The sequence below is a fragment of the Hippichthys cyanospilos genome, chromosome 20 (genome assembly GCF_059441005.1).
Source record: "Hippichthys cyanospilos isolate Australia breed blue-spotted pipefish chromosome 20, RoL_Hcya_1.0, whole genome shotgun sequence".
Lineage (NCBI taxonomy): Eukaryota > Metazoa > Chordata > Actinopteri > Syngnathiformes > Syngnathidae > Hippichthys > Hippichthys cyanospilos.
Window position 1 is genome coordinate 2882064 of NC_142388.1, and position 288358 is coordinate 3170421.

The 288358-nt window shown below is 39.9% G+C and overlaps 11 protein-coding genes and 1 non-coding gene across 22 annotated transcripts; 6 read left to right on the forward strand and 6 right to left on the reverse strand.

Annotated features, from left to right (window-relative positions):
• Positions 1 to 4781: 4781 nt before the first annotated feature.
• utrn (utrophin) lies at positions 4782 to 141580 on the reverse strand. 3 transcript variants are annotated; one of them, XM_088402866.1, is made up of 79 exons: positions 141209 to 141580; positions 139701 to 139818; positions 130132 to 130193; positions 129597 to 129689; positions 127965 to 128042; positions 126816 to 126908; positions 126532 to 126704; positions 125779 to 125894; positions 125017 to 125183; positions 123711 to 123914; positions 122716 to 122897; positions 122372 to 122522; positions 122044 to 122163; positions 121694 to 121795; positions 121408 to 121515; positions 121143 to 121322; positions 120911 to 121080; positions 120173 to 120296; positions 120016 to 120103; positions 119670 to 119914; positions 119430 to 119589; positions 117672 to 117790; positions 116220 to 116357; positions 115872 to 115985; positions 115514 to 115669; positions 115256 to 115426; positions 114706 to 114912; positions 114506 to 114640; positions 113894 to 114043; positions 112846 to 113007; positions 112645 to 112776; positions 112138 to 112311; positions 111871 to 112026; positions 111487 to 111657; positions 110854 to 111033; positions 110596 to 110724; positions 109623 to 109793; positions 109443 to 109499; positions 108723 to 108866; positions 108368 to 108505; positions 108205 to 108291; positions 107141 to 107314; positions 106872 to 107044; positions 105594 to 105744; positions 103519 to 103694; positions 103101 to 103236; positions 102570 to 102719; positions 102162 to 102314; positions 101522 to 101623; positions 101216 to 101339; positions 99880 to 100103; positions 99694 to 99811; positions 99398 to 99612; positions 98198 to 98352; positions 96511 to 96700; positions 62728 to 62900; positions 59796 to 59952; positions 48665 to 48794; positions 46780 to 47048; positions 46282 to 46428; positions 45322 to 45400; positions 44701 to 44761; positions 38746 to 38807; positions 38137 to 38211; positions 34712 to 34913; positions 34166 to 34251; positions 31416 to 31573; positions 28509 to 28675; positions 26359 to 26470; positions 23457 to 23593; positions 21193 to 21231; positions 20723 to 20788; positions 17762 to 17827; positions 10294 to 10455; positions 9990 to 10233; positions 8143 to 8212; positions 7952 to 8035; positions 6338 to 6363; positions 4782 to 6248 (listed from the first exon to the last, which is right to left on the reverse strand). In XM_088402866.1, the coding sequence occupies exons 2-79, from the start codon at positions 139771 to 139773 to the stop codon at positions 6240 to 6242; spliced, it is 10602 nt and encodes a 3533-aa protein (XP_088258992.1). In that variant the 5' UTR covers positions 139774 to 139818; positions 141209 to 141580; the 3' UTR covers positions 4782 to 6239. The 3 variants fall into 3 exon arrangements, with proteins under 3 accessions (XP_088258992.1, XP_088258993.1, XP_088258994.1); XM_088402867.1 differs by lacking the exon at positions 21193 to 21231; XM_088402868.1 differs by lacking the exon at positions 7952 to 8035.
• Positions 141581 to 144098: 2518 nt separating this feature from the next.
• Positions 144099 to 175898, reverse strand: akap12b (A-kinase anchoring protein 12b). Of its 2 annotated transcripts, XM_088403763.1 has the most exons (4): positions 175668 to 175898; positions 164482 to 164557; positions 146282 to 150046; positions 144099 to 145141 (listed from the first exon to the last, which is right to left on the reverse strand). In XM_088403763.1, exons 1-3 carry the CDS (start codon positions 175779 to 175781, stop codon positions 146286 to 146288), a joined length of 3951 nt encoding a protein of 1316 aa, XP_088259889.1. In that variant the 5' UTR covers positions 175782 to 175898; the 3' UTR covers positions 144099 to 145141; positions 146282 to 146285. The 2 variants fall into 2 exon arrangements, with proteins under 2 accessions (XP_088259889.1, XP_088259890.1); XM_088403764.1 differs by lacking the exons at positions 164482 to 164557; positions 175668 to 175898 and adding an exon at positions 153226 to 153462.
• A 2718-nt stretch (positions 175899 to 178616) lies between these two features.
• mthfd1l (methylenetetrahydrofolate dehydrogenase (NADP+ dependent) 1 like) lies at positions 178617 to 205170 on the reverse strand. 3 transcript variants are annotated; one of them, XM_088403859.1, is made up of 29 exons: positions 205098 to 205170; positions 204792 to 205010; positions 203860 to 203944; positions 203729 to 203779; positions 203592 to 203645; positions 202774 to 202898; positions 202399 to 202499; positions 201574 to 201710; positions 201394 to 201505; positions 201116 to 201177; positions 200931 to 201028; positions 200650 to 200823; positions 200438 to 200574; positions 199955 to 200001; positions 199472 to 199579; positions 199244 to 199318; positions 198780 to 198882; positions 198211 to 198287; positions 197076 to 197216; positions 195437 to 195505; positions 191995 to 192106; positions 188075 to 188214; positions 187287 to 187328; positions 185879 to 185982; positions 185613 to 185790; positions 184625 to 184732; positions 184201 to 184353; positions 179501 to 179621; positions 178617 to 179173 (listed from the first exon to the last, which is right to left on the reverse strand). In XM_088403859.1, the coding sequence occupies exons 2-28, from the start codon at positions 204983 to 204985 to the stop codon at positions 179532 to 179534; spliced, it is 2877 nt and encodes a 958-aa protein (XP_088259985.1). In that variant the 5' UTR covers positions 204986 to 205010; positions 205098 to 205170; the 3' UTR covers positions 178617 to 179173; positions 179501 to 179531. The 3 variants fall into 3 exon arrangements, with proteins under 3 accessions (XP_088259985.1, XP_088259984.1, XP_088259982.1); XM_088403858.1 differs by having other exon boundaries at positions 179506 to 179621; positions 204792 to 205162; XM_088403856.1 differs by having other exon boundaries at positions 204792 to 205162.
• stx11b.1 (syntaxin 11b, tandem duplicate 1) lies at positions 205136 to 208538 on the forward strand. Its single transcript, XM_088403860.1, has 3 exons — positions 205136 to 205159; positions 205948 to 206088; positions 207609 to 208538. Exon 3 carries the CDS (start codon positions 207616 to 207618, stop codon positions 208510 to 208512), a length of 897 nt encoding a protein of 298 aa, XP_088259986.1. The 5' UTR covers positions 205136 to 205159; positions 205948 to 206088; positions 207609 to 207615; the 3' UTR covers positions 208513 to 208538.
• Positions 208539 to 211343: 2805 nt separating this feature from the next.
• LOC148406959 (syntaxin-11-like) lies at positions 211344 to 215245 on the forward strand. Its single transcript, XM_088403571.1, has 2 exons — positions 211344 to 211500; positions 213387 to 215245. The coding sequence occupies exon 2, from the start codon at positions 213394 to 213396 to the stop codon at positions 214270 to 214272; it is 879 nt and encodes a 292-aa protein (XP_088259697.1). The 5' UTR covers positions 211344 to 211500; positions 213387 to 213393; the 3' UTR covers positions 214273 to 215245.
• A 1121-nt stretch (positions 215246 to 216366) lies between these two features.
• Positions 216367 to 216449, forward strand: trnal-uaa (transfer RNA leucine (anticodon UAA)). Its single transcript has one exon. It is a non-coding gene; the product is annotated as a tRNA-Leu (tRNA).
• A 1082-nt stretch (positions 216450 to 217531) lies between these two features.
• Positions 217532 to 220142, forward strand: LOC148406961 (ADP-ribosylation factor 6-like). Of its 2 annotated transcripts, none has more exons than XM_088403300.1 (2): positions 217532 to 217769; positions 217890 to 220142. In XM_088403300.1, exon 2 carries the CDS (start codon positions 218297 to 218299, stop codon positions 218822 to 218824), a length of 528 nt encoding a protein of 175 aa, XP_088259426.1. In that variant the 5' UTR covers positions 217532 to 217769; positions 217890 to 218296; the 3' UTR covers positions 218825 to 220142. The 2 variants fall into 2 exon arrangements, with proteins under 2 accessions (XP_088259426.1, XP_088259427.1); XM_088403301.1 differs by having other exon boundaries at positions 217969 to 220142.
• A 6367-nt stretch (positions 220143 to 226509) lies between these two features.
• LOC148406962 (E3 ubiquitin-protein ligase pellino homolog 2) lies at positions 226510 to 238102 on the forward strand. Its single transcript, XM_088403661.1, has 7 exons — positions 226510 to 226907; positions 231920 to 232049; positions 232164 to 232265; positions 233225 to 233422; positions 233506 to 233691; positions 233860 to 234065; positions 234543 to 238102. Exons 1-7 carry the CDS (start codon positions 226825 to 226827, stop codon positions 234928 to 234930), a joined length of 1293 nt encoding a protein of 430 aa, XP_088259787.1. The 5' UTR covers positions 226510 to 226824; the 3' UTR covers positions 234931 to 238102.
• Positions 238103 to 246502: 8400 nt separating this feature from the next.
• On the forward strand, positions 246503 to 267873 carry LOC148406963 (brain-enriched guanylate kinase-associated protein). 3 transcript variants are annotated; one of them, XM_088404169.1, is made up of 8 exons: positions 246503 to 246700; positions 246833 to 247009; positions 255658 to 255847; positions 258820 to 258981; positions 262079 to 262145; positions 263500 to 263607; positions 263734 to 263814; positions 265973 to 267873. In XM_088404169.1, the coding sequence occupies exons 3-8, from the start codon at positions 255750 to 255752 to the stop codon at positions 267389 to 267391; spliced, it is 1935 nt and encodes a 644-aa protein (XP_088260295.1). In that variant the 5' UTR covers positions 246503 to 246700; positions 246833 to 247009; positions 255658 to 255749; the 3' UTR covers positions 267392 to 267873. The 3 variants fall into 3 exon arrangements, with proteins under 3 accessions (XP_088260295.1, XP_088260294.1, XP_088260296.1); XM_088404168.1 differs by lacking the exon at positions 255658 to 255847; XM_088404170.1 differs by lacking the exon at positions 246833 to 247009.
• Positions 267874 to 269804: 1931 nt separating this feature from the next.
• Positions 269805 to 272050, reverse strand: rdh14b (retinol dehydrogenase 14b). Its single transcript, XM_088403782.1, has 2 exons — positions 271658 to 272050; positions 269805 to 271052 (listed from the first exon to the last, which is right to left on the reverse strand). Exons 1-2 carry the CDS (start codon positions 271997 to 271999, stop codon positions 270438 to 270440), a joined length of 957 nt encoding a protein of 318 aa, XP_088259908.1. The 5' UTR covers positions 272000 to 272050; the 3' UTR covers positions 269805 to 270437.
• A 1128-nt stretch (positions 272051 to 273178) lies between these two features.
• paplnb (papilin b, proteoglycan-like sulfated glycoprotein) lies at positions 273179 to 278274 on the reverse strand. 2 transcript variants are annotated; one of them, XM_088403621.1, is made up of 13 exons: positions 278192 to 278274; positions 277917 to 277991; positions 277599 to 277708; positions 277045 to 277105; positions 276843 to 276945; positions 276645 to 276772; positions 275397 to 275708; positions 275141 to 275317; positions 274922 to 275072; positions 274776 to 274847; positions 273826 to 273976; positions 273679 to 273757; positions 273179 to 273477 (listed from the first exon to the last, which is right to left on the reverse strand). In XM_088403621.1, exons 2-13 carry the CDS (start codon positions 277971 to 277973, stop codon positions 273268 to 273270), a joined length of 1611 nt encoding a protein of 536 aa, XP_088259747.1. In that variant the 5' UTR covers positions 277974 to 277991; positions 278192 to 278274; the 3' UTR covers positions 273179 to 273267. The 2 variants fall into 2 exon arrangements, with proteins under 2 accessions (XP_088259747.1, XP_088259746.1); XM_088403620.1 differs by having other exon boundaries at positions 273179 to 273480.
• Positions 278275 to 279002: 728 nt separating this feature from the next.
• LOC148406966 (uncharacterized) lies at positions 279003 to 281689 on the reverse strand. 2 transcript variants are annotated; one of them, XM_088403507.1, is made up of 3 exons: positions 281560 to 281689; positions 281060 to 281140; positions 279003 to 280102 (listed from the first exon to the last, which is right to left on the reverse strand). In XM_088403507.1, exon 3 carries the CDS (start codon positions 280007 to 280009, stop codon positions 279572 to 279574), a length of 438 nt encoding a protein of 145 aa, XP_088259633.1. In that variant the 5' UTR covers positions 280010 to 280102; positions 281060 to 281140; positions 281560 to 281689; the 3' UTR covers positions 279003 to 279571. The 2 variants fall into 2 exon arrangements, with proteins under 2 accessions (XP_088259633.1, XP_088259634.1); XM_088403508.1 differs by having other exon boundaries at positions 281060 to 281164; positions 281560 to 281604.
• Positions 281690 to 288358: the final 6669 nt, after the last annotated feature.

Genomic DNA, 288358 nt, shown 5'->3' on the forward strand with positions numbered 1-288358 from the left:
CGCTTTTGTTGGAAATTTCAGCGTGCATTTCACACTTGAGCCTTGTTATTATTACTGGGCTATGCAAGGTATTTTTCAGAGCATTTTAACATCAACAAACCCGCATCCACCCATCTTCTAGAGCCGGCTATCCTCACAAGGGTCGCGAACCGGTTGCCAGCCAATCGCGGGGCACACAGAGACAAACAACCAATCAGGCACCCAATCACACCTAAGGACAATTTAGTAGGAACAATTCACCTGTCATGCATGTTTTTGGAGTGTGAACCCGCACGGGCATGGGGAGAACATGCAAACTCCACACTGGAAGGCCGGAGCCAGGTGGATTTGAACCGGCACCTTTTAACTGTGAGCAATTACAATTTATCAATTCCTAAGTTTTTATCATTCTACATGGCAAAACTTAGAATAAGAAGTAATAATTTCACATCATTTGACCACAACGTTTTATGAAGTCCACGAAGAGCAGGCAAGCTTTAAGAAGATTGTATGCTAAATTACAAATGGCAATTTCATAAAAGTGTCACATCTTGGCATGATGACACCCCCAAAATAAAACGGAGAAAAATGTGGCTCAAAACAGGAAGTTTTAACAAGAAAATGGAGGCAGAGAGCAAAACTGGACAGTGTCAGCAGACAGGTGGACCAAATCGAACTAACGAGAACGCAGACAACAAAGGCAGACGCGTGCGGAAACAGAAACATGAACCCTACTAACTCACAATAACCAAACATGACAATTGAGTATAAATGACATGAAATCATAAAAACATATCAACTCACCCAAAACGGCTGTCCCCAAGTTATTTCAAAACAGATTCGTTCTTCTTTTTTTCCTTTTATGACTTGCTTGTAGCGTTTTGTCTTCGCGTTTCATTTCCAATAATAAATCCTTTTTTATTGACGTGGACGCCAAAGCTGAAAGTCGCGTCCAATTTCCATTTTGCTCTTCTTCAGCCACTGTAGGTGGGGAAAAAAAAAAAAAAAAAAGCATGTGAGGGTCTAGCTTCAATCTACGGTTCTCAGAATCCACAATCCAGCCTGCTTTCAACGTAGCTCTTCAACCGATACACCTGACTCAAACCGGCGTCGTTATCAGGATTCTGAATTTGAATCAGGTGTGTTAGTTCAAGGGACACAATGAAAACAAGCCGGATCGTGTCTCTTGAGGACCGAACTTGGACTAGGCTCAACCTGTTTAGTCTCGCAGTCATTCTCCCATGCATCCGCTCACACCCCCCCTCCTCCCACGCATGTACGCCTCCGCGCCGCTCCGTCACTCAAAGCCACACGCACCCATTTTAGGTGTCTTTTGTTTTATGTGCCGTTTTTACAGTCAACTTTGAGAATAAATGATGGATCACTTAAAAAAATTAGCTAGGACTCTTCGTCTTTTTTTTTGAGTCTCCCATTTCTTGATGGAGACTGAGGGAACATATGTATGTTGATAAATTCAAGTATTTTAAAATATATTTTTTAAAGGCAAAGGTGTGTTATGACACCAACAATTGGCAGGCGTCTTGGCTCTCTCTTTTGGGACGTTTCCTGAAGGCCCGATGGTAGATTTTAGTGTCAATAAATGTCAGCGTATACCTCGGCTGTGCCTTTTATAAGTTCACATGAATGTGTTGACATTGTGGCATTTCAAAGCTCGTTTCTTCTGTCGGGAGCATTTGTCACTGAGAAAAAAAAAGGTGTCGTATTACCTGTCAGGGTTTGAATGTCGCTTCAACAGCAGAACATCGGCTGCGTACCAGTTTATTGGTTTCAATTGATAACCAGGTAAATCTGAATAGTTGCGGTACCTGCTGTTATTATTTTTTATATATACGGTATTTTGTGTTTTTTTAGATTATGACTGATAAACCCCATCTGAAACACAAAAAATGTCTGAAATTTTTACCATGAAAATTTCACGTTATTTCAAAAATTTCAAAATATTCTATTGCGATAGAGAAGTGCGTCACTGTGATTTTAACAGTTCTTAAAGAGTAAAAAAAAAAAAAAAAATTCTATATGTACAGTGCTTAACAAATATATAAAATGAATATCAATTTTTTTGAAGCCAAAAAAAAAAAAACACGGCTTACTGATCTGATTGATCATCAGATTAATTTCATAATTAATAAAATCGCATGTTTGTCAATTGTAAGAAGTTTCCCTACTCAGAGGCTGACCTATTTTTTGTGAATATGATCAGGATTTTGTAATTTTTTGACAAAATAGTGACATCTACTGTTAATTCCATGCACAACGTCTTTGCAAATCCTTGCTTATAAAAAATTACCTCATTAACGCACTTCATGATTTATATTCAAGGATACAAAGATATGGTTTAATTTATATGTTGCATGCACTGTATGATGCCAGTGTCATTTGTATTTAACAGCAGAAAGAGTATATAGTTAAAATAATCGACACATTTCAGCCCCTAGGCCGATTTTTTGGGGCTTATGTTTACTAATTTAATCAGCCCTAATTCTTAGTGACGAATATAAACAAGGATGGCAGTGAACGAGCTAATTACTCTGACCCTCTTCCAGAAGTACTCAGTGCTGCCAGACATATTGTGGCGAAACGTGGTACTGCACTCCATCAGCACTGTCTTGTACACTAAAAAATCTGATCTAGTGGGGGACACCAATGATGAATGGCGGAATATATCGGTGGAATATTGTTTAGAAAACGAATAGATGGATAGACGAATTGTTTTGGTGCATCGACAAGCAGTATCGGGACGTCTGAGCCGCATTGTTTTGCCTCCGGCTGAGGATTTCTCATGAATAGCAAATATCTATTGTTATGGAGTAACACATGCGGGCCAAGGCCTTGCATACATCAGCAAGTAAATGGAATCGCAATCGCTCTCAACCCGCCGGTGCGCGGTCAATATCAATTTCATCCAGGACGCAGTACAACAAAGGTGTACTTCATATTTGCCCGCAAATATTTCTGCCGGCTCCCCTCAGGTCGAGGCGAAATTGACGTGCTTAATTAAAGCTCGCTCTTTTGTGTTTACAAGCGTTTTGGATGGCGAGATTGGGCGCGCCAGGGCCGTGCGCCCGACCGATAAGCTGCTGGGAGCGAGCCGGAGGTCTGCGCCGTAATGAGAGCGGCGGATGCCCGATGATTCCCTGCGCGCTTTGCGTTTGCTCCCGGCTCACACGCGATCATTTGACTTGGTCTGCTTTCATTAGCGCTTGGCCCTAACCTGGAATCGGTGACCGAGAGGAATAATCCACGCCATCCGTGTTTGTTTGAACAATAAAAATGATACATGCCGTTGACGAGGCCATTTTATGGCGCCGCGGGCTATGATAAAAGACGGACAATGGGAAGATTATGGAAATAGAACTTATGAGGTCCGGCGCCATTTTAGGATGCTGGCTAACTGTCTTTATTCAAATGAGTTTTTCTGCTTAGCAAACGCCGTTCGCTGCTTTCGTATCAACATCATCATCATTATCTCGAGCATACTCATTAGCCCTTGCGAATTGGGGGGAAAGCATTCAAAGACAACGCTAGGGAGCTGAAATTTCACCCTAGACGGCGACTACATGCCAAAGTTTTAAATGCCAAAATTATCCTTAGTTAATATAATACCAGGAGTGAACCATCCCATGGCTAAAATAATGCAAGAATGGTAACGAGGGAAATGACCCAAAATGGTCAAAATACTGCACAAGGGTTAATACATTTATGTAATATATATTCATGTAATATATACTAAAAACCTAGGATTTTTGTGCCCATAATGTCCCAGGGCATGCACACGACAATACCCTGTGGGATTATTAAAATAAAATGCTGTTTTTTAACATTAAGTCAACAAATACATTCAACATATTTAAATACGAAAGTCAACCCCCAAATTTTCTACCATAATATGAAGCCCCCACTCGTCTTAACACAGCATTTTGATTCATGTGTTTATGGAATATGAATTAAGCAGCAAAATCCATGCTTTTTTTAATCCATATCAGGGGGCGGCCTACTTTTACCATCTGAAAATGACATCACGGCTCACCTGTTCCTTAAAAAATTGTGATGTCATTTTCACACACACACACACATATATATATATATATTATATATATATATATATATATATATATATATATATATATATATATATATATATATATATATATATATATATATATATATATATATATATATGAGCAGAAGGCCATTTTGCCACTTGCTGTGGACCGAAAATGACATCATGACGACATCATAGTTGTCATCTATTCCATATAATTGACCAATTCACCTGTTTGTTTGAAACAAATCCATCAGCTTGTTATAAAACTTTAATTTGGAAATAAAACAATGTCACCATTTTACACACACATGTGGTCCATCTATTTTACATACCATGAAAAAAAAAAGGGGGGGGTGTGTAGCGGGGAGACCCCCCAACCCCCCACTTCTGCCATTGTAACAAATCTGGTCAAATAATCACCCATATGAAGCTAGAGTCCACAAAAGAGAGGGCGGAGTTTATAGTAGTGTTAAGTCTCACAAGTCGTACATAATACACCGCAGCGTTAATAGCGCGCCAAAACAAAAAGGCAGAACATCAGCAGGACCCAATTGCGGTACAGTAACAGTGACTCCAACGTCTCCGAACAAACAAAACAAACCAAAAACTTGGTGTCTTCTCAATGCAGTGTGTGTGGACACAGTGAGTTGAAATCAAAAGTGTGTTCAAATGAGGCTGAGGTAGCAAGGCAATCATGGCTTTCCTCGAGTCGTTTCGAAGACCCCCCCCCCCCCCCCCCCCCCAAAAAAAAAAAAGAAAATAAAATTCTACATAGTCTTACAAGTGGAAATGTCCAAAACGGATTTTGTACACGATTACCTGCCGTCCGCGTGGAATGGCAAACCATTTAGGCACCAACGCATTTTTAATGGGCTCTCAGTGTATTCATGAAAACATGAAAAAAAAAGTCAGAATGTTACATGAATCGTGACAATACTCCTCTAAAAATTGCAATTTTTGATTTTTTTTGTGAGGGTTCAACTTAATTGACTGGTAACGTGATTTTTTTCAGGTTCAGGATGGCCCTCACACGCCGTTGTATTCTCAACTGCAAAATAGAAAAAAAAAAACTTTGAAGATCCTCACACTTGGAAACTGTGGAATGGCATAAGAAAAGTAACAGAATGTTTCCCACTCAACATAATCAAAAGCACCTCAGGAGAAAGAAAATGTGGTGGAATTTTCCCCAGCCTATTCATTTGTGTCCACTGTTTTGGACATTAGTTTTCTGTCAATGTCTTTTGGCTCACTTGAACGACCCTACTAAGTCCTAGTGTGCCCACTAGAGGACATCTTGACCTTTCCAATGATGTATCATGAGTGGGCATATCCTCCTGAGAACTTGCCCAGTCATTAGTGTCCACTGTAGTGGACACTTGTGTTTGGTCCATATCTCTTGACTTATTGGAGAGGCCCTACTAAACTGCAACATGTTGAGTAGAGGACATCCTGGCCTGTCCAAAGATGGGTCATGAGTGGGGGTGAGGGGGGTTATCCTCCTGAGACCAAGCCTATCCATTTTTGTCCACTGTAGAGGACATTTGTTTTTGGTCCAAATCTTCTGATTCATTGGTAGATGCCCTACTATTTCCTGATTGTTTTAGTAGAGGACGTCTTGGGCTTTTCAATGATGTCTCATTAGTGGGGGTGAGGGGGAATATCCTCTGAGACCCAGTATATTCATTTGTGTCCACTGTGTTGGACATTTGTTTTTGGTCTTTATCTTTCACCTCATTTGAGTATCCTGACTAAGTCCTAGCATGCTCAGTAGAGGACATCCCGGCCTTTCCAATCATGTGTCATGAGCGGGGGTATCCTCCTGAGACGAAGCTTTTTAATTTGTGTCCACAGTCGTGGACATTTTTAATTTGACTATGTCTTTTGACTCAATTAAGTGCCCCTACTAAATCCTCCTGTGGTCAGTACCTGACATCCTGACCTTTCCATTGACGTCCTATGTCTATGGAATGAAATTGACTGTCTTTCTGAGACAAAATGGACACAACGGCGGACACAAATGAATAGGCTTGGTCTCAGGAGGACACATAATAAAAAAAAAGCTTAGGGGTCCATAATATGGGCTAGATGTACAGTTGGAGAAGTTGTACGCTTTGCATAGTAGACGACGACGGAGTTGGATGAAGTGGTTGTGGTGTCCGGGGTTTCTTTGGGGTCAGGGGTCAAACTTATGTGGTCACATCACCTGCAAAAAAACAAAAAAAAATCATGACATCAAGCATTACGGCTGAAAAATAAAGATCACAAATGATAGAGTGAAAAATGTCCTCTGACCTGTGGTCTGGACGAGACGCTTGAGGCTGTGGGAGACAAAAAAAAAAAAAAAAAGAGACAATTTAATTCCGTTTCCAAAACAACATGATTTAAAGCATAAAAAAAGAAGCTATTTTACTCACCATTACTCAGAATATCATTTTCATTTTTTACACGAGCAGTATGTTTTTAGTGTTTGCAATCATCCATTAAGAGAGTTTAGAGGCCGATCATAAAGTTGCGGCGGCTTTTCCGACAGTTTAATTGAATTGAAGGCGTTTTCCACGCGAGTGCAGCAAACGCAACATTTTGGAGACCTACATTGAAACCTCAATTTCATTTCCTTACTGTGCTCATAAGTCAAATGATGCATCTCTTAAATGACGCGATCGAGCCGCATTAGAGGTAGCTATGACGTTACATTTTCATGACACCAGTTTTTTATTTCTTTTATTACTTTTTACATTACAGAAATCGATTACTATGTGTTAGTTTTTTAGGATTATAAATTTGTACCTATATAGAAATCCATGAGTACTAAAGTAATTAATTACTTTATACATTACGGCAATCAAGTAATTAATGTACTTAAGTATCTAAAGAAGTTGATTACATGAGTACTTCAGTAACTTCAGTAATTTTAGTGCCTAATGTAATGAATTACTTTATACATTACACTAATTGACCATTGTACGTACTTGAGTGCAATCATACTGAAAGAAATTACTTAAGTATTGATTACTTAAGGTACTTAAGTACCCAACGAAATCGTACCTGAGTACTTCAGTACCTAAAGTAATTTGTGATTTAAGTAATTTAGTACCTAATGTAATAATTTACTTTTAACATTACTATAGGTACTTTAGTACTATCATACTTTAGAACCTAAAGAAATCTATTACCTAACTCCTAAATGATCTATGGTAATTGATTACTTTTGTAATGGATTACTTAGGGTACTTAAGGACCTGAAGAAACTTCATTACTTTACTAATCGATTATTTAAGGTACTTAAGGACCTGAAGAAACCTTTACTAATCGATTACTTAATGTACTTAAGTAGCCAAATAAATCGATTACCTGAGTACTTCAGTGCCTAAAGTAATTTGTGACTTTAGTACTTTAGTGTACAATGTAATCACATTTTTACATTACTATAGGTACTTTAGTACTATTATACTTTCAAACTTAAAGAAATACATTACCTTACTGCTCCATTATCTAAAGTCATTGATTTAGTGCCGATTGCCTAAAATAATTAGCTGCTTTAGTACTTAGTTACCAAAAGTAATTAATTAATGACTTCTTAAGTCCCTAGCCATTTTTAAGCCCTCCTTAGCCAAACATTTGAAAAATAAAGAAAGACATATGTGCGGACTTAAAAAACAAAACAAAAACAAAAACAAAAAAAAAAACGTAAAAATACATCTTCGGCATTGAATGAGTTAAACTGGAAACAAAAACGTAAAAATACGTCTTTGGCATTGAATGAGTTAAACTAAAAGCGTGACCTCCAAAAAGCCCGCCTTGGAAGGATGATAGATGGACGCTACCACGCAGTTAGTCCAAGAAGAGGGGAAAAAGAGGAAGAGGAGCCCCATTTTTTTTTGTTTGTTTTTTCGAGGGGAAACTTACGAGTGCATGCAGGGAAGGAGTTGTTAATCTGCTCCATGACATCAGCCAGATCGGAGCTGCTGTTGGGAGGCTCCAGCAGCTCATCTAAACACACGCACACACGCATGCAAAGAGTTGGACTCCGTTTGGACCAGAGAGAAGAAAAGTGGCGCCTTTAGAGTTCTTCAAGGCGTCGCCGGCGAGTGTCTCACCCGAGTTCCCCGTAAGTGGTTCTCCATCTTGAGAAGAAGAGAGTCCATTTACCCTCAAGTCCACCGCCGGCTGCAAGGTGGGAAACAACACATAAAAGACAAATGGAAGTCGGGAGAGGCGCTGGAAAGGGCAAAATTCATCCCTAAATAGCTCCATTCATTCGGAAATGGGAGACTTTTTTTTTTTTCTCATAGACCTCTCATAGACTAATGCTAATTAGCTAATTCACACTAGCATTCCAATATTAGGGCTTTTTATGGTCAGTTTTTTGGCTAATTTGTACACACAGCACAAACGCGCACAAGTCAAAGCAAAAATACATCCCAAACAGCTTGCATCACAAAACTTCCAGCTGGAAACAAACCGATCCTAAAATGGCCGCCCGGGAGCAAATCCGCCTGCTCTTAAGTGGATCTAGTCACGATTGACGCGTCGAGTGAATTTTGTTCCCTCCAGGAAAACGGCCTTCTAAATGAAAATGGCGGCGACGAAGCAACGGTCATATTCACTTTTCGCACAATAAGAGCAAAGTGTGTCAGCGGAATGAGTGCGGACGGCTTTCCGGATGGCGCAAACAAGCAATTTCTATCCGCTGACATTTATCCCAGACTCCCTTTAGCACTCCCAGCCAAATCAATGTCGCCAATATCCTCTCCGCTTCTCCTTCTTTTTCATCCCGAGTCGCCCGCGGCGCTAACTTGTTGAAAAAGTCCCACGAGCGGCGGGACGGTCGCAGATTTGCTCGCTCGGATTTGACCGCGCGACCGTGAAGCTAATAAGAAGTTGAGGCTTACTTTCACGGGAGAAATTGGCCAATAGGCTCGAAAACAGTTGAAAAATAATGCTGACTTTTTGATTGACGCACACTTTGGGCCTTGAAATTGTTGGGATTTTCAAATGAATGAGGAAGTCAAGGGAAATATCAATAATCCCTTCTGTGAATAAACATTGTTGGATTAATAGAGCGCTCACCAAAAACGAATATGATTATGGAACAACATGGAATTCACAGTTTATTGAAGTAAGACATGTTTTTTTAAATATTAGGGAAAGAAAAAATGTGTTGTGTGTAAATTTCGTGTGTAAGAGTACATTTATTTGATGAAAATATCCGAAACTTTTTTTGCAGTGGGATTGATTTTTCTTTTGATTGAATTGCAAAACTGAAATTATGTGGGAAATTACATTGTTTTTGTAATTACTTTTAATTAGAGTACATGCATAGAATACAATTGATTTCAACTTTGCTTTACGCAGTCAAGAGCGACTACATTAGGATTAAAATTCAAAATATATAATACTTAAAAATAAAAGAAAGACTTTTAAAGTAGATGATGACTTTTCTGTGAAAAAATTAATTATCTTTTTTTTTAAGTACGATTTTTTTTTACAATTAAGCCTTTGCTAAAATAAAAAAACAACAACTTTAATCACTGAGAAAATGTGACGAGATTTTTGAAAGACTGAAAGTTTTTCTTTTTTTAATGTTTTTTCTCTATCATTTTCACCTTTGTGGATGAGTATTGTCTGATCTATTGCGGCTCTGAAATATAAAAAATAAAGTCAAATTCCAACCGTAAACTTAAAAGTTTATTAAGAAAGACTTACAATTACTTCTTATAAATTACAATTTTTGCTGGCATGAACTTTTTGCAACAAATAACACTATTCTTTTAACTTTCACTGCTCGCCCATTTAAAACGTGTATAGACGTCAACGGCAGTGAGCGAATGAGAAAAAAAAAACCTAGGTTATTTTTTTAACACGATTATTTTTTAACGGTTTCCCTGTACTGCGGAATTTCTCCAAGGGCGGATGGGTCCTAAACGGGGTGCGTGGCGCTGACCTGGTGCAGGAGTTGCCTGAGGCGATGGAGCTGCGACTCCAGCTGCTTGTTGTGGTCCTCCAGGATGTGCATGCGGGCCTCCAGCCGGCCCTTGTGCTGCCGCAGCAGCTTGGCCTCGGCCAAGAGGTCGGCCTCGTCGGGGTGCGCGGCCGACGGAGGGTCCCTGGCTACCCAGGGGCCGCCGGCGGGGGCCCCCCGCCGCCGCTGCTGCTCCTTCAGCTGCTCGTACTCCCTCTGGAGGCTCCTGGGATTCAAAGCCCGCCGTGTGACCGCTGCCGGCGAGGGCCCGGGACGGGACGGGTACCTTTGCTCTTCCTCCAGGCGATCGATGACCCGCTCCAGCTCGCCGCGCTCCTCCCTCTCCACGGCTTGGAGGATCTGCATGGGGCTCTGCGGCTGACTGCGGGGCGAGCCCTCGCCTCCCAGCGTCTGGCAGTACTGAAGGATCAGCGCGTGCTCGTCGTCCCTGCGCCAAAAAAAAAAAAAAAAAGTCACCAAAAGTCACTTGAAAATGACGTGGTGCTTCCAAGAAAAAAATCCAGAGGGTAAGTTATTGGTTGAGAGATTCATAAAAATGATAAAGAATTAACGATTTTTAGGTGAAATGTTCCTGGTCTGACGAAAATTAAAACAATTTTACGTCACTCTTCTAATTCATAAAAATTGTGCGGCCTTGTTCTGTGTTTTCGGTAACTAAGTGGTCGTGCCGTTTAGAAATTTGACATGTTGTCACCATCTGGGTGAAATTTCAGCTCCCTGATGTCTCGTTTCAATGCTTTCCCTTTGATGTGAAATACCGTCAATGTAAAAATCAAAGATTCGGACAAAATGCTGCACAAAATAGTCCACTTATTTAGCCATTTTCAGCTGTAAAAAGTGAATACCGTTTTCAGCTGTGAAAAGGGAATAAATGGGCATTATTTTGTCTAGGATTAGTAATTATTTATTTATTAGATTAATAAATGTACGTACAATTAAAACCTTCAAAACCCATTTCTCCACTCACTGTCAGATTAAAATGACAGCACTTTTGTTAAAAAAAAAAAATCATGTGATGACCAATCACAGCTCATCTGTTGGTCATGTGACTTTCATGAGCAGATCTGTAAGCACATGTCATTTCCAGTTAAAAGAAAGGGGCCAAAACGCGGTTTTAAAAGTTATTTGAACGCGAAAAATCATCATCATCAAATTAATTATAGATAAAATAATGACTTTTTATAGCTGAAAATGGCTAAATAAGTGGATGACCTCTTTAAAACTCATTGATTAGACAAAAAGCATACCTTGTGAAAGATAGAATTTGATATTTTGAAGGACTTCTGCAAATTGATCAACCAACCCGAAAATGGCCGCCTCTGACTCTACTCATGATAAACAAGCCGAAAAAATATATTTTCCCCAAATTCTGAGGGATGCTGCCTTGTGGAATGGAGATGAAGAAAATCCCATCCAAGCGTGTAACACAACAAATGGATTAATAAAATATATAGTACCTTTGCCATGTTACACGAAGCTATTTTGGCAGAGCTTGGCTTTAAGCTCTGCAAACCCCGCATATACGGCGGCACATTTATCTAACTGATAAAGTAGAATGAACAGGGATTTGGTGCAGGTGCACAGGGCAGATGGCAGGATTAAGATGGAGCTGGAAAGAAATGGATGTTGTTTTATTTTTGTTTTTTTGGCATGTATATGTGCTTTTGGTCCATCTGTTTACATGCTATATCTAATCTAACAAGTGTATCATGATGTTTTTTTTTTTTGTCAGGTTAGTAATAAAATCCATGAGCATTAAAATACATCATCTCGAACTGGTTGATAGTATTTGTCCATTTTTGGACTTTTAGTCAAGTTAAGTCAATAGCGCTGAATCAGCACACTCTCAAGGACTTCACATGTGAAAAGAAATCATACGGAACATCACAAATACACAACAGCATCTCCTGAACAAAGCACTCAGAAGAGGAAGGAAAAAACTCAAAAACCCCATCTGGGGAAAATTTGAAACATTCACAAGGGACCACAGGTGGGAGGAGCACACCTTTTAATGTCCAAAGGACCAGTGCATATATATATATATATATATATATATATATATATATATATATATATATATATATATATATATATATATATATATATATATATATATTCCATATAGATTCCAGTTAAAATGCCATATACAAGAGCTTGACTTGGAATGATCAAATGGGTCTTGCAATAGACATTTTTATAAGCCTAACAATAACTATTGAGTGTACCTTGAAATGTCAGGCAAATTTTAAGAAGCCTTTTTTTTTTTTAAATATAAAATGTAATGTTATAAGAACAAACTTGTTCCCCGGGTATTGAATTTCCTGACTTAAAAAAAAAAAAAAACCCTATAAAACCCACATAAATCCCACACAAAGTTAATCCTGACATATTTAAACCACACAAGCTCATTCTGTAACCAATACGGCTAGCATAGCGCGAAACCGCATTTGCATTGCATGAAGTGTGTAATAGAGTAGAGCGATAGTGTATCATTGAGGAAAAAATGCTGCTGCGGCACCATTTTCCACCGTCATCTCCAGTGGGTACTTCAGTGTTGACTTGCATATGCTTATCAGCGCCGCCCAGAATACAAAGCCCTCATAAAAGATAATCATGCACTCCAGTGTAATAAAAGACAACATACATTTGAGGTTAATGTCCAATTGCATCATTGCGTTACGATACCATCGCAACTTTTACCGCTTCTAGACAGGATATTTGTTGTTTTGGCATTTTTAGTGTGCCCGTCCAGCCACATTCCGATAACGCTCGTCATCGTGTGGATTTGTAGCGCTAACGTTGCCGCTTTTGCTAGCTGATCCACCTGCTCACACTCAGCGGGGATGTAACGACATAAAAAGAACAAATCGCTTTTATTTATTTAATTATTTGAAATCACAGACCGCTCAATGCGTTCTGGGACCAATTTAAGGCACCGTTTTCTTTAAAAGAAGAGATTTGTGACAACCTTTCCCAAGTAAAAGCAATGACAAACTAGTTTGCTGTCTGTGGAAAAAAAGAACCAGAATTACATCAGCTTAGGACATGGCCGCTGGGATTTTTATGTCGTATTCGAGGCATGAAAGCGGTCTTAAATGACAACAAAGCGAGGGGCTCAGAAACAAACAAAGAGCAATGAAACCGGCGGGAAATGAGAACGAGGAAACCAGAAAATCAGGGGGGGAAACCTGTAAAAGGGAAAATCCAACAAAATACTCCGGCAGTGCTTTTGAAGGTTACGATTTCAAGGTAGCCTTAAAAAATATGTTCGTCCGTCATTGCTTTCACAATGCAGTCAACTAACTCATTGATGAGTTTAAAAGTGTAATATTCAGGCTATATATACATACATATACATATATATATATATATATATATATATATATATATATATATATATATATATATATATATATATACATACACACATATATACATATTAAATGAATCAAACCAAGCAACAACCAACACAATTTTCCAAAATTAATCGCAATTAATCATATTTGTAATAGATTATTTTCTTAACAAATTAATCGCAATTTTTTCACAATTAATTGCAATTTTGTTGCATTTTTTTACCAGATATTTCAGTTTTCATTCCGTTTGTTACAAGCTTTGTAGAAGATATAATTAATCGCAATTAATTGTGGAAAATTTAGTGACGAATTTATATAAAAAAAAATGTTTACAAATGTGATTAATTGCGATTAATTATGGAAATTTGTGTTGGTTGTTGATTGGTTGGTTTGATACATTTAATCCTAAAAACGTATTTTCACGCAGATTAAAAAAAATCCTAGACATTCAAGCCCAAATACTTTATTTATCTAAATGTGATATAATTCGTTCACTGTCACTATGTAAAAATTAGGACTTTTTTAGAAAATTTACAATTTAATAAAAAAAAAAAAAAAATCTTATACTATTGGCTTTTCAAACTAGAGGTCAATCCAATTTGCACTTGGCTTTTCACACAGCATTTCCACTAAAAGGTCAGCAAGCAGATGACCACTTAACATTCATATTTATTGGAATCAAAACGGGGATAAATAGAACTGGTAAAACTGGTATGACCGTTTTACAAAACAAGCATGGAGGAGAATTCAAAGCAGGACGGATATTAAGAAAAAAAAAACCGATAAGAAATAAAACCCCACAAAGTTACAGATATTAAAAAGCGGGGGTGAAAAACAGCACGGCGGGGAGTCGCGGCCCTCGGTGACTTGGATGGCAACAAAAACAGCCCGCTTGCTCATTAAGGATTCCCTTTTGGACATCATGGACAAGGATGCGGAACATTTCGCGAACGGCCATTGCGAGCTCCCCGAAAAGTATAAAAGACTTTGCGCTTGAACTTTTTAAATGAACAATTAACAGCAACGTGGTTAAACAACAAAATAAAGTGTTGTGATGCACACCCGCAAATGCACACTGGCGGTCATAAAAGCCAATTATCCTCACATAAAACCCACGAGCAAGAAGCAAACTAAATCAAAGAGGCAGAGCGAATTAAATGCTTTTGTTGGACTCGTTAATTAGTTGTACTTTCCAGATGCGATGCATAAAATATGATGCTCCATGCGGTGTTTTCGCCCTGGCCTTTTCATTTCTACGTTGCCGTGCTGCCTTTATTGTTGTGTATTTTTCACAGGTAATATTAATAATTTACTCATAAAATGAATAAATAGACATAAAAATAGTTTTACCAAATAGGACTTTCCTAAAAATCTAAATTATGCTAGAAATTGTCCAACATTTAAGGACGACTGAGTATTTTGAGGGAATATGTTACATTAGACCAAAGGTGTCCAAAATATGGCCAGGGGGCCCTATGTGGCCCCACTGTCTGCAGCCCGCAGCCTTGATTAAAAATACCATTTTCGAATAATACATGAATTTTACGTATTTTAGAGCTATTCTGAATACACAAAGATACAAATTAACTTTCGACAAGAAAACTACTAACTCTTTCAGTGCGTTATTGGAAAAGGAGGGCCACTAAATTTAGCATTTAGTGGCCGACAGAATATTGTGTGCTACGTCTATGTAAATACGTGTGCCGCCATATGAAAGATTGACTTTCATTCTTCAGTTAGAATTGTTGGAGATATTGTAAGTGCGGAAACGCTGCCCTCCAATGGTCACAGTTAGCACTACAGTGCTCAATTGGCTAATATTAAGTAAGCATTAGTCAAGGGTGTCAGATTTTCTCCATAAAAATCATAATCGACCAGAATACAATTATTCATAACTTATCAAAATGCATTGTGGGACAAACTGAGGACACCGCTCTGCATACGTGATAAGCAACCCCCAAAATGGCCGACTGATTGCATAGGGCCTTATACAGCCACGAGGGAGTGATTTCGAGCGCGGCTAAAATTGCAGTGCAGTGGGTGTTTTTGTTCTACCTTCGTCATCCTCATCTTCCTCACGATTGTGTATGGGCGTCAGGTTTGTATGAACAAGACAAAATGGAGCGAGTGGGAGTGGGCATAATGTGTTTTGTCACACATTTGAATCCATCTTCCTCAGTAATGCTTTTGTTTTTCCTCGCCTTATGCGGTTTCTCAGCTGTTGGGGGACTTTCACGCTGGTCTTGATCAAAGCCTTCCAGGTCACGTGAAGGTGACGTGGCACGGTAGGGGAGCGAGGATGATGATGGGGATTATGAGGAAGATGATGTTCTACTCAACTTTCTCCAAGGGCTTGGCTGACTTACTTCACGCTGTGCAGCTCTCCTACATTATTCATTTCATATTATTTGGAGTTGCTGCTGGCCGCTGCAACACTTTGGTGTCAACTTTTGTTCACAAAAAATGACTAAAAAAGATTGGGTAAATAAATTAAAAAAAAAAGCTAAACTTTGTCACAATTAGGGATCGTTTTTTTTTGGATTTATGGATATGAATTTATGGATTTACAGCCACACCAGATTTTACACCGCACCAACAAAATGTGAATAGAAATCTAATCTTTTTCACGTACAGGCCGCACCAGACTATAAGGCGATTGGTAGAATACTGCACCAACACAACAGTAACAAGCAAGAAAAATGCAAATAAGGTCCGCAGATAAGGTTCACAGCATGGAGAAAAAAGTAGCGGCTTATAGTCATTTCAAAAGACCTACCTGCCCCTATAAAGGATTTTTCTCTAAAACGCAATGAAATAATGATAATTTTTATTCTTGTAATTTTTCATTTCTACTTCCTGATCATAAAATGAGTCCAAGAGAATCGCTCCTGCAGTATTTCAATAATTCATGGGTCACCCAGGGATGGCACACTCTTGGTAGCGTGATAACAAAATGGTCGTGCCATATTGAACTTCGACCATTTGGGTGAAATTTCAGATCCCTAACGTCCTCTTTCAAATCCTGATGTGAAATGCCTTTGATATAAAGATCAATAGATTGGACAAAATACCGCACAAGGGTTAATATCGGCTGCATTGTGAGTATTGACATCTTGAAACGTGGCCCGGTGTTGATGATACCGATACTTGCTATAGATACTTGTAAAAAAAAAAAATCATGATAAACCTACTACAGATGAAATTTTCGTGAAATTGCTAGAAGCAAAACCTAATTGAGAACACACAGACAAAAATACACACACACACACACAAATAAAATGGAGTTCAGCACTTTTCAGCACCGTTTTACATCTGTCTCCCGCTCTCTCTCACTGCGTCTGATCAAGATAAAGCATTGCTATCAGGAACGCTGAAACCAATCGCTTGCTCGGAACCCCAATCTCTCACAGCCCCTTGCAACGGCTCCAGCAATTCCTGAAGAAACACCCTCATAGCTTTTCTGCTTGAGCGCTACCTTGACTTACAAGCTTAATTTGTTCTATGGCTAAGAACGCAACTTAAATTCATTACATATACATGCACCTGGACCACATATGTTATATATATATATATATATATATATATATATATATATATATATATATATATATATAACTGTTAAGTGTTAACTTTATTTTGAAAGAAAATAATTATATTAAAGGATCAAAGTAAGTTAATCTAATAGTTTATATAATGTATCGTTTAAAGGTTGTTTTTTTATATGTTTCAAGGTTTTGCACAAGCGAATAGAAAAGTGAAAAAAATGTGATTAATCGCAAAAATTATTTTTGGAATATTTAGCAATTATCCGATTAAAAAAATCTTTTAAAATATTTTTTTAAAAAGTATCATTTATACATAAAGGATATTTATTTTTGGAATATTTAGCAATTATCCGTTTAATAAATCTTTTAAAATTCTTTAAAAAAAAAAGTATCATTTATACATAAAGGATGTTTATTTTTGGAATATTTAGCAATTATCTGTTTAAAAAATCTTTTAAAATTCTTTAAAAAAAAGTATCATTTATACAAAAAAGATATCCTTAATTTTCATATAAATACTGCATAATTTGCATGTTTTTTCTTTTTTAACTCCACTGCCATTGACTATTATAGACGTGAAAGATGCAATTGAACTGGACATCTGTATAAGTCAAACAAGAAAAAGTTCAAGCAGTGAATAGTTTAAATAATCAAAAAATTGCTGATTTTTAATAACCCTAACCGTTTTTACGATCATGCCTTGACATGTTTTGCCTTTTTACTTGGACTCTAGACTTTGGTGACTAAAAGTGAGGGGGGAGGGGACCCCACCTAATCCCTTTCAAATGTGTGTGATGCGAGGTCCTTAATATTGATGAAAAAGGGGCCTCACATGCTTCCCGTGGCCGAGCTGCTGTCTGTAGGCAGCGATCCGTTGGACCTCTCCATCTGAGCCAACCTGAGGGACAAACATCATCCGTCAACATTTGCGCGCGGAAATGTCACGTCATTATCAGAGGGGGGGAAAAAAGGAAGCAGAAATTTGCAGCGCTCGAGTATATTTTCCTGAAATACACTAATGGAGCATTAGTGTAGTTAGCATTAGCATTAGCAGTTTGTGCTTTCTCATTTTGCATTTCCAACTTTCCGCTCAAATTCCGATGCCGTTTTGACGCTTCCGATTCTGAATTTGTTTTCTCACGAATATTTACATGGAGCTCCGGAGGGGAGGAACTAATGAGGCTGTTTTTCCTGATCTAAGCGTATAATTACTGAAACTCAAGTCACAGACGCAATCGCTTCTTCATGATGAAATGGAACAAAATCAGCAGAATGAAAGCGTTGTCGCTTTATTTCCTGTGTTATCGTCATAAACGCTGGGAAAGATTCTAAGAGTTTCGTTTTTTCTAGTGGCAGCCGGTGTCCCACTTATACTCGTAAACGGAAAGCTGATTTGCATGACTCTTCTGGAAAATTTCGATGGGGCGGAGCTACATGATCCGCCCCCATCATCACAATATTTTTGCAACGTGCATGCAGTATTTTTTGAGCCTTGATATTCTGCCACAAATCTATTTAAATTGTATATTTACGGTAAATTTAGATCCAAATAATTGATTTATTTCGACCGGACCACCCGCCGAAAAAAAATTCTGGCTCCGCCCCTTCCCAAAAAAGCAGTCACATGTGAAATCTGTCTCTTGAAAAAAATTAATGTTAGCAACATTAGCGTTAGCAAAATAAGCCTTTCACTAGACAAATATTTCTTGATTCTTTTAAGATTTATAAATTCAACATGGATAAGCATAAAGCTTATTCATAGTCTCAAAAACTTAGACTATTACTTGAGAAAATAATTTTTAAAAAAGTAATTAATGCTTTGTGTAATTATAATACCTATTTGTAGGTGCTTAATTAATCAGTATATTATTTGAATTTTCATGAAAAAAATCACGTATGTCATCCAATTATTTTGGAATAAATAAGTGGACTATCCCTTTAATGTTCAACTTCATAACTTTAAAATAATATTCAATATACATTGTAAAAAAAAAAAAAAAAAAACTACTAGCTTTTAATGACACCCAAGATGGTGGTAAAAAGATAAAGCAGTATTTAAAATGTATAGAGAAGTAACAGTACTTCATAATACAGCTTGATCTGGCATAAATTGCAAAGTAACAGTAACATTAGTATTATTAAAAAAATAACTTTGAGCCTCCTATGATCTGCGGTTGATTAAATCCTCACGCCCCCAGATCACTATTTGGAAACCGAAGGTGTAATTTGTCCGTTTGTGATGGCTCCATTTTGGGATAAAACCTGACAAATCTCAGCAAGGAAGAACATGTGCTGGCTGATGATTAAGCAAAAGCCATAACCCGCTGGGAAGTTGGCCGGCGCTTTGACGCAGCGGCGGCATTACGGCATTAGCCGAAAGCCAACTCTGGAGGTCATGTGATCTGATCGTCGATGTCACTAATTTTCCTGGAAAACACTTGAGAGTCGTCCTAATGCGCTTAAAAGAGCGGTAATTGAGTCTTGTCTTGACAAATGACGATACTCGTGTCATTCTCTCGCTTTTAATCAGTTTTGTGTCAAAAGTTAAAGAATTGTATTATTGAGCAAATTTTGTTGAATCTCTGCGGTCCGTTTGGAGGAACATTTCCTTGGCAGTGATTCATTGCGATAACGATGTCTGTGCGGTGCATTTTCCTTGCTCATTTGACAAAAAAAGAAATGTTTTACTGCCTCATTCATTTATTAAAAAAAAATAAATAAATACATTTCTAATGTCCTGACTCCTCAGGTCTAAGAAAAACCTTTGAAAAAAAAAAAGGCTGGGTGATCTGTTTGGTGTGACAACGTATTTAAAAGTCCTGTTACATTTGTTTGGTATACTGCTGCCTTTATAATAATCAAAAATATAATAAAATTAAAATTGGAAGAAATTGGGCCTGTGACATTGCAGGAAGTTTAAAAAAAAACCCTGAGGTTTCCCTTCAGAATGATACTTGTGGAGCTCCACAAGCGAATACTTTATAATCAAATACTGCCGGTGTCCCACATGGTTCTTTCATAGGTCCACAAACATTTGCACCCCACTCTGGATCGAACACTATCAACTTTAGAGCAAATCTCGGGCATAACTGGATGTCCGTTTATAAATAAATATTGCTGGTGTTCTACAAGGCTCTTTACTAGGTCCACAAATGTTTGCATTTTACTCTCCACAGAACACCACAAACTCTACAGTAGAAAAAAAACTCAGGAGTAAATTTAATATCTCTTTATAGATAAATAGTGCTGTGTTCCGCAAGGCTCTTTAAAAGGTAATAAATATTTTACAATAAAGTACAAGGAACACTGACAAGAACAGGATAGATACTACTGGTGTTCCACAAGACTCTTTACTAGGTCCATACATTTTTGCATTCTACTCTGCAACACTATAAAATCTACTTTAGAACAAAACTGGCATAGACTTGAATAACAATTCATTAGATACATCTTGCTGGTGATCCACAGGATCTTTAAAAGCAAAATTAGCCATTTGCAACACAGTCCATGAGATAGGAACAGAACACACGCATAAACTGGAAAACACCGGTGTTCCACAAGGGTCTTTACTAGGTCCATGCAATTTTGCATTCTACTCTACCTAGTAAACCACATACTCAACTTCGGAAGAGATTTTTGGCATAAACCCAACGTTCCTTTATAGATAAATACTGCTAGCGTTTACAAGGTAAATAGATTATGCATTATGCACTACATAGTCCACAAAGGACTACTTGATGGAATATAATCAAATATGAAATGCTGAAATGAGTGGGGGTGAGTGGGGGTGTACCTGCTGGCATATTGCTCTATCCTGGAATGGGTGTCATCGTGGGACAAGTGAGGTGACTGGGACAGCCTGGAGACGAATGTTGTAATGGAGATGAATAGGTTTGGGCGAGCCACCAAAACCTCATTAAAAGGAGCGCACACACACACACGCACGCACGCACGCACACGCAACTCGGCGGAGCATCGGTAACGTCATCCTGCAAAGAGGAATGAGGGAAGTGGATGATCTACGAGGAGACCGGAGGGCTTTTGACAGCCGCCGCTTGGAATGCTCAAAGGGAAGGAAGTGAGCAGACATGGCGTTGTCACGTGCGCAGCCGGCGGGGATGAGTCAGGCAAGGAGGGCGACATGCAATTCAGGCATGGATTTAGTTGAGGTGAGGCGGGGTGGAGGGAAATGGACCATGTGTGGATTGTTATGTTATTAAAATAAATGAAAGGGCGTTCCGGTGCTCGGTGGTAGATACTCACTCGTACTGCTCCGGGCACATGCTGATGAGGGTGACGGGACTGTAAGAGTAGGGGAGCAGAAGGGGGTTGGGTTGGGTTGGGTTGGGTTGAGGGGGGTACCACAAAACATGTCCGGGTCAAATCCAATCAGCGTGGCTCACAGAAAACACAAAAGGTGAAGGAAAACGAGAAAGGAAGCAAGACATCTGGACAAGTGGAACATTGAAGGAAGCCATCCGGTGGATTCTTTGTAGTTTTTAGGCCGATGCTGATACAGATATTAGAATTAATCATTGACTTTATGAACAAAGTTACTAAAGTATTCAATTACTTTAGCTCGAAGTGCATAAAGTAACTGAAAGGATTTTTAAACTTAATTACCTAAAGTAAAAAGTGAAAGTAACCTATTACTCAAGTAATTTAAGTACTAAAGTAATTTAATACCTCTGTACTTCATTCAGCCAATTTTAGACAACGTTGGGATTGAACGAGGGAATTTATTTTCAAATTAAGAGAAAATTAATTGGAACAGGACACGTCATTCGCAAATGTTGCATGCCTTTTTTTGTTGTTAAGTTTTAGACGGATGTGCAATGTCATTGGTGATTTATCATTATTGTTAGTCATTTTTACAATTTATTATTATTATTATTACTATTATTTTATTATTTGGGAAATTACCATTTGAATTACCATGAATAATTATTCCTGTTTATAATTATTATTATTATTATTACCATCATTATCCAAAAAAAAAAAAAAAAAAATGACTGCAAAGAAGTAGGCAAGGGTATCGGGGTGATAGGGCGATGCCTCCATCGTTGCGCGTTTGTGTGCGTATAATCTGGTGTGACTTTCACTCAGTCTTAAAAGTTAAAGCGGTCTCTGTGGGTTGTTTGTTTGTTTTTGTTTCATTTTATTTTTTCCCTGCAGTTACCTTCCGAGGGTGTTAATCAGCCTTGGCGCCCAATTCTACATTAAGGAGATGTACGGTGCAGCTGCAAGAGCTACTGTGCCAAAGCATAATTAAGCAAAATCACGAGAGGGAGCGAGAAGGGGAAAGAAACACTCCTCATCCGCTGGCGCACAGGTGTGTGAAGAGATTTGCTAGGAAAATGCCAGATGTTGCTTTTTTTTTAACAAAAATATTTCATCAACCACAGTGATGAAGTACATATCTGGTAAACTTCCTAGTTCGTTTTGTATTAGTAGTCATATATAAAAAATAAACACAACAAATAAAATGCTTAGCCTGAGGTATACTGTGTTTTCCGCACTATAAGGCACATCAAATTATAAGGCGCAACTTATGATAAAACTGTTTTCATGTATGGGGTGCACGCATTATCAGGCACATAGAATAGAAGCTACAGTAGTGGCTGGGGTTGCATTATGTGTCCACTAGATGGAGCGGCGCTGAGGGAATGTTAACAAAACATTCAAATAAGTCAGTCAAACTTTGCAATCAGAAATTAAGAATAAAGATGAAAGGGGAAAAAATACCTTGTGATTACATTAAAAGACTGGTTGGATCAATGTGAAGATGAATCAAAAGTTTAAAAGAATATTATTAAGGTTAAACCTATTTTTTTAAATTAAATTGCAACCAAAAAAAACATACTGTTCCATTGATTTAAAAAGTTTTTCAATTTTTTTTTTTTTTTTTTTGCACCTTATCGTAGTATAAATTGCACATTATTTAGCAAATTATTTTTTTTAAAGCACATTTTAATCAATTAGCAGTGAAAATGTCAATTTCGGTCATTTCAAACTAAATTTATTCCAGTTATGGGTCTCAATTGACAGCTATCACTGAATATATTAGGAATCAGGTGAGAAACTCGATGCCATTTCACACTGGTAAATAATATATTAGAGTGAGAAAAGGAGAGGCTTATGTCATGTAAACATGTGGGAAACATTGCCTCCTAGAGGTAGAATGACAACGTGTTTGATTTGACATGTATAGCCGGCCTTTTAAAAGTTAATATCGCAGAGGATCATCTAAATTTATTGAGGGAGTCAATTATCGCGATCGCGATTAAAATTCGATTAATGGCTGCGCCTCTAATGATTATTTTATTTTTTCCTCGCCCAAAAATGAAAACCCGCCGTTCATGCGCTGTATAAGGCGTCCTGGTAGCTTTTGAGAAAAAAAAATATGCTTTTAGGTGTGCCTTATAGTGTGGAAAATGTAACGACGATCAAACTTGGTTGAACTCTGAATCCGCAATTTTTTGGGCCCCCATTGTAATTTCCAAGAAGGAGTTTTCAACGGTACTTACGTTTCCATGTTGTCTCCCTCGAGGACCGTCTGGACGGGTAAGTATCCCAGTCGAGGGTGCTTGGCAAAGTACTTCTTGGAGCGGAATTTGTTCTTCAGCACTTTGGTAAAATCTCGCATGTCCTCGCCTGATGTCGTCTGGTGGAGGGAAAGGGCAACGGATTTCAACGCGCATTTCGAAAACGCTCGTCTGCGTGTCATATATCCCAATTATGTCTGTCTGAAATTTGACGGAATGGAAGTTTAGAGCTGTCTTCGCGACCTTGCGCGAGGGGAACAACATCCCTGAGCTCCCCTCAAAAAAAAAAACCCCAGTCAGAAATCATCCCAAACAAACGGCGTCCTTGTGACGCCATCCCGGAATGTTTTAACTTGTCATCTTTGATGTTGTACATCTTTTGCCTTGACTTGAGAGCGCTCCGCGACGTCAGTGAGCTTAATTGACCTCGCTTGTCATGGCTTTGGAAAAATAAAACATTTCAAGCTGTTCGTTGGAGGATTACCAGCAAATTACACATAAAATGTTTGGAATTACAATTTGTGTATTTCAAACAAGTAAAGTTCAGACCAGGGGTTCGAAAACGTGTTAAAATTTTACGAGGGTTTTTGCAGCTATCGGTAAATTTAATTTACCGTATTTTCCGCACTATAAGACGCACCTAAAAGCCCTAATTTATTTTAAAAAGCTGATGGTGCGCCTTATAATCAGGTGCGCCTTATATATGGATCAATATTGAGATTGGGATTGGTAGATGGGGAATGAAGTGATCCGTTTCTTTTGTGAGTTTACAGTTGAACAAGTTGGTCATATTGACATTGAATTATGCTATTGAGAGTTATTATTTGAGTTATTATTGTTATTACTTTTGAGTATTACTATATTGTGATTGAAAAAATGTGAAAATATGTCATGAATTGAGGGTGCGCCTTATATATGGAAAACGTTTTAAAATATGTAATTAATTGAGGGTGCGCCTTATAATCCGGTGCGCCTTATAGTGCGGAAAATACGGTACTTTTGACCTTCATTTTTGGGTAAAAAAAAAAAAAAAGTGCATCTTATATTTGGGTAATTACGGTAATCAAGTTTTTCGTGAAGCATAATTTTACCGACGGCTCTTTTTGTTTTTGTGGTTCTCTCGGCACCACCGTATTAGAATTTCACTGGCTGACTGGTTTGCAAAATAAAACTTCCTTCGGACTGTGACGAATCGATAAAATAAGTTTCGTCCAATCCCTTCGTCCGGAGCCGTTCCGTAGCGAACGACCCGAGCATCGATCGCGGCCGCGCTTGAGGTCAACGGCGAGCCGGCCCGGACTGTAAAACAAGTCTTCCACCTTCATTAATCTCATGGCACACTTTTCCCGCCGTGACGCTGACGTGTCGCGACTGCTCAGTGGTCCTGGTGGACTTTCGCGCCTGGGCTGATAAGGTCATTTTACTTTTTTTTTTTTTTTTTTCTTTCACCCCTATTCCATCAAAGGAAAGTGGCGTTTTTCTCCGGCTCCTCCGTCGGCGGACAAATACTCTCCAAATGATTGCTAGCCTTCAAAGAAGCTCATCAGCGTGGGGGGAAAAAAAATGGCACTCGGCGAAGAATTCTGCCGTCAATATTCATCACATTTGCAAAATTGGAAAAGCGGGATTAAGGAGAAAAAAAAAAAAAACTAGCTTGATTTGGAATGAGTTTGCCTAATTATAAAAAAGGCCAGGGCTCGTTTTCACAGATGTACCTTTGATTACATTCTTCTGGCGGTGTAGAAATTGCTTCCCGTGAGAAACGGAAGAAAAATGAAGCTTGATCATTTCTTCAGAGGAATTTGAAGTGTTGATGGAACGCTGTGCAAAATACAACTGAAGGCTCCATGACAGTTCTATTGCATACATTTGAATCACTTTCATTCTAATTTTAGTCGGAATGGGACGACGGCGGGAAAAGATTTTACCTGCAATAATGGTAAAACGGGGAATGTGTTTTAAAAATCCAACTACCGATTTTTTTTTTCTCATGCTTTTGAACCCTGTGTGTCATATTCCAGTGCAGTTGATCTGCATTTTTTTTTACATTTCCCGGTATAAAAAGGGAGATACAAAAAGACACGATCAATGTAGTGATTTTGAGTATGAACAGCTAGGTCCACTCTCCACTAGTAAACACAATAAGGCAGGTTACTGTTGTGTTGGTGCAATATTCTCACAAGTCAAGTGTAGTTCTGAAAAAAAACCTGTTTCAAATCAAAACAAAAATTGAAAAAAAAAAGCATCACATCTTTCTGCACAAATATCTGATGTTACAACCTGTGGCATATAGTCCAGTGCAGTTTATCTTCATATTTTTTTTTTATTTTATTTTTTTTTTAGTGGACACCCCGGGAAAATTTCCCGGTAAACAAAGGGAGACAGAATAAAACTCTGTCGAAGTAGAAATTCTGAGTATGAACTGTGATTTTACCCCCCACTAGGTCGCACACTCCACGAATCAACACAATCAGCAATGTTACTTTCGTGTTGGTGCAGTATTCTAATAATCCAAGTGCAGTTTGAAAAAAGTTTTAGATCAGATTTTTCTTCTTCATTTTTTACTAGTTACATTTTATTTGACAATAAATATAATAAATAATAATATAGAAATACTATAATATTTACTATATCGTAAATATAATATGTACTATTTTTAATAAATATATATACTGTATATAATCGATATAAAATAAATATAATAAATACTATTTCATTGTTCAAACACCATTTCCAAGAGCACCTACCTAAATTGGCTGTATTGATTGACTTATTACAAGAAAGCATTCGCAATTTTTGTCGTATCCATCAGAACATCGTTGACTCCCATTGACGGCTACAGACGTGAAAAATACATGATTTTTTGATTGAGCTGTCATCTTACCGGTGTGCAGTACTCCACCATAGGGTAGTTGAGCTTGTGGCCCTTGGCAGTGCGTCCGGAAAAGAAGCAACTCTGACACACGTCGTAGTTGAAATGTTTCAGACTGCGATACCTACACACAAAAACGAAAGAGCAAGAACAAACTATTTGCATAACGGCGTCATGGAAAGTTGACGACACTTTTAGTTTGCAATGTCAGGTTGTAAATGTGATACACCACACATTTTATAGGGTTATTTTTTTTACCAACAATAATTTCCCGTTTTCATGCTGTCACAATTTTACGAAAATAACGTATTTTTCAGGAAACCGCAATTTTACCACAATCAGGTCATATTATTCAAGAAAAATAGACATTTTGTGAGAACACTCACATAGGTTTGAGTTTCATAAAAGTAATTTTTTTAAGGATATCGCAGGAATTAAATGCTAATTTACAAAAGTTTGTCGTTTACAACAATAAAGCTTCAATTCATTTTATGTATTCAAGCAACATCATATTTTTCTTAATTTTTGGAAGAGGGAATTTAGAAAATATTGAATGATATTCTGAGTATGAACTCCTTTTTAAAAATACCATTAATTTCCCTACTTGATTTTAAAAGAATTGAGACGTAGGCCAAGTCACATTTTTCTCAAAAGAAATCATAACTTTATGAGGGTTCCGAATTTTGGGGGGGAATAAAATCGTACAGTAATTAAATGTCAGTTTTTGACTATTTTCGACTTTATTCCCATAACTTCTCAAAACAACTTGACATATCGATTCATTTTGAATTTCCCGACTACTTTCGACTCGATTCCCGTAACTTCTCAAAACAACTTGACATTTTGATTCATTTTCAATTCACGCCCGCGTTCTGTAAATGCTCCGTTGAGGCCAGGTCCCCCTAACCGCCTCGCAACCCTCGTCTAAGTGCTGACAGAGTGACAGACAATTGCCTTCCCGCTCAAAACGCTTCTCAATAGGACACCGCCTCCATCCCGGTCAGCTGCAGCCAGAAAGCTATTTAGCGGCTGAAAAAAAGAAGAAGAAGAAAAAAAAGACAGACATAATAGCCGGAGCGCTTTATCTCTTTCCTCTTTGGGGGCTCGGCTGACGGATGAGCCCTCACAAGTCGTATATCACGGAGCTCAACTGCTCGCACGAGTCAAAGACACCATTATGCGCTGCGGATGGTCATGAGGGGGAGGCGTTCAGTCACCTTCAAAGCGGGTTGGGCCCATAAGCGCCACTGAGACTACTTTGCGCGCGCCGCGGCTGGATGTCGACTCACATTCAACACGCGGAGCGGAATGGCTGAAGGATTTGCCGTTTAACGGCCAGTCAAGTCAAAACTTTTGTTTCGCCGGCTAGGCCCCGCCTTTTAAAGCCGTACGCACTCAAAGTCACGCGTGCTTGAGCGGAACGTGAGGCTAGTGAACCTAAGTGGGCAAAAAAAGAGAGTAAATGTGCACGTTTAATCATTTTTCGATTAATTGAAGGGATATCGGTAGGCATTCGATTCCCCAAAAAATATTTCGATAGCTGACATTATCATTTTTATAATTACTCGGCTGATTGACGAGCAGTCTGTGTTTTCGTTGTGTCAAACAGTGGCATCGGTATAAAAAAAAACAAACGTTTGTCACCTCTAATTATTAGAATACCCAAAACAATCTTGCATTAAGTTAGCACAAAAGTTCCAGGAGCTCAGTCCACTATTGAAAAAGTAATCCGCTCATATTTAACGACAGAAAAAAAAAAATGCTTACTCGGCATTCTCTGTCCTCTTCCTGTCATCCATCAGCGGCATGACTTGGGAGACTCTTGATTCATCAGTTTGTTTTTGAAAGGCGACCATTTTGACACACGGCGTCACTTGGCGCAACGTTACATTCATTTCCACAAAAAAAAAAAAAAAAAATCAGAACAAAGAGATGCGCGTCTGTTCAGGGTTGTTTGCCAGCATCCTTTGTGAAGGTTCAAACCAGTGGAGGTTTAAATACTATTTAGTCAGTGGTCTGGCCTATGCTGACATTTCACTAAATGCCCAACAGAGCAAGCTGCCCTTTATCATTAGCAGCAAACGCTAGTGTGCATGTCCGCCTTTGAAACACACACACACACACACACTTGCAAGCCCCATTGAAGAAAAAGCCTCAAGTACCTGAAGCCCACAATGGGACACTCCTTGCAGATGTTACACTTGGCCTGATGCTTGGCCGTCTCGGCGGCGGCCACTCGGTGCAGGACGGGGAGCCAAACCATGGACTGAGGCTCCAGACGCATCCAGTCCACAAACTGTCGGGGCTCCAGCTCCACCTTGTTGGTCGCCTACCAAACAGAAGCCCACGTGGAGTTGACTCAAATGGCGCCAACGTCATTCTTTTACTGCTTGTTCAAACACAGGTGCACAATACGGAGTTTAAATGGGAATAAACATCACCATGTATTAGGACTGCGTGATTAATTTCGAAATAATAATTACGATTATTTTGGTCGATTTTGAAATCCTGATTATTCATTAAGGTGGTGAAAGATTTCTATTTATTGTTATTATTACTATTAAGCGGCAGTTAGGCAGGTAGAACGGCACAAAAATGGCTTCAAGCGGTCAATTTCCACTTCCAGTCGAGGTTCACTGTCACACTAAGCATAAAATAAAGAGAATGACACCTTGTGTATTTAAAAAGCCAAATAGCTTTGCCTCAGGGACTGCTAGCTTAACGCTGACTGCTAGCTTAATGGTAACACATAATGGGGTGCTGTAAACATTAAAGAATTGCAAACCTGCCCTGCGTTTGACAATGAAATTGAGCCGATCTGAGAGGGCTGTCAGAATAATGTCAGAAAGCTTTGCTGTTGCCCTCAAAAAAAAAAAATAAATAAAAAATACAACATAACCTTTTCAATACTGACAAACAGCAAAAGGGCAACAGAAGGTTGCAGTCATTTTCAACTGACTGGATAGTCTAATTACTCTCAATACTTATGAATTGCTAGCCCAACTTTAAGCATGTTTTATCATCTACGTTAACATACGCATGTTGCCATTGTAAAGTCAATAAAATGAGAATTCGAAAACAAATAAACGATATAAAGAGTGAAAAAATGTACTGTATACGATACACTAGGGTTAGCATTGCAATAGCGGTACATACTCAATCTCAAAGGATTTCAAAACAGTGCATTTACTTCAGATGAATACTGTGACAAAAAATAACCCGATTTGCACCGTACTATTAATATTTTCGTCTTTTCCTTGCTCAAGTCAGGCTGGTAGAATTACGGTGTTTACAGATTAGCGCAGTGTGAAGGGTGTGACCCCGATAAGACAGATGGATGCTTAAATGGAAGCCAGTGACAAAAGTACAGTCAAGGAGGCCAAAATTTATAGCGGTGCCACTCATTCATCATGAGATCGTTAAAGCAAATGGACTGGACGTCATTGACGGGACGGACGCAGGTGTCACGTGTGTGTGTGTGTTTGTGTGTGCGAAAGCAACTTTCAAGGAGCCAACTTAGTTTGATGACTGATTTACGCACGACTGCAGCACATCTGGCGCGCCGATTCGGGACGGAGCCAGCGTGCGATTTATTTGTGCGTGCGAATCCACTGTTTAAAAAAAAAAATTAAAAAATGAAATTTACAGCCTCGCCCCAATTTAAATGCTCACTTCCCGGAAATGAAGCGTCGGCGGAAGAAAGCCAGAGCGAGTGAGGAATGAAGGCGCGATCCCCGAGGGGATAAAGACATCGTTAAATGCCAGGAACATCCAGTGATAAAGCTGCAAAATTGATTCGCTGGCCGCTGTAAAGCAGCGGGGAGGACAGGCGGCAGCTGACCGCAGGCCACCAGGGGCTTCCTGGTTGGTCAGCACAGCTTAAATATTCAAGTCCTTCTTTGGCTTTGAGGTGGTTACGCGGCGGAATAGAAATGAGCGCTGATTAAGATGTTATCCTACTGTCTGACGCCAACGCTTGACTTTGGGCGAGTCCCGGCCTCGTATTCCGACGTATATGCAGTGTAAATGTAGCTCAAAAGAAGAATCCAGGGACCTTTAATCCATGAGAAAAAGACGAGAATTTTGCAAGGAAAAAAACTGTAAAATAATGCACCTCAAAGGTGATTTGAAAGTACATCATAGTATAGTATTTAAAGATAATAAACAATTCAATGAAGTGTTTGAATCAACCTGCTTTGTTCAAAAGTGATCAGTCGGCATCAAAGCAGTAATTTAATGTTTTAACATAATTGATGTAAATATGGGTGGTTTCATATGAAAGGTTGACTTCCATTCCTTATTTTGAATTGCATGTAGGTAATAGCTATGTCGTACGTGTGGAAACACTGCCATCCAATGGTCACAGTTATCACTACAGTGCTCATTTGGCTTATATTAGGTAAGCATTAGTCAAGGGTGTCAGCTACACTCCATAAAAAATGTATTTGACCAGAATTTTTTTTTTTTTTTATTGGTATTACTATTTTAAAAGATGAGAATTCTCATCCATGGCACTGAAAGAGTTAAAGAGCCTCTGAAAAATAATTAGAAAGCTCTCGGGGGCACTTGAGCACTGCAAGCTAGCGAATAATTTATGCTGGAATTGGGGTACATGCTGGCAACACAGATTGCACAAATACATCGGCAGCATAATGAAGTCCTTTTAGTGCCCCGATTAAGGGATTGAATATGATTTCGGAAAAAAGTTACCGCACATACCAAGGCATTTGTGTCGTTTTATTATTTGGTAGAGTAAGGTTTCTAGTTCTCAGCCCATAGTAGCATTTTACTGTCACACATAACATTAACCCTTGTGTAGTATCGTGTCATTTTTTTGGGGGACAAATTCGTCAACATTCTACTGCAGTATTTTAGTCAAACTTTGCCATGATGTCACCATCTGGGTGAAATTTCAGCTCCAGGTGTTATCTTTCAATGCTTTCTTTTTGATATAAAGATCAAAGGATTGGACAAGATAACACAGATCGCAAAACAAACAGACAAAAGAATAGCTGTGAAATCTCATCCCATCCCAATCACACGCATGTTATATTGTAACGCGCACTTACGTGCTGGAAGCAGCTCCGCACGCTGGGTTCGATGTTAGAACCCCCGAAGGCGGCCACCTCTCCGAGCTGCTTGGGGATCTGGATGGCCTCGTGAAGCAGGAGGCCCAGCTGCCGCTGGTCACACGTGTCTCCCGCTGATGCCGCCTGACTGAAGATGTCTGGGGACGGACGGACGGATGGAGAAAGGAAGTCATTCAAAAAGACAATCTTCACCGTAGACTCAATTTCGATTTATGTAGAATACACCATCACAACATCTACAAAAATTACCTGCCATAAATGTTTTTTGTAACAATGATTGATTATTAAAATGGCTTGTGCATACATTGTAGCTATGTGGGACTTTTTTGAGGATTTCTTTGTGAAATCAAAGGAGAAAGCATTGAATCACTAAGGAGTTGAAACTTCACGCTTATTACATAATCATGTTCAAAATATGCTCCAAATTCAAAACTGTTGCAGCTTGGCACACTAAATAATTACAACGCGTATGTTTATCTTCCCAGGTTGGACAGACCCACACTCATTATAATCCACATTTTTTTCAATGGATGCTAAACGTATGTGTTATATTGCATTTTGAGTGGTTTAAAAAAAAAAATGTTAGCTATCCCACCCTCAAAAGCAAGGACCACATTGGTACAATAAACACCAGAGCGGGTTTTCACTCCGAATTTATTTTGTCATGAATTATTGACTTATTTCAAGCTCAAATACATCCCCTGAAATCATCTGCACACTTTTTTTTCTGTCTTTTTGGCACAGCGCCTTTAACTTTTCAAGAAGTCACATTTTTCATTATATAATGCCCTCATGGGGTAGAGGGGTGCATACAAAAATAAAAAACTACATATGTATGGATGGATCTCATGCACATTTTGAGTAGTTTAAAAAAAAAAGATTAAAAATCTTATCCCGTCCTCAAAAGCAAGGGTTAATAGCGCAATTCCTCATCCCCGAAAAGCGTGTATATGACCTTTCTCCGCACACTTCCTGATGATATCAATAGCCACTGCTCACCGATATCACATGACGCGGCAGACTGTGCGTGTGGGAATGCGCGCTGGCTATTTGTGAGCCAATGAGAGTGTGAAAGCCGAGCAGGAAGGGCGCGATCGGGCGTGGATGATACCCTTCGCGCTCTAATACAATGTGCCAAGGGAATGAATGCGGAAGCTCCGGAAGGGAACGTTTTTCGGAAAAGGCTTAAAGGAAAAAAAAATTGGGGTGGGTGTGCAAGGGAGGCTAAGTAAACAATGACAAAGTGACACTGGGGGACAATTGGTGAAGAGAGAAAGGAGGACAAAAAAAAAAAAGGCAAAATAACATTCGCACTGACTAATCCTCGAAATAAACATGCATGGACAATTATATAAAGCGTAGGAGGTCGCTCGCCCAATTAGAACAGCCGGATGGAAAGCTCTTTACACATTTATTTGATAGCCTTGATGTCTAGATTAAAATATGTGTGCTGTTATGCGTTTCGTCCTCAATAGAGATGCGGTTAGCCCATTTCAGGGTGCTGAAGCACCCCCAATATTGTCCAAGCACCCTCAAAATTAGAAGTCAAAATTTTGTGTCTTTTATTAATGAACAAATTAAGCAAGGTTATGTTCCTTTCACACATAAAGCTCAGTTAAATATTAAGGAAACTGTCAGCAGTGTGAGTTGTTGACTGTCTTCGTCGTGTCTGTGATGCTAATTCCAAATCCGTCAATTTGTTACTTATAACTATATTTTCTTCTGACTTGTTGAAATTGCATTGAGAGAAAAACATCTATTTGGCATGCTTCGGTAAAATGTAAAAAAAAAAAATAATAATAATGTAAAAAATAGTGTTTTTACAGTTTTTAAAATAAAATACTGATACAGTACTTGGTTGCCAGAAAAGTACTGTAAAATTATGGTAACGCATTTTCTACATTTACAGTAAAATATTGTATTGATGCTGTTGATTTGAAACAGTACATTTTGTAATTGTAAAATCAACAGTACGTTTTGTAAAAAAAAAAAAAATACACACATTTTTACCGTAAATGTTTTATTGTAATTTAACGGTATTTTGCTGGCAAGAAAGTTGCCAGTAGCGTAAAAGCAGCATTTTTAAATTTATTTTTTTAACAATGTAACTAACCATGGCTCACCTGTTTTCTCGGTTTGGTCATGTGACGGTCGCTAGCTGATTGAACGATAACTTGTGATGTCATTTTCGGTTGACAGCAAGTGGCCAAATGTGTTTTTTAAAGCTACTAATTGTATATAAAAAAAAAAAAGTTCTCAAATACTGTAATGTCAGATAAAATATTACCTGTTTAAAAGGATAGTGTGTAAGATTTAGACCGTTTTTCATTGCAGACAGCAGGAGGTGCTGCAGGTGCTGCATTTCCCATTGTCCATAGCTAAAACAAACATGGCCGCCTCTGCAGAAATGCCCACCCCCCCCATGTAATACAATTTCATGATAACTAGACCTATGATTATATTTAAAACATACTGCTGTCATTAAGAACACATTTACTTGCACATTTTTGAAATTTATCATTTAATTTCGTCCTTTTTAAGGAAAAAACGGAAAACTCTTACACACTGTCCCTTTAAAGCCAATTTATTACTGATTAGCTAACAGACTGAATGCTTATTATTATCATTTAAATGCATTCATCCATCAAATGTCATCTCTGGTCCTCAAAAGGAAGACAATGCAGACTTGTGTATTTGTGCGAACGTGTGTGCGTTAGAACATAACTCACATTTGTATTTCTCCTCTAGGTGCCCCTTGCAGAGAGACAACAAGCCGATCTTCATCGACATAACTCGGATCTTCCCACTGCGACCGCTTAAAAAAAAACACACACACAAAAATCAGCGATAACATGGAAAAATCACATCAATGGCAAAATATACAAATAGAGCAAAATGATTTATTAATGTGGAGCTGCATTACGACTGTGTGGTCTTCTGTGTGGATCACCCAACCATCAGATCAGCCTACTCTGCTTTTCTCATATTTTTTTTCCTTTAGCCACAATTTTAATGGTAATATAATGAAAAATAAGTATTTTTATAACATTTTGTTGTTCACCGCCCACCTGTTAACACACATAAGAACCTGTGTGGCTTATTCTCACTTCTCGGTGTCCCTCCTTCTGTCTTACTTGTCCACACACTCTTACAGACCATCAAACTGCTCTGTTCAGACTTGTGTGCGCAGCTTCAAATGAAAGAAACCTCCCAAAAAGACCATTTATTTCCCGGGCCCATCTTCCCGAATCCCACAACAGTAATTGTCCACATACGTGTCGTAGACGTTGAGCAGCCAGTTGAGACACATGTCCACGCAGAGTGGCACGTTAACCAGGTCTTTGTGTTCCTGCTCCAGGCCGTCGTAGATGGACGTCAGGCAGTTGATGACGTCCGGTACGGTCATCAGCTGCTGGTTGTTGCTCAGCTTGTGTTGAGCAAAAGTGTTCTGGGCAACGTTCAGGTCCAGGAGGTCCACTGCAGGGGGAGGACATCAAACGAGACCGGGATGAATCGGGGAATACGTTGGCGAGTGCGGTTGGAGAACGAGGACGAGCAGCTCAAAAAGTGGCACAGCACGTTTCATGGAAGTCAATCCCAGAGTGAATAGCGAGAGAACAGATGGATCATTGCGATTAATTATTGATATGATGGAAATAAGCCAGTCAGTTTCCACAAATCTAATTTGCTGGTGACATCTTCATCTTTTATGCACATTTTATAAAGCGTTGGGAGAAAAAAAAAAAGTTGATGAAAAGGAAGAGTTGGAAAGAATTTTTTTTTTTTTAGCTTCTCATAAAAGTTTATAAGCTCATTTTCAGGCTTTACGATTCACCTCCGCTCATCAACTGCGATAATGTCTGACTTCCTGTTTTAGCCAACCGTGCTCGGCTTTCAAATGGAAGGCGCTAAAATGGGAATCAAAGATAAGCGGGTTGGAAAGAGGAGGAAAATCAAAGAGCTGCACAATATTTCGGATGCTGAGTGAGAATATAGTTTTGTGCATGGCCCTTTACAACATGGACGTTGGACTGTGGTTAAAAAGAACATTCACAGGTTGGTTTTTAAATCTAGAACATAATATGCAAATACTGAAAAATACAGGGAGAAAAAAAAAAAAAAAAAAAAAATATATATATATATATATATATATATATATATATATATATATATATATATATATATAAAATAATTTTCTGTGAGTAATGCATCTGTTAACTAAAGGTGAGTTTAAATTTTGCATCTCATATTTTATGACGATTTTCCATTTTTTTTTCTTAATTTGATGAGCAATTAACACAAATAAAGTGATTTATTTTCTGTATTTTCACACATTAATATTGATTAATCAGGTCTCCAGCCTGAATGCTTAACCCTTTAAAAAAAACTCACTTAAAAAAAAACACAAAGAAACATGACGATTGAAACAAAAAATACCAAACATCTTAATTTGTATCAGCCTAAAAAAAAATGTGTATCAGCCTAACAACCTAAACATTTATTGCTTCCATTTATTTATTTTTCTTCGACAAGATTCCTGATTATATTCAATAGTCCACAATAAATATTAAAAAAATAAACAGAAAAGTAATACACAATGGGTGGCTTTAAAAAAAAATGCTTATTGCTGAAATCCCTGCTTAAAAGTGCCCCCCCCCAAAAAAAAATGTATATATATCCTTGCTACACAGATACATGATATATACCTGATACAAATATATAAATATACAGTACAGTACAGTACCATGCATCCATCCATTTATATATATATATTACATGACACAATTTGCTGGTTGTTATGGTTGAATTTGGAGAGACGAATTTTTTTTAAGCTAGTATTTGTGTAAAAGGTGTCTAAACATCTGCTAAACTGCTAAATATCGCTGAGAACAGCAGCTGGGACCGCAACATAGACACAACGAAGCTGTCTGCAACAGGTGATTAATGAATCCGCTTCAGTCCACAGCATTAGCCGTGAAATGAAAACAACAACAACGAAAAAAAAAACGATTTCTATTACGATGTCAGTGAAATGTGTTATCACCGTCATCCACGTCAGCCAGGCTGCCTCATGCTAGCTCCTGTTCACCAGGCCGCGCCAATTATGGCAAACCCTTCACATTGTTGTCAGGTAGTTTCAGGCCACACACACACACACACACACACACACACACACACACGGCATATTAGCCGGCTGCCACGCGAGCTCGTTTGTGCCACTCGAAGCCCCCTGGCACAGACTTAACCTAATTAGACGTTTTGTAGTTTGCCTGTCAAGCTCGCTAATGCGCAAATGCGCCATTCACACACGTCGCATGAGCGAGACATTCGCAGAAAAGACCACAATAGGAACCTGTGGATGTCGTGTATGACATCACTGTTGGAACTGAATCTCCTGTGTTTGGAAAACAATCGGGCTAATGCGTTCCTGCCGCAAATTGTCACTGAAAAACAATCGTGCAAAAATGATGGCTTTGAATTAGTGCAGCTCATTAGAGGTTGAGCACAAAAGCTTGAAAGCGCACCTGCACCGAGGAGTTGTTTTATGGTTTTTTTTTTTTTTTTGGAGGGAGACAGCTGGGTAGTCTCAAAGGGTGGGCGGCCATTATAACATCATCTCTCGCTTGAATGATTGTTTTGCCACAGCAAGACTGTACTGTGCTTCTTTACTCTACATTGGTTAAGGAGGTGGTTCTCAATCTTCAAAATATTTCACAGGGGGGTACCTGTGGAGTATTTTCTTTTCAGCCAAACACACCCCGACGCCTTTCTAGATGGAAAAAAAAAAAGTCTTAAAACAGAGCGTTGTGCCATCTGTGTCTCATTTAACAAACTTTGAAACTAGCTTTGTAGCGGTCTCTATGTCATCTGTTTTCATCCAAAAATAATGCCGAAGAAAGTTTTGCAAATGAGTCATTATAACACAATCTAGACACAAAATGTTTCATGTTCCATTTAATTTGCTCTTAATTTAAAAAGTTTTGCTCCTGTGACATTCCAAATGATTAGATTTTCTGATAGCATCAGAAACTCTCAAAATCTCACACTCCAATTTGTTCAATCATTACTATGAGTAATGGGAAAACAAAGCTTCATGAAGCACTTGTGATACTTTATTATTATCCTATCCTAAAAACAGTGGCGGCCTAGTCCCAATTCCTCGCGAAAAACAGGGGTGCAGATTCTGGACAGATTTGTCGCAAGGAGTGCAGTCAAGTGCGAAGATTTCAACATAATAAAATGGTAGTAAAATGTAGTGTCTCATTTTGAACACTGAGTGTTCCATTGCTTATAAATAAAGATTTTTGTGTATTGCCATGTTCGTTGCTCTCCTGTCACCAGGGAGACTGAAGGAGGACTGAGGGGGTTAGCTAATATGATTAGCATTGCGCCTATACGTTTGACACCTCTGCTCTAGATTGTTTAAAAATAAAAGCTAGCGTGGTGTAAATATATAAAATTTCCACTGAATCCACTGTAAGTTTGAAGCTTCAATCTTCCATCACTACTACGTGCTTACCTATCGTCCTTATAGGCCTCCTATAGAGGACTAGCACTTTCCTGTGTATGTTTGCTGAAATCTTTTGTTAGTTCAACGATGTTGTGCTGTTCACTAGAGTAAAAACAATTTCAACAGCGTATTCCCTTGATGTTCCCACTTAGTGTAGCATTTGTTTGTGTGTGTGTGTGCATGACTTACAGCACAGAGCTTTCTGCAGCCGGCGGATCTTCATGGCGGTGCGGTACGCAGAGAATCTCACGTTGTTCAAATCCGCTATGGACACGTTGCCAAACAAAAAAGACAATTTATTGGCAAAAAAAAAAAAAAAGCTGAATTTTACTGTGAAACGAGATGGAATTAGGGTGCTCTGTCTCAGTGGAAGCTATTGCTATTTGTTGGGAAATTAGGAAATGTTGTAGGATGGGTTGTCCATCCGTTTTTCTCAAATGCGTGTCCTCGCAAAAATCGCTGGTGGCTAGCCCAGTTTTCTTTAGGCAGGTGGCGTACATCCTGAATTGGTTGCCGTTTATACTCGCAAACAAACCTAAGGGCAATTTGGAGTGCCCAATATAGCTTCTGTGCATGTTTATAGCTAGGAAGTTGGAGAACCCAGAGAAAACCCACAAAGGCACGGGGAGAACATGCAAACTCCATACAGGAAACCCGGAATCGAACCCGCAACCTCCGCATGTGAGGCCGACGTGCTAACCAGTTTTCCGCAGTGCCATCTGGTGGGCAAAAAACTAGAATGCCCTTGAACGTGGGCAAGGAGAGCCACTTTCAATTGTGAGCATTTGTGCTTCTTACCTAACGACTGGTAGAGCTCAGTCATCTTGGGATGATCCCAGCACGTCGTTTGTGTCTGGTGGCTAAAAAAAACCAGAAGTGCATATGCAATTACAAGATACTTTATTATATTATATAAATTGTATTATGTAGCATTTTTGTCATATTTCTAGGGATATGCATGTAACTAGTATATTTTTAATATTGTAGGTATATATATATATATATATATATATATATATATATATATATATATATATATATATATATATATATATATATATATATATACTTGTATAGGGTATTTATACATCATTACATATCATGTATTTCTATATACATGTATCTGTGTAGAAAGGAGGCATGAAGCCGCGCAAGTGTGCGTGAACAAAGTTAGCTAGCTACCTGCACGTCACAATTGCTGAATTCACTTTACTAGGTCTTTATTGTCCCAACGAAGCAAAATCACAGCCGACAGAGCGCAAAGCAAATGCAAACATCACATCCGAAATCAGAAACAAAAGGTGGCGATGTGGAAATAAGTCGACGCCGACAGAAAGCCTCCGCAGTACTCCGTTTCTTGCTTGTTTATTACCCCATTTCGAATAAAATAGAGTCTAATAAATAAGCAGAGCGCAATGTGGAAGCTGCTTGTATTGCCGCTCATAATGACGGGGGTGCGCGGCCGTCCCGCTACGCAACAGAGCAGGGCGGCGTTTCCATCGACGCTGAGTGCGCAGCGTTTGTGTGTAAATCAGCAGCTCATGAATGTCGTAATGAGATCGGCGGCGCTGTCAGCGGGCGCTCGCAAACTTTGACACATATGCCACGAAGATTGTTGAGTTTAGATATAACAGCAGGAAATGGAACGGGACAAGTAACTTTGTCAAATGAGGCATTTTTTTAAGCAACATTAAACGAGAGAATGCAATTTTTACGCCAAAGAGCGGACTATGAACTAACCTCAGTCATATTGTCTATCTTTGGTCAAAATTTAGAAAGATTCGAACAACTTTGTTAGAACTTTTGAAAATGCACAGCTCATTACTGAAAGTCATTCCACATCATGTTACATCATCCACATCATAAAGTAATAAAACATGTTTTACATTCATCAAAAATGGCACCTTTTCCTAAGATCATTGCACAACTTGATATGTTCTCAGTTAACTTTGTGATGTGGATAAGGCATTATGACTTGGAATGACTTTCAAATTTTTCAGACTTTTTTCCAAAAGGTAATTATCTTAAAATTTTCTTTATTTTTCATGGTGTTTGAAAGAATTTGAAAGTATTTCAAATTGTTTTGACTGGTTGAAAAAAAAAAACAATGACATGGATAAGACAGCATTTATTCTATATTCTACATAAGTACTGTAAAGTAGCAGTCAAAAAGTTTTATATTATTCCTAAACTGAAAATGTACATCCGTGAACTGAAAATCACTATAGACTGTCATGCATCATCCACATCATCAAGTTAATCAAAACAATCTTATCATTTACATCCCTCAAAGTAGGCTCCTTTTGCCGAGATGTTTTTTTCAGAGTTAACTTCATGATGTGGATGATGCTTTATGACATGAAATGACTTCTTTCTTAGCTTGACATTTTTCAGAGTTAATAGCTTGAATTTTTCTGTGTTTTAGATCATTTGAATTTGAAGTTATTTCCCCCCCATATATATATATATATATATATATATATATATAACAATGAGGCAACGCAACTTCAAAACCTTTGTTGCCGCATCATGACCAGCGAGGGCACGCGAGGGGATGGAGCGAGCCACTCGGGATGTTGACATTTTGTCTCCAGAGCCATTATTAAATGTCATCTTTCAGTAAGCATCAACAAATCAAATGAGGTCACTGGAGAGGAAGCCACAAACAGCGGCAGGTAGATAAAAATGCATGCGTCATGGGAATTTTTTTGTTTTAATTTAAGCACCAGGAAAAAGATAAGAGTTGCGTTTTTTTTTTCTTCTTTTGACATTTTGCGTCCCGCAAATCCATTTGCAGATAAAGGGTAAATTTAACACTCTAATTCTTATGTTGGCGTATGACAGAACTCGTCTCTTCACTAACACACAAGATCTCACACCAATTATTACATTCCTATTTCTTGAAGCATTTTTTCCGCATTTTTTCAAGTTTTTCCGCAAATTACTAGCTCTGGCCAGCAGGCACCAAATTAATTTGTATGGAAGAGTTTAATAACCGGCCTTTCTTCAATATGGTGCTTGGATCAGCCTCGCGGCAGGAGGTGGACAGGAAGCCGCGTTTCATCAGCCATCTTTTTGTCAACGTTGAGGAAAAAGCGGCAAAATATGAAAGCAGAAGGGCGAAAGGGGACTCAAGTGTCCCATAAGATGTCACCAGCATTCAAAATGAACGTGTGTGAGGGGATTCTCAATCAGCCCTTTTTATACACTACTATGAAATCAGGAGGGAGAGGATGTGGATTTGAAGAAAAAAAATGATATATTGAAGTTTTGGGTGAGAGGTTCAGCTCCTGAAAAGAGGTCATTTGAGGTCAGCTAGAGCGATGGTTCTCCAAGTTTTTACAAGTACCACCATCATGACCATCTTATAGTACAGTCAAAAAGTAGCACTAGAAAAAGATTGTCAAAAAACACAAGGCAGGTTTTTGATTCATTGTTCAATTTCATTTTTTTTTTCAGTCAATAATAATGTATAGACTTAATTGAAAAATACTTTGAAATTGTCTTCCTCGCAGTCCTGCAAAGCAAATTATGTATTTCAAAAAAGATTTCGGTGGTTGTCAGGTTTAGTATTATATTTTAAAAAGTATATAAAAAGTATTTTTAAAAAGTATTATTATTAAAAAGTAAAAGTATTATTTAAAAAGTATTATATTTTAAAAGTCATTTTTTCTCCAGGTAATTTAATAATTTAAAAAAATAATTTATGTATTCTATATATATCCAATACATTATCAATTAAAATATAATAATTGTATAATGATATTATTTCTCTATCACCCAGCCCAAGTTTATTTATTTTAATGAGATGTGCATGATTGGCCCCACCCCCTTCCCACAAACACATCTCTGTTCAAGCGTGATAATGAAGTAATATATCAATTATGATAGCAATTCATCTTCATCAACATCCTTTTTTTCCCCCTCTTTGGACAAAAAAAAGGCCCAAAGAAATGAAAGATACCAGCAAACGATTGAATACTGTATATTAAAATCACAACAAAATGTGATGCTATAGCACGCTACGAAAATCCTTTGGTATCCCTACCATTAAAAATTCCTTTCAGGCATGTTTAAGTTGCATTTATGTTCCAGTTGAGTTCATATGCATTACTTGAAATGATGTATACATGCATGCCCTTTTGTAAGCGTGTCCCATTGATTTGTTTGTAAATGTGGGCGGTTGCAGGTTCAGCGGCTGGCCACATCTGTGATCAAATGCTGCTGGCTTTTATCTCCCAAGTGCGCACCGTATTCCAATAATAACAAATGTACCACTTCATTCACCTCCGGGGTCCAAATGTAGAGCAAGTCTCTCTGGTTCTAACTATTCTTATTGATCTTTCCGATTTGAACCTCATCAAACTAAACACATAAAAGTGATGTATAGAATATAAAAACTCAAATACGGTATACAATTACAGTATTTTCCGCACTATAAAGCGCAACTAAAAGCCTTATTTTTTAAAAAAGCTGAAGGCGCGCCTTATAATCAGGTGCGCCTTATATATGGATCAATATTGAGATTGGGATTCGCAGATGGGGAATGAAGTGATAAAGTAAGCTTTACCTGTTTTTTTTTGCATGTTTACAGTTGAACAAGGTTGCTCATATATTGACATTGAGTTATTATTTGAGTTATTATTGTTATTACTTTGAGTATTACTATATTGTGATTGAAAAAGTTTTAAAATATGTCATTAATTGAGGGTGCGCCTTATAATTCGGTGCGCCTTATATATGGAAAAAGTTTTGAAATATGACATTAATTGAGGGTGCGCCTTATATATGGAAAAAGTTTTAAAATAAGACATTAATTAAGGGTGCGCCTTATAATCCAGTGCGCCTTATAGTGCGAAAAATGCGGTATATGGCGAACATAACAAGATGTTACAATATTCAGTTCTATCAGGAGAGTGATAATGCAAATGTCAGCAAATTCTAGAGGGGAAAATAAATCAGTCGCATTTGGGTTTACACAAACAACGTGCGCTTGAATTATTTGTGGCTAACGAGGCTCTTCCTGCTGCCGTTTCACCTGATTTGGCAAAAAAAAAAAAAGTGAATATGAAGCAGAACAGCAAGCTTAAATTGTCGTCACTGGAGCGGCAAGAGATGCGTTTGCCGTTGTCAAGCAGGTGCTATCTATACACCAGGTAGACACGTTGGCATTTTAATGCGCACGTGGTGTCAAATCAGCAGAAAGACAATTGTTCGGGGGGGCCGAACTGATGACACTAGCCCAATATGACACGTCGCTCGCTGCAAGTCTTTGTTATTATGACTGCGCGTGAGAAACATTTACATGATAATGAGCTATTTTTGTTGGTGATTTTAGCCCTTTTGCAATGCAAATCACGCAGGGTAAAGTAAAATATGCAGCATGAAAATAGCCAGTTTATAAACACCTTTCGTTTGGTTAAGGAATTCAATTATGTAAGGAAGTGAGGGAAAAAAAAAACACGTCCCACTTGATGTAATGTATAATGAATATTGTCATATGAGAAAATATGTGCATGAGTGAAATGAAATTGAATCTGAAATGTTTCCTTCCCGTTTTCACTATAAGTCGTAGTCTTTCGAAAAGCAAGATTTAATTTGTTAGCTGCAATTCTTGAGATAAACTGATTATCAACAGTCAATATTGGTACATATCGGCATTTTTTTATTTTAATTTATCTTCTGGCTGTTTACTGCAATAAATTACCCTTGATTCCTTGAAACGATTATCACCTTTGGATAACAGTTATCGGCTTCCTTGATTCCTGATAATCGGTATCAACCCTGAAAAAAGCATCTCAAATTCCTAAAATATATTCCTATTATGGAATAAACACAATACAGCTGATTACGAAAGAATAATTGGCTGTAGTAGTAGCGCTTTGCAGTTCTAACTAAAAGTCAAGAAAGAAAGAAAGAGAGATAGATAGATAGATAGATAGATAGATAGATAGATAGATAGATAGATAGATAGATAGCTAGATCTAACAGCCTGTTAATACTCGATCTTGAGATAGATAGATAGATAGATAGATAGATAGATAGATAGATAGATAGATAGATAGATAGATAGATAGATAGATAGATGGATAGATAGATCTAACTGCCTGTTAATGCTCGATCTTGACAGACAGACAGACAGACAGACAGACAGACAGACAGACAGACAGACAGACAGACAGACAGACAGATAGATAGATAGATAGATAGATAGATAGATAGATAGATAGATAGATAGATAGATAGATCTAACTGCCTGTTAATGCTCGATCTTGACAGACAGACAGACAGACAGACAGACAGACAGACAGACAGACAGACAGACAGACAGACAGACAGATAGATAGATAGATAGATAGATAGATAGATAGATAGATAGATAGATAGATAGATAGATCTAACTGCCTGTTAATGCTCGATCTTGACAGACAGACAGACAGACAGACAGACAGACAGACAGACAGACAGACAGACAGACAGATAGATAGATAGATAGATAGATAGATAGATAGATAGATAGATAGATAGATAGATAGATAGATAGACAGACAGACAGACAGATAGATAGATAGATATACAGCATTAGATAGATATACAGCATTAGATAGATATACAGCATATATGAAAACATTAGAGTTTTCTCAAACAAATACGAGAATGTAGGTTGCAAATGTAAGTCAGAGCTTCTGAGCGCCAACCACCGAGCAAAAACTATTTCAGGAATGACGTCACCCGTTTTTCCTGGACACTTACTTGATGTAATATGGAACTTTATTTTGAGAAACGGCCCGCTGCCAGGGAAGCTGCACAGAAGCTACGGAGAGAAAGAAAAGATCACATTGAGCGACTCCAGTCAAAAGCACAAACAGCGTTTTAACAGACACCATTACCCAGCAGAATAATAAGAATAAGTTTGACCTGGAGTAACTTGTAAGAGGAACGACTCTGCCATGCATGAAATAGAAAGGAAGCGAGGAGGACGTCTCCCAGGCGGCGGGAGGAAATGAAAAAAGGAGTATATGAAATATGGGCGGCGGACCCGTTATAATCGAAGCGACTAATGTGCGCGGAAAAGTCTCGAATATCCAAAGCTGCATTAGGACTGTTAGCGGTGAAACGTGCGCTTGGCTGAGTCCCTCCATCCCTCCTCTGTCAAAAGGCGCCGGCGAGCACACGGAAGCATGAAAAGACGTAAAAAAAAAAAAAAAGATCGGGAGATAAGAGCAGGGCTTTATTGATCCCGGAGGGAAAATTATGCGAGCAGTGTAATGAGTGCCAATGTGAGATGATAGATGCGATAGTGTGGTCACGCCAAAAAGATGCAAGAAGAAAACTTAAAGAAATGAAGTCGCACATAGAATGCTTGCTACTCACTGGATAAGAAATGTTGAGAGGAGGGGCCAAAATCTCGGTGGGCATCCTGGAGGAGCTTCAGTCTGTCCTCCACCGCCACCTGCAAGAAGAGTCGGGCTGATGAAGCAATATTTTTTCGCAGAAATGGGTATTTTAATGCTTTGATATAAAGTCATAATAAAACAGGCAATGAAGAACTGACTGGCGTGCGAATAGTGAAAATCCATCAAATGCTTTGGGGGGGTTGTTTATTTATTTATATTAAAAAAAAATCCCCTAAATATTGAGAAAAAAATCATTTTAAAATTAAAATATTCAAATAAATAAAAATAAAATGAAAAAAATTAACAGAAAAAATTTGCACACATGCAAATTGGGTATTCGGTCAACTGTATTTCTAATCTAATAGAATAGAAATGCCTTTATTGTCATTGTATAAATGAATGAAAAATAAACGTGAGTGCTGCTCCGACTTTTTTGACCAATTCAATGCCACAGAAGTATGTTTACGGTTTTTAAAAGCCCAGACATTAAATCCCAGATACTTTTTAAATCAATACTTAAGTACATTAAGGACATTAGATCCCAGATACTAAAGTAATACATTGATACTTAAGTATCGAGGATTGAATGTCCCTGGCATTGAATGAGTTAAATAAATAAGAACAAAAATAGAATAAATATTACATATTAAAAAATATAGTTTCATAGACTGCAATTGTTATTTTCATTGTGTTCTTGATTTGTTGTTATCCCGAGCATTAATAGCTCTGGCAAGTCTGTTTGTCCAGCTTTTATGAGCCATGTAGTTCCAATCAGAGGGCAATAGCTTAATGCTAACATAATTACAAAATGCCATAGACATGCCAACGATTAGCATTATAGTCTTGCACATGAAATGGAGGGAAGAGTATGGCAGGAAGGAAGAAAGCATGACATAAAAAAAGCCTATATGCTCCGCCCACAGAGGCTGTGCTGTACCTGGAGTAGCTTCCACCTCATGTTGAGCTGGTCCAGCTGCCTGGAGGCGGTGGAGGACAGTTGGATGTCCAGCGGAGTCAGCTCTGCAGCAAGCTCATTTACCATCTGAACATCCTGACGCAGCGGGCCGATCTCCTCTCGGAATACCTACAAAATAATGTTGAAAATGCTTGGTATTTATGGAAAAGAATCACTCGTGATTTAATGGTTTTCGGAATGACTGGCAGTTCCCTGATTTATCGCATCATTTCCATGACGCGGGCAGCCTTACTGGAAATGGCGAAGTCGCCCGGGCATGATTGATGGCTTGTGAACTCAACCAGAGCCTGAATGTGATTTCTGAAACTGGATTTAAACGTGTAGAAATTGACAGCTCTATTCCAATAATTGATCGCAAACAACCGTTATTTTGGATTATTTCTCGAATGTTGACGCCGCCATATTGTTCTTTTCAATCCGGGCATAATCGATGACTCGGAATCTGGAGGTCACGCTTACCGCGGTCTTGTCGATGTGGTCCTGCAGCGAGTCGATGAGCAGGTCGCCCACAGGCTGCCAGCCGGACTTGGCGTCCTCGGCCCGGGTCAGCCGCAGATCCAGCTGGTCCATGGAGCTCTGGAGCTCCTGCAATCGCTCCAGGGCTTGCTCCACCTGATTCTGCCAGCCTCCCGCGTGGCCCCTCAGACGCTCCCAGCGCTCCTTCACCTCACCCGTCTGCTTGCGGATGGCCCGAGCCAGGCTGCGGGCCTTCTGTTCCGGGCTCAGGTCTGAAAGAAATCGCCGGATTATAGGGATCTTGTACGACGAGATCTCGCAAGATCAAAAGATACATTTTGTACATTTTTGGGCTCATTGGGCGACAAATGCAACAGAATACACAAAAGGATGCGCTGCGTGACGGTAAAACACGTTCCCCAACGTGGTGGGAAGGCCGATCAACGCTTCAAAATAAACTTTACCGTGCACAACACAAATACTTTGGAAAACATCTTTTTTCAAGTTCTTTACAGGGAAGCGTGTCATGACTGAGACAACTACTGCACAAATTGAATGACGTTTGATTGGAGAGCTCCAAGTGTTTAGCGACGCGTCTATAGCATAAATTAGCCGCTAGCTAGCAGCGCTCAAATAAGGCCAAGAGCAGTCAAAATACTTTTCAGAGGCAGTTTATTCGACATAAATGAGCGCATACTTTGATGCTGACATTCCGACGTGTTTGCTGTTGCTACTGATCACTTTTGGATGTACGAAGCTGAGCCATTTGTGTATTTTGTAGGTCTGACGTTACTTTGTCTCACTGAAAAAAATTGCTGTCTAAAATCTCAGTTTAAATTTGAAAAACATTTTGATGATCAAAAAATGATAAAAAATCGTGTCATTCGTTATTTAGAGGAAATGTGTTATTTGGTCTTCTGTGTTAATAATTATTTTTCAATAAAGAAAAATGTGTTCTCTTTATTTGAATACCAAATTACTCCATCAATGCTACCATAGAGTAGAAATTTTGGATGCACTTATTACATCCATTATTTGATTTATTTTTTATTTAGTTATTATTATTATTATTATTATTATTATTATTAATAATAATAATATTTGGTCAACTCGAAGATATAAATAGTAAAATATTGGCATATCAGAAAAAGACAGTTTGTAAAAACAAAAAAGCCAGTAGCAAAAGTGAGTCTTTGTTTAATTACATTTACAAGGGAAATTGATCATTTTCTTGCAGTCTGCTCAATTTTGATAACTTCTAAATGTATTTTGGCCATTATTCCATTTGATAAATTTTGCATAAATCTCGTCCCATTCCCACTGGATTGACAACCATTTTTCCTAAACTTGAATCGGCTCTCCAGGGTGGTGATTGGATTAGCATCTCAGGTGTCGGCGTCTTTAATCATGCGCGCAGCAATCAAAAATTAATCAATGTCTCAGACAAGGTAATAAGAGCAACAACTTATGCAATTATGTTTTTAAGATACCGCTGTGCCATTCCGCCACTTTCCAACTCCTCTGATGAAAAACCATGCACAGACTCATCTTTTGATCTCTTTCTAAAACCGGATGAGTTTTTGATCGCAGTGTCGGAGATCACAACCATGTCTGCTGACGCTCTGAAGTTATGCCACGCCCCCAACGCACCCTCTTGTCTCACTTTAATTATTAACGCCAAAAGAGGATCGTTTGAAGGCAAATGTGTCGACTTGACAAAATCGGGATCATTTAAGAGCGCCGGCTTAACGACTTGATGCATTTTTAATTTTCGGGCGGGTCAGGATTGCCGGTAATGTCCACCATCTGTGGATCGTTGTTTGGAAAGAACTTAAGGGCCATTTTGAAAAAAAATCAGTCAAGGATTTGCAGGTCTAAAAATACCAACCTGTCTTGGGCTGCAAGTTCATCCGCGGTTCTCCTGGACCTTCGATGGGCTGCTCAGCCAGAAACATGCGAGCTTGCTCCAAGGTGCTGATCACCAGCTGCTCGCGTTCTTTCAGTTCCGACTGCAGCATCTAAAAAAAAAAAGACAAATCCGTTTTTACAGCGTTAAACTATCAGAATCAACTCATCGCCGTTGTTTTTATGAATCTAATGAAAACAGATGAGTGGAGGAGTTTAATGAGGCGCAGTAAAAGACAGTGTTCCCCCGCTATTTTGTAATTAATCGTTCCAGCCACCGCTTATCGAGGATTTTTAGGTAATCATTTCTTAATGGGGTTCTACATTACAGAGTCAGGTCCGAATGTGGAGTATCATGGCTTTAATCTAGGACCATGTTGTGCTGCTGCATGCTGGAAACTCTAAAGACAGCATATGTGACACAATCTGTTATATTTCTAGTTTGTTTGTCCCCCAAAATTGCACCACTAATGACAATGTTCATGCATATATATTCGAACAGTGGCGCAAGAATCCGTATAAAATGTAACAAGGTAATAGCACAATCTAACTGAGTTGCTACCTCTTCCAATTAATTTGCTCTTAATTTGAAAAGAAAGTTGTTATCGTGGCATTAAAATACATGTAATTCGATTTTGCTAATACCCGCAAAAATTGTTAACATCTCACGTAAACCCAAAAGTGTCTTTACATAATCTCATTTAAGAACTTCACTCATTCACTGCCATTGACGGCGAAAGACAACAAAGATCAATTTTTACGTCTGTTTCGGAAAGGATGAATGTTGCTTGTGCATATAGCTACACTGTCAGTAATAGAGTGATGATTTATTAGGTCAAGTATGATTTACCAAATTTTAATGATAAAATTACAATAAATGTGATGAATTTGTCATAAATTGTGAAAATGACATTTTGCACGATGGCAAATGGCGGATAGATGGTTTATGAAACATGTTGACAGTATTTAAATGTAGCGTTGATGCAAAATTCCATGTGACGGCGATAAAAACCTTGATCTATATTTTGTCTGATGTTAAGATCATTAAATCAAAGGCATTTTGTATCAAAGTGAAAGCGAGGAAAGAAGTCTCTAGGGAGCTGAAATTTCTCCCAAATTGTGTCAGAATCGCACGACCGCTTATCGCACCCCCAGGAGTGTGCCATCATCCAATGGCTAAAATACCGCGAGAAGGACGTGGAAGAAAATGACCGAAAAATGATCAAAATTCCGACTTTACTGTACAAGCGATGAAAAAAATTGCCCGAGACAAATAAAGACCAGAAAGTTGGCGATGGCAAGTCGAAACTCGCAAACTTATCAGCGAAGAGGAAGAAACTGCATTAGTGGGCAGTCCGGCTGATTAATGAGCTCCTTAACGCATTCCTCCTCGCATGTGTGTCTCCTGTCTGCCGCACATGAACTCGGCGTGAACCGCGGCCAGATTTCATCACGTCACCAAAGAGATGCTAGGAACGAACGCGCGGGTGCTCGCCCAAGCGCGGCAGATGTTGTCTTTACTTGCGCTTTATGGTGATGACCAACAAACGATTTGGACGGCTAATTAAGCTCCCGCAGTGGCGTTGCCTCGGCCTATCCTTTGCTTGTTAAAAAGGTAGCGAGGGTCGAAGCGGATATTTCCACAGGGCGGGGGTTGTTAAATTAGCCAAGTGATCTGGAGAAGAAAGTGAATCTTGCTAGCTGGCCGGGCAGTAGGAGCCCTGCAGGAGTGATCATTAGAGTCGGCCAACAGATCACATATCAAGCTCAACCCTTGGACCGGGGGGCTGGCAAAGTGCCAACAGGCTGCTGCTCCTGTCTTTAATTTAAACAGCCAAGTCCGATCATTTTTGCTACATTCCATTTTTCCTCCTAAATTACTTTGTTATTATGTGTTAATTCATTTTCCCTTCATTCATATTATTGTTATTGACAAGTAGGGTCATAAAGTGATTAATTTTGCAGATTAAAAGCCACATAAGTAAATAATAAATAAATAAAAACTTAAAGGAGATGTTTTCTTCAAAACGGGTTGGTCTCTCTTTGACTCGGGTTGTGTTCTGCATCTCCAGTCTCTTTTTTTGCCTGAAAATGGCAAACTTGCCTAATTCATAATAGTTTTACAGCACACACTGCGTCTTTCTTTTGTTTACGTGTTAAGTTGTTAAGTTGTTACAATAAACACGAAAAAAGCGTTTGAAAACTTGTGCTTTTCTGTTTCTTAAAAGTCTGAAGAATGACTTCGGTTGCTGTGACGGGAACAGCATATTTTCAAATTAAGAGCAAAACAATTGGAACATGAAGAAACTTTTTGTTCAGAGTTATTCGGTTGAAAAAATATTTCACGGGAGAAATAAGGTTGTGAACCACACCAAAATCAACCGCCCACACAAGTCACAAGCCTTTAAAACTTCATAAATGCACACGACTGTGGCTACAGCAGCTACCAAAAATATTTTCAAAAAATCTTGGAGCTATGCACAAAATAAAACCATGAGCTAACTCAGCTGTGTAAAAGGTAGAAATGAACTTCCTGGTTGCTTCGTTTCTTCAGCACTGAAGCGTTTACAGTGACACAATTTTAACAACAAAAAAGCATCCTCACATGTATCTAACCGAACTTTTCCCGCACGTTTATTATCATACAAAACATCCAGATTAATTTTGAGGGGACAATCTTACACGGCTCTCAGAGTTCCGGAATTTTGGCTGGTTAAAGACTAACATAATATGAGGGAAAAAATAGTAATAAAAGGCCATATTTATGCTAAGGCTATATTGCACAGCCCTACATTAATCATAAACGTTTGCGGACACACTAGCATATGGCTTTCACGATAACAATGATTGGACCCAATGAGGGACACTCGCTTAACCTTTGCCCACTTGTGATTCTCACAGCCAGAGACAAGCGTGTGGGAAAAAAAAAAGGGGGGGGGGGGCAATATAACAGTATAATTATTCTGGTTTTAATAAAGGCGCGACCCCGGGGGACTTCATTGCCTATCGGAGTGTGTGATTGCTTTACGAGGAGGCCGTGTAAGTGTGAGACGCTGGCAGGCAGCTTGATTAAATGGGACCGGTTTATTTGGGAATGCTACATATAGAGTTTCGAAAACGTTCACGCACGGGAATGGTTAGAACTGTAAAATTGGAGCTTGAGCTCGTTCTGCAGAATTGGTCGTTTCAAACCAAGGAAACTTTATGTTTACATGCAATGAATTGCTAAGCAATTCAAGGAAGTACAAAATGTAGACATAAATCAGGCATAAATATAACACCCATTCAATTACGGGTAAAACTAACACATATAACAAATATTATCATGTTCTTATAACTTCATAATGCACACAATACATTCTGGGAAAGGAAAAGTAAAGTATATATTTTTTAACAATATATATACTGCTGAATCTTGTTATTTACGGGGACTAGATACGAGGCCGACCAGTGAATAGTGAAAATTTAGATGTTAATATATGCAATCAGTCGTTTCGGTAAAAGAAGCAAGCAGACCAAACCAACGTCCGAATCCATCTGTGTTCAGAGAGTCATCAAGATGAAATTTTCAAAGTTCATCAAGCGCTCCAGTTTGTATTGTTTACTTGCCTGTGTTATTTTAAAATATCTGCTTTGAATATGGAAGGCTGCGCTGTCGTTCCTGTTTACGTTCTCGGTTCGCCATTTAGCTTTTAGCAGTGTTTATGTTAGCCGAGGATGTTACCTTCTTGAGGGATTAGGGTCAGGGTAAGAACTAGAAGACCCACCCAACGTTTGCCCCAAACCACGCAACATAAAAATAAAAGGGCCGCATGTGGCTCCGGAGATTAAAATCATCAGCATTATTTTTGGTCTATTTTCTATGATGCGACTAATGGAGTATTTCCGAGGTGAATCAGGGTACACCTCGCCGCAGACGTTCCGTACAGACGTCTTGATGTGACAAATATCTCCTTGCGTGGAAAAGGGACGCGTAGACAAAAGCAAAGAATAGCTCAGCGGGAGAGTGGGAATTTAAATCCCCTCCACCGGTGTTGAAACGTGTCCTCTTTTGTTCCCGTTTCCGGCGAAACGCGTTGACTCAAGGCAGCCCAAGTTCACGGAGACTGCGAAAGAAGCGATCAAACGTAGGACTGCCGTTGAAAATGAGGAACCGGGGCCCAGCAAATGAAATGGTTAGGCCCGCTAATAAACGATTTTTGCTCGGTGATTCTCCGGCTCCTGTGCGGGAAGCGTAGTGGGCAGATAGCGAGCTAGATAAATCCGGGACAAGTTCCCAGACAGGCGGGAGCGGCGTGAGGAGGCCCAAGAGGTTTTTGTGGGGATAGGAAAAGAAATGAGGGGGAGATAAGGTGTTAAGGATGGCTCACTCAAAGATTCATTGGATAACTCGCTTGCTCTTGGCTGAACTGACTTTTGGATTGTTTCGTCCAATCAGATTTCAGCCTCGATGCGTTGCCACGTCAATCCGATCTGCCTCGGACGTCAAAAATCAACCCGTGCCGACCCATATAATTGAAACTGTATTATCAAGGAGATTGTGGTCGATGAAATCCAAGCTAACAGAAAAATAGAAAAAAAAATGGCGTGAAAAAAAAACAAATAAAAAAGTACAAGTGCAATAATGATTTTGACACTTGGGTTAAAAAGGCCATGCGATGTAAAAAAAAAAAGATGGCGTCGGTTCATTTTTCAAGCTATTTTCGACGAAATTCACGAGAAACGACAAATACGGGATAAAACTGAATTTTATGGAGCGAGAGTTTGTTTTCTATTTTTCTCAAATGGGTGTTCCTCGAGCTAAAATCCGAAGAAAAAAAATATGAAACAGGATTTTGACCATGGTTTTTCGGCATGTTCTTTCTCTAGAAAAAAAAGCACAAAAAAACCCCCCAAAAATTACCAAGTGGTTCCATTCTATTGGCCAGTACCCTCAAAATTACAAAATTTTAAATGAGTATACAGTTTTCCGTAGAAAAACATTATCTGTTAAATTTACAAAAGAACTGTGCTCAAATAACGTTGATAAAAAAAGAACAAATTTATAGACTTTCACATCGAAAATCCTATACAATGCGAGACCCAGTGGAAAATATTTCATATACTGTCAACATTTTTAGTCATTAAAAAAATACTCAAAACTCACTAGTATTTCTCTTGGAGCAGTTTTCACAAAGTAAAGACATTTTCAGAGATATCAAAAGTAATAAAGGTATCAGGACAAATTTCTCAGAGGATTTGATTGACAAATAGACCACCTGGCCTGGCCCCGCCTCTTAAAGGCATATACACCTAACATTTCGTTTTAGGTGTGCGTGAATAAATGTGACTGCATTTTTACGGCATAAAATAGTATTTTTATATGGACCTCCTGGAATTCTTTTCAATAACACAAATTTAAATGTCACTAATGTTAAAAAAAAAAAAAATCACATATTTGAAGTCTACGTGCTTTTCCTTTGGCGGACAAATCCCATCTGGCTGGAAAAAGATAACACGACTGGCTATGTTTAAGATAAAAGGCCGCTATTCTTTTGAGCACTTATCGCAATTGGACTCAGCATGTGTGCTTTAAGTATAAAAAAAAAAAAAAAAGTGACTTTTGTGATGATGACCTTGGTGCACATTGTGCATTGTGGCCTGTGAAAGATTGCGGGTGGATGTTGTTTGCTTGTGTGGCCAGAGGTTGCTCTGCACGCCTTATCGCCAAACGCCGACGGCCACTTCTATCTGGTCCCTGCTACAACATAATAAGCTGAAAGCTGAACCCCTCATTTTCAGGAGGGCATCAAAATAGTGGGGGGAAAAAAATAATATTCTGACCTGCATTGAAGGGCAAACAATTCATCAGAATTTCGCCTAACTCCCTTTAGTGTGGTTCCATTTGGAATTTGACTCGATTTTCTATGAAATATACTGAGCAAAACGTGTTACAAAAATTGTAGTGGTAACAACATATGTGGCACTCGGCTCCCTCTAGTGGTACGCAGTAGAATCAGTTGTGGTTAACTTTTTTTTAGAACGTTTGCGTGTCCTCATTAATGAATGTTGTACAGGAACTTTTTTTGTTTACTTTTTTATGAAACTCGTTTAAACCATTTCAGTCCCATTGTGAACATTCGTCATATAGCTTTTCAAAAAAATATCGCATCGTCATTTTCAGTCGACAGCAAGTGATAAAACGGCCATAAAAACCATATATACTTCACAAACACGTTATTAATCATAATTACATGTTGACTTCTCCTTTAAATGAATCATTATTCTTTTTTTAAACATTTAAAAGTACGTGTTTAGCCACAGTGCTAAGATTCAACTCCATGTGACAGTGGTTGAATTTAGTGTAACATGTTTTGGCCCTGTTAATAAAAATACATTTATTTTCTTAAAAAAAAAGACAATATTGAGAGACATCTTCAAAGTATTTAGTATCCCAAATTTAGTCTTTGCTAATGTATTCTTGTCTTTTTTGACAAACTCATTCAATCCCAAAAATGTAATTATGGGTTGTAAAGTCCATGTTTTTTTCCAAATATTGAAGTAAAGGAGGCTTCAAGAAAAGTTTTCTGTATAAATAAATAGATAGCATACCCTGGATTGAACGTCTAAGACTTTTGAAAGATACGTAAAAATACGTCTTTGGCATTGAATGAGTTCATTAAAATAATGATTGGTTTGACTGAATTGTGTTGTCGGGTTCTGGTTTAGTGAATTCCTCTTTTTCATCCATTAAGAACGCCAATTAATTAGTCTGGCATCACGCTCAGAATAAACTCTAGTGGCTAATTACGGAACTTTTCAAAAGGCGCGCTTACAGAACGACTTTTTCAAAGAAGGCATTAGTGACTTTTCGTGACGCTTGCGCATGAAAGGAGCGGTCAAGAGGTTTTCCGGTGACGGGTGAAAAGCCAACTGTTAGCGAGCGATAAGAAGCATTAAAAAACGAATCGCACAAAAGGCCGTTTTTAATGAGCCTGGTAATGACGACAGCCTTTTAGCGGCTAATTGAAAGTGTGATGATGAATAATTGCCGTTATGGAGAATTCCAACAGGGAGAAACGCTTGAAAAGTTTCCCCTTTTTGCTCACATCTCACTTGTTTAATAAGTCCAACTTTGTTCTCCGTATTTGCCGCCTGCTCGCCGTCATTCTCGGACCGGCGCCGGCTCGGATTCTGACTTTCATGTTCTTTTAATAACCTTCGCATCCGTTGCTTAGCGCCGGGTTAAGTGGCTTTGTGCTTTTAATCTCAAAGGATTCCAGAAAAATATAACAATAAAAAAAGAAGAATTAAAGGATTTTAACACCCACTCTTTTTTTAACAGACATTTTTTTTCAGACATTTCTGTCACTATGGAGAACAACTTTTTCAGTATACAAGCAAGTTTAAATTCAGCATAAAAAAAACGTGAAGATGAAAAAGGCCATGCAAACGCTGCAGCTTCACATAACAGATGAAATAACAATATTCACAGGCACATATTCTTTATCCTCAGCAAAAAATGTTGAATACAAATAAAAATAAACAATAAAAAAACGAATAAAATAATATATATGAATAAGAAATAATACATAAAATAATCAAAAATATTCCCAGGCACATATTCTTTATCCTCCACAAAAAATGATTACTATTACTGCAGCTTACAGAATCATTTCCTTATGAATCTCGTCTCTTTTTGTTATGAATGACTACAGTTTTTTTTTACATTGTATTTATTAATTAATTTATTTATTATTTATTACTTATTATTTTATTTTTTTATATTGTATTTATTTATTTTTTATTTAATATTGTATTTATTTAATATTGTATTTATTTATTTTTTTACATAGTATTTATTGTGTGTTTTTACATGACCCTTCTCAAAAGGCATCAGAAGGGAAAAATAAACAATGCACACTCGATTAAGAATACAGCTATATAAAATAGTCAATATTGACTAAAGAGCATAAAAAAGGAACATAAAAGGAGAGGAAAATTGTGTTTTGTCGTCAGTTCTCCGATTCAAGTCAAGCGCTGCGTGAAAAGGCAGACTTTAGAAAAAAATGTTTACGTCAGACAGACAGTTTTGTGTTGTGTTGGTTGAGAGTTGTCCAACTGTGCCGCATCGCACGTCGCCAATGAAAACAATTTAATTACATATCCTTGTCTTCTAATTTTCTTCTGGGAGTTGGTTGGATAAAACCTTCCTCCTTGGAAAACAATTTCAACATTAAGGCGCTTGCTTTGGTGTAAAAATCAATACAGCACTTTACCTTTAATAACAAATGAGCTGGTCGCTAGCTAGCATTAACGGCTAAATGTTCAATTCCCCTGTCGGTGTATTTTTAGGACATATTTTTAGCTTAATGTGTAAAACTTCAACCTCTGCTTTTAATTTGAGATAGTAATAATAATCCATTCTCTTAAAATCTTCTGTGAGGCACAAGAGAGGTTATTAACTCAATGATTTGGCACAGGCCAGCAATATTTCTGCAGTAACATTGTGGGGTCATCTATTGTTTCTAATAATGTGGTTTTGAATGTGACGGATGATTCCATCATGGTGTTGAGGTTAAGCAGGTACAAGGCAAGACATTTATTGTTCTCTGCTGGAAGCTGGCCTGCACTATATAACACATCCAGTGGACGCCTTCACATAGTGCCTCACAAAATGAAGTACACCCCACATTTTTGGAAATAAGAGAAGATTTGATGCTTGGCTACAATCAAGTGAGTGCAGAGTGTAAATTTACTAGGAGGAAAAAAAAAAAACATTTGCTCGTACATCCCTGTAAAAATGTCTGGGAAAAACGTCTTAATAAGAAGAAATTACAGGTTGTGTCTTTGTTATATTTTGTATTTTATAATATACTTATTTTTGGCAGAGTGTTTTTTAGAAGATATGAATAAACTACAAGATCTTTAAAACCTGACTTTTTATTCCAGCATCAAGCTGTTAAGTCAGAAAAAAAATGGCAAAATGTGTTTTTTTTCCCTTGTTTATTAATTGTGGCTAACATTTACCAATAAACACTCTGTTTCTTATAACTTTATTGATTAAATTAATCGATTGGAAAATAAATCTTCATAAAATTTCAGTTTTGTGAGATAAACTAGGAATGGCCGAGTACCGATACCAAGTATTAGTATTGGACCGATACCTGGCCTAATATTTTGGAGCTGTTTTACAATTACAAACCAGTGCATATATATTACAACACAGGTGTCGAACTCCAGTCCTTGAGAGCCGGTATCCTGCAGGTTTTCCGGTTTTCTCTACTAAACACACCTGATTAGGATCATTTTCAAGCTCCCCCGGAGCTTACTAATGAGCTAATCATTTGAATCAGGTGTGTTGAGGAGAGAAAACCTCATGATACCGGCCCTCGAGGACTGGAGTTCGACACCCATGTAAATTACAAGAACAGAAAATTGCCATTCAATTTTAAGGGAAAATTCATCATTGATTAATTGAGAGAAGAATACAGTCAACGACACAAATTGAACCAACATACAACGCGTGTGCGTGAGGCGTGACCTAGCGTATAGCAATTTGAAGATTAGCAGGCGCTAGCGTCATAAAGACTCTGTGCAGGCCGCCTCATCCATCCGAATGCAATTACACGTCAACAATATCCGGCTCACCTAATAAATAATTGCAGACACCAATGAAGACAAACTTACAAAGGGGTCAATATTGATTAGTTAAGACACAAGGAATGATACCGGAGCGGGACGAACAACGGCCCGGGGGATAAACTGGCCGGCTCCATTATTTAAGTGCACCGCAACAAGTTTTATATGCCCGGCGCCTGCTGATTGCCTGCAATAAAACTGCCGATTAATAATCAAGGACGCACAAAACGTCGTGTTTATTTTGGTAGGGGACTGCCACAAAGTGCAATTCATCTTAACGGGACATGCCTGATGACCGGCCTGATGATGAATAATAACGCAGGCGATTACCGAGGGTGATTTACAAGCGCGGGATGTTCCTGCGGTTTCAGCAAAGCGCCAAGCCGCCTGCTCTTTGGTGATGAAAACTACAGAATGAAGTATCCAGAGTGAGCCTCCGGATTTGGAAGTCATCGTTTCGTTTTTCTTTCTAAAATTCGGCTCCCATTTTTGAGATTTTCTAATCGTTCATAGATAAAGATAAAGATTAAGATAAAGAGCTTTCAGAATGAGAGGCTCCAGCCAGGAGAGAAAAAAAGAAGGGCAAAAAATATAGAATATGCAATTTGGGTTTATTTCACTTAAAAAAAAAATAAAGTACTGTAATGAACCGTTTCTGCATAGCAAAAAGCTGACACAACTAGCTAGCAGTAGCTAATTTAATACAGCCTGCTATCACTAATTCGGACTAATGGTAATTTCCCCTGTGCACTTCCAGTCACTTTATTAAAGGGATACTAAACTTATTTCTCCGTTTTATAAAGTCAAATGTTCATATTTTGTTCATAATTACATATTTAAATAATCTTTACCATAGCTAATCCCTTTAAAAGCCGATTTTTACCACCTGCTGTTGAATGAAAATGACATGATCTACAACAACCAATCATGGGTCAGGTTGCAAATGTCACATGATCAAACCCAGAAAACAAGTGGGATGTGATTGGTTGCTACTGAGCATTGAGCAAGCGATGTCATTTTCTGTCAACATCAATTGGCAAAATGTGTTTTTAAAGGCATTAGTTAGAAATGAAAAATAATTCAGTTATCAAATGATTTATCGACAAAATACTAAGTTTTTAAACTCCCAAATATGGCTAAATGAGCAACGTATCCCTTTAAGAAAACTGTAAGGTGACAAACCTTTACCATAAGTTGCCAAGACGACGCCCTCTCATAATATATCCAATCAAAAAAAGCTTTTTTTTTTTCTTCACCAACTCACGTGCATATTTTGTTTGGGTATTTTGCATAACTCTTTGAAACATAATAGATTTTTTGGATCATTTCGGGCCCACTTTGAGGCACTTTGTTGCCAAGGAACAATAATGACGTGACTTGGTGCATTTCAACATAAAAGCTGTGGCATCTATTGGTAACTATATCGCTTATTAGGGTGGCTTCACTTTGTTATATAAAAGAACAGGCCGTCTTGGAAAAAGACAAACAATTACCGTGCAGTGGTTCTGCTGCTGCAGCAGGGTGGGCACGTCTCCACCGACGGGCATCTGCTTGGCCAGCTCTTCGTCCTGCATGCAGATCCACCTCCAAAGCTCCTCCAGGAGGCCCAGCAGACGGGACCAGCGTTCGGCACTGGCTTCCAGGTGGGCTCTGCCAATGCCAGCATGAAATTTGCTTTGGAACGTTTAAGAAGATTTTGAGTCAGTCACTTTCGTTGTCAGATGAAGCTCGAGTAACAATAGAAGGGAAATCAACCCAACACATTTTCTTGACAATAATATGTTCTAAACACGATTTTCTGACTAATAATATATTTGTGGGATATGAATTAAGCAGCGTGTCAGGGGGCGGCCATTTTGCTGCTCGCAGTTGACTAAAAATGACATCACAGTCACCCAGGGCACAGCAAACGATTGACTAATCGCCAGTGTGAATGTCACATGACTAAACTCAGAAAGAAACAGTTGAACACAGATTGGTTGAGCAAGATAATTGGATGGATGGATGGATGGATGGATGGATGGATGGATGGATGGATGGATATGTGTAATACCTGATGGATAGATCGATATGTCTAATACCTGGATGGATGGATATGTATAACACCTGGATATATGGATATGTGTAATATTTGGATGGATGGATGTGGGTAATGCAGGGATGGATATGTGTAATACCTGGATGGATGGATATGTATAATACCTGGATGCACGGATGGATGTGGGTAGGATGGATGATGATGATGAATGGATGGATGGATGTACGATATGCGAAAGGATGGCTAGCTATAGATAGTACAAAGTATAGTTATAACGTGAAACAGCAGGCCAATCAGTGAGTGTAGAGGGATTCTGATTGAAGGTGAGTAAACAGGGATTTTGAGTGAAGGTACGCCTCCTCAGAGCATCCATAATACATGCTATTAGCATTGAGGCTACAAGCAGTATGCTCAGCAGAAAAAAAACAGACACCACAGTTAAATGTGTGACCAACAGACAACAAAGCCTTCAGTGCTTTGGTCAGTGTACACATTGATAAAAGGTGTCAGAAATAGGGTAAACACACTCTTCTTTTCCTTCCTGTCTTTGTTCCGCTGCTTCTCCCTACACTCCATCCTGGTCTCGGAGCATCTCCATCTGGCTCTTGTCAACTTTAATTCCACTTCCACTTTCTTCAAAGCCCTCGCCAAGAAATACGGTGCATTTTTTTTTTTTTTTTCCGCCTCCTTCCTTTGGCGAGGTCGTAGCTGACCGGGGTCTATCAGTGTCATCGCAGGTTTATGTGCCTCTCGGCCGCCGCCGGGGGGGTATATATTTCACCCGGGGCACGGCGACAGACGCGCTGAAACACAGGGCGCGCGCGATCTGACGGACAACGCCCCCAGAGCGCATAAATATTTCACGGCTATGCGAGTCACGCTCGATAAAGAAAAAGGCCATCTGTGTCGTCTTTTATGGACTCAGCTCAGTTGAACGGCGAGATGTCTTTGGGGTCATATATTATGGATAACATGCTAAGTGGAAGGCTAAAGGAGCACAGTGGTCTTTGACTGTATATTAGGGTTGATTTTCTGGATAAGCTGAGATACGTTCAAATGCTTTTGAGTGAATGGGACACGGGTCAACTGAGGTCACCATTGCTGTTGCTCAATATAGAAGTCGACCGACAATTTGTCAAAATGCTGAATATTGGTATCAAACCTTAAAAATAAAGAAATAAAAATCCGACATACGATAAAAGATCAATTTAAAACTATGTTAACGTCAGGGGGAACGATTTATTTCAATACGAAGTTAGCTTTAAAAGACATACTGCTGACCCTGGGAACTCGCTGCAAATTTTGTTTTTGTTTGAAAAGAAAATACTGGAAGTGAAGTAATTGAATTTATTTACTATAGAAACGACGGGGGCGACAAGTATTTACTTGTTTGAGCGTTCGTTGAACTTTTGAAGCCAAACTGAAGACAATGGGAGCTCTCTGAACTTTTGTCAGCATTTTAAATCGGATGTCTGTTGCCTGAGGGAAAGAAATGCAAATCCGACAAGTTGCTCTATAAACCCGTGCTTTAAGTCTTTTTATTGCTATATTATTCCCTTTAACTGAAAATAATTCTTGGCTTCAAATATTGATGATCAGCTTCCTTTACGATCAATAAGCGTTATCGATTTTGGCCTAGAAAAACATATTGGTTTATTACTAGTCAACACATAATTTTTACGGGAAAAAAAAATCAATTAAAGATGTGTATAAACTAGAGCTGGGCAATACAGCCAAAAAATACAATTTCTTCAGTCATTCTGATTACAATTTTAATTGATTTTAATGAATATACTGAAAAAGCTTTTATTTAAGTTAAAAAAAAAAAAAATTCTGTGGAAAATTTAGTTTACAATGTCAAGCTTTTCTATTGTCCAGACTTATTCATAATTTGGGCAAAAAAATAACTTGCTTAAATGACATGAGTAAATAATAACTATTGTAAAGTTCTCTCGTAAATCACCTTTACAAAACCTCAATTTCAAGATTTAGTAATTGTTCAAATCTTCCATTTTGAAAATTGCAAATTAACTGAATTAATCCGACTTATTACCAGAGTTCATTTTTTTAGGACCGCTATTTCCCCCGTTTTTGTGAAAATTGTATAATACATACAAGTTATTGATTTTTTTTTTTTTAAATCCTCCAATCCGTTGCAGTAGCCGGCTAATTTTGGCTATTTGCGGGCTGACCTGAATCGCAAATAGCAGAGTCAACTGCATTTTTAGATGAGACGCATAAGTAGTTTAGATGATTTATTGTTTCATCCATACACGATGTCTGATTCCATGACAAAGGTATCTTTTAAGGTGAGGCGGCCCAGCTGGGATACCGAGCACAACCCGAACGAGCCCACCAAAGAAGGATCGGCGTTACTTCGGACTGACCGAATGTTGGCCGATTTGGCCTTGAGGTCGCTCCAGCGTTGGTTCATGTCATCCAGCCTGTGCTGAAGGAACACGGCCTCCTCGGAGCTTCCCAGAGCCTTGACCATTTTGGACTTGTTGCCGTCCACGCTCTTGTAAATGTCATTGTGGGCGTCGATCTCGGCCTGGATGTCCTGCAAGGACACAAAAAGACGAGTAAGCCGCTTGGACGGAACGGAGGATTGGTGTCAAGGATGCTGTGTTGCTCAGGAGGGAGTCGGATATTTATTTTTACGGAATGCCCCGGAGAGCCTCTTTGACTGTAAAGACTTTAACGTCTCTCCTTTGACACGGAATGTCAACCCGGGAGCAAGTCCTGGAGCTACGTCTGCCTCGACACTGCCTTTGCTCTTATCGCCGCTGCAGAAAATATCCCATTGTGCTGTGCTGTGTGTGTGTGTATGAATGTGTGATGAGACCATCTTGAAAACTTGTCATTCTTGAACCATATGGGCCATATATTCCAATACTATACTATACTACTTGGATAGGGCAAACAAATATTTATTTTATTTTATAATTTTACCCTCCCACGCTATAGACACGCTGTAAGTAGGGCTGCAACTGTAGATTATTTTAATAACTGATTCATCTGCCGATTACATTGTTGACTATCCTGTGAATTGTTTAAAAAAAATGTATTAAAAATGAATGACTTTTCAAATTGACTACAGAAATGACACAAAATTAAATTATGATTCTATTACTGATTTGGTTGGGAATATGTCAGAAAATCATTTATTTATTTTCATAGTACGGGACTTTTTTTTAATTATTATGATGCTGATTCAAAAAAAAGAATCAGTCTGCTTTTAAGGGGATAACAGAAATTGTATAATATTTACTATCGAAAAGCTGAAATTACAAGGCCTTGGGTTACTTTAATGTAAACAATTAATCAATTATAAAATAAAACAACCTATGTGTTAAATGGACAATTAATGAGTTCGCACCTGACTTCTAATCGAGCTTTACCGGAGGACTGACACAAAAGACAGACAAACACCAAAATGTTACACAAAACTAGGACATTTGGCCACTTTTTAAAGATAACTAGCTTAATGCTAATGTATCATGTAAAATTAGCATAGATGTAACAAAAAATTTCAACTGCCAAACAACTGTCGAACAACTAATATTAAAACAGCAAATTATAATACACTCTGTATGACACTCTCATTCCTTCTGTTAATTATGTAACATCTCTTCAAGTAGAGCTCAGTGCTGCCACTCATGTTGTGGCACAATGTGGTACTACACTGAAAACAAAGAATAAATGTACTGTTAAAAAATTGAAACAATAAAAAATAACCCTTCAGTATCTGTGATACAGTAGGGGTGTGAACAAAAAAAAAAAACCTGCGTAATAGTGGGGTTTTAATGTATTACGTAAGCGCACCACTGGGGTTTTCACGCGTGCATTAGTGTGTAGCCGCGGCGCTTCCCAGGCTCCTGTCAAACGTTTTATTTTGGGATGTGTAAAATCGCTCCACTTTTCCTGCCGCCCGCTCTCTAGTGGGACGCTCCCTTCCGTTCGAGCCATTTCAACACTAAATAAAGACGCCCCAGTAGCATATGGATGGCTTGTGTTGGTATTACTGCCTGCAGCACTGAGTGCAGAGATGCAACTGAAATAGCGAGAAATAGCGAGAAAATGATAGCGAGAAAGGAATAGGATCTACGGCCTATGGATTTGCCTTGAGATGTACATTCCAAGACATATAACAAAAATGTTGTACAGTATAAAAGCGCTCCGTGAAGTATTCCACTGCTCCTTTTGATGAGTGGTTTTGGCCACCTGGGGGAAGTCTAAATATAGATATCTGGATGTATGTTGTATATGGAGATTATTTTGGATCATCAATAGGGCAGTAATATTGGTTGTCATGTCTTTTTTTTCCCACTTTCATTTTCATGTTTAATTAAAAGGGACATTGATGAACGCTGGTACAATACCTGCATAAATATGCCAAATTTAGCATACAGCTAATTTGCATTTGTCGTCCCTTGGCATGGAAAACAAAACATTTTATCCTCAGAGGAAGAAGAAAAATGCTTGAGTATTGTTGCTTTACCATTGACATGCTGTACTCTACTTTTTCAAAGATATATGATTATATTTTGCTATATGTATTATAAGATATATTATTAAAATTGAGATATTAATTTGTGACAGGCTAGCATGATGCTAGTTTCTAGCTTGTCTATGTGTTAGCATATGAAGCTAGTGAAATTACAGGTAATGTGAACGGTTTCTTTGTGACAACGTGTGAATTTCTTTGTTGTATGTTCAATTTAATGGACTACTTTTCATGTTCTAACATTAGTTTCTGATGGCTACCAGAGCATGCTGCTTGTTGGATATGCCATATGGTTGTTTTGTAATGGACATTTCATTATTTTATGTTTAACTTGGTCAACTTTTCATGAGAAAAGTTTCTGGCAGGGCTATAACAGCATGATGCTAGTTGCTAGCTTGTCTATATGCTAGCATGAAGCTAGCGGAATTACAGTTCATTTTACATGGTTTCTTTCCAACACAATATTTGACTATTTTCTGTATAATTTATAGTCAACATCAGCTGGAAATATCAATAAACAGTTGGAAGCCGTCTCCTTTAAATATTTTTTTTAAACTTGCTGCTGAATGTGAAGGAAGTCCGCTGCATATGTTTTGTATTCGCTTTTATTGCCTACAACCTCATAACGGAAGACATTGATGTTAAAAGCATCTAAACCAGGGGTCACCAACTCCGGTCCTCGAGGGCACCTATCCAGCATTTTTTCAGTGTAACCCTCCTCCACTGCACCTGATTCATAGGATGTGCTCATCAAGAAGCTCTGCAGGAGCACCAAAATGATCATGATAATTTGCATCAGGTGCAGGGGAGGAGGGTTACACTGAAAACAAAAAAAAATGCTGGATAGGTGCCCTCAAGGATTGGAGTTGGTGACCCCTGGTTTTGACCAACAGCAGTTTATTTAAAGCAGGGGTCACCAACTCCAATCCTTGAGGGCACCTATCCAGCATTTTTTTTTGTTTTCAGTGTAACCCTCCTCCCCTGCACCTGATGCAAATTATCATGATCATTTTGGTGCTCCTGCAGAGCTTCTTGATGAGCACATCCTATGAATCAGGTGCAGTGGAGGAGGGTTACACTGAAAAAATGCTGGATAGGTGCCCTCGAGGACCGGAGTTGGTGACCCCTGATCTAAACGGTGCGTTTATGACACGTGCTAAATATTAGGCCCGTCCGCGCAATGACAACACGTCGTCGGCGCTCAAAGACAGATTCATGCGCTGCCGCTGAGCCAGCTGGACGAAGCTCAAGTCATTACCCGAGTGCTTCCCCTTCCCTTTTTCAAACTTAGGGCACTCCTACAACTAACATACACCTACTACAAGCACACGCGCACACACTCCTGGGGAGAAAACTGTGTGGGCAAAGCTTGAGCTTATATTCATTTACAAAAGCTCCTTTTAGAAATCATTTTGAAAGACAAGTCGGTGTGCGCACTCCAAACAAAATATTAGCCCGGCGCATAATTCAGTATGCAACAAAGGCTGTCTGTCTGCTCGTATTTTACGTTGTATTCGCGGATGATGGATGCTAATTAATTATATTTGGCCGTGTGCGAGGGCTCACAGTACCATTATTAATTAAGGAAATATACCGGTGACATCAACGCATGCTTGGAATGACAAAAAAGACGACACAAACAAAACAAGGTAGACACACGAGTGTGGAGGCAACATGTGTGTAGGGGGGTAAAAAGACCAGCCGGGAGAAAGGTTAATGGTTTGTGCATCGCAGGGAGATGATAATGAACCATGTTTAGCTGGAGGCTACTTGCAGTAAACAGTTATGAGTCCACATTTATCTTTATGTGGAACTGATGTTTTCGTTACATTAGTAACTGTTATGGCCCAGTACCAATACTAGGTATGAGGCCAGCTTTAAAGGAAGGTATCGAGTGTTTGCAAAGGTCGCCGATATCAGTCATAGATATGAGTTAATGGTGGCCTCTTGTTCTATGATTAAACACTAAATGCCTGCTGCAAAATTCCAACATGATCCGATTTCTGTTGTTCCCCGTGAATTAGAATAAAACACTTTCTTGTACGATACTATGGATATATATAAAAAAAAAAAAGACTATTTTTTTTTTAATCCAATTCATGGATTGGTCAACAATGTTTTTGACAGGTTGATTGGAACTAATCGATGATTACAGCTCTACCTATGTGGCAGATCAGGTAGATTAAATGTATAAAATAAGATTCAAAAATAAGGTTCTATTCCTGACTATCCTTGCGACAAATGAGGGAACGTGGATATGTCAGAGTGATTATTTTTTAGAAAATTTTTTTTAGTGCCTTTCTTCAAAACTATCAGTCTATTTTATGGATCACACATGCTAGTAGTATTGATTACTTGGTACAGGTGTATATATATATATATATATATATATATATATATATATATATATATATATATATATATATATATTTTATACCTTATACACAGGATATATACTGAAAAAACAAACATGACATTTGGTGGAAAACACTCAAATTCTCAAAAATAGAATGGTTAATAGTGTTGTTGTTAGGGGCAACCAAGGGAGACTAATGGACTCCTTTTTGAGTTTATTCTTGATGCATTTTTCAAATGGGAAGAAAAATGTGCCTTTTGGTCTTTAATTCTGGGCCAACTATGCAGTAAAAGGTGCCGGTAAGTACAGTAAATTCCACGTAAAGGTCTCCCGGCACATTCAATTCCTCTCTTAATGGCTGCAATTATGATTGAAAGTGTGTCCATGTTGAGGAGGACACACACACACACACAAAAAAAAAAAAAAAACAGTTTGAACTGGTACATAAATACCTGTTCAAATTTCCTGAGTAGCTCGTGCAAACTGAAGTTTAAACCAATCATATCGGCGCCTGTGCTTTGACTCCTCCCCCCTCTTCCCGAGCCCCATCTACATCTTTTCTTTCCTACGAGCCGGGTCGAAGGTCAACAAAGGTCGGATCCCTCGCGGCTCTTCCGATTGCGTGAAGGTGTTCCGATCATGCTTCCGGCGGGATCCGGAATCGGGATTAACTGGGACGGCCGGGAACGGGGGAGAATCCAACAAATCTTGAATTGCAAGTCTGCAAATTGGAGATAAGACGCTCAGTGTCTTGAGGGATGCAGAAACTTCATCTCCTTGCCTCAACTTGTTTGTTTTTTTTGGGCATGAATCCTCGAAGTGACGTCCGGCCTCGTCCTGGATCACGACACCGGAGGCGCATGAAGTTCTCGTCAAAGAATCCTTTCTTCTGGTCTTGGAGACCAAGGCCACGAGTTCATCCGACGACCTGGCGTCTCCATCCGGCCGGGTATTATCTCCCGGCGGAAACCGGCGGCCTCATTTTCACCAAAGCCTTCCCGTTTGGATTTTCGCTCCTCCGGAGGTTCCCGGGAGGTCTCGCCTCGCCGCCGGCTGCCTCGCCGGCTCTTTGGGCCACTACGAGCCCCCTCTCTGCTTTTGCCAGCTGTTTATTATTGTAATTTCCCCTTCCCCTCCTCTTCCTCATTCGCTCGGTCTCTCTCTCTCTCTCTCTCTCCCACCCTGGATGTCCCCTAAACTAACTTGGACACCACACACACACTTCCTGAGGCTGACCCCCGTTGCTGCCCGCCTGCGCTGTGACGACCCATACGCAAAGTTTGAGGGGCCAAATGAACGGATGAGATATTGAGATTTGAACTGTGCCAGACTTGTTGGATTGTGTGTCATTTTGAGTTTAGGGGTGTTCCGATTAAGATCTTATGTCGCCCGATTCCAAGCAGCCGTGAGTGAGTTTACCAACTCCGATCACATGTATTAGTTGCACATTTTTCCATTTTAGAGCGCAGTTAACACTTTGAGTGCCGATGACGTTAAAGGACGTCAACAGGAACCCTGACCTGGAGTGCCATTGACGTCAATTGACGTCGTCAATATTTTTTTTCTCTTTGTCTTGCCAAGTCCCGTGCTGGAGTGCCACAATCCAGCTTTTGGCCCTCAACAAACACATCTTATTTCACAGGTGTCAAATTCTAGTTCGCAACAGCCGGTATTCTGCTTGTTTGGCGGATTTTTTCCCCAAAATACCTGATTCTAAAGATTAGTTTAGCAGGAGCTGTAAAATTATCCCAATCATTTGAATCATGTGTGTTTGAGAGAGGATTGAAAACAAGCAGGATACCGGCCCTCGAGGACTGGAGTTTCACACTTATGCCTTTAACACTGACTCTAGTCATAAAGAATACTTGCGTTTTGACTTGCGTTTTATGGTGGTGAATGAGTAAACAATTATGGCATTAGATTATGAAGACATATTGAGGAAATAATGATACTTTCTTGAATTTTAATGTACTAACGGCCACCTTGCCCAGCTGGTCAAATTATTCAGCAGGAGATTCAACTCAATTTGTTTATGTACGTATATATTTATCCCACCAACATAATCGCATGACCAATTATCCAGAGCAAACTCAAGTCAGAGCGGCAAATGTTTTCCGGTTGTCCAAACGCAATGTTACTGCATGCTCGCCGGCCTTCGCTCGCCGTCTTATACATTAAAGATGCGCTCGTGACAATGTATGTTGGCATTGGGACCAGGAGAAGTGGAGACATGTGGCGCACATCAAAGACGCGCAGACAGATGTGCTGTCAGGCCGAGGGAGCCGGAGAGAGAACGAGAGACGGCAAAAAGACAAATACAAGGTTGAATATTCATAAGCGCAAGACTTTGAAGTGCGCTTAGCTCATTAAAAAGATCTACATACTCCGGGCTCTTTAAATTTTGGATTCATGTAGACTACATTGCTTGAGGACTTACTTACTACTTAACCATGTCAAACGTAATATGGTAACATGATTATTTTTTTTTTTTTGGGTGGGGGGCAGATTTATTTTAATGGTAAAATGCACGATTATACGAGGCGAATATAATTTGTTGCTTTTTAATGCCGTGAAAGGAATTTTCTTTTCAAATTAAGAGCAAATTGACTAGATCATGATGCAACTCTTTGCTAAAATGCGTTATGATGACTCCTTTGCAAATTGTTCCATGCTTGAATTTTGTTTTATAAGGATGTGCATCATTGGTGGCACAATTTTCCAACAATTGAGTCAGTCAATGATGATTTTCCATCATGCTAAATAAAAATAATACATTTGCTGACTCTGCTTTTACTTTGAAAAACACTGATCAAAATTTCTGGCGACAAACCAAAAGCCAAACTATAAAAAATGCTTCATTACTTTGAAAGAACGTCCTGTTTTTCAAGGGGATAGAGAACAAAACACTGTATTTTATCGTCAATTACCGTATTTCCCCAAATATAGGACACACCCTTAATTTGGGGGTCTAATTCTGTTATTTTTTATGTGGAGGCATCATAACTTTTAGATGATCCTTTAGTAATTTTCCTGTATGTGAACAAGGATGGACTAGGGCAGGAGTGGGCAATTCCAGGCCTCGGGGCCGGTTTTCTGCATGTTTTCTCTCTCAACCACACCTGATTCAAACGTTATTTTCAAGCTCCAGCAGAGCTTGTTGCAGAGCTAATGGTTTAAATCAGGTGTGTTAGGAGAGAAAACTGGAAAACAAAGAAGTACACCGGTGGACTAGGGTGTTGGTTCAGTCTGCTTGCTTCTTTTATCAAGAATAATGCCTCAGCTCACACTCATGTTTGGGGAATTACGTCAATCAACAAAATATTCATCAGATTATTTGATAATAAAGTAATTGTTAATTGCACCAATAAACTGAGGTTCATATAGGTTTAGTTGTAGGAAACTATGAATTTGGTAACTGTAAACACTACATAAGAAACTGCAACGTGGTAGGAATTCTACTGAATGAAAAAGAATCCTGCAATTGGATTGACAAAAGAGCAGTTTGCCAGGCGGAGAGATGTCAAGAGGGAGCAGAAGTGATGGCGCCCACGCGGAGTCAAACAAGCATGTAACAGGATCGCAAAGTAGGCACCGGCACACAAACACACTCGGGGCTCGGCTTCCGCTAAACGGGCAAACTCGCGTGACGGTATACGTGTCGAAAAGATTGTGACCTCACGCGATCCCGCCTTTAAAAGGAATATCTTGTTTTATTCCCCCCTTAAGGCGATCCTGGCGCAAGAAAACGAGAGAACAATAAAACAAGACGGTGGAAAACTTGTTTGACCATAAATTTAAACATGATGGGACACCGCTCTCATTACTAAAGACAAGCGAGGGTCATATTTATCTCTCAATGGGGATCCCATAACCAAGCGCGGGTCATAACCGTGAGAATGCACTCAAGATGCTACGATTCATAGGCTTGGAAAGGAGAATGAAATTGATCCAACGTGCTGCCGTTGCCGCTGATAATCAGCTATCGATTTGGTTTCGCGGGTGTGCTAACAAGACACGAGAGAGATAAAAATCAAAAGGGAAAAAGAAATCGGGAGCCTTACTTTGTGTCGGTAACAATGCCGCACATTGATGTCGATGAAGCCAGTTCCGGCCTTTTTTTTTGCAAAAATAAAAATGTCGTGAAACAAACAGAGTGAAGAAATATTTTGGACAGGATAATAACCACATACATGGAGACAGCGGGCCCTCCGGATTGATTTATGAGCATCGTTTTGTCCGTTTGGTCTCAGCAAGACGGTATTTTCCACACTAAAAGCCGCAATCCATTTTATAATCCTTTGACATTGCATAAACCGTGAGTTTTCATTTTTGGAGGATGAACAAATAAAGTAATCGCTATGTAAATTCTTCCATTTTTACCTCTGTATTTAAGTTCTAAACTTATTTTTTACAAATAAATTTTTTCTATCACCCTGTTTGAAATTTTTGTATGCTATATGCTACAATTTTGAAGCAATTTATACGGGGACAAGGCAAGGCTTTCTTTTTGTAAAATAAAACATGACTTTCTAAAATAAATCGAGGAACTTCTTAAATAAACAAAAAATATATTTTTAACGTTTTTGTTTGCAATTTGATCAAAAAATAAGTTTAATATTTCCTTGAATCACAATTATATTCTTAGCGTAGATCTAAACAGTGTTTTAATGTAAGAAAGTGCAAACGGGCACAAAAGAATACCGTATTTTCCGCACTATAAGGTGCACCGGATTATAAGGCGCACCCTCAATTCATGACATATTTGAAAACTTTTTCAATCACAATATAGTAATACTCAAAGTAATAACAATAATAACTCAAATAATAACTAAACGCTCAAGAGCATAATAACTCAATGTCAATATGAGCAACCTTGTTCAAACTGTAAACACACAAAATAAACAGGTAACACTTACTTTATCAGTTCATTCCCCATCTACCAATCCCAATCTCAATATTCATCCATATATAAGGCGCACCTGATTATAAGGCGCACCATCAGGTTTTTAAAAAAATTAAGGCTTTTAGGTGCGCCTTATAGTGCGGAAAATACGGTTCTTCAGCAATGCAATTGAATATGTCTGAATAACGCCTATGGGATAAAACGATTCAAAAAATATATATTTATAAGGCCTGTACATTACAGATTTTTATGATTGCAGGTAGGTCTAAAGCCCTTGGGATAAACTTGGATTCGCTGCACCATAAAGTTGTTCAACATAACGTAATACTCAAAGCATGGGTAGGATTACAAATACAGCCGGCCATACAGGGGACTGATATCAAATCAGAACCGGGGAGCTGGAAAAGAAAAAAAGAATCCAATTGGCTTTGCGAAAATGTTGGTGTGATGTTTCAAGATACCCAAGCGTCTTTAATGTGGACGAAAGGAGACTTTTAAAGAAAACAGAGGCTTGAAGATGAGCAGGCCTGACAGATGGTGGGAGATGACTCACTTGTAAAAAGCTGGACAAAAAAAAGAAACGGAATCAAAGCTGCGGGTAACAATGAAAGGACCTGTCCAACTTTGTTGCCGTGCTCCGGCCGCACAAAGCAAGGACGAAAACGTTTCACAATTTAATGTTTTCCAACTAATTGTGGTTATAATTTTGTGACAGACTGACAATATTGTGAAAAGAACCTCTGAAATTAGGGGAAAAAATGACCTGAAAATGGCAAGTTGGAGATGGGAGATGGAGAGACTTTTTTGCGGGAATACTTTTTACACTTGGAGGTGTGGCCTATTAACTCGGGGGCGGGGCCGAGTAATGGCTAACGCGATCTTAACATGATTGTTATAAAGCACATTGCCGTAGGATGGACTACTAAAATTCACGTGTCGACAATCATTCCAAATTTCACTCAAAAAGCGTCTCAAAAAATGCAACACGGTGAAGCCCTCAAAAAGCGATTTAAATATCTCAAAAATAATAACAGCAAATTCACAGGCCAACAGAAAAACGCCGGTTAGAACTACGATGCCAACATTGATGTTATCTGCAACGGTTTCTTCGACACGACGGTAGCTTTCGCAGCAGGTAACGCGAGAGAGCTCCCGACTCCAAAACGTTGGCCTCCGCCAAAGCAAAACATTCCATCGGGCTCTACGACAACAAGCCCGCCTCCAAATCACATATTTTCCAATTCACACATTCATAAACATCACTTGATGCCGCCGCCCTCACACACACATCCCTCTCTCATAAACCTCAAAATTCCTTCATAGATATGATTATATATTTTTTGCTTCATAAATATTCATACTGCCAAGCATCCCCCCCCACCTAAATTCAAACATCCTTGCCTTCAGTAAGAAAAGAAGAGGGACTAAAAGACCTTGGAAGGCCACTAGTGATATATTAAAAGAAAAAAAAAAAAATCCATAGATCTTGGAGAAAGCCTTGCTGGGAACGGGGAGCTGACACATGAAGGGAGCTCCGGAGTTTAAATTGAGATACAAATCAATAGATAATGTGCTGGGTGTCGACCGAACATGACGCCGATCAATGTCCAAAAATGGCTGCGCAAGCGGCAGAGATTGTAAAGTAAAAAAGTTCAGATCAGGGCGTGTCATGCCAACAAACAAACTTCCTGTGTGGACGCCCCCTCCCGAGGGAGTAGCCCCCCCCGGGCGGGACGTGCGCTTTTCACTTTTATCAGCCATTCTCTTTGTAGTACTCGATGAGGAAAATCCCTTTGAGCTCAACTAGCTGATTTTATTGTATCGTGAGGCTGAAACATTTTAAAAAATGTGTTTATTTTTTTCCTTATTCAATATTGGAATATTGTGATTTAAAAAAAAAATCCTGTGTTTCCCACATGGAATAAGTCTGTTGTTGTATTAAATAATAACAGATTTATTGATATACATAAATGTTTCCATCATATACATTAGGCCAGAAAGATGTAGATTCATTAAACATGCTAAAAGCAATTTTTTTCCCCCAAGTTATTCTAATTAATGCTAAAAAGAAGCTTTTTGTTAGAGACAGTAAGGCAAAATTTTCCATTTTTTCAAGATTTTTGGTTGGCCCAGTATCCCAATAGACCTAGATCCAACGCTGCACTGATCAGGAACCAAATCCCATCTCCACACTAAAAAAAAAAAAAAAATCTTTATTCACCATAGAAACTGTCATAAATAAACAGCGTATATTTTGCATATATAGAAAAGCTCTACAGTAAATAAAGTAATAGCAGCTTTTATGTATGTATGCCTCGGGCCATTGAAAAATGGACGACGTGCCACAAATGGCCCCCGGGCCGTAGATTGGACACCACCGTGTAAGGATTATGCTAAAATAATAACAAACGAACAAAGAATTAACGTGAAACAAAGTTTATGAATCCGATTCAATGTTCTTCCCTTTGAACAAGATCGCAGTTTGGATTTTACCGCTGTAAATTCGCCGTCAACAAATCTGTCCCCGACATCAAAATGCAAATTGCGACATACATCACGTCAAGATTAATTGCCGGAACGGCAGAAGAGACACCCTTTGCTAATGATGCAACGAGCGAGAGAAGATGGAAGAAAAAAAAAAAACAACCAAGTGACGGAACCATAATGTTTTGTTGCTAAATAAAACATGTCCTCTGCTGTAAATCAAATCAAACAGCTCGTACAATCAAATGCAATATCGTAAATATGACACACATGCCAAACTTTTAAACTATGCATCGCTTTAAAAATCGAGATATTTGGCACACCCATTTTCTCCCTGCCCACACCCTTAAAAAAATAAAAAAATAGAATTTTTGTTCAAATTTAGAGATTATCCGATGTTTTTTTACTTCAAGGCCTAAATTAATTACAATGAGACAAGAAAAAAAAAAACATTCCAACCTTTGAAATATCTTATAAAGTGTGGGTGGTTGTAAAAGAAATTGCAAAATACACAGTCTACACAAATTCATGTGATAAAATTCACAAGCGAACATCTAAAATTGAAAACGTGTGCCAAATAGATAGGGTGGCCACTAATATGTTTAAAAAAAACATATGCAAATGTTAGTAAATAAATAAATATAGCCAGCGATAATCAAGCTCTCCCTGATTCATATACGAACTCCACAGCAAAAACTGACACAATCGACACCCACGTCACTCGCCAGTCTAGGCCCCGCCTTTTAAAGTCACACACATTCAAAGTCACAGATACGACATTGCGGAATGTAAGAATTGAGACAGGGCTGCACAATTAATCATATTTTAATCGCGATCACAATAATGGCTGCTACGATTAATTAAACTCATCCTCTGCCGGTTAGAATGCATGTCAAATCGGGCATGTTGTCATCCTACCGCCAGGGGGCAATGTTTCCTATTTCATTTCCCGTTTTCATGACAAAAGCGTATGCTTTTCTCACCCTAATATATTATTTACCAGTGTGAAATAGCATTGAGTTTCTCACCTGATTCCTAATACATACAGTGCTAGCCATCAATTGAGACCCATTTAGAAAAATCCGGAAAAAATGGAAAAAAATTCGGACTCGCCATTTTGACCGCTAATTGATTAAAATTTGCTTAGAAGTAAATAACGTGCTTGGTTCTAAGTAAGTAGTATTTATTTTACTTTATTATTATGATTTGTAAGTATCAAGCCTTGAAGCCTTGTTTATATACCCCCGGTCTAAAAAAAAGGGCAATAAACAAACATTCTTGACCAAACATGATGAATAATCTTGATTAACAATTGTGATTTCAAAACTGACCAAAATAATTGTGATTATTATTTTGTCCAGGCGCGCATATATCAATTTGGGCATCTTGACAGCATGTCTACGCTGAGGGTGGCAATACTAATAATAAAAGGGGATGACGCTGCCATAGTGGGTGCACGCCGCACAGCATATTTGCGTGGTGAAACATAATGTACATCTCTTAGTCATGTCCAGCCTCCTCTCCTCCTGCTTTTAGCTCTCCCCACTAACTTAGGTAGGAAGGTGAGATGTTATATCACCATATAGCGCCCTAATGGATTCCATTATCGTCTTTTTGACAGTTACAGCAGAGGTGGGTTGGACCTATAGCTTTACATTGTTATTATATAACAAGCGAGATATGAAAAGCGAAACGTGCACGTCACACATCACATCACATTGGGATAAATTGGAAATGTATCATTTTATCCGGGTGCGATTTTGAGAATGTTTGCCACTTTGTTTTATTCCCATCAACACTCAATGTTTTTCTTCTTGGTACGGTGAAATAAGAGTGAAAGGAGAGTGTGTGTTTTGTGAAAATGAAAGCCATGTTCTCCCCAGTGTTTGAATCGACACAGATTGAACATAGGATGAGGTCGCGGAGGTGAGTTTCTCACCCGGGATCAGACCTACATTTTTCATCGTCGACATCACACGCTACAAAAATTCTTCAAGTGTAAAAGTAATATTTAGACAGACGTGTGAAACAATTATAACACAAAAACGATCCAAATAGTATCACATATTCACAACATTTCTTTTTTACCTCAATTTTTACCGACCCAAAATATGTTTACGATTCCATTACATTTCTTCATTTATTTTATTATTAATGAATGTTTAATTTACTATTGCCAGGACAATTAAAATGCATCTTTTACGTCTATAGCCGTCAACGGCAGTGAATGAGATGTGACGTCCATCCATTTTGTAATCACTATGATTTACTCCTAAATATATGTAGTTTTAAAGTTCTCAGATTTTTTTTAATTCAATCGTTTGAATTTTCATAAATTTGCAATTTTCATGTTACTAAAAAGATTGCCACATTCAAATATGACAAACTACAGAGCGGGATTATGGCCGGTTTCACTTTATTCTGAGAATAAAATCAGAATTCTGAGATTAAAATCCGAACTCTGACTTTAAATTCGGACTTTTATCTCAGATTTCTGACTTTATCCTCAAAATTCTGAGATAGAATGCCTCACAACCGACAGAATTCTGACTTTATTCTCAGAAATTTGACTTTTGCTTTTTTCTTCAAATTCAGACTTTATTCTCAGAAGTCAGTTGGAAGTATTAAAAGTCACAATTCTGAGAATAAAGTCAAAATTCTGAATTTTCCATCGAATACTGAGAATGAAGTCAAAATTCTTAGATTTTTTTTTTACTTCAAATTCTGAATTCTAACTTTATTGTCAGTATTTTTTTTTAACTTTTTTGTCAGGATTCTGACTTTATTCTCAGAAGTCAGATGTTTCAGAAATCTGAATTCTGACTTCATTCTCAGATTTCTGACTTCAAATTCAGAATTTCGAAATTACTCTGAAAATTCTGATTTGGAATCCCTCACAACCGTCAGGATTCTGATTTAATCCTCAGAAATGTGACTTTTTTCTTAAAATTCTGATTTTCTGAGAAATCCTGACTTCTAACACTTCTGACTGACTTCTGAGAATAAAGTCAGAATTCTTAAGATTTTTTTACTTCACATTCAGAATTCTGAAATTATTCTCAAAATTCTGACTTAGAATGCCTCACTACAGTCAGAATTCTGAATTTAACAGGAACTTGACTTTTTACTTTTTAGTCAGGATTCTGACTTTATTCTCAGAAGTCAGAAATCAGAATTATTATGAATTTAGAAAATATTTTTAACTTCTAATTCAGAATTCTGACTTAATTTTGAAAATTCTGACTTCGCCTCACATTAGTCATGACTTCTCAGATATGTTCTGCCTTTTAAAGTCAGAATTCTTTGATTAAAACCTGAATTCTGACTTTAAAGTAAGAGTTCTCAAGTCAAAATTGGAGATTTCTCAAATCCTGAGAAAAGTAACTTTAAAGATTAAGATAAACTTGAGATTCCTGTCAATGTTTTTCCCCTTCACTGTCCATAATCCTCTTTCGTAGTACGGTAGAAAACATATCTTCTCATTTTGGTATATTTTCCAACAAAATCCTTTCAAGAGCGCACCAAAGAGGGATTAACATCAATTCCCGCAAGTTCCTAATTGACGGTAAGTACGCATCTCTCGAAATTCAACTCGATGGCAAAAACACAAAAGTTGCGTAATGAGATAAATGCGCACAGGAAAAATGTGATAAAAACCCACAACATTTGGGGTTGGTAGTAATACTTTCTCTGATGGTTTTTTTTTTTTTTTTTTGTGATGAGTAATCATAGCTGAGCGCACACGCGCATAAATTCCCGTGTCGTTTTCATCAGCGGCTCCTTTGATCGCCTTTGCCGAGGAAAGCCAATTTTGAAAAGTAGCATGCGTTGTAGATGAAAGACCTGTCCAATTAGGAGCCTGCTGGAGCTGAAATACATATTCGTTCATAAATACTTGTACACATTAGTTGGGGGAGGGGCGGGGTACTTCTTCTCAGGCCGAAGCATTTCCTTTCAAAGAGAGGTTGGATAGAATTATAAATACATCACATTTAAGTGGCAAGAGGTGTTTGCTGACACTTCAAATCAACAACACAAAAAAATGAGAGAAAAATAAATCCGGTAATTGAAGCTTCTATGTAAAAATGTCCAAGCCTAGTTGAAATGCAGTAAACATTGATTTGCTTATGTTGGACACTTGAATGATCTTTGCTTTTATCTCAAGGAGACATATGATCAAGCTCACTCCAGATTGGAACTGGAAGGGCTTTTCTTGTATTTATTGGTGATGTGACAACTGATCAAAGCAAAAGGATGATTTCTCAAGTGTTTCGGGCAATAATATCTGCTAGGCATGGTACAAGATCTCGTACGACGAGATCTCGCAAGAATGAGATCTACTTTCTTTTTGCTGTTGTTTTTTTTACCTTGGGTATACCAAATAATATAACACAAAGGTGATGTGTTTTTATTTTTAAATGACTCTATTTTTCAGACTATAAGCCGGAACTTTTTTCTCATAATTTGAGCCCTGCGGTTTATAGTCCAGTGTGTCTTATGAGCATTTTTTTTTTTAAATGTGTGTATCTGTTCAAGGTCTGAATTTATGAAATAACTATGAAATAAAACTGAAGAAATGTGAATCCATGGCTATGCTCAAAAAGTTTTCAAAATATACTATTAAAAATTATGTATTAATTGAAGACCATCTTGTATAAAAGTTTGCGTTGTGTTCCCGTTCCTACTGATCACTTTTGAACAAACCAGGCCGATTCAAATATGTTCTATGGGTAGCACTTCATTTCATTGAGTATCATTTATGTAAAATATATAAAATAACCAAAATGTCGATAAAAAAATGGTAATTCAGAACTAAATTTAAATGTGTTATTTGGTCTCCTGTGTTTATATTTGTTTTATACATTTACTACAATAGATAATAGCTGCCACTCTACAGTAAAAATATAGGATCCTCTGATTTCATTAAAATCAATCGTCTGGTGATATTTTGGGTTATTTGTTCAAGAAGAAGACGGTAAACTATTGGCAGGTTACAAAGTGACAGTTTGTATCATGTGTGCGTTTGAAAATGAGATTATGTTTACATTAGCTGCCTGATCAATAAAGCCAAATATTGCAGGACCTCCAGGATAATAACGCAGTATAGCCGGAAGCAAAAAAACAAAAACAAAAAGATTTTGTATAATATATTCTCTTTCAGATGAACAAAACGTGTTCAACGGGAGTATTTTTATTCATGAACTTTGAGTACGCCAAGTGCATAAAAACATTTTCTCACCGTGTCAAGTAGTAAAAAAAACTGCTTGTTTTACATCAAATAAAGTCATCTGTCCCGTCTCGCCAAAAAGAGAAACCATCAACCCAAAATAACTTTTTTTTTTAAGCGTTTCCATCATCAGCATCGTAATCGGCTTTCATATCGTTTCTCAACTCCGGAGAGGCACTTTGGCGTAGCGTGCGTAGCAAGAGATGCATCGGAATGTTTCATTGCTTTAAATGCTTTTAAGTGGCCCCTCGCATCCCTCCTGGATAAGTGGGAGATGATGGGCCAGATCCATTTCCTTGGCTTCCATTTGCATCTATTTAGTGCTCAGGGGCATCAAAGGTGTCAGAAGTTGGGAGCCAATTAACCCGCCTTTAACCTGCCGACGCCTTACAAAGCCAGGATAAGATGGCGGATTAAAAGCAGACGAGTGTCTGGAAAACCAACCAACCGAGTCGGTTTGTGAAAAGGGATAAAAAAGGGGATGGAACCAGATGTGTTATCCCGTTTGTTTGCTCTATGTGTCTATTTTGAACTTTGTGATGATTAGTGATTGTTTTGACCGGACAACGGGAGAGTTTTTTCTAATTTTTTTTGTGGGGGCAATAAACTGAACTCAAGTTCACTGAACGTTAGTGTTGCAGTTATCAAATATTTTGGTACTTGAATATCCAACCGAAAAAATTCGATTTCAAATGGCATACTTTTTAACGTGTTTTATTTACTTAATATTTGTGAGAATTTGTGCTATGAGACAACATTAAAAAAAAAAAAAAATCAATAGGAACCTGCAAATTGTGTCAGGCGGTCAGCAAATGTGTGCAGAATAGCCAGTCTATTCAAGGAATAGACTTAGCAGCTAGCTGCTAGCCAATAGATGCTAATGCTGGCAACCGGCGATGTTTGTCAATATTTGCGTCTTTTTTTTCTAGCATCCTTAATTCACAATTGAATGTTATTTTATGATGACAGGGAACATTGATGACAGCTAGTTACTAGATGCTAATGCTAGCAGCAAGGTGGCACATCAATTTCAGCGTAATATAATTTTTTTTTGCGTTCATTTTTCTGGTTCATGGTTTCGGAATGAGAGACAACATTGACGAAAGCTAGCGACTAGCCACTAGATGCTAAAGCTAGGAGTTATGAGTCAAGGATTGAAAGTGATATCAGAATGATCAACAACATTAATGTTAGCGAGCTGATGATGTTAGCTAGCTGCTATCCAACAACACAAAAAAGCATTTTGTCTTTATATATATATATATATATATATATATATATATATATATATATATATATATATAAATTATTTTGATGGGCTGTGGCGTTTAATAAGTAAGTTTAATAATCATCTTGAGGATTTCCCATGACACGAACGCCCGGGAACATAAGTGCATTTACTCTTTCACACAATGACTGATAGTACTTGTATCCCATTGTGACAGATTTAATTAATGCCAATTGAAGATCGCTACAATAGCTCCGCGCGAACCGACGATCAATCCGCAGCCCGTCGCTCGAAAGCGTCGCTCCGTGTACTTTTTATTAATAGGCCGCCGCCGCATATCATATTTTTGCTCTTAAATGAAGCCTGATCGACTGAGTCGTCCTCCCTGGTGGCAAGAGCGGCCTCTGTAATTCAACCCAGAATGAGGCTACGAAAATAATGAAATATAATAAACCGCTTTGAAGAATTGAGGACATGCTGCAGGTTGAAGACGCTTACCATTCAGGACCTTCCTAATTTTACTGCGAGAGTACGAAAGCTGAGTAAGATAAGTCAAGACGTGGATATTATAGACTCCTAAAGTAGGTGATGCGGCTTTTGCCATAACAATGACAGATGCTATTCGCCTTTTTCATAAAGTGGAAGGCATTTCTGTGTTAGCACAAGAAAAATTGAAAAATACCAAGAAATAGACCGGAAAAGCAGCTGATAAATTGCATATTCACCCTAGCATACGCTAGGCAAACATCCAACTCATAAATACTATGGTAATTGCAACTTTATAGAAGCTTATGATTATTACATAATGTTCTCTTTTAATGTTTTTAAACAGTGCAGGGCTATGATTTAATGAACTCAACTTGATTTCGTCAAGTTGTTGCACACAGGATTGGGTTATATCATCTATATAAATATGTATATACATATGGACACACACACACACATATATCTATATCTATATCTATATATATATATCTATATATATATATATATATATATCTATATATCTATATATATATATATATATATATATGATATACATATATCTATGTATATATATGTATATATATATATATATATATATATATATATATATATATATATATATATACACATATATATATATATATGTATATATATATATATATATATACATAATGTACACATATATACATATATATATATATATATATATATATATATATATATATATATATATATATATATATATATATATATATATCGGTGCATGCCTAGTATTTACTCTTATTAATGTACATTCAAACAGAATCGTACGTTTATTCCTTTTACGGCTCCGAAATTTCAACGTATGGCCTACGATTACCAGATTGTCACGTATAGGACTTGCAAAAACATAGTGAGTCAATGGCTAAACAGCAGCACTTCCGAAACATTGGCAATTTGTGGCGTCCTCCATTGAGCCACTTTCCGAATGCAATTTAGCCACACGAGAGGGCCAAACTACCACTCAAGGATTTTTCCCCAGCGCGAGGAAAAGAGAAGGGCGGCAGGAAGGAAAGTGGTTGAACCTTCAGGGAGCGCATACATCTTATTCTAAGCTGTCTTTTTCCATATCATCAGCAATTCTGTGTCATTCATTCCAATCGCTAAGGTGAAAGCGGGCACCGATCTGGGATTTTGGTCTGGGGAGACTACTTAAAGTAGTCTTTTTTTTTTTTTCTTAGCAACTCCTGAAGCCAAATACAATTACACTAATGCAATGCCGCTCAATGCACGTGAGCCAGCTTTGTCATAATTGAGGACATTGGCATATCAGCAAATGAGTGAGCAGCTCTATTAAAAGAGGGTCAGGAAGAACCAATCCACTTTTGGCAGCAGCCTCCTTTTTTAAAGCTTGACTGAGAGTCGGTGTCGAGGTTTTCTGTTCTTTTTTATTTGGGGCATTTGTTTGGTTTTCAATTGTCTTTTCGAGTTGCGGGATTTTATTCATGTTTTTCTTCCCCTCGGGTCAGCGGCTCGTCACTGTGACCGTGTCTATCTGTCCTGGTTAACCAGCTTCCCTTGTGTCGGCCAATCATCTCCCTGCTCCTATTGTGCCATGCCCCGGTGTTCCTTGTTTGTCTTGTCAGCTTTGAGTGTATTTAGTTTACTGTTTCCATTCAGTTCTTGTCAGGTCGATGTTGCGTCATTGTTGCTATGAGCTCCTCGTCGTCCTCTCTCTGATCTTGTTTGTTTTTTGGTCATCTTTGTATTAAATTATCATTTTTTCTGTGATCACATTACTGGATATATCTGTATGTGTGTGTTCCTGTGAGGCTATACTAGTGAAATCCATTTTGGGGTTTCTAGTGACATAGTAAGGACATTTTGGAGAAGTGAGGACATTTAGGCAGGTCATCACTTGTTCATGCCTCTTTTTGAGGGTCAGATTTTGGGTTGAAATGGGAGATGGTTGAGGTTAGGGCAAGGATTGGGGTGAGGCAATTATTTAAAATGGTTAATATTAGGATTAGGAGCTAGAAAATGCATTCTACCAATGTATGGCCGCACAAATGTGTGTATGTGTGTGCGTGCCTGCATTCCTCATTCCATCATTATTCTTTTCATTTTCATTTCCTCTATCCCGCTGGTTGGCAGTGACACCGTCATGGCAACCGGCATTGGCGACGCATGTTTGGAAGCCAGATAGCGGTAATACGCAAGCTCAGGCACACAGTCACACACACACATATCCTCAAACACACACAAACAACAAGACCTCTGCTTGGCACACAGTGTTCCACATATGACTTGTCACAACCTTTAACCATGGAAGCAGCATAAGCACCAAAAACGTGTATGTGTGTGTGTTTGAGTGTATGCAAGTCTCGCTATAACTAAGCAACCACACGAGGTGATGCCAGAGGGAGAAGGTTAACACGAGGAAGGACGGACGCTTGCATTGAACTGTCAATCATTTACTCGCCGTGCCACTGTATGACGGAGGCTGAGCCCGACTATTAATAGAACAAGACTGAATGAAAAAGAGGACGCATCGCGTCTTCCATCTTGCATCTCAATTTTTACTAGTCATGCCCAAGAGCAAACGCGATATCGTCGTTAAAGACGCGATCTCGACATAACGTGATTCTTGAATGTGAGAGAGCGTTTTGGGTGCTGCTGTTTTGGTTAGCAACCGGGTTTATTATGACTATTAAGAGGAAAGGCGACATAAATATGTGTGTGTGGGCTTGTGTGTGTTTGTGTGTTTCCCAGAGTGATTAGCAGTAATTAATGGCCTCTCCACGGGACTGGGAAAACATCAATCCAAAATTAGATCTTGATGAACTACCACAAAAAAATCGACTAACCTCAGGGCAAACAGACAACATGACCACGCGAACACGCGCTAAAACGTCCATAGTCCAATTTTGACATGGACGACGTGAGCACCCGGAATAACCTCCAATGTGGCAACGTGACTTCCGTGTCTCCGTTTAGACATTTTGAGCGGCCGAATGCAATTTGCGGCGACAGCTCGTGTGTAATTTGCGCCATTAGCGACATCAAATTAGGGCATTCAAATGAACATTAGCAGTGCTAACCTATTTTAGGCACTCGAGCATTTAAAATAGGACTAGAATAATTATGCGCAATTTTAAAGAGGACAGTGAGTGCCCACCTAAGCATTTTTTAAAGCAAAAAATTATGCATTCACTGTCATTTTTAAGGAACAGATTTCTAAAAAGCCAGTCACATTACAGCAGTTTAAAAAAAATGTAAATCAGGCACACGAAGTATCGCAAAAAATTAATAGACAAACATAAAAGCATCGTACACTTACGGTAAAATTGACTCAACACAAATTTCTGTGATCAAGTTTTTGACTAATTTTCGGGCACTGTAGTGCCACTGTTAAACACTAGATGGCAGTGTAAATTTGAATAAAAGAGAACAGGAAGTATGTCAATTAATAAACAATCTTGTGAAATTCTCTTTAATCCTGTATTGTATAACTACGGAAAGTGACAACTGTATGTGGAAAATACGGTATAATTACAGAAGAAGGAGCAGCCCAATGTCTATGGTATTGAAGAAAAAAAAAAGTCTTTAAATTCTATTTATTATGCAAGTACTAAAAGTTTTTATAAAGTCTTTTTCTTAAAAATGTAGGTTTTGTTGACTGATTAATGGCATTTCCATTCATTTCAACGCATGTGACATGACATCATCCTCCATCTCATCACTTTTCCTCCGGTCACATGACGTAACGCCCAGCCGTTGACGGTGGCATCAAGCGACCGGCCGCACTTTCAACTCGTGCGCGCCGGCGCGGCTTTTGATCCCTACTTCAACACGGCCCGTCTTCATGTCTCGCTCGTAATCTTTCAACGCGTTTTGCAAATTTCACATCTCTCATCCGTACTTTCCCTCCAGCTTCTTCTGCCGCCCGCGAAACCCCAGCGGCCAGCTGTTCCCTGCCGGGGATTACGGACTATATATAACCCGCTTTATCTTTAATCTGCTGTCGGAAAACATTTGCGCAATCGCCGCCAGATTTACCTTGAAATTTGACTTCTTATATTAAAGCGATTCGAACAGTTTATCCTTTACATTTAAACGTCGCGTCAAAATGTCACGTGATGTCTAATAATGCGCATGTTCGATTTCAAAAGCGCAGCCTGCCGTTTTCAAAGAGTTCCACAGTACTTGGAAGCTGTTAAAAATGCCTCATCCAAAATGGAAGCGCTTTTTAAACATTCAAAGCGCTAAAAGGCTTTCACGTACGATTGCTATTATTCCGTGCACACGAGCAGTAATAAACTGAGTGTCGCGTAGGCTTGCGTGACACATTCATTGGCGGGATGTCCTGATCAATAGACTGGAATTAAAAAATGGGAGGGGCTATTTGACATGGCACGACCTCGACACGCCGTTTTTTGGCAAACAAGTGAGGCCGCCGCAGGGAAGCCAGGGCGCGCGAGAATCAGCTGAAGGTCAAAAAGACTTCCCGCCGACAAGGTAAATTAGACACTGGAGTGACTCACTCCAGGTCAGTCTGGCTTTTTTCTCCGCGCCCTTACAGTGTGACTCGCTAAAAATCTTTGGCCGGCGAGTTGCTGTGATTAGGTGTTTGGGAGCAGGCAGACTGTAAAGAAAAAAAAAAAATAACCCAATGACAGCAAGAATTATTATTTTATTTAGTGGCAATATTTTCGATAAGAGTGCGATGAACACGATGAAACATTGGATTGTTGTTCTAGTTTCGGAGAAAGTGCACACTGACTACTGGTGTTTATGGGTTTGTACAATGTACAATACAGCCAAGTGGGCATTGAGATCTGCACACCTTTGGTGTAGTAACAATTCCCGCCACAGCGTGCTCGGCAGCACTGAGCACTACTGGAGGAGATGCATCATTAAAAACGAGCAGAGAAGGTCCCCAAAGATCTATTTTGAATTTCTTGTGCCATGATGCGGTATTAACATTTTAAAAAGCCGACACTACATGTCAAATCAAGAACCTTGTCACGCTACCACCAGAGGGCAATGTTCCCCACTTGTTTCTATGATAAAAACTTTTGCTTTTCTCACACAAATATATTATTTACCAGTGTGAAATGGCGTGCTAGCCGTCAGTTGAGATCCATTTAGAAAAATCCGATTGGCAAAAATTGGAATCAATTCGGTGTGGAATGACTGAAAATGACATTTTGACTGCTAATTGATTAAACGTTGTTTAAAAGTAAATCATGTGCTTAATTCGTTTGCACTCAGCAAGAAAGTTAACTGTGTTTTTGCCATAATTATTATTTACTTTGATTTATTTTAGTTTATTGTTATTATTTGTAAGTATCAAGCCTTGAAGCCTTGTTTATATATTGCTTGTTTAAAAGGTCAATAAAAAGACATGTTTGACCAAACATGATGAATAATCGTGATTTAGAATCACGATTTCAATAGTGAGCAAAATAATCGTGATTAGAACTGTGGTAGCGCCCAGTGTGGGTTTTCACTTTCAGTAATGTTTAAACTCCATCAATGTTACACATGATGAGCTTGCTAGCTAGGTAGCTAGCCATAAGCTAACATATCGTTGGCCACATAGCACAATTGCAAAAGTAAAATTGCAATATTTTGCAGATGCCAAATAAAAATGTAAATATTTTTTAACACACTTTGGTATGTTTTGTTGTGGTTCCCACCATTTGCTTACTTATTCTAAAAGATTTATATTTTACATAAAAAATAAACAAAAAATATTCAGCCAATTATGCCATGCGACCTACAACATAAATATGCACATATATTGTCTTCTACCTTCTTTAGATTTATTGAGAAAATAATTCATCACCCCCCCATGTTTTCGTTTGCAATACAGGGCGAAAAGTTATATAAAAAAAAGTCCTCCATTGTCAAAATTGAAGTCGCTGTCAGGTTGTTTTACAGTGGGCCTGCGTGAGTTATTCCCTGTCAAAAGTGTTGTTCCGAGCAATAAAGTGCTGCCTCATTCTGGCCGGAGCGGTGTCCGCGCGCTTGCTTTGCGGCATCATAAAGTGCGCGGGGCGATAAAGCAGACGGGCGTCAGAAGCTCCAGCTTGCCGTCGCATCCGGCCCGAGATGCGCCTAATGGAACGGGGAGTGCATAGCACAAATCCGTGGCGAAACACAAAGAGTTGCTCAATAAGTGCGGGAGAAGAAAAAAAAAAAAACACATAGTGCGCCTTTATGGACTTGCTACTTCTTGTGTCTAATAACATTAAGCTTAATGCATGACTTATTGGTTTATTTGATTACTGCGGTGGCCGCTATTCATGGGAGATTGCGCAATAGTCTGAGCAAATGTTGCAAAAAGTATTTTTTGACCGCAAAATACTTTCTGTAGTTTTTCGGCAGCCTGTTTAGGCGGGAGACTCGTCAGGTATGTTGTCTTTTTCACGTTTTTCAAAGGTGACAAAAGTGGAAGGTCAAAGTATAAGAACAGTTGAAAACATCCTGTAAGATATTTATAACAGATTATTTATGAAGCAAAAAATGTCGGGTCTGACCGACTGGCTATCTCTAATGATTTGAAAAGAAAATCAAATCACTTGGAAAGTCAACACTTTCCTTTACAAACTGGAAAAAAATGACAATTTGCACCTCAGTCCTTTTAGGCAGCAGCTGATTAAAGTTTGTGGATTTGAATAGAAAAAAAAAAAAAAAAAAAACACCGGGAGGTCAAAGACATAGAATGCAAATGGTGAATACCTCCTGTTTTGATTACTAACACAGCCTGTTTAGGTAGCAAATTAACCCCTGGGGAAGATTTGACCCAACTCTGGCTTTTTGATGTTTTTGATGTGATATCAAAGGAAAAGCAAAAAAAAAAAAACAAAATACATTGGGAGGCTAAAATATGAGAACTTTCAATATGCATCCATTCTGAATGCTTGCAAACAGAAGGTCAAGACGTACACACTATAGGTGTCAAATTTAGCCCATGTCAGGATAATTTACTGCCATTGGAAATATTGTCCATTTTGGACAAAGTGAAAACCCGATGTTTTAGTATGCATTTCCCCCAATTTTTGCAATAATCCTTTCAACGCCAACTTGCGATCAGGGCGCAATAGACATTCTTGTGTGGACACCCCAAAACCACTGGGTGGCACTATTGGACAACTTACGACATTTGCAAGTCATTTACAATGATTGGCTTAGCCTGGACTCCCATAATGCAAAAGTCTTCAAACGTCATAATAATCTAAATATGAGATAATACATATTCCTATTCCCATTTCATAAATAAATAAATATACAGCTTAGTTGCTATTCTCGCATTTTTACAATTTTTGAACACAAATTCAGACCAAGCTGAGTGAAGTCAAAGACTAAGAATTTGAATGGTGAACACCTCCGGTTTTACTTACTAAAATGACTAATGCAGCCTGCTTAGGTTGTGAACCAGTCTGGAAAGTAATTCCAGACTGCACCTTCTGCTGACTCAAACAAAATAAACAACCAAGAAAGCCAAAAAAAAAAAAAAAGCGTAACCACTAGCTGAACACAAGTGCGATCTTCCAATTGTCGATTTCTGCAGCAGCCCATTTAGGCGAGAAAGTCATCACCGCCTGTTTACATGTTTTGCAACAGCCACAAAACCGAGTTGTACTTCCCGCTTTGATTTATAAGGTAACCCTCTTAGATATATTGATGCTTACGCAGCCTGGGGAACGTTGCTGAAGCCGTGAATTTTCCACTGGTATAGATACAACCATAGCTAGAACATACTCTTGAAGAAACAACTAGTGGGCCCCGAATACTTCCAAGTGGTGAAATCCACCAACGGCACGCAGATGTAAACATGAGATCCATCAACTTTCAAAGATTACAAACAAACAAACACACAAGTATCGATCCCGTCAATCCCATCTAATCTTAAATGTGAGGCTAACTCCATTACAGACAGTCTTGATTGTTTTTCACCTGCCGGTGGCCTTGTCTCCGTGTTTATGTCAGCGGGGGTTTATTGGGAAGGACTTGAAGAGCGGCACGGCTGGTCTGTTCATCGCAAAGCCCCGGTGGCTGGTTTTATCTCCGTGTGTGTTTGATCACCAGCATATTGCTGAAAATTGGCTGGAGGGTGCGCCTCGTCACCCCCCCCCCCCCCCCCCCCCCCCGCGCCCCCCCATGAGGAGTGCCCCGCTACTCTCATTACTCTGCCAGCGCCGACTGCGCGTACTCTCATTCCCTCGTTGATGTCCAACTTTAGAAGGATGACCTCGTGTCACTTTTGCCTACTGGGCCTTTTGGGCCACTAGTAAGTAAAAAATAAATAAATAAATAAATATAAAAGTCGTACGTGTTCCACAGGTTTCAAGCGTATTTAAATGTCTGCACGTGCACAATTACCCAAATAAGAAGCCAAGTGCTGGATAATTGTGTCACTGATGACAATTCGTCTTTGTACAAGATTTAACAAAAGAGAGGCATAAAATGATGAGCAAGGAGCTAATTATAACACAAATTAGCAACAAGTTTATTCATGATCCAATTAACTTGCTCTTAATTTGAAAACGTACAGTTATGGGATTAAAAAGCATTTATATATGTGGTATACAGTCTTTAGGAGCTCTTTACAACACAAATTAGCAACAAGTTGCTTTAAATTGCAATTAATTTGCTCTTAGTTTGAAAATGGCATTAAAAAGCATTAAATGAGATATGCTGTTACCTTCAGAAACAATGTTAAAATCTCACATATCCCTTGAAGTTCCTTCACGTACCCTTATTTGAGAACCTCTGTCCTAGAGGGCAGGCATAACTACGACATGGCCAGTGACCAAATCAAGTTTGGCACCCAAGATCGAGCTCGATCTAGTTCCATACCGCAGTCGCCGCAAGGGAGGTGAGTCAGGAACCGTCTGACCTTGAGCTCCCAAAAAGGTCCTTTGGGTTATTCGCATCTAATAGAGCTCAGGTGCAACCGAACAGGCTACATGGCTCCCTCTCAAATTAGTCAAATCTGTCCCGCTTACCACGAAGCGTTTGTTTCCCGGTTTGAACGCCAAAACACTCACGCCCCGATGCGCAAGTGGAGCGGGGCGCGGTTAATAATACAAGCTGAGTGATGACTACGAAATATTTCCTTGGATGTTTATAAAGCCACTTCATTTTGAAACGTCAAGGTGGTATCGGAAGGCAGTAAACAGTAATGAAGATGTGTTTCTGCTCCCCGTCGACATCGCAAGGGATTTGAGCTTCCTGCGTACGCCGCCGGTGATGAGTTTGCTGCCTAAATACATACAATATGATATGAATTTTGCTCAGAGATGCACCAAATTTGATTAAAATTTGGGCCAAAAATGTCCCCCCAAAAATAACAGCCAAAGGTAAATTAAAATCTAAACAATACGTCCAAAATAGGATGTTTTGATGGCGCAAAAACTGCTGCCAGCAAGCCCCTGTCTGAATTTCACGTAGGCATGGGCTGGCCCAAAAAAGACCCAACATCACATCACCCGCTGAAGCCGTTTTGAGAAAGACAACTTGACAATAAGCACACCAACTAGTAGAAGGACACCGACAAAGTAGCCGTTGTAGGCTTTTATTTTGAAGACGACCTTTGTAACTGGATTAGTGGAGTGGCTAGCTTAAGCCTTAGCCACTTTGTTTTTATAGCAATCACAGCGCTACCAACACACCGCCATTAAAAAAAAATCATATAAAAACCACAAAGCTAATCAAATACTGTCACTGTAAAATACAGCGGAAGTCTTCAGCGTTAGCGTTAACTATGTGTGTGGTGCATGCGGTGCATTCAAACGCAGTCGGACATTTTAAACTCAGGCATAAAAAAATAACTTTGAAATGCACAAACATTTTTAAGCCTTCGCTATTCTTTGACTTTCCAGGATTCTGCATTCCAAAAGGTCGGGTCTAACTGTGCGGCTAAATCCTAAATTGCTGGCGAAAAATAGAGACAGTGATAGAAAAGCATAGCGAGCGCTCAAACCCAGACATCGACGGAAACCGACCCAGGAGGCTAGGTCCCTATCAAATCCATCAAGCGGAAGGCAAGGGTCCAACCCGGAGGCTAGCTAGCTAGCGAGTGCGCGCCCCCCGGGAGAAATGCGACTTGTCTGGCATGACTGACTCTGTCCGTCAACTAATGCAGCCCAGGGGTCGCTAATTGAGTGCCGAATGACTGATGGCCCGTCAACAATCCCTTCAGATACCTGGCTCAGAAATAATATCTGGAAAGTGAAATTTCTTCACTCCGTATGGTTCGAAAGACCAAAACTAAAATGTAAACAAACAACACGAAACGAAAACAGTCCACGTTGAAGCGTTGAGGAGAGATGGATTTATGGATTAAGACCGGCTTAGGCCGGACTGTCACATGTTGCTTTGATTGAAGCTGGCAGGGCATCACAAAGCGTTGTGATGCATTTTGTTTCCCTCGTCCACATGGGCTAAATCCCATGTGATGAAAAGGACCCAGCTGACAACCAGCTGTGGCGCCTTACGTCATCGTGCGCTCGCCTTTTCCTCACATGAAAAGCTCCCCCGGGCGCCATTTTCACCTACTCGCTTTTACAGCAGAGGTAGCAAAAGTGCTCACACAAATGACATAAGATTTTTATGACTATCAAAAGACAAAAGAAACAAACAAAAAAAACACACTACAGCCCAGTCAAAATGTTACTTTGGCTTGATTATCCAACAACAGTGAATGGGTTAACTTTTTCAGTAAAAATGGATCTTTGACGTCTACGCCCTCAATGTTAGTGAACGAGTTACAAACGAACTTAAAAAATGCTAATAACATAAAAAATATATGGATTAATATGAGAAAAAACCTGTAGCTTACAAGTAAAAGAAACTATCAGGAGAATAATTATATATTATGAGAAAACGACATATTTGAGGAAATATGCAATGAATATATTGAGGAAATATGCAATGACAAAAATATCCTGCAAATTGGATAAGATAAATTATATGACAATTTGTAATCCATTCCAAAACTGTGGAATATTAGTCATAAATTAAAAGAAAAAGTTGTAACATTAAGAGAATACTCTAGTCATTAAAGCCCATATTACAAAAAAGTGGATTAACTAAGTTGCTAGGATAAGTTAAAATATTATGGGAAGTCTATCAAACTATATTACAAAAAAAAGAACATTCAAATATGTGATATGAGAATAAAGTCATAAATTTGAAGAAAAAGTAGCAATGCAAGAATTACATAATACATTGGGCGGGAATGTCAGACCCCCCCCATTAAAAAAAAAAAAATCACATGATTAAAAATGTGGATTATTATGAGAATCCACTCAAATATTCAAAGAAAAAATCCTCACAGCATCACGAAAAAGAAAGTTGTCATTTTGAGAGAAAAAAAGCTGATAATAATCGAAGATCTAAAATACTGGAAGTCTTCAATGACAAGAAAAGGCATCAATGCCCCCCTCCTCCATAATAAAAGACCCGTTCCAAACAATATGAGAAGTGAGGATACACAAAAGCAAAATGTGCAATCATCCCGAAATGATTGAAATCAAGCGATTCCGACAAAGCAGCATGCCCGGCCGGGTAGCAATAACACCGACGGAGGATGACTAATGTAACAGATCCGTCTTCAAACCAGGATGAGAATTTCACACCGCACAAAAGCGACGGAGACGAAAAGTTAAAGCCCCGATCGGGGCAAAAACTCTTTAGTGCCGGGGCGCCCGTACCTTGCAGAGTTTCTGGTAGCGCGGCGAGGAGATGGCCATCCTCTGGAGCCTGTGTAAGAAGACCACCACTTTCTGGAGGGAGGTCCGGACCATGGCCATCATTTTAGGACTGCTCCAAGTCTGCAGCAGCCTGGCGCCGGTCCGCATGCTATCAGTGCCCGAGCCCGCTCATGGCGCCGGCGTCCGCCGTCACGCGCGCTGGCTCGCTTACTCACTCGCTCGCGTGCACCCTTAAGCCGGCCTGCCTTTTTTTTTTTCTTCTCACTCACTTTCTCCTCCGCGCCGACATTTGTGAAGATCGCGCGAAAAAAAGAGACGCGGAGAATTTTGAAAAAGTGCCGAGTAGGACGAGAGGACGAGCCGCTCCGCTCGTAGCGATCCCGTTAGAGGGAACAGCTGGGAGAATGTGCGCGGGGGGGGGGGGGGGCAGGTAGCGCCTCCTTTGTGCACTCGCTCCATCAATGGAGAGAGCGGCTGAGTAATAACACGCGTTATTGTTAACACGCGCGGAAAAGGAGGAGAAGGAGGAGGAGTTCCAGGAGCTTCCTGGAAGCCAAAGTCCCCATTGGATTCCTGCCTCGCGCTGTCACACTGCGCCCACGTGAAACACTAAAGTCCCCTTGGGGAAATGTAACACGAAAAAAAAAATGTCACGGTCGACGTTGTCAGAAATTACGGGGAAAAGTTACAGCGCTATGAAATTATTCATCGCAAATCAAAAGTCATTATCTCAGAGGAGTAAATTCATAATTAAGACTCTTTCAGTGCCATTGAAATTGTAATAGGAATAAAAAATAATAAAATTCTCATCAAATGTGTGTTTTTTAGAGGGGGGTTGCTGACACCCTTGACTAATGTTGACCTAATATAACCCGGTTGAGCACTGTAGTGATAACTGTGACCATTGGATGGCAGCGTTTCCACATTTACAACACAGCTATTACCTACATCAATTCTAACTGAAGAATGGAAGTCAATCTTTCATATGATACCACCCATATTTACGCAGACATTTGATTTTACAAAAACAATGTTGTACATTACAAAAATTACACTGAAATTTTAACAGTTAGTAGGCAGTAAACAGTAAAAAAAAAAGATATTTCCAAAAGCCACTGTACAATAAAATCAGAACAATAGTTGCAAATCACAATAAAAAAAAATGAAAAATGAGAGTACAAATACTGACAGAATAATCAACATTGATCAACTGAAATAGGACTACAAAAAACAATTATATAAATTTTCGATGAATTTGCCGATTATTCAATAAATCATTTAAAAAATGACTTTTTTAATTGACAATGATTTGGCTGCTGGTTTAATCCGTAACGTCTGAAAATCGGGAAGAAAATCTTGAAAAAAACAATTGCATATTAAATCTTAATTACATTTAAAAAAAAAAAAAATCGTCCCTACCTACTCTCCTAATGAGCCAAATGTGTCCCCATGAGGACAAAAACTGCACAAGTACAAGAACCTCAAACTGGATATCAACGACACCAAATTAGATGCTCAAATTTCCGTCGCGTTTGCCACATTGAGGGCAAGGCAAATATTTGACACCAACTTTAAGTAATAATTACACACACAAAGACAGGGGCGGGGGGATTATGCTAAGCTTTGTGGAAGACGAGTGTTTAGAGAAGGTTTAACGTTGCCACGGAAGCCATTTCAGTCAAAGCGCGGTATTGACTCGCTGGGAATTACAACACGCTGTTTTGTTGCCTCGCTTATTGTTAATACCACGGATGCCATCACGTGTGTGTGTGTGTGTGTGAGAGTAGTGTGTGTCTTTATGTATCTTGCATTTCAATAAAGCCTGTGGTCAAAAAGAAAAAAGATGGGTCGTAAATGTGTTATTAAAAAAAAAAAGAAGGACCTTTTCCTCGGCTCAAGAGTACTTTGCGATTTCGCCAAATGACTTTTCACACTTGAACGCCATCCATCAATCTGAAGCGCAGCAGAGATAGAAACAGAGCCGATGTGGCTTTAATTAAGGCGATATGTCATTGGGGTGGAGGTGGGGGGGGGGGGGGTGCACAGAAAGCCTAGCTTTTGCTAGACGATTGTGCTAATTTGGAGGGCTTTGAATGATTTAGTAGAACTCTTCTTCTTCCAGATTGAGAACAAGAATTAGATTTTTTTTTTAAACTCATTCGCTGCCATTGACGGCTATATACGACAAAGATTCATTTTTAATGGGCAAGGGGTGGAGTTAACGATTTTTGTCGCACTGCAATGGCGATTGTGTTGTCCTGGTTTGGCCAGGTGGGGGCAGTATAAAACATGGATATATGATTCATTCTCAACTAGGGCTCGGTTCTTTGCAGAGGATAAAAAATAAATGACTTCAAAACCCTATGGAATTCAAATGGTCTTAGTCATCTAAGAGGTTATGAAATCTAAGTTAACTATTGAAAATGCACAGTTGTAAAGCAAAAGTCATTGCAGATCATAAAGCATCTTTCACATAAAACTGACAGAAAAAAAACTGCACATGTGCACAGCTAATATCTTGGCATAGAAAATGTTTTGAACTTAACGGATCCCCGACTGGTTTATTGCATCACAAGCTTTGAAATTTTTATTGATTTTTGCAGGGCAGTTCTGTGAATCACTGTCTTAATTTGAGGAGCAAATCCGCTAATTTTTGGAGCATTTTTTGCAGGCCTATTATAGGGACATTTTTTTTCTTAAATATTAAAAAAAACTTTGTTTTGCCATATGAAATGTAATTGCAAAAAAATAAGGATTTACTTTTTTTTTCAAGCACTATGCTGCATTTGATTACTTTTTTCAGTTTTAGACTAATGCGTATCTTCAATAAACACTGTAAAAAGTAGCTAACAGCATTTGAAAGTAAGAATACGCTTTTAGGTATACTTACACAATTTTTTCTTATTTATAGTCAGTGGGGCGAGTGGGGAAAGGGTGAATTTTTTTCTCTTTTGTGGGGGGGGGCTTTGCAAAAAATAATTGAGACGCTTTGTTGCTATTTTGTTTTTAGCTTGACAGTAATGAGTAGAGTGCAACAAATGTATGATCTACGTCGAGCACACATGACAACCCATGCGTATTAAACACATCAGCGAATCAATGAGCAGCACTCAATGTGCACACGTGTTCAGACGCCCCTCAACATGCCCTCTCATTGACACAAACGCGGATGAACCTCGGAGCTAATGGGGGACGACACCGAGATAATAGCTCCCACCTGCGTCCGCCCGCACACACAAACACGCACGCGCATCCATCGGGACGCAACTCCTACCTCCAGCTGTCGTCTGAGCTCCTTGACGCGGACGGAGTCTTGCGACAAGTCTTCCCTCTGGGAGGCGTCGGCCAGGACGTTGACGGTGGTCTCGGCCTCCTGGAGCCACTTGAGGAAGGCTTCCAGTTCCCTGAGGGACACCTGAAGGCCCTTCAGCTCGCCGTCCAGGAGCCCGTGGCGGTCGTTCGCCCTGCGCAGAACAAAAGGAATAAATGACCGATTCTATGACGGCGTTGCCTTGAGATACAAGTTAAATTTGTTCGATGACCACAATCGTAACATAGGGCTGAGTCAAGATAACATCAGTACAAATTTTCACAATGATCGACAACATTTTGTTTGTTCCTTGATAAAAGCAGTGATAGTTCTGACAAAAATAAGCACAAAAAATACTTTATATCTATTCATAAACTTGACATTATTGAAGAGATTTAATTAGTTGAAAAAAAATATTATTCCATTAAATATTTAAGCACTCTCTTCATGGGATCATTTATAGTCCCTATTTTTTTTTTAAAAAACATTGTCCCTGCTCCAAAAATAAAATTGCATTAAAATCTTTGATATATATGAATTATTGACTGACTAAAGGGTCTAATATAATCATCTCAATTATTTCATTCAGAAACTTGTTTGTGGAAAGTAAAAAAAATAAAAATAAACCTCAAAGGGGGCTCCTCCCAGCAGCAATCATACGGCCATTAAATAATTACATAAAATGTAAAAAAAAAAAAGTGTCTTGGCCATATGGGAACAAAATACAATATTAGTGTTAGTTATTGTTAGTGTTTCACTTCTGTCCATAGCTGTTGAAATATACAAATTTAGGGTAAAGCAAAACACCAAAATGCTAAACGTTAGCGTTTCTATGGTGTCTCACATTGATAGTTAGCATTAAGCTAAACGGACGTAACAAAAGCAACGATATTTGCTTTTTATGAATACACAATGCGGGATACTCTGTTTTAGCTTTAGCTTGACAGCAAACCAACTTTGGAGGCACCAAAAAAACGCTTGCACCCTCTTTTTTCAAACTTTATCATCTCTGGCTGTTTTTCGTAAAGGGGTTTGAATTAACTGCCACCATTTTTTGTTTGCAACTCTAAGCAAAAAAAATCCGAAGCTAACACTATATTCCTTTTATTACATTCTAATGAATGAGTTTATAGCTATAAAAAAAAAAGTTAGTGCCATTGAATAAATTGCTGTCAAAGAATGGATTGCAGCTTTAGAAAAAAAATAAATAAATAAACAGTGACGCATGACCCCCGATTTATTCATGATTAATCACAATCCTCCCATGGTAAAATCAATACTTGGCAACGTCAACAATTCAATTACTCCTTATTTGCTGTTTGATGTCTCCATCTATATTTTGGAAGCAATGTCTTTTGAAACAAATCTAATTCACTTTACAGGATCTTCGATAATGACAACAACTTATAAAGCTTTCGTAACGAGTGCGTTGCCTTGAATGGGAAAGGCACACTTGCGTTCGCTGTAGTGACTGATGCGCAGCGTCAACATCATTCATGTAAAACGAAAAAAAAATATTTCAATAGAGATGACATGCGATGCATTTAACAGCTTGTTAAAATATATGACGCCTGAAGAGTAATACGACCATGAGGATGTCATTATTCATGCCCGAAAAGGCTTTAAAAAAAAAAAAAAAAAAGCTGGGCACCTGTTGTTGAGATTATTCCAGGCAGCATTGTGCGCATCGGTGACTTCTTTCACCCGCCGAGTGTCGTCTGTGGGGTACTCGCGCAGAAGATGACCGGACAGCTCGTTGAAGGCCGCCACAGCGGCTTGGCCTCGACTCAGCTCTTGCAAAAAAGCCTGCATGGATAAAAACGTCACAAAGTATAAAAACCACTGACAATTATTTGCTAAAAATAAAAAAGTCCGTTGGTTACAACAGCATTTGTGCTTTATTATTATTTTTTTGACGGTGGTTAGTCACCATTGTATGACTAAACACGCTCCACTGCTCTCAGTTGCCCTCTAGTGTTCATCCCACGCGCTGCGTCAGAGGCTGTTCTCGAGAGGCGCTATTTGTCATCGGTTTTCATGAAGATGATGGTTGATGTGGGTTCACTCATGCTATTAAGCCTCCGAAGGATACTGCGGAGAGGTGATTCATTTTCCAACTTGCGCTTTTAATCACGCTTTGAAATGTGCCGGTAATTAAAGCTGAGAGCGGCAAATGAGCGGGCACCCCCGCGCCTGTCTGGAAACTCAAATGTTTCACAACTTAGCGTCATCTATCTGTCTAGTTTGCATGGTTCAAATTAGGAAACTTAAAAGATTGATGTAACACTGAAAAATTGAAAAAAGTAGCCTCACATGAAAGCGCTTTTTGGGAACGGTCCTTGAGATTTTTTTTCCGCTTCCCATCAATATATTTACATATTTTTTTATATATATACTTGCCTTTTCACACATTGCAATAATTAAATATTACTTTACTCTTAAAAAGTGATGCAAATATTCACTTTTTTGTTTTTTGGGGGAATTTTCTCCCTTGGTGCCATTGCAACACTTTGTACGTCTGCAAGAAAGGTCCGTATAGAAAACAGTGGCGCAAATATTGTTCCAGATGAGCTTCGTGGTGGATAATTTCAGTTGAATTACTTTTGAATGACTTACCCGATTTGGTTGACTTTTATTCCCCCAGCCCTAGTTAAGATGAAACCCAAGTGCAGCAAATACAACGAAAACAGCAGAGCCCCTAATATTGAACCCTGTGGAACACCATACAAGTCTAATTTGACCTATTTAAACCGGAATGGCAAACTTGATGAGTCTTTTCAACTTTTTATGCAGGCCTTCAGAAAAACTGCCTTCAGGGGTTACATTTTCAAAGAAATGCTACTTTTCCCACCTTGCTGTCAGCCAGTTGAATAGTCAGAGGGTCTCTGGACTCTCTGGACTGCTGCAGCATGTTATGGAACCATCCTTCCTTGTGTCCAATCAGAGCCTGCACCTCCCGTCGCTGAGCCTCCCACTGGTCGCTGTGGACGATCATATTGTCCAGTTGCTGGAGTCGCGCCACCACGCCGTGCTGCGTGTTGTCCCACTGGTTGCGCACTCGCTCCACTGGAAATGAGAATTAAATAGTTGAAATAGAAAACGTGGATCGAACAAGCACGGGTGATAGCGAGTCCAATAGCGACTTGCGTTTCTCAGTGATGGACGTGCGCACGTCCAGGTTGGACGTCTTGTTTTTGATGTTCTGCGCAAGGGTGAAAATGTCCTCCAGTTGAGGATGACGCTGCTCCAGGTCACTTTTTGTCACCTGGCAAGAAAAGAAACAATCACGCACAGAGTTCGAATGATATGGTAGGGAAAAAAAAAAAATGTCACCTGAAGGCGCGCCATGGTGGTCCTGATCTCCTCAGTGTCTCCCACGGTGACGATGTTGGACTTGAGCATCTGCGTGATGAGGACCAGCCAGTCGGCCAGCTCGGTGGCCGTCTCGTTGAGGTCTGTGGGCGCCACAGAGTCCGGCGAGTGCGGGGTCTGGTGACGGGGGTCCTCGCTTGCAAGGCTGGCCATCTGGACAGCTGACGGCACCGAAGACACCGTCACTGCAACAGAGTCAAGTCAAATCTGTTAAAAGTTTGAAAATTTCTCCCAGCCGTGCTCATTTCCATTAATTTCTTCAAGTTTGTCATTTAAACTGATTTAATAAGTTTAAATGTGCGTGGGAGTGTTAAAACTATAAAACGGACTTTTCACCTTCCGCGGATTGAACTGCAATATATCCCAGGGTACACGCGTTTAAGGAAAAAATGAAAGCATGAATATTAAAGGTGTTGTGGAATGTAAGCGGCAAATGGTGATGAACGACGCTCTGCGGCGACAGCAGCTCACCAGCTCATTTGGAATTTCAGCATGCATTTTTCATGCTGGAAATTAAAGCATTACTCTTTCTCCCCAGTAGTTGTTACAACTAAATGCTTGTTCTTCTCATATGCTGCTGATGATTCATGGGAAAGGAATGCAAATGTGTTGTATAATGTAGGGGGTGTCAACCTTGAAAGGGGATGGAGGTAATATTAAAAAAAAATGCATATATATATATATATATATATATATATATATATATATATATATATATATATATATATATATATATATATATATATATATAATATAATATAATATAATAATAATAAATATAATAAATAATAAAGTAATAAACAATAAGGTAAAAAATAAAATAAACCAAAAAAAAGGAAAATAATGTAAACATTGAAAATATATTTCAAGACCTTTTTTTTACAGTAAATTAGAAACTTCTGAGTACCCAAAATATTTTAAGTAAATAAAAAAGTATTTTATATAAGCTAAGAAAAGAAAGCATAATGAAATAATCTCGTTTCATAAAGTGTGTACTGTAGTATTTCTGTCAGATGTATGATTTCAAGGGGTGTGGCTAGTTGACATCTGGAAGTGGAGCCAAATTGGCCAGTTCATCTGTGCGTGAGAATCTGGGCGTGGGCTGTGGCTTACAACAGAATGTTCTCATTTTGTATTTTTGGGTCACAACGTAAAGCAAAAAAAGCTATAGACGTCAAATACCCCATTTTTGCCGCGCTGGCGGTTAATGTCAAACTTTAAAAAGTTTAACCGTCAGATTTCCTGACGGCAACAAAACGTGACTATTTTCACATGTAAAAACGAGAGCCCCGTTTACCAAGTTGCTGGTGCTCCACAACGCGAGCGTGGTGCAGCGTCCACGGGGAGACGTGCGCTTGCAGAGCCTCCCTCAGTCGTCCATCCAGAACTTTCCAATCGGCCGCCAGCTGCTCCACCTTGCCCTGCGCGCGTGCCATGAAACATTCGGAGGGTGAGATGAGGAACAGCACTTTCATAAAACAGCCAATTAAGCCGCAATCGGTTCCAGGGGTGAAAATGACCTGCTGCGATACGGCGTGATTACACAGTATTGTGAATTTAGGAGGGCTTATTGAATAAATCATACTACTAGGCGAGGGGGAACCTTTTCATGAGAAGACAGCTGCTGACGTCTCTGCAGTTCAATGGAGTGGGCCAGAAGATCTTCCAAGTCCTTCTTCCTGTCTTTCATGGAGATCTCCAAAGCCTGAAAACAGTCGTGGGTTTTAATGGATGAGCCTCCCGACTATAGTGTTTTTTTCAAATTGATTAAACGCCCCCTAAAAATAAATACCGGAATTCCATAAATATAGGATGAACGTTCTTGTGTTCATATCCATAAGTTATATATTTGTTGCGTGTGTCACATTTCCCACGTTGTGAGCGGTCAGTGAATGCTGCGGCAGTGTAATGTTGAATCCACTCAAAGGAGTTGTTTATCCTCGAAACGCAGCTCAAGTTAATTTTGCCATAAATACCCGAAGTTGCGCACAATCTATGTTCCACCAAGTTAATGGTTGCGTGTAAATACAGCGATTAATAAACGATTCAAATGGAATACCTTTCTGCATTCTCTAACCGGAGAACATAGTGCCATACTTTCTAGAAAATACAATGTTTTCATGTGATAGAAATAAAAGGAAAACATCAGAGGCCTCAAAATTGAACCCTGGGGAATACCTTACACTTTCACCTTACATTTTCACATATCTCCAACGATAAACAAAGTTCATTGCGCATGGTACCTGTGCTTGGCCAGGGCTCAGGCCTCGATTTGTGATGGTCTGGTGCGTGATGACTACCCAATCGGTGAGCCGGTTCATTTTTTCCCGGAAATGGGCGTGGCTCTGCAGGTCTGCCTCCACCTGTCCCACCTTCTCTAACAACTCGTGGGTTACCTGCGGGTCGGGATTCAACAGATAAGTAATGAATGAGGTGCACCCTCTTACCAACTCAAGAAAATATTTCGTGTCAAATCATCTTGCTTTATTTCTGGCCCATCACTCATCTTGCATCCATATAAAACATAACTAAACACAGGGATACATAGTTTTGCAAAACGTGTCATTATAAAACAATTTGGCAATAAATTGCTTGATGTTCCATTTAGTTTGCTCTTCATTTGAAAAGAAAAACGCAGTGCGCAACTCTACCTTGCTCCAGTTGAGGTTGATGGCTCTGAGTTTGCTCACGTGCTGGTCTCTGCTCTGCGGGCTCACGGCAGGACTGGCCAGGATTTGCGGGGCATGTTTGTTGAGCCAGCCCAGGTGTTCATTCTGCGTGTCCATCTCCATCGCCAAGGCCTGTGAGGGAAGTCGTTTATCTAATCAAGCGCTATTGATCAATGGAAAGGTAATCACGATGGGCTCAGCGGAACAAATGGCCAAGGAAAAACCTAAGCTGAAACGCTTGTCAGTTCAGGGCAGAAAAAAAACAAAACAAAACGGAGTGGCTTTTGCTCCTGTAGACACCTTGCCTCAATTAGTCGATTGCCTGCACTAGAGCATCAATCTGATTTTTGGCCCCTGAGGATTCGGTGCTCAGAGTGTTTTTTTTTTTCATTCCACTCAAGATGGAACGTATAAAATTCGGATTTTGGGTCGCAAAATAAAGCCAAAACAAAATGATCAGGCAACAAAAAACCAAAATCCCTTCAAGGAAATTCATTCCATTCTTGTGTCTACCTTGAGTTCTTTGAGGTTCTGGTCAGTGGAGGAACCGGGTAGTATGACGAAAGCATTCTCCGCCTGCTGCAGCCATGAAGCCAAATCCTCGCTTCGTCTCACCAGGTCGTCCAGGGCTGGATCCCCTGCAGTCAGCCTGCACGAACACATGCGTAGACGTATTATTTACCCAGATTACAATCTCTACTTCCCCCCAGGTTGCAGACTTAAACTTGAAATTTACATTTAAATTAGCATCGGCGACTAATTGACCACGCTGATAAGGAAACAAAGAGAGATAGGCAGGAAGTGCTGACCTCGATGCCGTACTAGTGGAAACTTCTGCTCATAATCCACTTATGGAAATGATGGCATTACAAGTTTATATCGGCATCATCTCCTTTTATTTGCATAGCATCCGCAGCGCTTCCATGAATACCTGCGCTGTCGGTCCGCGACCTGGCGTTTCACGGCTCTCCAGCGCTGACTCAGGGTGTGGAGCTTCTCTTCCAGCAGGGGGCCGTCGGGGGAGGATAACTGGCCGGTGATGCGCTCCCCTGTGCGGGTGAGACCGGCAATGACGCCCTGGTGGCTGACCACGCCTTCCTCCAGCTCCTGAAGAAAATAACAAACGCATTCTAAACCGAATCGGACAAGTTGAGAGAACATGGAGATAAAATCCAATCCTGAAAGCAGTGGTTAGCAAATGGGTATGTGAAATTTTAGCAAAGTAATTTAATGCCATGACAGGTAAAGAACATATTACATATCTTTATGTATCTTTTCAAATTAAGAGCAAATACAATAGAACATCAAGCATCATTTTGCCGAAATGTGTTATAAAGACACCCTTGCTAGATATTTTACGCCTTTCTTTTGTGAAGTGTTGTGCAGCTACGAATTGTCATCAAGTGACGCTATGTCCCAGCAATCGTATGAATTGGTACCTTGAGATATGAGTTGAGTTCCATCGGACAACACATTCAAATCTCAAAACACTTCTAATGATAAAATCTAACCATATATATATATATATATATATATATACTTCTAAATGCAGTCCACATGCTAGCTGTCAAGTCAAAACATCAAATAACTTTGAATACGCAGATTTTCCAAAGTAAACTTATGTCAGTTAAAGTCGAAGTCTCACAGTATAAATTTGATCCAAAAAAGCCCCAGGCCTAAAATCCCCCGCCTCTGTTAATTGGTGTCACTTAATCCCTTCCTTTGCTCTTTAAACCTGTGAAAATGTGCGTAAACAACTTGCGAAGACGGCGCGGAGCTCAGGATTTAGGAAGCGCGCAAAGACGCCGTCTCGTCTTCTCTTGTGCATAATGAATTTGGATCGATTGTAGTTGTTTGTTTAACAGATGCGGTATAGCAACAACGGGCCTCCGCGGGGAATGGAGTGGAATTATCAAAGGGCGGCAAACCAGCGTCTCATAATTCAAACGGTGGGAGCGTATGGTGGTGAAAACAATCGCGCTTTGAAATTATATTAAATGAGGATTCATCACTGCGGCTATAGCGTATATAACTGCATCCGTCATGGCCGTCCAATGGCCGTTTTGAGGCTGTGCTAATAAAACAAGAGATAATAGACGTTATTTTTTTCCTAGTATGTTTTTTTTTTACTCCAAGTGGCCTATTTGTTCAATTTTCAAACCGATTTAATGATGTCTGAGTGTGAAACAGCTTGTAGTTTCTCTTTATTTAAATTGCATTTTAATTAAAACGCAATCCCACTTCAAGTTTCAACACTCCTGTTTTGTTTGTCCGCAAGCAGCAGCAATTATGTCGCCGGGTCACTTTGACCTCTGAGCATGTTTAGTGCCCGAAATGTCAGAACTGTGGAAAATCCTAATTCAATATTTTGTTTTCATCAGTAATTTATGTTGATTTTTTAAGAATAGCAAAAAAATTCTCAGACTTGAAAATGTGTTTACGAACCCAAAGTGACCCCCCTTAAAAAATTGTAAAACCTAGAATAGTCATATAGGATTCATTCGCCACCCCAAAAATAGAAATAATATTCTTGAATATATTTGACCATGTTTTGCGAATGAAAAAAGTTGCAAAAATGTTAAAAATGCATCCACAATGAAGTTATCGTTTCTGTCAAAGGGCCGGAATAAATTTTTAATGTGTTTGTCACACACTTGACCGATTTTTGAAACAAGAGAACAGTGAAAACTGTTCAAAAAACAGATTGGAAACAAAATATTGTTGTTTTTTGACCAGAAACATGAAGTCTAATCAACATTTCGCGGACCGCATAAAATGATGTGGCGGGCCGGATCTGGCCCCCGGGCCTTGAGTTTGACACCCTAAAAGCAAGGAAAAGTCTACATTCAACATTTATTTAAACTTTCAGATGCGACAGTTTGTCCAATAACACACCAGGAGGGTTAAAATATTAATTTTCAAAGTTTTGAAACATTTTTATTTCACTTTATGGGTGCAACAGTGCAGAGCAGATGTTGTCTTCATGTTACCGTGCCTTCCACTGACCTCTTGGTGGCGCCGTGCCGAGTCCAGGTCCAGATGTCCCTCGGGGCCCACGCTGTCCGACAACAGCCTCTCGGTGTCGCTCAGCCACTGGCTCATGTCGTTCATGTCGCTGTGGAATTTCTTCCACTCCTCCACGGCGCCGTCGAAACTCCTGCGCGGGCAAGATACTCCATTTTACTCGGCATGGCGATTTAAAAGAGAGCTTGACGTTCAAGCAGATAGTTCACATTTTTTAGCAATTGAAAAATTTGATCTATAATAAACTTTTACTATCATCCATTCTGAGGATATATTTAAAAAAAAATATATACAAATATCTGGAATTGTCTGGACTCTCAAAAAACGTAAAATTACGTCTTTGGGATTGAATGAGTAAATGTGATAACTAAATTATTTTTCGCATGCAATTAATAATATTAGAAGCACTTTTTTTTTCTCTTGCCATTGACTGGAAATGACATATATGCGTATTGGGTTTATTTATTTGATTAAAAACATAATCATCCAGATTGATTAAAGAAAATTAGATGTATTCGCTTATAAATATTTTTTCAACCACGTACCCTCTGATCAAATTGTGCCAATAAAGGAGCAAAGGATTTACTATAACACAATTTACAAATAAACTGTTTAATTTTCCAATTATTTCGCTCTTAATTTGAAAAGAAAGCTAAACCGTTTCCTTCACGGCAATAAAAATCATTAAATTAGATTTGCTGATATTTGCAGGAACCCTGTTAAAATCTCACGTATTCCTTTTTGAAAACCCATTACTTCAATATTATATTTATTATATATTATTATTAGGTTTAATATTTAGCTCATTGTTAAATAATGAATAAAAAACTGAATGAGTGGTTTCCAAACTTTCGACAGGAATCATTCATGTATTAAGAACATTTTAAATCTAATAATCTCCCCTTTTAAGGAAGCAAAAAATAATTGCATGTCGAATAAATCTGCAGCAGGCCTGAACCGCCCGACAGAAGAAAGTATTTTCCACGTTAGTGAAGGACCACATGAGTTTGATTTCCACTCGTGCAGCAAATGCGATCTTTTAAAGGGCGCAGTGAGGAAATGAGTTTTGGATGAGTAACCTTCTACAATGAAGTGCATTTGTTTGGCTTTTAATGAAGCCCCGAAGTTGGTGTGATTACTGCATGACCACCTTATTGGTTCACCTAATAGCATTCCCCAAAGCAGTTTGCATTTGTTTGTGACTACGAGGCAATTCCATTTCTTATGTTAGCGAGGTGGCAAATGAAGCGCCGCGCTCACCCTTTCCTCTGCTTGTACATGCGGTTGAGGCGATCCCACTCGGCGTCGAGCTGAGCGAGCGCCTCCTCGGTTTGGGAGACCTCGGCGGGCGAGGCGTGCCGAGCGACGTCCGGGTGGCGCTGACGGATTTCCGTCACCTGCTTGCCCAGCTGCTCCATATTTTCACTGATGGTCTGAAAGAAAAAAAAATAAGAACCAACGATAAGTGCCTTGGAGGTTCCGCTGACGTACATATATGAAATGTAGAATTAATAATCAGTCGGACAGACCCTGAGGGCGTCCTCCTGGCTGGAAAAATCTTCGTAGAGCCCCCCGCTGAGCTCGGAGGAGTTGAGCAGTAGCTCGTTGTCGGCCATGGCCAGCAACACTTTGTTGACATCCAGCAGGTAGCCTGAAGGGCTCTGCGAGGAAATGCGGCCGCGATCCAACACGGACTGCACCTCCTACAAGAAAGGCACACATCATACAATTATTGTGGGACAGTCACTCACTTCTCTTAGCCTCTTTTTTGCCCTTTAAGATTTATAAACAGCGGAAAACATTCCACTGGTGTCCTTTAGTGAACTGACAATCGATTACCAAATTCATCAACTCTTACTTTTGGTAATCAATTACTCAATTAGAGAGCTAAAATAGCAAACATTGTCAGTTTCAGAAATATTCTCAGATTTCTTGAGTCCTCTATGAAGGCAGACTGATGATCATTGCAGTGAATCTAATCACAGTTGTCGAACTCCAGTCCTTGAGGGCCGGTATCCTGCAGGTTTTCCGGTTTTCTCATCTAAACACACCAGGTTAGGATAAATTTCAAGCTCCCCCAGAGCTTGCTAATGAGCTAATCATTTGAATCAGGTGTGTTGAGGAGAGAAAACCGGAAAACCTGCAGGATACCGGCCCTCAAGGACTGGAGTTTGACACCTATGAATTTGCAAACATCTGCTTTTGCATTCCGTAAAAAAAAATCAACATTTTTTTTACAATTCCCTGACATATAAAGGATAACATTGTCAATTTGAACATGTGCTCTATGTTTAAATACAGGGGATAGACGATTAAAACACTTCAAAAAAAATCAGCAAATAAATTAGTTGCAGCCCTAGTTAAAGTCAATATCTATTTACTATTCAGTATTTGATATGCTGAGTTCATCATTTTGCAGTACAATGTCATATATTCTTTATCCTCTGCAAAGAGACGAATATCAAGTCATCACTGTCTTTTTATGCCTGCTCTTTTGTCCCACCACTCGTAGTTAATGTTTTATGAAAAGAATCACCGTAACAGCAAGTGGGTCACGCTGAACTTGGAACAAAAGCGCTCAAACTGAACTCACCTGGGGCGGCATGTCTCTTATCTGCTGCGCGATCATGTGGGAGGACGAATCGACGTCGAGCTGCCTGCTTCTCAGTACCCTCAACTCCTAAAATTACACGGTAATTAATGGGAATAAACAAAGGGTGACATCTTCGAAAAAAAGTAAAAAAAAAAAGTCTAACCCTGTGTGAAGAGTACTGGTTCTGAAGCCGAAGCATCAGGAGCCTCAGTTCCTCCCTTTGGCTCTCATCAGACGTTTGCCCAAGCAGATCTTCTCCTCGTCTCAGCAGGTTTTCTATGCTGGCTTTTTCCTCGTCCATCTGGACAGCAAGCAAGCCAGGAGGAAAAAAAAAAAAGTTGAATAAGCTGTTTGAAAGAAGGAAATGCATCCTGATTGGGACATTGACCCCGCTTCCGATTGGCCAAGTTTACGCCGCTGGCATAATTGAGGCCATAAACTTTGATAAGGAAGGCTTTGTTTGAGCATTGGCTTTCAAAAAGAAAAAAGAAAATCCAAGTTCAAGTTTCCACTGCTACCTTGTCGTCATCAAGGATGTTTTCGGGATCCTGCTGCAAAGTCCTGAGCATGTCCTGGAGCTCCGCCTGGAATTCCTGCACCTCGCTGGGGGGCAGAGCTTCAGTCTGCGTCTCCACTGAGGTCTCCAGGTTAGGAAGGACATGCTGAAGAAAAAGCAAAATCTGAGGATGGCGTTTGTTTTTAAACGCAAATTAAAATGATGAACTGTCATTCTAGGTCTTTCTGAGAAAGACTGAGAAATCTGTTCCAATTTCGATGTAGATTTTATTTTTGTCCAATCAGATTACAGCTTCTTTGTGTTGCCATGTAAACTCATTACCAAATATGTGATATGACTTTTTAAATCATTACGTTTCAAGCCAAATACATAGTTTTACGTTTTGGGGCCATTTTTTTGCACAAGTTATCTCGAGAGTTTGATGTAACTTTATAGGCTAGTTTATGCTCTAATAAAAACGGCCACTGGGTGGCAGAAGTCGATTTGAGCGGGAAAGCACAATTCAAGCACTCAAGGAAGAATAAGCAGCATGGAGGCTTGCGAAGAGGGTGAAAAATGAAGAGCGAAAAACTTTTGAGAACATTTTGCAGAAAAATGACATGAGAGGTGCTTCACGGAGAAAATGTCACCCAAGTAAGATCCAAAGGAATCTATGACAATAAAGGTATCATTTAATTTCACGGCTGTATATGGTGTGGTGCAGTGCGTATGGTTATTGAACCTGCCGAGCTGCTTCCTGCTTCAGGTCCACACCTCCAGACTCCAAACTGGTCATCATCTGTGTAAAAAAAAAAAAAACATTTTCATTTAACTATACTAAGTTTATAATTGCAAAGGGGGGAAAATTTCCTGAAAATTTCCCGAAGGCTTCACATAAGTAAAAAAAGGAAAATTGGGGAACCTGGGCGGTTTTGATGTGCTGCGAGACTTTGTCGAAGTTGCAGTTGAGCTCGGCCAGTTTGGGCTCCACCACGTCTCGGCAGGCGGGCCCCCGGCTGGTCATCAGGATGACGGCTTGGTCCCTCACGCTGTCCACGCGTAAGCCTACGTCTTCAAGCTCTTCCAGCATATTCTGAAGACGATGCACACAATGTTTTACAGGAAATAATTACAGTCTCCCTAACATTCATTTTCACCTATTTCTATTTTCTCGGGGGGTGGGGGATAAACATGAAACATTTGAAACAACTTTTTAATAAAATGAAAATATTTCTCAATGTATTGAATAGATTAAACTGATGTTTAAATGTGGACAGTTTCTTATATGTTTTTATGGAAAAATATATACAAAATAAAAACAAGTTAAAAAAAGTATACATTATTAATATGAAGTTGTTTTGCCACAACAAAAATAAGTGTATATATAAAAGTTAATATAAGAATGAATATAAACCAAATGTATTTACAAAAAAAACTTTTTTTTTAACTATAACCCTGATTGTAGCATAGCTTTAAAAACTACAAAAAAGTTACAATTCAGTTTGTTATTTGACAGCTAATAATGTCAGATTTGTTTCGAATTAATGAGTAAATACAATTGAAGTATGAACTCATTCACTTTAAACATGTTTATTTATTAAAAAAAATGTTTTTTCATTTTTTAACCTCTTACCCGAGACCTCTTAAAACTTCCTATATGACATTTAATACTGACATTTAAAGAAAAGTATTGAACTGCTACAAATCATTCAATGACAACAGTTTTCCAAACAGTGAGGTGATTGCCAAATAGTGCGCAGCCAGATTAAACTAAATAGCCAAATAGAGATAAACTTCGTGTAACAAGGCTCAGTAAAACACGAAAAAGCCATACACAACTGTCCGAGTCGAAACCCAAACCCAGAAGCCTTTTAGGAAGGTCGCCGTTTTCTTACTTTGACCACCTTCTCCCGCTCGGTCAGCTCCAGCCGCTCCGCCTCGTCCAGGTGGATCTGCGTCTGGTAGAGCCACGTGCTGATGTGGGCCAGGTTCTCGTCAAAGATTTCCACCTCATTCTGGTGGCTCTGCGTCAGAAGATAAAATTGCTGAAGCGGCATGGCTCGCATAATCTCATATTCCATATCATAAGCGACTCGATTTGGCGTGACAGTGTGGCATCATTCTCTTCTTTCTTTCATTTTCGCGGCACCCACCAGCACAGCACTGAGCCAGTCCTCGATCAACGTGCGGACTCGGCCCGAGGACTCGTTGAGGCCGCGGAGTTTTTCCTGCAGCTGCGCCTCGCTGCCCTCCACCAGCGTCTGCAACCCGCTGCTGGTCTCCATCAAACCGGACAACTCCAGCTGGCGACGGTCCGACTCTTTCAAAAGGCTCTGGTGACACCACAAACAGCACTTTAGTGTTTTATTACAGTTATAAAATCTGAATCTGTATTTATGTAGATAATAAAAGATACAAATCGGTTCTTTTACGTGTCAAACTATCTTATGGCGCGCCCTACTGGCCAAAAGTAGAAAAACAACTTAATTAATTGACCTTATATGACGGTAAATTTCCTTTATTTGTTGTTTACAACCTTTTTTTTCATAATGCAATAATTAAAACATGAGGAATATTAGTATTATTTGTTGGAGCACTAACAGTATCCACAAAAATAATAAATACAACAACCTAATAATAATAATTATTATTAATAGTAGTAGTAGTAGTAGTAGTATTATAAAGTAATAACTAGCAAACAATTCAGTAGTTAAAATAACAATAATAATTAATATAAATATAATATTAGTAATGATAATAAGCAAAATTTATGAGCGCTTCCTCACATTAGCCCAGCCGATCTCAGTGTGGATGTCCGCCGGCATGTCTTCGGTGCTGTTCTTCTGCTGGAGTGCAGCCTCGCTGTTGGTCAGCCACTCCTGCAGGGCGGCGCTCTCCTTGTGGAACTTTTGTGACAGAGTTAAGGCTTTTTCCAAGTCCTGCTTGCCTTCCGTTACCTACATGTAAAACAAACAAAACAAAAAAAAATAAACTGAGTTGTTTGGGGATTATGATGACCGTAACATCAAAGCTAATTTCTGTTAGCTTGTCCATAGCATTTTGAAGGATATGTTAGCATTCAGCTACTTTCTTTTTAAATGTACTTGGTCTTACTCTGGTCTCGATTTTCACCTACTGTGGTGGATGTAGAGCACAAGGGTTCACTGTACCTGTGCCCCCAGGTCGTTGTAAAGTAACTTGAGAGCGGTCAGCTGCTCGTCCATGGCCTTGGGGTTCTCCGTCTGCTGTTTCTGCACAATCTGCCGACCCGTTTTTATCACCGTCTCCACCTCCAGTTTCACCTCACTCAGCAGCTTGTACAGTTTCTGCACCACCACCAGAAAGGGAAATTAGGCAATACACTCTGGTACCTTAACTTACAAGTTAGTTTTGTGGGCAGTCGTAAATCAGAAAAAACGAAAAAAAATATGTCTCGCCATGCAGCCGTTAAGATGAGACTGGATCTTCTCGGGCTCCAAATCTTTGACATCCAAAACATGAAGCTCGGCCTTGGCGCCGTCCAGAACTCTCTTGCAGTCTAACATGCGCTGCTCAAAGTTTGCAGGCTTCTGGAACAGCTGGTACTTTGTGGAAATCTCTCGTAGTTTTCTCTGCCATGACAGAATATAACAAATATTAAGAATTTATTATTTAAGACATTTGGGATTACTTTTTTACATACTGTAAAATCCTAAGGTTACACTTTTATTTTTTAACCAAATAACGATACACATTTACGGCCAATATTGTACAAGGGCTCATCAAGATCAGATTCAATTTCTTATGAAAACGTCATTAAGTGTAATTATTTTTGCTGCCACAAGATGGTGTCCCTACGCTGTTTGCTAGTTAATGCAGGGTTCCAGACATTTTTTTTTTTAAAACTTGGAAACGTGACATAAGCTGTGCAGGGCCAATTAGATATTAGGAGACGTCATCCTTACCTGAAGCTGATCCAGCATGGTTCCACCTTTGGGGGCTTTGCCATCGGCGACCGGTGGCGGTAGGTTGGCCACGTTCCTCCTCCGCATGTCCTCCATTGTAACTTCGTGCGCTGCGATCTCAGCCCCGATATTCTGTCAAGAAAACCTCGAGTCTCACAAATCCTTCCGCAGCATTTCAGGTTGGAAACTCATGCGGCGTACCTGGGCCTCCTGCGGAAGCTGGAAAGCGTCGATGCGGTCGGTCAGGTAAGAAGTGAGTGTGTGGTCCAGCTGTGAAAGTGACTCCTGGAGAGTTTGGAGAGCTTCCTCGTTCTCCTTCAGTGTCGCCAGCCGCTCCTCCAGGCCCGTCTGTCTGTTGACAGCCTGCGAAAATGGAAGGTCAACATTTCATTGAAATTTGGTTCGTTATCAAAAATTAACCGCCAGCCATCCAGTTTCTAAGATGTTTTTATTTAGGGTCTATGCTAACATTAAGCTAGCAGACCATATGTTATATTGCATATGTTAATGCAAAGAATATACTAATATAAGAGTAAAATAATACAATAGCAATTTTATGATTTATCTTAGTTAACCTATGGATTTTATGTTCTATGTAAACCAGCATACAATTTGTTCTATGCTATCATTTAGCAAGCAAACGTTCTGCCAATATTAGCATTAAGCTAGCAAATCTTACACTCTGAGCTAACAGATTTTATGTTCTACGCAAGCATTGGAGAATTGTACGTGAGAAAGAATGGAAAAGCATTTCAAATCCCCAATTTTACTGTACACCAAGCAGTACAATGACAATAAATACATTGCAATCTATTCTGTTGAAGGGATGGTCCACATATTTGGTCATTTTCAGCAGTAAAAAGTTAGAATTTTAGCTGCTAGTCAAGTGATGGTCACAAAATGAGATGTGATTGGGCATTATCTGAGCCCTTCAGCACATTTTCAAATGAAAGCTAGTGGACAACAGTATTTTTAAATATATTAATTGAACGATAATTACAGAAAATATCTAAGTTTTTCACTATTGAAATCGGCTAAGTGGAATATCCCTTTAAAGACGACAGAAGTGTCTTGAGATATGAGTTTAATTAGCGATGTGACCACCCTCCTAACTCAAAACACATCTCTCATAACATCTGTCTTGGAAAACAAAAATGGCCCAAGGTAAAAATGTATGAGCTACAAAATATGGTATATATAAATAGGCTGATTGCAGTTGCGCTACAAAAAAAAAAAAAAAAACACTCACCTGATTGTTGAGTTGCTCATAACGCGAATTGAAGGCCTCAAGTTTCTCTCCGATGAGCTCATCCAGGATGCCGCCGTCGATCAGCGTCTGTCCGAGCTCTCGGATTTGTGTGCGGTTGTCCGCCGGATGACGGAGCACGGTCTCCAAACCCTGGCAGATGATTGGACGAGAAAGTGAGAAAGCGGCAACTGCATCGAGCAACGACGAGGAAAATGAAAGAATTGAGGAGATTAGAAAACAAGGGAGAGGTAATTGATGGCCATGATTTATGTGAGGTTGACTTTTTTTTTTTTTTCTCGCGTCTCCAGAGTCTTGATTATCTTTTGGAACAATGCAACAGCATAGGGTGAAGCACAGTGTGATGCTAAGTGACTTTGACAGTGATGCTGCAGGCAGGCTACAGATATAGCAACCAGCCAGCCAGACAATCTTGCAGCTAGACTCTCTGTGCTGTTGAATCGAAAATCAAGACAAAAGTCTTGGGACACAAAATTCAGCGTCCAGGGAGAACACACACACAAAAACACTTCAAATCGAAATAAAATTCCATGCACAAAATAATTGTGATTTTGTATTTTGGAATTGAATGAAAAAATAATGGGATGTTTGTACCTCAAGTGCTTCATGAACCACCTCAGGGCTTTCTGGTAGACTTTCTGTGGCTTGAAGTTTCTCCTCCAAGGTGTTGAGCCAGGCTTGCTCAATGTCCAAGTATTGCAGCAGCTCCATCCAACATGACCACACCTCCTGCGTTCCAAACATTCTATGAAGTATTTCAGCGAATCTCCAATCAGAATGCCAGGCAGGTTTACCTCCAGAGTGTGGCACTTGCTCTTGAGGCGGTCGCAGAGCTTTTGGTAGTTCCCCAGAACGCCCTCCAGTTGTGCTGTCAGTCCCTGCCCAGCGCTTCCTCCGACTCCACCGCCGCCAGGGGGCGCCGACCTAGACACCAAAACGTTGATGCTGTCCTTCAGGATCTTCACTTTCACCTCCTTCTGTAGCACGTCCTCTTTAGCCCTCTGTTATCACATAAATTGAGATTCACAGTACATTATTGTTTTTATATGCTCCATGTAATAAAGTAGCTGTTGTTTACAGATTTATAACTATGACAAATTTGCTACCCTGCATATGGCATTTCGCATTGGATGTTAGCATTAAGCTATGGGACTATATGCATGTCAAAATTAGAGAAAAAAATTATATGTATATCAAAAAATTTCCCAATGTGGGAGGTGGCCAAGAATGACAAGGGGTGGCCAAGTAGCTCCGCCCCTGGAGCCAAGGAAGGCCCTTGAACACATCCTGAAGATACACAGGTGTTGAATGTAAGCTGAAAATGCTGTGTTGCCACCCTGTCACCTTCATTTCATCCAGCGCCATCTCAAGCTCCTCCGGACTCTTATACTCAAAATCCCTCATGAGGAATTCCTCGTCCACTTGAGCCATCCATTCCTGCATCTCAGCCAAGTCTTTCTTCAGGTTCACCTGCTTCTCCTGACTCTCAAACAAACGATCCTGCTGGCTCAGCAACTGCAAAAGAGGGAAGTTGACTTTTTACAAAAAAACAACTTTAGAAACTATACTCATAGCCTAAGTTCGAGTAAAAAAAGTTTCCACCTGTTTCGAAAGTAATTCCAATCGACTGCGGAGCTCTTCCACTGTATGCTGCCCCCAATTGGCCAACCCTGGTACTGCAGCCGCCTGCACTGCGCTCACGTTCTCGTCCATCTGTTTCAATGCACCCTGCGCCGACTCCATCTCGCTCAAATACTCCTGCGTCAAAGTTTACCATTTATTGACGCTGTCAAACACGTATTACTCAACGTCACATGGTGCTGTAAATTATTTAACCTCACACTGTAACAGAAACTGAAACGCCAAGCTATATCATGCAATACACATATCTCAATTGCCTTGACTTATGATAAGATATGTGTTCCTAATATTGTGAGAGTAACAAATGCATTCTTCTGACCTTGCAATGACTTAACTCTTCCCGTAAAGTGTGGGCGTCACTCGACCTCGTTGCATCCCGCGACAGAAGCTCCTGAACCGCCTCCAACCAGCGTTCCACCTCTGCCATTCGCACCTGGAGGACACAGCACCATATGATTCGTCAATTTTAGGAGGCACGATTTTTTTACGGGGTGAAGTGTACCTTGCAAGAGAGAACAGTCACTATAAAATCCTTTTTAAAAAGTGTGTTTTCATAACTTTAAATGGGACAAAACTATTTAAGGGAGGGTTAGGATCGCCACTTTATCATGGGAACGTCTAAAAATTGGTTCAGTATAATTAAAAAAAAAAAAGAGAGAAGCTCTACCTGATTGTCCTTCATGCTTCCCAAGATGCACTTGAGCGATGCCAACTCTTCGCGAGCTTTGGTGGAAAGCTGCGACCATCGTTGCTGTTCTGCATCATGTGAGGCTTGCTGTGTTTGTTCAATATCCAGACACAAACCCTAATGAGGAAAAAAAAAGTTTCACTTATTACAAGCGTGCACCTGAGGGAGGGGCCTGTTATGGGTGAGGTTTTACATGGTTCTTTAAAAAAAAAAAAAAACATTAAAAACTCCATTTTTCACAACGCATCGCTATTAATAATTTAATCTGGTTATGGTCCTTCGGATTTACCACTTGTCCTTGATCTTCTTTTGAGAAATCAGAATTGATATTGACATGTTTCCTTGACACAGTGTTACATGTCAGGGCACGGTGCCCAGAATGCGTTAACTACCAACCGGCCCCCTCCTTGCCACCACTGCCGCCAAAACAAGAGCTCAGCCCCAGACTGAGCCGCATTCCGATGCAGGATGAAAAGGATGAGAGGGGGGTTTAAAAAAAAAAAAAAAAAAGAAACGTAAGACACAAGCAGCAAAAGCACTTAGTCTGTACAAATACACTTCAAAATATGAAAGAATAAAGTAGAATGGAATTAGAAAACAAAGTTATCTAACATTATCTGTTTCTATTTTTTGAAATGAGAAAAAAATACTGCCTCGATTCATGAATACAAAAAAAAAACAAGTGAAGAATATGCACCTGAAACTTAACTACACACAAACATAGAATATGTTAATACACATGTACAAACGTGTTCTCTGACAGAATGCGGAAAGCAGCGAGGGGCTGACAAAGGCGGCTGATGGAAATTATGATGTCATGAATGGATAAACATACTGCACTCACAGAAAGACCAGAGAATAAAAAAAAACGTCTGCTAAATGAGATTGTTATGTCAGCTGCAGATAAAAACCCAAGAATAAAATATACATTAGAAGAACTAGTGATAGCTTTATCTTAAACACTGAGACGGGTGTCTAATATTTATATAATGCATACATAAAGTAGATAAAGGTATATACCATGCTATCAATATTTGCTGTCAAAAACTATAAACACTGTTCAAATACTCCATAGGTAAATTCGGAATATTTACAACACTATGTTGTGTTGGTTAGCTTGTAAGCTAGATCATTAACAAGCTTGTTTATAGCCAATTTTGTTGTATTTACATTTATAACAGTGCAAATCGAATAATTTATTTCCACTTTTTGACCATGGAGACCATATGAAAATGAAACACCATCACATGAATCAGAAAGTAATAATTCATTCAAACAAGTTCTGCAAACGTCTAATTTATATGTACACTGAATTCCATTGCAGGTAATGAAGTGTGTTTGCCAAAATAACGCATACCTGCATGTTAAAATTGCTAAAAAGGTTGGAAAAAGCATCTATGTATGAATACGCGCGTATATGACTTCACCTACCTGGGCTCTCTGCACCGCCGCCTCAGTGGTGGCAACGTCGTTGACTCCTCGTCTCAGAGCGGCCAACCTGGTCTCCAATCCCTCCACCAGAAGATCTCGAGCCTTGATGGCCTCCAGAGCTAGAATTTGAATAAAAGGATGAGATGACGCTCCTACTACTGCATTTCAACCACAAGGGGGCAGCGGGATGTTTGTAGTAGTGTAGTGAGCACGTGGGGTGTTTCCCATCCTTTTTTTTATGTTTGACAGCTTGTATGTTTAACACAACCCATAATTACGCTGCTTGGGAGACAACATAAAACACAACCCCCTACCACTTGAGATGACATTCCTTTTACCCTCTTGTTGTTCTTCACAAATTATATTCCTTTCTACCTAGTCATTATCTGGTGATTTCATCTACACATTAATGTGACATTGTTTACATGCACAGCTAGAAAATATTCACGCCATAATTGCACTGAATAACCACCGATGCGCTCAAATTCAGAATATGGTAATAACGATACAGTTCAAAACAAAGAAAACTACTGTGAATGGTTTCCAGATGCACCCTATATGGAATTTTGATGGGGCCAAGGAGGGACATAAAGATGAGGAAAAAAGGCAGAGCACAAACAGAATCGTTTTTTCCTGGCTCTTATCCAAATCTCCGTGCTGGAGTCCAGAAGGCAAAGAATGCAAGTACACACCTGGGCCCGAGGTCTCGCGAGGTCTCATCTTACTAAACTCATTGTAGCGAAGCCCATCATTTACTAGGTGTCACTCTCAGACAGATGCTCATTTTTGGAAGCATTGTTTCTCTCAATAGGGGGCTTTCTGCTAAATGTCAGCAGTCTGTAAAGATCCGATTTGATAGGTCGGAAAAAGCGCCGTAGCGTTTGTGAAAGAAATCTCTGCTAAGGCGTTTGAAAAGAGTTAATCAATGAATGAATCAATCGGGGATTAGCCTGGAGCCCTTAGCGTGTTCCCGGATGTTAATTCCTTTCACACTGTTTTTTCGTTTGTTTTGGCAAGATTGCGAGGCGGCTAACAGAGCTAACTGCTTAACTTATGACCCATCAGTGTGTGCGTGTCAGAGACCGGTGAAATAATTAGGTCAATAAATACAAAAAAAGAAGACTGACTTGACTGAAAAGCATGGAGAGTGGAGTGGATATTTAGTGGTTTTGTTTTGATGAGACACCGAGGCCCCTAACTGCCGCTCACTAGCTTTGCTAGTTCAATAAGGGAAGTAGAGGATTACAGTAAAAAATAAATACATAAAAATAAAGCCTGATGTGATCAAAAATCATTTCGAGCTGAGCTAACTTAGTTCAATTTTACTGGTTTAATCTTCAGTCATGTAAGCTTTACATAAAAGGCATTTCACATCAAAGGGAAAGCGCTGAAGAAAGAGACAAGGGAGCTGAATTTTCACCCAGATGGTGAAAACATGTCAAATTTCAACAATCACACAAGCAGGAGTGGACCATCCCTTAGTTAAAATACTTCGAGAATGATGAGGAGGAAAATGACCCAAAATGGTCAAAATACTACACAAGGGGTTAGTTTTATTTTGAAAAGTTTCTCTTCGGGCTGATTTGGATCGGACTCATCTGTCCCGTGAAGGAGCAACTTGTGAAAATGAATATGTGAATATTTGAACATCTGCTATGTTAGCTGCTCAGTTAACTGAGTGTTATATTTTCATGTTTTCGCTACATTAGTTTGATTTTATTCTTTGCACAAATGGCAGTTTAAATGTGATGAAATTACCTTGGCTGGCCTCTTGTTGTTTGGTTTTCAGTCGCTCTAGGGTGGAGGCGTGATGTGCCGACACCACTGAGGTGTTGTCTTTTAATGAAGGTAGCGATTCCACATTTGTGCAAATCTGTTCCAACTGTGTATTCAATGCACTGAGAGGGACCAATCGGGACTAAAGAGACACATACACACAAATCAGGTTACTCATTCATTCATTCATTCATTTATTTACCCATGGCAGGCAGGCTGTACCTGACATTCATCACTCAGGCTCCTGAGTTGACCACTGTCACACTTTTCGACAGCGCAGGTGGTGTCCAGCCATCCATCCAGCTCATCCAAGACCCGATCCATTTCTGCCAGTTCGGCCGACAACGACGTTAACAGAGTCTGGGCGTCCACTTGCTCACGGGCCGCCTGCAGCTCCCTCGCGCACGCATCCAGTTCGTTCTGGATCAGATCGACATTCGCCCGCACGGAGTCCATATGCACACCCTCTGAAAGTGCATCAAAACAGGACGATAAGTCAACAAGAGTTTTTAGATGCTGATGAGTCCAAACTCTGCACGGATTTTCTAAAATTGACAACATCACATACCTCTCTCCAATTGCTCCATCAAGCCACGCCCTTCCTGGACCACTTGACCGATGGCAGGCTCCTTTGCTTTGAGTTCAACCTCGAGTGCCTAAAAGTCCAAAGTACATGTTTAACCGCCACCTTCCAATTTGTCTTTTTCTAATCTGCTTCTTCCTACCTTGAGCTTTTCCCGCAGCTCCTGGGAATCGGTTGTCACGTCCGGATGAATAGAGGTTAAAGCTTGAGCCGACACCTTCCACTTTTTGATCCAGCTCAGATGGTCGGAAAGTTTCTTTTCAAACCTGCGGTGAACAGGGTGAGCAGATTGGTCTAACCCTACTAATACATTTGTGATAGAAAAAAAATAACCTAAAAATAAACATATTTGTCATCTTTTGGCCTTCGACGTCAAAATAATATAAATGACTAAAAACAGATAAAAAAATAAGTTTCCCTTCTTCAAAAATCAACATGACAAGCCGTGATTCAAAGACAAATCTTTTTCTTCAACTTAAAAGCTGTGCTGATCCCAAATCTGATACGATGCAATGCCACATTTACAGAAGTCTGTTAGTCATTTCTAACAGTGAGAAAATTCTGCTTCACCAAGCATTAGACGATGCTCTTCATTTAAAGATACAGGTTAGTGCTGTAGAACGAAAATAAAATTCCATCTTGAGGAGTCAAATACCATCATGAAGCTTCATGAAGCACTTGCAAATATATGTGCTGGCGGTAATAAATGGTTGGATTCAAGATGACGGATAGAAACAAGTGAACAAGTTTATGGGCGTGGCCTAGTGAACTGGGAGCTAAAATCGGATTGGCTGGCGATCCTGCGTGTGAGCATCTAAATGCAAAAGCAACTGGTTGCCGATGTTCACATTTTGCGTGTTTAACTGAATACATTTCTTACATCCTCCTGACTTCTACGTCCGTCTCCACCAGTCTTTTCTTGGGAGGAGCGGGAGGGGCCAGTTCCTGATCGGCAGCCGAATCACCGGCAGTGGCAGCCACGGTGATTGTCGTCATGACGACCTGTTCATCCACCTGAGACATCCCGGCATCGGTTACAGCTTCCATCACCTTGGGAGAAAGGGTGTCGGTTTGTGAGTAATGCATATCACAGAATCAAAAACCATTCCCACCTGGAAAGAGCAGTCCTCCAGCCTCTGCACCAGGTTGTCCCATCGATGAGCCAAATCTTCAGTGTCAGCCTCAATGGTAGCTTCAGCCTCGCTGCTCCGTATTAACGACATCACATCCCGGCCCGCGTCTGAAAGTTGATCTAAAGCCCTCCTCTTCTTTTCCATATCCTCCTTGAGAATCTACACATTTTCAAAACACGCCAGTCAAAAGGGAAAGCCGGCTCATCTGCAGGTGGCCTCCACCGAGAGCTCCATCGTAACTTACAGCTAATTGCCGCACTTTTGTGTTGATTTCGCTAGGATCCTTCAAATTGCTTATCCGCACCTCACTCAAGGCCTGTTCTCTTTCTTCCAACCAGGCTCTGAATAAACTCTGCATGACGCAAACGCAGAAAGGGCGCTTGAGTAAAACGAGTTATGCACATTTTTTCGAGCAGTGTTTCCCATCCTCATTCATTTGCATTCATCATTTTTGCTCATATAAACATGCGCATTTGCCCAATAGAAGGTGGGAAACACTGTTAAACAGAGCTTACACAAGGATGTTCTACCTGATCCGATACGAGTTGCTGCCACACCAGGAAGACTTCTTGGAGCTTGTGCCACCTCTCCTCTGTCCAGCGACATACGGCTGCCCAGCGTTCACCCAGTGTCTAAATAAAATATGTGATTACAAGCGTCTCTTAAGTGTCTTGGAGTTTCTGCACGCTATAAGGCGCATTGGATTATAAGGCGCATTGTCCGCTTTTGAAAAAAATTGGAGATCTTTTAGGGGCATCTCAGAAATCTTGATAATAGTTTTTAGACTGTAAACACAACTTTATGTAGATGGCTTGGTTGAACCGAACCTTCAACTCTACCCCCCTGAAAAAAATACAACAGCAGTCTCAAGTTGACTTACTTGTAGCTGCTCCTCCAGAGCGGCGGTAGCGCTCTCTCCGCTGTTCTCGTCCACCACAACCACCATGTGCGTTAGCGAGTTGACCTTCACCTGCTCTGCTTCCAGGTCATTCTGAAGCTCCTGATGGGCAAAAAAATAAATAAAAGAAGACACATGGAAAGTAGTTTGAGCATTTATTCGAAATCCTTAAAATCAAATTAAGGTCCATGTACTAGTATGCTCATTGTCCTCTAGTATATTTTCATCACAGTTCGTGTATAATGTATTCAGAAACAAATCTATGAGTTAATTTTACAAATTCACATCCTCACGTAGATCCTTTACATACTTTATGCTGCTCGATGCGTTCCTTATAGTCCTCGATGTCTTTTGCCGGCGGCTCGGTTTCAATCTTCCTGATGCGGTCTTCCGTCCGAGTTAGCCAATCAGAAAGCTGCTGGAGCTGCTGTTGCTGGAGCTCCATTAGGACTTCGTGCAGCCTAAAAAAATAAAGAAAAAGGTGAGTATTTGTCTTTGAAACGTTTGACGCGTCGATAAGCGAGTGAGCGCCGCGAGCATTGTGGGAAAAGCTCAGCGCTTATCAGTTGTCACCTTCGCAGCCTTGCACATTCCTCACAGTCCAAAGCCATAAACATCTAAGGTCAGCGCTAAGACCCGCGGCGGCTTTTTTACCTGGCTTGGCGGTCCATGCTAGCCACGCGTAGGCTCTCCCAGCGGGAATTGAGCAGGCTCATCTGCTCCCGTATTTCATCCTCCACCTCTTCTGACAAGCAGCCTTGAGCGATCAGTTGATTGCCGGCTTGCAGCACGTTGCCCACGCTGCTCTGGTGAGCCGTCAGCTCCATCATGAAGGCCTTCAAAGGTGACAAGACACGCACGGTCACATTTTGCGAGGGAAATCAACCGATGGCCCCGCGAGCCATTTTTGACGATGACAAGTTTGACTACTCAAATAACCATGAAAATTACAAGCTTTTCTGAGTTGCACTGATGCAAATAATGCACTGATGCAAATATACTACAGGGGCAACTTTCATTTATAGCTAGCTAGTTAAGCCAGCTAACTTAGTTAACTGCAGTTAGCTTGCATGTTACAATCAAGCCGAGTAATCACTGATGCAAATCTAGTGGGGGAGGGGCCACTGTCATTTACGCCTAGCTGGCTATGTTATTTTGCTGCAGTTAATTGCACATCACGCTTATTCAGGTTTATCACAAATGCAAAAATTGTAGGGGAAGGGCAACTCTCGTTTACAGTTAGCTCACTAAGCTAGGAAGTTACAAATGCGCCACATAATTGCTGATGTAAACAAACTGGGGGAGGGGCAAATTTCAGTTGCAGTCTGTTAGCTAACTAAGTTTAAGTTACAACTTTAAGTTACAAATGCGCCAGATAATTGGTGATGAAAACACAGTAATAGAGGGGAAGCAATAATAATATCAGAAAAACTAATCACTTATTTACATGCTAACGAGTTCTTCGTGCAAACTACGTCTCTTGGTCGTTTTCAAATTAGTCAGTGATAATAGTGATTGTGTAGTGAAGAAAAGAAAAGAATGTTGCTTAACCTTCACATGTTTCCTTCTGAATTAAGTCCAATGTGAATGCAAACCAGAAAAAAAAAACACACACACAATTGACTGATGCCCCTTTCGCTTCCACTCACCTCATGCGTGTGAAACTGCTCTTTGACACCCTCAACATCATCCAAAACATCGTCCTGGATCTGCAGGGCGTCCTCGGCCGACAGCAGCCAGGTCAGTACCTCCTCCAGGGTGGTCTGGTAGGTGTCCAAGTCGGCTTCAAGCATGCCGCCCTCCATCTCTCCTTCGGGGGTCTGTGGCCGAGGGCTGTAGCCCGTGTCCCTCAACTGCATATTCAGGAAACATGGGGAGACCACATCTCAGGCTTCCATAGGGAAATAAAATAGATTTTTTTTTTTTTTGCAAAGAATCAATACCAAGTGGGACATCATCGTGAAGTGGGACACGATTTTTACAATGCTTTAAACTTCTTTTTCCTTTTTTTTTACAATTTAAAAAAAAAAAAGGACTTGTGGGGTCGCTAATACTTTTGCAAGGCATGCAAGGCTCTTCGTGGTCTAGCTTAGTTGCTGCAATTTTATCAAGTATATTTAACAAATCCAATGCATTTGAAAGAGTTTTGCGTTTCTCTGCTGCTTATGCACGAAAAAATCCTCCCAATATTGTTGAAAAAAAAAAGTTGTTTTATTTGTTTGAGTTGTGTTTCTCATCCGGCGATGATGTCTAATCAGCTGCTGCCGAGTTTTAAAATAGAAGCATCGATTAAAGGAGGGAGAGGCTGGAATTGAGTGCTCTGAGGCATGCGGAGGGACCTGCCCTGCAGTTCGGAATAAGAGGTATGCAGGCGGGCCTATTATGGGATGCTGGGAGGTGGCTGCAGACTTGCAGGGCAGGTCAAGCCGCAATGGGGCCTTCTCAATCGGAATGCTGCAACGCTCGAGGTCTTGGTCACTCCACAACAAAATGCATGGCAGAAATGACTATAGTTGTTCAAGGGAGAGTTTGAACGAAAAGAATCGCTTGTTTATGAAAGATGACTTCCGAAATGTCACAAATCTGGAAAAATCTTTTGCATGAGACTCTAGTGGGGGAGGGCACCAATCCAAACAAAGAACCTCTATTCTGTCCCCCTGCATGGTCACAAAAGCAGCGGCGTTACGCATCACTTCCTGTGGCGGGAGGAAGCGTGCCAGGAAAGTAACCCCCCCCCTCACCACCACCCACGACACTGAACCAATCAGATGCAATCCAGTTTTCCAGAACTCCTTCCAGGGTGTGAAGTGTGCGGTCTGAAGCAATAAATAAAAACTTAAGAGGTGCTTTTGGAAGTTGCGATGATGTGATTGAAAAAAATCCCCGTTTAAGGCGCAGGATACCTTCCAGGACTTTAATTTTTTATTTGGACTTTTTTAAGGGGTAGGGAGTTACCTGCGCACCCAGTCCCGGACCCGAATCCTCGGCCTCCACTTTGAATCTGCGCGGCAGCGTCTCCACTTCTTGGATGGAATCCATGCTGACGTCTTTGGGCAGCGCGGCGAACAGCGATGTCACATACAGGAGTATGGACTTCTTATCTGGTGACTGCACCGCCACATCTGAAAACAAAAAAAAATAGGATGACACATTGAGAAGATGATGGATTAAATAAAAAAATGCAACAATGCATTTGATGCACCCTAACTGTCTAATAACATACACAACATAATAAAATAACTGAATTATAATTAATAGTATGAATTAAGCAGAGATACTTGTGGGGTTTTTTTGTATATCAGAGGCAACAATTTTACTACTACCAAAGTTTTTGGTTTGGTCATGTGACACTAGCAAGCTGAGCCGTGATTGGTTGTTACCAGAACTGTGAGCAAATTCACAGTACTGATAAAACCAAATTGGTATTTATTTCCATAATGTTTAATACAGTAGTATATAGAACATTAAATTTTAATTTATAATTAATATTTATTGCACTTCATGAATCCAATTTACCGTGGCATGGAGTGTGACACATTTGTTTTACCCAATATCACTGTAAAAAAATTAAGGGGGATGTTAAACAAAATGTTTCTGGGGTTCCACTACACAGTAAAAAGGTTTCTTTTTCAACCACATTTGCAATCTAAATCCAAAACAGCATTGAGCTTCTTTTCCTTTTCTACAATTTCCTAAGATTGCCGTGAGGTGACTCACCTTCAGCATCTAGTAACCTCTCGATACCCAGCTGGTCTTTGGCTACGGTGAAGGCATGCTCCAAACGCTCAACAGGCCTCATTTGGACCAAACTATCCCAACTGAATGCATTTGGCCTATAAAAGAAAGGACATTTTCCATCACATTTAGGATAAAACTATGTCTCTATATATACACATCATGTCAATGTGGTTGGGATGTACAGTACTATATAGTGTGAATGTTGTGCTAGGAGAATCAACTACATTGCGGCAAGTTGGGTGTGGAATGTAAGGACTCAGTGATCCACCAAAACCCTGGCCCAAGTCTAAACCAACAATGGCCTTTCTCACAACTCAAAGTCCCGAGAGTGTGTGTGTGTGTGTGTGTGTGCAACAAATAAGGACAAGGGTTACAGAATGGGGAGGGGCAAACAAATACCCTTGATGCAAGTTTTTTTTTCCATCCCACACACAACTGAGCAAGCATGTGCAATCACAAATAGGGCAGGTGTAAACAGAGTAAGTCAACACACACACACAGGAGACCCGACCTCCACCTACTGTAGATACACACAAGCATGCTTTTGGATATTTGAACACAAACGGGGCAGCAACACATGAAGGTCGGCAATACATGTGAACATAGATTCTTAATCATCTGCTAAAAAAAATGCTCATACTACTAGAGATAATGGATTTTTCCATAAATCAGTTAAAGGGATTTTATTCTGCTGGATGTAAGTCTCAGTGGCAATTCCGTCAGTCTCCTCACCTGAAGTGATGCAGTATGGCGTTGAAAGACAGACCGTCGGCCCAGCTGGTGGTAAAGTTCAGCACGTTGACCTCTGGGTAAGCACGCGTGGACTGGCGCACCCAACTGAGCAGGATCTTCTCACTGTTGGTCTGCTGCAGGTTGGACATGACGTCCTTCATGATGTCTTTTACCTGGAGAAATGATGAAATGCATGTTTTCGTATAAAGTGCACCCCAACGCAGAGGTGCGCTCAAGATCCAACTATGAAAATCTATATTCAGATTTTTGTCAAGCATGCTGACCTGCCAGTGAAGAATGATGCTCCAGATGAGTCCCAAAGTGAGCTTGTGGTTTCCATCAACAATGTCAGTCCCGCCAATGTTTACTAAATCCACCTGAGGATCCCAAAAACAGCAAACAGATTAGCAGGGAAAGAAAAACGCATTTAAAATTGCATTAAAAAAGCTATCATATATTAATTCACTCAAGGCGGCGGCAAATACAGGCTAAAAAAGTAATAAAACTAACATTACTGCTTCTTACTGGGTAGTTGCGATTGTCTTCTTATTGTGTACAATATATGGATGCCTTTGTTATACTGCCCCCTGGTGGTCAACGGGCACACAGCAGATTTAGCCATGCAATCAAATTACGGCCGACAAAATTTTTATTTACATTCCATTTCAGTTCTATTCAGTTCTATTTGTAGCAATACTGTAAAGTAGGGGTGCTCAATGCATCGTCCGCCGTCTACCAGTCAACCAACTAGCTATTTTGGTCACCTGCATGACGTTGCATAAAAACAAATAACATTTAAAAATTCAAAATAATACCTAATTCAGACTCAGATAATACATAAAACAAAAATATCCACTCTTTTGGGTGCAGTCCAGTACCCGTTGATCCGTGGACCGATACCGGGCCGCGGACCAGGGGTTGGTGACCACCGCTATAGATTACTACGGTTCTTGTGAGAAAATTGTAACGAAAATATTGGCCAGATTTTATCGAGTAAAGACAGAGTGATAAAAAGCGATAAAAGGGAAAGTGATAAAACGAAACTCAAGTCACGGCGCCGCCACGGAAGCTTTATCGAGGTCATGTTTGACTTATTTGGACAGGATCAAGGCACGGGACGCATGCGGTCATGTGTTTAGCTTGGTGACACCTCGCCCTACCGCGGAGTCCACCTTTCACCCCGTTTCTGCTTCCAATTAGCCTCATTCTTACGCTTGGTTTGCACCTCGCACTCCATGTCCTTATATGTCTCCCACAAAGTGCAAAGAGGCCATTTCGTCTCATTTTGGGCTCTTTCCTGCTTTGAATGAGAACAGCCTGTCCTGGCTAATGTCATGTTTACACATTAAACCCCGTGATGACATTTGACCTTCGTCCACCTGGCAAAGAACATTTTGATTTGGCAAAAAAAAAAAAAAAGGCAGCTCACTCACATTATTCTGATGCAGAACTTGTAGCACTTTGTTGACATTGTTGAGCGCGTGTACTCTGGTGGAGCCTCGCTCTTTGGTCTGAAGAATAAGAATGGCGGCACAATTAAGGACGATTTATTCAAACACAATACCCCACGAGCTGGAAGAATCACACATCCATTCAGGAAATGATGGCAAATGGGGCATTCAGCGGTAGACATTGTGAAGTGCAAGAGCTCACAGCAACGCAATTGAAAGGCAAATACTTGATAGCAGAATCAATCGCTTATGGAAAGAATGCCTGGCTCAATTGCAAGCAGCTGCAAGTCTTTGAGAAGGTGCTACGCCGACTGACACCATTTTGGATTTATTGTTCTCCTAGCTTGAAATGAGTTTTCGGCGCACATTTACTGGCACTTTCTGCAGTTGTAGGTACCAAACAGGAGAATAATAGAGCCAGAAATAATAGGCAAGGCGGACGTGAGAATGATTTTGTAAAATCCTGTGAATATAAAGATCCTAAGTTGAAGCGGCGTATCATTCAGGAGGCTTAATAAATACGATTTTTTACGCAGTTAAGATTAAAGATGAGCCATTACGATGCAGATATCCGAGTTAAAGTTTTGGTCTCAATGGTGATTCATACAAGTATGGTATTATTTGACTTATTATTTAATTATTATCTGAAACTAGAAATTATAAATGAGAAGAATAGAAAATTGCAAATAATTTCATGATATTTTAAGGGAAAATGCTATTAATACAATATATTATAATATTGTGATGTTTAAAATGATCTCATTTGTTTTATTGTTTTTTTTTTTACACGTACTGTTGATTACTCAAGAGTTGAGTCTTATTACTGGTCTTAAAAAAGTCGGATAAAACAGTTTAGAATCCAGTATCTATGACAGTAATTATCAAATTGGGTTACGTGGGATCCAAACAAAGTTTCGGAAGATATCAGCAAATGTAATTTAAAACCCCGAAAGGAAAAGTACATTTTTCTTTTCAAATTAAGAGCAAATTACGTTACTAAATTGTGACTCTCAGTGACTCTTTTTGAAAAATTTGCATGTCTTTTGTTAAGTTTTAAATGAATGTACATTATCATTAGTGACACATTTTTTGGCTGATGGGCCAACGATAACACAGGTGATGTTCCACAATCTATCATCTGGAGTTGCTGAATAAAATATGATGGGACATACCACTCAAAATGTAGTTTCAAAGTTTAATAAATCAGACATGGATGGCACCGCACAAAAAGGCTACAATGATACTTGCTTGAAAAAAAAAAAAATGCCAGGGGGTACATTTTTGTTGAAAAAAAACAAAAACAAAAAAAGGTTGTGAACTATTGATCTAGGGGTTGTTGAAAAATTAACTAAATAAATACTGATTTAGCGCAATTTTCATACGCAACACAAAGTAAGTAACAAAAAATTGCCCCAATGTTTTATAAAAAAAAAAAAAAATACTACAGCCTTAATTCTATCATGGTCAATCATTTAAAATTGTTTATGTTTTATTGGCATGTTGTGATGTTTCATTCTGTTATATTATACAGTGATAGCGAATTATGGAAGCATATCATACACCAGTACTAATAGATAAGCCACCACCCCAAAAATATGAAGACAAAAAACTTACCAGGGTATGGCCAGTGAGGCCCTCCAGCAGATCTAGCAACTTCCTCCCATCCCTCAGGTCAGAGAACATGTCCTTGATGGTCGTTTTACCCTCCTGATGGGGTGACAAACAGCATTGAAAGGATGCATATAATTGGCCGTATTCTTAGTTACAATAATTACCGTAAGGTGACGAGCTAGAGGGCGGGAGTCAGGTGGTTAAGGTTGCTACAGCATTTTTTTTTCAATTAAAGAAGCGAGCGGACTGAACCAAAGTCCGAGTCCATCCTTGTTCACACACAGGAACGTGACTAAAATTGAGAGGTTATGATGTCTCCAGCTGATTTAAATAATAGAGGCAAGGTTGTTGTGGAAATTTGTAGGATTTAGGCAAGATCAGTATAATAGTCCGCAAGACAAATAGTCTTTTTTGGGTTTCTTTAATTTGAAGCTTCAGGGACACAAGTCTTAACAGAGCTGTTTGGCGGTACAAAAAAAATAAACACTGTATATAAAAGAAGTTGAAAAACACAAAAGTATTACAATACAACTGTTACCTTTGAGAACTGTGCATTTATCCACTTGGTGAATGTTTTCTTCTGCACCAAGTCATGTTCATCTGTGAGCAAGCAGAAAAGAGGTTATTTTAACTTCACATTTAACATTAGAATTAATTATGGAACATTTTATTGGTCTTTAGTTTAAAAAAGGGATTTTGAAATGTATTTTTCGAATTAATTTCAAGCCATTAAAGCTCCAGCCTGGAATAAAAGAGCACATTAAGAAGAAGTCTATATTGCTATTAGTGGTGAATAATGACTTTTGTTTTTGACACTAAGCCATTGGAAGGAGCTATTAGTGCACTTTGTGAATCCTTCTAATGCACAATGTGAAGAAAAAAAAGAAAGTTAATTACGTTGTATTATAACCTGGAAAAATGCTTTGACAGAGGAGGGAAAAATGTGTGTGTGTATGGTTAAGTGCCACTGTCATGACACAGTCGGCTGCGTAAAAACACCATGAACCGAACAGAAGGTCGGAGGTTATGATCACCAGACCCCCGCAGTTGTCTGCTTCTTTGTGTTCCGTGTGGCCGCTTGCTGTCTGGCTAGAAAAATAATAACATACCATATAGAGGAGCAGAAAAGTGTTTTGTAGCCTCCGACTCATCACCACCGTTTTTACTTGTACTTGAATACGCCAGCATTAAGGTGTTTAAAATCATTATGCAACAACTTTTTGTGCATTTTTACTTCAGTGCAACAGTGTTAATTTTGTCACTGCTGGAAATAAAACTGCAGAATGACAACAATGTTGCCTAATTGACAGATAGATGCCATCAAAATGTCAGTGCAGATATGGCAATGCGGTGCAGCTGTGTTCTCATCAAATATGGGCATTTCCCCTGACTTGGAAGCCTTATCAGCTCCCTCTGAGGCCCCTGTGGTGGGTGGTAGACTTTGACACAAGTCTCCGGGGGCCTGCACCTTGCCGCGCCCGCAGCACAATAACGGCAATTCATACGTGCCCGCTCCTCACTGCCGTAGCACTGGAATGTCAAACGGCTGGAAATATCAAGGTAGTATTGTGCGTGTGGAGAAATGAACATCCATCACACAAGGAGTGCGTATAAACAACATGAAAGCCACATTACTCATGCCCTCAATATGGTACTGGCTGCTTACATACTTAAGTGTATGGCTAACCGTGTAAATACCACACCAGCACTTAAATAAATAAGCTATTTATTTATTTATACTGTGACCGTAGGAGCTAGAATTGGTCCAGGTACTTTTGAGTGTTCTCATTTTGTTATGTATTTAGCAGTTCTCAAATTGGGTTACAAGTGGAGAAACTGAGAATGAAGTTATTTGTGTTGTTTTCATTTTAATCGTGATTTGAATGAATAAATCGCTTGCCCGAAGTTGAGCAAAGCGTTCTGAAATGCGGGGAAAGAGATGATGTCATTCCATTAACCAAATGGGCACATCACAAAGTGACGAACTCGCTCTCACACCGACTGTAAATAAAGTAAAATAAATGTTAAACTGCTCTATTAATGATGCATTTTGATGGAACACTGATTGAGAATCTACGGCAAAACTGTAACAAGCTTTCCTGGGCCATGTAAAATCACAGAGGACAAGATGCAATCCAGAACCCCAGAGTTTAAAACCGATGACTTATGGATTTTTACATTTGTTGTTCCGTGTGTGTTACAATAGCGGTTGTCACAAAATCAAAGCTAATTTCCGGATGTTAGCTTTGGTTGGACCAAATTATATGATTTATTTGAACATTTGTGTTCATATATATCATGTACTTGTGTTAGTTTTACATTACACTTTAACTGCGAATAATAATAAAACATCTTGAAGGAACCATAATTTATCTCCACTCTAAACAGGAAGTAGAGATTAGATCAAGGCGTCGTAATCCCTCTGGTGTATTCCCACGGCTCACTGGGCACACACGCGTCCGCAGTTTATTGTATGTAGACAGAGAATGCTGCATTTCCGCTTACAAGTGAAATTTTAGCTGTGCACGTGAGAGCGTTTTGATATCAATAATACCATTGGAGTTAATGGCGGAACCTATGATTGGTTTGAGATAGCAAAATTTAATATGGTAAAATTTGCGGCCCAAGGTTCATCATATTTTCATTGCTTTATTTAAAAAAAGGGGCGGGGGGGGGGGGGGGGGGGTTCTTGGTAAATCAGAAGAAGGTTAAAAGCATAATCACGGCTGACAAAAAAATATTAATTTTTGTCTGTGTACATTTGACTTCAGGATGGTGTACTTTCATACGAACAGCTGTAATTATGACAATTACTGCGCAAGGTTCTGAGTTAGGGACAAATTCACATGAAAGAAATAACTATTCTAATGATCCCAATGCTGGTAGGGAGTTGCCATTTTTTTTCCCAAGCTAGGACGTTACATAATCCATCCCTGATAGGACTGTTAAGTGTGGGGGATTCAACCGTGAGCAAAACTGGCCAAGAAACGTCAAACAGGAAGTTCTAAAATGATCATCCGGGAACACACACAGACGTCCACATTTCAAATATGTCTGTCACTTCTATTTCACAGATGGCCAAATTGCATGACCTCAGTCAAGGCAGGGAGCGCTGAGGTGGAAATCAAACAAACCACGCTGGTTTCCGTGGCAACCTCACATTGTAAACACGGATGGACAAACACAGCAATTTACAAGGCAGGCCACGCTTCCTAAATTCACATGGTTCCACATCAGTGATTGTCCAAATCGAGGGTTTCACAAAGTGACCACAGTTAACCCGTTCACACGGTCACACGATCACGTGTCAACTAGCCAAGATGATCTCCAAGATTTCAAACCCATTGGAGTTGAATGAAAACTTAATTTGTGTCTATGAAAGAACCGTTTTGCAGGGTGAACTTCACCTTCATAGTCAACAATCAACAAAATGACGGGCTTTCAAGGCATCTGTTCATTGTGCGTCACTAAACTAACTCCTCCTGGAAACAAAAGCGCTCTCACAAAACAACCACAACAGAGATGAACTCTCCCTTAGCCTGTGTAGGATGGGAAGAATGCACAAAATTCCCAGAATTCCCAAACGCATTCCTCCCTCCTCCCCGCCAGTGGTCACTTGTCTCAGCTTGTCCCAGCCAGGCTGAGCCTTGTTAACATGCTTTTGATTTCCAAGAGCTGGGAATTTGTTGGACCCGAATTTTTTATTGTCATCATCTTTTCCAGAGAACCACTGACAAGCATGAAAAACAACAAGAAGTCAGAACGCACCAGTCTATCACTAGCCTTTGCTAAAGCAGTTCTTAAGTCATAACTACACAAAACATTTGCATAAAAAACCCACAAAAAACAGTGTACTCAGTATCTAGCCTTGTGGAACGCCACCAGTTTTCTACAGTGAGTCATGGTGACATTTATATGGAGTGTTTGCTGTATGGCTTTCAACACGCAGCTTTCTTGCAGATGTATGGAGTATCTCAATAGGGGACAGGGAAAAAGACTCTCAAAAACAGGATATCACAACAAAAAGGCGACAAAACAGATTTTATTTATTTAAAATTAATAACTCATTAATTAATTTGGGGTGTAAAAATTTCTATGTATGGAAGTGAACATTTTATTATTTGATTATTCGATGGAATAATCAATAGGATGATCACATTTAAAAGATTTACATTTTTTATAATGTAAAAAAAAAATCTGTAAAACTAGTCAGTACCTCATTGCTGTTTCACTATCCCAATGAAATAATTTTTGACAACCCTGAAATGGACTGTTTGGACCAGGTGATTGACTCAAGCATGCAGGTCAAAAATTAACCCTGCTATCCTTTCATTTTCTCCGGAACTGTGACCACAATCGGTAGCAGGACTGAAAGAAATGTCAACATTCCGGCCTTACTCCTCTGCATTCATTACTTAACCAGCCAGGGAGAAATGAAAGGACCAGAAGAATGTTGCAGCAACAGCGAGAGAGCAGAGGCGCAACAGAATCGGACAGGACAGAGCAGGCCGAGGGCGGGGAAATCGCGGCGCACGGTAGGACGGAGGGGTGAAGGAGGAATGAACAGATAAAGTCAGTGTTCGCAGTCATTTCGGCATGCTACGAGATGGAATGATAGATTATGCGTGCAGAGACAACGCAGGGTCGACGCTAATCTGGAATGAGGGTCCACTGCTCCATTTTGGGTCAAATCAGCAAAGTTATTAAATTAGGTTGTGCGTCAATTTCATTTTAAAATTCTATCCAATATTTGGCTATTTGGATAAAAGTAGAAAGAGAAACATTTGCGGGATTTTAAACAAATATTTTGTTTATGAACCAAACTGAGGTCAAAACCACAACGTTTTTTGCTAGCTAAACTAGCATTTGTTAAAAAGTGATCAGTTGCCACAGCAACTGTCAGTTGAGTCATTTACTACATCTATTAAACTGCCTTTGAAAAATGGAGATGAGTGCTACTCACCGCTAACGCTGCTAGCATCTATTGCTGCTCGCCAGACAGGCGTCATATAATGCATTTTTAGCATTAAGTATTTTTGATCCGCCCTTAAAAAGGCTAAACTGAAAACAACGTAGTGTTGTTGATGTTAGTGATGAGTCAATACAGCCGGAATTTAATTGAAAATAAAAGTGACCCAGGCATTAATTTACTTTGTATTTTGAAAAGTAAGGCTTAATTTGAAGGTGGCCTTTGCATCACGCTGGCGGATTGCTGCCGCAGTTAGCTTGACTTCTTCCTGAAAGTGTCCACTACTTGAGGACTCGATTCAGCTCTAAATAAAGTATTTGATTATTAATGATATTTTAAAGCTGCATGCATATATTACTAAATTATATGCATGTGAGGTGCGATATCATGTGGGGTCGCCATCCTCATGCTCAGCAATACTGCATTATTTGTGGGTGAGCACGTGAGACTTTAAAAGGCGTGGCTTTGTCTGTTGAGGGACATCTGAGACGGCAAATAGAAGTGTTGGCTTGGTTGGCGATTATCTAGCTAAATTGTTAGCAACAATTTTGAGTGACTCAGCGTCATTCAGGGCAAACCGCAAGGTCGTGCGTGAATATGTGCTTGTGTTTATTTTGTTCAATGAAGAGATTAAAATTGGACCAGCGGCTGTATCTTATCTTAGATGGAGGGGTTACGATACTTTCATAACAAGAGCTAGTATGCTATGTTAGCTAACAATATCGCTTCACCACAGATTTGCGGTTTTGTTATACTTTGTAACAAACATATTTCACTTTTGATTTTTTTATAATGAAATGATCACAGATTTGGGACATTTTTTACACAGATTACAGTTAGTTCAAGCAGATTATAAAGTTTATTAGTGTGATGGAACCACAGGATTTTTTTTTTTTTATCATGTGTGGAACCAAAGAGCATCCAACTTTCTAATTTGTGTCTTGAGTTAGAATATTTTAGGAAAATTGAACTGATTCACTTATCTGACTCATTTTGGATTCATTTTGGCCTCAAACCCTCATCAAGGGCATCAGATTAAAGTGGACAAAAAACTCTATTTTAGCTTTGCACTCACCGACAACAAGAGCTATTTCAGGCTTCTTTTTCCTCCTGAAAATATTGCGCTTCCTCCATGACATCCACTTACTTAAATTCATCTCAGAAAAGTACAAAAAAAAGAAATAAACAAACACAGATGAAGACGACGAGGTAACAGGATACGGAACGACGGTGCGAAGCAAAAGAGGAAGTAGGAGGTGTGCGAACGTTTTGTTTTTTTTCGTCACTAAAAAGGTGCTTTGTGTTAGGGTGCTGTGACTTCACACACATGCGCTGGGCCCACAACACTTGACGGGTGACAAAGAAAGTCGTATAAGGATCGGCTATGAAAACATGACCCAGAGGGACATGCTCCCAACATCCGGAATCATAAACATTATTATTAACAGGAACAATGCCAAATGAAGATGTTTCCGAAGTTGAGTACCTTGTAGCATTTGTTCAAACATTTCCCATAGTAAGAGTGAGATGGAAGCCAAAGGAAGTTAATTTTTCCGGTGTTTTGTATTCTTCTTCCTTTCCTCGACAAGGAGGAAGTAGATGAAGAAAATGACTGTAGCCGACAAAGCAACAAGTAGGCCGGGATATCCAAGCTAATGTGAAAAAGGAAAGTGGAAGAAGAAGCCCAGAGAGAAAAAAAAAAGGGAACGGATTGAATTAGTCATGCTGCAAGTCGTCCCAAATCTCCACTTTTGTTTTGAAACCTGGTCTGTGCACTTAGATGCTGACGTCCTGAAATGGTTGCCGTTGCTACTGATCACTTTTGAACACATCGGTCCGAGTCAACTATGTCTTCTGTGAGTCTGATGTCACTTTGTTTAATTGAAAAATATTCATGGGGAGACAGCTGTCTAAAATCTCACAGTGTGAATTTAGGTTAAAAAAAAATGTAAAAAAACAGACACTTTTTGGGTGTATATATATATATATATATATATATATATATATATATATATATGCATTTTGTTAACATTGTTTACATTTGCATATTTTATTGTTATTTCCTTGAAGTCCACTCAAAACTTTGAAAACTGGAAAATTTTATTTTGGGCATTGTTTTACATGAGTAATTTTGCTAAAATTTCGTTCTCGTGGACTCTTGGACTTTTGTGTCTCGTCCAATCCCTACGATTATTTGTTGATGGACTGAATAATCGTTGCGTCATGTAAGACTTTAAAACCAAGGTACCGTAGATATGAGTCTAAAACAATTCAACAAGGGAATTAAAAAATATTTCTGCGGCTCCCACGAATGTGTTTTGTTTGCTCGCAACGCTTGCATAATTCAGACAATTCAGACAATCAGACTGCAAACGTCACTGCAGACGGGTTCAAAATCTCACCCGGTTGTTCACGGACAAAGCATACAAACTTCAACTGCGAGAGAACAGCACACACTCACACACACACCAGCTGGATGGCATCCAATGACACGATCCACCCAGTCCTCAGAAAAGTCGAGGCCACACCCTCACATTTGGCGACAATCACGTTTTTCTTCTCAGCTGGGGCGTCTCGCTTGTTTCACGTCACACCCAAAAAGTGCGAGCGAAAGCTCAAAAACGTACACTTGCAAGAGATAATCATGAGCTGAGGCAAAACTTAGGGAATGACACACGTAACACCAGGAGAGAGAAAGTCAAATTGGAAGTGCGAGGATGATATTTGACCTCTCACATTTGTCTTCCCTCGGGAATGAGACGGGAAGGTCATTTGGCTTCAAATGTTGGGCGATGTGGAAAACTGCGGCATATTCAAGACTGAGTTCCAGGCAGGAAGGTGTCAAGTACTTCTCACAAAGACATTGATATTAAGTATCCTTTTAACCTTCATTTTGGGGAAAAAATGTGTCTTATATTTGGGGAATTACGGTCATTTGATAACAGATCATTTTTTGATGAATTAATAGTTGTACCTCGAAAAAAAGGACCAAACGCACTGAAGGCCTCCCGCTCTCCTCCTTCGTTTTAGCTCTCAACGCGTGATGCATTGTGGGATTGAAAAACACCTTAACATGCTGGAAATATAGAGCCCCCCCCCCCCCCCCCCCCCCCCCATGACACCCAACAAGCATTTGTTTGCATAAGTTGGCATAGCCGGAATGTCGCCTTGCTGACCTCCACTAGACACACACAGCATGTTCAAAACTGTCCATCAAAAAGAAAGAACGTGCTCGTCTTAAGAGGACCGCGACCCGAGACCACAATGTGTCAATCAGTAAATGCCGGCGTGATTACGTGTTAGCGGGGGCTAGGCGGCGGCGACGTAAAGTGTGTTCATGTTTTCCCAAAGGGGCTGGTCTCAGCTGCGAAAACATCCGTGCCACCTGCTCACCACGCCGCGCGCCTTTCTCGCCATCAACCTTCAAGTTTTTGAGCGACACTTTGAAAAGCTTCCACATGCTCCGCGAAACCTGCACGCAATACGGTTTAAAGCCCTTTCCTATGACCGAACATTATTTCATGTAATCCCCCTCACGCACGCACACACACACACACACACACACACACACACACACACACACACACATTATGAGACCTTCAGGATCATAAAACCTTTCCTGTATTTGCTCCATGTGTTTTTGGGTCAGTAACTAAGCTACATGCCAAATTTGCCCCCACTATGCTATTAAAGAAAACATTACTTTGGGGGGGGGGGGGGGGGGGGGGGGGTTGCTAGGGAAACCCGAATCTTTGCAAGAGGGGAGCTATTGTGGTCTGGACTCAAACGTAAATTACAAACTGCGACAGCGCAGTGGAATTCTTGGCGTGGGATCAGCCAGGCAGGGTGATAGGATAGCAAAGTAAAACTAGCACAGAGCTAGCGGCTGGAAAGTTGGACAAAAAGAAAATACGCTCAATGGAGTTGGTGAAGTGGTGACTTTTGTTGAAAAGACACTTACAGTTGCTTGCCCATATGTGCTATTTTTTATTTGAAATCAAATCCTATAAATGGTCAATTGCACCCCCCCCCTCAAAAAAAAGCTTATGATACACGGTAATATATACACACACATATAGTATATATATATATATATATATATATATATATATATATATATATATATATATGTGTTACCATTAAAAAAATACATGGTTTATGGTTGTTTTTTGCAGCAAAATAGCCTTATGAAACTTAGCTCGACCTAAAAAATTGCTATACATCACCATCTTTCTAAAAAAAAAATAAATAAAAAAAGGCTTACAATAAATATATGATACTTTTTTTTTTTTTTGGGGTGGGGGGGGGGGACTGTACATGGTCGTTTATCTGCAGGGGAAAAAAGCCTTAATCAACATGTCCATTTTTGTCTGAAGAAAAAAATTCTCACTATACCTAATCATTAAAAAAAGAACATTTTATACATGTACATTTTTTCTAAAAAACTGTACATGGTTGGGTTTTTTTTTTTTGGTGGGGGGGGGCGCCTTATTGTACCTGGTTGTTGTTTTATCTTTTAATTTTTATTTAAAACAACAACAACAACACTATAAAAAGGCCCCCCTCAATAACAAAGCCATTGTCCTTTTTCTAAATAAATAAATATATACATAAGTAATAAAAATAAGAATAGGAAAGCCATTGTCTTTTTCTAAATAAATTTTGTTCGGAAAATGTCGGTCTTGATTTCTCCTCAAAGGTAAATAAGCATGTACAGTTTAACCATTTCTATGTTTCCATAATTCCATTCTTACATTTGTATTAAAAGTTGAAATGAAATGTTACTTCAAACTTTGATTACAGAAAATGAAGCTTTTTTTAAGGTGACAATTTGATCTGGGTCGCATTCCAATTATATGAGGAGAAAAACAATAATTAGTTCAATTGTAACTTGTAGTGATCCAATCAGGGAATGATCAAACGGGAGTGTCTTTTTATTTTTATTTTATGGCATCTCACCATTCCCGATTGATCACCTCGAGATCACTTTCTCTTTGTCCTTTCTGACAAGAATTTCCAGTTGTGCCTCCAAAAGCGATCAGCTAGTGGCCTTTTATAAAAAATCACCCGGAACAAACAAAACAAACAAAAATTGCCCGGACTGTGAAGCGTGCATTATTTCTGGACAACAAACCTACCCGATCGCGACTTAATGATGTCACTGAACTCCTCGTTGGCTCCGCCCTCTGCAAAATCGCCGAGCGACGCCATGGTTGTAAATACAGCGGGCGAGGCTTTGATTGTTCAACGCTGCACCTGCAAGCGTCAAGACAAGAATAAATATTTGCGCTAATTCACGCACACTCAAATCACATTTTTAGTCACACTAATGTGTTTTTTGCGTGTGTATGTGTGTGTGAGACCCCTATCCCACCTGTCCATGACTTCCTGCTCTGTCATGGTCGCTGATAAGAAGAAAAATAATGAAAAAATTTAAAAAATATATATATATTCACGGGTATGTTGTAATAAGCTTCTGAAACTTAATGTCAGCTTGACTAAGTATTGTTTGATTACACCATGAGTCCAATTAGACAATGTTACGTTTTGTGGACATTTTAACTTATTCCAATTTATTTATTGATATGATCTGTTTGAGGCTATATTGTACCCTAATATTTGAAAATAAAATCTGTTAATTAGTACCTGGGATTCAATGACGTATAAATTCTGTAAAGACGTATAAAATCGTCTTTGGGATTGAATGAGTTAAAGAAACCAAAAGGTAGATCTATGTCAGTCCTACAATTTTTAGAGATAATTATCTTATATAAAGTCACTGCAGCGAGTGGGGGCGCAAAATGTATTGTTTCCTGGGGCACTTTGATGCACTCAATTTTTTTCAGTTTCAGACTATCCTATAACTCGTACTAATCCTGTAAAAATGTAAACATGTGTTGCAAGTTGATTTGTATTGCTTTTTTCTTTTATTTGTGTTAAAAATGATTCAAATCTCAATATACATCTCTAAAATTTTTACAGATGAACTTATCTCAAGTCACCGCAGCGAGTGGGGGGGCAAAATGTTTTCTCTTGCCTGGAATTAAGCAGCACTGTAATAATAACATATCATAATTGCTTTACCATGAAAGGAGCTTTCAGTTGGGTGACGCAAAACCCCAAAATAGCGGCAAAGGCATCACGATTAAGTGAATACATGTGTGGAGGAACCCAAACAAATGAGGGGCTTCAGGAGAAAGAGGTTTCAAATTCTCATTCCATCCAGAGGATAAAGAAGATATAAAACGGCGTGTATTTGGTTTTAGTGTGCTTGCATGTAATTACATTGGATATTTTCAAAGTGTCTTTAAATGGAATGGGTGTTGCATGATGAGCGTTCAAATAGTGTCGCTTCAATGCTTTTAAAAGGGCATTTCTGCTGCAAAATGCCAAGAGGGTGTTACCTGTGAACACCTTGCCTTGAAGACATTTTTTTTTGTGTGTACTGTCCCTTTAAATTTGTCACGATTCCAGTTCCTCTTCCATAAGCTTTTGACCCAAAAAATGACATCATAAAGTGAAAAAAACGTAATAAACTCGTTTGGAAAGAACGTACTAAAAAGCGTGCCTGACTTTTTTGGATTCATGTTTGCTGACTTTTTTGGATTCATGTTTGCAAGTGTTTGTTGAAGCATGCCGAGCTCACCTTTGCTGTCACCGGGAGGGATGAAGGAGACGTGCACCGCCTCAAATCAAGTCCAAACCGTCCCAAAGTGACAAGACTCATGGAAAATTTCAAAGTAGATCACACGTAGGACATTTTAAAGTATAGAGATATTCGCTCCTCAGATCATTCACGAAAAAAAACTCCCAAAGCACATCCAATGCGAGTATCCACAGATTGCAAGCAAAAGCCAAAGTTGGACGGCTTTTTCTGTTTTATTTTTTTTCTTGGTCGAGGTAAAATCCAGCCGTCGTAGTCTTGAACGCAAGCGAAGCTATGTCCAGCTTTTAAAACGTAAAAGATTCTTGAAATATGTGGAAAAACTGGGAATGTGCGAAGAAGCAACCGCGTACTCACAACTTTGTTCCTGTTAGTGTTTTTTTTTTCCTTCTGGCAATGCTTGTCAAGTTCCACAGAGAGCAATGGAAAAGGCGGAAATGCTGATGTTTGTTTCCAAAATAAAATACAGTCAGGACTCAAGTGTGTAGTTTCGCGTCGCTTACCGATTTTTATTTCGGTTAATACCGAAAACATTGTTTATAAATAATTATTTTGACTTTTAAACACTCACTCATAATGTGGGGTCGACTACAGTTAAAATGCGCTAAACGTCACAGCTCATGCTTTTATGTCGAAATGTTAAAAGAGAAAGCATGCTACTCAACAATGGGAAGTTTGATGATAGATCTGCAGCTTTCTCCCTCACTTGGCTCAAGAAGTTTCCCGACGCCACGATGGAAACATGGCGCGGTTATAGTCACGTGACATGACGCCACCCAACCTGCGATTGCATTATTTTTTGTCATTTATTCTTTTTTTTTTTTTACCACTCCAATTAAAGTTAATTACAATAGATTCAATCTTAAACAGAAAACAAACAATTTGACGGTAAAATATAAATATGACAATGTAAACAAAGCAATCGAAACGTTGAATATCCTGTACATTCATTTTGCTTCTTTTATTTATTTTGAATTGAACTCCACTTGGTGTGCTTGCAAAAGCCTACTGAATTGTGATGAGAATGAATTATAGATCCATGGAGAGAATCTGAAGCTTTGGGGATAAAGCAGAGATGTTAATCATCCAGCTGTCTGAAAGGCTTCCAGCTTCTCTGTTGTCAAGGCGCCTTTGTGGACGCTTCCACAACGCAGCTCAGTTACACAAACCAGACGTATCAAATAACGCAGCAATGGAATGCTGTTAGCATATATTCGATATCTTTGAAATACACGTCGTGTACCACTGTGATCTTTGTCTTCACTTGTAAGACCATTCAGCACATGAGTAGAACAAGTATGTCTTACAAGTATTTTTCATTTCCAACCTGTAGAACAAGTTAACGATATACTTAATAGCAATGAGACTTGTTTACACCTTTACAACAAAGTGGACATTGAATTTTGACTATAATACGCATTCCCAACAATGAATTCACGGACTAAGGCAGCCCAAAGGGAATTCACCATTGTGTCTAGATTACTCACTCCGGGCCTGATTCTAAAGACGACTGCCAAGCCATGCACAAAATATCTCTACTTCCGTAAAAGTGTCAAGTATTTACATCGTCAATTGCGACCTCTGCATGACCCCGCATGAAGTTATGCTTCCGGTGTCAGCAGGTTGCTTAAACCTTTCGAGGTGTTTTTGTGCTACCAACCGCTTTAGCATCACCAAACCCAATGTCAAAAGTTACCCGTTGTCTGAAATGCAAGTTGACCTGTGAGTTTTGACGTTTCATAAGGCGGATACTTTTTTGATTGATTACGCGCATATAATGTACTACATATATTTTGGATGGATCGTTTCTGCCACCTAGCGGTGATTACTGAATACTACAGGATGAAATGATCTTTTCCACAGGTAGCCCGTATTTGTGTGCAACTGTCAGAAAAACAAATATGGTCAGTTGCGTTCAGGAACACCATAACTCAAGTTTTTTAAGCTATCATAAATGTTATAGTGTAATTCAATGTAAAAAATATAAAAATATGAAAGTTCGCTAACAAAGGGAAGCTAACTGGGCAGTATACAACTTCACTATGGTTACTTGTTTGATCGTTTGCGTCAGAATGCTAGCTACTTATTGTTGGCTGCAGCTAGCTACCTAACAAGAAAACGCCAACAGTACTGTATATTGATTTGTGTATACTCATGACGTAATGGGGAAAAAAATCCATGCAATAAATAATATAAAAAAAACAAAAGTTAAATCAGAAACAAACAATGTTATTTGATGTTATAAAGTATTGTACAGTATTTGCACAGTAATAGTGAAAATAAAATGTATTAAACCTGCGCATGCGCACATAAGTTCCCCGTGGTCAGAAAAAAATGTTTTCAGCGTTCAAACGTACATTCTAATGTATTTTTAAGTCATTTTAATATATTTTCAAGTATATTCGAATATATATGAAAGTCCGTTTCAACCTTATGGGGAGTTTTTTTTCCCGTTGTACTGGTACTTTTGGACCTCAAACTGTACTAAAAATAATGGACATTTGTGATGCTGGCTTTGGCTGTTATTCTACACAAAAAGTGCTTTACTTTTCATTTAATTGTTTAGAAATTATTGTTTTAATATTGACACGAGTTGGAACATGGTATTGGAAATCATTGCGTGCGTGTTTATTAAACAACGCAAACCGCTGACGTCATGAAACTGACCGCGCCCCTTAACACAGTAATACGTAATTTCACTATAGAAACGACTTTTATTTTTGAAATACACGATGCGTAAGAACTCATAAATTTCTTGACACAATCACTTTCAATGGGGAAAATAATTCTTGTAATTTTAATGTTGGAAAAATATTTGTTATACTACAGGTAATATTGTCTGTCACGAATGAGAAAAAAACAAACAAACACATTTCTTCCCCACCCTCTAAACTTTATTGAATGAAATATAGACAAGTTTGTGTATCCGTACTATTAACAGCTTGGAAAATACAAAAGATCGTTAAAACCATGCTTAGGGGAATATTACGATGAATGAAGCATATTAGTTGTTCTAACAAGAGGCTTTGTCAGTGCATACAAGCATATACACATCATCTGTACAAATGTTAACAAGCTCACAGTGAAGACAAATCTAACAGTGCGCTAAAATGAGTTTTTAGGGGTAATATATACAAAAAAAAGCAAATGGTTTTCTCGTTTGGTCATAAAGCTTGCTGGTGTCAGCCAATGAGTCGTATTAATAAAAATGTATTTAAATGGATTACGCAATATCCAAACTATGATTGGTGGTTGAGAGTAGCAGGTTATGAATAAATGAATGCACTAACTTCAACCGGCACGTTGTTTTTCTGGCTGATATATATTTTATGACTAAAAGACCGAAAATGTTCTTTCACAGTAAATTAGGCAGCATATGTTAGATGTATATACAAAATAACGTGAGTGTATTTCATCCAATTTTTATCTAGCTGACAATAAAAATCACAGTCTGTACCATGGCTGAAACAAAATATTTGAATAACAATAAGCAACGTTCGGTAATGACTTGTTGCTTCTGGAATTTTGGGAAAAAAATCATCTGTGAAGGAAACTAAATAACAACAGGGCTCAGCATGAAAAAACAAAGGTTGACTGGAAGAATACTCGCGATTTAAATACAATATACAATCTGTTTACCTTCTGATATTCTCTCACGCCTATACACCATTAGACACACTCACACGCACACACCTAAGGTAAACACTCGTCCACCGCCTCGTCTTGGAGGCAGACTGGGGGGGGGGGGGGGGGGGGGGTGACAGGAAGCTCGGTGACTCAGTCTCTCCTCAGGGCAGGAAGGGTTGGAGCCCGTTCTCAGTATGTCGGTAGGTAGTGGAAACCAAGCATCATCATCGTCTTCCTTTTCATCACTCTCATCTTGTCTCCCAGGCAACGCTGCGGCGTTTTCAGCATCTGGAGAGGGGGGCGAGAACATATGCAAAATTGAAGTTTCGCAGTACACGCACAAGGTACGTCATGGGTACGGCAGAGAACGTTGACGTCTGTAATTACTTAAAACGTCACAAGACGGCAGCAAAGTATTTTTAATAGTGGCATAACGTCGCAATTCATCTCAATGTAGCTTGTTGCCACAAGATGGCGCCAAAGTAATGCTGTACAGTATATAGGCGAGCGAAAGGAAAAGTACAACACAAAGAAATATACTCAAATTCCCAACTATATTTCCGTATCATACGTCAAGCTATTCGCACTCTTGCAGTATTTTTTCAAGATTTTATAATAATGCCGGATCAGTTTTTTAGCCAGTTTAGCCAGTGTAATGTTGGTTCGAGAACGAGAGCAGTTGCAATAGCAAAAATTCTATTTCCTTGACCAAGATATCCCCCATACAGTTGCAGAAAAGTATTTCTTGAAGAAATCAATGCTGGGAATTTAGGAAGGTTACTCATCCTCAGGAATAAATAAATGCTTTTTATTCCTTATATGAATTTGGCATTGGAATTAGCGCCACTGCTTTTTTTGTTTTGCGCTAGTTCTACTTTCGATTTTCCTCACAGAAAAGAGCAAAAATGAGAACACTAAAGTTCCAAATAGCCATTTTACTTAAGGAGGAGCAAGCCTGCGCTAATACTGCATGTTAGTGTTACTGTAAACAATTTCTTTTCAGCATTTTGTCAAGAACAGCACTAAGCAGCTCCAATTTCACGCACAATTCTGTAGTGCCAGCATTCATTTTGCTGTCCTCCATTTTCTAAGAGTGGATGAAAGTTGAAGGGAGGTAAAGGGGGGGGGGGGGGGGGGGGGATCATAATCAGTCTTTCAGCACAAGTTCATCTCCCCCCTCACACACCACTTCCTTTTAAGACCCCGTTTGACAAAGGGGTCAACAACAGCATTCCAACTTTGATATCAAAGGTTCCCTAGTAATTCAGCGCCCGAACAAAAGCTTCTTCATCGAGCCTGAAGGCACCCCCGCCCCATCAACCCCTCTAATAAAAGTAGAGCCCATTGATGTTTATAAAAAAAAAAAAAAAAGCACACATGAGAAACCCGTTTGATCGCTTAATGAAGGAATTGTGTAGTCCATCTCACCTGCTCACGATGCCGGTGTGATCTCTGTAGACGCGGGCTGGATCTCCTTGACCGCCTCTTCGATGACCTCCATCACCTGCGCCATCACCTCGGCGCACTTTGACGGCGTCCTCTCCTCTGTCAGGAGACTTTCCGGCCGGTCTCCTTTGTCGTCCGTGTGGCCGTTGCTCCCGAACTCCTCCGCCGCCTCCTCTTTGACGGATTCCTCCTCGAGCATCTGCGCGGTCTGCAGGACCACCTGGATGGGCGTGTGGATCTCCTTCGTCTCCGGTTGCGCTTTTTCTTCTTCCGTCTCCTCCTTCACAGCATCCACTTCGTTGTTCGCCTGACTCTCGTCAGCGAGCTCCGCGACTTCTTCCTCTATGACAGCTTCTTCACTTGCGATGACCTCCATGGCTTTCTTCAAGCTTTTCTCAGGTTTCTCGTCTTCCGTGGCGGACCCGTCGAGGATCTCTGCCACCTCGATGGGAGCCGTTTCACATTCCACGGCCACTGCTGGCTTGGCGAGAGGAGCCGGAGTGTCGGTGATAACGAGGGTCTTTGTCGAGATCTCAATCTCTTTTTCCGTCGTTAGAACAGCCTGGACCGGTGTCGCGGTTTGTGCGGTGGAGTCCTCTGGGGTTTTTGGCTCTTCTGTGACTCGATCCACGGCATCCTGGATGACAGACTGGGCGATGACCACGCTTTGGGCCTCAATTAGACCGGACTCGTCATTATCACCGCCGGTTTGTACCACATCTTCTGGCTCGGGCATGTTGGGGGTTGCAATTTGATCCGCGCAGGGCGGGCTGACCAGGACCACGGTTTCGGCGCCGAGGCAAACCTGCTCACTCGGCGCTCCGATTTCGCAGGCAATTTCTCCTTCCTCGACGGTTTTCACAATTTGTTCCGCGATTTCTCCGTTCTGTAATGACACAGGGATTTCCACCGTCGATGCGATGGGATCGATCGGAGGATTGCTGGCCACGCCCGCGGCGGTCTCGACAATTTGCGGAGCCGTCAAAATAGTGACCACTCCCACGCCGGAGGGTTCTGGTTCACGGCTCTCCCTGGCAGTTTGAACGTCCAACTCTTCACCCTGCGAGATTTCGGCAGGCTCCAGCTCAACATTTCTCTGTTGAACTTGAGCGCTCAGGAGCGCGTCTTCTGTAACGAGGGCCTCTTCCAGTTGCACCGACTCCTCTTCTAGCAAGACCTCTGTGCTGAGCGCATCCGAGATGACGGAAACGCACTCTGTGATCTGAGCCGGAGGTTTCTCGAGAGCGACTTTTGCAATCTCTTTGGTTCCCAGGCCGGTGCAGATAGCCATGGCCTCAGTTTGGGCATGTGGCTCCAGCAGGCGGTGAGACTTGGAGTCGGCATGCTCTAAAGGTGGTTCAGAATCCTCCGAGGCAACCTCGACCGGCGCGTCTTCACAGATCACAGATGACACCGGGGGAACTTCGGTTATTTCGGCCTTAATGGCCGCCACGATCTCCTGCGCGGTTTCATCCTTGGGTTCTTTAGGATCACTGGTGGTGGTTTCTGAGGGAGGAGCTTGAGCAACTTCAGCCATGGATAATCTCCGCGCTACAGGTTTTGGAGTCAGACCAGTGTGCTCTTCTGTGTCATCCTCCGCATTGTCAGTGTCGACGGATTTGGGCGTAGCGACGTTCTCCGCTTCTTCTGTGATGTCACTCAGCTGATCATGCTTGTCGTCGCCGCGCTCCACCACGGCCGCAATCCATGAAGGCGATCTCTCGTCAGAGGGCACGTAAGCCGCGGCGACGGTTTGTTCCTCTGGTTCTTCTTGGACAACCTCTTGGACAACCTCTTGTTGTGTGTCATACTCTGAGAGAGGAACAACGGCTGGGGTGTCAGAGTCCTCCTCGCTCTCAGTGGAGGCTTGCTTTTCGGTCTTTTTCCTTCTGAGACCAGGGAAGAACTTTCTCAGAGAGAACGATGACTCATCTTTTGGGGCTTCACTTTCTGGTTGGACCTGTTCGGCGTTTTCCTCTGTCTTTTCTTCGGCTTTGGCCTTACTCTTTGGCATTACCATGCGTTTTAGAGTGTCCCAAGCAGACTCCCTTTCGGGTGGGCTACTCAGAGGATCAGGGGAGGAAGGGCCTTCTCCTTCACTGTCACCACTTTGAGGGTTCACCACAGCTGCCTCAGTCTTGTCGTCCTCCTCTTCTGCAGCTGGCGCAGAACTCTCTTCTTCAATCTTGGTTTCCTCATCATCAGAATCAGAAGTTTTCCTGGTTCTCTTTTTGGGTCCTCCCATACACATCAAAGCTTCCCAGGAGACAGAAGTGTCCATTTTCTTTTTTGGCTCCTCTGTGCTGCTGACCAGTTTCTCTTCAGTATTTTCAGTCTTGCAATCGTCCTCAGAGGGTTTGTCCTCTTTAGCTTCCTCTTCTGCACCTCGATCTGGTAACGGAGCACTCTCAGAGGAAGACAAGGTTGCAGACTTTGTTGCCTTCTCAGATGGGACCTCGTCGTCGCTCTCAGAAGATCTTTTGGCACGCTTCTTGGGGGTCACCAGCTTCTTAAAGGAAGACCAGGTGCCAATCCCATCCTTTTTCTTCTCTCCATCAGAGAAAACCTCACCTTCGACTTCCTGTGCGGAGTCGGACTGGGCCACTTCTGCTTCAGCAGCATGTTCTCCTGATTTCTCTGGAGATGAAGGTCCACTCTCAGGTTTTGCCGCTTCTGTGGATTCTGTGGAAGACTGAAGTTCGGCTGCTTGTTCTCCAGACTCTGTCAGTTTCACCTCAGTGTCTTTCTTGCTCTTCTTGCTTTTAGTCGAGCGTTTCTTCAAGCCAGCACCGGTGAAAAGCTTTTTTAGAGGGCTCCCCTGCGGTTTTACCTTCTCCTGTGAAACGGCAATCTCAGAATCAGAGGTTACCTCTGCTGGAGCTTTCTCTTCTTCTGGTTTTTCTTCTTCTGGCTTTGTCTCATCGCAAGTAACATCAAGACTTGCGGTGACCTCAGACTCGGGGCTCGGCTCGGGTTTTGCTTCTTCAGGTGCTGGGTTCTCCTCTTGAGCTTTTTCTTTCTCTTGAGGTGTCAGTCCTTCCTCCTTGGTTTCTTGCTCCCCCTCTTGCTTATCTTCCCCCTCCTCCGTTTTAGCCGCTTCACCCTCGCCAGCTACTTCTTTTTCTTCCTCCTCTTTTGTCTTCTTGATGCTGGATTTCTTTCGCAGATTAGAGAAGAGGCCTGTGCTAAATAGCTTCCTGAAGGGGGACAATGCAGCCTCTTGGGGTGGTGGACTAGCTTCGCCCTCTTTTTCGGATCCTTCCTCTTTGGTTGCATCATCTGACGTTTCAGCAGCGGGACCATCGGGAGTTTCAGGATTGTTGGCATCTTTAGTGACTTCAGCGTCAGTGCTGGGCGCCTCTATTTTGCCCTCTTTATCTTCTGCAATGCCGTTCGCTTCCGCAGCGGCGGCTTCATCCTTGGCAGGCTCCTCGATTCCGTTGGCCACTTCTCCATTCTTGTCTTTCACCGTCAACAGCTTCACGGGCTCTTTCTCCTCGCTTTTGTCCTTCTTCAGCGTGAACTTAAAGCCCACGAAGCGGAAGATTTTCTTGAAGCCCACTTCGCCCGTCTCGTTGGGCTTCTCCTCTTCCGGCTTCTCTTCGGCAGGAGTGATGTCGTTACTGTCTGGAGACTCCTTCTCCACTTTCTCGCCGTTCACCTGAGGAGCCTGCTCATTAACGATGGTGTCCATGGTCTCTGAAGTGTCGTCCTTCTGAGCCACAGACACACCATCTGGTTGGCCAACTGAAATGATAAAGTAACAAAAAAAAACGTTGTGAAAAAAATCCGTATTCAATTTTTGACAATCATATGTATTTCAGTCCAATTATTGGTCAGCCTTGAGCTCAGGTGATGTCATTTTCAGTCGACATGTAGAAAATGTGTTCTGAAAGGTAATAATTGGACATGAATATTCACGTGGTTATCAAATTATAGACCAAATATTAATATCACTGCTAAAAATGGCAAATTATGTAAGTTCTAAACAAGCTATGAATGTTAAGTTTACATTAAAACTGATTTTAAATCTGAATTTATTATTTTTGTCAGGTCCTTTTCCACAGGAATGTTTTTTAAGCAAATCTTTAAATAAATATTTTTTGGGGTTGTATCATCCATTAAAATAGATTAAAATCTTTAAAAATATATATACATGTATTGTTTGGCCATATCCGCCAACGCCAATACAGTCAATTTTCCACTCGTTTTGCTTTATTATTCCCAGCTCTCACAACAGTCATTCGATCCTCTGGAACTCGCAAAAGTCTAATTTGTAGATATCCTATTACCCGATTACACGCATTCACACCCCCTTTAAAGAAAAACTGTGGGAACCGACATGTTATTTTTCTTCTATCTTTAACAAGCAAAGCAGCCATAATGAACTGAAATTCCATTTCCAAACAAACCAAACGTGGGAAAGCAAGGTAATTCCAGGCTACTGTTCTAAAAAAAAAAAAAAAAAAAATACAACAAATGTGGTCTTGTCCCACAAGAAGAAAATGTAGAAATATGCCCACAATCTAAATGAAGCTGCATTCTCTGAATACTTGAAGAATGCATTTTAAGGAAAAATGACAGCACATTGTTGAACAATTTGATCATTTTAGTGAGGACCTGCCTGAAATACTACGTATGGATTTGACCCAGCAAGGTATGCGAGTAAGGTGATTCCAGATTGTCCTAAAGAGCGTCTCACTTAGCTCAGCTAAATTGTATTTTACATTAGTAAAAGCAAACAATGAGAGGCTTGCACCCAGCCTCTTTGAATTAAGTTCCCTTGACCCACATTCCAACGCAGCGGAATAGATGGGGACCCGCCTCCTTCAAGGCACAATACAATAGACCTCTAACCCTAGCTGTGGCCTGTGAAAACAAGGGAAGTGGGGAAAAGGGGGGGGGGTTGTGGTAATGGTCACAAACTTGACAAGATTCAGCGTATTTACAAATGAAATTCACGGCCGGGCGGCGGCGTGCCATCGCGTGGGCGTCGTTTCAAATAGTGTCCGCGAGTAAACACGCAAACTCAACTTGCCGCCTCCCCTTAACTCAAGTTGTAAAGTCCGGGTCAGACTTGCCGGATGAGGCCATGTGTATCTACACGGATCATAAACCCGAGGAACCATGTGGATTTAACACACTGCTGGCATCTCTTCTGGCTTTTTGATCTGGCTTTTTTTTTTTGTTTTGTTTTACAGGCACACACAACACCCCTGGACTGATTTGATTTAGGGTCGGCGGGGGTGACGGTGTGTGTTTTAAATAACGACTGTACCACAAAGAATGTTTCTGGGGTGAGGCTGCGGGGGTTGAGAAGGTGGATGGACGGGTTCTTTTTTTCCTTTGGAGGAGGCAGGTGGGGGTGGTGTAGCCTGAAGGTTAAAGCCCCAACTTCCAACTGATTTCAATCGGCTCGCCGTCCGACGAAAAGTATCGAGACAACTGCAACGCCGCGATGGGAAAATAACCATAATGGATCATGTTCCGATTAAAAGCAGGTTGTAACTCTACTCTCCAACTGATGAGATCCATATCAGAGGGAAGCTGACACTTGTTTACCAACTTAGGCCAAATGTATGCAAATCCCTATTAGGATGACTTGTCTGGAGCGGCGGCAGCTATGCAAACAAAAGAAGTCAGTTAAGCAGAAAAAAAGAGGCCAACTCTGCTCTCACATCCCCCCCCAAAACTGACAAAGACCCCCCCCCCCCAGTCCCAAATCTAAGGTGTGGTCAGAGTGTCTCCAAGGCGCCACTTTAGGAGGAGGGGTACTCATCTCATCCATCAGTAATAAATCAGAAATGCATTTACCACACCCGAGGAAAATCTCGATCAGATCTAAGCGAGAATCGGCGACCCTCTTTTATCCTCTTTGTGGTTTAGGCCAATAAACCCCACTGGGAATTAAGATCCCAGTCTAATCTAATGAAATGCTTCACTTGACGAGAAGATGGGAGTTGGCCCGAGCTGTGACACGAGTTAAAAAAAAATGGTGCAAAAAAACATATCAATATCCTACTGAGAACCAGTATGTTCATTTGAAGCGGATATTTGTTTTTGGTTGATAACTTTTGACTCGTTGGATCGACCCTACTAAGTCCTAGTGTGCTCAATCGAGGACAGCCCGGCCTTTCAAATGATATTTCATGTGTCTGGAAATGGTGCGATTCATTTTGCTGTCTTGCTGAGACAAGATGGACACAGCAGTGGACATAAATGAATAGGCCGGGGCTCAGGAGGATATAATACAGACAGCTGTAACCAAAAAAAAAAAAAAAAACCCTTGGGAGCACTGCCCACTGGGTCACAAGGAGGAGATCTACAATTGGATGGAAGATGAATGGGAGAATCACCAGAGCACATAAAATTAAAAATACATCAATAAATATGCATATCAATGTCTTTTTTAAAACTTTTTGAATGGCCGGCTTCACTGTAATAGTAGAACTATAAAGATACAGACTACCATTCCCATCTTATTTCAATGAAGTACCCCTGTGAAATATTTTACCCCTGAACCAGCACAGGATGAAAAAAAAAAAGGATTAAAATAAAGGCATAGGGTTTTAATCACTATATAGCACAATTTATCAATTCATTCTATTGAATGAAACCATTCATTTCCATGTTCCAGTTCATTTACTCTTAATTTGAAAATAAACAACAGTTCCTGTCAAAAACAAATTAAATTCTGTTAAAATTTGAAGCACGCCTCGAAGCGACTTTATAAACACACTGGGGTACTTGTACCCCCATTTGAGAACCTCTAGACTGTCCAACCACACCCTCAGGAAAATGCCCTCAATGATACGAAGTCATCTTAATAAAAAAAGGTCAAATTCAACTCCCATGGAACAAAACAACTAAGCAAAATACATCTCATTATAAAGAATAATTTATCATCCAAAATCAATTGAACTTACCTGTTAAAGTAATTGTTCCAAGCATTTGTGAAAGTCCCCCTCAAAAATCCCGTTTTGTTGTTTATGAATAAAAGACCAGACAAGAGATAAAACGAAAAAAAAAAAATTGAACAAAAGTCACGCTTCTTTTACAAAAATTAAATACAAAAAAACCCCAATGCTGAATTGTCAGTGTTCCTTCACTTGTTCCTTCCACGCTGTGCTGCTGTTTTGGCGCTCCGTAGCCCGTGTGTGCCGAGCGACCGCCTCACACACATTTCAACAGACTGACACACATGTCACGTTGGGACCACCCCTGCCTCCACCCCCCCACCCTACTCCTTTCTTCAGCTGTTCTGAATGAGTGCCCCCCCCCTTCCACCTTCACCCCCCCGCCGCCTCTACTACACTTCCGCCCCAACCTGACTGCATCTCATCATCATGTGCTCTTTCAAGGAAGTGACCCCCTTTTTTTTTTTAGTAAGAATAAAACTATTGTATGTGATCAAACTGCATGACCCCAACCCCCACCACCACCAAATCCTTCTGACACGCAACGTCTCCTTTTCTGACCTTAATACCCATGCTGTCTCCCCAAAAGATAGACTGGCAGGAAAAGTGGTCGGCCGTAACGTTTCTCTTTGCTAAATTTCTATTTTCTGAATGGTGACGTTTTGAATGGATTTATTGAAAGGTTTTCAGTTGACGTGTTTCAGATGGACTTTTCAAAAAGAGACAAAAAAAACAACAATACAGTATGAGGTCCATAGGCCGAGCTATTTAACTCAAACTTAAAAAATAAAAAATAAAATAAAAAATAATGAAAATGGGCCATCCAAAAAGTGGAGTGGATCATAAAGTTGTGGTCTGACGAGCCCAACATATTTGCTGTTCATTGTAGCCAAAAACTATTTTTTTTTTACCAAGATCATAATGGGGAAAATTTGCACTACAAGAAACAAAAAGCATAAAATCTAGTTGTAGTTTTAGAAATAGTCACAATTTTTTTGTAAAATCTCAGTCTATAATTAAGTGATTGATAATCAAATGAAATGAGAATAATCTTTGATGATCAGTTAAATGGTTTGGGAGCAACAAAGTTTCAGAATTTCAGCCACTCAACAGTAAATTTCCTGTTTTTTTTTCTCTCAATGAAAGCAGACTGTTTTATGGGATATTTACAAAAAATCTCACTTCAAGTAGCAAAAGTCATTATTTAAGTCAATACTGTTCCATGTCATAAAGAAATCATAAATAAAGTGCATTTTTCCAGTCACTATGATTTTTTTTTTTTTAATAAAGCGATAGGAATAAAAACATATTTTAAAATCCGATTTATCGATTAATCCACAAAATATTTGACGGACTAATAAAGTGGTTGACAAATGGGAGGTAAGTAAAGACAAGAGTTTTTGCAGGAAGTCAGTAAATCAGTAAATTGAATTTATTGCTTTGACTGTAGTCACGCGAACAGTACATTTTTTTTCCTTTTCAAACTAAGAGCAAATTGGTTGGAATTTTGAATTTTTTTAGATTTTATTGTAACTCTTGCAAAACTGTGTATGTCTTTATTTTGTTCAGTTTTATATGATGCTTTTCAAGTTCAAGTCAAGTCTTTCATGAGTTTTAGCCAGGGAAGTTTTTGTGGTGCGAACGGTGTTAAGCGGGGGTTTTCCGAGGTGCTCGCCACCGCATGTAAATGCTAACAAAACTCTCGCAATGACTTCAATGCAAATGCATTTAATTTGGCATTTGTGTGAAGGGGGAGGGGGGCAGACGAGACGGAATGCAGATAAATGCTGAAGGTAAACAGCGTTGTAGTCGTGATCTGTAATCTTCCACATTGTCCCCAAAGGAATGTGTGAATTTATGAGCGCGGGTGATAACAGGAATTTAAATCGAGTGCCGTCTGCGAGACCAAGTCATCCGGATACGCGTCTACCTCGTCTCTCGTTTTTCGACACCTTTTGAATATCGACTTGATTTCGGTGTCGCTGATGCAATTTCCTTTGAGGAACGCTGTAGATTGCATGATTAAAGCACCTTGAGCGCAAGGGTTTTTAATCAACAGAGGATGAGACACGTTAGTCACGTTTAGTCGAGTTAGTCACGTTTAGTCGAGTTAGATTTGGGAGCAAATAGTCAATTTAGTAACATTTTGGTATCCCAGGTAACCTAATAAAGTATTTTCCCTCTAATTGCATGAAATGAATGGATTTTTTAAAATAATACTCTTTCCAGCTGTTCATAAATTTTATATTTATATAGAACACATAATAATATGGACTAAAAATAAACAAATCCAATGAAACGCAATTATCCAGAAGAAGAAAAATGCTCAAATCAAAATTTGTGGTAGTATGACTTATTTACAAGGAGTGCAGTGAAGTGCAAAGAATTGAGCAAAGTAAAATGGTGCTGGAGTTTGTTTGTTTTTTTTTTTTAAATTTTGGACACTAGGTGGTTCACAGTTTTTCCTATATCTTTTCTTTCGAAGAAGAAGCAAACGGACAGAACCACGAACCCTTTAACATACATTACATTCATTAGCATTAACAAGCAAACTTTAATTCAAAGCTTTGCGGTTGTTTTAAATTATTCTCACTCTGTTTTTTTTTTCTTTAGTTAGGCAGTAACTACTATCTAAAAAAAGTACAAAGTGCAAATACGCTCAATGGAATGTACTTTTTCTGTCTGTGGAAGAGACTCATTCAGCATGACACACTGCTGAAATGTTCAATCAATGCAGTGACACATCTAGTAAATATGTCAATCTCCACAAGCATTGTACAGTCACACAGCAGGGAATGTATCAAAGTTGATGGTGGGAGTGCATGCTTTGACCCCCCCCCCCCCCCCCCCATCTTCCTTTCACGCCCCAACTTCCTCCATATGACTCATGCGTGCCTACACATCTATACATGCTCTGTCCATTTACTGTAATCCTCCCTCTTTGTTTCACTTTGGGACGAAGAATCAAACTGATAGTTTTTCAGTAAGGCGCATTTGGTAGGATTTTATACTCAAACTAACAATTATTTGTATAGTAAAAAAAAAAAACAGAACTTGAAGAAGCTAACATTCATGCTAACTGTTGATTATTCTAGCCAAAGGATGGCACACTCCAGCAAGTGATTGTGCCATGTTGAAATTTGACATGTTATCATTTGGGTGAAATTTCAGCTCCCCAGTGTCATCTTTCAGTGCTTTTTCTTTGACGTGAACTGCATTTGATTTAAAGATCAAAGAATTTCCCAAAATATTGCACAAGCTTAATTACGCCGCTCGTTTCAGCGCCACGTTTACGAAAATGAAAACTCTTGGACAGTAGCTCGAGGAGCGTGAGAAAGGAGGAAAGACGAAGAACTCTCTGTGATCTCGAGCGCTTTCGCACACTTGTCCGCTTCATTTCCCTTTTCCGCCATTTATGTCGTGGAGACACTTCTTGGAAAAGAGGGGGAGTGGGAGCCTATTTTGTGTTGGTGTGTGTGTGTGAGTGTCCCGAGATGATGTCATGGCCCGTCTTTGCAGGGAACAAAAAGCGCCTCCACCCAAACACCCCCTCACCCTCCCAATTTCTCCGTGCACCCCCACACACGCAACAATTCAAGACCCCTCCTCAAACATTCCTGCGCTCAAGCCGGTATTTTAGTTTAGAGTTTATGTCTTCTACCAAATATAATAAAACAGGATGACTGGACGATTACGATTTTAATTCATTTCAATTTTTTTAGAAATCAGCCCAACAAATATTTATCAACTCATTCAGTGCCAGGGACGTATTTTCACATTTTCTTAAGAGTCCAGACATTCTATCCCAGATACGTAAGTGTTTAAGACTCAATACTTAAGTATCAATTTGGGATTGCATTCAATGCCAGGGACGTAGTTTCATGTTTTTTAAGAGTCCAGACAATAAATACCGGATAGTTAACTATTTAATACTTCATACTTAACTAATTCAATGCCAAGGACGTATTTTCACATTTTTTAAGAGTCCAGACATTCAATCCCAGATACTCAAGTATTGATTTAATACTTAAGTATTAACTTATCGGTAAATTTCTGGGATTATAAAATCAATACTTAAGTATCTGGGATTGAATGTCTGGACTCTTAAAACAACATTAAAATACATCCTTGGCATTGAATGAGTTAAAAGGTTTGATTTATTAAAAAAAAATTCAGACAAAAACTATGTATACTGATTTAAATCAGTTTCAACGTAAACGAAACATTTATTTTTCGTGCATCACTTGCTTAATTGCATAGTCCATTTATTTAGCCACTTTTAGAAGGAAAGGGTTCATATTTTTTCTTTAATAAATTTGATTAATAAGTTATTTTTCATGTAAATTTAATACCTTTAAAAACAAATATCTCTATTTGGTGTCAATTGAAAATGCATCACTTGCATCAAATGCATCACCAAAACCAAACAACCAAAATAGGTATCTTAAAAATCGATAAAGTTACAGCTATTTGAATGTTGCCAGGTTGAAATCCTTAGTTTTGATAAAAATATGTTTAAAGTCTCAGCATATTTAATTTTTAATGGCGTGCATAGTCTACGTATCCCTTCTATTCACTCATTTTGATTAGAATTTGAAACTTTTGGCTGATGGGAAATACAATTCGAGACCTTGTTTTGTGGAAATCGCAAAATTGACATTTCATATATGACAATATGACCATTCATATTCTACTGATCTATTTCTGCTTTTGTTAAAACGCATACACAGTAATGTATATGATATATTTATAGTGTATTAGTATCTATTAAATTCATAAAATCATAAATTCTTATTAAAGGAACCTTTCTAAACTGACGATCGAACAGGGTTTACCCTATTTTGTATTTTCAGACTACCTCCAACCCCCCCCTTTTTTTTTTTTTTTTACCTTCAGGCACAAAACAAGCCGTTTAACCCCAAGTATATGCAGGGAAGGGGTTAATATGGGTTAATGTGAGATTCTCCACCGGCTCGATTTCACGACTTAATCTCATTCGGCAACTTGGTTACAGTCTAACCCTATGCTTTGGTTTCCATTAGGACTTGGCCGATCCCAACATGTCATCCGATACTTCGTGAGTGCATTAATATGTATAGAAATGCCAATAAAATTCCACGAGGGGGGACTGATAGAGAAGTCTGCTCAATGTGATGATGGCATAGTACGGGGTGAGAGAGTGGGGGTCTCCTCCAGAAGTAGAAGGAGGGGTGGGCCGCATTCCTGCTCCATTCTCTCAAGCCTCCTTATGCCTGGGGGAGGTTAGGGGTTGAGGCGGAGGAGATTAGGTTCCCTGATGCCGGGAAAGATGAGAGAGAAACACCCGCAGATATGAGCGAGCCCCGGGGCGGGTTCGGTACTTTGACGACTTTTGTACCATAATCGTGGAAAGCGTATTTACGATGCAATTTTTTCAATAATGATTCCTTGGAATTGCATTCATTCATCCCCGACAGTCGTTTGGATCAAATTCTTTGGCAAGTCCGCGGATGTTTTAGTTTTTGTCTAATCCGACGGTAACTGGACCTTGACTTCGATTTGAGAATTACAAGCAGTCACATGGTCGAGTTGTTGTTTTGTGTTGCTTGGCAAAATCTGAGGTACAACCAGATATCTGAGCAAATCAGAGGTTGACAAGCGAATATTGACGTTTCCCTTCTTTGCTACTGTGGAAACTGGCAAGAAGACAAAAAGGCTTCCTGTCCAATCGAGTTGGACAGCCGATGATAAACGACGGCTTCCTAATAGACGTTTCGCTATCTCGTCTTCTCCTGATGGGCATCCCTTGAGCACCCTCTCGTCATAGCCAACAGCTAAATAAAACATGCTGCCGAGACGGACGAGACGATGATGGATCTCGTGGGACTGACTTGGTGGGCGGGACTGAGTGAGTTTTCAAGCACTCCGCTCTGAAATGAACTCGCTAACACTTTCCTCAATGATCTTTCCTCGCTCAAAGGGAACGAAAAATCACTCGTGTCTGATTATACGGGAGATTTTAATAAAAGCATTCCGACCGAGTGTTGTTTGTGCAAAAAACCCGATGCAGCGTGCAATGAGATCCGTCCGTTGGAATGTGAAAGCAATATGGGCAGAACCACGACTGGTTTGCGTTACTGTGACGTTTCCAGGATTGGCAGGCACCGCACATGGTTTAATTGAAGGGAGAGGCCGCATATGCTGGGACCATGAACGCAACACTCTTCTGTTCCAGAGCCAATTCTGAAGGAGTCCATCTTGGATCACATCCATGGCCATACAGTTGAATGATTACTTTACCCTGTGTTCATTTGGTTGACGATCAAGACTATCATATTGTCCAATTATCATCATGATCTTCCAGGCCTTGGAAACCAGAGGTTTAGGGTAGGGTTCTAGGGTTCCTGGTAAAAGGATCTATAACCATACGGTCGAAATGTGCTTTTCGTCTATTTTTAATTGGGTGACAATCAGACTGTCATGGCAATGGATTCCTGTCATTCCTGGAAAGCTACAAGGGTTTGGGGATAAGGTTCGGGTTTCTGGTTTAAGGAGATAAAGGTGAGGGTTAAAGGCATGGCTAAGGCGCTGTTTTAAGGTTAGGTTTATAGATTTGGGAAGGGTTTGGGGTTAAGGGATTTGAGATTATATGATCGATCCGAAAGTTTATGGTCTGGGTGTTTTTTAGGATTAATGTTCAGAGTTAGAGAAGTTGCCATTTCGGGTTGATGGAAGGGGGTTTGTGTTGGAAATTGGGGTTGGCATTATGTTAATGGAAAATAAATGAATTGGAGGTTTGGGACTGGGGGTAAGTGTTTACGGCATTGGTTCGCAACCTTTTTTCAGTTGCTATGTGTAAACTTTAGAACTAGGTGTTATTTTTTCAGCAACTCCAGAAGACAGATCGTAAAACATTAGCTACTTGATTTCTGGCTTGTCTAGCATTAAAAAGCATGAAATTAAATGTACTGATACCTGCAGAAACGCTATGATTATTTGAGAACCAAAAAAAGCATTAAAATAATTGTACTGATACTTGGAGAAACCCTGTGAAAATTTGAGAACCAATGTTTTTTTTGTTACCCTTACCCAGATAGCTAAGGGTTGGAAGTTAGCATTTAGATTTAGGGTTTGAAGCCTGAAAATGAAAATGTAAAATTCAAAGTGAATGCAACCATATTGACAATTTCTTTACATAAAGCTTAAACAAAGGTCGGGAAAAATCGTTGTTGTAACTAGCTTGTTGTGTACGTAAACATCGCCATCACGTAAAGTTGTTTTTTTTTGGCCGCAAACTTAGCAAGAAACACATGCGGTCGATGGCTCAGCTCGTATTTAAACGGTTACAGACCATTTTACTGATAAATGATGTCCAAAAGTCCTTCAATTTGACTCAACTGTCGGCACATCTTCCCCAAAATCACAGCGTCAGCATTCGTTTCCCTCCCCCGAAAAATCAACATCTGTCCACTTTTGCAGCCTGCAAGCCATCAGGGAGGGACGCTCAAGACCGGGCCAATACATTACGTCAACGACGTCATTCTTTGGACTCACTCTGCGCACATGAACTCATCAGGCTGCAGTCAGTCTCCTCGCTGCCAAGAAGCAGCCCTCGATCAAAAATGTGTCCTCTTTTGTTATTCATTATGTTCCTTTTTGTCTATGAAGTTGAAAAACTATAAAACCATCAGCTCCGTATTTATACCGCATTCAAAAAAGGGGGGATTATTTAGGATGCCTGACTTGGAAAAGCACGATGGAATGCCAATCAGAGCTCTTCATGGAATTGGAAATCTGGGAAAAATCAGTCTTGCTCAATTTGAGTGAAATACAGACATCATATTTTACACAACGAGATTTAGCAGGAGCATTTTCTTCGGTCTTGACTTTTGGGGCAGTTTTGTTAACTCATTCACCACCAGAGACTACGCTCCAACTACAGCCTGAAGTGACCCAATTCAGACTTTTTTGCCCTCTGTGACCGGTAAATTATCTTTTAACGGTAGTGTAAACGACACAGATCCGATATTTTCAAATGCGACCCAGAACGCTTGGATATGTGGTCCTGAATTCAATTCTTACCCAATTTTTTGTCATGTGACTTCAGTCTGAAAGGCCATGTGCATTCATTCAAATCCATGTAACAAAGAGTTAGGGTTAGGTAACAAATAAGCGATAAACTATAACAATTGCGCGCTCACAAGCAGGTTTGAAAAAACAAAATAATAGTGGACGAATGTGTTTTTTCCCAACATATCAGCCACACTCAAAACAACCTGCTGCTTGTTGAAGCTAAACACGGTTGATTGGTAAACAGAAAATGATCACTTTCATCAACGAAATAAAAAATGGAGTCCAACATTGCGCTCTCCTGATTTTATGCTACATATGCAGTTTAAAAAATAAATAATTATCATCAAAAGCTGCCTCGTACAAAGTTTCAAATGCATCCATCAAAATGGAAACAGACCCCATTTGTTTAGTTTAGATAGTCTACATAGCAGTGCAGAGGCATCGTGACCTAGAGTAGGTCGGCTACGCTCAGATTTTGATAACATTTCAAATAACCGTTTAATTAAATTCCACCAATAATGAGTAAAATAGTTTCCCATTACATACGTAAATCTGCTGTTTGCTTTTGGAAGAAGGATTTGATATGTGTATGGAGAATTGGATGGAAATCAGAGCTCTGGACGTTTCGTCAAGCTCTGACCTTATAGGGGCGTTATCAAAGAACCGGGTTTTATATATACTGCGTTGACACGCGTTAACACAAGTGAAAATATTTTCACAGTTTAGAATCACTCAAATAGATGAAAAATTTAGGTTGAAATTTGTTGGCGATCCAGAAACTTTTTGAGGATTTGTTTGGGATTAAAAGACACACAATTGTTTGGACATGTTCATTTTAGAGGTATGCCTGGAAATGGCCACTTTGAACAAAATGGCGACCTCGCTGGGTTTTTTATTTGTGGGTTTACAATCGCCACGCCTACTAAAGATTTGGAATATAGGAAAGTTCTAAAAGATGGGTTTTGTTGACCTAAGAATAATGGCAAAGCAACCACACAATTTCAATACTTTTCTGATGGACACAGGACTGTTAAACATCATGTGCTGATGTGTGTGTTGCTTTTTTTGGGGGGGGCCTTTTGATGTGTAGCCTTGTCTTTTTTGTTGTGTTTGGCTGTTATCAGGTAGATTGCACTTCCCGTCTCCCACAGTGACAGTTTATCAGCTTCCACACTGGGGGTACAAGGAGGCCTGGGATACCTTTCGCTCTATCTCCCATTGTGTCCATAGTTCTTTTTTTCCTTTCACTCCCCATGATCCTTCTGGCCGGCAACCTTGAAGCTTTCTAGCAAGCTCGGAAAATGTTTGAGCGTTGTTTATCCACCTAATTCCCTTTAGTATAGTTTTTCTATAATTTGCACACTAGCATCTGCATTATTGCTTCTAGTGAGCTACTAGTGAAGTTCTACTGTAAATGCTAACTAGTAGGATTTATAATATCACTAGTATGGGTTGAACAACTTTGGTTTAGATTGCAGTGAACATTCAGAGGGTGAAAATTGTACAGTTCTTGGCATAACTGCTTGTTAATTCCAGAATTAGCATGCTATGCTATATTCATTGTTATGTTAGCTTAGCGAATGCAAGGGTTGATGTCTGTGAGTCGTGTTCCTACTTGTGTCCCCAGCAAATGTAACATTTGAACGCATAAAAACAAACTCAATCAAAATACGGATTCAAAAATCTGCATTTGATTTTACTCTTGGATTAGAAATTTGTTCACCAAGAGTTGAAGCATGTTTGCTAAAAACTCTTGTGAGTTGAAGTCTACGCTAAAACTTACACATAAAAGATGACATTGTATGTTTAAAAAACGAAAAGATGTTGTGTAATTTGGTCTCACAAAGGTCTGCTAGCATAATGCTAACATCTAATGCAAAACACCATAGATGGAAATTACAGTAGCATACAATCGCTACATACATACGACAGCTCTCACACAATATTATGGATAGAAAGAAGCATTAACATTGAACTATGGTCCATTTTTGATATGTTATATTTTATCTTCTATGATTGTTAATATTTTTATTTTTATTGTACGTTCGGTAAAGCACTTTGAATCAACGGTGTCCAAACTATAGCACGGGGGGCATTTGCGGCCCACTATTTACATTTCAGTGGTTTATGTGGTTTATTATGTATATTATTTCTACTGAGAAAAATTGATGTTCTACACTATTTGAACCAGTTTGAATGTATGTTTACTACTCCATTACGCAATGTAAACCGTAATTCACGACACAAAAAAAATCGCCATGAACAAAGAATTGCTTTGAGAAACAAGGACGACACGATGTGAAATGCTAATCGACTGTCACACGATCCCTTCATTTGATCAATTAATAAAGCCCCAAACAATTTTTTTCCCGAGCGGCGTCATCACCTCGTCCAAAGTGAAGCTGCGCATGAAACAAGATGGTGTCGGGTTACTTTATAAATGAAAACCGCCGCTTAATGAAATAGCTTATTAAAATGCTTCTTTGAAAGCGCGGTATGTGACATTTGTGTGCGTTTTAAGTGGTGTTGGGTTACCGGCGCTTTCCCTTGGGCCACGGCGTATTATGAAGCACGCAGGCTTGCTTTGCGCGGGGCCCGGGTCACGGCCTGCTAAATATTTAGGGAGGGTGTATACACGCCCCTGCGGCCCTCCCAGACAGAGCTTGACACAATAGCAACGGCAAAGATAATAAACACGTGCAGCTGCGGAGACGGAACACCGCAGGTTGAGGATGGAGGCGGGCAATCCAAATAAATTGGACGCATTAAATCACCGGCACACATGCCCTCGATGTGTGTTCTTATCTTTGTGCAAACTCCATTTGTAGCCTTTTTGTGTGAGGATATTTTGGCTAAAACATTTTTTTTTTTAAGACAAACACCCCCCTTGATGTTCCAAAAGACCCAAAAAACAAAGCCGATCACATGATAGCGCAATGGTCCCCAACTTTTTTTTTAATCATGTACCTCCTGTGAGATTTTTTTTTTCCAGTCAAACCGGGCCAACATATCTTGGTGTTGTGTCGTAATGTGTTGTAACTTGAGCTATAGGCTGGGCAGATAAATTTTGGGATATATTTGAACCATTTACTGGGTGAAGTGCGGTTGTTGAACTCTTTCACTTATTTCTTGGAACGATTTGAAGAATAATCTCGTGAAATGTGTGAGTAGATTCTCCATTTAATTTGCACGCAAGGCCGAGAAAACACACACCTTCTGTTAGTGTGTTGTCCTCCGAGTGTCCGTTCAGACTAGTCAGGCTGGAGATTTGGCCATTCTTCTGCAGAGGCTGAAAGAAACAGGAAGAGATATTTCACTAGAAAGGATGCACCGTTTCCATTTTGAAGCCATCTTGCAACAAGTCTGTTTAGCTTGGCATGAGAATAAAAGGTACAAACCACAAACAGAAATACCTTCCTTTGTGAAAGTGATTTTTTTTGTAAGGAGTGTAAATTATCGGCCGCGGAATGCAATGGTTCCATCACGCCCATTTTACAAAACTCTAAAACAAACAGGACTGGATACATACTGTATGTGCAAACGTACAGCTGCTCAGACCAAAACCAGAACGGTTAAAAGGAGAGGTTTTTTTTTTATTATTTTTTGGCAGGTGCAAATATTTTGAGGGATATATTTGACGTAGATTCCATCAGTTGTTACCCCACCTCTAATACTTCATTCCAGATGCCTGGGAAGCGGGAATATTTACGATGTCCGATTGCCGATAAAACATCTTTGGAATGCTCCTCGGTGTTTGCTGACCTCGCTGAGAAATGGCAAGAATCTAACGTGACGTGAAGATATGTGAATGGAAAATGACAATGATAAAAATATTTCATATATCAGGGCACTGGTAAAAAAAAACCACGATATTATTTTTTCCCTAGCTAAATTAAAATTCCCTATTGAGCGCCAACCAATTTTGTACATTTCTGGTTTATCCCCATAAATTCCTTTGGAAAGTTTCCAACTTGAAAAATTCAAAGAATTTTGCAAGCCTCGCAAATTTCTTTTTCCAGCCATCAGCATGCCCCATCAGATCTGCTACGTGATCTGTTCGGTAGACCTTTGGCCCTGCGGCGACCCCCGTCCTGCCCTAGTCCATCCCATGACTTTCATTCCCAGGATTCCTCAACCCCCATTTTCCAACATTCCAAAGATTGCCCCCCCCCAACACCTGACTCTGTTCCCTTTTGTCACTCCACCTCATTCAAATGGTGCTTTCTTGGACCTCCTCAGGCCCAAAGGTGTGTCTGGAAAAGAATGATAGTATTTTTCAGTGTGGCCCAAATGAGTAAAATGTTTTCATCTTCAACAAAATATCATTTGCCTTGATCACATTTTTGACCTAAAAGTGAACCGAGCCAAAAAGTTGATACTGAAATCTTTTGTCAGGCAGAAAATATGGAGGTTTGGCCACCGGTTAAGCATTTTTCTCCCGTCTCTGTGGTCAAAGTGGTGCACCACAAAGACCGAAAGACAGACTTAGACCGTTAACATCTGTTCTGGGAAAACCACCAAGGAGAAAACAAGATGGGTGGATTGTTCTTTCAACACTTTTATTGTGACTTTTATTTCGGAGAAACATCAGCAGTCGTCTTGTAATATTTATTATCGTAATATTTATGTGTAGATTTATGATTGTGATTACTATTTTAAAAGATGAGAATTCTCATCCATTGCACTGAATGAGTTAACACCGACTGGTACTGATATTTCTAACCAAGATGTGAAACGTCTTGTTTACTGAAGCCGAACCTCTTAACATGTGGCTGCCTTGCCCCTTCTTGAAGTCATTTAATGCTGGCCGGCCACAAAACAGACAAACAAACACAAACAAACATCTTGACCGCTTATCCTCACGAGGGTCGCTAGAGCCTACCTCAGCCAAGTGAATGAAGTCACAAAAAAAGGATTTTTACTGACATTATAATGCAAAACAGTGTCAAGGGGCCACACGAAGAGCTGTTCCTCCTTTCAAATTGGTCCCATTCCACCCGCAGGAAACTTATTCACTACTGACAATGATTATCCAGCTGTGTGCTCCCAAACACACATTTTCACCACTTTTGCATTTTTTACAGTAAAATGTTGTACCTAATAAATGAAACGTTGCTGTTTACTTGGCCGACCCGGTGCAAAAATCCTTCCGTCTTAAAACATCAAATAAAAACGTACACTTCACAGGAAAATAAGCACTACACATTACCGAATGCTTCGGCTGGTGAGCGCCACAAGACAATGATCTCGTCAATCATCGTACTCTTCAGTCCCTGCTTTCATTTGTTTGTCTTTGATTGCACTGGGCCTCAATTGCTTCTTGGCTACAGCAGCAGTGACGACCGCCTGTCTCCGAAATCACTCCGCAAAGGCCGGCAGAGGAGATTTATATCCTCGAAAACAAACAAAGAAGTAGGGAATGCTAATGAAAACCAAGAGGCCAGCTGTTAAATGCTCCTGTCTGTCAATATGAGAAGAACTGGGGTGTCTTGCCCAAAGTCAGCTGGGAAATACTTATAAATAAAACAGCTTCTCTGGGGACTCAGATGTTGTACAGACTGGCTAGCAAATTTAGTCTCCAAAATCAGAAAGATCAATTCAAAAGTTGAAAAGTTTCTTAAGCATTCATGGTTGTTAGCATAGCTGGTATCATGAATGGCAATCATTCACCACTTTTAATAGGAAATAAACGACCTTTGCTATTAAAAAACAGTAGTGCATGGGAAAACATTTTTAGAAGAAAATTAGTCGCCCGAAAGTCGCACTTTCATCCAGAATTACTCACTCCCCCGCATCCTCCCTCATGTCTACTCACCCCTACCTGCCTCTAATCTATTACCACAATCTATTATCTCTGACCTGTGTACACTGTGAAGATGAAAGCCCGACAAGGCCCCTTAAGCGCACTCTCACTCCTTCCACGAGTCATTAACTCTCATATGCAAGTCAGAAAAAAAACGGTTGTTGCTTTTGTGGTTCAGGTCCTTTTAAAAACTAGCAAGTTGTGCAAAAAGTGCTGAAACGAAGAACTTTTGGACATTTTAAGCAGATGTTTGGGAGTGGTGTGGAATTAATTCATAAATAGCTTGAGACTGAGTCTCGAAATGTTTTGAAGTATTAATTTGCTTGATCGGGATTACGGTTCATGCCTGTGAAGTTGATATTTGAAAAAAAGGCTTTCAAACAAAGCAAATTAATTGAGGTTAGCGTGATTTGCTAAGTGGATTTGGGCTCTGAAGTACTTCAGATAAAACCACAAAAAGGCTCTTTGTCATTTGGGGTATCATGAGGCCATTTGCGTGGTTGAGTGAGGAAAAAACAACAACTAACTGTTCAACTGTTTCACCTTTTATTTTTAACTGCTATTATAGCTAGCATTGGACAAAAGAACTTTCTTCTTACTTGGTCGCTTTCTTATTACCATGGGCTTTAGTTAGCATGCTAAGTTCTGTAAAACCGACATTATCGCATTTTGCTAGACTTTTGCTATTTCACGCTTTATAACATTACATTAAATATAATATTTGATTAGATTTGGGAGCGGTAGAGCGGAATTAGTGTATTTAGTGTGGTCGTTGTGCGTAAATTGAGGAAGACGTAATAAAGATCATCAAAGGAATGGCTAGCTAACTGTAGGCCTCAACCTAACGTCAAAGCTCCCGTGAAATCAATTTATTGGCAACAGTTTATTCTTTTTTTTTCTATGTTTTGGCTGATGTACTTCCAGTGCATTTGTGCATTTTTGCACGTGAACAGCTGTGTGCCCTTTTACTGCGTTTGAGATGCAAAGCAAACGGAGCAAACACCTGTCATAGTCGTGCTCTACCTACATCAGTGCCGCTAACCCCTGAACCCAAAGCCTCCGTACCACCCACCGCTTGCTTGTCTGCTTTTCATCACCGACTCGCCTTTATGTGGGCCGCACTTGAACAGCAAACAACAACAGCCGGGTCGACAGGGAAAGACCTCCTCTCGGGACATGCTGCTAATCGGGACCGCTGGCCAGTCTTTGACCCCAGGGGGGCTGCTTCTCTAACTGGGCTGAAATAACAAATACGCACCCATTTGTTGACCTCCAAGAATCTATGAACACATGATAGGCATCGCATGACTGGAGAAAAGGCTGGACACTAATTAAAAGCATGCTTTTAATCAGTAGTCAGACATCTTGTTTCGGATGCCTTGAGGAGACAAAGGACTCCCTAATTATTGTCCCGCCAAACAAAGTCTTACATGTCCAGAAACGATGAAAATAACGGATCCCTTCAAAATGCATTCCTAGGCGGCATTTCATGCTTTTTCCATCAACTAGCTAAGGTATAAGTGGAATAGTGTCATAAGAATACACAGATGGAGATATTTGGACATGATTTGTGAACAAACATCTGGCAACATAGTGAATCTGATTAGAGAACATCTCTGCTGGACTGGCTGATTTTCAAACTGATTGAACCCGCCTGGAGTCTTTTCCACATGCCGCAAGGTGCTAGTGGAGTCGGAGCAATCGAAAGAAAGTTCAAAGCGTGTGGCGCTGCAGTGATGCAACTTATAGTGTACACCTAAGACATTTTGGCCTGCGGATTAGAGAGGCCACGCCCACCTGAATATTGTCTGTTCAAGCGCGAAGCAGCTGCAGAGCAATGACTCACCCTCTGTCCTTGAAATGGCTCAACTCTTATTGGCACGCGTGCACACGCACAACACACACACGAAGACACACCCCACGCATCACCATCCACCATGCTCAGTGAAGCTCTTAACTGCTGCATCAGGACCATAACTGATGAAATATGGATGGGCATAAAAAGAGAAGTAGGCTGGGAGGGAATGCAGTGGACCACGTACGTTTCTGCCAGGGGCATAACTAACACATCCAAAAAAAAAATAAATACTCTCATCATCTTGTCAAAAGGCTAACCTGTTTATTTTGTTTCATTTATCTGCGCTGCACTGCTTTCAGTTAAGTTGTTTTGGCCAATCAGATTTCAGCTTCTATCATGCCGGCCCAACCTGTCATACCATACAATGAATTGAGGACCTTAATTTAGAGAAAAGTAGTGTTTTGCCACCATTTTGAGGCAATTTGGAACTGTGTTGACATAAATTGAGGAGCAGTTGTCAATTTTCTAATTTTGTAATTTCTCATTTCAGTTCCTGATCGTAAAATAGCTACAAGCAGGTGGCCAATGCCAGTACTGGCTGTCATTGTGAGTACCAAATCTTTGTAATAAGGCATCAATATCAATACCAGTATCGTTACTCACCCATCCCTATCAAGAAGTATGTCCTCATAAGTTGCAGAGTTTCATTCAGAAAAAAGTCATGGTTTTCAGCAATTTTGTGATATATAGGCACCAAAGAACTACACTGTATAACTGTGTTGTTTTATCATGGAAACTATCACAGTTGATTCAAGTTAGGGGCAGTGGAAGCCAACTGAAATGTTTATTCATGATAGGCAGCATCAGATAAAAACGCTGACGCAACAAACTCTTGCTGTCACTCCGATTGATTGGGTCTGAAACGCTGTAACCAGCCTGGTTTGCGGATGATGTGCCAAAATATGCCACTCTGAAGCTATACATCATCAATTCAAAACATCATTTTAAAACTTAAACTTATCACTATCTTTTTTTAATCGATTAGGTGAAGTTGGAAAAGCTATACAGCACACTACTTGGGAATCCAAAAGAACGTCCACAAGAAATTAAATCTTTATTAACAACACCGTGGTAAGAGTCAGAGCGTCAACAATCATCAATTTTTGTATTTATCAAAACACACGGTCACATCACATATTCATCTTGCGACTCCTCGTTATAGTTTGCATACACGTGTTGGTTGCATCAAGGTGGCAACTTTGATGCCCCAGGCGAGGCAGGCAGTCGTGTTCCTTGTGGCTGCACTGCCTTCAGTTTTTCTCTTGTTTTTTATTCATTTATTTTTTTGTCCAATCAGATTCCAGCCTCTATGTGTTGCCGTGCCAATCTATTCTGTCCGGGTGTAATCGGTGGTGCTAGCCCATGTAATTTAATTAGCAATGGGATTGCTTTGTTCACCAATCAAATTTGACAAACGTTCACACAGGGCCGGCGGAATGGCCTCTGATGACATCACAATTTTTTGGGCTACCTGATTGGTTGGTCAGAGCAAAACTTGTTATAGCCTGTTTTTACTAGCAAAACATTTAACAATCATCACATCTAGTACATACAAAGTACATTATTCACGTTGTCTCTATGATCAAAGAACACTTTTTTTTATTTTAAATTCCAATGTGGCTCTTATCAACGTTATCTAATTTTGATCCTTAATTAGAGACTTAATTGGATTGTAGGGACTAATGAAGTTGGAACGAAGTCCAGACAGTTTAATTGAAGGAAATCACACCACGGTCTACTTTTTGATGCCGTTTTTATGCCAATTTGGAGGACGTGCCAGATCATTAAAGCGGAATGCTGGGATACAAGATAAACTCTAGTTTGTAGTGGTAGAATAAGATAAATACTATTATGATGCTAGGATAGTATAAACCCAATGCAAAATGCAATAGAAGAGCGCCATGAAACATTAAAGGTAACTGTCAAGCTTTTATTTAATCAGTAAGACTTTTTTCAATGTTGTCGTTTTGGCTAGCAACAGTTCATCATCTCAATCAAAAAACATTTGGACAATTCTGTGTTCAACTATTAGCGTTTTCTATTCCAAACTGCACAAAGGAAAAGCATGCTCAAATGAATTTGGTGCGGAAGAACCTGATTGCTCCACCTAGATTTGTTTGCGAGCCAGAAATCTTTCTGGAAAAGTGAAATACGCTTCAAATTTTCTTCCTGTGGTTGCCATATGTCCAAATACTATTGCACATATGTATAATTTCATGGGGGACGGGGGAATTTGCTTCCCACGGATTAAATGGGAGACACCATTTGTGATCCACATGTTGCAGTAGTCCTTTCAAGCATTGGTGGTACAAAAACTAACACTGTACTAAAGTACGAGCGCAGATGCGCGTCCCAAAAAATATGCACTTGTCATTCCAAAATGGTTTCACTAGTAGAGGTAGTGTGCAAAAAGAAAACCGGTAAGAAGGAAGCTTTGCTATGTAGTACTTGTTCCTTCACTTTCACTCACTTTCAACACCCCCCCAGGCCCCCCTCTTGATTCTCACTGGCCCAGGAGAACAACTGTTTGATTCATGTGGCTCTCCTACGTGACGCCCTTTTTATTCTATCTCTGCCCCGGTCCCCTCGCCCACCCAAAATCACCCTCCTCCACCCTAATACTCCGCCTCACGCTGGTTCCTTCCTCTTGTTTTGGGCCGGTACACACAGGGGGCCCCCGGGTGGGTCTGTCCCCTGTCCCAACCCATCCTCAATGGTTCTTCTGTTTGACCGCTCCCCCCTCCCAACTGCTAAAAAGGATAATAAGAGACACTGTAGTGTCTGATCAGCCGCCGCTCATTATACAGGAACGTAGCGGGCTTTATCGGTGTACATTTTGTTACATAAGCACCTGACATCCCGCTCGTATGGCAGTTTTTTTGCTGCACGGGTCGGACGAAGCTCGAGCGTAATGCGGATTCGGGTCGTTACCGTGTAATTACAAGCAGGCAGGAAGTGATAACAAGGAGCAGATAAATCTATGAAATTAAATCTGCTGCTGTCTAAAACTGCATTTACAGATTGTGAATAGTCATTACTTCAAAGCTGACATAAAACCAAAGCGTTTTGTTTGTTTGATTCATTTGTTTGGGGAAAGGGCCCAACATCAGTTTATTCAAGTGGTTTTATTCTTTTTCTATCCCCCACGAATAGCTGGTGTCCTTTGTAATTTCATTGAATATAAATGAGCTGCCTTAATGCTGATGTTCATTGGAAATGCCATAGACTGGCTAACAGAAAGAGGCATGGCTATTACGATTAGGTGTAAGAATCCGACTGGTTTTCAATTAGATTTGATTGATTCTTGGGTCTTTTATACATAAATTTTCGATTCAAAACAACGATATCGAACGATTTCTGCTTCGAGCTATTGATGTGCAAAGAATAGTTACGGTCTACTCTAGTGCCCTTTGTAAGGACAGAGACAAATCGAGATATTTAAGTGTTATTTTTTTTTCTTCTGTAAGGAAAGTCTTTATTTTCCCACTAAGACATCGCATTGGCCACAATTGCTATACTATGTAGCGAGGTATATCGTTTATTGATTTTATAGTACTGTATAAGCAAAAATAATGCAATAAGAAAATAGTACAATGAAAACGGTTGACCAAAATATGCGGAGTGCAACTCTCATATAAATAAACATTACGATTTCTCAGAATGTGCCATTGCTGTAAAATTGTTCATTTTATGGCTCTGGCTTGCTTTGAGTAAAGAGGACGGCATTGACAGTGTTTTATAACTAATATACTCTCCTAAGAGTCTCAAATGCTGATGCTTGTTTAGTTTGTGGTTATATTTTGTGCCCTCCACCCCAAGCAGCTGATTTCCTCCATTTGACCACTTCCTGTTGCACAGGTTAGTACAGCTGCATGGTTTCGTTTGAGATACGTTATAAAACCACACAAACAGCAAGCCGACATGAATACGCATCAAAACATGTTATGTACAGCATTGATCTCATGCTACATTTTGTTGTAAAACTCAAGGCCAGCTCACCGAACTTCTGAGGTCGTCTGAGGTGGCAAGTTGTGAGAAGGCTGAGCATTGCTTAAATTCTTCCATGCAAGTGAGGAGAATATTTATTGACTGGATGTCAGACGCTCATTTATCTTCCTTAATCTTTTGTCATGTGACGCTGCCTTCATCCAGCCACCATAAATTCATCCCAAAAACGTGAAAAAAATACTGGAGGTCCTTGTATGTTTTTTTTTCCAGGGCTGATACCAATTATTACTTGTCAAGGAAGCCAATAATAATAATAATAAGTGCACTCAATATTTATTTTCAGTGACTAAATTTGGTTTAAATGCCTTTAAGCATATTTTTTAAAACATTTTCAGATTTGCATGTTTTTTTTTAAAACACATTTTAGACAATCTACATCCAGGTTTGTTCTGGTATTTTTTAAGCATGCAGTTTCCTTAAACCATTTATATTCTTCCATAAATTGTTTACACTGACTGTATTTTTAAATTTCTCATTTTTTCATTATTTTGGCTGTAAATATCATATTAAGGAATAATACACTCACGTTTAGCCGCAATTTGACACCCCTAATTAAAATGATGTGTTACCCTTGTCACACACCAAAAATTCTGGGTGCAGTCCTGCATCCATATTTTTATAAAAATGTAAACAAAAACAAAAAAATACAAGTAGCTTTCAGGTCAGCTTAATGTCTTAAATGTCAAATGAATCAGCAGAATCTCTTATAAAGTTAAATGAAAAATTAAATAAATGGTTCATTGATGATAACACAATTTGAAAGTGCTCTATTACCAGCCATCAGGATTTTTGAAAATCCGATGCTGATATTCATCAAAATACCAAATATCGGCGCCAATAAACAAGCCCAGCCAATAAAATACAGTAACATCGATTTCATGGACATCAACGCCGTTGTCATTTATAGTCCACCATGTGTCCAGAAACAAAATCCATCGCAATCATTCCATCAATAAGCGCTTTCATCACAATTAAAAGTTGGGCTTTGGCGCAGGTCGACTTGAGTTCGAATAGTTTGTCAATATTGTTTGGCTTTAAACTTGTACAGCACGAGGACATGTGACGGTGTCTTCTATTAAGTTAATGAAACTAGTATGAGCTTGGAACCGAGGTTAAAAAAAGAACAATGACAATCTTGTGATGAGCATGATGATTCAATCAATGACTTAAACATGTCTGACAGAGGGGCGCAAAACAACAAACAACAACAACAACATGGCGGCGACCATTCGAGATAAGTCTGAAACGCACAAGAGGAAAATGTGGCTCAAGACCCCGCATCAATCATTTGTGTCATTTGACCTTTCAAGAAGAAAGAAGGTGTCAATTTATGACCTGACGCTCTTAAAAAAGTCGACAGTCCTGAATTATTATATTTAATTATTACAGCGGCAAGATAGCGTTTAGAGTGACTCGTTGTTGTGAATCTCACACGGAAAAAGACAACATAGTTGTTATAAAATTTGACTAAACATCCAGCATGCGAGCAGATACTTCACATTGGCATAACCGCTTTAGAGTGCCTCGTTGTCACAGTATTTTTCATGGCTCAAATCTGTTTTTATGAAGACATATCCAAGCTACTATGATACAAAAGTAAAAAAAAGGGTGACTTTTTGACCAGGCACCGATGGATAAAAGTCAACTGAATTAAAAACAACAAAACAATTGTGGTGCAAAGAGAGCAGGCGAAATGTCAGAAACGTCAATGCGTTGAGGACAATAGAATATATGAGTGAGAGAAGGTGCGAATAGAGCAGGTGGTGAAAACACATGGTCATTAGCAGCCGCTTTCCAAATATTCCTTCGCACGACGTTGAGTAATTTACACTCGGGTTCAAGATGCTGAGTCAGGCGCTTGATCACATGTGGGGGTGATAGTTCATACAGAGTCAAATGAAAAACGTGTCGGGTAAAAACAAACCTCTGTGTGGTGCTTTTGAGCGGAGAGGCTTCAGGTAAATTATTCATGTTGGGGTTTTTTTTGTTTGTTTGGAGGTTTTTTTATCTAATTTTGAAGTCATGAGGTAAAAAATAGACCTACTGTTATAACACTTGAATGCATCACACAGCAATTGAAGCTGAAGATGAAAAGTATTTGTTTTCATGGATAAATCTAGTAAATTAATATTGCCGATGTTTTTAACATTTGTACTTTCGCGATGCTGCAGATATGATTGCTTTTTACACTAACACACTTATTTTTCATAATTTTCAGCTTTTTTTTTTAACTGATTCACTGCCATTGACGGTTATAGACATCAAAGATCCATTTTGACTGGGCTGGCAGTGAATGGGTTAACGTTATATTCTGATGTGAGGTTCCCATGAATGTTTTTCTTCCGACAGAAGCCAAAAATAAGACAAAAAAAAATATATATATATATATATATATATATATTACCTTATTATATATATTACCACATCATTTTATGTGACCCGCGAAATGCTGATTTGACGTCAGGTTTCTGGCTAAAATACCAAACTTTAAAACCCAATAAAGTATATCGCTATATATAAAGTATATAGCTCACTGCATCCCTGAGTGTTTGCACTCTAAATGTGTTTTATGACTGCGGGACACTGCCACTCTCCAGCATGACTCAGCAAAAAAATACAAATGAAATCAGTCAAAATTTGCACACACACAAGCCAGGTAGTGTGTTACTAGAAGTGTTTGCATATGTAAAACGTGATTAACAAGCAAAAAAAACCATAAACAAAGCATACCTTAATGTCAAGGACGTCGCTTTGCTGCGCCGCCACCTCGGCGGCCGGGGATGAAGCATCCTCCTCCTCCCCGCTCCGGGCGAGGTCCCGCTGCGCTGAGCTCTCTGCTCCCATGGCCGAGCGACGGGTGCTTCTGGGATGGCTTGCCTGGGGGAATCGAGTCAGTATCCCACCCCCGCTTCCAGGAAAAATAAAAGAGCGATCTGTGTGCCGAGTAACCGCACCGGCGTGTGACCTGGAGGGATGAAGAGGGAGAGAGAGAGAGACACAACTCTTTTAGCACCCTCCTCCTCCTCCTGCCAGAATCACATGAGGCTCCACGCCTTGCAGCATCACTGAGGTGCTGATGGAGGATACACCCTCACACAATGCAATACAATTGGTTGGGAAGATACAAGTAAAATATTCCATTTGCGTCCACAAAAACATTAGACATTCAAAATGAATAGATGGCTTGCTTCAAAACAAACAAAACAACTTTCTTTAGTAATTTTTGGCTTACCTGTTTCAACAGCCGTGCATCCCTGGAGGTAAAAGAAGGCACTTAGGGGGTACGCGAGATTTTGATAGGGTTTGTGCAGGTATCAAATCTCATTGAATGATTTTAACACCATGACAGGAAAAGTATTTTTTTTTTTTCAAATTAAGAGCAAATTGATTGGAACATGAAGCAACGTATTTCTAAATTGTGTTATACTGACTCTTTTTAGTAAGCCGAAGTTACTTACAAAGAGGATCGTAGAAATGACTGCAGTCACAGCTCCACTTTTCGCAGCTGAACAGGTGTCAGTCACTTCCTGCGTACTCAAAACAACTTAAGGTACAAAAACACACACTTAAAATCAAATTTGAAATGTTCCATTGCATTGACTTTCAAACCCACCATCCTTGGTATGATGCAAAATATCTCCCCCCCGTTCCAGCCGATCAGATAAGTGTAAAATCTAGTACTAATGTCTTTTATAATTATCTGATTGGTGTTAAGAAGTGTAATAGATTGTGTTTGTACACAGATGGTCAATTTGCACAATCAGCAAATAGTAAAGCTGCCTATGTTTGCTTATACTGTACATCAAATTTCTCGAACAAGCTCACTGAAGCCAATGTAAAGCCTGTGATTTAAGGCTAATGTGACAACCCACACGAGCACAATGGGCATGTTTGAGTACCGCCGTTAATTGAGGGATTGAGATACGTGCCATTTACTCTGGAATTTCAAGCGACAGCTTGGATCATCAAAGTCATGTTGGCTCTTGTAGGCCCGCACATTGAAGCTAGCGTGACTTTTTTTTTTTTTTTAAATGCCTAAGCCGTAATGAGAAGAGAAAACCCACACCATCAATTTCCCCAACTAAAGAGAATTTAAATGCTATCAAATGTCTGAATGCATACACACAAAACACTGTAGTTCCGGTTGACTGAGGAAACTAACGGTGCCTTTATTTTTTTCATTTATTTCAACGTTAGCACAACAGTAATGAGGCCTTTCTTTATCTGTTAGCATTAAGCTAATGGGGCCTTTCTTTTATGTTAGCATTAAGCTTACAGAGCCTTTGTCTATAGGTTAGCGTTAGCTAACAGGACTTTTCTTTATACAGAATGGTGGAATTATGGTAACAGGGGTTTTCTTTATATGTTAGCAATAGCGAATAGAATCTTTCTTTATATGTAAGCATTAAAGTGACAGGGCCTTTCCTTATACATTATAAGCATTAAGCTAATGTAGCCTTTATTTACTTGTTAGCATGGAGGTAATGGTGTTTTTCTTCAAACCAAATTTGGAACATTTCTCGTAGCACAATACTGCATTTAAAAGATGCAGTAAGTCAGGAACTTTCGGCATGTTGAGTAATTTAAAGCCGATATTTTCTATCGCATTGCAATGCCGTGACGGTAGCTCTTCATTAACATGTCTGTCATCCACTCAAGAGGATTCATAAACACAGGCACATGAAGAGAATAAGCTATTGTTGCATTACTCTATACTGGAGCACATTCCTCGCACTCGCGACTGTAGTTAAAAGTGTCAGATCCTGCCCAGTGCGTACATACGTACAATAACAGACTGTACAGATGTGGAATGCTGCCCGTGGACAGACACGCGTGTGCTCACACGACTTCCATGTTGCTCGTCACCTTATCACCTCATCATGACTGACGCTGCACCCCAGGGTGTTTCTGGACCCTCCCCACCCTGTTTACAACACATGCAGCTCATCCTTGAGGAGGAAATTTTTTTTTTTTGCAGCAAGTGCATATTCCATATAGTGATTTTTGCATTTTTTTTTTCCAAAAGGGATTTCAGATGCTAAAAATCTGAGATTCAACAAGTACAATGTCATCTCATGAAAAGCAAAACGAGGGTCTTTGATAAATTCTGACCGGGCAGCACAGGCAGCCTACATTTAATACTGTTAAAACATCCGCAAAAATTGAGGCATTTCAAAGCGAGACTGAAATTTATACATGTTTTGAATAAAAGTAACAACAGTTTTGTAAGACCTTTAAAAACTGTATTTAAGACCTAATATGAGAGAATTTTAGAAATTTTAAGACCTTACATTTAAATGATTGGATTTTTTTTTTTTTAAGATATTTTTAGATACCCTGAAAACACTGCAGCCACTGCTGCAAAACGCATGGAGCAGCAACCCAAAGTATAGAAAAATATCACCACCAATTATTTTCGCTGCTCTGTGAGAACAATACATATTTGTGGAGATTAGTTGGGGACCTTTTCTGCCTCTTCTTCTTGCTCTTAATTACACCTCAGGACTCCCTGATATGTTGTGGCTCAACTGAAGGTGCACAACTCTGAATTTGGAGTTGCTTATATACTGTAAAACACACACACACACACACACACAAAAACAATCACTTAATCAGCAAAATAGTTGGGGTTCACTGCACATTCGCGTGGAGAGTGTCAAGTAAAAACACAACAACAGAGTTAAGTTTAAGTAAATAAATGTATTTAAAAAAAAAACATAATGAACATACAACTGCAGTAATTTAGAAAAACCCTGAACAGCCTCAGACACAATTACTGCAATGTAGTCATTGAGATTATTTTAGAAATGTATAACCCTTCATGAAAGATACCATTCAGTATGAAAACTACTCAGGACTAACTCCGATGACCATGTGATGAGACCTCAGTGTACCATGGTACGGTAACAAACAAAATGTAACAGCAAAGACTGCATTAAGAGACACAATTTTGCTTAATATAAAGGCTACATGCGTCCACCAGCAATTTGGTTGTGTAAAAAGCTCGCAGACGGTATAAAAAAAAAACAGCATTACTTAAAGACCTCCAGTAACGGTTTAAAAAAAATGATTAAAACACCTGAAAGCGGAGGTTTGCGAAGGGCATCTTTGGCAAGTTACACAAGTGCAAATAGAGCATATAATATAGAATACAAGAGCGATATGAGCTGATTGGAACAATTGCAGAGCGTTTCCCATCAGTGATGAGTCTTGTTATGCAGTGTACATCCTGAAGCCTGGGGAAAGAAAAAGGATGACGCATTTAAAACCAGCTTGCGCGTGTGTGTGATGTTGCATCTCTTAAGTGTATTGTCTCATCTTTTGTGTGCGCGGATGATTAAAGCGATTGGAAATGGGCCAGAATCGAGCAGAGAATGACGTGGGGTGAGTGAAGCATTATGGAAAAGATCAATAAAGTTCTCAGGATCCAAAACAAGACGCTATTTGACAAGGACGAATGCCTCAATTGACTCACAGCATTCTTGCTCATCGTGGACCATTCCAGTAAGATGAATGAATACGTTTATTTGGCAGTATATGAGAGAAACGGGAATTAAAGGTACCAAACATTTTCCAGTGAGGATCTTGATGAGCTCAAAAGAGACCGGTGATTTCCTCCGTGATCGGGTCGAGGTCAATGTCGTAGAAACAGGGTCGAGTGGGAAGGCCGGGCATGGTACTCATCTGAATGGAACAGAAGACACATAAGATGGTGTGTCAAAGTCAAGGAGGTGGATTCAGATCGCTATACAATGTCAACAAATTCTACAGAAGCTACAACAGTGCTTTATAGGAAAAAATATATATATGTGAGTATTAGGTTGGCCTGCCAGCAGTCCTGACCTGCTTTAGATTGAAAATGTGTGTCAGAGGGGAAGCTCAACTCTAACGTCTAATGAAATTGAGTTGGACATCCCTGCATTTCGATAAATAAATCTGACCTGAGAAGATTATCTAAGTCAAAGATCAGCGCTTCTTGAAAAATGTAATATAAGCACAACTGAACTCAGACGCAATTAAAAGTTAGGACTACAATTCAGATAATAGCTATAGCTGTAAATTAACACTGTTCCCAAAACACGCTTATGAGCAGCTCCCAAGACTTTCTATTAAAACCTTTAGGTTCAAAGACTATAATTTCGAGTAATTTAGACTAAACTCAAGACAGACTATGGAGCGGTGTGGTGACAACCTTCAATTTCAGCATGATGTATTCAGCAGCTCAATGGTGCCTTTGTCCCTACATTCTGTTAAAAATATAAAAATTAAGTCAATAATCATTGCTAAATTTACGTGGTAATTTTCAGAGATTTTATCAACCAATTAAACCTTTTATTGTTATCATGTGAATACAGTATATGTTGGGAGTTCACCATGGGAAGCGGGACATTCCAATCATGTGGATTTATTGAATAAGACGGAAAATATCTTGAGAGAACAGGAATTAGGGAGATAACAGGAGACACGTATGGGCTGATATTAACGAAACTATGTTTACGTCATAGCTTCTAATGACGCCTTTGCGTGAAAGATAAATAACCACGGCACGCCACACTTGGCAGACAAGTTGCTGTGAAGCTATTTTAGGCTAATAAGTGCGGGCTCCAATCTATATAAAGTGGACGGGAAGGAAAACTTTGTTAAAAACGGCCTTCCTGTGGTTATTAAGTTTGAAGACAGTGACAGGATGTCACGACCAAGGTATTTAATCCCCCCCCCCCCCCCAAAAAAAAGACAGATTTCAGCCTCCCAAGTATCCCACCCCAAAAATGATTTGACCAAGGGGAAAAGAAAATGATCTGGCAGCATTCTTAGCATGCCTCCTTGCTTGTGACCCAGGGCCAGCTTTACAAGTCCATTAGTGGAAATGAGGGAGGAGGAAGTGACTGGGCAATTTCCTGCATGGGGAAAGGAAAGGCGGCACTGCAAGTAAACAAAACTGGGGGGAGTACTTGCGGCAAGCTCCGAGCAAACCGCTGATGACTGCTACTGAGGTCATCGTGACTCTTCAAGTTGCATATGACTCAACGTTCCAAGCGGATTGAAGGAATTCAATAGTGTTTGCGTTATGTCGTTATCTAATGGACTGGATTTAGTCATGTAAAAATGGGGTAACCACTTCATCCCGAGGGCCTCCTTTGACGACATGACGTCGTCGTAGTCGACCCCAGCTGCTCACAAGGGATAGGCTCAAAAAAAGGCCTACATGAGTACATACTGTATATTAGTTGTTTAAAAAGCAAAACAAAAATCACATCCACATACAGAAGGCAATGCAGCCAAAGGAAACGATAAGAAACAAAGACAACCAACTATTGGGCATTTATGAATACAAGTAAATTCCATGGAAAGTTTATTGCACATAAAGTTAGAATGTGGCCTGAGGTCAAAACATTTTTTTTTTTCCCTATGATTTTTTACCAACATAGCTCGAAACGCCCACTTTGAGGAAAACGCAAAACAAATGTTTGCAGTGATATTCAGTTTCATTCTGTATTTCACACTTCAAAAAAAAGAATTTTGTCGAAAATCGAGGGACACGTTACCTTATACCTTCACAGTCTGTTTTTGCTTGGCTGTAAAATCTTCATCAGGTGGTCCCCCTCATAGGTCCCTACTCTGTCAATTTGGGACACTGTTCTTTTATTTTTAACACTTTGAGCACCATTAATATTGATGGATTTCAAAGGAAAACATCCTGAGGAGTGCCATTGCCGTTAGCGGACAACATTTATTATTATTTTTTTAATGGGGCTAGGTGGAGACAAAGTTTGGGAAAACTTAAAACAAACAAACAAAAAAAAAAACGCTAACTATCATCAGTCTGAATGCTTGATATTGGCTTGCATGTCCTCTCATTTTTTTAAAGACTGGCATTTTTTTATTCTGATTTATTGTTAGTCAACAGAGTAATCGAAAAATCAATTCAATATTGAAATATTCATTTGTTGTCCTGAAAAGTCTTCAAGATTGTAATTAGAGAAGAGCAGTAGCATTGCTCTTTTCCTCTCACGCTTGAGAAAACTTCACAAAAAAAAAAAACTCAGCACAAAGCCAAAGCTTGATGCTCCACTTGACCACATAAGACCCTCTATTATACTAAAAAACACAACATGTCTTTGTCTGGGAATCCCCCGAGGACTCGGGACTCACACTGAATTGTGGAGAAGAGCCTTGCTCTCTAAAAAACAGTAGCTTATTACAGGGGGGGGGATTATGGAATTTAAATCCAAGCAAACAACTTATAAAATCATCAGACAATTATCCCGACCCTTCTCAAATTTGAGACAGTGGAATGATTGCACTTGGATTTGATCGGAAGGTTGGTGGAATGCGGGGAAAAGTGTTTAAACAGACATACCATTTGGCCGTAGACATTGCGAGTTGGTCGGGTTTGATCAACATATGGATTGAACAGCATCGGCAACAGGTAATAAATACTTAAAAAAAGACTGTACAATGTGCGCTTGAAATCCAGGTCAGCCCTGAAGACACCACCATTTACTACACTTGTGGGTTTTTGTACTACAAAAATGCGATAAAACATTAAGTTGGACCAAATGAATTAAGTAGAGTCAAGTCGATCGTTTTTTTCTGTAAATATACTGCACAGGTGGTAAACGTTAAACAGTTGTGAGAATGAGACATCTCCTGCTTGAGGTTTCCGATAAATCTGAGCTGTTTGGGGTTGAATGAAGAAGTGGAGGCCACGGGATATGAACTCTTCAGGGTTCTATTGTTCTGCTTTTCACCCCTCCCTCACATTTCACAAGAATGACATCAGTCTCTTTCCTGATTCTTAACCTTGCAAAGACCCCTTACCCCCTTTTCCCAGGACCAAATGTCTCCCTGGTCTCACACTCATACCCCCACTGGTCGGATATTTCCCCATCCTGGAGTCAGCGGGGACAGAACTGTTGGGTTCCCACCCATCCGGCGACAAAAAAAAAAAGCATGTGGTCATGTTTGTGGGCATGAAGACATTGCAGCAATGAGCTTGGATATTTCACTTATGATGCTATTTTCAAGATGGACGCATGCATGCTACACATATACTTGCATGTAAAGGTGGCTTTTTTGTTTTAATTGAGTAACTGAACTACTAAATATAGTCATTGAAGTAACCGCGGACCTCACATTCAAAAAACAGGTGAGACATGAATAATATTGTGTTTTTGTGGAATATGAATTAAGCCGCAAAATCCACTGTTTTAGTGCATCAGAGTGTGGCCATTTTGCCACTTGCTGCAGACTGAAAATGACATCACAGGTGCTCAGGTAGCAACCAATCACAGCCCTGAGCCCAGATCAACTGTGATGTCATTTTATGTACACAAAAACTGAAAAAATGGTCACCCCGCTTATGAAGAATCAAATGGGTGGTTTTGCTGCTTATTTCACAATGCTGAGTTTAGACTACTTAGAACATATTATTGTAAAATATTAGGCTTCACATCTTCTTTAAAGGGATACTAAACTAATTTAGCCATGTTTAGTTGTGGAGAAAAGTTCATATTGAATACCTTTAAAAACATTTTTTTTCCTTTTGGTGACATCACAGGTAATCAAGGTGCATTACAACCAATCACAGCTTAGTTTGTGATAGTCATATGACCAAAACCCGAAAACAAATGAGCCGTAATTGGTTGTTACCTGAGCCTTGAGCACATGTAATGTCATTTTTAGTCAACAGCAAGTGGCAAAAAGGTTAGACAAAGACAAAATATAAACTTTTTACAGCTGAAAATTGATTAAAAAAAAGTATCTCTTAAAATTTGAAAACTGTGGCTCTCCTTTTGAGTAATTATCCGTCAGAAAAATATTATAAACGGGGTACAAACAAAGAGTGATTTTCATGGCTGTATGCATCTATTTTGTCAGCTCTTTGACAGGGAGAGTTATTGATCAAATAAAGAGTTCAAAGAACTACTAAAAGACTGTTTTGGTTCGGAGTCACAGTTCAAGGGTCGTCAATGTAGCAGAGACGCCACGGGCCACAGCAGATCAAAGCCAGTTGACAGAGCAAGGCAGACGCCACATCGAGACACCTCCACCCCTTCCCAGCATGGCCGGTGTCTGACACCTCTTCATCGGCCAAAGCTCAGCCCTTAGGGGCATCGTCAAATGTTTACGAAACTTGCCCATCCTGCTTGAGCGGCCAGCTGGCTGGCGAGGAATGCATATGGCACAAATACGCCTGGCCAAGTAAAGAACTTTACGGAACTGTCAGGTCAAATCAAACTTGAGTCCATCTACTACATACCGTTCCCACGAGGGGGTAGATGAAGCCAGCTCCGATGCTGGCGCGAACATCTCGGATTGGTAAAATGAATCCAGTTGGTGCGCCCTTTTTTGCCGGCATGTGGGACAAGGACAAGTGGGTCTTGGCCATGCAGATTGGTAGAGAATCATATCCCTTTTTATTAAAAAAAGAAAAATAGACCACATCGATCAAAGTCAGTTTTATACAAATAACTATGTGAAACAACAGTTCTCAATGAGGGTACCAGGGTCTCTGCAGGTGTCAGTGAAAGGAATCTAATGCATTTTAATGCTATTAGTTTTCAAATTAAGAGCAAATTAATTTGAACATAATTCAACTTTATTGATTAAATGTGATTCAAAACAGTATATGCCTTTATTGTATAGTATATAAATGCACAGTGTATTTAATGATGCAACCTTACCTGTTGAGTATAGTAATTTATTTTGTCAATGGCCTCGGAGAAAAGCTCGATGTCATCAGCTCCATACACCTTTTGGGCTATGGTCCTAATCTTCTCCACTATTGGCATCTATCACACCCAAGAAAAATAAGAGAGGACGTGGAGGAAGAATTAGATTTGGTGGAAGATGCAATCGTGTAATAAGATTTAGTCAGTAATGTAGAGAATTAAACTTGCTTACGTGTACAGTGCTGCACAATGTTAAATAAGCATAGTATTGTTCTCAAGACTTACCAGCAGGAGAGACTTCATTTCCTCGGAATTTTATCCTTTCAACTAATGTCCTCCATGAAAGTTGACGGATTATTTTTGCGCTTAATTACAAGAAGACTTTTGAAAACATCTGTTTTTTATTTTGGAATGAGTTTCTGACATTGATGTTATGTTCCGATCCAGTAAGTTAATTATAGTCAATTAATGTTTTCTGCATTGTCAATTTGAAATAATTAATTTCGACTCACTGATCAATCAAGAAAATAATCGACAGAATAATACATTATTGCTCGTTGCAGCCATAATCAACTAGAACAAAATCTGAAGTTGTAAATTCACTATTGTGTACATTCGATCATAGGGACTAATCAAATTAGTCTTGCATGAAAGTACAGTATTGTCCTCCTGTTGTTTGATGCTTGGTGAGCATACGGATGCATACTGAAGAATGTGGAATGGGTGGACAGAGGATCATAACAGGATAAGTTAATTGGAGTCACAACTTCCCAGGGACACTAACTCAAAACAGCTGATGCCCCCCCCCCACCCCCCTCCAACTCAGACACCCCCTCCTCCCCCCAGAAAACCCCAACTAATCCAAATATGCAGAAAGGATAAGTCATATTTCAGCATCTACTGACCTCACCTAGACTTCTTTACTTTCAGTTAGAAATTTCCATGGGAATTGATGGAAATGAATGTGAAATGAGCCGCCCTTTAGAGCTCCTCCTCTCACCTCAATATCATAGAGGAACTGGAAATTGCTGGGTCTACTGGCAGCAGTTTTCACGGCTCGGGCGAGCTCCACGGAACCTCGGCCGCCCTGCGCCCAGTGGTGACATGGCACGGCGGCGGATGCCCCGCACTCTTTGGCGAGCTGACACGCCAGATCTATCTCTGGCTGAGTGTCGGTCCTGAAAGGGTTAACAGCGACAGCGGTCAACAGCCTTGAAAACAAAACATTAAACGGGCTAAGGTAGCGAGAGAAGGAATGATTCGTACTTGAAGACATTAAGCGCCACTACCACAGGAACCCCAAACAGTTGAGCTATCTCAATCTGCTTTCGGAGATTGCTGAGGCAGCCTCCTTCAACAAGGGAGAGATTCTGCAAGCAAATTCAATAAAAATGATAAACATAAATAGCACAAATATTAATGGCATTTGATTCCCAGGAAAATAAAAATTAGGATGATTAAGGGCCAAAATAATGGCATACACTGGAAGTCATGATGATCAGTTCACATAATCACTGCAACACAGTGTGTGCGTTAAGATGACAAATTGCATTTTTCATTCTGGGTCTTTTTTGCTCTAAAAATACCATATAGCGTCAACTGCTATTGCCATGATTTAAATCAGCACTTCTCAAATGTGTCAAGGGCGCGTATGAAATTTTAATAGGGTTTCTGCAGGTATCAGCAAGTCCAGTTTAATGCTTTTTCATGCCTTGACTGTACCATTAGTTTTCTTTTCAAATCAAACGCAAAACAACTAGAACATGAAGCAACATACTGTGCTGCAAGGACTCCTTTGACAAATGTTAATGTTTTTTTAAATCTTTTTTTTGTGCATTGTTAGGAGTGAGAAGCAATTTTTCTGTAGTTCTGATGTTCCAAAATCCATCTTCTTCAGTTGTTGAATAAAATACGCCTACATGGACTACAAATGTAGTTCCGACTGTTAATAAATTAGACAACATGACTTTATTTTTGTAAGTGTATTTCTCCCTTGTATGTGTGACATGTCTGCTTAACACTGCCAAAACCATGAACAACACAACGTCACGCCCACGTTTGACTGCAGAGACGCAATCCGGGTGTGCGTGTATGTGTAGCCTTCCAAGCAGAGCCGAACTGGTCTCATAAAGTCATTTCACCATCTCTGTTTTGCCCCTAGTACTTCTGCTTCTCATTACAGGCTTGAAAATTAAGCGACACAGCTCCATTATTTAGTCAGCTGAATCTGCCTTGGAGAGCGCTTGATCCCACCAAGATATGGAGGTGCACACGCACCCCCATATTACTGGGAAAGCACACCCGCAGTTGGTTTCAGCTGTCAATCAAGCAACTGCTCAGCAGGCAAGATGTTAGCGTGAAAATGCAATGACAACCCTGTCCACACGAGTAAAAAGTTGTTTGGTTAACCGTGCATGTGAGCATATGTCACGGGTTCACCCAAAAACCCCATCTCGCAGCAGGGCTGCCAAAATACGTTACATAAATGAGCAAATGACTGGTTCCTAATTGAAGTCTTGCCTCGCCTAACGAATTTAAGGAGCTTTAATTGGGCAGCAAGCATCCTGACCATCACACCTAAATTAAATAAACAAGTGCAGACGAATACTTTTTTTTTTTTTTTTTTCACGAGTGTCACAACTAAAAGCGGTCCAGATAAAAAAGTAGATCGTACCTCTTCGATGTATTCTCGTGGAAGTGGAGCGCCAGCTGATACCTGTAAACAAAAAATAATCGACAATGTAGTTAGCCTTTATTATCAGAGTGAATAATACACATGAATAAATATTCAAAACAAACCAATAAAGGGCAAAAAATATAAAATCATAAAATCATATTTTTTTCAATTCTTGTAAATAATTTTGCACCTTAGGGAGCTGAAATTTCACCCAGACAGTGACAACATGTCAAATTTACACATGGCACGATCCCTTAGTTTTCATACTACCAGGAGTGTGCTATTCCTTTGCAAAAATTCTTCAAGAATAATGCGGCAGAGACTGATGCAAAAATGATAATAACACCGCACAAGAGTGAAATGAGTGTTTTTCTCAGTACTTTTTTTGTTTTGCGATGGGCTGAACTGTAAAGGGGATGGCAAGTTGGCTTCCTCTGTAAAATAGCGAAAGGGTATGTGGGAGTTGAGTCAAATAATAGTAAGTTTAAACTCAACCCAAATCAGTTCATCGCTTAGCCCGACCGGACATCTGTGGTGAATTTGGATAGTTTCCCGCCGCAGGCCCATAATTCAATCTCACCGTGCATGCGTGCATATAATCAGTTGTTATTGCACTTGGATCTCCATAAAGAAATGCTCAGTGCTTTCCCAAACTTGATTAAGCGAAGTTATTTCACAGCATGACTATCCGAAAATATAAAGTGGCGTTTTCACAAAAGGCTGCTGACATGATGCCAGTTGGCAAAATGACACGGCAATAACAAGAGAGAGCAGTTGGAACTTACATTGGGGCCTCCGCCGTGCATCTTCAGTGCCCGCACGGTTGCAACCAGCACCACCACACTGGGCCTCAAGCCTGAAGTTCGGCATTTAATGTTGAAGAACTTCTCCATCCCGATGTCTGCCCCAAAGCCGGCTTCAGTCACTGCAAAGTGCACAATACACTATTTCTATTCTGTTTACCTCGTGTGTTATTGTAGCAGCAAAGCGCTTATGTAAAATCACGCGAGCTGGTATCATTTCTTGAATATATCTGATGATGTGTTTCTGTGTCGTGAGGGATTTTCACTGCGGTCCATCAAAGAGACACAGCGCCTCAGATAAGGACGCCCTTACCCACCCGCCTCTAAAACCAGGCCAAGAAAAACAAATATGTAGTCCACCTGGCACAGAGGCCTCGTGAAGATAAGCTTTCCTGTTAAGTTGTGTGAGGGGGCATGCGTGTGTGTGATACCACGAGAGCGACACTTGCTTGTGTCTGACCCATTGATGGTGTATATACATACACACATTATAAAAAAAAAATAATAATAATAATAATAATTAAAAAAAAAAAAAAAAAAAATATATATATATATATATATATATATATATATATATATATATAGAATTTAGAACTACTTCTAAAAATATATTAAAAAAACAAGCAATTATGAAAATAAATAACTATGAATCATGTAACAAATCTGTAGTGATTGTGGGGGACTGAACAGGATTTTAAATACTCTCAATAGAGAAAATTAATTAACACAGTACTACATGAGCTAAAAATAGTTTTAAAAAGACACTAATAATGAGCAGGCTGGTATTCACTGCACAACATGATGCAGCAGGAAGGCTTGACACAAGGAAAGATGAATTCAAACGGTAAACAAAATAATCAAATTCTTGTATCCAGTTTCCTTCCTCTGCTTGCCATTCATTGATGGACAAGACGGAAACCCCCCTTGCAAAGATATCATGACTTCCTGCTTTTCACAGGGATAGCGTGTTGATCTTCCCACATACAAGCTAAGTGAATTATCCATCCGACCGTGCAACGTTTTTGACAAAACTATTAAATTAAAAAAAAAAAGTTGATTCCTGTTTTGTGACATCAAAACCTGCTGACTTCTACAAGTCAACATGTATTGTACAGTATTCTGCGTGTGGGCAGCCTGTGTGAGCGTAACGAGAAAACAGCTAACCCACTTAACATTTCAAATCTAATGAATGTGATCATGATGAAGTACGTAGGAAGCGGGTTAGGAATCAAAAGCAAAATGGATGGTTGTGATTTGGTTGGTTACATGACAACATGACACGGTGTCCTAAAGGTTTGCGATGGAGCTTGCTTTCACTTTTACGAGTTAGGTTCCTCCCACCTTATCCCAAAAAAAACCCCTTCTGACATTATTAGAAGGCTGAATTGTTAGAGAGAAGGAAGCTTAGTAGTTTGAGAAGTGTGTTTTAGGTTACTTTAATTCATAATACTGGGTGAACTTTGCTATTTGTTTACAGATCCTTCAAATACTGAAAAAAAACATAGTAAAAATATCCCAAATTAAACTAAAATGAAGCATTAAAAAAGCAAAGACAAAACAAATTTTAAGTCAACCCCCAAATTTTCTTCACAATTACATCATACGCTGCTGCTCTAGTCTAAACACAGTTGGAGCGCAGGTAAAAACAAATCACATGATCTAACTCAGACAACAGGTGTGCCATTATTGGTTATTGTCTGATCTCTGAACAACTGTTATATCATTTTCAGGTGACAGCAAATGACAAAATGGTCGCCCCCGGAGACGAATAAAAACAGGTGGATTTGCCATTTTAGGACGAGTGGGGGCACATAGAACATAATATTGTAAATAGACTTTGGTTAAAATGAACAAGCCTGCTCTGAAAACAAAACTGAATTTTAACAAAACAAATCCAAACTACAATGAAAAATTCAAAATTATTACAACCCAAAATGTAACCGCGACTGAAATGGAGTCTAGATAATTAAAATCACAATTTTGTAAATATGATTACACGATACTAAGAGGCCACAGGATGAGATTTTTTATTTCCTCCAGAAAATTAAAATCATTGCATGGCACTGTTGAACCTCCCACTGGGGAGGAGGATGTCATGCACAAACACTTGCAAATTTCCATCTCTGTGAAATGACCTTGAGCCGTCCCCAGAGGCAGGATGGACATGACAGCAGATGGGGGGTAAAAATGAGGAAATAGCGTCTGTTTCATACAATTACCAAAATGGGCTTCCTGTTAGGCCATTTTTCCTGAGTAGCGTACGCTAGCCCACTATATTGCAGCTCATCATTTGGACACAATTCGTCCTGTCACTAAACTAGCAAAATACTACAGCTGATAGTCCATCATGTCGGTGGATCATGTAGGAAGGACAAACCATATTTTAAACAATATTCGCTCTCTAAACAGACATGATTTATCTTTTGCTATAGTGTAGGGATGATCCACATCTATACTAAAGATGTATAACAAACAGCTGGAATGCGAGATTTCAGCCGACAGATCGACTCCATTTTAGGTCAGGATGACTTGAAAACAATAATACTGAGCCTGATGAAGCACGGCCATGAATTTTAGCGAGCCCCCACCCCTCACACATCCTTCGGTGAGTTCATCAAGAGTTCATTTTTCCAATGAGGGGAACTCAACTTCACATAATAATATCACAAGACGATAAAAATCCCTTAGTTTTAATCGTTGTATGTTAGCATCTTTACATAATTACAGAAGGATAAGCTCCGAAATGGATGGCTCGGTGCATGAGTGGTTAGCACGGCCGTCTCACGGTTAAGAGAACTGAGTTCAATTCCAGCCTCCCTGTATGGAGTTTGCATGTACTCTTTAAACGCATATTGGTTCTCCCGGGCACTCCGGCTTCCATCCATACTCCAAAATCATGCATGGCAGGGGACTTGGACACTCTAACTTGTCCGTAGTTGTGATTTGCTGGCAACCAATTCAGAGTGTTCCCCGCCTACTGCCCTAAGTCAGCTGGGATAGGCACCAGCAAGCATGCGACCCTTGTGAGGATAAGCGGCAATAGAAAACGGATGGATGAATGGAGGGTTCTCAAATGGGGGTGTGAGTACCCCTGATGTTGTGAGAAGGTACTTCAGGGAGGATGTAAAATTTTAACAGGATTTCTGATGTTACACGATATATCTTCTGGAGCACCAAAAGGTTAAGAACCACAGTAATCAACTATATTTCAAGGAAGCCCTCCTCAGCAGTATTTGACACCGTACTATGCTTCTGTGCATTTAGTTTTATATTTTTCTGATGGATTACATCAGGTTTTCACTCTAGACTTGCCATATTTTTCACCACATTATCACAGGGCCTCAGACAGCGAAGGGAGGGAAGGACGTCAACTGATGGGAAAAAAAAAGTGTAAAAGGTTTTTCTCTTTTTCTTAATGCGAATTCCAGTGTTTTTGAAAGCTAACACTGCCTACCTAAGAGCAGCTGACCGCCTGTCGAAAGTGTTAAAGTCTTGTTTACCTTTTATTGCCCGCACAAGAAGGCTTAAAGAATACATATAAAGTGGTTGCAAAGGCCTGCCAACCCGCATACGCACATTCCAAACATGCTTCAGCTGCCAAAGTAAACGTAGACAAAAAGAGCAGATGGATAGATAAAAATGGAAATGCTCATGTATGCCCTAGCGTTGAAGGGATTAGTGTGGCTTACTCCAAAATTCCTCAGGCTCTTATGATTATCAATTTACTTCCTTCCCCTGTCCTGTCTGTTTTTACGCAAACTTTCTGCGGATTTCCTCGAAAGCATCACCGGCTAGGGATGCCAGAGAATCAAAAGTGAATGTGGGCCAAAGATTGCAAGAGAGTATTTGAAAAGTGACTCGGGAGAACATTTGATGTGTATGCACAGGCAGTGGGCGCTTACCCACAAAGCCGTCCTGTCCGACCAACTTCAAAGCAAGCTTGTCTGCGAGGACCGAAGAGTTGCCATGGGCGATGTTGGCGAAGGGCCCGGCGTGGACAAACACTGGAGAACCCTGCAACAATGGCGAGGGGCACACAAGACACACAAGCGTTTAGTCGCGGACACCGTATCCAACAGCAACTCACCCCACTCCAGTTCAAGTTGGAAAGGACCTTTTCTTTCGCGTGACATTCTCTCCAGGAGAACATTGGTGACAAGTGTCTCGGTGTGGGCTGGCAACACATATGTGTGTAAATAGTGCGTTTAAAATGTTTAAAAGGAGCTTGACAGAGCCGGCCTTTTTTCTCCTGCTGATTAACGTTTAAGGAAACCCACAGCGTGCAAACCATAAAAACAAAATTCACCTTCTCACATATATTTTTTCTTCACCTATTGTCTGTTACTCTGTAAAAAAGAAAAAAACATCACACCATATGTTTTGCTTTTCAGGACGAAGCAATAAAAAGGAGTAATTTGGTTCCACCTTATGCTATATTCTTGCCAAGATGCATTGATGTTGAAAAAAGTTGAGAAATTCATTTCAAACAAAAGTAGTGCCTTACTACAATCCTGTAGCATCTTGGTGCCAATATAGTAATGTTGAAGTTAGCTGAGGAGCTCCAGCTATACAAAAGTAGTGTTTTCTCGCCATCTTGTGGCCCTCGCATGTGGGCAACGAGAGAAACAGTTGCCGCTGCATTTAGAGTAACAGCCCTGGGGAAAAAAAATATTAAGCTGATGACAGGCCATGTTATTTCACACATCTCATCTCAAGTGTAGCTGTTTCCAAACTTTTGATTTGGCACTGCAAATACAGCAATGAAAAAAAAATCTATGTATCCTGACTAATATGTAGAAATTTGTAAATAATTCAAAAACAGCCTGTGCTTAAAAAACAAAAAACAATAAATGTGATTCAAAACGGACGCCACACTTGTCTATGCAAAATGAATTTGTCAGTATCAACCACTGATGTGATCTAATAATGTGAATGATAATTCTTTGTTGCAAAACTGTTTTTTCATGGCGGTGTGCAGAAGGCATCAAATTAAGAAGGAATTAAATCAGTCTGCAGCACATGAGGAAATTGAGAAGTTAAACAGGGCTAAATGATCCATTGTTAGACTGCAGGGGTAAAAAGTCAGGATGAAAAGGCCATACGTGATTTCCGAAGCTTTTGTTTGCATTCCCCTCCCACTGTTTAAATCAACACTTTCGCGTCGCAGGAGAAGACCAAGCCCTTCATAAAAAGTTTTTGACAAATACCAACAATTTCCCGCATTGCTTAGACGGACCGATGCACTTGAGTAACCTCATTGTCGCACATTACGGTGTTCCATGGGTGTGACCCATGAACTTTAAATGGCTCCACTTGACCGTTTCCACATCCGCGCATTAATGAAAGGTGCAATGAAGTGAGGAAAGATATATATACAAGTGTTTCAAGTAGACACCGGACGCATGTGAGGATTTTGGGTAGGAACAAATGGCGGTAGCGAATAAAGCAGGAAGTTGAACATCATGCCATGGCTTCCGCTTCTCCACGTCATTTGTACCCTACAATGCTAAGAAGAGTGGAAAACACGTCACTAGGCTGGGGCAACTGAGAATAACACAGTCAGCTTACTCTATGAAAGTACACATGGATAGGATGTTTACACCAGGTCTGTTGAACAGACACACACATGCATAGAGTGGATATGATGTGGAAACACTTTCTACATTCATTGTACAGTCCCAGTCAAAAAAACTTTCAAATATCACACATTAAGAGGTCAATAAATTCAAGCAATTAACAATTGATAATGTAAAGCTAATAACTAAAGGCCATTCCACATCATCCACATCGTAAAGCAGACTAAGATAAGATGAGCAACGTCTTGTCAAAAGTTTTTTTATCAAAAGACATTCAAATTCCAACTGTTGTAAAACATTAAGAAGTCAAGAACTAAAGTTATTAACTCTTGATAATACATAGCTGTGAACTGAAAGTCATTCCAGGTCATAAAACATCATCCGCATCATAAAGCTGACTGGGAAAATTCTGCAATGTGCAATTTTATAACTTAAGTAAATAAATATTTGCGTTGCTGCGTAATCTCTATGACTTCACTGTTCATTTAAAAAAAAAAAAAAAAAAAAAAAAAGCCCTACAAGCACAGAGGCCACAAAGGACGTGGGCAGTCTACGCTGGATGGAAAATTCACACGCAGCGTGGAGGCCCCGCTGACCACCATACCAGCTCCCTGACCAGAATCACAGGAAACTGCTCGCACAACAGGACCGCAGTGCTTCCTCCAGGAAAAAAAAAAAAACAAGGGAAAGAGGAAAAAAAAAGTTATCGCATCTCGGCTACGTGCACGCTGCAGTCCCACAGCACCGTCAAAAACAGACAATCTGGGACATACCAAATAAACAAACAGAATCCCCAAAAACAAAGCTGATCTCACTGCAAACATTGGGAACAATACACTGCAGCTTGAAAAAGTAAATGTTTTCTAAGGATGTTAACTGCAGCGAATTCTGAAGAATTTCATAGTCATAAATAAAAACAAAAATAAGATTTCCTGGCCAGGAACCATTTTTGATGAAGTTTTCTGATCAAACCATTTCAAAAACATGAGTAGTATCACCAGTAAATATTGTCCTTCTACAGTCATGTAAGCAGACATATTCTCATTGCTGGGTGAAAATAAAACATTTGCATTAATTTGGGGAAAAATAACATTTTCTGATATTACAGACCAGTAGAAACTGAATCTGAGTCAATTTGAAATATTGTCCTGTGTGAATAAAGGGATGGAAATTAGAACTTTTTTCTTTTTTTGACGATTAAAAGAATCGCTAGTTGCGCCCCTAGCCCGAACTAATACATTAGAAAGAATGAATTTGCAAAACTAAAATCTAACTAATATTTTTCTGCCTCAACGCTGCAATTGCAATTTTTTTCAAGGACCCCATCCAGTGTCAGGATTTTGCGTCAAAGACAATCATGTAAAAATGTTCAGCCCGTTCATCTTACACTTCAAACCGCCGCAAAATAAAAAGCAGACGTGACAAAGAAGTTGTGGTTTAACGGCCCACTAAAACAAAATCGTGTCTTTGAGACATCTGTTGCAACATGCGCAAGATGGCTGAACTCGTAGCAGTCATCTGCATGCTGCTTAACTGCTCTTTAGGATTGCCAGCCAGGAAAAGAAGGAGTCGATAGATCATCATTTAAGAGATCTCTGAGGAGCACTTGAGCGTTTGTCTGGACAGCAGAGGCCGAGGGGGCGAAGGCCTTTCAATTTCCCCTTGTACCACTGCCCTGTTTATCCTACCGAGATACTCATCAGAGGAAGCTCAGCTGAGAAGGGCGCGGACCGTTTCAGACGTTGGTTTATGACGCACGGAGACTCACCTCCAGAGTTTGCATCAGCGTGGGCTTGATGGCGTCCTTCATAAGTACGGCCAGTGCGCCACTCACACCCTGAAGGAAGAGAAACATGATGCGCTAAAACAATGGAGCTGACACCATCAAAAATTGTTTATTGCAGTTTTGATATAAACACACACTTGCGGCATGTTTGCGTGGAGATATTTGTACCTCAATGGGTTCAAAAACTTTCTATGACCTCTAAAAAAATGTTTCAGTACATTTTTTGATTTTAAGCCTTGGTCTCATGTTGTCCAAATATGAACAGCATGATTTCGAGGGCTGTTTAAATGTCAGATTCTAATTGAATTGGCATATCTATTGCTCCATTCACGGATTAATAAACATGATTGTTTTATTCCCCCCCATTGAGCTCTTTAGAGAACAGCACATTGCGCAAAAAAGTACTGAAATCATGAACAGATTTGATGCATTCAAGATTTTGGCGAAGGTGAAGTTAAGTTCACTTTGTATGAGAAGAGTTAATCAAAGAATGGGAGGAGGCATTTTTTTTTTAATTGAATGAAAGTTATTGGCATCTACATTTCCTTTGTTTAGCATTTTAACTATAGATTTTTTAGTGGATCGTTTCGTTTAATTACTCATTCACTACCAGCCCTGTAAAAATGATCTTTGATAGCGATAAACATCAGTGGCAATGAAAGGGATGAATGTTCTAAATGTGAAAAGGCAGATTTGGTGATGGCAGTATTATTTCATCCATACGGCTTCTTTATTCACCGCATCTATATTCTTTGATAAATGCCAGAGTATTGTATATAATGTAATGTAATGCATTGTCGAATAATGAACTCATTCACTGCCAGCCCAGTAAAAACGGTGGCTGTGAATGAGATGAATCATGCCTTTGCATTCATTTAATTTTTGCAATTCAAAGATGCAAAATATTTTTAAAAATGTAAACAAAACAAATAAAATTTATAAAAAAAAGTCAGACTATAAAAAAATGATAAAATGTGCAATCAAAATTACCTTAAAACCTAATTAGCAAGTTGTTTCCTATTTATTTGTCTTGAGTGGACCTAGAGTGTTTGAGGGGCATTTTTTCCACCATTAGGAGCATGAAACCAAACTGTCTCACCAAGAATTCAAGGGTCGAATTAGACTAATATATGATTTGATTTAAAGAGGTATTCCCTAGTAATTATGTCATAGGGCATATTTGCACAGATACTTAAGGCTGAGGTGGTAAAAGACTCGTGTAATTTTATATGGGAGCCTCCTCTGCCCCTGAAACAACAAATGCCACAGTGCTAGATGGGAAACCAGAGCCAGCTGACCTTGTCGGCTGGACCTGCTGGGAGGTGCTTAAATGAGATGTTTTCTTTCTTTCTTTTTTTTTTTTTTTTTGGGGTATGGAGGTGAGATTTACCGTGTTGTTTCTGCCAGTTCAACTCCAAACCAGGGACATCTGCATTCAATATGACTCACAAGTGAAGACTTAAATATTTAAAATTCTAAACACATATGAATGAAATTCACATTTTCCTGCAGGAATGTCGAGACGTAGCCATGATAAAGCGAGCGGAGCGGTGGGAGGGAGGAGACATCAGGGGAGATTGGCTGTTCTCACACTGCGGGGATGCAAAGATCAAACACCCACCAAGTCCTCTGCGGTGACGGGCTGTCCGGAGCGGCTGGTCCCCACCACCATGCGCGCCAGTCTTTGTTTCATGTCGTCCAGGCTGTCTGCCAGAGCCAAGATGGCCATGATCTCGCTGGCCACCGCAATGTCGAAGCCTGTCTGGAGCGGGTGAAAACAGTATGCGCTATGTAAACCACAAAAAAGGCAACAGATGAGTTGGATCTCAACGAGAGGCAAAGTTGAATGATGCTCTTTGATAGTGGCTTTGGTGTAAAAGTTTGCAGATAAGAAGAAAAGGACACATATTTCTCAGAGACACTGAGTTGAAATAAATGATGTGTTACACTATACGGACTTTGATAAATGCATGTCGCAACATAACTGTGGGAATAAAATCAACAGTCCTTGGATATGAAGGCTTTGAACAGACCAACTAATTTTGTGTCACTTTACTTAATAACACAAGGCGAAGAAGAATGAAAGTGAGGCCGGCCCACTGGGGTCCAAAAAAAAAAAAACCTAAGTTGAAGATGTATAACAACTTTAACCACATCAATCCACCAACGGACATAACGTTTCTACTCCCTCCCCCTGTTGGAATCCCCTCAGGGGCTATAGTGTAGCGAGTGGAAGATGAGCCAACTGACGGCGATAAATGCAAGCATATGCTGAACCAGTTTCGGGGCTACACTAGGTGTATGTGCACATGTATCATTTTTCACCTTCTTCAAATATTTGCTTTTGCTTAGACTTGCTGGCTTCCTATTGGAGGAGAAATGTTTACATGCAGGATTTCATTAGCTGTCCTCACGGCAAAAATATGAGTGGGCTTTTACACAGTGAGGAAAGGTGGGTGTTTAGTAGTCATTTGTTAACATTAGGGTTGACCTATTAACTTAAAAAAGGGGCCAATATTATTTGCTCTGTTGTAAATTTAAACCAATTAAGGACAAAATATTGTAAACCAATCAAACGTCCTGTCTGTAATTAATGTTTGTTGTGGGCATTTATTTCTTGAACTATTTTTCAGCTATTTAATCGACTATATATATATATATTTTTTTTTTTTTTTTTGTTGAGTCCAAAACATCTTTTTTGCTATCCCAAAAATGGTTGTGTCAATGTGCAAGTATAACACAATAAAAAGCCAAACCTCTCTGGTCTGTCCTTTTTCAGTGCTGGCCTGTCCCACAGTGATCTTCCTCAAAAAACGGTCATTTGTATCAACCACTGAAAAAAAAAAAACAAGAAAAAAAAAAATATTCCTGCAGTATTGTACTACCCAAAAGCAAACACACATACACACACCTGAAAATCATAAGAAGAAGAAGCAAAGCTGTTTTTGTGCATGTGAGAGACACTCAAAGTGTCGATTAATGATGTTGTTCTCTCACAGTGGATCTTGGAATGATTACTGGCATTGCTGGGTTAACCATTACAAACAAAATACAAAAACACACGCCCAGACAAGACACATAAATAAAGCCCCCCAGACAATGGGGAGTCTACTTCTGGTCTGTGGGGTTGGTGTGCTTTTTTAAAAGGATGCCCTCTGGAACCGCTGGGCCAAATAGCACATCTCTCACTGTCAACATAAAACCAACACAGCTCGCTATAAAGTAGCTATTTATATCATCATTAGCTAGTCTTTCACGAAAGATGAACTGCTTCCTTCTAAGATGCACTCATTTTATTTGAAGTATGCTTTTTTTTTTTTTTTACCTCTCTGCCAGGTGATCTTGGAAGGATCGAGGTCAAGTCGGACAAAAGAATGAACTTCCTGGAGCGTGAGTGAGGCAGGGTCGCTTTTGTTGATGCCGAGACGCTGGAATGAGAAGACAGGAGGATTTTGAACGAGCTGTGAAGCTCCTGCACGTTGTTAAATGAGGATAATTGCCTCCTATTGGTGTATTTAATTGAAAGAAACTGTCTCATTGCAAAAGGGCTTGGGTGCATCAGATGATTTGCTAAATGAAATTATAAATTACAGCTCTTACGTATTAACTTTACAAAAATTATATCCCAATGCCTTCACCAAAAAGTTCAGACATCATTCAACACATATTACAAAAAAATCAGCTCATCTGAACTCTTTCGTGCTGTAGTAGGGAGGACAGGAACAGCTGGACAATTTTAAGACAGGATAACTGAGGACCCCTTGTGGAAAAATCGAAGATCTTACTTACGCGGAGTCTTGCAACCTGGATGGGTGAAAATCTTCTCACTCCATTGATTGAAGGGACCAGTCTGTTGTACAGTGCCTTGAATTGGACAAACAAGACAAAAAATGAAAAAGACGAGAGTCAAAAACGTAAGGATTTGGGGCTTTTGGGAGAGATTTCAAGATGATTATAAACTGACCTTTCCTTAGGTTTTGAATGACAAACTTTTGCGGGATGAAAGTAGTGTCATACCTTGTCAGATTGGGTCGCCTCATGAAGCATCCTTGCATCAATGGCCGCCGCCACCAGGTTGTTGGCAGCGGTGATGGCATGAATGTCACCCGTCAAATGCAGGTTGAACTAAAGCCAAGGTTATAATAGTTAACAAACACCAATATAATAACCACAACTAAAATTGCAAAAACATTTTCTTGAATGAAAAATCAATAATAACAAAAATTATTTTATGAAAACAAAAACTAACTACATAATTATTACAAAAATGTCTTATGCTTTTGTTATGGTCATATACTGTACATATGCTTTAAGGGTTCATCTTAATTGTATTTATTTTAGTATTGCTGTACCTGCACTTGCACTACATATATTAAAAAAATAAAACTAACTCATAAAGACTCAATGACAATTATTTGATGAACCTCTTCTCCGTCAATTTTTTTAGACAATTTTTTTAGACAATTTTTTTAGGGAAGACTAATCCTGCATGTGCCTTACCTCCTCCATTGGGATGACCTGGGCATATCCACCTCCCGCTGCTCCCCCTTGATGCAAAGAAGGAATAGCACAGTCAGAGGGAGATAACAGCGCAGGGACACACAAAGACGGAGTGCTGAGCACTGTACTCTGAATGAACTGCCCCCGCCATGACTCAAAAGACATTAGAGTATGAAATGCTAGCCTCATGCTGACAAAAGACACAAAAGTTTGATATGCTCCCAACTGACAAAAAAAAAAGCACACTTGTGTATAGTCAAATAGATGTGCAAGTTTGAGACCCAACTAAACCATTGAAGATAAGATTTGTTTTCTGATTTTAGACTAAATAAGTTTCAGGGTTTTCTGTTATCGGCCAACAGATTTATCAACAAATTAATTAGGCCGCCATTTTAGGGTCAATTTAGTCATTTTACGGATTTTTTTTCGCAGGTGTTCTTCGAAGACAAACTTGTAAATGAACTAGTTTTATGCACTGCTTACCTTTAACCCCAAAGGTGGGTCCTTGAGAGGGCTGTCGTAGACAAGCGAATGCGTTGAGCTTCAGGTGAGCAGACAGGGCTTGGACTAAGCCGATGGTCACAGTGCTCTTCCCTTCTCCAAGCGGGGTCGGAGTTATACTAATGGAATCACACAGACAGACGCTTTAGTGTGACGTTAACATAAATGAAACGATGATGAGATAAATAAATCACCCTGCCACCAGTACGTATTTGCCATCAGGCTGTGCTTGTAAGCGATCCAACAGGGAGAGCCGGACTTTTGCCTTGCTCCTGCCGTAAGCTTCGAGCTCTTCTGGCAAGAGACCAATCTCCTCTGCCAGCAACTCCACAGCCTTGGGCGTCTGAGCTCGGGAAATCTCTATGTCACTTGCGAACAAATTCACAAAAATAAGTTTAACCTTCAAATAATTTCTTTCCAGGACGGAGGCAGGAATGTGAAAAAAAAAATTCTCACGTATAAGCGCTTCATGTACCTTGGTACGGGTGTCAGGGGCTGCAGTTTTAGGCTGCGCAGCCTCCAGGGTCGATACTGATGCTCCTTGAGCCTCCGACTGCAGCTGTGCACAACATTCTTGTACGCAAAATAAAACAATAAAATGTAAGACAATCTAACACCAAGTTAGAGAACTAAGTAGTTCCAGCTGACAAAATGACACACCTGCATTCTGTATGCTGCCGTGAGACACGCCAACCCAGACTTTGAAGACAACCTGGACTCATCTGAAAATTAACATTCGGTCTCAATCTCGGCTAAGGAAGAAAATCACAGGCTGTCTCTTTTTCAATGTGTTTGCTGTTGAAAGAATCTCAACTCTTGTCTCCCTGTCAAAAAAATTTGCTAACTAAAGAAACAATAAGAGAAAAAGAGACCGTTTCTGTTCAGTTTGTGTGGCCCGGTATCAAACGTCCCATGGACTCCACAGTCCAGTGAAGTACCTGTGTCTATGGTGGAATCCCAGCGGATGACCGCAGCCCCTGGCCTAATCCAGGTGGGTGGAATTTCAAGATCCTCTGCACCGAGAAGGACCACAGCATCAGCATCCATTACCTGAAAAAATGATTAACTTGATGAGTCCTAAAAAAACCCCAACAAAGCCAGAAAAGCCGAAAAGAGACCTGTCTCTGTAGGTTCTTGAAATTGGAATGGCTTTTAAGAGCTGCCATTCCATTTCTCTCCAGCAGGCACTGCAGGGACACCCCAAGAGGTCCTTCAGCACCAATCAGTAGCACTGTTCTTCCTTCTATGGGAGAGTCTAGAGAAAAATATTTGCATTTAACAATTTTTAGCAGCCTCACAATAATGTAATGTACTATATAGGGATTTCACTGGGGTCAAATAGACAACCGATTTAAATTGACCTCTTTTAATACAGTATCTACATTTTGGTGATTTTCAAAAATAGTGTGGATTTTGAAATGGCAGATTTTTGCTGACTTATTTTATATTCAGGTATGTTACTCGAATAACGGAAATTGTTCACAACAAAAGAACAAGGTAATGTAAAAAAGTCGAGTGTTCTGCATGTAACTTATATCTTTGCAGTTATAAGTGCCAAGGGAACATAAAAATTATACATAGACCGTTCACACTAAGTTAGGGATATTTTTATTTCCATGTGCAGGCACACTGTCCACAGTAAGACCATTTTGTGGAAAACACAAAAAGAAATGTGTCTATCTCCCCGAAACAAGGGTTAAAAGTTGATTTTGCATGAGGCCTTTTTGAATCGGGTGGAAAATTAAACATAAAATTATCCATTGTGCTTTTCAAACAACCATATACTTTTGCCTAGCATCTGCTAATAAATGTCCACATACTAAATTAATACATCACAAAAAGGATAAGACAACCACATGTAAAAATCCTGCCTGTATAAGTGTCAGTTCAGAAATGATTTAAAAGATGTCACATGCAAGGCGACATGTGCAGAATTAACTCACCATGCTTCTGCAACAGATCCATTACAGCTCTGGCAACTGGCGGCACAAAGCCTTTGCTGAGGTCACATTGCACCAAGTGGCCCATGTTCAAACACGTTATCCTATCGTAAAGGATGGAGAAGCACATGCTTTGAATTAGTCCTAGTAACAGACAGAAAGTTCTAATTTGATTTGCCCGCATTCCTTGTGGTTGTTTTTTTTTTTTAAACCTATAGTATATCCTACAGTATATGCTGGTTACTGAAACAAATAAATGATGACAAGAAAGCCATCTCAAACAGAAAGTAGTCCTACTTTTCAGCTAAAAAGGGATTTGGCGCCATCTTGTGAATCTAAGTTGAAACAGAGGAAGCTAGGTTGCCTGAAGATTTTTACCCATCTATGTCCTTCTCAGGTTTGAGAGAATCAAGCACTCGACTGGTGAGGGAAGCTGGGGGGAGGTAGAGGTAGATGCCATGCACCCTTGGGTCCTCATTCAGCTTCAACACCTCCTCGACAATCTATTCATGTGGACAAAGCAAACGTGTGACGCAACTTGTGCTAACAGCTGGAAGCATTTACAAATGGAAAACAACAACAACAAAGGAAGTGAAAAGCACTGAGAACGATTGCAATGCAAAGGGACAATTGTTTTTTATCTTGCCACCAATTGCAGTTTCACTTTTCCTCACGCTAAAAGACACCAACTGCTTTTACATCTAAATGTGTACTGTACTATATATATATATATATATATATATATATATATATATATATATATATATATATATATATATATATATATATATATATATATATATGTGTGTGTGTGTGTGTGTGTGTGTGTGTGTGTGTGTGTACTATATATGTATGTGTAAGTATTTAAGTCTAAAGTGTACTCAGTAGGGGAAGATTACACCACTTTGTAAGTTAAATAACTTCAGTAAACAAGCTTGAGTTTATTTGTGTATGCTGAGGTTTATCCCACAAAGACTAAAATATGGCCCTGAAAAGGGCTAAGATCCAACATTAAGTTAATTTGGCCTCATGTGAGATGTCAGTGAGTCACAGACGAGCAATTGCCTAAACAGATTTTGCAGTTCAGATGCGGTTGATCACATGGCTTGCAAACACAACTGTCGAAATGTCAAAAGCATGCACAGGCTTGCTGAATAAAGAAGGACTTGAAGTGTTTTGTTTTTTACTTCACTTACTTCATCTTCACTACGATCCTTGGCTAGACAAATCTGAGTGACGTTTAGGCCAACCTGGATGAGAATGTGACAAAAAAAAAGATCCCTGGTAACTTGGTTTTAAACAATGAGGAAAATGAACATTGAGTGACATTTACCTTCCCTGATATTTTCTTATTAATTTCCAAGAGGCTGTCATCTTCACCCACCTTTGAAATAAAGTTATTATAAAACTTAAGCAAGTGACATTTTTATTGAACTTTAGCTACAACTAAAATACACAAACTACCTGTATAATGGCAAGCAGCGGCTGGACAGCAGGATTTCTTCTCTGCAAGGCCACTATTGCCTCTTTGGTGCTGTGAACAACATCCCTGCGACAGAAAATAAATAATTCCCATAAAATAGCCTAAAAAACAGCCTTTACAATTTCTTGAGGAATACAATATAAAACACAATACATCTTTATTCATATTGTGTTCGCATTTTGCATGTATTAATTTTTCAATAAAAAAGAAAACAATTAAGGAAGATTATGCTGCTGTTTAATCATCAAAACCCCTATTTTATTTTGAAAAGACTGAGGAATCAATATTATTGTTCTTGCTTTCTTCATCTAATCCTTTCTGCTGCACAATTTATTGGGGTCCAGATCAGCAAAACCTTGACTTAGGATGACACTTAAAAGGTCAAGTCAATACATTTATTTTGAATACTGTTCTAAACAGGCCCACATCAATCAACCGCATTCTAATTATTATTTCATTTGTGTAATGTAGAATGCATGGTATACAAAAGATACGTTTGGGGAGAGGTGATGAAATGCAATGAATATTTTTTCTCATCAACAAGGAAATGAAGCAGCGTAGGGGAAGCACTACTACAGTAATTGCGCATTTATATGACGTCACACGTATGCGTTCAATGAATGAATGAACGAAAGACGTATTAAGTCGATTCTGTGTGTTAAATTTGCGTGTTAAAATGCCATCCTGCTTGTGACTTGGTGATTAACTACCATGCGGAAGGCAACCAAGAGGCGAGGTTACATCAGCTAGTGGCGAGGGGAAGTCTCTAATCATACCCGGGAAACGTGCACCTTTGGCGGCCAGCCAAACACGCCACAAACAGCGGAAGTGTCCATCAGTGATAAAATATAACTCGGCGTTTTAACTACATGTCAAACAAGCCACTCAAAATACAACGATATAGCTTGTTTACCTGAGAGAGCGGTCGAAGTCACCACCGTCACTTTTCAGCGACTGCTTCCCGAAGTAGTCGGCTAATTTGGCGTTGGTGCCGCTGTTAGCCGGAGCGCTCGCCGCCCGCACCACAAGCCGGCTGTGAGCCACGCCGGGCCCCTGACATCTCCGCGATGTCCCGCTCACCCTGTTTCCGTGTCTGGCATGCTGCATCCGAAGAGCGGCGTTGCCACAAGCGCTACGAATGACGGATAATTTCATCCTTACTACTTGGTTGTTTTTTTTTTTCTTTTCTTTTTTTTAAATCTAAAATTTGGCCAATTACTTGTTGCTTGTGTCGACGAGGTCGCCAAACTAGCGAGAGAAAATATCAGGGTCCTGATGGAGGTATGGCGCTTTCACTGACCGTAGTAGAAACTAGAGACACAACAACCTATGATTGTTGGAGATGCCCCAAATGAAGGCGTGGACTTTTTTTAAAAAAAAAAAAAGAACAGACATGTTCGTTCTTTCTCTTTCGTGTTGCAGACATATTTTAGCAGAAAATATGGACTATATCGTTGGTAAACAAATACACTCCTGACGTTTACGAGTTATCTGTGAACGCAACGGCGTGGCAAGGGTTCAAGCTAGCATTCCGTTTTGGCACAGGTCAAATAAGGCCAACTGGATCACGAAACGCCATTGAATTTATGAAATAACTTGATAAACGTATCTATTATATTTATAATTAGCATTTTATTTAAAACACAGGTCAAATGAGGCAAACTGCCATTTAATTAAAGAATAAACTTGATAAACTTCTGTCACTCTCTCTCTCTCTCTCTCTCTCTCTCTCTTCATCCATCATCCATCCATCTACTGAAATGTTAATTTAGATTATTTACAATAATCCTGTATTCTGAACAGTATCAAGAGTCCTCTAATTTTTAAAAATTTGGATTAACATCTATATTTTAACTCCTCAAAACTTCAAACCAGTCACAATATGCAAAATAACCAAACACACACAAAAAAGATGTGTAATTTAGCTCAGTTTTATCGACGAAACGTGCATAAACTTTACGTCCTTTTGGCCCAGCAGCTGATCTCACAGCTTTTGTTTTTTTCTTCTTCCCGTTCTAAACCTACCGGTCTTCATTCCTACCTTGTGACTTCTGACATTCACACAAAAGCCAACCGACGTCGGCAGCTGAAGATATCTGCTCCCCCGCATGCACATCTCGGGGCCCCCAATTGCTGCTCTACGCACTGTAGGATGGTGCTGAGACAAGAGTAACCTCAATTTTAAGAAAAACATTGGACACACAGCAAAGGTAAGATATTTTACTTCATAATTGTACTGAATCTTTTAGGTTTGTGTGCGCTGTTAACCCTAAAATTCACTTTTCCAGCATTTTTATTTGAGCGGTTCTAAAGCAAAAAAATAAATAAAAAATATGTGAAACCTTCCTGTTGTTCATTCAGTACAGCATTAAGTTGTGGTCAAACAAAAACAATACAATCTCAAATCAGAAAGTAAAATTTTAATAATTCAAGAGATTCAACACTAATATTTAAATAATAACTTGTGTTACCTTGAAAAAAAAACTGAATTAGCCATAAATATACATCAAAGGTGCATCTCAATAAATCCCAGTATTATACATAAACCATAGTAAAGGTCGTATATTTCATTCATCAATGGACAATGTGAAATTACTTATTTACTACATATAATAACCAGATACATTTAACAAATTGGAAAATATTTTCAAGAGGCCAATTCCCGCCTAGTTTTTGCATAAAAAGGAGTTTGTAATTGTTTTTCTTGTCAATTTCGTATTCCTTGAAATGATTAATTCTTGTTCCTGACTGCCTTTCCAGAAGTATATGCAAAATAAATCTCATGAAACAATCCAGGTCAACTTGTCTGAAGTCCTCATTGTTTTGTTAAAATGATAAAAAATATCTGTCTCGAAACATATCTTACTGATTTGTCCCTAATCGCATGGTATCTGCTAAACGCGATGCTTGTCCTTGATAAGAATTCAAAATGAATGCTGAAGCAAAGATGTCCCTCAGGAACCTGTTTGGTGAGGAGCAACACCTTCAAAAGTATTCATTGGAGAACCTGTCGAGCCTGTGCAGAGTACTGGGTGGATTCCACCTCAAAGGAACAAGGCAGTCTGATTGCTTTCGCCAAAAATAGCCTTATATATGGCTAATACTTATCATTAGCTCAGGCTATTTAGACAAAGCCAGCGAGCCTATGATTTCTAGTACTAGAAGGTGCAAATGTACTCTAACTCAGTGGTCCCCAACCCCCGGTCTGTGGACCGGTACCAGTCCGTGGATCAACTGGTACCGGGCCACGTGGGCTGCACCCGAAATCATGTTTTGGAGATGGTTTAGTTTAACAGTTTTTACATTTGTGCTTGATCTTTGTGTCTTTGGCGTCGCCTCTGGCCGCTGTTGGTATTACATACATAGTGAGAAGGATGATGCGGTTTTTAGAGCAAAAATGCTAAATTAGCTAAAAACAACTGACAATTATGTTTTATTTCTTTGAGAGGTATGGTAGCTAATATCATAAGTCTGTAAATTTAGTTTTCCTCTAATTGTTAATCCTACTGTAGCTTTTTCGCCTTCCTTCAGATGGACAAGACCACTATAGCTTATCAAGGTATCATAAGAAAGTTTAGCTCACCAAAAAAGTGGACTTCAGGTTATTGTTTCCATCCCAACTAGTTTGTTAGCAAAAGACGGACACTGTCTAGATTTTACTATGTAAGTTTTTTTTTATTTTTTATTATTCATACAAAGACATAAAATCTGTAAACTCTTAATTTTGTAGCCCAACCATGAGGGACCGACTGAGCAACATGCAGGAATTGTCCAGCAGCCACGCGGGGTCGACGGAGTATGCCGAGTCGGCCTTATCGGACTCCCTTAGTAATGTGGACCTGGAGGACGAGTTGCCCCACGAGGCGGTGGTATTCGACAACAGCCCGGCTGTTGCGAAGATCTTCGAGCAGGCTCAGGCCATCCACAAAGACGTCCAGCTCATTCGTCTGGAGGTCAAACGGCTCCGAGAGCAGAACTCTCGCATTCTCCAGGGCGTCACCACCATGAGCACCATCAAAAGGGACGCCAACGCCATCGGTGCTGATATAAAAACGCGGGCTGAGCGCGTGCTGTCAAACCTGCGGGACATGGACAACACGGCTCACAAGTTGGAAGAAGTGCACGGTGCAAATTCGGCCGTCACGCGAATCGCCAGAACCCAGTACGCCTGCCTGAGCAACGGCTTCCGCGACGCGATGTTTGATTACAACGAGGCTGAAATGAGCCACCGGGACAATTGTAAAGCCCAGATCCAGAGACAGATGGAGATCGTTGGACGCGAGGTGACGGGAGATGAAGTGGAGGAGATGATCGAGAAAGGGCACTGGAACATCTTCACCGACAACGTCATGGCGGAAGGCAAGACGGCTCGCGCTGCTCTGTCCCAGATCGAGAAGCGCCACCAGGAGCTGGTGGACCTGGAGAACCGCATCAAGGGGATCCACGAGATCTTCCTGGATGTCGCCCTGCTGGTGGAGGAGCAGGGCCCCATGCTCAACTCCATCGAGACCAATGTCCAGAAAACGGACGAGGTCTTGCAGGAGGCGCTTTTCAAACTCGGCAAAGCCAAACGTCACGACAGAAACAATCCCTTTAGAAAGATGTTTTGTAGTTGTTTCCCTTGCTTTGACTAAAACATATATATATATATATATATATATATATATATATATATATATATATATATATATATATATATATATATATATATATATATATATATATATATATATATATATATATATATATATATGCACATAGATAGACTAAGATAGAGGTTGCTCAATGTTTCATTATAGCAAAATAATCATATTTAAGGATAAAAAATTCTATTACTACAGTCTATCAAATCAAATATTTTTCATTAGATCATCTTCTGTCAATTCCAAGATTTTACTCAAGTAAATAAGTTACAAACTTGGAAAATGTGATCAATCACAGTTAATTATGGAAAATGTGGCAATTGATGAGTTAAAAATATTTTAATATTGTTCAACAGCACTACTATATATATATATATATATATATATATATATATATATATATATATATATATATATATACAGTGTTAAAACAACTAAGACAATTAAAAAAAACTGACATTCATCATTAATTATTACTCTAGTTATATTGATCAAACATGTTCCTTTAACTTAACCACAGATTGTCAAATTAAAGGTGGTGCATGACAGTGCATTGCCGACGGCAATTTAAATACGAAAGAGGGGACTCCAATTGAACGAGAAGTTTAACGGACCAACCCGAAGCCAAACATGTTTTTGAGTTAGCCTCTAGCAAGAATACAATTGGTGGACAAGAAATACAGAACACAAAACAGGAAGTCTTTGAATTTGGCGAGCACAAAATGTTCATGAAAAGCCATTTCCACGAACTGATTGATTGTGATTGTTGTTGGCACATATTTTCTATGTAATAAGCAAAACAGAGGGAGGAGTCTAAATCGAGATGTCCCGCAGGTTTATTTTTGTGTTTCCAGGAAGTGAAACGTGCATAATGAAGAATGCGCGGATAAAAATACTTCAACAATTATGATTTGTTTTTGAGATTAATGACGGGTATCAAAAACCGGGAAATGACAAGCTGGTTAAGTTTCCATATAAAACATTCACGATGACCACGAAGCAATGTGCACGCTTTTAGCTAGGTGCGCCAAAAAAAAAAATGGTTAAAATAGATCATCCCATGATTAGTTTCTCATCTTTAGTTGTGTCAAAACTGCCCGTGCCAAATAAAACAATTTCCTGTGAAGAACTACTATACGGTGAATAATCAGCTCTTGTTATGTAAAATACTCTGTAAAAAATGTAATGTTACAAACTGTTAGCGTGTTCATAATGTTCATTAGAATGTGCTTTATGCCTAGGATTTATTAAATTATTGCTGCCTGATGATGAAAAATGTTGTTTTAACTTTAATTTGCACAGCAAATGTTAAAAACCAAAATTATTTTCTTTCATTTTTCTGTAAAGCTCAATCGTGAGCTTCAAAGTGTTTTGTTATGTGGCACTGCTTTTATTTCATATGTCATATGTTGAATTGCCTCTGACAAAAATCAAACAAAAATCTGCATTAAAAACATGTTTGCATGATGTGTCTTTATTCAAGCCCTTTCCAGGAAAGTCATTCTTGAAAAACAAAAAACAAAATGAACCCCGTGATATGCGATAAATATTTACGTTTTCATACATCCGTAAATCACTTGAGGAATACCATAGCTCTCTGTTTTAATTAACATAAATACAACACATTTCAAACTATGCAAATCAAAATTTGATTGACAAGACATGTAAAATTGGTAATCTCTTTAACTCATTCAATCCCAAAGGCATTTTTTGAAATTTTTTTAAGAATCCAGATATACAATCTCAGGTACTTATTATATCTATAACTGTTTTATTAAATGAGCGTCCGATAATGACTGGTGCTAAACAAATTAAGTACAGTAGTAAAAGTACTAAAGTAAGGAATTTTTTAGACATTAAAGCAATCAATATCAATAACTTTTGATGTTCAACACCTAAAGTCATTGATGACGTCATTACTTATCACCTAAACTGATTACTTCAGTGCTCATTTCCTAAAAAAAATGACTACAATCTTATGTAATCGATTACCTTAATACTTTTTGAATGCACAGTAATCAAATATTTTAGTATTTATTTATTCTATACGTATCTATATTTATTTATTGATTAGAATATCTAAACATACAATTGTATTTAATATGTATTGATCCTATCTTTTGATTTTTGTTTATTTTGATAGAATTTATTTATTTACTCAGTAAATCAAATCGAATACGTATAGAACATACTCATAGAACATATAATTGTATTAATATGTATTGGTCCTTTCTTCTGGTTGTGTATATATATATATATATATATATATATATATATATATATATATATATATATATATATATATATATATATATATATATATATATATATACAGTATATATATACAGTATATATATTTTATTTATTTTTTTTAATCGCGATAAAGATTTATGATTTTGAGAGGCAGTGCACATTCGTCTTCACCTGTTAACATTGATTGAATACTTTTCATTTCAGTAAATTCCATGTCCCAATGCTTCAAGCTCAAAAGTTTTTTTTTTTTTATCACCTTTAAAACATCTGTGCGATGGAACAGTGCATTTTTTTTACTGTTGCATTACTGTCGTGGTCAGGAGGTTTGCGTCCAACAGTTGATGATATGTAAATGAGACCATTAATAACTATCAGAGAAAAACATATTTCATAATGATTTGTAGGCGACATAAAAAGAATCTTTTCAAAACATTCCTTATGGCGTGACGTGGAGTTTGATGAACAGGTTCACCCGGTCTTGAACTTCCTTCAATGTAAAAAGCATTTTGAAGAAGCGAAGAAACCTTCCAGGAAGAATTGGGACAAAAAAAGGAGGGCCCAGAAAGGGATGTGGCTTCTGCGTGGATTGCACATCAGACAGCAAAAGTTTCCTTGAAGAAAGATCTAAACATGCTGTCGTAAGTTGTTTGGATTTAATTCATCAGAGGCGGACGTGCTGTTAGGCTTACCCAATTTTTGGACCTTGGATGAGGAAATCAAAAAAAGGTAAGCTGAATAGATGCAGCAAGTGGATGGAGCTTGACGTAATTTGTGCAGTACGGATTTTAATGATGTTTATTTCATGAACAAAACTTTTTGGCGGGTTTTGCAGGGTTTTTTTTGAACGGCAAAACATTCCATTCGGGTTCTTGCGCTGCTTCATTTATGTTTGGTAATAGACTGGATATCTTTGTGCTTTCAAATTCTCACTATGATCTTATCATAAAATATGTTGACATGTATGTAATAAAGAATTCCCGAGGCTTCTTTTGGTGATTATATTGCATAAAACCGGGGTGTGCCGTTGTAAAATATGTTGACAATCGGTACATTGTGTTCAACATCAGCAATCCAGAAAATGAGGCCGAGGTGTGTTATTTTCAAATTATTCAAAGTGGGCACTTTTTTCCCCAGATAACTTTTTGCATCTTGTCAGGTTTATGATCTAGATGATGCTTTAGCGTGTGTAGAATTTTCGAATTTTATATTCTTAATATATGTAGTTTGCTCAGAATTTTCTCAGTTGGCTTTATAACATGGATGATATTTTATGACTTGAAATAACATTGTTTAGATTTTAGATTCTTCATTGCATTTTTGGTTATTCATACTAGGACCTTTTTGCCCCATTTAAAAACTTTATGCATCTTGGTATTTTCTTAGTCAGATTTATGATTTATGTCACAAACAGAGACAATGGTGCTAATAATGGAGTGCAAAATAGCATGTAGTGCAAAATATCATGTAGTGCAATTTTTTTAGTGCAAGATATTGCTTATGCATGCAGTCGGAGGCAGACTCGTTTATGAGGGATTTGTTGAGAATGTCCACAAATAACGAATTTACAAATCTTGGTATTGTCTCAGGCAAGTTTATGATGTGGATGATGCTTTATGAAATGGCAATATTTAGAATCTCAACTTTTCATAGTGAGCAGTTTTTGCCCAGTTAACAACTTTGCACATCTTAGAATTTTGTCGGTCAGGTTACTTTACTAGATGACCTGAAATGACTTATCGTTTAAAGTTTATATTCTTCAAAGCAGATGTCACTTGCTCAACTTCACACATATTCACTCATATTGGCATTTTCTTATTGGGTTTTATGATGTTTAATGACCTAGAATTACTTACTGTTTACATTTTAGTTTGTTCAAAGTGCTCATCTTTTCCCCAGGTAACAATTTTACACATCTTAGTATTTTCTCATTCAGGTTTATGTTGTGGAATTAGTAAAATAGTCTGCAAAAACAAGTGCTCTGCAAAAGAATGTGCAGGGATAAGTAAAAGTGAAAATTCTTATTCCCTCACACAGAAGTGAATGCCGACAAGATGAAAACCAGCCCCAGAGTAGAAGTAATTAAAACAAGAAGGGAAGCAAAAACCTTGAAATACAATATGTCAGTGTTGGACTCTATCTATCAAAGTCATCATTCACCTAGCTACACAGAGAGTTCCTACGTATGTTAGGTGAAAGGGTCTTTGTTATAAACAAAGCCAGGTGGTCAATGAACAGTAAAATGTTATTATACTAATACTTTTTTCCATATATATATATATATATATATATATATATATATATATGGAGTAGCATGGAGTCTCCATGCTCGTCCAAAACAGCTAAAAAAAATTGGATGTAAAACTCTAACGCGCTCGAATAGGAAGCTATGAAACAAAGTGAAAGAAATAAAAGGGAGGAAAAAGGTAATCAAAAGAATTGTACAATTCCATGGAACAAATGCTGTATTTGAAAATGTGAATTTAAGGGTTTAAGGGGGAGTGAGTAGCCTTAAGCACAAGCAGAAGTAAAAACAATAACATGCTCGTTGTATTCCAGAAGCAGAATGCGGGGGCAGCAGAAGTAAAAACAATAACATGTTGGTTGTATTCCAGAGGCAGAATGCGGGACATGCTGGAGAGACTGCGCAATGTCAGCGAGGCCCTCGAGGACGAGGACGACCTCGAATACGACGAGAGCAAACTGCCACCGTCTCAAGAGGCCATCGTCTTCGAGAACTCCTTGGACATCGAGAGCATCCTGAAGGAAGCCGAGTCCATCCGCAAGGAGATTTCCTTGCTCCTCTTGGAGTTGGAGCGCCTGAAGAAGAACAATGAGCGCTTCCGCACCACCGTCCGCCACCTTTCCTCCGTCAAACGGGATTCGGACGAAATCGCCAGGGGGATCCAGAAGCAAGGGCAGCAGCTGCACACTCGCATCATGGCGCTGGGCGAGGAGAGCAAAAAGATGGCCGAAAGAGAGGGGCCCAACTCGGCTTCCAGTCGCATCGCTTGCATGCAGTTCGACTCGCTCGTCCTTGCGTTCCAAACCGCCATGGGGAGCTATAACCAGGCGGAGGAACTGCAGCGCTCCATTTGTCGGGAGAGAATCCAGCGCCAAGCCTCCATATTAGGGACCAAAATCACAGACGAGAAACTAGATGAGCTCGTGGACAAAGGTTGCGAAGGCTGGGCCGAGTTGTCCCAGAGTCTGCCCAACGTAGAAGGCCACTCCTCTCGCTGGGCATTGAGCGAAATCAAAGACAGACACAAGGATCTGGTGGCGCTGGAGGCCCGTCTCAGGGAGGTCCACGAACTGTTCCAGGATGTGGCCGCCCTGACAGAAGAGCAGTGCTCCATGCTCAATAACATCGAAGCCAATGTAGCCAAAACTCAGAACTATACTCAGAAAAGCAATTTGGAACTCATCAAGGCCATAAAACACAAGAAAAAAAATCCCTTTTTGCAATGTTGCCCGTGTTTACCGTGTTGGAGACAATGAATCAAAACAAATACAGTGTTCCCTCACCACTTCATGCTTCATTTTTTGTGACTTCGCATTGTCTTTTTTAAAAGAGCGTTAATGTAGAGTCTGATGCAGTCCAACAGCCTGTTAATACTCGATCTTGTTCATCCACAAATGAAGACAGTTTTGCTTAAAACCAAACCACCACTTGTCATTCTACCAAGGCGGAGTCATGGCATTGCATAAGAGTGGTGTTTACTCCAGTGCACTGTGTGTTGTAAAAGAAAATAAAGCGAAAAAAAGTAAATTTGTACCTTCTCCCCGTTCGACCTCTGTAAAACATTTGGGAGATCGCTGGGCATGGTAACGAAAGGTAGGAAAGGTTTTATTAAAAACATTGTGGATACGTGGGGTGCAAAACAATTCAAGAACAGATGGAATTGAGAGTAGAGCTGGGCAATAAATTTGTCATTTTGAAAAGTGACAATTTTGAAATGAGCGAGATTGAAAATGAGGTGTTGCACAAGCAAGCAGCAGAATGCTAGATGGGTGGTTTACAAGACGTGTTTACAATAGTTAATAACTACTTAATTGTGGCATTTAAGCGAGTTATGTATGAGCTAGGGATGGGCAGGTACCGATACCAAGTATCAGTTTTGGGCTGATTACTGGCCTTATTTGATTACGATTCTGGTATTGGCGACTCTCTAGGATCATTTTTACAAAGTAGAGAAAAGGCCATATTGGAATTTATTGGTGTTTCTTTAAAATTATGTCACTGTTTTGGGGGGGAAATGTTGTGTATTCAAAGTATTATTGGTATCGGTAATTAGTAACGGTGACCACTCAACATTGATTGCACGGACTGTTATCTGCCTGATAAAAGTGGTGTTGAACATCCCTAGTACAAGCTATGTTAAAATTGATTCAAAATCAGTTTGTGTTCGTTGTCTGAACATTTTGCACATGGTTTATTTCTGAATGAATCAAAAATAAATCTTTAAACAAATGTTTGTTGGGTTTATTGCTTTCATTAAAAAATTATTAAAATCAGAATGTCCACAATGCCCCTCACCACTACAATAAATACATAAATAAACAAATACATTCACATTGAATATAATGGCCATATTTAAAATGATTGTTTAATTTTTCGGTTATTTTGTCAACTAATCAATAAATTGAAGAGGGATGTTTTTGAATCACATTCAACAATTGGACATTATTTCATAATGATAGTGCAAGAATCGTTAATAGTGTAAATACGGTATATCTTTCCAATAAAAGGCTTAATATGTATCTTGAGACATTCCAAAGTAGCACAAGACATTATTATAGTCATTAATACAACACTAATATCTTAACAGATGTTCAGATATTCAGAATGAGAGATTTCAATGTCTTCGACCATGAATTTCTTGAGACAGCATCAGATTATAGTCTTGCAATTTAATCGAGAAATAAAAGTAATTAATTCAAACGACGAGTTATTATTGTCACGTCATCATTTGTATATGCCACCGAGCTCCATTTTTGCCATATGAACAGAACGAATCGAGCGAATAAACTGGTTGATCCACCTGCAAATGCACTGAGTGGAAGCGGAAGGTTCAAAATTGTAACGAGTCAGCAGACAATTTTTTTTGCTCAGTCTAGTGACCTGGAAAACAGAAATCTGCAGAAAGCCTTTTGAACAGCTTTTTTTTTTCCTGGGAATATAAAATCCAATCAAGGTAAATTTGGAGAGCAGAAGACAATGTTTTCACAGTTGAAGATACTAAATTGCATTGTATGTCGTATTTCTTTTTGAGCGCCAGGTGGCAGTATTCTGTGTTTTAAAGAGGCCTGAATCTGCGATGAAAACGGCTTTTTTTAGATCCATGTCTAGGTTCTATCTGATTAGGGCGTTAACGTCTTAAAACATGCTAACATGTGAACAGGTATGTTCATTCGGCTAGCGGGTAAATCTGTGATGGGTCGTTGTGTACAGTTTTTGTTACTTCGCCGACGAAGAAACGTCACACTGAAAGTCGCTGTTTTAGCTCATAACCATAAAATTACAGTTTTCGGTAATCAAGCTTTTCGTAACTGATTTATATTTTTTATTTTGTCCTTCCAGCAGCATTATGTACCAGGATGGCCGAGTGGTTAAGGCGTTGGACTTAAGATCCAATGGACATATGTCCGCGTGGGTTCGAACCCCACTCCTGGTATTCTTTTTCCACCACACCGATTTGCAAATACGGTACGTTAAAAACTCGAGTTGACAGTTTTCAAATATTCTCTTTACTTCAACTAATCTTAAATTATAGATTACTTTAAACAACCATTCCTCTTTATGAAGTGCTGTGTATAAGGTCTGCAATGGAAGAAGTCAACATTAGAGGGCGCAGTTTGAAAAACATGGCGAAAAATAAGATAATCCGTTTGAGTAAAAAAAAAATCAATTAAATTATACTTAACAAGTTACGTAAATTTACTTTTACAGCAGTCAATCATTCGGGTTATTTGAAAAGTGACTACGAGACATAAACACAAGAGAAACAAATGATTAAGAGAAAAGGCTGTTAGGAAGTCATTTAAAAGTAATACTCAATGAATACAACTAACATCTAAATTGCGGATGTTTGTGAGCTTTGCTGGCCGTGAGCCTACTTTTTATTTTTATTATTTTAAATAACGTTACGAAACACCTCCCGCCAGGCGCCCACACACAACCTCCACGTCACTAACGAACGCAGGAGCTTTGAATGAAAAAGGGAAAGTTAAAAAAGAAATCGAGTGTAGGCAGTGCACCTCACCCCGAGAAGGAATGATTGCAGACGTAAGATATACTTTAATGACTCAACGTGTGACCAAATCTGTGAAATTCTTGTAGTTAACGTGACATTTTCGGATTGTATGAGACACAAATTGAAAGCTCAAATGGCGCCTGGGCAGCCAATCAAACAGTCTGGGACACGCCTGCGCATTGGTGCTCGGTGCGTTTGGAAAATAAAAAATCAGGATATTTGAATGTCATCGTTCTTCATGTTGGTTTTAAAATACCAGGGTGAACAAGGGGAAATGTAATGTATGTACAGAGACTATAAATATGTCATATATAGATATTAATATTGCTTATTGGGGCAACGAAAACAGTTTTGAAAGAAAACGGCGTTGTACACATTTGGCTTCAAACGGGTAAAATGCAACACTGCATTCTGTACGTAATAAATGTAGTAACTTGCTCAAGGGCTGCCCTTAAATCATTACAAATAAGACAACTGTTAAATAACAAAGGGGCACGCCCTTTTCACGCCTTCTGTGCTTTATGTTTTACATTTCTGAAATTTCCATGAATACCTGAAGGCGGCACAGTAGTCAGCTAGTTTGTGAGTCGCGTAGAGGAAGTGGCGCTAGATGTGGGTCCGCACCTTTTCCGGTAACTCAGTACCGTCGGCCCGTAGCTCGGGAGTCAGCCAGCGGGGTGAAGAGAAGCCTGAGAGGGAAGAAACGTCCCGGGGACCGCGGGGAGAACGTTATTTGCCCTGGTGAGTCTTTTTCCACCCCACTTTGATGTGCCTAAAGACGGGGCTCTTTTTTTTTCTTCCTCACAACAAAGTTGTCGTCCTCCGTCCTGACACCCCTCCCCGCTCTTGTGTCACACACAGGGAGGGAAAGCGAGAAGAAAGTCGGATGAATTAGTGACAATTTTCGGCCCTTGTTCCCCTTCATGTCCCGTTGTCGCAGAACGAGGGGAATTCCAAAGCCGTTCGTCGGAAAAGTACCAGTGGCAGTTTCGTTACCGCGGCGGTGAAATTCGTCGACAGGCCCCGGGTCGAGTGTGGACAGCCGGCGGCCGAGGAGGAAGTGTGAAGCCCCGGTTTTGGACTGGGCCTCTCCCCGTGAAAGAAGGCGTCGAGCCGTCCCTGGAAATGTTGATTCTCAAGAGCACAGGTTAGACTGAAACATCCCTCAAGGGCTAGACACACAGCCACTCAGGTCTTAACGCCATACTGTAGCGTCTAGAAGGATTTCTTTTTTGTAATTCTAAGCGTATTTATGCACGGTAAACACGATGGGAAAAGTGCTGTCAAAGATCTTTGGCAACAAGGAGATGAGAATACTGATGCTTGGACTTGATGCGGCGGGAAAGACCACCATCCTGTACAAGCTGAAACTGGGACAGTCGGTCACCACCATCCCCACAGTGGGCTTCAACGTGGAGACGGTCACCTACAAAAACGTCAAGTTCAACGTGTGGGATGTGGGAGGTCAGGATAAGATCCGTCCGCTTTGGCGACACTACTACACTGGCACGCAGGGCTTGATCTTCGTGGTGGACTGCGCCGATCGGGACCGTATCGACGAAGCCCGCCAGGAGCTCCACCGCATCATCAACGACCGGGAGATGCGCGACGCCATCATCCTGATCTTTGCCAACAAGCAGGACCTGCTTGATGCCATGAAGCCCCATGAGATCCAGGAGAAGCTGGGCCTGACGCGCATCCGTGACCGCAACTGGTACGTGCAGCCCTCGTGCGCCACATCCGGGGATGGACTCTACGAGGGCCTCACATGGCTTACCTCAAACTACAAATCGTAACCCCGCTCGGAGATGACGCCGTCTCTTTAGCAATTGTATCCTTATTTTGATTCCCGTTTTTGATCACTCACTTTTAGGGTTGCTAAGGGGTGCGAGTTTTCCAGTGATTTCTGTCAAGTTTGGAAATTGTGGAAATGCAATCGATCACAGACTATTTGTAGATTTCTTTTTTTCTTGGTTTCTGCTTGTCGAAAAGTGGTTTGCTGCCATCTTGTGACATTTATAAGCAATTACACACCGTTTGCAGATTTTTTGGCATTTGCTAAAAGATGGGGTTCACTGTTTTAAATTAGACGCTTTCAATGAGAATCTGTGTCAATTTCTGGCAACCAGCTTGGAATTGTAATTATTAAGATATTCAAATTTAGATAAAATATTGTCCTATGTAGATGGCCATGAAAAATAGCTGGCTGGTTCTGTAAATTTTGTTTTGGAAAAAAGAGAATTAGTGAAGCGAGAACTTGAAAAATGAAGTCCGGTTGCTTGCAAGTCAAAATGCACTTCAATTTGGTCACGATTACGCTACAATAGTTTTCTGTTTGTTTTAAAATTAAATGTTCATCTAATTGCAGATTGTTGAGGTGAACCCCACACCTTGTATTTGCGGAAACTACCTTTTTCATGTTTTTTTTTTTAATTTTGGGGCGAGAGGGGAATCCACTTTTAAAATGTTTTTCAATGGCACTTATAATGACCATTAATTATTTACAATTTCTTTGCTGTTATTGTAGCGGACACCACTGTATTCCCTTTATTTTACATGGCAAGGTTCCTCCTCACAGCCTTACTCACTATAACCCTAAATATCTTTTTCTTTTACTTTGCTTTGCTTATATTTGCAACTTTACCACAGCGATATTCAGGAATCTTGCCACGAACGTTCCAGCTACATATCCAAAGGTTGGGAGAGTCTTTTGAGGACAAATTTGCCTTTATCAGCAACATTTTTGAAGAATGTCTCTTTTTTCCTCGGACCTCGACAACAACAAGTGATTGTACACCTTTTGGACGTTGGATTACACACTGTGATATGGATCTCTCTTTTTTTTTTGCTCATTGTCACACAGATCTTCCATGTTTGTAGTTTCAGCTGCCTTAACACACATCATTTTATTTTTATTTGATTTTTTTGTGAGGAGAGCTGTTCTTTGCTGCGCTTGTTTAGTTTGACTGACATTTTCGGACCCTGCCAAGTGTTTACCACTTCCATTTTGGTGCTCAAAGTGACCCATGTTCTACTTCACACACTTGTTTTATGCTTTTTTTTTTTTTTTGCTATGCTGATTTGAAGTAATTAAAAAAAAGATGATTATATCCACGTTAGTGCAGAAGTGCCGACTCTTTCCACTGAGGAAGCATCAATTCGTGACTCAATGACGAGTCAGCTTAAACGCGGCCGTTTCGGAAAAGGCCCACGCGTCGGATGTGGAAGTTAGCTAAGAGGTTTTCGGTTCAAGGCGACAAAGGTTGAACGTCAGACGCGCATCCAAGCCAAGATTGTCGTCGAGGAGGTTAGAGTTAAACGAAAGCAGTCGTGTGTGTCACCAGTAGGAAGTGACACATTTCTTCCGTGCAAATGCTGACATAGAGGAATGCTTTCAAGGCCGTAGCATTACTACGCATAATAAATGCGCTTTTTCAAAAATAACTGCATTGTATAATGGTTGCAATGTTCAAAGAAGGAATAATTTAGAAAAATAGTCTAAAAAAATGTTTCCCCCCTTTCAACACTGCGACTATATATATATTTTTTTAAATAACATGTTAAAACACTTGTAATCATTTACAATGTGTTATAGTTTACTGCATTTCAAAAGTTTAAAAATAGTCACTATTTTCTTTTTTTTTAGCATTAACCCTTGTGTGGTACATTAAAAGCATTTTACATCAAAGGGAACACATTGTAAAATCATATACACATATTATTATAAAATTAGGCATGGTTCTTAACCTCAAAGAAACATGGTGACATAAGACACTTGGGTGCTGAAATTTCACCTAGATGGTGACGTGTCAAATTCCAACATGGCACTATTTCCTTATCACAAGAGTATGCGATCTCTTGTGCAGAGGTTTCGATTGTATTCAGCTCATTTCCAATCAAAAATAAACAAATCAGTATTTTTTAAACATTTGATTAATCATTCATAAACCTTGAATTGTCCATAAGAATTTTATCTGCTTGACAATTAATCAGATAGTTATCAAATTTCTTTGTTTTTTTTAACAAACCGGTTACCCTTGTGTTGAATTAAAATTTACAACATTTTTTGGGGGGGGGGGGTCAATGATGAACGTTTTCGTCCATGTTTGCGCACAGTATATATAATTTATATATTGAAAGCGCCAAATTAACTCTTGCAGCTTTCATCAAATCAACTGCTCTGAGTTTCCGCTCTTCTGGTGAAAAAGCAGCAAGTGTGAATTTTGGCTGCGAGCACTTGCGAAACTTGTTGATTATTATCTGGTGCAAACCTAAACAACGCAGGTGGGAAAAAACGTTTCTGTGTATAAAGATCATCAAGCCAGGAATTCCTCCAATCTGAAAACGCTGTCTCGCTATCTCCCCGTTTGGAAAGGCCGTGTTTGTTCCCTTGAAGTTTGACCTGCTGCTGACTTGCACAAATACCGCAAGTTGCAGGCCCTCTGCTTTCCAGCACTTGCTGGGAATAAATTTTATTGTCACCGTTATTGGAGCCCTCTCGTCAGTTGCCGAGGCCTTTTGAACGACACGAACCATGTGCTGACCTCTTCCAAGGCAACCCAAAGGCTTTGGACAAAAATTGCCTTGGATAAACAAAACCAACAACTAAAAAGGTCACCTGACCTTCAAATGGTCCACACTTTGGAGCTAATATCAGACAATCCTCTTATTTGCCACTTCCTCACTTTTGATTGTAATCTGCCTTCAGTTCTTCATTCAGTCCACCAAACAGGAAACCATCCAACAAGTGCACTCATTAAATAGTACAACTATTAGTGTGCCCCCTTTGTTACTACTCTCCGGAATGTGAGACTTTCCTGTAGGACAGAAAGGGGCCTCAAAATAAGCCTCAAAGTTGTCGAGATTTTTTTTTAGGTAGTTTCTGAGTCGAAATAACCTTTACAAGTTTCTTCCTTAAATTTAAGCGGGTGTGTCAAAAATAAACTGCCAATCTTGAGCCATCTGTCATTGTGTATTCCACGTGTGTGGCTCTTGTGCGGTTTGACGTCTGTGTGACAGATCGCTGGCAGGTGGTTCGGAAAGGAGGTCCGCCAATGAGTAACCGGACAAATTTCTCGACTAAAGTAAGTTCACTTTCATTTCCCGTTTTGATCGGCTGTTTCTCTGTTTCACTCTTTATACTTGCATCATTTGGTGATGAGATAGCTTGGTTGGTAAATACGACAGTTAATCAACTCCGTGGTTTTTAAACTGTTTGATGTGATGTTATTCCATGTTACAATCGGTTTGCTCTTAATTCGAAAAGAAAAACATACTATTCTTGCAGATACACGCAGAAATCCTGATAAAATATCACTTACCACCAAAGTTACAAGTACTGGTACACCCGTTACTTTTTTATGATTGGACATTTACATATTAATTACTTTGACTGCTGAAATTAGCTCTAGCGGAACCTCAAAAACATTAAATAATGCCAAAGAACACAAAAATTCACCTATCCTAACTAAAATACACCACTAATAATGAATAAGGTGTAAAAGTCGTAAACAAAATTAAAAAGTACAGGGAGAATGTGTGTGTTCAAATCACAAAATAATAGGACGCTAAGAAGAAAAAACTAAGATTACGCGAAAAATAATAACGTAAACTGATGGGAAATACAAGGTATGTACAGTATGGAAATTTATTTGCAGAAATTGTCACTAGTGTATGTTTCTGACTGTTCTCAATTCATACATTTTAACAATGTGTTTACAATCTGTATTCATATTATATTCTTGTAAATTAAATATAACATTATACTGCAAAAATCCACTTCACCACATAGCATGCAAAACATGGAACAAACGAAACTGGCACAAAGGCTGGTCATGTGACCAGAACTGCACTTTTGGCATTTTATTTCAGGCTCAAATGACTTCTTTATCTTCTCCTGTTCACATGATCTTGTTGTAATATTCAGCCTTAAGTGTAGCAAGGCCACACAAACACACTTACTCAAAAAAAAAAAAAAAACTATGTGTGTGTGTGTGTGTTAGTGAGTAGCTACTACAACAAAACATTTTCACCACTTATTCATGTTGTGTGTGTGTGCATGCGATTAGTTTTCCCCTGTAGGGAGCCAATAATTACCACAGAAGCCTGTTTTGTTGTGCCTCAGGAGGAATATGCTGAGCCATCATTGGTACTGGCACACACACACACGCACATACACACACGGCCACAAAACTGATGACATTTGATTATATTATTCTTCTATCAAAAAAAAAAAATCCACTCATTTTCCACTCTGCATTGCCAGTCTCCTTCGGAGCTCAATAAGAGATACCTTTTCTTTGTTGGCGCTCATCTCCATGGCAACCGTGACAAAGACTCAGCAGCAGATGGCTGCGTCACGTTCAAGTCGCCTCGTCTACATTCAGAAAGACCACCGCCGTTTTTTTCCCTATTAGTTACGTTAAAAAATACATAGTGCCACCAAAATGACAATATGAAATTTCAGTTGCATAGTATGCCCAAGTCTTCATTACGGGTAAACACCGATACCACTTGCCAAGAATCGGTATCTGGTTGATATAGGCCTTATTGTGAGTTACTGATATTCAACAGGAATGCAGATACCAGTTGCTGATACTTAAGGCGAAACAAATCTGAATAAAAACGACTCAATGTAAAAGTTAAGTATTTATTCTGGTATCCTGGTAAAAGTAGTATCAAACATCTCTAATGATTGACATTGTTTGTGTTCAGATTTTAATAATGTTAAAAGCATCCAAATTGTAGGACTTCAGTGATGAATGAAAACAATGTGTTATGTGCAGCTCGAACCTCTTCACTGTGACCTCACTGAGGCCAAAAATTCTCCTTTGGTGACATAATTGATGTCAGAAAAGTTGAGTCACTGGCACGGCGACACAAAGTGCTCTCATTGTGCGCATAAATAATGCAGTTCAGCTGGTGGAGGTTGAACACGGCCTTCCTTCCTTTCGTTTGCGAAAAAAAGGATCTGGGTACGCCGACAGAAAAGAGGAGTACTAGCGTAGGAGGGTGTGACCTTAATCCCACAGTGAGTATGTAAAGGCGCATCTGGTCCTGCCAGTTTCTAGCAGCCGGATTTCACAATTTCAAAGCACACACTTGAGCACGAAACCCAGTGAGCTGACTGCAGCCATGGGTTGTTGCTCACTTTGAACTTACGGGTGTGTCCGTCGATGGGTGGGTTTGCGCTGTGGATTAAGTCAGCGTGTGGCGTCAACGCATTAAGAATCACCAAAAAGTCTCTGGAGTTGCTTTTTACAAGACTTGCCTGTTCGTGGTTAAGCTTACATTCTCGCGGGTATTTACACAGTTAAATGTATGTCACTACGACAATGTTTAACATGTCTTGTCAATATCTAAACCACATAAACTTGAACAAATGTACTCTTTAACCACTTCTCTTGGGTATGTGCATAGCAGTGTTAGCGGTTAGCATGCTTTCTGACAATCCCGGTTGTCTTTTATGCGGCTTCCACTGTCCAAAAGCGTGCATGTTAAATTCATTCAAGAATCTGTCCATATATCAGGGGTGTCAATCTCATTTTAGCCTTCGAGGAAAAAGGCCCAATTAATAAACTTTAAAAACAATTAGTGTCCGTTATATGTCGAGTTTTGCTATGCACACAGGCCTGGTCCCAATTTCCAGTGAATAGCTGCGATCAAATGTAAATATCCTGAAGCGCTGGGTGCTAAATGCTCAGCTGATAATAAAGTACATTTAAAAAGAAATATAACACAGATTATTTATAAGAGAACATGTTCCATACTTGAATATTTGGCCCTTGCCCATTGTGAATCTCGTTGGTGCGATTGAAGGAATTTACCTGTGCTGAGCAGTAGCACGATGAACCTCGATGCTAATGTGAACACTAGTGTCCTGCTCCATTTTCTGTCATCCAAGCGATCAGCGGCTAGCATCAGCGACTCAGTTGAATGCGACTCAATGTGATTGTGTTAACCCATAATCTTCTGTGTAGCTCTTAGTTTGACTCATTTAGCCATTGAAACAATTCTATTAAAAAACACACACACATATATATGTATATATATTTATATATACACGTCACACTTATTCCATCTTCATTTCACATTCCATGATATTCATTGCCTGTGTTCTTTCTCAAAGACCAGCCACTTGTATGCCCCGTTACAGGCCTTGCATCACCGCAACGCCGCATTGTCGTGCATGTTTCAAGTCAGCACATGTTAAACCACACATCCAGAAGAGGCTAGATGAAGCCTGTCACATACCTGCATACAGTATATGGTTTGAATTACAGTACTGACATCCAAATTATGTCCACAATGACCTGATACTTAGTGTTTTTACTCATCAAGTGTGATTCATCAAATGGGGTTTTAGATTAAGAATTCTTTTTCACAATTCAAAGGAGTCATTAACGTTTGGGTTTTTGTAATTCCGACCCAGTGTAAAATGAAACAACCAAGTAAATGGGGTGCTTGTAATTGGGGATGTGTTCATGCAAGGTGTTGCAAGACTTTTGATTTTGTTTTTAGAACTGTATCAGCTTTACCTCAAAAATACCACAAAGGATAGTGCAGAACTGTAACATTCAGAAAAGGCATTCAAAGAGAAACACAAATTGTTGAAACCCCACTGTTACATCACAATGGAATTTAACTGCGCAAGGGCTTTATCACAGGTGTATTTTTGGAATTCCAAAAAATTCAGTTGGTCATTTAATGAAATCATTTATGGGTTTGTATGCACCCCTGTGACCCAACATGTGCAAACATGCAAAACTAGTCACATATACAAAATATATCCCCTATAAATACTAAAAGTTCGACGTGTGAATTGGTAAATGTCTACGGTTGTCTAATTAAATGAAGTGCATTGCCCCCTTGCGGCGACTCTATTAAATTACTGTGCATAAGCATTTGCCTTAGACCTTAAACAAGCACGTATGTTGGTGCATTTCAGGGAGCATAAGCTAGGAAATAAAAAGAGCTCCAAAAAAGAGACTGTGGTTGACAGTTTTGCAGAAGAAATAGCTCCCAACTCCCTTATCAATTCCAGACAGAAGGTGTCTTGTGTGGGGCATGTTGGTGACCCACACCCTCGCCATACAACCTCCAAATATTCACATGCCGTTAGAGTAAGTATTACGATTTTCTTAAGAATGGCGAAATCCATCTCTTTTTTTTTTCCAGCAAAGAAACATAGTAGTTGTAAAATGCCTCATTTTAATGACCAAGCGTCTCACACGTCAACGATTCTCAGTTTAAAGGGGGGAGATGGTCTTGTTTAGTTATTTTATATGGCCAAAAACACCGCATGATGTACAGTTTTAAAAAATAAACTTTGTTTTATAACGTTATAAATACACGTAAAAAATGTGTATTTTTGCTGCCCTTCACACTAATCGCTAATCTATCGAGGTATGTTTGGAAGTCACCCCTGCCACTAATGGTATGCCCCACTCCCACTGTTAGCCGTTGTTGTCTCCCCTCTTGCTTTGCTAGTGAACGGATTTCTATACAAGCTAGCGACACACTTGATTTAATTTGAAAGCCTCGAAAAGATGCTCCTCCGACGGACAAAAACTGTCCAACACACGGCAACAAGTCCGGGGAAACTTTATCCAACTGTGTCTCAACTTGACTAAACAGACAACCCCCCGACGGTTTTCAACGCGACACTTTCGAGGGGGGTGTTAGCATTGTTTAATCTTTCCGTAGTATTCCCGCTGAGGACGACTCGTTTCTATTTTCTCTCATTTATTCTTGAAAATTTTATTTTAATCCTTTTTCCTGGAGCAAGCCATCGCCGATGAATTCGCCGAAAAAGGACGGAGATGATGACGATGTGCCCGTTAAAGACTCGATAAAATACGGAGAACTGGTCATTTTGGGGTAAGTAGTAAAAAAAAAAAAACGCTTGTAATTGAGGATTGCTCTATCATCATGACGCCTCGGAAACACGTTTTTTCGTATAAATGTTTATATTTTTCATGCAGCGTAAGAGATATTTCGTTTTTGTTGTCCAGCTGATGCAGCCAGACTAGTCGATTTGTGTTAATTAAAAAAAAAAAAAAAACTAACTTTGAAGCATATGGATTTTCTTGTATGTACGTGGTGCGTTTGTGTGTCATCGTGAAAAAACACCTCCTTGACTATTTGACATCGAACTGCAACGGGAGACACTTTTTCATCAATGGTTGTAGATTTACAGAGGGAGACAGAGATGGAGGGGGCTGAATCCCGATGATGTCATCCTATGCTGGATCTTTTATGGTTCCAAGTAGGGACCGTCTGAAAAATGTATGACCATGTGGATGCTTTTAATCGTTTAGTCTTTTTATTTTTCAGCTGTGTGTCGTTAGATTCTAACTGGGATAATTGTGAAGTAGTCTTGAGGGGGGGGGGGAAGTCCCTCTTCGTTCCTGGCTTCCACAGAATCTGCTGGAAGTTTGATTGCTGCACATGCTCGCATCCCGGCCAGTTTCGCGCAGACGTCTGTCCCTCTTGGCCCGCACAGTTTCCTGTCTGTGCCAAAGATAACTGACCTAATGGCCTATCGTTTCCCCTCACCCCTTTCCTGCTCACAGGCGGAACATCTGAATACAGATGAGTCGCCTTCCACGACGCCTGTCTTTCTATACTCCGCCAAACCGGTTAGATTTGCTAACTTATTTTTCAATTCGATGAAAAATGATTTTTGCTTCAGTATATAGATGTGTAAAGAATCATCACACTACTTCAGTCTGCTTTGCAAGACAAAATAACAAACAACAGTTTTATCACATAGTCATATCACAGGAAACAGCAGTACCAAAATACGTGAAAATGTTTGCACAAACGAAAAAGATGAATGTTTCTCAGTATGTTAATGATAAACAACATATGAAATGAAACAGTAAATTGGGCAACACATGGAACGTTTGCCAGGTTGTTAATCTGTGAGCATATTTGCAGCAATATAAATCACAATCCCAGATCCGTGATGTTCAAACCCCATTTATTAGCAACTGCATGAAACGTTACACTACATTTGTGTGGCTTTTTTTTAACTATGCCTAACTTTGCTAGAGGAGTAGTATATCAAATTTGCACGCTTTACAACACACCCTACCAAAATGCATGCATGCGATGCAAAGCTCCCCTTCTCTGCTCTCAGAATCCATTGGAATTACGTTGTTTTGTTTCCTGTCTGCAAAGACGTGCACATATCTTGAAACATTTAAAAGAAATGCCAATTTTAGGACATTTTAAATAGATTGTAGTAAACGAGAATCACGATTCTGATATAAATTGATTTTTTTTTTTTCGGTACACTCCTTATACAGAGCCATGCAAATACAGTGCAGCTCAGCCTAAAATGTAGATGTGTAGCGCCATTCACAAACAGGAGAAAGCCATCGTGCTTCAGAAAAGCGAAGTAATGCTTGAGAACAAGATTAAATGCTGGATAAATGAAAGTATGAAACAAAATGACAAGTCAGCTTTGTAAGCAATTACAGTCAACTGTTTTGCTACTGAGTTGGGCTCAATATGGTATATTTACATTGTAAACTATTAATGTGGGCAATTATAAACATTGTGTTGTGATACTGTTTTCCCAGCAGGGCTCGGGCTTGCTCCCGCGTGAATAGTCGGACCTTACTCTATAGTGCGGCTGAGCCTCTGGCTAACAAACGTCATAACTAGCGATATGCTTTTCGCGGTACATCAAATCTGTTCATGTGTTTGAAGTGGCATCAGGCCAACTTGATTAACAGAATAGCATGAAAAGGTTTAGTGCTGCAGATATGGTATGTAAACATCAGTAAATAGGCAAAAATACTTGTTTATCCTCATAAATCATTAAGCTATTCGTATGACCGATGTATTTTGTTTGGCAAGCCATCAAACCGCATACAGTGAAATAAAATAACGCAATCATTGCTACAGATTGAGCAGCTGGGATTGAGGTGAGCCACTGTTCGGTCTTACTTGCCCAGACCCCATTCATTATTTAAGGCGCAATTAAGACACAAAGCTTTGAAAAATTGCCAGTGAGGGAGAGTTAACAATATTATTGCTGAAATTGTACTTGGCGTTCCCTCATGAAAAAAAGCTCTGTGTCCTGGGAGCTCATATCTCTGTTGAATATTCTAAACTGGTTCTCACACGAACTTTATGAAACGTCACCAAACAGGATCTGATTACTGGCTTAACCTCAAAAAAATTCTTAAGCATTTCTCCTAGCAATAGAATATGGGGCGGCTCGGTGACACAGTGTTTAGTACGTCCGCCTCACAGTTCACGGACGGACGTGGCAGATATTTTCCAGGGTCAGCAGAATTTGTTATAAAGTTTATTAAAACTCAAATAGTTCTCAGAAGTTAACAATTTTAAATGCATTTATTATGAGCCACCAGCTTAATTGAGAAATGTCGATATTGGCCTATAGGCCAAATATTGGCGCCGGTAGATTCAAGTATTTCGGTCTATCCCTAAAATTTGCCATAGAGTGTGATTAAAAACATAAAAATTCAAAAGTTGCAATAAAACATTCTTCATGTTTTTGACCACAGTAACTATTAGAACTTTGTTACGACCGACTTCAAAAATCTTTTAAGGGTTATGTCCGTAAAGCACCCCAGAATATTCTTGATGAAACTGGCCAACTTCACTCTCCCCTGCTAATTGTGTGTTTTCATCCACTTGCGCGTGTCAGAATGCAGGAGGCAATCCAGAAGATGTCCAATGGGTCACACGATGGCTCCCTTTCTCTTTCTGTCGCATCTCTTCTGTGTTCTGACCTTGCATCTGTCAGCTTCGATGATGTCACGCGAGCCGCCGCGCGGTCGATGCCAGTCTCCATTCAGGCCGGGCGAGTCGCCTGCCAGCGCTCGTTATCATACTTAGCCCGGACACCACGCAGTTCGTCACGGCTTTTACGATTGTGCTTTGTCTCTCTTACGCCTTCTTATCTGAACTCGGAGAGTGTCTGTGGTAAAAGCTGATGCGGGGTCCAGAGGCAGTGAATATTTCATGCTGGGCTTTACAATGTTTGTGCACCCAGGACACAAATGGCCATTCACGTCATACACAGCCCTGCTTCATCTCTCGGCTTTTTATTTACTGTATTTCCCCTTTCCATCATCTGTCTTTTGCTTTTTACTTATTGCATTTATGTGCTAGCCAGTCTCTCCCTGTTTTTTGTTTCTGCAAACTCTTTTCTCCTCTGTGGCACTTGGCAATCAATATTTCTGATTCATTTAAACTGTTTCTTATTTTTTCTTCCCCTCTTCTGCAAAATTGAAGACAGACTAGAAGACAGTATTCTATTGCAACGTGACAAGTAGCCGCCGTCGTTTTGCAATATCCCCCAAAACATGTACACTTCAAATGCTTCTACCTTATAACAAAATATGATGTCTACACTGCTTTTCTCACCAATTATATTCATTGAAGCAGTCAACATGAGAATTATGCTAATTTTGACCCAACGTCATCTCGGAATTTTGGCCTACACCCAAAAATTGGGTAAATATTTCTCACTAAAACTTGTCTGCCAATCAGAGATGATTCCCTGAGTAAAAGACAAAATGGAAGAACTAAGGAGAATGTTGAGAAATACAGGAAAGATATCAATTTACTCTAGTGTTTTTTTCCAACTTCATTTTCAATAGCAATATCACACAAAAACATCCCTCAAAAACAGACTTTCAAAATCATTTCAAAGTTGCACTCTTGTTGAAATAGCCTTTCCAAACACATTGCATTTCGAGAGACTTTCGTTTCTTAAAAATCTTGGCACATTTTACACTCCCCAGCGCACCCGGCAATTTGGTGACAGGAAGTAATAAAGTGATAGTAAAATGCCATTGGTGTTGTGGATAAAAACAACAAAAAAAAAGCGGTGGTTCATCTAGTTTTACAATGGTAAGAGAGTACTTAAAAAATTATATTATTTATACACCCTTTCTTGCCTTTGGAAATAATTGCTTGCAAAGGACGCCTGTAGTGGAGTTGTTAATGCACGACTAATTATTAACGGTCTAAAAGCAGCATGCTGCCTTCTGCCTGAACTGAAAGCGTGAAAATTGTTTTAATTGGCTTTGGAAAGAAAATGAGGGCAATGTGTGTATTGTACCACCATTGTGAGGTATTTATTTTATTACCTGAAATCATTCCATGATGAAGTTTGTATTGAATTTGAGTAAAGAGGAACATTGAATCTCTAGCTGTTATTGAGCAACTTTAATGACTTCTCACATCCTGTAATTATCTCATAAATGTCAAGACTAGTTCAGTAGCTATTAAAAAAGATTTCTGCTTGCTTTGGCCGGCGTACACAAACTCCCTTTTTCGTCAGTGGATAAAATCTGACATTTCGGAAAGTCCCGTAGAGGGCAAAGTTGCCGAACTTTGTGGGAACCATGACACTGGCTTCCCGAACGCCTCTTATCAGCGACATGCGTACTTCCTCTGGCGTTTCGTGTCACGAGAACAAAAAAGCAGCGGCCTCAGCTGGTGTAACAACATGGATGTCAAAATACGATTTTTACCGCCACGTGACGTCCGCCTTGTGTTTGTCGTCTTTGTGCCGCTTTGAGTCAGGACGTGAATTCTCATTGAAGGCTGAGCTCCAATAGATGTTTTTGATTTTGTTCAAAAGCACTTGCGGCCGAGCTTTTTTTAGCCACTGCGTTCGATATCTCTTCATCTTTGTAGCACCGGTTTCTGCCTAGTCGCTGTAGCTGGCACAATGACGGAATAAAAATGATTAAATGAAGCAACTGCGGATACGATATGTGTGCGTATTAAGGATGTCCATTTAGTTGAATGTGGACTGCAGGCGTGTAAAACGTGATGTCCTCACTAACTGTTAGTCTTAGTAATGCAACCCATCTTTTTTTCTTTGGCCTCATCAACAGGTACAATGGCTCGCTTCCCAGCGGCGACCGGGGGCGCCGAAAGAGCCGCTTCGCTCTGTACCGACGCGCCAAGGCCAACGGCGTCAAGCCCAGCGCCGTGCACATCCTCAACTCGCCGCAGGACAGCAAGGTGCGTATCGCAACTGCAGCAAACTGGACCAAGCCGGCGTTGAAAGTAATTATCTCCGCAGTGGAGTTAATGAGCCAAACGAAGGCTAACGCCTGCCACTCGCTTGGTTTGCAGGCTGTGCACAGCAGGGGGCAGCACAGCATCTCCTTCACGCTGTCCCGCAACCAGACAGTGGTGGTGGAGTATTGCCATGACAACAACACTGACATGTTCCAGGTAAGGTGCCCACGGTAGGCTGTTATGTCAGTGTTCTTTGTCAAGAATGAATGCTTATGCGTCTTAGCGTCCTGAGATACAGCCTATTCATTTGTGTCCACTGCAGTGCACATCTGTTTTTGGTCTATATGTTTTGACTCATTGGAGATACTCTTAAAGTAAAGTCCTAGTGTGCTCAGTAAAGGACATCCTGGCTTTTTTAATGAGGCCTCATGTGTTTGGGTGGGATGCAATTAACTTTTCCCTCTTGCTGAGACAAAAAGGAAACAACAGTGGACGCAAATGAAGAGGATGGGTCTCAGGTGGTTGCTCTGTTAGAGCTGAATGATTAAACGCGTTCATTTAATTTAGGCTCAATGTTAAAATCAAGTGAAGGTAGTTTACAAGACACCGTTGATGTTGCTTAGTTAGCGTTTTTAAGCACTCTTTTGACTTAAAAAAAAAAAACACAGTGTGGATCCTTACACGGGCCAGTGTGAGCCATGCAGTTAAACGGCTCATTTAATCATATTACACTGAAGAACACTTTACATCATAGGTCTCAAACTTCAGGCCTCAAGGGCCGCAATCTTGCTTGTTTTCGATGTTTCTGTCTTAAACACATCTGATTCAAATTATTAGCTCATCACCAAGCTCTGCAGGAGCTTGAAAATCATCTTAATCATCAGAATCAGGTTTAAGAGAGAGCAGCATCGAAAACGTGCAGGACTACGGCCCTCGAGGATTGGAGTTTGAGACATATGCTTTACATGATCATTTGTTTTAAGGATCATGTCTTTTTACCTTTTGACAAAAGACACCTGTTTCTTTTTTTAATTGATATCTCACAAGTCTTGTAAGGGCCAGATAACCGCAACATTTTGAATGTCATTATTTGCCTTTTTCTAAGCGGAAATCTAATTAAATAAATTTCAATAAAAAATTGTATATTAAGTTGTTTTTTTTTTCCACTTTTGCAGATTGGACGCTCCACTGAGAGTCCAATCGACTTTGTTGTGACGGACACCTCTGGGGGTGCAAAGGAGGGCGAAGACCCCTCCATAGCCCCAAGCACCATCTCACGTTTTGCCTGCCGCGTGGTCTGTGAGCGCCACCCACCGTATACGGCGCGCATCTACGCCGCCGGTTTTGACTCCTCCAAAAATATCTTCTTAGGGGTGCGTCAAACCTTTTTGCCCAGAATTTGAATTTGCTGGCTCAATGGGAGGTAGTGTAAATAAATGCACAAATGCCTCCGTAGGAGAAGGCGACCAAGTGGAAGAACCCAGACGGCCACATGGACGGCCTGACCACCAACGGCGTGTTGGTCATGCACCCAGAGGGCTTCCCAGAGGACCCCAAGCAGGGTTTGTGGCGGGAGATCTCTGTCTGCGGTGATGTCTACGCCCTGCGTGAGACTCGTTCGGGGCCCAGCCGAGGCAAACTCGTGAGTCATCCATGTCTGAATTTGGTTACGTGTTAAAAAAAAGTAACTTGGCCGAATATTTTCTTATAACGCTTAATAACACAATATAAAGATGTTAAATTAGAACACATGCGCCCAGTGCTAATTCACTTCTTTAAATGCATGTCTACTGTATGTCGCCCTCTACAGGCGGAAGGCGAGAGTAGCGCCCTACGTGACGGTTCCTTGGTAGATCTCTGCGGTGCCACCCTGCTGTGGCGCACTGGCGAGGGCCTGATGCGCGCTCCCACACTGCGCCACCTGGAGGCGCTTCGGCAGGAGCTGAATGCATCACGACCGCAGTGTCCGGTGGGCCTCAGCACGCTAGTCTTTCCCAGCCTGCCACGCAGCCACAGGTACAACCCACACACAGTGACTAATTACCTTCGCCAAGAAAATGATATGCCACTCACAGCTTGAGTTAGATGTATGACTAAAAATGGCAGTGCCTAGTTTAAGTCGTGGGGAAAAGTTCAGATAACGAGTTGAATTAACTAATGGTCAAATGTACCCCCAATTTAAATATTTTTTCAGCCAAGTACTCCTTAAAACAGTGCAAAGCCTTTTAGATCACAGTTTAGCAATAAGTTGCTTCACGTTGCATTCTCTTAGTCCTTAATTTGAAAAGAAAAATGTACTGTTCCTTTATGGCATGGAAAAGCATTAAATTAGATTTTATATCGACAGAAACTTTTCAAATGTCTCTGTATGTGAAGTGCCTTCACATACGCCATTTGATAACCGCTGGAATAAACCAGAAAACTTGCATTGGGACAAACTAGCAGTCTCCTAGTGTATTTGAAAGTTTGTAAAAGATGCGCCACACATTTCAGCCTTGAAGAACGTCAGCCCTGGGTCTACCTCACCTGCGGCCATGTCCACGGGCGCCACGACTGGGGCCAGAGGTCCGAGGCGGGCGAGGAGGAGCCCTTAGAAGGCGAGGGCTCCACCACGCGGCGGGAATGTCCGCTGTGCCGCAGCGTGGGCCCCTACGTGCCCCTGTGGCTGGGCTGCGAGCCGGCCGTTTACGTGGACGCCGGCGCCCCCACGTATGCATTTGTGCCATGTGGCCACGTGTGCTCTGAGAGGACAACCAGGTACTGGGCGGACACCCCGCTGCCTCATGGGACGCATGCCTTCAGGCCCGTGTGCCCCTTCTGCTCAACCGCCCTCAGCACCCCCGGGTGGACGAGGCTCATCTTCCAGGGTCCCATCGACTAGCATCGACACAAAGCTCTGGTCCCCCCCCCCCCCCCCTTTTTTTTTTTTTTATTTAACAGTATGCAGCTCCTTCCCTTCTTTCTCCTTCAGGGCTTGATGATGGATTGGGGATCTGGACTTTAGGCAACTAGATGCAATGTGACAGAGCGATCAATACGCTCATTGATTACCTCCAAAGTCTCTGCAATTTAGAGTCGTCTGGTTTTCATTTCACAAAGATAAAATGTTTAACAAGTCAGATTTTATGGTCTATGTAGCACTATAGCAGGGAAACTAGACCTCCATGTTCACATGATGAATTTTAGTGCGTAACCTTGTGTGGAATGAAAGCCAGCAGACATTGTTTTGGATCAGGCTTGCATTCGAGGGTGTGTTTTTTCTATGGCGGTATTGTAAACTGTGTTTTAGACGAGTGTTCAAATTTCAGTGGTTTTGTCATTACAGTATTTGTAAGTTCTTAATTGATAACAAACTACATTTTGAAAAATCCCCAGAAAATCGGACTTTTTCAACAGTCTTATCATTTTATCGAGAAAAATGCAAAATCACATATCCTATCACTCAGCGTCAACCACTCCTGCCCCTCAAATTTCCATTCTACATTTCCGATAGATTAGCAAAGTTGTGCGCCGTTTGCAGTCTTGAAAAACTCACCTGAGGTTGTAAAACACGGACTCCCTGTATATACTGGGACCAGATCTCAAACCCATCATCAACCTGATCGAGTATAAACAAGGGCTTGGACTTTCAACAAACTAGGTAAGATCCACACACATACACACACACACACATCCTGAAGCAATAACACCACTCGCTCTTGTATAAGCTAAGATCTCATGCTAGGTTTTAGCCAAGCGCTAGAACTAGCAGCGATCGCCTCAAACATGGCTGTAGCCTTTTTTTCCCCCCCGGTTTTTCTTAACCTTTCCGATTCAGAGGTTAACCAAAGGTGTGTTTCACTGCTCTGTTTGTCTCAGATGTTTTGCCTGTCATCAGTTCATCCTTCAAGGCCTGGTTAAGACTGCACCAGTCTTAGTGTGCATGGCAAAGCTAACTACAGTATTCATACTCCTGAGTTGGAGGTACACTTCAAGAATGGACCATTGAAGTTTCACCCTACACAGGTGAGAGGCGAAGTGTCGTTCAAGACAAACAGAGCAGTCCAGTTAACATTGATTCAATGCCTTGAGCCAGGAAAATATTTGTAATTTGCTTGTAAATTTAGCTAAGAAAAACAGATATCACCGAAAGTAATTAAGTGGGCCGCTGGCTCCAGAACGAGGGAGTAACCCAGTGTCCCTTATCTAACACAGTATGTTCCATGCGGGCACTCTCTCATACATATATCCCTTACCAAAAAATTCCAACAGAAATATACTAATACACCAACACACTTTTGGCTTCTCGGCTAATACTAACACAGGGTTCCTTTTTCAAATACATGCGTGCTTCGGCGTATCCAAAGGTTTGACCTCGCTTAACCTCAAAAAAGAAAAAAAAATACAAAACCTTCTTTATTTTCCCCTCTTCAATTGTGTGCTTGTGCGTGTGTCAAAGAAAAGTTATTTTGTTAGGAAATGTGGTTCAGTGTTTGAGGAAAAAAAAAAAAGATCTATCTATATACACATAATATTTTTGTATCAGATTTAGTTGTTAATCTCGGTGAAAGTTCAACGTGTGTCCGGGATGTGTTAGACGTACGTAGAAGAGCCCGTGAGTGTGAAAATGTTGCCAACACTGTGTCTCACACTCTTAACACACTTACACAGTTAAAGAATACACACGTTGACACAGTGTTGCCTGGACATTGAATGTAGCCGACCATACAGGCTATCTGTTAATTAGCCTCCCTGGTGCTCTTATTGAATGGTCTATATTGTGATACTATTTTTGTAAGTGAATATGACAGTGTAGCGCCCCCCCCCCCCCTCCCCCCGCCCCAAGCTTGAATATAATAGCCTCATGTAAGAAAGAATGGTTACACTTGCGTGTGCGTCTCGCTTGCATGTACACACACACACACACACAGACACACACCGTACGTACGCTGCACTCAAGATGCGTTCCCGTCCTCCCTGACGCTTTTCAAATTCACGCTGAGTGTTTGATGACTAAGATGTCTTCCGGGTCTTCGGCTTTTTCAATGTGCAGAAATAGAAGGAATAAAAAAATCCGCATACTTGACCAATGTCACACTTTGTACTGTAACGCTACGAATATTTTCAGCCAACTGCTGCAGCATAAGAAAAATTCAGCCCGTATTTGTTTATTTGTCATTCATCCATCCATCTTAACCACGACACAAAATCTTCATCAGTTACAATTGCATTCTTCATTTTAAAAAATGCATTGCTCGAAACAAAGCAGCGGCACCTTGATCCATAATCAGTCGACAAATATTTTTGGAAACCAAGCTGATAGGCAAACGGAAAGTGGAAACCGACCTGTGGCTGTTTTGGTCCAAAATACACAATATTTAAGGCAATTTTTTACAGAAAATTTGGATCGGACTCCAAATTTCTGTGAGATTTCAACGATCAAGGTACCATTGCACATTCCATAATTTTAGCGCTTTTTAATTTGAATGTTTTCAATGGTTATTGTCGCTCAGGATTTAGTGTGGCGCACAGTGATTTCACTTTAACATGACAGCATTTATCTGCTAGTTTAGACAGTATACACGGTTACACGTGATCAGCTATTTACGGGTTTTAACAAAAAAAAAAAAAGAATAAAACTTTGCACAAACCTGCCAAAAGATAAAACATCATATACAGTGTTGGCATGTGAATGGATGAACTGTTGCAGCACCTGTTTTTTTTCTTTTTCTTTGTTTTTTTTAGATATTTTTATTTACATTTAGATGTTTATTCTCAATTTCAGTCCATTTTAACATGTAGCCCTTCCCAGAAGCAGAAACAGTATTTTTACTTTTAATATTGTAATTGTTTAGTACTTCTAATTTCTTGTATTATTTGACCTTCATTTCAAGACTCCCATGTGTATTATTAAACCGTGAAACCGCCTCCTTTTTTATTATGCATTTTTAAAGAAATTACAAAACATGTACATTTCATTTTTTTGTTTTCCTCCTGTTACAATCGTATTCCTCTGTAACCGAATGGTGCACAGACAATCGCTATACACATGTCAATAAACCTGATCAAAAGTGCCACTTTGTTTTTGTGTGGAAAGTTAGTGTGTATACGGCTATGTTCACGTCGGGATAGAAAAAAAAAATCCCAACCAGTTTGCCAGCAGATGGCGCTCTTTCACCAATTTTCACGATTATGGATCAGGACTTTCTGCAAGTTGCATCACCGCCTAGTTAGACTTCTCTCTCTCTCTCTCTCTCTCTCTCTCTATATATATATATATATATATATATATATATATATATATATATATATATATATATATATATATATACACACACATACACACACATCTTTTTCCAAAAGATTTATGAAGATAATGATTTATGATATTGAATGTCTAACACCATGTTTAATTCATTTCAGATTTCAAATTGGAAGTGGATATTTGCAGTCAAGAGCAAGTATACTTTTAAAAACGTTTGTTTTTTAATTAAAAGAACACATTTTCACTTTGTAACAGTTCTCCACTCCAGTCTACTTGATAATTTACATTTGACAGGGTTGTTTTACAATAACTTTCGTCCAAATTTCGCCAAAAACACATCAATAGAAACTTTTAAGTTTCTAAGCTATTTTAATAATTATCATTTTTTATTCTTTAACTTTTTTATTCTTATTTATTACTTACAAAACCATGAAAAATAATAAATGTACTTTTGCTTTAGGTGACATCGTTTTTGTTGTTGCTTACCCTCAATTTCTTGTACAAGGGGCATCAAAAAACCCCGAAAAAGAAGTGGACAAGGCCTTTACAAACACAAGTATGACAACTTATATTTCATATATTTTACAATAATATTCATTTTACATGTGAGTGAAAAACGAAACAACAAGAGGGTACCCCGGCTTTACTATACTGAAACAGCCACAAATGTGTGAACAGTGGGGAGAATGACAAAAATGACAGCAAGAAAATCCAGATTATTTCGATAGTTCATCTGTTCCTCAGGCCACAAATTTGGCATCAGAAAGCGGTAAGACCAACCGGCTGTTGCCATGGATACTCTGTGCTGACACCACAAAAATCTGTGTAGGCTTGTGGAACATGTAATTAATAACAAAGGCTTCTCCACCAAGATAGCATGGAGCTCAGGATGTGAAAACCTCATCTTCCTGCTGCTATAAATAGCAAACAGTAAGGGAGAGAGAGAGAGAGAGTGAGGGTCGAGCAACAAGGAAAAGCTACCCTCGGCTACTCAAACTCCGCTGTTACATTTATCTTTTTGACAAGTTATTTGCTCTAAATACATTTTCCTGTGACATGAACAGCAAATTGTCTCTGGCTAAGTTTCTAACGCAAGTATTTTGCTTCTTGCGTCATGCAATTTTTAAATGCTAGTTAAAAAAGTGCTAACAGATAATGCTTACAGAGAGTTTTTTTTTTTTTTAGCTAATTAGCTTTGCATTATAAGGAGATTTCAATGTGTAACTGCTCGCCCCTCCTTTCTCTGCTTGTGTGTTAGTCAGAATTCTAACCGAATTTTTGTTTTGCTAAATCCTCTTCAATTTAGGCTGTATTCAAAATATTCTTATGTAATTATCTTGGTTTGGATGAAGGTAAGTTTCAATTTAACTGTCTATTTTTTTCGTGTGTGTTTGATGTAAAATATAAGCATGGCATCAGCAATGGTTTATTTTGCTTCAACTGCACAAAACCCCGCGGTGATTTGACTTTCGCCAACCAGTATGACGATCAACACCTTCAAGGAAGTGTAAATGTTGCTCAATGTGTCAGTAGCCACTGTTGTGTTGTTGAGTTGGCGGCCGACACACAGTGTTGTGACTCGCTCAGTTGACAGAAAACTATGGGGTGTTAATGACATGTATTGAGGTCATCTTATCCCCCCCCTGCCATCCATCCACCACTCTACCATCCCTCCTCAGTAGCAACTTCCATATGTGAACAGTATAGTGGGTGTAATGCTGTAGAATTAATGGGAGGCAGACAGTACAATCTCCTATATACTAGACACTCTTTGTAGTTCTAGACACACATGTTAAGATGCTCCAACTGCTTCAGACCTAATCCTGGCCCATCTAATGAGATTTCTCTACCTATTCCCAGCATTTTTAACGTGAACATTTCAAGTGAAAAATCCAGCTAATACAAATATAAATAATACAAATATAAAACAATTCATCATAGCTGGCCTGGGCTTTCAGCGGTGGTTCAAACCTGATGGCCAACCTGCGTGAACTCCGCTCTGGCGTTCCCCCGTCCCACTCCAGCACAACACTCAAACACAGATGAAAAACTTGTTGTCGGGCAGTAGGCGGGGGACACCCAGAACTGGTTGCCAACCAATTGCAGGTTAATTACGATAATTTAACGTGTCCAAAGATTTTATATTAAGAGTTTAGTCAAATATCTGTTACAATCTTTGGAGAAAATGGTTGTTTGAAAATGCAATTACCCTAAAATTCGGACTATAAAACACAACTTTTTTCTCATGATTTGAGCCCTGTAGTTTATAATCCAGGGCGTTTTATCTACTTTTTTGTTTTGTTTTGGTTTTTTTTTTGCAAGAAACCGAGGGGCAATCCACCTGTAAATCAAATGTGTGTGTGTAAGGTGTCGTTTTGTGGAACAATTATGAAATACAGCTGAAAAGATGCAAAATAATCACTGTGCTTAAAAAGAATATTAGAAATATAGTACAAAAACTATAAAAAAAAATACTGTATGTACATTGAATAAGATCTTGTATCAAAGTTTGTTCGGTGTAAATATGGTAGAATGAGTTAAAATTTGCAATTTCAGGAAACATTTGAAGTCCGGATCAATTAGTCAAGTCTTTTTGCTATTCAAGGCAGGTCTCAGGCAACATCCCCTAAAAATAGCAGGGATTTACTGTGCTCTATCTCAAACTCTGCAGTTTTAGTAGAAATCTATTTCTGCATCATTACCTTGGGGCAGCCGTGGGCTTACGTTGCCTGTTCTGGGCGACGGTTATAAATTGTTCACCGCACCTCTACCGCTTCTGAAATTGAAAAGAGATTATTACAGACGTTTATCATACAAGTGGCTGAAACCTGGCGGAAAATGGTGGCGCTAAAAGAAAGAGGAAGCTCGGGGAAATAACATGTCTGCATGCTGAGCGATGTGGCGCTTCCTTCTTGTTACCAGATGGGTTGGTCCCGTGGGTCCGTTGCTGGCTGCGTTGCAGCTGCAGGCAGTTGGCGCAGCGGGCCACCCAACTCATAGCTATCATATCTGATGCGCATTAATGACACCCCCGGGGACAGCGCCGCTCTGGTTTGGGTGGTTTTCTGCATTACCTCTGTCTGATCCGAGATGATTTTACCATAGAAGATGTGATTGCTGGTCGAATGTTTCAGTCTTTTTAATAGTCTTCGAAACCTGGTTCACCACATCTATGGACCTCAGATATAGGCATGAGCCGATATTAGATTATGACACAATTTATTCCGTTTTTTTTTGCAACATACAGAATATTTGATTCGTTATAAAAGGTGGACAATCTTTTTTTAGCCCAAATGTTGAAATACTTCTGTTTTAATCCAGGATGTTTGATACTACTTTTTCTTTATTTGATTTATTGAACCTATAAACACAATAACAATGGGGAAAAAAATAAAATTAAAGAAGAAATATATGTATTTTTTAAATCAACAATAGACATTGCAGTTTAGTAGCTTACGTGTTCAAAAGGAATAGGTAAAGTTTGAGAACTTATCGGGTTCTACCTCTTGCTTTCGCTAACATAATACTGTATACAAATATTAGGTATACATAGTCAAATAATGTAATACGTCATAAATAAAACAAAAAAATGCACATCTTAATTCACAATTTTCTACAGAATATCAAGTTTTATAAATGATTCATGTATTTAAGTAACACTGTCTTTTAAACCTTCCTTTGAAGACCTTATGTGATTCTTTTTTTTTCAGCTCTATTCCATAATTAGTCCATGAATCTACACCTTTTAACAGACAACAATTGATTTTCAAACTGATACAATTATAAATGCTCAATTCCTGAGTAGTTACTAATACCACTAGGACAATTGATACATATATACATTTTCTGTGGCAAAAAAGAGAGTTACCAGAATGAGACAGAGAACAGCAGCCAATCAGAGTCCAAATAATTGATTGCAATTTTCTTTCAAACTGCAAGAAATTGTCAGTTTTCTATTCTCTTAATTCCTGATCATAAAATGGTAGCTGATACCGGGATCAGCTGCTGTCCTGGATAGTGATCATTTGAAATAAGGCTGGAATTGGCACAGATACTAATAATATCACGATACATTATAATACATTATATATACATTATATTGTATTCACCCATCTCTTCCTAGTAAGTCACTGTGTGGCATCACTGGTGAGCTATTTTTAGAACAATCCTGTGGGCTACTCAAAGTGTTCTTCGGGCCAATTAGTAACTGGTACCCGCTAGCATTGTGGGTGTATATGATTTTTGTTTTTTTAGGGCAACTCACATGTCAATAAGGCAAAACAACATCTGCGTATACTGTATATTCACACATGCACAGCATCTTTTGTCTTCTCCTCCTGTCCCTCAATTACCTTCAAAGAGATGGCTCATTTACTCAACTCCGCAAGCAGCCAATCATATTGTGCCCTGCTTCGAAGTCCCCTCAAAAAAAAAAAGAGCTCATACTAACGACATAACCCTGACCACCATAAACCATCAAAGTCCCTAGTCAGCATCTTGGTCCCACCTCCAGCTTTGCTTACAACACTGAGAACCCCTGATGGTAGTTTAGGTAAACACCAATCACTGGAATGCAGACATTATGGAGAGTAATTCCCGTTCATATATATATCACCGTTGAACGCGGTGCTGAACAAGCCTCAATGTGCTCGCTGTTAAGTGCAATGTCGAATCGATGCTCTTCTACAATCACTGACCTGGAAAACGCTGAAAAGCTTTGCTTGCTCTGCTATCGATAGGCATTCTAATTAAGAACAGCGCCCACAGTGCAAGTGGTGTTAAACTAGTAAAGATAGTGTCAGGAATTGTGAAGAAAATATCATTCTCATTAATCTCACATCCGCGAGGGAGCCCGGAATGTCTCTATGGACATGCAGATACAATGGCAATTGTAGGCAAACATGAAACAAGGAGTGATGGTTTTGTCAGATTGACGTAATGAGATCGCTTTTGTTCGGCGCATTAAATTTTAAATCACGGGTGGCCTTGCCTGACATGGCAGAGTGTTACCCTGGCAGTGAAGGAGTCCATCTGTTCAGCCCCGAGTGAAAAGTATCGGATCTCTTTTAGGTCAGGCTTGCACACTAATGAGAAAGAATTGGGGTAGAACTCTTTAAATTTGCTGTTGTTCACTGGACCGTGTTTCATCTGCCGGTTGGGACAGTCAGAGACAGTGCGGGAAAAGCGACGGACATGGCTAGAAGCTCAAGCCGCAAGCAGGTCCAACTGTCCTCAAATTCCTGGGCCTCCTCTTCCGTCTTTTACCCTATTTGCGACAGTGATCAAGTCTGGTTAGAGGAGCTGATTGGCCCGTCCTCAAAGAAGTCCTCTTCTAGTCCGGCCTCCAGTTGCTTTATCCCAAGTAGTAGTCAAGGATGCAGCAGCGAGTGCAGGGGCAGCCCGGACAGCTGGAGCTCGGGAGTCACCTCCCGTCTTCACAGCTCCATCAAGAAGCAAAGCCGCAAAGCTTTTCAAACTCGACTACGAGAAAAGAAAAGGTGGACGGCCAATCAAACCGGGGGTTATTATTCCAGAGCACGTCCCGTGGAACGGGGAGGGGGGAATAGCTACATTGAATATCAGCACCAGGCAGCGCGTCAGGGGAGGGGCTGCGTTCAGACGCAAGCTAGCGACAAAAGAGAACAAAAGTGTCCTCTGGAGGGAAAAGTTGAAGACAAAGTGAAGTTTTCGCACTTCCTGGATGAGGTGACCTCCAATGTGCTCGACGCAAACAGCTTACGGGCCCTTGGGAAACCGGCTCATTGCTCCGGCTCCATCACTTCGACTGCGGGTCCACAGCAAGGCGAGAATCAAGTTGTGACACAGAAAACCAGGCCGACTCATTCAATGGCCCAGCAGCGGGACCTACTGGAGCATGGAACCCAGGAGGACCTGCGTCCAATTGACCCGCCTCCACAAACCTATCTAGAGACAGACATTGACATAGTGAGAAGGGAAGACCAGTCGGAAGACGCCGATATCGAAACGGACTCTCTACGACCGTTACTGATTGACGAACAAAATGTTATCCCGCCCCCTCCGAATTTCTGCCAAGGGTTCGAAGTGAAACGTTTCCTGGAATTTGATCACAACTCCCCTAGATGCCCCTCCAGATCTATCTCCCTGCCTCGAGGCATCAACATGGTAAGTCCCACTTGTTTTAGCTCACGTAAAGCCCTCTCGTTTTAACAATATGGCCTGACAACATTCAAGCCCTATACCTCCGAGGGGTGAATGTCTGCAGGTGTCGGCAAAGGCAGCAGCAAAAAAAAAACCCAACAAAACATGCACAGAACGGTTCAATCTTGTACTTGCTCAGCCCATTTAGCTGTGTTTATTGCGAGTCAACCCTCATTTACTCGGCTTGCATCATAACCTCCTAAAAAAAGGGCTGGGTGGGGATGCACAAAATCAACTCTGCATTCATTAGGGAACTGCAACCAGTGGCTTTCCCTCAACACATGTTGCAGGAAGACAGGATTAAAGGCTCTATTAAACATTACTGCTTCCAAAGTGAATGTATTTCCCAGCATGCTGTTCACCTCGGAGGTGTAAGATAATCAAAGCTCGTATATTATTTTTTTTAGTCACCAATCCACCACTGCGCAGGTTTTTTTTTTCTTCTTCCAAAACAGTTTTGCATATCATGCACAGGTGACAAAACGTTTCAACAAGTCCTTTGAAGAACTCTCCATCAAGAAAGGTTCTTACAAATGAGCAATATTGCCATTTAATATTAAAAGAGAAGCTCACGTTGCTTTAATTTATTGTCTGATTAAAATTCAGCCTTTGCCGTCACCTTAGCAACTGCTTGGGAAAAAAAAAAGGTGGGCGGTATGGGGGCTGTGGAGCCAGCATGCGAGCCTGTTGGTGTTCAGCACAGTGTTGCTTGCTTGCAGCAAACTTTCATCTCCTCACCCTTGTACTTGCCAGTGCACATGTACCAAACATGCCTCGCAGTTGAACGCAATCTTTCCGACATGGACTATTTCCTCACCCAGATGGCTACGCGGAAAGTTAGCTAGCCATCTAGATGGATGGATGAAATTCGTTATTTACAATAGTTACAAAAGTTATTTGCAATATTATGAAATTCTCTATAAATACTCTATGGCGTTTATTTCGAGCTTCGAACAAATTAGGCAATTTACATGTAAAATGTGATTCACTATGAGAATGATTCAGGATACAAAATGCACTCCAGGATTAAATTTGTATCTAGAGGTACCACTATGTGTGTGTATGTATTTAAAAAACTGGATTCAAGTGGCATTTTATTTGAGAAACATAATTGGCAGCAAGTGTTTAGGGGAATTTGTTTGTTATAAGGAGGCGTGCAATTTGCATATTTTGTTTTCTAAACTTCAGTATAGCTGAAAAGTAAGAAATATATTTGTTGTCGAATTGAATCTGTTGGTGAATAAAAAGGGCACTCATTATTTTTGTACACAAAATCTTGCACGTCCATCTGCAATCACATAAAAATGTCGAAATTGTTGCATTTTGAGATGGTTTTATTATCTGCTGGAAATTTGAGCTCCCTCGTGTTTTTTTTCCCCATTGATTGATATCATTAAAAAAAAAAAACCTAAGGAATTTCCATCACATAACATAATGTCACAAGGGTTAAGATGCAATTCTTTTTGCAGACGTGCTGAGACAAAATGGATACAAGAGTGGACACAAATGATTAGGCCGGAATAGGATGACATGGAGTCATTTTTCATATGGGATGCGAGTTTAATCCTGTTGCCGGGAGGGGATTGTAGGTTTTAAACTGCATTTTTATTGATTTATTTATCGCTCTATTTTGTTTTTCTGTCCTCTCTCCTCTCTCGTTTTTCCCACGTCTTCCATCTTTTGCCTGATTGCCCTAATCTTTATAATCAGATGATGAAATAAGACATGAGGCTGGCAGGTGTTGGGAATAAAGTGCGAACAAGATGTGTTGGAATGATACCGTCTCCAGATTCAACAGATGGAACCACCTGTTTGCCTTCGTCTTTCCCTGTCTCTTTTTTTTCTCCCCTCGCTTCGCCTCTTACGTTTTACTTTCTCGCACATCGGCGAGGTAGCCACTGCGATTGCTTGCTTGCTTGCAATATACTGTATCTGCAGTCCCCCCCCCCCCCCCCTCTTATTTTTTAAAATCCTCTCACTCTCTGCTCTCACACCGTTGAGCTGATGTGATCATTCTCACCTCACATACTTGATGCGGTGAAGCTCGTCTTTTTTTTTTTCTTTTTGTAGCAGTAACAAATGAGGGCGCGTGAAGGAAGATGAACATAAACAGAAAGACGCCTCATGAATATGCATAAGGTTCCCGGGCCGCTCCACTGATCTGTAACATGCTGTTATTTCCCTTTTAGGTGTGTGACGATGGCACGAACCGCATAGACACCATCAGGTAGGCATCCTCTCCCTTTCCCCTCGCTTCGTCACACCCACGCCTTCTCCCTCTGTCCTCTCCTTCCCTCCCACTCTTCCTCTCTCTTGCACCGTCTTCTTCTTCTACTTCTGCCGCTGACGCCGGTGTCAGAGAGGCAGCGGCGTCGTCAGCAGCGTGCACGTGTATGTGTGGCGGCGGCGGCGGGGGTTTCTCGCAGCTTCAGGGGAGAGCCGATAACATACAGGAGGGAGTTTTCTGCAACGTTCCCCGTGGGGGGCGATTAAGTCAGCCGAGTGCCTCCGGGATGAAGCTGTGCTTGAGCACCAGGTACCGCTTCGCTCTTTGCATCTTTGATTCGGCTTGTATACGTGCGGCTGCGTTGAAACTAATGCGGGGCTGCTTAGTTTGAGGAGGAAGGGGAGATGTGGGGAATTTGCCGCTTCGTACTACAAGGAGTAGTTTGACTTTGTCCAGAATGCACGTAGCGCTGGTTAACGTCGCCTGACAAGACTTGTTTTGAAGCTGCATGATATTTTGTGCGGTCACCTGTCGGAATGCACGGTGCCTCTGTGATTAATAACACTGCATGATAACACCGCTCCTGCAAGTACAAAATATGATATCCAGCCTGTTCGTTTGTGTCCATTTTTGTGTCCATTTTCTCTCCGGAAGACAGAAAAGTTCATTAACAACATGTGAGAAAGCCCAAGATGTTTTCTATTGAGCAGACTAGGACTTTGATAGGTAGCTCCGATGAGTCAAAATATATACAGTAGTCCAAAAACTAGTGTCCACTCCAGTGGACATAAATGAATAGGCTGGGTCTCAGGATATGATCATTTTGAGACATAAAAATACAAAATCAATATGAAAAGATCACTGCTCATTAGGACTGCAACTAACATCGATTTTACAATCAATTAATCGATCTTTTTTTTGTCAAATAATCCAAGAATCGGATAAAAAATACATGTTTTAAATTCCATCTTTTTGTGAGGTGACATTACGTCAAACCAGGGATTCACAAATAGTGGCGTGAGGTGAAAAGATTTTGTTTTGACTTGTGAAGTGTAATCGCCATGAAATAAGAATTTTCTTCTTTTTTTTTGGGGGGGGGGTGAGTTTTTAGGCATTTTTATGCACGTGTTATTTTTTTCTGTTTTAGACTAAGCTGTAACCCACAAACGCTGTAAAAATACTTTAGTTGTTGAACGTTTATTTATACTGCTTTTTTCTTTTGTTAAATTAATGTTAAAAAGGATACAGGTTTAGAAATACTTATACCATTTTTATAGATAATCATTTTATTTATAGTTGGGGGGGCAAAGGTTTTCTCTCTCCTGGGGGGGCTTGGCAAACTATAATTGAGAAGCACTGCTTCAAAGGAAAATGCAATGACAAAAATGATCTAAAAACGTTTTTAAGAGACATTTAATCCCAGGTAATTTCTATAAATATATTTTAAGTGTTTGGCTAAAGGTATCAAAAAATGGCTACTTTCTTAGTACTACTTTGGGTAATCAGGTACTGAGGGTAATCGATTACTTTGTGTAACTAAAATAATCAATTTCCCTAAGTAACTAAGTACTAAAGCCGAAATGATTAATAAAGTAATCAATTATTTTAGATAACTCATTAATAAAGTAATTTAGATAATTACTTTAGTACTTTATGACCTAGTTTAGTAACAGACATTTTTCCCTGCGTTATCCTAACAATTGAAAAAGATTTGAATAATGGTGCATTCATCGTATTAAGGAAACGCCTTATTATTGGTTTAATTCATTCTTTGAGCCATTAGTATAATATGCGGCAATGGGAATTGAGGCTTTTGTTTACGATTACAGACGTCGTTATGACTATTCCGGGCGAATTAGCATTTCAAAAATGAGCCGATGAAGCTTAATGGAGTTTCCCGGAGATGTCATCAATTGTCCTCACCTCTGTGTCACACTTTTACTTGAATTGTCGCGGCCTTGCACAGATAGACGATGGGAGTCCTGTACTGCTTGTCCTTGCTCTGAGGTGGGGGCTAGCTCTGAGGCTGACCCCCCCCACCCACGCACACGCACACACACTTCCACCCACCCACTTCATCGGCAACAAGAGGCAGTCTGTAAATGATGAAATTCCCTGAAATTGCCTTTCACTCGCACTATCTGTGTACCTCCCTTGGCTGGGGGGGTCCCGCCTCTGGAGGGGGGGGGGGGGGTAGTGAGAGTCGTCAATTTTGCATAGAGGAGATTTCACTTTGATTAGCAGACTTTTTTTTTTTCCTTTTGTATTAGCCCCGCTGTTCTATTCCGATTGATAACACTTGAACAAAATGTCATTATGAAAAGAAGTTCAATCATTATTATGATGTTTTTTTTTCATTTAAATTTGGACATTCCAGCTGACTAAAATGTGACAAATGTCGTCATTCGCGCCACAATAATTACTTTGCGTTATCTCCGGCGATGCTGATAATGTGTGCGAAAGTAACACGTTTTCTCAATCGCGGTTTTCACTCATGCGTGTATGTGGAACAAAACTAATCATTACCAAATTATAAAACACAAGAGGAGCTTCCATTCTTAGATAAAGACGGCAAACGCTCGCGCGTTATAAAACACATCATTTGTTCGATGATAGCTTAGTTAAGCTAAATAAACGGAACCGCTTAAACAAATTATTCTAAAACAATACCGACTACTACTCTGCCAAGGTTGGAAATAGAAAATCACATTGCGGACAAATCAGACGTTTCAAGATGTTTTCCATGTTCAGAGCTGTGATATAATCCATATTTAATGTTGTTTTTGTGTGATATCAATGATTCAACAAGAAAATGGTGACACTGAGGGGAAAAAAAAGAGGCTCTATATTTAGCCAGGTGTTCAGGCACTGGATGTTCAGGGTTACATGTCCGCAATGAAAACTATAACGTTCTATGGAAAGCTTTGAGAAGGATTTGATGCCTGAGCGACACGTCCGCACAACAACTGAGCACCCGTGTAAAAATACCTAAGAAAATCCTTCGCTAGCACTTGAGCAGTCGCCATTGCAAGTACAATGACAGGTCGCCCTGCGAATGTGTGGAGGAAAAAACATTATAGCACTAATAGAAAACTAATTTTACCGCCAATATTACCGCAGTAATTTCCCTTAACCACAATGTTTGGGAATCACCGATTTAATGAATGACTTTATCATTTTTAGCCTCACTTCAATTGGTTGAATTTCCTCAGACGTAGTGGTTTCTTCAACAAAAGAAAGGCTGATTTCCCTGATAACGCAAGAATTTCCTCATATGTTCCATACTGTTTTTATTTATTATATTACATACTGTAAAACAGTACCTGTTATTGAATACCTGCGCTTTGTAAAGAAGTAAAAATAAGTATTTGGGATTGAATGAGTTAATTCATGCTCTACAATAAAATTTAATAGACTTCCCCTTAGGGTACCAAACACAGTTCCTCGTGTAACATTCAAGGACTAATTATGTTTTTGAGTGCATGGTGATATTTTCGTATTCAGAGTAAAAATAGAGCGTTGGGGACAAAATGTGAATTTGGAGGCTAGCGCTAGCTTTTTGACGGCTTCAACACACTGATATGCCCTTCCGGCCGCGGCGGTCTGACTAGCCGGCCTTGCATAGGCGTGCAAGGTCTCCGTGTCGGAGTGCTGACAGCTCCCCCAGGAGTCATTAAGTGGACCTTATCGGCGCTAGCGCCTCGCCATCCTTCTCCTTTGCCCTCCTTTGCAGTGCCGGGTCACATTCATTCCTCATGTGGAAGCGCGAGGCCGGCATGTCAACGGATTGAGTAACAGTCAGCTCAACCGCTCTATTTCAAGTATTAATGGGAATTAAAGTGGTTGACTTAATGTGTTGGGTGTTCTTAGCGAGAGGCAAGTGATAGCGTTTTTCATTCCATCGCTGTTTTGGAGGCGTTGACGTTTTTTGTTTGTTTGTTTCCTTGTTTGTTTTGGTAATGGTTCGTCCCATTGAAAGGTACAAGCTCACTGTGGAGATTATGTTAACGTTTTAACCTTCCTAACTTGTTAAAATGCATTTGGGTTGAGTACAGCTGTTTCTGAACACATTCAAAATACTTTATGAAACAGAAAAAAATTGATATACAGTGGACCCCCGGATTACGGCATCCCGGCTTAAGTTTTTTTCACATTACGAAGTGAAATGCTACATTTTTTTTGTCCCCTCTACGGCATCAACAACAATTACAAAATTTAAATTTGGTGGTCAGTGTGCACGCGTTTGACTGAGAGTCGCACCATGCGACTTTTTTCGCCTTGCCATCCCAACTCTGGAAAGGATTAATTTCTTATGGCAGGTGTCCACTGTAATAGAGTGTGTTTGATACCAGTATCGGTATCAGAATAACGCTGGTCATCGATACTGAATTACTGGGCTTGCTTCTTATTTATATTGTACTTTGCATAATTTGCTTTATCACAATAAGTTCTTTCATGATACAATTTATTCTATCTGTGGTTACCGTCATCGTTTTTTCCTCATTGCCATCGAAAACAAATCGTAAATTTAATTCTTTTATGTTAAAACTGATTGTTGCTCCCATTTGGCCAACATTGCCTTATGGCTAAGCCATTTTTTTTCTCCAGAACATTCCAAGTGAATTCCATATTATACCATTTGCGGTGTTTGGCTTTGGAGGTACCATCGCGGTGTATCAATTCTACATCCCTTGAATGTAAAAACAAAATGATGACAAAGTTGACCGTCACCACTGCAAAAGTAAATGTATGTAAATGAATGGATTTTTTTTTTTTTTTTGCCCATGAATTGTGTATGATTTGATTTAAGACTCTCAGCCACGACCAAATGCTTTAAGTCTTTTTATAAGATTGCTAGATTAGCATTGCAGATGCCGTCTTAGATCTAATAATAGAATACAGTACATGTATAAAAGATGCACTTATTCATTTGGGAACCATCTTTCTTGGAAAGAGTTCATTTGTTATTCATATTTGTACAAATATATTAACAGCCTCCACTGAAATGAATGAACAGCCTTTGCTTAAAATAATCATGACTGTGGTTTATTTATATCATATTAATTCTAATTTCTATCATATTAAGATATGCAAGTGATAAATGGAGCAGATGCTTTTGTATTTGATCTTAATCTGATCTGCAAATGATCAGAAAATGCTTATATATATATATATATATATATATATATATATATATATATATATATATATATATATATATATATATATATATATATATGTATGTTAAAGTTTCACCACTAAAGGTAATTGAGCCACATAAAACTTGACACAATAAGGGCATGCAATAGTTTGCAAATGAGTTACGAAAACAAAATTTTGCTCCAAGTTGCTCCATGATCCAATTAATTTGTTCTTTATTCAAAAAGGAAAAATGAACTGTTCTTGAGGTGTCATGGCCTTATAAAGCATGAATTTAGAATTTCTGATAGCGCCTGCTGTAATTCTCTTGCAACTTCCAAAATGTACCTTTATGTACCCCCCCCTCGGGGGTACTCAGAGCTCCATTTGAAAACCACTGGTTTAGGGAATTGATGACAAGAGGGAACAAACTATTGCAACATCTACTAGTTCTGATTGTGCACAGCTCGATTGTACATACTTCAAAAAATCAACTTTTAGGATTTTCTTTTTTTTGGCTCGGTGATACTTGTCCCAATTTCACCTTTTGCTGGGCATTATGTGTGCACATTAAAGCTGTGAGCAGGTAATTAACCCCTCTCTCTGGTTACGGTGTGGACCTACTTCAAATGGCTAGTCTTCATCTCGTCAGTACCCAGCATGATTTTCGATAAGGATTTTGAGTCATGCACTGGACTGTTGCAGACCTGCCGTCTTGGCTTTGAGTGTCTTCGTCTCTGATGAGTCAGACCCCCACCCCACCCCACCCCCGACGCCGTCCCTGCACGTCCCCGCTGTGCTCGGTGCCGTGACGAAGGCTTTTAACCCGTGCTAACCTCGGTTTTTGTCTCCGCTTCTCAAACTTTTGAGCTTCTAACTCTATTATTTCTTATCATCTCTTGCCCTTGTCCATTCTAATCGAGTAATAACTTGGGAGTCCATCTTACTTCAAGCTTTTGCCAGATGACAATATTTGTTCATATATTATCCAGTCACCCTAAATATTTTTACTTTCTTGTCCCTCGAGAGGAAATTTGCAACAATCAGTAATTAATATGGTTTGAGTGGGGGTTATTGACCCCTAAAATGTTCAGTTTTTCTTGTAGGTCTTTCTTGCCTTTTTTTGGCAGAAGCCAATGCTAACTGTTATTCAAAAGTGCGCATAATTCCTCCACTTTGATTTTGGGCCTACTTACAGCTAAAGCCTCACAGCTGAGCTCATTGAAGAAAAAAAAAGTTTTCTAAATCTGTCCTGGTGTTTGAATCACTCACTCTCATGTCTTCAGGTATTTTTGGAGCTGTGACGTTACAAAAACGATATTAATAGGAATTTTACAGATGTTTTTCAGTGTGTCAGCACCCTCTCTGGGTGAACATTTGAGGCTTCTCGCAGCTCCTGTGTTTCAAAATCTCATATAAATAAATGTTGCTCATCATTGATTATTGTGCAGTATCTCTATTGCAACATCACTTCTGTGGATCTCAAGTTTTAGTGGTTCAAGGTGTGATTAAAACCTAATTTTTAATCAAACTGCAGTTGACAACTTCCTAGCGGGGACATGTATGTATTACAAACCATATTAACATTTACAGCCTATTCATTTGTGTCCACTGTAGTGGACATTTGTTTTGACTCATTGGAGCTACCCTACTAAGTCCTAGCGTGCTCAATCGAGGACACTTTGTCCTATCCAATATTTCATGTTTTTGGTGGTGCTGTTCTGCTGAGACGAAACAGACACATCAGTGGACACAAATGAACAGACTCGTATGAAATCTTTGCTCCCTGACCTTTGGACGGCAATTATTTTGTATCATTCTCTTGGGCTGCTACGTTTGAACAACTTCTGAATTGTGTGGATCCTGTATTTTTTTTCAAATGTCTGTAGTTATGGATTACATTCATAGTGAAAAGGTTTCATGATTTATATCCCCCAAACCCGCTCTGTTGCTGCCGATTTTTTCGCACCTGCCCTGCAAAATATCTGTATGGAAAATGGTGGGGAGATTCTTCACCCCATAACCACTTCCCCAACTTTCCTGTCGTCATCGTGGTCCTCCTCCGCTCCCGCCTCCCTTCCCGTTCTCCTTTTCACCGCCCTGAAATCCTCTCAAAAGCGAGCATGGCGTGAGTGGGCGGCTGGCAGCCTCGTGTGAATGCGCTCTATGGTGTGCTGCAGAGTGAGGAGGCTCAATTAAAGGAGGAAGAAGTCGACCGAGGGAGGGCGGGCAGTTGGGAGCGACCCACGTAGCCTGAGATGTCCCCTGCTTTATGCCGCTGCGTTATTCCTTTTCCTGAGAGGAGGTGTTTGAGTGTTTGTTGCCGCAGTGTACAAATATATCCAAAGACACGCCGGTATAGACTTTTCATTGAAACTAATACGGTGACATGCATACTAACGCATCGGCCTGCATATAGCTGTAAGCGGGCGGGACAATCTCACCTCTGTGCGTGATGACTCAGAGGGAAGGAACAAGAGAAGCCTCTGGTGTTTGTGTGATTTGGGGGGTGGGGTGGAGAGGGGTTTGGGAGGCCTGTCACCAGCTGTCGCCATGCCGACTCAGCCTGATGCGGAAATCACCCGTCGGCAATGTGGCGCTAACGGAGCAACGCGTTTGCTTTTGACACCTTTGTGTGTTAAGTACAGTTTCCACGGACTCCTCATTGGAGGTCTTGGCACATCTGTCCCCGCCGCCCCCTCTGAGGGACGTTATCGGGGCACAGCTGGGAGCGTCTCTGTTCAAACTGTGGCTGATGCGCTCGTCTAACGAGCCGCGCCAATCGTCTGAGGGCTGACGTCTACGTCTCTTCCACGTGCGTCATCGAGACGTGGCGGCGGGGTGGGGCCAAGGCAACCCCCCCATATTTAGAGGTGTCTGCAGAAGAGGCAGTCAGTCATTTTGTTTAACCCTCAAGCAGTATTTTGTCCTATACTTTGATCTTTCATCAAAGGCATTTTACATCAAAGAGAAGGCATTTAAAAAAAAATACTAGGGAGCTGAAATTTTACCCAGATGGTGACATCGTTTCAAATTTTTAAATGGTACAACCAACTTAGTTATCACACTTGCCTTGGAGATAATACCGCAAGTCAAATGTGGGGGAATTTGACCCAAAAATGGACACAATACTGTACAAGGGTCAATTATTTTGACATGATGTATTTTTAGGGTTGAGAGGAGACACAAATCCCATGAGATGAGATGACGCTTGATATACAATTTCCAGTTTTGAAAATGGTTTCTTTTTATTGAGTGGCCAGCAAGAAAATGCACAATCTAGAGTGCAGATGTAAACTAGCCAAGGTCATTTTTCAGCTGCAGCTAAGATCTTCTTACTTAATAGTGTACGAAATGCATACAGCTCAGGTCTTCTCCAGTGTATGGTGTGTTGCAGTATTTACAAACTGTATCATCTGCCAATATTCGACCATCCTTTTCTTCAACTGGAAAACCACAATATTGGCACACAGATGATTTGAAAGTAATCTGAACAGCTTGCATATCTCCTGTAGATTTGCAGCAACTCTGTATTTTAGTATTTCAACAACAACAATAATAATAATAAAATGTTCTAACTGGCAATTTTGACAAGCCTCTCCCCATAAATTTTGGTCAATGAGTCGAAGTCATGTCGGAACCTGAGAAGCCATATTGCTTGTTGAAGCTGCATTTGAGTCAGTCCGGCTTGTTTAAAAGTGATCAGTAGGAACGGCAACTTTTGTTCAGCTATTGTTCATCTACATGATTATTGATCTGGGCTGTGAATCAGGATTATTTATTGAAACCTTGATTAATGTGTGTTTGTTTTTTGGCAGGTAGAACAGTCAGTAACCGCAGGCCAGTCTTAGGCGGTCTCCTTTGGGACATTAACACACGTCAGCTTCTTGTGATCAAGTCCTAAGAACACATGACAGGCAAGGAACACAGGCAAACCATGAAAAAGATATACATTGGCAAAACCGCCTTAAAAGTCCCCCGAAATGGCGGCAAACATCTGAAAAAGAGGTAAGAGCGTATTGAATGGAGTCGCGCCGTCTTTGCCACCTGTCCTCATTTTCATCTGTTTGTCCACTCATCCGCCCACGGGGTGTCTCCTCTCGCCGAAAGCATCCTCTGCCAAAGCAAGGAGTCACGTTGCCTCGTCATCCTCTCGCCCGAGTGAGAGCACTCATTCGGTCTGACTCAGCTGCTACTCGCAGCCTCGGTCACTAATGGGACTTTTTTTTTTTTTTCTGTCCCCGGAGCTGCTCAATGTAAATTCAAACAACAAACACCTGTATTCCCTCGCCAATAGCGGTTAAAAGGAGACGAGGCGTTTGGGGGCATCGTGCTAAAAAGCCATTTGGCCACTTGAGACATGCATTGATTCTTTAAAAAAAAGTCTCGCTTGCAAATGTATGATGGCTGTTGCTGCCTGGAATCACAAGTAGCCCCCCTACTATTTAACTTTAAGATGGCCATAATATTAATGAGTTTTTGTTTGGAGTATAAACATTTGGTGCAGAGCTGTGCTGGAAGCAAGATGTTTAATCGTGTCAGAGTAAATATAACAGGCACATCCAAAGTAGGCTGCTCGGCTATTGGCTTCAATTCCGTTTGAATTAAAGCACCTTATATAACAACGCCTCTCCCGAGGCACTTTTCATTCAGGACAGCCAAACTCTACAGTCCTATTTATGAATAAATGCGGATAAATCCCCTACAGGCGCGGAGCTAACGACTCCCCTCTGACTGGTGTCTACCTCCAGTCGACTCATTGGGGGTTCCGGACAAATAAATAACAGAGATACCGGTGAGGCCTGGAAGGCATGGAAATTGAGAGAAGACGGAGTATAAGTGAGATGCATCAATGGAATGAGACGGAACACATGCAGATGGAGAGGAGGACCAAAGTGTGTCAGGGAAAACCCGATGGCCTTCTAGATGATAACATGAAATGAGCTTTAAATATTTTGTCAAATTCAGGCAACCTAGAACAATTATTAAACAACAAACAGGAAGGAAGACAACTAGGTTGTTTTTTGCGAGGAGGGCGGACAGGAACCTGACGTTCTCAAATCTCCGTCCAGTTTGGATAGGGATCCTTTCTGCTGCCCATTTATTCATTTGGAGTCCATGCTCTTATCTTCTTCCTCCGTTACATCAAGAGCGACCACGTTCTGCTTTTGCCCTTTGGTCGTGTCACGGCGCTTATCTTTTTTTGACATCTGCTTGAGGCTCGTCAATCCCTTTTCTTCACGAACAACAGTAACAGGAAATATCCATCTATACTAATCTACCAATATGCTTATTGCATAAAACAAATATTGGCTAATCTATATGCAATTATACTAGCTCATTTTACCTGGAAAGCTTGGTTCAGATCAGTGCTACCCGTTTACCCACCGTGACTTAGATCGGGAAAATCTCACAGCACGCCATCAAACAAAGTTAATGAATAATGTCAATCCTGTCTGAATTTACTCAAGGATGGAGTTAGCGGGCGTGGAATTTGCACCTTTTTGATTGAATCAGAAGAATCCCTGACTTATTGGGCTGTATTTATATAGTTACAGTTAAATATTGTATAAATAATTAGCGGCGGGCAAACTGTTTGACTTGAGATCACCAAGGCTTCCAAAATTTGACAAAAGGGCCGGTTCAGGAGTAGATTTTGATATTCCAACTCGTCAATTAAAAAAACAAAATCAACAAAGGCATTACAACAGTGTGATTCAACTCGCATGTATATAAATATTTTGTCGTTTAAAAAACTGGAAAATACATGAAGAAAATGCAGCTTGTTTATTGCTAACAGCTACTATTTTAAAGCACTCCTCGTTTTGCTATCCTTCGGGGAATTAAAATGATCACTCTCCTCATGACTGCTAATTTCTCCATGTTTGGCGGGTCGGATTAAAAAGCTTATTAAAAAGCGCATTTGCCCCCCGGCCATAGTTTGCCTGGTATAAACACTTGGTTTTTTTTTTTTTTTGAGGCATAACAAAATGTGAAAACGCTCATTTTGGGCCAAAAAAAGGGAAAAATCCTTAAAAAATGAATGTTAAAAACAGAGTCATCCAAAAACAAACTGCGAGTCATACAGACAAAGTATTGCCCGAAAACAACACATCTGCGCTTTAAACGACAAGAATCCAGTGGAAAAGGACCATCTCAGCATCTCCTAACTCTGCTATACGTAATACAGTGCGAGCCTATAGGGAAGGGGAACGTGTTGCCAAAATTTTGTAATTCAACTCACTGCGGTTTCAATGCAGCAGTCGGATTTATGCCCGGGGAGCACCTCTGTCTCTGCGGATCTGTCCAGCCGCGGCGTTTCGTCTCCAACGCGTGCGGGTGTTCCTTTCCATTTTATCACCAAAAACCAACATTTCTGCAATCTCGCCATGATGAATATTAACGCGGATGACCGTGACCCCCCCCGGGCACGGAAAAGAGGCCTCCCCATCCGGATCCTTTCTCACCTGATGTGGTTATTAAGGAGAAAAGGAGTGAAAAGAACACATCTCTATTCGTTTGTTATCTGGCCGCGTATAGAGTCATTAGCTGCCTTCCTCCATCCGTCCGTCAATACGGGTTCCATTAAGCCCGGCCGCGCGCGCTCGGATCCATCACGTCGGCCCGCATTTTCTCCTTTCCCGCTCACGCTTGCCCTTTCATTAGACGGAGGCGGCGGTTAAAAGCGCCCGGCGTAAAATTCTTCATCGCTTCGCCGTATCGCATGCTGTTCCCAACATCCCCGGCCTTCGCTTTCCATTCATGTGATGTATTAAAAGAGTTTACGGCTCATATTTCAACACGCTCCGGTGTCGATGATTGGCTTCCGCTTCCGAATGGGAAATGCTTGCGTTTGCACGCCGCCTCTCCGCTTGTATCGCCCTCTTCATCAGCGCCGCGCGGCTGTCGATAAGATATGTGGAGCCCTGTTAGTTTAGATCGAAATTATGCGCAATAACTTCATTTGTATGTGCGCGCAGCTCCTTGCTGGAGCAGAAGGAAGACCTGCGCAAACGACTTTCCTACACCACGCACAAGCTGGAGCTGCTGCAAAGCGAATTTGACGCCACGCGGCAGTACTTGGAGACCGAGTTGCGGCGCGCTCAGGAAGAGCTGGACAAGTTTACTGATAAACTGCGCAGGTGAGAAGGGTTAAATGGATGTTAAATGGAAGCTACACCTGCAAAGATGCACACACTTATATACGTATATACTTATATTATACTTTATATACCGTATTTTCCACACTATAAGGCGCACCGGATTATAAGGCGCACCCTCAATTAATGACATATGTTCAAACTTTTTCCATATATAAGACGCACCGTATTATAAGGCGCACCCTCAATTCATGACATTTTAAAACTTTTTCAATCACAATATAGTAATACTCAAAGTAATAACAATAATACCTCAAATAATAACTCTAAACTCTCATAGCATCATAAATGTCCATACGACCAACCTTGTTCAACTGTAAACACAAAAAAGAAACAAATAAAGCTTACTTTATCACTTCATTCCCCATCTACCAATCCCAATCTCAATATTGATCCATATATAAGGCGCACCTGATTATAAGGTGCACAATCAACTTTTTAAAAAAATTAAGGCTTTTAGGTGCGCCTTATAGTCCAAAAAATACAGTACTTATATACTAATATATATATATATATATATATATATATATATATATATATATATATATATATATATATATATATATATATATATATATATATATATATATGTGTGTGTGTGTGTGTGTGTGTGTGTGTGTGTGTGCGCGTGTGCGTGTGTATAATTGCCCACTATCAAGAAACTACAGTAGATTGCTCTCCATAGGGTGCAACCATGTTTTTCGATAAATAGGCAAGCACAGTAGGTAATGAAATAATAATAATAATAAATGATGTAGCCACCTGCTGCGAGGCAAAGTTCATCGCACTATGTAAAATCATTAAATATAAGCATTTTTTTTTTAAAATAGATGAATGCATAAATACACCAGACAGACAGACAGACAGATAGATAGATGAAAAGTTTATTTTAACATCATCATTAAACACATTTATAATAAACAAAAAGGACAAACTTTAGTCATTGAGAAATAGGTGCATAAAAGATATATCATATTTAATATGGCACATATGATGATGATAGAGATATCCAGGTATAACAAGGAATAAGGCTGGACAAAAATGTTAATGTACGTATTTATAGTCAAGAGATGGATTGCACATTTATGAGGGATGTGACAAAATGATAAATCTTACACTGTGGGAAATCGTTGCATTATTCAAAAGAGAATGCAATTAAAAATGATTGAGTGAACCAGAAGTTATCAAATGGGGGTACATGAAGAAATTTCTGGAGGTACCTGAAGTTTTTACTGGGTTTCTGCAGGTATCAGCAAATCTAATTTCAGTGCTAATTAATGTCGTGGCACAAACAATACATTCATATTTTCAAATTAAGAGCAAATTAATTGGAATGATTTCTTTTATTACTTTTTATATGAATGTGCATTATCACTAGTGATTGTCCAATATTCTAATGATACACAGTAACACTCAGAAGATATCTGGATTTTCTGAATAAAATACATCTCGAGATTGCAAAGTTTAACAAATCAGACACAGATGACAGGACTAAGTTTTAAGTCCATTTTTCATGCAAAATCGCTTTTGTAGCCGGAAATCTTTAAAAGGGAACACCGGCAGTGTTGATAAAATGGAAAATGGCTCACTGTTTTCCATCTGAAAAGTTTCCCACATTTAAAATGCATGCCGCAGTGGATCAAAAAAAAAGATGTGAGTATAGAAATAGCCCAATGATCAAATGCGGGGTATGTTTTTCCTCCGGTTTATTTTTGTCTCCATTTTTGCTACAGTAGGCAGCTCAAGCCCAAGCAGATGGATAGAAATAGATCCAAACGAATCACATAGCTTGCTTTTTTTCTGTAATAAGATATGTAATTATACAGTATATTGCTCCAAATTTATAATATAGACCTGAACAGCACAAAGTAATTTTGGGTGAAAAAAAAAAAGACAAGGTATTTCTCTGTGTATTTTATTCAGCAATTACAGGAAGTAGATTGTGTCATCGGTTTTATTGTCTAGTAAAATTGCATCACCAAAGACAATGCACATCAATATAAAACTTAAATAAAATAAAGGCATACAAAGTTTTGCAAATGATGACACAATTTAGCAAGAAGTTCATGTTCCATTTGATTTGCTCTTAATTTGAAAAGAAATTTAACTGTTCCTGTCACTACATTCAATAGCATTGAATTAATCTTACCAATTCCTTCAGAAATCCTTTTAAAAATGGATTCCTGTGAAGTGGAATTGCAATAAAATATGAATTGTCATCTTTTTTTTATTATAGGCACGTTGATGCACTTGATTATTTTTTTCAGTTTTAGGCTCAGGTGTAACCTGTTTAACGCTATAAAAATAAACTTGTTGAATGTTGATTTATATTGCCTTTTTTTTTTGTTACTGTTGAAAAGGATACAGTTTTAGGTATATTTATGCAATTTTATCAATAATATTCTTATTTAAAGTCAGCACGTCGAGTGGTGGGTCGAGAAAAGTTTTCTCTTTTCTCAAAATATCAATGAGAAGCACTGAATTACGGTAACACATTTTCTACATTAACAGCTAAAAAAATATTGATACTTGTGATTTTACACTATATATTTTGTCATTCCAAAATCAACAGTATCAATAAAAGTTTTGACCATAAATGTAGAAAATATGTTACCTACCATACAATTTGTAATTGTAAAATCAACAGTATCAAGACAGCTTTTTACTGTAATTGTAAAAAAAATGTTTTGTGTGTACTTTTCGGGCGGTTCGCCAATATTTTACGGTAAAATGTCTTGAAATCATCGGTAAAAGATACGAGTTGATTGCATTATTGTTGAAATTGTAAGAATAACAAAAGTGTCTTATATTTTATTAGACAGGAACCGTTTAAAATTTTGGAAATTATTTGAACAAGGGTCATAAAGGTTTATATGATTTAATTTTTGCGGACCACTTACAATGGTGTGGCGGGCCAGATTTGGCCCGCGGGCCTCGCGTTTGACACCACGGATGTTGGCCATGGCGGATTTTTATTCATAAGCTTGATTTACCGTACAAATTGAAATGAAATGTTTTTGCGAGCTTATATCCTTGCGTACATGTCAAAAATTGCACGTTGTTTCCTTATGTGCTTTAGAATTCAAAGCAGCTACTCTGCCCTGCAGCGGATCAACCAAGATCTCGAGGAGAAGATTCACCGAGATGTAAGTACCTGACGTTGCCTCGTTCGCACCGAAATAGCAAAAAAAAAAAAAAAAAAAAACCTGGTGAGATGGTTCAAAATACTGTAATATAAATGCCTTGTTGTTGATCGCGGTGACATTAATTATGGCTTATTGAAATGTTCTGTCCTCCCACAAACAGCGGAGCGATAGTGGCCCTATTGTTTCTCCGTGCGACGTTCAAGGTCTCATTGGACGGATGAGAAAAGATGGAATTATGCAGTATACTCGCGCGACCTTCGCCGGCTTTCGCTTTTAAAAATTGTTACAGCACAAGATGTTATCATCAGCAAGATGTTACATCACATTGCAACACCGGCAGCATTGCGGGGCTTAAAATAGGAGGTTATGGGAAATGCCTGTTTTTAAACTTAACTGCAACTACAATGATGCAGATTGTTTTTGCTTGTGTTTCCTGCATAACTAACCATCTATTTTCTCATTTTTTTTTGGTCCTCTTTGGGTCAAAAATGAGTCATTTAGACCGGTCCAGGGTATGCAGTAGTTTGCCTTTTGCCTGAAGTCATTCGGTTGTGACCCTAAGTAGGAAAGAGCAATAGTTGTTCCAGGGGCATTGTTAGAATTTTTTTCTATGGGGGTGTCCAAGGTGTCACATACAAATATCACATACACCCTGAAGTGTCTTTATGCACCCAGATTTGAACACCAATGGTTTAACACAATTTTGCAAGTTATTTACTGTTCCAGTTGATTTTCTCTTAATTTGAAAACAAAATTAATGTTCCTTTACCGACTTTAAAAAGTTATAATGTCACCTAGCCCCTGATGTATTTTCACATTCTCCGATATGATACAATTTTAAAGTAAGTTTTTTTTTCATTTTTCAATGAAGGAGCTCTGAACTTTAAAAGAAAAAATCACTGTTTTTGTCACATCATTAAAAAGCATAGATACGCTGATTGCTTGCAGAAGCCTTGTTAAAATATCAAACACCCCCTGAAGTGTCTTCTCTTACTCTCGTTTGAAAACTTTTTTACAATACGTTTTTTCCGTGTTCCAATTAATTTGCTCTTTATTTGAAAAAAAAATACTGTTCTTGTTCCGGCATTCACATTATATTCGAAATCCTCACACCTAACAGAAACCCTGTGAAAATATCCCCTACTTCTCCTTCACATCCCTCCATTTAAGTACAACTGGTTCAACACGATTTTGTAATTAATTGTTTCATGTTCCAATTGATTTGCCCTCAACTTGAAAAGAAATCGTGTACTAATTCTGCGACGAAATGCATTATATTAAATACACTGGTACCTTGCAGATACTGTATCATTTAAAAATATCAACTTCTTTCTTCTTTCTGCGATTTTGCCAGTCGCAGCACCACGAAGACGAAAAGCGAGCGCTGAGCAGAGAGATCATCGTCCTCAACAACCACCTGATGGAAGCCAAGCTCACCATCGACAAGCTTCAGGAGGACAATGTGAGGAGCCTCCTTTTAGATTTCCATTGCCTCGCACTATGATGTCGTTATCATGGAGCGAGGGTTTTAATCATATCCTCCGCGGTGATAAAGATAATCACATCTCGATGATTTGTACTTCCGTAGGACGTCTACAGGAAGGATTGTAACCTGGCTGCTCAGCTTCTCCAGTGCAACAAGTCCCTTTACAGGGCCCAGCTTTCTGAGGTCAGCACTCGCTCCACCCAAATATCACACAATTAAGAAATTGTTGATATGTTCACTGGCAAATATAATGCAAATATAATAAACCGCAATTTTTTTCTCATTATTCGAGCTCTGCGGCTCAGAGTCCAGTGCGGCGTATCTGCAGTTTTTCTCCGAGCCAACAGGGGGCAATCCACTAGCAAAGCAAATGTGTCTGTTCAAGGTGTCAATATATGGAACAGCTTTGAAATAGAACTGTAAAAATGTGAATGTGTTCAAAAAGAGTTGAAAGAACATAATATTAAAAATATAAACACTATATATAGTTGAATAACATCTTGTATAAAAGTTTGTCATGTGTATATTTAAGATATATTTGAATATCTGTGTATATACAGTATACAATATGAATGTTACATACATATATATATATATATATATATATATATATATATATATATATATATATATATATGTATGTATGTACAATGTTTTTCTGAGTTTAATAAGATAATCAATCAGTCAAGCAAAAGGAGATAAAAGAATACGCATTAGAGTATTGATTATGTGTTTGAACTGCTTTTTTCCTCTAAAGTTCTGTCGGTGTTTTGTTGAAAATATCCATCCATTTTCTACAAATACGTTGGTGCTAAACATGCAGGCACATTCAGCCTGTTAAAGATAGAATGTGGCTGAAAGTAGGCATATAAAAGCACAAAAAAAAATCCATATTCTGCACGTGTACCAACTTTTTGTGTAAATATCTGATGTTATGATCTACGGGTTTTACTACGGGACTTATTGTCTGAATTTTAGAGGAGATGAAAGCCAACTTTACAATCAGAATCAGTACGTATAAAACAAAAAAAGTTCTAAAGTAAATAAAATGACAGCAGGTTGAAATATTCAAGCTAAAGTGCTTTCAGGCTGTTAGACAGCAGAATCGGCTGGCCGTCGGCACACTGCAGCCCGACGTTCAATTGTACTTGTCAACACGGTTATTGATGCGGTCTAGTTGGACGCCGCTTTGGACCGCATCAGCGCGGCACACGCGACAGGCAGACGTGACATTATAGAGCGGCTCTGCTGCCGTGATTGGAAATGGATTGCGCAAGACTCACAGAGTACAACAAATTCTATAGAGAAAAAGTTGATTATTACATAAGAGCGGCCAGAGGCACTCCATGCACACGTGGTCAATTTTGATTGCCGGTAGCCAGCTGACAGATGAATTATGCGCTGTTGTGAATAAGACTCGGGCCCGTGGTTGCCTTTAGCAACACTTCCTACAAAACCACCATGGAAATGCCACCAGGCGATTGTAATGCGCTTCCAAAATACACTAAAATGAATACATTCCAGAAAAGTGCTGTTTATACGGATGAATAATAGCACATATTTGATCTCATAATCAGCCATTCATTGCCAATTACAACCAACTGGATTGTTGTGGATGATGTGTTGCATTCGCTTGTTGCCATAGAGATGAACTGATACCAAGTAGAAGTGTTTTTTTTTTTTTAAGAGCTGCCCAAAATCTATGATCTTCTACAAGACAAGTGATTCATTTTAATCAAGTAGTCTGACAAATATATATATATATATATATATATATATATATATATATATATATATATATATATATATATATATATATATATATATATATATATATATATATATATATATATATATGTAGATGTATGTATGTAAAAACATATATTTTTTCTTTACACTCCAACCAGAGAGCTTAGTTACATATATCAAATTTGACCTCTTACGGGGTTGTTCTAGAAGGGACATTAACCACATACTGTACTGTGATCCCTCGCAACTTTGCGCCCATGGGCAGTACTCGGACGTCAAACTACTGCAGTACACATATTTACTTAAATGTCCCAAAAGTTTGGACACCCCTGTTATACATGAATTAGTGTAGTGTGTAAAATTAAAAAGGGCACTCCTACAAGAAACGTGATCGGCTCCCGGCGTGATCATCGACCAATGAAAGAAGGAGTGGATCCAACTCCTGGGCGGCAGTAGATTACGAGTAGAGGGTCCTTCTTGGCGGTTTCACTTTTGGCAGGGGGTTTTCGGTCCCCATTAACTGCGAAAAATAAGGGATTACTGTCCGTCTATGTCTTCAATCTTCTGACTGGCTCATTTGTTTTTGCTGCAGCTCCCCACCGACTTTCAGGAGCGACTGACGATGCACATGGAAGAGCCTCCGCTCTGCCGCACGTACTCGGACTCCGTGACGGCTTCTCTCATCGGGCAGGCCCTGGAGAAGCCCGAGGAGGCGTGCAGCAGCAGCCAAGCCTCGCGCTCCCCCAGCCCTCACACGCCAGAGCACGCTTTCATCCTGGAGACCCTGGCCCAAGGGGAGCGCCTGGGTTTGCGCGCGGCCTACAAATCCGACCTGTACAGCAGCGACACCGCCCTTTACTGCCCCGACGACCGGCACCGGGAGCGCAGACCCAGCATGGACCTTCACGGTCAGAGGAAGCTCATCTTTGAACCTCAGAATTCCACCGACAGCAACCCGGAGGAGTGCTCGGTGGGCTTGAGACCCGCCTTCACCCAGGAGCACTTTGCCGAGTTCCCCCCCTTGGGGGTGGGCTCCAGCTCTTACTCCAGCTTCAGCGGAGGCGGCTCGGAAGACAAAGCCAACGGCCCCCCGAGCAGCGCCGCTTCCTCCCCGCGCCACCGCACCCTCTACATGGAGTGGAGGGACGCCGGGGACTACGAGAGGAAGAGCGACTCGTCCTGGGAGCGGGACAGCCCCAGGGGGTTCGCTAATAATCACCCCTTCCAGCAGACGGAGATGATCCATCAGCAGAACAGCAGCTCGCCCGTGTACAGCCGGACCATGTCCTCCTGTTTCAGCGAGCCCTACGAGCCCCTCCCTCCGTCGTCCTCCCCGAGCGTGGCTTACGGGGACAGCCGGCGGGGGAGCACCCTGGCCCCCGAGGAGGAGGAGCTGATCGGGAGATGGCGGCAGCTCAGCGCCGAGGACCTGAGCTCGCACTCCTACCGCAGTCCCGGCCGGGCTTCGCCGTACAGCTTCTCCGAGCAGCACTTCTCGGTGAGGCCGGCCAAGATCCGCCTGGGCCCGCTTTACAGCAGCTTCCAGGAAGGGGCCGACTACTACCGCCAGCGGGGGGCCGGCGCCGCGCAGGATTCCGCGTGGGCGGCCGCCAGCCCGGAGCGCAGCCCGGAGCGCAGCCCGGCGCTCGGCCGGGCTCGCGGCCAAGCCCGCTTGTACGAGGACGGCCAAGGCTCCGAGCGCAGCCTCTATCGCTCGGGCGACTCCAAGGACGGCGAGGGCGACGAGGCGTCCGGGGGCCAAAGCGTGGACTACGGCGACCGAAGCCCCGACAGCTCCGGCGAATCCCTCAACCGCCGCTCCTTGGAGATGGCGGCGGACCTTCAGCGCTTCCAGACGGAGATGCACAACCTGTCCGCCCAGGCGAGTCCCTCCTCGCCGCCACCGGCCCCGCCCCCTCCGCCGCCGTACCACCAAAAATTCGCCTCTCTGGGACTTTCCCGCAAAGACAGCCTGACCAAGGCGCAGCTGTACGGAACGCTCCTCAACTGAAGGAAAAAAAAAAGGGAATAGAAGCCACAGAACCGTATGCGTCGTGAACATGAGCGACGGTGATCGGAAAATCCGCGTTTGTGAGAACGTTCGCAGTGCTACCTTGACTTGACAACATTTTTTCCAGTTTGGTCCGTTTTTTGCCATGCTGGAGAACAAAATAAAAAATAATTGAATTTCGAACGCTTTCATGAAATGGGGAAAAAATGAGCGTGACACTCCTCAATGTACTTTCAGTCATTTTGAGAACTTAATATAAAAAACAAATACAAAAGGGGCATGAGGAAAGTTGGGCTAACTGCGTGGTGATTGGCCAGCTGGAGTCACTCGCTAGGCCACGCCTTTTAAAGGTATACACAAATACTAGTGTGTGTGTTAGGAATAGATTGATTATCCGTCAGGCTGATTAATCGGCTCCGAAGACCATATTTTTGTCAAATAGCCTTTTGTTTTTTGTTTTAATCCAATGGTCATTAATAATATAATTAATATATATATATATATATATATATATATATATATATATATATATATATATATATATATATATATATATAGAGAGAGAGAGATAAAATTGTTCAATTAGCATATGTATCGCATATGATGTCTTGTTTTCTTTTAATGTCGTCACCAATATTTTCACTTTTACTTTTTCACTTTTACTGAAAATGATAATCGGTTCCAAATAATGTTTTTTATGACTAATAATAATCATGTCAGCTTTTGGTTTTACACTCCGTAAAGCCACTCCCCATTTCTTTATGTTCTCTTTTGTTATTTATTTTTTTGTATTTTTCATTTTCAATACATTTCACTTATGCTCATGTAATTAATCAAATATTTGCAAATCAAGGTAACACTGTGTTAATTGTATAAGTGGAAAATGACAGCTATTTTTGTATGTAGCTCTTCAAATGACACATTTTGGTAAACCCGGAACTTGTACATATATGAATTAAAAATGTCAAAAATTATATTAAAAAAAAAAAAAAACACTCTTAACTTGACGCCTGTATAAGCAGCACTGGCCTTGCGCAACTTTCACAGCTAATTAACAGACGATGACAAATGAGTTTTCTTTTTATTGAATTTGACAATATTTGGTTGGTGTTTTATATTGTTATTGCTGGAATGTTTTGACACGTGAACATCTGTCTCGGCAGTTTGTAATTCATACTTCTCTTCATATATCGATACAAAATTCTTGCGACACCCCGCCCCCTTTCTACCTCAGATTCGGACACCCACGCCCTCATTAAAAAAATATATAACCTTTGTTCCTTTTAATAACTGTGCATGATTAGATATTTTCGGTTGTTTTCTTGACTTAATAAAAGCACAAAGAATGCAGAATTGTGCTTTTTATTTTTTTGTTTTAATGCTGCACTCAGTGTGAAATATTTATTTCGGCAAAGTACACTTGGCCGAAAAATTGCATTTCTAATGGCAATGCTTAACACCACAAAATAAAAATAATGTGCTGAGGATTCACTATAACACACTTTTGTGACTAAATATGTTAAATATGCTGTATAAGGTTATATATATATATATATATTTGTGGGGATGAGTGATGAGTTTTTATTTACAATAAACAAAATGGGCTGGAGTACACGAGTTGCTTCCTGTTCCAGTTAATTTGCTCTTAATTTGAAAAGAAAACAATACTGCTCCGCTCACCAACATATGTAAATGGTGTCAGATGTGAGCATTACATTTGTTTTAAGGACCTCGTGAGTGAGTTTGAAAGTGTTGGTAATCGGGTGATTTTACATGTTTTATTATTCAACACTAATTTTACATTACACTGTGAGGAAGAAGCTGGAGATTTTCATGTCATGTCAATTCTTACTCACTGGTACCTCTTGCTGGTGAGCGGTCGTTAATACAGGAAGTAATCATATTAATTCGTCCTGTATTGTCAGATTCCCTACATTTAAAAAACTCATGCATATACAAGTAACAAATTGTTTGTTCCTGTTTTTTTTTGGGTTGTTTATTAGGTTGCTAAATGTCATGCGATATATCAGTAATATCTTTGTGAGCAACTGTTCAGTCGTGATCGACAAATTGAGCACTCTTGCTTTACTTTTTCAGGCTAAATCCAGTTCATTTAAACGTACAAAAGTATTTAACTTGATTTTTTCAAAATATTATAAACACATACATGCTTTCCAAAAAAACTTTCGTCAATGAAACTAATCAAAGCCAGAGGTATTAGCTAATTTTTGCTTTGTGTATGTACACTACTATAAATAATGGAGTGGTGTCCAAATTCTTTTGTTGACATGGGAAAATTACTACTTTTGTGTTGCAACTCATCCTCCCATTTATCTTCCCCCTCCATCCTATTGTTCTACTTCTGCCTCTACAGCATATAATACACAAAGAGGACAAAGTCTATACACGGTAACCCTTTTCACCTCTTTATTGTCACACCGCAAAAAAAAGCGTGTTAAAGGATGCGCTCGTTTGTCAGGTTTAAACAATAGGTACAATCATTACAATCTCTCGGTGGAAGTGATGATGTCGCCGCCCACTGGAGGGAACAGTCCACTTGGGTGATGATGTTTTGGTATTTGTGTCATGGGTAGCTCCTCAAGTGAAAGCTATCATTTTAAAATGTGACAGTTTTTCAGATACCATTTTATATGTATATATATATTTATATATAAAGCATTCCATGCCAAAGACGTGTTTTTACGATAAAGAGTCCTCGGAAGGTATGTTTGTAATTTTAATTTCCAAAATATTTTGCTAAAGAAGGGTGTAAAATAGGCTGGTAGTAAGTAATTGATTACTTAAGATAATTAATTACTTAAGTAATCAATTATTTAGGCATTTAAGTCAAATTAATTACTCGAAGTAAAACTAATCACTTACCAATTAGTTGATTTGTGCCAGCTATTTTTAGATGCTCTTTTAGCAAAAAATAAATAGGAATACAGTATAATACAAGTTGATTTTTCAAAGCTGTAGCAGGAGGTCTGGACTCTTAAAAGATACGTCCTTGTGATTGAATGAATGAAGTTGAACAAGTTGTCAATCAGTCCTCAAGTCCGACCATCCTCACGCTCACGTCCCACAGCCTCCTGGCGACTTGTTGGTCTTTAGCCTTCGCGAGCAACTCTTCTTCCTCACAGTTAGCATAGCATTTTCCCGAAACCCCCTCGACTAGCGGCGAGCAAGCCAGGAAAAGAGGCGTCTGCGCTCCCTCTAGCGGACTCTTGAAGAACTGCGATGCCAGGTAGAAGATCGGCTGAGCCAGGAGGGGGATGTGAACGTGCCTGCCCAGCTTGGTCCTCACAATGCCGGGCGTGAGCGCGTTGACCGTCACCCCTGAGCCCTCCAACCGCCGAGACAGTTCCAGAGTGAACAGCAGGTTTGCTAGCTTACTCTGACCGTAGCAGAACGCCTTGTTGTATTTGCTCTCGCTGTTCAGGTCGTCAAATTTGATGCTGGCGTTTTTGTAGAGTTTGGAAGACACCACGACCACGCGGCTGGGGGCGGAGCTCTTGAGGAGATCCAGCAGAAGGTTGGTAAGCAGGAAGTGACCCAGGTGATTGACGCCCAGCTGCATCTCAAAGCCGTCCTCCGTCTTGGTGTAGGGACATTGGTAGACGCCCGCGTTGTTGATGAGGACGTCGATCTTGGGTTCCTCCTGGTGGCTCAAAGACAAATATGCTTTCATAGCAGAGATGCGTTTTATAAGTGATGAGGAAGATATGCAATGCGTTGTTTCTGGGTAGCAAATGTCATTTTTGGTTTATGGCGTGGGTCGCCAAAAAATAAGACAAACCATAAATGGCCCCCGGACCATAGTTTGGACACCGCTAATTTTAAATCACAAAGCAATTATTTACTTTTGACAAAGATATGAGAACATCTGAATGAAATAAGTTGTTCGATCTACTGATTGGTTCGGTGATCGGTTAGCGTTATTTTTTTCACTACTTTGTGATGAGTTATCTTTTATATTTCTTTTCCAACTCTGCGATCGCCTGCAAAATCCTGATCGTGTTAAGCCTACGTCATACTCGCAATAATTAAAACAACAAGACATCAAAGTTTACCGACAATCCTCGACCTTTTTCCGGAGAAAAAACAATAGAAGAAAAAATAACGATAACACTCGGTAAGCAGTCATTAAACAGGACCAAGGACAGTTCACACAAACGATAACCTGGAATATACATTCGAACACTTGTGTCAACAATAATAATAAAAACGTTAACTTCCTCCGATGATGGATGCATTAAATCTCACCTCCTGAATCTCTCGACAGAATTTACGAACCGATCGAAGAGACGCGAGATCCAGGTGTTTGATGACCGCCTGCCCGAGTTCATTGTCCGGATTTTCCTGAATTTCCCTGACCGCCTGGGCGGCGCTCTGCGTGTCCCGGCAGGCCATGATGACCCGGGCCTGGAGCTTCAGCAGCTCTCCGGCGAGGGCCTTCCCGATGCCGCTGTTGGCTCCGGTCACGATGACCGTCTTTCCTCGCATCAGGTCCGCCGGGTACTGGCGCACCCGAGGGAACAAGCGGCGCATGACCAGAAGGACGCCGCCGCCGACCATTGCGCTGAGAAGGAGCGTAGTAGCAGCCATGGCAGCACCCAAAACAGTAGCGTTGTGTTTTGAAGTAACAGAAATACCCCGGAAGTTGTTATGACGTCACACACTTTGACAGGAAGTGCAGTAACCCTGTACCTTAGCTGAAGGAGGAAGGCAGCCATCTTGCGTTGCCTGTGTTTCAGTTGTTTATTTATTTATTTTAACGATACTTTTGATGGGATTATCTTTCTTTTTCGCTGTTCCGACTGAATTTTCGGGCTGACTTTTTGAGTAGCTCTCAAATACGCAGTGACAGAAAACGTATCTAGGCATTCATACAAATTCATTTTTATTGACATTTTTATTTTAAAATATTAAATTTAGAGCTTTTCATAGATATATTACTACTGTCGTACACCGTGTCTTTTTCGCCTTACCTACAAAATATAGCGTGAAAACGTCAGGCAGAAATCATCTTTTTCAAATTTGGCTCCAAAGAGACAGTGGCATTGCAAGATGGCTGCCGTTAGCTTCACTTCTTGCCCTGGTGACGTAATTTATTAGTTGTTTAATTTTCATACGTATTAATGATGTTGGCGATACGTCAAAAATAAAAAAAAATGAAAGAAAGAAAGAAAGAAAGAAAGAAAGAAAGAAAGAAAGAAAGAAAGAAAGAAAGAAAGAAAGAAAGAAAGAAAGAAAGAAAGTGGTAATTCCGCAGTCGTATGTTCCGTGTAAATTGTATGGTGGCGATGATAAGGGTGCAACATACTATTGCTCGATAGATGGCGGTATACGCGTGAAATGTTGCACACTCTTCCAAAAACTACAAAAAGAAGAATGTAGTCTTTTTTTGTTTGTTTGTTTGTTTGTTTTTGCAATTAGAACATTAAAAAAAGAATTTTATGTATCATAGCGTAATACGATAAAACTCAACGAAACCGACTGCTGCATTTATGTGCACTGTGTGTGAAATAGTTTGCAATTAGTTTCTCTTCAACAATTTGACATTTAAAAAGGGACCTTCGAAGCACCAGATGTTTAGAATGTCTGTCTCTCTTTCGTTTCGAAGGGCTTTGGTTTCGAGTCACAACTCATTCCTTGCTGCTAATTCTCCCGTGCACATTTTACCTGCGTTAACCTTTCAACAGGTAATTTAAACGTCCACACTTATTTCACAAATTTGAGTGTTTTTTTTCATGAGAAAAAAGAAAGGAGACAGCCTAATGGTCGTGAGATTATTGTATTCGCACTGTAAAGTACATAAACAAATTGTAGCCTCAAATATCATGCACACTTTGTAAAAATAAGTATTGAACACCTTAGGATGTGGCCGTACCCTCACATGCTCTCTGACACTCCCAAAGAGAATCAAAGTTGTTAGCGTTGCCCTGGCAGCTTCCATACCAAAACTCTTTACATCTGCTGGTGCTCGTGTTGTAATAAAAACGTTTCTTCCAGGTGTCGCAGGTGCCCTCGTCGCGTGGCAGGGAGCACACGCTCCTTGGAACTGGGGGGGCTGGATCACTAGACTGCTGCACGAAAATCAAAGGTAAGCACTGAATGAATTACCCATTCATTTTTAATAGGATGCAGGCGATTGCGAAATTTGGTGATCTTTCTTTTCAGGCATTTTCGAGGCCTTCGAAATTACAATCCTTAAAATGTATCTTCTCTCTCTATTTTTTTTTTAATCACACATATAGAAGGAAAAAAGGAAGGGCTCTTCTTACCCCTGTGGTTTGGTATTCAGAACATCCTGCTCTCCCAAATCCAGTGGCAGCAGTGACCCCATCCAGACAACATCCATACCTAACAATGGAAGGTACGTTCCCATCACAAATTCAATGTACTCCTACCCAGAAAACAAGAAGTGGTACCTGCTGTTAACACAGTCATGTTGGGCGCAGCCCTCATGTCTGGGCCCGGTGGCGAAAGTACGACCATCCGGACAGCAGCCGTAATGAGACCGTGCACAATCAGAACCAGTCACTCTAGTGCTGGGAATGTTGTCGGTGTGTGGTCCAGAAACTAGAACAAATGAATGCAGACGCAGATAAAATATATAATACGAACTAGAGAGAAACTGGGGATTTTCTTTCTCAGGGGAGACACCCATAGGGATTGTTAGTGGTTAAGGAGACCGATAACTGATATTTGAAGCTGATATTAATTTTCAGTTAAAGTGGGAAAATGCATTAAAAAATAGCCAATATTTGGAGGAGTTATTCATTTTCAGCTCAAGGAAAAATAGTGTCAAAACGTATCCCAGTTATTTGTTTTCAGTCAAAGGGAAAATGTGTTAAAAAATGCCAATATTTGGAGCAGTTATTCAATTTAAAAGGAAAAATAATTTAAAAAAACTGATATTTGGAGCAGTTTAACTGACAGTATGAAGAAAAAAAAGTGTTAAAATAGCCGATATTTAGAGCAGTTATTCATTTTGACTGAAAGGTTAAAAAATGTATGAAAAGTAGCTGGTATTTAGAGGTGACATTCATTTTCAGATATAGGGAATTTTTTTCTTAAAAAAAATCGATATTTGGAGCTGATGTTTTTCAGTTAAAAGTAAAAAAAAATGCTTAAAAATAGCTGAGAGTTGGAGCAGTTACTCATTTTCAGTCACACGGAAAAAATAGTTTTAAAAAATAGCCAATTTTTGGCGCTGATTCATTCTCAGATCAAAAAATAGCTTAAAAAATAATAAAAAATATTGAAATATCTACGAGCATATGTTTGCTGACCTACCTTTCAGATTGGAAAGGAAATACATAAATATTTAAGTAGATTTATGACTGCAAACTGCAAGTTTAGGACACATTTGACGAACCTACAGGAACGTGAGGTACAAATCCTGTCATTGTGCTTTCATGAATCCCTGGACTCTGCAGACTTGGGACCCCTAGTGGTGGAAAAACGTATTGATGCAATGAATCCAAAACAACAAATAATTCAATCAGTTTGACTTTTTCTGACTTTGAGCTTCATGGCAGGGCTGTGTGTTGCATTCCTCCACAGTTGTGGGCCTCCTTGAGATCCCGCACCTGACCACTGGGTAGGGGTTGAGGTTGCCATCGAAACAACCCACCTGCCTTTCCCTCACGCCGCCGCCACAACTGCGAGTGCACTGCGGGCACAAGAGAAACATCAGCAATCATTTTATTTAAAAGAAAGATTCCAATCCAAAATCTTTACCAATCCGTAGGTTGCCACATGCCATGTGACATATGTGCGGCAGGCCGGTCTCCTGCAGACTTGCGTCGCGGGAGGTCTTGTGAGGGCTACGCAGGCGTGATCCGCCAGACGTTGACCTCCTGGACCCTCGCAGTACACTTCTCTTATCTGCTGGCCTCCCCCGCAAGTCACTGAGCACTGATGACCAAACAAAAACAAAACAACATTATTAGTGGGAGAAAATTTGGCTCTTTTGTCATTGGGTGAAGACACCAACCTCAGAGAAGATGGAGACCCTGTACTGAGCACCTCCACATGGGTGCATGTTGCACTCCTGCTGGAACTGGGGCCTATGAAGGTTCTGCTCAATGCAGTGGGTTTCTTCCACCATGCGGGGGTTGACAGGGTCCTGAAGCCAGCACTCGACGGTGCGATACTGCATCCCGCCGTCGCAGGAGGCTGAGCAATCACCGTACGTGCTGACTTTATACTCGTATGTTTGGCTCTCCCTCAGGTTGGCATCCACGGGAAATGAGTAATCTGGTTGGGGGATGTCTTCTAGACCCAAAATCACGCCTTGGCTCACTGCCTGGTAGGACACATTTCACATTATTTTTAACCCTTAGACTAGTAGTTCTCAAATGGGGGTCCTGTGTGTGAGATTTGCATGTAATGTAATACAAGTATAATCATGTGACAGGATGTGCTTTGTTTTCAAATTAAAATTAAATTAATTGGAACACGAAACAATTAGTAGGATGAATCAAATATTTTTTTAACATTTAGCACAGTGGTTCACAAATGGGTATTTGAGATTTGCAGGTATCAGAAAATCTAATACAAGTATGGTGACAGGTGACAGGAATATGTTTTATTTTGAAATTCAGAGAAAAAATAATTGAAACATGAAGCAACTAGTAGGATTAACCCCAAGCCTAGTATGGTGGTCAAACAGGCGTGTGCCTTTTTTTCAGCACAAATTCTTTCTTTTACCACACACAACACGTATTACATCAGAGCATGGTGAGCCTGATGGATAACTCTTACCTGCAGCCCCCCCCCCCAACTTGCCCTTTCACCATGCCCATTCCCCACAATGTAACGTTTTCTTAGGGGGCCAGACTCAGCCAGTTTTGTATCAGTCATTTCCTCATGCGTCCACTCATTACACTCACACGTACGCCTCCGCACATCTCTGTCACTCACAGCCACAAACGGTTTGAATAGTTGTGAAGAGTTGTTGCCATTATTTAATGCCGTATCTCTGACGATGTAGAATGATGAGTAGTAGTTAAGTTTGAAGCAAAAGTGCCTTCATTTGCATCTGAACAAGGCCGAGTATTAACAGGCTGTTTGACTACTTCTGACTCCACATTAGGGATTGTTATTGCAAAACATCGGGTAGGCGTTGCTGTAAAGTGACAGTCTTTTGGGGGGGAAAAAAACCCCCCACAAAGCTGCAAAAAGTGAAGCGCAAATTGGCGAGGGAATGCTGTAATTTCCTCTATCGGTTGCCCATTCTCACCTTGCACTCGCCATCCACGCAGATGTCACTTCGGCCCACGTGGCACCGAGTCCCGTCCACCACTTTGGGGCGGTGACGGTAGACGGTGTTTTGTTCTCGGGTCACGCAGGTCAGCTCGCAGGGGTTAGCTGCGAAAAACAAGTGGCCCTTCTTGCAGCTGCAAATGTACAGTATTTGAGTGGTTTGTGCCTAGCATACCTCCGTAGTATGGCACCCAAGTGTGATGTTTGCCCTGAATGAAAATTCGGTCAAATTGGGAACATTGCTCCTCCCTGAAGTCTCGGGATCCCACCGGGCATTCCTACAACAGATGATTCTGTTTACATATTTTAAGTCAATACATTCTTCCATCCATTTTATTGGGTACACCAGCGCAATGGAATTGAAAATGAATATTTACATGAGTGTTACAGATCTGAAAGGATTTGGATGATCCCTCGCAGTTATGACCCCCGTCCGTCCTAAAATAAAAAAATAACAATAAAAAAGAAGCAAAAACACGTCAAGACCACATTTTCATAGACATTATGCACAATTAATGTATCTTCATTTGGGTGTACGTAGTTGCCGAGCCCCTATGGAAGACTGGGGCCAGTGATGGAAAAAAAATGTCAGTATTCTCATTTTTAGAGTTAAAAACAAGTCAAACCTCTGACTCTGAAAGTGAGAATAAAGAGTGAAAATAATTTCTGGCTAAAATCAGAATTCTGAGAATAAAGTAAGAATTCTGAGTCGTCAGTTTTCTGTCTTTAAAGTGAGGATTCTGATTTTAAAACGAGTATTTTGAGAGAACTGGAAGTTCTCTTTTTGAAGTCAGAATTCTGATATAAAATTCTCACTTTTAAGTCAGAAATCTTCAAAATTCTGAATTTAAGGTCAGAAATTTGACTTTTAAATGAGAATTGTGAGGGGAAAAAAAAGAGCGAATCCTTGTGGTTTAAAATCCCATTTTACCTTAATGTGACACACTTCCTGGTCCTCATTGCAACTCCAGTGCCGCAAGAGCGGCTGCAGGGGCCAAAGGGGCCAAAGTCCCCCCAGCGGTCTCGTAGCGTCTGTGGTTGCTTAAAATGCAGACGCATAAAATTCTCACTCAGTGGAAGCGCTGACACTGTCCAAACATATTTTATATATTATGAGCGTGTGAGACCGCAAGCTCCTCCCCCTTTGTCTAACGGCCCACTGTCGCTGGCACTTTTGCCGTGTATATATTTTGGGAACATACTGTTCTGAAATTGTTGCATGTCAACCATTACCAGATGTGAGACTCACTGTAAAAGCCGGTACAGCCAACAGCTGGAGGAGAGCCAAAAATCTCAGCTTCTCCATTTTGATCACCAGTAGAAACTGCAAAAAAAAAAAAAAAAGCATTTTTAAACTTGTTATTTTTGTTTGTTTGTACCTATATGTGGATTCAAGCATAACAACTCGGATGATGTTTTTTTCTTTTTACGTGTTTAACGTTTTGACCTCAAATATCCTAGAAGTAGACGCTGGTATCCGTCCCAATACTTTTGGCAGGCTGGAATATCGCAATCCGGTCTTACCTTCTGGAAGGGAAAGCTCAAACGGTGGCAATCCGGTCGATCTGCAGCCCAGATGTGTCGAAGCTCTTAAAAGTGAAGCGACGCATCTCCCACTCGCCTTTTCTACCCCCCCCCCCCCCCCTTTTTCTCAACGCTGCGCAACAGCCAATCAGGTGTCAGAGTTCAACCATACCTCTACATACCACAGCCATTCTACATTTATCATCTTATGTACGTGTAAAAGGTTATGGTCGGGGCTCTCATATTTGAGGAAGAGGAGGTAGTTATTTGAATCGCTTTTAAACAGGAATATTCAAATGTAGTAATCAAATTTTTGAGTTTGAATAGCATATTTATTAACTTTAAAAGTATTATTATTTTGATAGTTGATTAATTGAGCAAGCCTTGTGCTGTGTTTTGTCCAAAACGTTTTATCTTTCCATCAAAGGCATTTCACATCAAAGGCAAAGCATTGAAAGACAACAGGGAGCTGAAATTTCACCCTAATGGTGACATCATGTCAAAGTTCAACATGGCATGACTGCTTAATTATCACACTAACAGGAGTGAGAATGATGTGGGAAAAAAATGGCCCCAAAATGATTAAAATACTGCAAAAGGTTTAAAATAAAAAAGGGTTTTAATTTCCCTGCCATTTTTTTTTAAAAAACATGACATTTAAAATTGATTACCATTCAGTTAATTCCGGAACATGTCGGAAAATAAGAAATCAAGTTTGATTTTGGATTCATTGCAATCATTTGGCTTTAATGAGGGCTACAGAAATTTACAGTTGGGGAATTTTTTATATATATATATATATATATATATATATATATATATATATATATATATATATATAAAATTTCAGGCACTTTAAGCTTTTTTTTCAGATTTAGAAAAAGCTGTAACCTGTATACTACGAACCCTTCTGAAAGTTCACATTTGCTGAAATATGATTTAATTTGCTGTTTTCTTATGTTAATGTTAAAAAGGATCTAATTTAATGTATATGCATAAAATTTTCATAGATAATGATCCTATTTATAGTCTGCAGAGAGCGGTGGGAGCGGCAACATTTTTACTCTTTCTTCATCCGAGCATGTCTGAAGATTCGTCGTGTGTTTACAATGAACTTGGCTGTCTTGCTGAGACAAAATGGACACAACAGTGGACACAATTGAATAGACTGGGTCTCAGGAGACATATAACATCTACGTTAATCCCTCGGTGGTATTTGTCCATTTTTGGTACTTTTACTGCCCAAAGGGGGGGGAAAATGTCAATATGTATTGCGAGGCAGAATAATATTTAAAAAAAAGAAAGTTAGGCCTCCGCATTGAAATCTAAAAAGAGAGCCCTCATTCTTCTCCCCCAAGGTCTGAAGTCACCCGGTGTCCTTCAAAACTGCTCGCTCAACTTCTCCGCTTCCTTCTCTCTGGCTTCAAATTCGATCTTGGTGAAGCTGAGTTCCTCCAGGGCCTCCATGATCTCCTGCATCTCGGTGGCCAGCTCCTTGTAGCTCTCCCTCAGCTCGTCCTGCTGTTGTTTCAGCTCCAAAGCGGCTTCCAGGAGCCCTTTGGCCTGCTCGCTGCACTGGCTCCTCAGATGCTCCACGTCCGACAGCATCGTCTCCATGCTCCTCATGAGCTCGTTCAAACTCTCGGCCGTCACCTCGATCGCGGCACCGCCCTCGTCTTCCCTGGCGTTGTCGGGCTCGGCGGGCTCTGCCGACGTCCACGCCGCTCGGTTGTTGTCCGCCTCTCCGGGCTCCGCCGCCGTCCGCTCCGCCGACGTCCCCGCTACCGCTTCTGGGTCGGGCTTTGGTTCTTCTTCCATGACTCCCGATACGTGTCTCCAGTCGCTCGAAGACAGGTCGATCGTTCGACTCTCGGCTTTCGCGGTGCTCGGCTGGTGCCGACTTTAAGCTGTCTGCAGAAGGTCAAAAAGGTCATCGTGACTAATCTGCTGTGCTTGGGCACCAATGTGTGTGTCTGTGTGTGCCCTTGGTTTTTGCTATGTGGTGGGGAGCAAATTCTGAGTTTCACTCCCTTTGTGGGGACCATCTTGGTGGACCCCACAAGTTCAGGCCTGTGTTTTTTTTTTTTTTTTTGGAGGGTCAAAACCTGCTTTTATGTTTATATTTGATTTTAGTTGATGGTAGGAGGACAAGGATAAGGGTCAAGCAATCTGTTATGATGGTTAAGGTTAGGGCCGAGGAAATGCATCAAGTCGTGGGATTTCCCCATTAAGATAGAACCCCTACTTCTCCCAAATCTGTGTTTGTGTCCTTGTTTTTATGGTATGGTGGGGACCAAATCATGGATTTTGCTGTCATTGTGTGGACCTCTTACACTTGTACACATGTAAACTGTACGCCTCATTCGTGCTGAATTTAAAGTGCTAAAAATCTACATTTTGCCTAAAATCAATTTGAAAACTAGGTTGTTTTTTACGTACAACTAATATCTTTCAAAACGTTTTATTTTTCCAATTGCTGTCATCTGAAAATGCCATCACATGTTCATAGCTGACATGTGAAATAAATTTGGAGTCCTTTTAAAGGTAATTAGAGACGCTGCTTTGATTGACTTGAATCCAAGCATGCAGCGTTCACCCCCACAACGGCGCAATGGCCAATTTCTAATTTGTCCCTCTGCAAAAATCCTAGCATAAAGTAGCACTTTTTTGTAAGACTTGCACAGAGCATAAATAAATAAATAGACTGCAATTATTTAGTTAGATTTGAGTGGTAATTTCCAATTTTTTCCCCATTTTCCACCGTCGCTTCACTGGAATAAAATAACTAAAATGACACTGGGGGAAAAAAAACACACATCCCGAGGTTTCACGTGTCAAAAAAGAAAATAGTGGTACAAGGGTACCTACCCTTTAAATGTGGATCGAGATAAGGACTCTTGAGGAGGACCTCACCGCTTGGAGTCTCTTATCAATGCAAGACAACTTGTGCTGCAAGAGACGACAACCAATGTCCTTTCGGTACAGAATTGTCAAGAAAAATGACTGTAAAATAATTTAGGGATAATATATGCATGTTTATGCTCAATATTCTTACTTCATGTTAAATTATGCAACAAAAGTTACATTCAATGTTGCTCCGACATTGAAGAGACAAGTCCAGGGTAAGCTTACGATTCCTTAATTGCGTAAATAGACCGAGTAACATAATAAAACATTAGCAGCGAAAGCATATTAATAAGACATTTTGCAGACATTTCTGGATTTCACTGCTATCTAAAAATCAAAAACAACATTGCATTACAGTTAAGAAAAAAACAGTTAAACTAATGAATGCAGTTAAGCCGCCTAACATGAAACAAACTGTAAACCGTCCTAGATGAATTGATTATAATAAAATAAAACCTTACTTTTTCTCAGCTTGTTATGTGTGAGTATCCACTATGTTTCAGCATGTAGACTCAAGATAAGTGGATCCTTTCAGAACTCGCCCACTTCTTATGAGATACACACTACTGTATACACGCACACACACACACATACACTCACACAAATATGTATGCTGTATATATACAGTATATATGTGTGTGTTTGATGTGTTCTCGCAAAATCAGGCTTAATGGCTCTAAAAATGAAACCTGATTGATATACAGTACTCTAATTCTACACTTAATTCCCTTTAAAATGATACAATATATTTCATGGAGGTAGTGCAAAAGACAAAGTTACAGAAATTCGATTGGTTCCAAATGGAAATCCCTAATTTTGAGAAAAACATGTCAAAAGGTTTTGGCACATTCATCTTTCAATGTTGTGCATGGTCTATTAATCCCTTATTTTCATATACTTTGATTACAATGTCTACCTTTCGGCTGCTGGGTAATGAAAGTTGAAACCTCAACCTATTTTTGTAAATGTCCCAAAATGATTATATATATATGCAACGTAGATGTAGTGGATTTAATTTAAGAAACATTTTGACCTCCGGAAAAGCCTGAACATTTTGTAATTCTCTTAAATTTTCACACGAGGGCAGTATAGTAACAGTGTTGTAAATGATGCTAAATAGTGATGAGACTTCTTCTGTATGGCATGTTTTAGTAGTCTCAAGGTTAAGGCGTATGTACTTGATTTTTTTTTTTTTTTTTTAATTAAAAGGTTCAGTGGAGTATTTCCGCATGTTTGACAGCCTGCCCAACATGTGCGATCATTTAAATTCCAATATTAAGTGCGCGAGGTTGTGTGTGCAGTGAGAACGCCGTGTGGGGGGTTCAGGAGTATGGATTATTTGCTATTCAGGGAGTCCAGCCAAGCGTGAGGCAGAGGAGAGAAAAGGATCATTGTTGTGCTCCAGATGAGTGTCAGAGGTGCCTGGTGGAATAGATTCAACTCATAGCGCTTTATTTTCGGGAGTGGGGAACAAAAACACACTTGCAACAACTGCCTGACCCCCCCATCAAATCTAGAACATTTTTTTAAAAAACTTCTTTTACAACTGTAATACTGCCGGGACCACATGAGTATGAACACATGTCCTCAATTTTAAGATCTATTGTGACAAGCATTTGTTTACCTTTCCAGGCTTCAAAATAACATGTAATCTAACGGAGAAAACAAAAACCGAGGAGGAACAAATCTGTTTTCAGTTCAAAACGTGTCATCTAAATGTTTCCTTAAGGTTTGAAATGGTTGAAGTTATTCCGAATGAGGAGTGGAAAAGTCATTTATCATAGATTAAAGGGACAAATTAAGTCGAATAAATAGCATCCCACGCTAGGTCCGCGTACTCTGAAGTCACCACTTCTCTTTATTTGTTCCTTCAGATAAAAACATCTGCTTCATCTCTGTCAAATATTTTCAGCAGTCCCCTCATTTCTCCAGAAATGACACGCTTCTCCTTCTCGTTGATTTGCTCCCGTAAATGAGAGCATAGGAAAAAAACTCCCTGTTCCTCGCAAAGTTGCGGTGGTGGACCCTCACGAGAAGTTTCACCCCCCCCCCTGCTGACACCAATTCAGCTATATTCAGACAGCTGTTTGAAGTGACCTAATTCCATTTTTTTTTTCACCTTTACGCAACCTGTATCTGATCCTTTAAAGGCAGTTGTCACAGCACAGATCCGCTTTTTTTCTAATGCAACTCAGGCCACCAGGGTATGTGATCCTGAAACTGATCCATAGCTGATCTTTTGTCACGTCGCTTCAGTTTGAATGGCCGAGTCGCTTTTATTCGAGCCGCACGTGACTAACAAGTCACATTCTGCTCTCAGAAAGGTGGAAGCAGGTTGGAAAAAGAAAACAAAACAACAATGGCTGACAAGGCGCTGAAGATATAAACAAATATATATTTGTATTAATTTTTTCCTTTTTTATTTATTTTTTTTTTTTTCCTTTTTAAGTTTTTTCTTTGAAGCTAAAATGCTACAAATGATGTGAAGACATTCACTGCTAGCCCAGTTAAAATGGATTTTTGGCTTTTTTTAGCGGTCAGTGGAGCCCATGATGGATTTTTGACATATGTAGTTATCAATGGCACTGAATGAGGTTCCCCCCATATGAATTGCAGCCTACAAAATAAAATGCATTTAGCTACCTGAAGATAAATAAAGACCATAAATGACATTTCGGTAGGTGTCAGAACAGGCACAATTCTACTCATGCGAAGTTAAAGGATTAATAATAATTAAAAAACAAAACAAAACATAAGGGCCAATAGACAGATGAAATGTTCGATTTTTATGCTTTTTGTTGTTGAACATTGAGAACCAATTATTTTGGTTGAGTTTACGTGGAAGTTGAAATGCGACTTTCAAACGACTCATGAAATGGAACATGTGGATCTTGTTGATAACTTTACCTTACTCGTTTTTTCCGACGAATGGCTTCGCTTGGGAACGCTTGGGAAAGTAATGCAAACCAGAGCTTGAGCAGGGATGAGAGACATTTCCAATATGAGAACAGATGTGCCTTTCATTTTCATTTTTCATGTCCCTTTAAAAAAAACTACCCTAATAAAATCAGACAACAATTAAACAAGGAATTCTGACCCAGTTATTGTTGTCTATTTTTTTTCTATTGGAGAATCCCACTTCAACCGATTTTACGCTGTCATGTTTTTTCGTCCTTTTTGGATATTTCCCGCCCTTTGCAAGGACCTCATTTTTCCTTATTGAGGCTGGAAAGCAGGTTTTGGGACACCAGGGGAAATCTGTGTCCTCTCGCAGCTCATTAGACTGTGAACTAATTGCATGCTAACTTTAGCCAAGCGCCAACCTACTTCCTGCAGTCTGCCATCTGAAAAGTAGGCTGGGTTAGCAAAAAAGGCTCCGGTCCGCAGTGGCCATCTTGAAGAACATTCTGGAGAGAAACTTTCACATGAAAGCGTTGGGAAAGTCGTTTGAACGTACTTGCAAATACGTTCAAACATACTTAAATAGGTTCAAGGATATTTGTGGGCTAAATGCTGACGTGCGTATGCGCAAAAAGTATTGTTGATTAGTATTTTTTAGGGTGTTATTTTCTGTCAAGCATTTTACCCAAAATGCCACTGGGTATGCTGTCTTTAGCAATTAGCCTACAAGTAACATCACTTATATGCAAATATGTTTTATATGTTCTTTGTACTTGCAAATCTGTTCAGAAACACTCGAAGATTTGTTCAAAAAATACGCGTAGAATAAATGCTAAAACATGTTTTTCCACATGTCACTGGGAACTGACATGCGCAAGTAAAATGTTTGTTTTAGCACTTGAGAGTGTAAATTGATGAGTCTACCTTTACTAGTAGTACTAGTATATGTATGATGTGGCTAGCATAAGATAGATCTGTTGAGTACCGTAAATTTCAGACTATCCGCTTCTACTTTTTTCTCACGCTTTGAACCCTGTGGCTTATAGTGCGCCTTACCCGACAGAAGACACTACCAACATTTTTATTTTGAGTTTGAGGAGGTCTAGTTTGTTGCAATCAATTTTCTGTTACATTTTTGTTGGTGCGGCTTATACGCCGGTGGGGCTTGTAGTCTCAAAAATCCGGTAAAAAGAAATAGGTCATAATTTTCCTCATAAACTGTATGTTTCAGTATTTTGTTTGTGTATTATTTGGGATTTAGAATGCCCTTTTGATTGAGTTTGTTGGCAGACGTGCTTCTATATTTAGCATCCGAGTTGTGTGCCATCCGCATGAAAGCGCTACTATGTTCGCACTTAATCAGCACATATAGTCGATTAAGGGCGAGGGCCAGAGATGGCATGACACACCCTCTCAGGCATTTCCTGCTTTCCTCGTGACCTCATGCGCCAATGTCCATTAATCCTGGCAAACCCTCGACAGCCCGTTCCGTCTCAGGCTGTGCTATCACAAAGGCGCTCCCACTCACACACACGCGCGCGGACACAGTCAGCAGACCGTGGCTCCCAGTATTTCCCAGCTGATGGTGGAGATAAGCTTTCTCGTGATTGGAGGTGTCTATTTTTTTTGTGTGTGTGTGTGGACGGCGGTCTACAATATGGAGCGGTACAGATTGGTAAAAAGCGGAGAACAATGTCATCCTGATGCCAATCTGTTTCAAATAGCTGTCAGAGTGTCTGTAACAGTGCTAATGTAAACAGTTGTACACATGATCCTGACACATTTTTCACCTGCAGGCGTTTTTCTGTTTGCTCTGTGTCTCGTAATTAAAGAGCTTGGTAAAAATGTAGCTGATGTACAAATGCCTCAACGTGTTCTTGTTGATTTTGTTTACAGCATGGGATTCTAGTACCAGTCAAAAGTTTGGAAACACTTTTAAAATCAGACAGTTTTTTCAAATTTCTGTTTTGCCAATTCATTCTTATAACCTATCAACATTATAGAGTAATACTAAGAATTTTTGGCAGAGACATGGTTTATAACTGCACAAAATAGGCACGATGTGTTCAGATAACTGTTTTGCACGTCACTGAGTTAGGTATCATCCTAAATTGAAGCTGTTGCCAAACCTTGCCAAACTATATCTTAAAGATTTTCACAATACCATGATTTTAAGGCTCATGGACTTTTTCAAATTAATGCTTTGTCTTTATCGCATTGTTAAAAGCAGCAGCTCCCAAAGTGCCTAAGAAATTTCAGAGGTTCTACTGAACTGAACCAAAATCATGAAGCAAATAATTCATGTTGGCATTTGAATACCCTTCCTTCGAAGATGGCCTCATAGATAATAACAAAAGGTTATGGAAGTGTTCCGTTTTTGCCGTTAAAATTGATTTGTTGACACCCGGAGTGCAACTGTGACAGTCTTCTCGGCTGATGCACGACCATAAACAATTCACTTGAACTCCTAACTATTTGGACTATGAGACTTGTCCGATCACGTCCGAGGGGGGAAAAAAAAAACGATTAGAAGCATCTTTAACGTCTTTCACTGGAAGCCGAGACGCTGACATGCCGAGAGGTCAGCAATGTTAATAGACAGTTTGCACATTGTTTGTCTGCTCAGCTGCTACCTGAGGGCAAATGCTTATCACTGTCAAAACTTCGGTGGTTTCGGTTAACAATGAAGTCATGGAGCTTTGGGAAAGCTGATATCATATTCAAAAGCCTTTAAGGCCGAGGCGGCCGAATCACCGGCGTTATTGTTCGCTACAAAGTATACCGGGCCCTATAAATCATATTGAAATCAACAATGCAGTCACGAGACAAAGGGACACACACATCTCCTTTGGCCGCAGTGTGTGTATCCGATATTTCTCAGTGGACTAAGATTACATTCCATGTGGGGGGAAAAAGAAAGGAGGGGCCGGAACGTGAATAATGGTCATGTTGCTCCGTTCCCTGGGGTTCCTCATTATGACCCCGTTTGCATTCAGGAGGCACAAACAAATCGAGAACCGATCTTTTGTGTCCCGGCGATGGGTTTTTAAATTCGGAAGGATAAATTATGGTTTTGGGGTCCGCACGCTCAAATGATTTTTGGAATATTTCATCGTGTCCTCTCTCATTCGAGGAATGGTGGTCACCAAGATTCCTCTCATTTTCGGGGGGGCACATTGGGTTGCATGGAATCACAATCGTCCATCAATGCCACAGATCAATGGTTCTCATTTGGGGGTATGAGCCCCTCGGGCTGTGTGAAAGCATTTTAGGGCGTATGTGTGTTTTTTTTTTTTTTTTTTTTTAATGCGGTAGAAACGTGCCATTTTCCTTTCAAATTAAGAGCAAATGAATAGAAACAAGAAGCAATTCATTGCTAAATTTGCAAAACCTTGCGTGCCTATCTTTAACGCTATTAACACAAGCACTTCATTTTTACTTTCAAATTAAGAGCAAACATGAATTACTTCACCGCAAAACGTTTTATGCCTATCTTTACTGCAATGCTTTTTAATGCCATGGCAGAGGACTACATATTTTCAAATTAAGAGCAAATAAGATCAAACAGGTTCCAAGCAATTTATGGTTCAATTATGCAACAGTGACTTTTTAAAATAAAATGGATAGATGCCGATCGACATTTTATTGCTTTAACACCCTGATAAACCTCCAACACAACAAACAACAAACGAAATGGAATGCTCCACATGATGCCTTTTCTTTTGTGCTGTATTTTGCTCGAATTAAAACAATGATTCCACAGTTTTAATGTGTGCACTGAAGATCTAGCAGGTGAGCTAATGATGGGATTTGGATTGAAGGATTTGGAAATTGGACCAGTTGTTGATGAAAGATGTGATATCTCCTTGATTTACTAATCCTTGCTTGAGGCGGGACGCTGAAGCCACTCTATCCGCAGGAGGAGGGCACCAGGGGAGGCCGTGACCTTTCACCTTTGGCTGGTAGCCTCCCCTGCTGGCATGTCACATGTCGGGGCAGAGATGTGACGCGGAACTGAAAATAAAGGGAGAAATTGAGGAGAAAAGGTGGGAGTGGCTTCTGGACCTTAACTCATTCAGTGCCATGGACGAGAATTCTTGTCCTTTAAAATAGTAATGACAATAAATAATAAAATTATGGTCAAATACATGTTTTTTATGGAGAAGAGCTGACACCCCTAGCAGTGTTTCCGCCCTTACAACACAGCTATAACCTCCATCAATTCTAACTGAAGAATGGAAGTCGATCTTTCATATGGCGGCACCCATATTTATGTATTTTTCAGTACAACACTTCTACTTTTGAATGGTTATGACCCCCGAGTCTTACTTTGTAAGCGAGTTTCCACACGAAAAAATG

Coding starts and splice junctions, on each gene's coding strand:
- utrn (XM_088402866.1), bottom strand. CDS start 139,773: ATGGCGTCGCTCGGCGATTTTGCAGAGGGCGGAGCCAACGAGGAGTTC. Junction 121,516..121,693: donor AGCAACTCGTATCGGATCAG/GTAGAACATCCT, acceptor TGCGTCATGCAG/AGTTTATTCAGAGCCTGGTT. Junction 112,027..112,137: donor CTCATCTTAACGGCTGCATG/GCGAGACATATT, acceptor GTGGTGGTGCAG/AAACTGTACAAGCTGCTGAG.
- akap12b (XM_088403763.1), bottom strand. CDS start 175,781: ATGGGAGCAGAGAGCTCAGCGCAGCGGGACCTCGCCCGGAGCGGGGAG. Junction 164,558..175,667: donor GCGACGTCCTTGACATTAAG/GTATGCTTTGTT, acceptor TGTTTCTTTCAG/CCTCTGCAGAAGAATGGCCA. Junction 150,047..164,481: donor GGACAACACACTAACAGAAG/GTGTGTGTTTTC, acceptor TTATCATTTCAG/TTGGCCAACCAGATGGTGTG.
- paplnb (XM_088403620.1), bottom strand. CDS start 277,973: ATGGAGAAGCTGAGATTTTTGGCTCTCCTCCAGCTGTTGGCTGTACCG. Junction 273,758..273,825: donor CATGACTGTGTTAACAGCAG/GTACCACTTCTT, acceptor TTCCATTGTTAG/GTATGGATGTTGTCTGGATG. Junction 273,481..273,678: donor CTGAATACCAAACCACAGGG/GTAAGAAGAGCC, acceptor ATTTTCGTGCAG/CAGTCTAGTGATCCAGCCCC.
- LOC148406963 (XM_088404168.1), top strand. CDS start 246,867: ATGTGTGGCGGCGGCGGCGGGGGTTTCTCGCAGCTTCAGGGGAGAGCC. Junction 247,010..258,819: donor AAGCTGTGCTTGAGCACCAG/GTACCGCTTCGC, acceptor ATGTGCGCGCAG/CTCCTTGCTGGAGCAGAAGG. Junction 263,815..265,972: donor ACAGGGCCCAGCTTTCTGAG/GTCAGCACTCGC, acceptor TTTTTGCTGCAG/CTCCCCACCGACTTTCAGGA.
- mthfd1l (XM_088403858.1), bottom strand. CDS start 205,033: ATGAAATTATCCGTCATTCGTAGCGCTTGTGGCAACGCCGCTCTTCGG. Junction 202,500..202,773: donor CCTGAGAAGGACATAGATGG/GTAAAAATCTTC, acceptor CCTTTACGATAG/GATAACGTGTTTGAACATGG. Junction 184,354..184,624: donor TAAATTACTATACTCAACAG/GTAAGGTTGCAT, acceptor TTTAATAAAAAG/GGATATGATTCTCTACCAAT.
- stx11b.1 (XM_088403860.1), top strand. CDS start 207,616: ATGAGGGACCGACTGAGCAACATGCAGGAATTGTCCAGCAGCCACGCG.
- LOC148406966 (XM_088403507.1), bottom strand. CDS start 280,009: ATGGAAGAAGAACCAAAGCCCGACCCAGAAGCGGTAGCGGGGACGTCG.
- LOC148406961 (XM_088403300.1), top strand. CDS start 218,297: ATGGGAAAAGTGCTGTCAAAGATCTTTGGCAACAAGGAGATGAGAATA.
- rdh14b (XM_088403782.1), bottom strand. CDS start 271,999: ATGGCTGCTACTACGCTCCTTCTCAGCGCAATGGTCGGCGGCGGCGTC. Junction 271,053..271,657: donor TCTGTCGAGAGATTCAGGAG/GTGAGATTTAAT, acceptor TTGAGCCACCAG/GAGGAACCCAAGATCGACGT.
- LOC148406962 (XM_088403661.1), top strand. CDS start 226,825: ATGAATTCGCCGAAAAAGGACGGAGATGATGACGATGTGCCCGTTAAA. Junction 226,908..231,919: donor GGAGAACTGGTCATTTTGGG/GTAAGTAGTAAA, acceptor CCTCATCAACAG/GTACAATGGCTCGCTTCCCA. Junction 232,266..233,224: donor ACAACACTGACATGTTCCAG/GTAAGGTGCCCA, acceptor CCACTTTTGCAG/ATTGGACGCTCCACTGAGAG.
- LOC148406959 (XM_088403571.1), top strand. CDS start 213,394: ATGCGGGACATGCTGGAGAGACTGCGCAATGTCAGCGAGGCCCTCGAG.